We start from the raw sequence: 288,358 nt of genomic DNA, 5'->3' as shown, positions 1-288,358 counted from the left end.
GAGATCCCACCATAAGTGCAGAGATCCCATCACAAGTGCAGTGATCCCATCACAAATGCAGAGATCCTACCATGAGTGCAGAGATCCCATCACAAGTGCAGAGATCCCACTATGAGTATAGAGATCCCATCACAAGTAGAGAGATCCCACTATGAGTGCAGAGATCCCACCACAAGTGCAAAGAACCCACCATGAGTGAAGAGATCCCATCACAAAAGCAGAGATCCTACCATGAGTGCAGAGATCCCATCACAAGTAGAGAGATCCCACTGTGAGTGCAGAGATCCCACCACAAATGCAGAGATCCCACCATGAGTGCAGAGACCCCATCACAAGTAGAGAGATCCCGCTATGAGTGCAGAGATCCCACCACAAGTGCAGACATCCCATCATAAGTAGAGAGATCCCACTATGAGTGCAGAGATCCCATCACAAGTGCAGCGACCCCACCATGAGTGCAGAGCTCCCACCATGAGTGCAAAGATCCCACCACAAGTACAGAGATCCCATCACAAGTGCAGAGATCCCACCATGAGTGCAGAGATCCCACCATGAATGCAGAGATCCTATCACAAGTGCAGAAATCCCACCACAAGTGCAGAGATCCCACCACAAGTACAGAGATCCCACCACAGGTGCAAAGATCCCACCATGAATGCAAAGATCCCAACACAAGTGCAGAGATCCCATCACAAGTGCAGAGATCCCACCATGAGTGCAGAGATCCCATCACAAGTGGAGACATCCCACTATGAGTGCAGATATCCCACCACAAGTGCAGAGAGCCCACCATGAGTGCAAAGATCCCACCACAAGAACAGAGATCCCACTATGAGTGCAGAGATCCCATCACAAGTACAGAGATCCCACCATGAGTGCAGAGATCCCATCACAAGTAGAGAGATCCCTTATGAGTGCAGAGATCCCACCACAAGTGCCGAGATCCCATCACAAGTTGGGAGATCTCACTTTGAATGCAGAGATCCCACCATGAGTACAGAGATCCCATCACTAGTGCAGAGATCTCACCATGAGTGCAAAGATCCCATCACAAGTACAGAGATCCCACCACAAGTGCAGAGATCACATCATGAATGCAGAGATCCCACCACAAGTGCAGAGATCCCTTCACAAGTGCAGAGATCCCATGAGTGCAGAGATTCCACCATGAATGCAGAGATCCTATCACAAGGGCTGGGATACCATCATGAGAGCAGAGATCCCATCACAAGTGCAGAGATCCCACCATAAGTGCAGAGATCCCATCACAAGTGCAGAGATCCCACCATGAGTGCAGAACCCATCACAAGTGCAGAGATCCCAACACAAATGCAGAGATCCCATCACAAGTAGAGAGATCCCACTATGAGGGCAGAGATCCCACCATGAGCGCAGATATACCATCACAAGTACAAAGATCCCACCATGAGTGCAGAGATCCCACCATGAGTGCAGAGATCCTACCACAAGTGCAGAGATCCCATCACGAGTGCAGAAATCCCACCATGAGTGCAGAGATTCCCATCACAAGTGCAGAGATCCCACCATGAGTGCAGGGATCCCATCACAAGTGCAGAAATCCCACCATGAGTGCAGAGATCACATCACAAGTAGAGAGATCCCACCATGAGTGCAGAGATCCCATCACAAGTGCAAAGATCCCATCATGAGTGCAGAGACCCCATCACAAGTAGAGAGATCCCACTATGAGTGCAGAGATCCCACCACAAGTGCAGAAATCCTATCATAAGTAGAGAGATCCCACTATGAGTGCAAAGATCCCACCACAAGTACAGAGATCCCATCACAAGTGCAGAGATCCCACCATGAGTGCAGAGATCCCACCATGAATGCAGAGATCCTATCACAAGTGCAGAGATCCCACCATGAATGCAGAGATCCTATTACAAGTGCAGAGATCCTATCACAAGTACAGAGATCCCACCACAAGTGCAGAGATCCCATCACAAGTGCAGAGATCCCACCATGATTACAGCGATCCCATCACAAGTGCAGAGATCCCACCATGAGTGCAGAGAAGCCATCGCAAGTAGAGACATCCCACTATGAGTGCAGAGATACCACCACAAGTGCAGAGATCCCACCATGAGTGCAAAGATCCCATCACAAGTGCAGAGATCCCACTATGAGTGCAGAGATCCCATCACAAACACAGAGATCCCACCATGAGTGCAGAGATTGCATCACAATAGAGAGATCTCACTATGAGTGCAGAGATCCCACCACAAGTGCAGAGATCCCATCACAAGTTGGGAGATCTCACTATGAATGCAGAGATCCCACTATGAGTGCAGAGATCCCATCACAAGTGCAGAGATCCAACCATGATAGTAAAGATCCCATCACAAATAGAGAGATCCCACCACAAGTACAGAGATCCTACCACAAGTGTGGAGATCACACCATGAATGCAGAGATCCCACCGCAAGTGCAGAGATCCCTTCACAAGTCAAGTCAAGTCAAGATCCCTTCACAGGTGCAGAGATCCCATGAGTGCAGAGATTCCACCATGAATGCAGATATCCTATCACAAGTGCAGAGATCTCACCACAAGTGCAGAGATCCCACCACAAGTACAAAGATCCACCATGTATGCAGAGATCCCACCACAAGTGCAAATAGCCCATCACAAGTGCAGAGATCCCACCATAAGTGTAGAGATCTCATCACAAGTGCATAGATCCCACCATGAAAGCAGAGATCCCATCACAAGTAGATAGATCCCACTATGAGTGCAGAGATCCCATCTCAAGTGCAGAGATCCCACCATGAGTGCAGAGATCCCACCACAAGTGCAGTTATCCTGCCATGACTGCAGAGATCCCATCACAAGTGTAAAGATCCCACTATGAGTGCAGAGATCCCATCACATGCACAGAGATCCCACCATGAGTGTAGAGATCCCATCACAAGTAGAGAGATCCCACCATGAGTACAGTGATCCTACCACAAGGACAAGGATCCCTTCATGAGAGCAGAGATCCCACAAGTGCAGAGATCCCACCATGAATGCAGAGATCCTATCACAAATGCAGAGATCCTACCACAAGTGCAAAGATCCCACCATAAGTGCAGTGATCCCATCACAAATGCAGAGATCCTACCATGAGTGCAGAGATCCCATCACAAGTGCAGAGATCCCACTATGAGTATAGAGATCCCATCACAAGTAGAGAGATCCCACTATGAGTGCAGAGATCCCACCACAAGTGCAGAGAACCCACCATGAGTGAAGAGATCCCATCACAAAAGCAGAGATCCTACCATGAGTGCAGAGATCCCATCACAAGTAGAGAGATCCTACTGTGAGTGCAGAAATCCCACCACAAATGCAGAGATCCCACCATGAGTGCAGAGACCCCATCACAAGTAGAGAGATCCCGCTATGAGTGCAGAGATCCCACCACAAGTGCAGACATCCCATCATAAGTAGAGAGATCCCACTATGAGTGCAGAGATCCCATCACAAGTGCAGAGATCCCACCATGATTACAGCGATCCCATCACAAGTGCAGAGATCCCACCATGAGTGCAGAGTAGCCATCACAAGTAGAGACATCCCAGTATGAGTGCAGAGATACCACCACAAGTGCAGAGATCCCACCATGAGTGCAAAGATCCCATCACAAGTGCAGATATCCCACTATGAGTGCAGAGATCCCATCACAAGCACAGAGATCCCACCATGAGTGCAGAGATTGCATCACAATAGATAGATCTCACTATGAGTGCAGAGATCCCACCACAAGTGCAGAGATCCCATCACAAGTTGGGAGATCTCACTATGAATGCAGAGATCCCACTATGAGTGCAGAGATCCCATCACAAGTGCAGAGATCCAACCATGATAGTAAAGATCCCATCACATGTAGAGAGATCCCACCACAAGTACAGAGATCCTACCACAAGTGTGGAGATCACACCATGAATGCAGAGATCCCACCGCAAGTGCAGAGATCCCTTCACAAGTCAAGTCAAGTCAGGATCCCTTCACAGGAGCAGAGATCCCATGAGTGCAGAGATTCCACCATGAATGCAGAGATCCTATCACAAGTGCAGAGATCTCACCACAAGTGCAGAGATCCCACCACAAGTACAAAGATCCACCATGTATGCAGAGATCCCACCACAAGTGCAAATAGCCCATCACAAGTGCAGAGATCCCACCATGAGTGTAGAGATCTCATCACAAGTGCAGAGATCCCACCATGAATGCAGAGATCCCATCACAAGTAGATAGATCCCACTATGAGTGCAGAGATCCCACCTCAAGTGCAGAGATCCCACCATGAGTGCAGAGATCCCACCACAAGTGCAGTTATCCTGCCATGACTGCAGAGATCCTATCACAAGTGTAAAGATCCCACTATGAGTGCAGAGATCCCATCACATGCGCAGAGATCCCACCATGAGTGTAGAGATCCCATCACAAGTAGAGAGATCCCACCATGAGTACAGTGATCCTACCACAAGGACAAGGATCCCCTCATAAGTGCAGAGATCCCACCATAAGTGCAGAGATCCCATCAAAAGTAGAGAGATCCCACTATGAGTGCAGAGATCCCACCACAAGTGCAGAGATCCCACCATGAGTATAGAGATCCCATCTCAAGTGCAGAGATCCCACAATAAGTGTAGAAAACCCACCATAAGTGCAGAGATCCCACCACAAGTGCAGAGATCCCATCACAAGTAAAGAGATTCCACTATGAGTACACAGATCCCACCATGAGTGCAGAGATCCCATCACAAGTGCAGAGATCCCACCACAAGGGCAGAGATCTCACTATGAGTACAGAAATCCCACCACAAGTGCAGAGATCCCACCGTGAGTGCAAGATTCCATCACAAGTGTAGAGATACCACCATGAGTGCAGAGATCCCATCAGAAGTACAGAGATCCCATCACAAGTGCAGAGATCCCACCATGAGTGCAGGGATCCCATCACAAGTGCAGCAATCCTACCATGAGTGCAGAGATCACATCACAAGTAGAGAGATTCCACCATGAGTGCAGAGATCCCATCACAAGTGCAGAGATACAACCATGAATGCAGAGATCCCATCACAAGTGCAGAGATCCCATCACAAGTGCAGAGATCCCATCACAAGTAGAGCGATCCCACTATGAGTGCAGAGATACCACCACAATTACAGAGATCCCACCATGAATGCACAGATCCCACCATGAGTGCAAAGATCCCATCACAAGTGCAGAGATCCCACCACAAGTGCAGAGATGCCATCACAAGTAGAGAGATCTCACTATGAATGCAGAGATCCCTCCACAAGTGCAGAGATTCCACCATGAGTGCAGAGATCCCACCACAAGTGCAAAGATCCCACCATGAATGCAGAGATCCTATTATAAGTGCAGAGATCCCATCACAAGTACAGAGATCCCACCACAAGTGCAGAGATCCCATCACAAGTGCAGAGATACCACCATGATTACAGCGATCCCATCACAAGTGCAGAGATCCCACCATGAGTGCAGAGAACCCATCACAAGTAGAGACATCCCACTATGTGTGCAGAGATACCACAACAAGTGCAGAGATCCCACCATGAGTGCAAATATCCCATCACAAGTGCAGAGATCCCACTATGAGTGCAGAGATCCCATCACAAGCACAGAGATCCCACCATGAGTGCAGAGTTTGCATCACAGTAGAGAGATCTCACTATGAGTGCTGAGATCCCACCACAAGTGCAGAGATCCCATCACAAGTTGGGAGATCTCACTACGAATGCAGAGATCCCACTATGAGTGCAGAGATCCCATCACAAGTGCAGAGATCCCACCATGATAGTAAAGATCCCATCACAAGTAGAGAGATCCCACCACAAGTAAAGAGATCCCACCATGAATGCACAGATCCCACCATGAGTGCAAAGATCCCATCACAAGTGCAGAGATCCCACCACAAGTGCAGAGATGCCATCACAAGTAGAGAGATTTCACCATGAATGCAGAGATCCCTCCACAAGTGCAGAGATCCCACCATGAGTGCAGAGATCCCTCCACAAGTGCAAAGATCCCACCATGAATGCAGAGATCCTATTACAAGTGCAGAGATCCCATCACAAGTACAGAGATCCCACCACAAGTGCAGAGATCCCATCACAAGTGCAGAGATCCCACCATGATTACAGCGATCCCATCACAAGTGCAGAGATCCCACCATGAGTGCAGAGTAGCCATCACAAGTAGAGACATCCCAGTATGAGTGCAGAGATACCACCACAAGTGCAGAGATCCCACCATGAGTGCAAAGATCCCATCACAAGTGCAGATTTCCCACTATGAGTGCAGAGATCCCATCACAAGCACAGAGATCCCACCATGAGTGCAGAGATTGCATCACAATAGAGAGATCTCACTATGAGTACAGAGATCCCACCACAAGTGCAGAGATCCCATCACAAGTTGGGAGATCTCACTATGAATGCAGAGATCCCACTATGAGTGCAAAGATCCCATCACAAGTGCAGAGATCCAACCATGATAGTAAAGATCCCATCACAAGTAGAGAGATCCCACCACAAGTACAGAGATCCTACCACAAGTGTGGAGATCACACCATGAATGCAGAGATCCCACCGCAAGTGCAGAGATCCCTTCACAAGTCAAGTCAAGTCAGGATCCCTTCACAGGTGCAGAGATCCCATGAGTGCAGAGATTCCACCATGAATGCAGAGATCCTATCACAAGTGCAGAGATCTCACCACAAGTGCAGAGATCCCACCACAAGTACAAAGATCCACCATGTATGCAGAGATCCCACCACAAGTGCAAATAGCCTATCACAAGTGCAGAGATCCCACCATGAGTGTAGAGATCTCATCACAAGTGCAGAGATCCCACCATGAAAGCAGAGATCCCATCACAAGTAGATAGATCCCACTATGAGTGCAGAGATCCCACCTCAAGTGCAGAGATCCCACCATGAGTGCAGAGATCCCACCACAAGTGCAGTTATCCTGCCATGACTGCAGAGATCCTATCACAAGTGTAAAGATCCCACTATGAGTGCAGAGATCCCATCACATGCGCAGAGATCCCACCATGAGTGTAGAGATCCCATCACAAGTAGAGAGATCCCACCATGAGTACAGTGATCCTACCACAAGGACAAGGATCCCTTCATGAGAGCAGAGATCCCACAAGTGCAGAGATCCCACCATGAATGCAGAGATTCTATCACAAATGCAGAGATCCTACCACAAGTGCAAAGATCCCACCATAAGTGCAGTGATCCCATCACAAATGCAGAGATCCTACCATGAGTGCAGAGATCCCATCACAAGTGCAGAGATCCCACTATGAGTATAGAGATCCCATCACAAGTAGAGAGATCCCACTATGAGTGCAGAGATCCCACCACAAGTGCAAAGAACCCACCATGAGTGAAGAGATCCCATCACAAAAGCAGAGATCCTACCATGAGTGCAGAGATCCCATCACAAGTAGAGAGATCCCACTGTGAGTGCAGAGATCCCACCACAAATGCAGAGATCCCACCATGAGTGCAGAGACCCCATCACAAGTAGAGAGATCCCGCTATGAGTGCAGAGATCCCACCACAAGTGCAGACATCCCATCATAAGTAGAGAGATCCCACTATGAGTGCAGAGATCCCATCACAAGTGCAGCGACCCCACCATGAGTGCAGAGCTCCCACCATGAGTGCAAAGATCCCACCACAAGTACAGAGATCCCATCACAAGTGCAGAGATCCCACCATGAGTGCAGAGATCCCACCATGAATGCAGAGATCCTATCACAAGTGCAGAAATCCCACCACAAGTGCAGAGATCCCACCACAAGTACAGAGATCCCACCACAGGTGCAAAGATCCCACCATGAATGCAAAGATCCCAACACAAGTGCAGAGATCCCATCACAAGTGCAGAGATCCCACCATGAGTGCAGAGATCCCATCACAAGTGGAGACATCCCACTATGAGTGCAGATATCCCACCACAAGTGCAGAGAGCCCACCATGAGTGCAAAGATCCCACCACAAGAACAGAGATCCCACTATGAGTGCAGAGATCCCATCACAAGTACAGAGATCCCACCATGAGTGCAGAGATCCCATCACAAGTAGAGAGATCCCTTATGAGTGCAGAGATCCCACCACAAGTGCCGAGATCCCATCACAAGTTGGGAGATCTCACTTTGAATGCAGAGATCCCACCATGAGTACAGAGATCCCATCACTAGTGCAGAGATCTCACCATGAGTGCAAAGATCCCATCACAAGTACAGAGATCCCACCACAAGTGCAGAGATCACATCATGAATGCAGAGATCCCACCACAAGTGCAGAGATCCCTTCACAAGTGCAGAGATCCCATGAGTGCAGAGATTCCACCATGAATGCAGAGATCCTATCACAAGGGCTGGGATACCATCATGGGAGCAGAGATCCCATCACAAGTGCAGAGATCCCACCATAAGTGCAGAGATCCCATCACAAGTGCAGAGATCCCACCATGAGTGCAGAACCCATCACAAGTGCAGAGATCCCAACACAAATGCAGAGATCCCATCACAAGTAGAGAGATCCCACTATGAGGGCAGAGATCCCACCATGAGCGCAGATATACCATCACAAGTACAAAGATCCCACCATGAGTGCAGAGATCCCACCATAAGTGCAGAGATCCTACCACAAGTGCAGAGATCCCATCACGAGTGCAGAAATCCCACCATGAGTGCAGAGATTCCCATCACAAGTGCAGAGATCCCACCATGAGTGCAGGGATCCCATCACAAGTGCAGAAATCCCACCATGAGTGCAGAGATCACATCACAAGTAGAGAGATCCCACCATGAGTGCAGAGATCCCATCACAAGTGCAAAGATCCCATCATGAGTGCAGAGACCCCATCACAAGTAGAGAGATCCCACTATGAGTGCAGAGATCCCACCACAAGTGCAGAAATCCTATCATAAGTAGAGAGATCCCACTATGAGTGCAAAGATCCCACCACAAGTACAGAGATCCCATCACAAGTGCAGAGATCCCACCATGAGTGCAGAGATCCCACCATGAATGCAGAGATCCTATCACAAGTGCAGAGATCCCACCACAAGTGCAATGATCCCTCCACAGGTGCAAACATCCCACCATGAATGCAAAGATCCCATCACAAGTGCAGAGATCCCATCACAAGTGCAGAGATCCCACCATGAGTGCAGAGATCCCATCACAAGTGGAGAAATCCCACTATGAGTGCAGAGATCCCACCACAAGTGCAGAGATCCCATCACAAGTTGGGAGATCTCACTTTGAATGCAGAGATCCCACCATGAGTACAGAGATCCCATCACAAGTGCAGAGATCCCACCATGAGTGCAAAGATCCCATCACAAGTACAGAGATCCCACCACAAGTACAGAGATCACATTATGAATGCAGAGATCCCACCACAAGTGCATAGATCCCTTCACAAGTGCAGAGATCCCATGAGTGCAGAGATTCCACCATGAATGCAGAGATCCTATCACACAGGCAGGGATCCCATCATGAGAGCAGAGATCCCATCACAAGTGCAGAGATCCCACCATAAGTGCAAAGATCCCATCACAAGTGCAGAGTTCCCACCATGAGTGCAGAACCCATCACAAGTGCAGAGATCCCACCACAAATGCAGAGATCCCATCACAAGTAGAGAGATCCCACTATGAGTGCAGGGATCCCATCACAAGTGCAGAAATCCCACCATGAGTGCAGAGATCACATCACAAGTAGAGAGATCCCACCATGAGTGCAGAGATCCCATCACAAGTGCAGAGATCCCATCATGAGTGCAGAGACCCCATCACAAGTAGAGAGATCCCACTATGAGTGCAGAGATCCCATCACAAGTGCAGAAATCCTATCATAAGTAGAGAGATCCCACTATGAGTGCAGAGATCCCATCACAAGTGCAGCGACCCCACCATGAGTGCAGAGCTCCCACCATGAGTGCAAAGATCCCACCACAAGTACTGAGATCCCATCACAAGTGCAGAGATCCCACCATGAGTGCAGAGATCCCACCATGAATGCAGAGATCCTATCACAAGTGCAGAGATCCCACCACAAGTGCAGAGATCCCACCACAGGTGCAAAGATCCCACCATGAATGCAAAGATCCCAACACAAGTGCAGAGATCCCATCACAAGTGCAGAGATCCCACCATGAGTGCAGAGATCCCATCACAAGTGGAGAAATCCCACTATGAGTGCAGAGATCCCACCACAAGTGCAGAGATCCCACCATGAGTGCAAAGATCCCATCACAAGTGCAGAGATCCCACTATGAGTGCAGAGATCCCATCACAAGTACAGACATCCCACTATGAGTGCAGAGATCCCACCACAAGTGCAGAGATCCCATCACAAGTTGGGAGATCTCACTTTGAATGCAGAGATCCCACCATGAGTACAGAGATCCCATCACAAGTGCAGAGATCCCACCATGAGTGCAAAGATCCCATCACAAGTACAGAGATCCCACCACAAGTGTAGAGATCACATCATGAATGCAGAGATCCCACCACAAGTGCAGAGATCCCTTCACAAGTGCAGAGATCCCATCACAAGTGCAGAGATTCCACCATGAATGCAGAGATCCTATCACACGGGCAGGGATCCCATCATGAGAGCAGAGATCCCATCACAAGTGCAGAGATCCCACCATAAGTGCTGAGATCCCATCACAAGTGCAGAGATCCCACCATGAGTGCAGAACCCATCACAAGTGCAGAAATCCCACCACAAATGCAGAGATCCCATCACAAGTAGAGAGATCCCACTATGAGGGCAGAGATCCCACCATGAGCACAGATACACCATCACAAGTACAAAGATCCCACCATGAGTGCAGAGATCCCACCATTAGTGCAAAGATCCTACCACAAGTGCAGAGATCCCATCACGAGTGCAGAGATCCCACCATGAGTGCAGAGATCCCACCACAAGTGTGGAGATCCCACCACAAGTGCAGAGATCCTATCACAAGTGCAGAGATCCCTCCATAAGAGCAGAGATCACAAGTGCAGAGATCCCACCATAAGTAGAGAGATCCCACTTTGAGTATAGAGATCCTACCATAAGTGCAGAGATCCCACCATGAGTGCAGAGATCCCATCACAAGTGCAGAGATCCCACCATGAGTATAGAGATCCCAACACACGTGCAGAGATCACACCACAAGTACAGAGATCCCATCATGAGTGCAGAGACCCCATCACAAGTAGAGAGATCCCACTATGAGTGCAGAGATCCCACCACAAGTGCAGAAATCTGATCATAAGTAGAGAGATCCCACTATGAGTGCAGAGATCCCATCACAAGTGCAGCGACCCCACCATGAGTGCAGAGCTCCCACCATGAGTGCAGAGATCCCACCACAAGTACAGAGATCCCATCACAAGTGCAGAGATCCCACCACAAATGCAGAAATCCCATCACAAGTAGAGAGATCCCACTATGAGGGCAGAGATCCAACCATGAGCGCAGCTACACCATCAGAACTACAAAGATCCCACCATGAGAGCAGAGATCCCACCATACATGCAGAGATCCTACCACAAGTGCAGAGATCCCATCACTAGTGCAGAGATCCCACCATGAGTGCAGAGATCCCACCACAAGTTCAGAGATCCTATCACAAGTGCAGAGATCCCTCCATAAGAGCAAAGATCACAAGTGCAGAGATCCCACCATAAGTAGAGAGATCCCACTATGAGTACAGAGATCCTACCATAAGTGCAGAGATCCCACCATGAGTGCAGAGATCCCATCACAAGTGCAGAGATCCCACCATGAGTATAGAGATCCCACCACAAGTGCAGAGATCCCACCACAAGTACAGAGATCCCACCACAAGTGAAGATATCCCATCATAAGTGCAGAGATCCCACCATAAGTGCAGTGATCCTATCACAAGTGCAGGATCCCACCATAAGTGCAAAGATCCCACCATAAGTGCAGAGATGTCACCACACGTGCAGAGATCCCACCATGAATGCAGAGATCCTATCACAAGTGCAGAGATCCCACCACAAGTGCAAATATCCCACTGTAAGTGCAGAGATCCCATCACAAGTGCAAAGATCCCATCATAAGTGCAGAGAGCCCATCATCACAAGTGCAGAGATCCCTTCACAAGTGCAGAGATCCCATGAGTGCAGAGATTCCACCATGAATGCAGAGATCCTATCACAAGGGCTGGGATACCATCATGAGAGCAGAGATCCCATCACAAGTGCAGAGATCCCACCATAAGTGCAGAGATCCCATCACAAGTGCAGTGATCCCATCACAAATGCAGAGATCCTACCATGAGTGCAGAGATCCCATCACAAGTGCAGAGATCCCACTATGAGTATAGAGATCCCATCACAAGTAGAGAGATCCCACTATGAGTGCAGAGATCCCACCACAAGTGCAAAGAACCCACCATGAGTGAAGAGATCCCATCACAAAAGCAGAGATCCTACCATGAGTGCAGAGATCCCATCACAAGTAGAGAGATCCCACTGTGAGTGCAGAGATCCCACCACAAATGCAGAGATCCCACCATGAGTGCAGAGACCCCATCACAAGTAGAGAGATCCCGCTATGAGTGCAGAGATCCCACCACAAGTGCAGACATCCCATCATAAGTAGAGAGATCCCACTATGAGTGCAGAGATCCCATCACAAGTGCAGCGACCCCACCATGAGTGCAGAGCTCCCACCATGAGTGCAAAGATCCCACCACAAGTACAGAGATCCCATCACAAGTGCAGAGATCCCACCATGAGTGCAGAGATCCCACCATGAATGCAGAGATCCTATCACAAGTGCAGAAATCCCACCACAAGTGCAGAGATCCCACCACAAGTACAGAGATCCCACCACAGGTGCAAAGATCCCACCATGAATGCAAAGATCCCAACACAAGTGCAGAGATCCCATCACAAGTGCAGAGATCCCACCATGAGTGCAGAGATCCCATCACAAGTGGAGACATCCCACTATGAGTGCAGATATCCCACCACAAGTGCAGAGAGCCCACCATGAGTGCAAAGATCCCACCACAAGAACAGAGATCCCACTATGAGTGCAGAGATCCCATCACAAGTACAGAGATCCCACCATGAGTGCAGAGATCCCATCACAAGTAGAGAGATCCCTTATGAGTGCAGAGATCCCACCACAAGTGCCGAGATCCCATCACAAGTTGGGAGATCTCACTTTGAATGCAGAGATCCCACCATGAGTACAGAGATCCCATCACTAGTGCAGAGATCTCACCATGAGTGCAAAGATCCCATCACAAGTACAGAGATCCCACCACAAGTGCAGAGATCACATCATGAATGCAGAGATCCCACCACAAGTGCAGAGATCCCTTCACAAGTGCAGAGATCCCATGAGTGCAGAGATTCCACCATGAATGCAGAGATCCTATCACAAGGGCTGGGATACCATCATGAGAGCAGAGATCCCATCACAAGTGCAGAGATCCCACCATAAGTGCAGAGATCCCATCACAAGTGCAGAGATCCCACCATGAGTGCAGAACCCATCACAAGTGCAGAGATCCCAACACAAATGCAGAGATCCCATCACAAGTAGAGAGATCCCACTATGAGGGCAGAGATCCCACCATGAGCGCAGATATACCATCACAAGTACAAAGATCCCACCATGAGTGCAGAGATCCCACCATGAGTGCAGAGATCCTACCACAAGTGCAGAGATCCCATCACGAGTGCAGAAATCCCACCATGAGTGCAGAGATTCCCATCACAAGTGCAGAGATCCCACCATGAGTGCAGGGATCCCATCACAAGTGCAGAAATCCCACCATGAGTGCAGAGATCACATCACAAGTAGAGAGATCCCACCATGAGTGCAGAGATCCCATCACAAGTGCAAAGATCCCATCATGAGTGCAGAGACCCCATCACAAGTAGAGAGATCCCACTATGAGTGCAGAGATCCCACCACAAGTGCAGAAATCCTATCATAAGTAGAGAGATCCCACTATGAGTGCAAAGATCCCACCACAAGTACAGAGATCCCATCACAAGTGCAGAGATCCCACCATGAGTGCAGAGATCCCACCATGAATGCAGAGATCCTATCACAAGTGCAGAGATCCCACCACAAGTGCAAAGATCCCTCCACAGGTGCAAACATCCCACCATGAATGCAAAGATCCCATCACAAGTACTGAGATCCCATCACAAGTGCAGAGATCCCACCATGAGTGCAGAGATCCCACCATGAATGCAGAGATCCTATCACAAGTGCAGAGATCCCACCACAAGTGCAGAGATCCCACCACAGGTGCAAAGATCCCACCATGAATGCAAAGATCCCAACACAAGTGCAGAGATCCCATCACAAGTGCAGAGATCCCACCATGAGTGCAGAGATCCCATCACAAGTGGAGAAATCCCACTATGAGTGCAGAGATCCCACCACAAGTGCAGAGATCCCACCATGAGTGCAAAGATCCCATCACAAGTGCAGAGATCCCACTATGAGTGCAGAGATCCCATCACAAGTACAGACATCCCACTATGAGTGCAGAGATCCCACCACAAGTGCAGAGATCCCATCACAAGTTGGGAGATCTCACTTTGAATGCAGAGATCCCACCATGAGTACAGAGATCCCATCACAAGTGCAGAGATCCCACCATGAGTGCAAAGATCCCATCACAAGTACAGAGATCCCACCACAAGTGCAGAGATCACATCATGAATGCAGAGATCCCACCACAAGTGCAGAGATCCCTTCACAAGTGCAGAGATCCCATCACAAGTGCAGAGATTCCACCATGAATGCAGAGATCCTATCACACGGGCAGGGATCCCATCATGAGAGCAGAGATCCCATCACAAGTGCAGAGATCCCACCATAAGTGCTGAGATCCCATCACAAGTGCAGAGATCCCACCATGAGTGCAGAACCCATCACAAGTGCAGAAATCCCACCACAAATGCAGAGATCCCATCACAAGTAGAGAGATCCCACTATGAGGGCAGAGATCCCACCATGAGCACAGATACACCATCACAAGTACAAAGATCCCACCATGAGTGCAGAGATCCCACCATTAGTGCAAAGATCCTACCACAAGTGCAGAGATCCCATCACGAGTGCAGAGATCCCACCATGAGTGCAGAGATCCCACCACAAGTGTGGAGATCCCACCACAAGTGCAGAGATCCTATCACAAGTGCAGAGATCCCTCCATAAGAGCAGAGATCACAAGTGCAGAGATCCCACCATAAGTAGAGAGATCCCACTTTGAGTATAGAGATCCTACCATAAGTGCAGAGATCCCACCATGAGTGCAGAGATCCCATCACAAGTGCAGAGATCCCACCATGAGTATAGAGATCCCAACACACGTGCAGAGATCCCACCACAAGTACAGAGATCCCATCATGAGTGCAGAGACCCCATCACAAGTAGAGAGATCCCACTATGAGTGCAGAGATCCCACCACAAGTGCAGAAATCTGATCATAAGTAGAGAGATCCCACTATGAGTGCAGAGATCCCATCACAAGTGCAGCGACCCCACCATGAGTGCAGAGCTCCCACCATGAGTGCAGAGATCCCACCACAAGTACAGAGATCCCATCACAAGTGCAGAGATCCCACCACAAATGCAGAAATCCCATCACAAGTAGAGAGATCCCACTATGAGGGCAGAGATCCAACCATGAGCGCAGCTACACCATCAGAACTACAAAGATCCCACCATGAGAGCAGAGATCCCACCATACATGCAGAGATCCTACCACAAGTGCAGAGATCCCATCACTAGTGCAGAGATCCCACCATGAGTGCAGAGATCCCACCACAAGTTCAGAGATCCTATCACAAGTGCAGAGATCCCTCCATAAGAGCAAAGATCACAAGTGCAGAGATCCCACCATAAGTAGAGAGATCCCACTATGAGTACAGAGATCCTACCATAAGTGCAGAGATCCCACCATGAGTGCAGAGATCCCATCACAAGTGCAGAGATCCCACCATGAGTATAGAGATCCCACCACAAGTGCAGAGATCCCACCACAAGTACAGAGATCCCACCACAAGTGAAGATATCCCATCATAAGTGCAGAGATCCCACCATAAGTGCAGTGATCCTATCACAAGTGCAGGATCCCACCATAAGTGCAAAGATCCCACCATAAGTACAGAGATGTCACCACACGTGCAGAGATCCCACCATGAATGCAGAGATCCTATCACAAGTGCAGAGATCCCACCACAAGTGCAAATATCCCACTGTAAGTGCAGAGATCCCATCACAAGTGGAAAGATCCCATCATAAGTGCAGAGAGCCCATCATCACAAGTGCAGAGATCCCACCATGAGTATAGAGATCCCACCAGATGTGCAGAGATCGCACCACAAGTGCAGAGATCCCACCACAAGTGAAGAGATCCCATCATAAGTGCAGAGATCCCACCACAAGTGCAGAGATCCTATCACAAGTGCAGAGATCCCTCCATAAGAGCAGAGATCACAAGTGCAGAGATCCCACCATAAGTAGAGAGATCCCACTTTGAGTATAGAGATCCTACCATAAGTGCAGAGATCCCACCATAAGTGCAGAGATCCCATCACAAGTGCAGAGATCCCACCATGAGTATAGAGATCCCAACACAAGTGCAGAGATCCCACCACAAGTACAGAGATCCCACCACAAGTGAAGAAATCCCACCACACGTGCAGAGATCCCACCATCAATGCAGAGATCCTATCACAAGTGAAGAGATCCCACCACAAGTGCAGTTATCCTGCCATGACTGCAGAGATCCTATCACAAGTGTAAAGATCCCACTATGAGTGCAGAGATCCCATCACATGCGCAGAGATCCCACCATGAGTGTAGAGATCCCATCACAAGTAGAGAGATCCCACCATGAGTACAGTGATCCTACCACAAGGACAAGGATCCCCTCATAAGTGCAGAGATCCCACCATAAGTGCAGAGATCCCATCAAAAGTAGAGAGATCCCACTATGAGTGCAGAGATCCCACCACAAGTGCAGAGATCCCACCATGAGTATAGAGATCCCATCTCAAGTGCAGAGATCCCACAATAAGTGTAGAAAACCCACCATAAGTGCAGAGATCCCACCACAAGTGCAGAGATCCCATCACAAGTAAAGAGATTCCACTATGAGTACACAGATCCCACCATGAGTGCAGAGATCCCATCACAAGTGCAGAGATCCCACCACAAGGGCAGAGATCTCACTATGAGTACAGAAATCCCACCACAAGTGCAGAGATCACACCGTGAGTGCAAGATTCCATCACAAGTGTAGAGATACCACCATGAGTGCAGAGATCCCATCAGAAGTACAGAGATCCCATCACAAGTGCAGAGATCCCACCATGAGTGCAGGGATCCCATCACAAGTGCAGCAATCCTACCATGAGTGCAGAGATCACATCACAAGTAGAGAGATTCCACCATGAGTGCAGAGATCCCATCACAAGTGCAGAGATACAACCATGAATGCAGAGATCCCATCACAAGTGCAGAGATCCCATCACAAGTGCAGAGATCCCATCACAAGTAGAGCGATCCCACTATGAGTGCAGAGATACCACCACAATTACAGAGATCCCACCATGAATGCACAGATCCCACCATGAGTGCAAAGATCCCATCACAAGTGCAGAGATCCCACCACAAGTGCAGAGATGCCATCACAAGTAGAGAGATCTCACTATGAATGCAGAGATCCCTCTACAAGTGCAGAGATTCCACCATGAGTGCAGAGATCCCACCACAAGTGCAAAGATCCCACCATGAATGCAGAGATCCTATTATAAGTGCAGAGATCCCATCACAAGTACAGAGATCCCACCACAAGTGCAGAGATCCCATCACAAGTGCAGAGATACCACCATGATTACAGCGATCCCATCACAAGTGCAGAGATCCCACCATGAGTGCAGAGAACCCATCACAAGTAGAGACATCCCACTATGTGTGCAGAGATACCACAACAAGTGCAGAGATCCCACCATGAGTGCAAATATCCCATCACAAGTGCAGAGATCCCACTATGAGTGCAGAGATCCCATCACAAGCACAGAGATCCCACCATGAGTGCAGAGTTTGCATCACAGTAGAGAGATCTCACTATGAGTGCTGAGATCCCACCACAAGTGCAGAGATCCCATCACAAGTTGGGAGATCTCACTACGAATGCAGAGATCCCACTATGAGTGCAGAGATCCCATCACAAGTGCAGAGATCCCACCATGATAGTAAAGATCCCATCACAAGTAGAGAGATCCCACCACAAGTAAAGAGATCCCACCATGAATGCACAGATCCCACCATGAGTGCAAAGATCCCATCACAAGTGCAGAGATCCCACCACAAGTGCAGAGATGCCATCACAAGTAGAGAGATTTCACCATGAATGCAGAGATCCCTCCACAAGTGCAGAGATCCCACCATGAGTGCAGAGATCCCACCACAAGTGCAAAGATCCCACCATGAATGCAGAGATCCTATTACAAGTGCAGAGATCCCATCACAAGTACAGAGATCCCACCACAAGTGCAGAGATCCCATCACAAGTGCAGAGATCCCACCATGATTACAGCGATCCCATCACAAGTGCAGAGATCCCACCATGAGTGCAGAGTAGCCATCACAAGTAGAGACATCCCAGTATGAGTGCAGAGATACCACCACAAGTGCAGAGATCCCACCATGAGTGCAAAGATCCCATCACAAGTGCAGATTTCCCACTATGAGTGCAGAGATCCCATCACAAGCACAGAGATCCCACCATGAGTGCAGAGATTGCATCACAATAGAGAGATCTCACTATGAGTGCAGAGATCCCACCACAAGTGCAGAGATCCCATCACAAGTTGGGAGATCTCACTATGAATGCAGAGATCCCACTATGAGTGCAAAGATCCCATCACAAGTGCAGAGATCCAACCATGATAGTAAAGATCCCATCACAAGTAGAGAGATCCCACCACAAGTACAGAGATCCTACCACAAGTGTGGAGATCACACCATGAATGCAGAGATCCCACCGCAAGTGCAGAGATCCCTTCACAAGTCAAGTCAAGTCAGGATCCCTTCACAGGTGCAGAGATCCCATGAGTGCAGAGATTCCACCATGAATGCAGAGATCCTATCACAAGTGCAGAGATCTCACCACAAGTGCAGAGATCCCACCACAAGTACAAAGATCCACCATGTATGCAGAGATCCCACCACAAGTGCAAATAGCCTATCACAAGTGCAGAGATCCCACCATGAGTGTAGAGATCTCATCACAAGTGCAGAGATCCCACCATGAAAGCAGAGATCCCATCACAAGTAGATAGATCCCACTATGAGTGCAGAGATCCCACCTCAAGTGCAGAGATCCCACCATGAGTGCAGAGATCCCACCACAAGTGCAGTTATCCTGCCATGACTGCAGAGATCCTATCACAAGTGTAAAGATCCCACTATGAGTGCAGAGATCCCATCACATGCGCAGAGATCCCACCATGAGTGTAGAGATCCCATCACAAGTAGAGAGATCCCACCATGAGTACAGTGATCCTACCACAAGGACAAGGATCCCTTCATGAGAGCAGAGATCCCACAAGTGCAGAGATCCCACCATGAATGCAGAGATTCTATCACAAATGCAGAGATCCTACCACAAGTGCAAAGATCCCACCATAAGTGCAGTGATCCCATCACAAATGCAGAGATCCTACCATGAGTGCAGAGATCCCATCACAAGTGCAGAGATCCCACTATGAGTATAGAGATCCCATCACAAGTAGAGAGATCCCACTATGAGTGCAGAGATCCCACCACAAGTGCAAAGAACCCACCATGAGTGAAGAGATCCCATCACAAAAGCAGAGATCCTACCATGAGTGCAGAGATCCCATCACAAGTAGAGAGATCCCACTGTGAGTGCAGAGATCCCACCACAAATGCAGAGATCCCACCATGAGTGCAGAGACCCCATCACAAGTAGAGAGATCCCGCTATGAGTGCAGAGATCCCACCACAAGTGCAGACATCCCATCATAAGTAGAGAAATCCCACTATGAGTGCAGAGATCCCATCACAAGTGCAGCGACCCCACCATGAGTGCAGAGCTCCCACCATGAGTGCAAAGATCCCACCACAAGTACAGAGATCCCATCACAAGTGCAGAGATCCCACCATGAGTGCAGAGATCCCACCATGAATGCAGAGATCCTATCACAAGTGCAGAAATCCCACCACAAGTGCAGAGATCCCACCACAAGTACAGAGATCCCACCACAGGTGCAAAGATCCCACCATGAATGCAAAGATCCCAACACAAGTGCAGAGATCCCATCACAAGTGCAGAGATCCCACCATGAGTGCAGAGATCCCATCACAAGTGGAGACATCCCACTATGAGTGCAGATATCCCACCACAAGTGCAGAGAGCCCACCATGAGTGCAAAGATCCCACCACAAGAACAGAGATCCCACTATGAGTGCAGAGATCCCATCACAAGTACAGAGATCCCACCATGAGTGCAGAGATCCCATCACAAGTAGAGAGATCCCTTATGAGTGCAGAGATCCCACCACAAGTGCCGAGATCCCATCACAAGTTGGGAGATCTCACTTTGAATGCAGAGATCCCACCATGAGTACAGAGATCCCATCACTAGTGCAGAGATCTCACCATGAGTGCAAAGATCCCATCACAAGTACAGAGATCCCACCACAAGTGCAGAGATCACATCATGAATGCAGAGATCCCACCACAAGTGCAGAGATCCCTTCACAAGTGCAGAGATCCCATGAGTGCAGAGATTCCACCATGAATGCAGAGATCCTATCACAAGGGCTGGGATACCATCATGAGAGCAGAGATCCCATCACAAGTGCAGAGATCCCACCATAAGTGCAGAGATCCCATCACAAGTGCAGAGATCCCACCATGAGTGCAGAACCCATCACAAGTGCAGAGATCCCAACACAAATGCAGAGATCCCATCACAAGTAGAGAGATCCCACTATGAGGGCAGAGATCCCACCATGAGCGCAGATATACCAACACAAGTACAAAGATCCCACCATGAGTGCAGAGATCCCACCATAAGTGCAGAGATCCTACCACAAGTGCAGAGATCCCATCACGAGTGCAGAAATCCCACCATGAGTGCAGAGATTCCCATCACAAGTGCAGAGATCCCACCATGAGTGCAGGGATCCCATCACAAGTGCAGAAATCCCACCATGAGTGCAGAGATCACATCACAAGTAGAGAGATCCCACCATGAGTGCAGAGATCCCATCACAAGTGCAAAGATCCCATCATGAGTGCAGAGACCCCATCACAAGTAGAGAGATCCCACTATGAGTGCAGAGATCCCACCACAAGTGCAGAAATCCTATCATAAGTAGAGAGATCCCACTATGAGTGCAAAGATCCCACCACAAGTACAGAGATCCCATCACAAGTGCAGAGATCCCACCATGAGTGCAGAGATCCCACCATGAATGCAGAGATCCTATCACAAGTGCAGAGATCCCACCACAAGTGCAAAGATCCCTCCACAGGTGCAAACATCCCACCATGAATGCAAAGATCCCATCACAAGTGCAGAGATCCCATCACAAGTGCAGAGATCCCACCATGAGTGCAGAGATCCCATCACAAGTGGAGAAATCCCACTATGAGTGCAGAGATCCCACCACAAGTGCAGAGATCCCACCATGAGTGCAAAGATCCCATCACAAGTGCAGAGATCCCACTATGAGTGCAGAGATCCCATCACAAGTACAGACATCCCACTATGACTGCAGAGATCCCACCACAAGTGCAGAGATCCCATCACAAGTTGGGAGATCTCACTTTGAATGCAGAGATCCCACCATGAGTACAGAGATCCCATCACAAGTGCAGAGATCCCACCATGAGTGCAAAGATCCCATCACAAGTACAGAGATCCCACCACAAGTGCAGAGATCACATCATGAATGCAGAGATCCCACCACAAGTGCAGAGATCCCTTCACAAGTGCAGAGATCCCATCACAAGTGCAGAGATTCCACCATGAATGCAGAGATCCTATCACACGGGCAGGGATCCCATCATGAGAGCAGAGATCCCATCACAAGTGCAGAGATCCCACCATAAGTGCTGAGATCCCATCACAAGTGCAGAGATCCCACCATGAGTGCAGAACCCATCACAAGTGCAGAAATCCCACCACAAATGCAGAGATCCCATCACAAGTAGAGAGATCCCACTATGAGGGCAGAGATCCCACCATGAGCACAGATACACCATCACAAGTACAAAGATCCCACCATGAGTGCAGAGATCCCACCATTAGTGCAAAGATCCTACCACAAGTGCAGAGATCCCATCACGAGTGCAGAGATCCCACCATGAGTGCAGAGATCCCACCACAAGTGTGGAGATCCCACCACAAGTGCAGAGATCCTATCACAAGTGCAGAGATCCCTCCATAAGAGCAGAGATCACAAGTGCAGAGATCCCACCATAAGTAGAGAGATCCCACTTTGAGTATAGAGATCCTACCATAAGTGCAGAGATCCCACCATGAGTGCAGAGATCCCATCACAAGTGCAGAGATCCCACCATGAGTATAGAGATCCCAACACACGTGCAGAGATCCCACCACAAGTACAGAGATCCCATCATGAGTGCAGAGACCCCATCACAAGTAGAGAGATCCCACTATGAGTGCAGAGATCCCACCACAAGTGCAGAAATCTGATCATAAGTAGAGAGATCCCACTATGAGTGCAGAGATCCCATCACAAGTGCAGCGACCCCACCATGAGTGCAGAGCTCCCACCATGAGTGCAGAGATCCCACCACAAGTACAGAGATCCCATCACAAGTGCAGAGATCCCACCACAAATGCAGAAATCCCATCACAAGTAGAGAGATCCCACTATGAGGGCAGAGATCCAACCATGAGCGCAGCTACACCATCAGAACTACAAAGATCCCACCATGAGAGCAGAGATCCCACCATACATGCAGAGATCCTACCACAAGTGCAGAGATCCCATCACTAGTGCAGAGATCCCACCATGAGTGCAGAGATCCCACCACAAGTTCAGAGATCCTATCACAAGTGCAGAGATCCCTCCATAAGAGCAAAGATCACAAGTGCAGAGATCCCACCATAAGTAGAGAGATCCCACTATGAGTACAGAGATCCTACCATAAGTGCAGAGATCCCACCATGAGTGCAGAGATCCCATCAGAAGTGCAGAGATCCCACCATGAGTATAGAGATCCCACCACAAGTGCAGAGATCCCACCACAAGTACAGAGATCCCACCACAAGTGAAGATATCCCATCATAAGTGCAGAGATCCCACCATAAGTGCAGTGATCCTATCACAAGTGCAGGATCCCACCATAAGTGCAAAGATCCCACCATAAGTGCAGAGATGTCACCACACGTGCAGAGATCCCACCATGAATGCAGAGATCCTATCACAAGTGCAGAGATCCCACCACAAGTGCAAATATCCCACTGTAAGTGCAGAGATCCCATCACAAGTGCAAAGATCCCATCATAAGTGCAGAGAGCCCATCATCACAAGTGCAGAGATCCCACCATGAGTATAGAGATCCCACCAGATGTGCAGAGATCGCACCACAAGTGCAGAGATCCCACCACAAGTGAAGAGATCCCATCATAAGTGCAGAGATCCCACCACAAGTGCAGAGATCCTATCACAAGTGCAGAGATCCCTCCATAAGAGCAGAGATCACAAGTGCAGAGATCACACCATAAGTAGAGAGATCCCACTTTGAGTATAGAGATCCTACCATAAGTGCAGAGATCCCACCATAAGTGCAGAGATCCCATCACAAGTGCAGAGATCCCACCATGAGTATAGAGATCCCAACACAAGTGCAGAGATCCCACCACAAGTACAGAGATCCCACCACAAGTGAAGAAATCCCACCACACGTGCAGAGATCCCACCATCAATGCAGAGATCCTATCACAAGTGAAGAGATCCCACCACAAGTGCAAAGATCCCAGCATCAGTGCAGAGATCTCACCACACATGCAGAGATCCCACCATGAATGCAGAGATCCTATCACAAGTGCAGAGATCCCACCACAAGTGCAAATATCCCACCGTAAGTGCAGAGATCCCACCACAAGCGCAAAGATCCCAGCATAAGTGCAGAGATCCCATCATCACAAGTGCAGAGATCCCACCATGAGTATAGAGATCCCACCACATGTGCAGAGATTGCACCACAAGTGCAGAGATCCCACCACAAGTGAAGAGATCCCATCATAAGTACAGAGATCCCATCATAAGTGCAGAGATCCCATCAAAAGTAGAGAAATTTCACTATGAGTGCAGAGATCCCACTACAAGTGCAGAGATCCCACCATGAGTACAGAGATCCCATCTCAAGTGCAGAGATCCCACCATGAGTGCAGAGATCCCACCACAAGTGCAGTTATCCTGCCATGACTGCAGAGATCCTATCACAAGTGTAAAGATCCCACTATGAGTGCAGAGATCCCATCACATGCGCAGAGATCCCACCATGAGTGTAGAGATCCCATCACAAGTAGAGAGATCCCACCATGAGTACAGTGATCCTACCACAAGGACAAGGATCCCCTCATAAGTGCAGAGATCCCACCATAAGTGCAGAGATCCCATCAAAAGTAGAGAGATCCCACTATGAGTGCAGAGATCCCACCACAAGTGCAGAGATCCCACCATGAGTATAGAGATCCCATCTCAAGTGCAGAGATCCCACAATAAGTGTAGAAAACCCACCATAAGTGCAGAGATCCCACCACAAGTGCAGAGATCCCATCACAAGTAAAGAGATTCCACTATGAGTACACAGATCCCACCATGAGTGCAGAGATCCCATCACAAGTGCAGAGATCCCACCACAAGGGCAGAGATCTCACTATGAGTGCAGAAATCCCACCACAAGTGCAGAGATCCCACCGTGAGTGCAAGATTCCATCACAAGTGTAGAGATACCACCATGAGTGCAGAGATCCCATCAGAAGTACAGAGATCCCATCACAAGTGCAGAGATCCCACCATGAGTGCAGGGATCCCATCACAAGTGCAGCAATCCTACCATGAGTGCAGAGATCACATCACAAGTAGAGAGATTCCACCATGAGTGCAGAGATCCCATCACAAGTGCAGAGATACAACCATGAATGCAGAGATCCCATCACAAGTGCAGAGATCCCATCACAAGTGCAGAGATCCCATCACAAGTAGAGCGATCCCACTATGAGTGCAGAGATACCACCACAATTACAGAGATCCCACCATGAATGCACAGATCCCACCATGAGTGCAAAGATCCCATCACAAGTGCAGAGATCCCACCACAAGTGCAGAGATGCCATCACAAGTAGAGAGATCTCACTATGAATGCAGAGATCCCTCCACAAGTGCAGAGATTCCACCATGAGTGCAGAGATCCCACCACAAGTGCAAAGATCCCACCATGAATGCAGAGATCCTATTATAAGTGCAGAGATCCCATCACAAGTACAGAGATCCCACCACAAGTGCAGAGATCCCATCACAAGTGCAGAGATACCACCATGATTACAGCGATCCCATCACAAGTGCAGAGATCCCACCATGAGTGCAGAAAACCCATCACAAGTAGAGACATCCCACTATGTGTGCAGAGATACCACCACAAGTGCAGAGATCCCACCATGAGTGCAAATATCCCATCACAAGTGCAGAGATCCCACTATGAGTGCAGAGATCCCATCACAAGCACAGAGATCCCACCATGAGTGCAGAGTTTGCATCACAGTAGAGAGATCTCACTATGAGTGCTGAGATCCCACCACAAGTGCAGAGATCCCATCACAAGTTGGGAGATCTCACTACGAATGCAGAGATCCCACTATGAGTGCAGAGATCCCATCACAAGTGCAGAGATCCCACCATGATAGTAAAGATCCCATCACAAGTAGAGAGATCCCACCACAAGTAAAGAGATCCCACCATGAATGCACAGATCCCACCATGAGTGCAAAGATCCCATCACAAGTGCAGAGATCCCACCACAAGTGCAGAGATGCCATCACAAGTAGAGAGATTTCACCATGAATGCAGAGATCCCTCCACAAGTGCAGAGATCCCACCATGAGTGCAGAGATCCCACCACAAGTGCAAAGATCCCACCATGAATGCAGAGATCCTATTACAAGTGCAGAGATCCCATCACAAGTACAGAGATCCCACCACAAGTGCAGAGATCCCATCACAAGTGCAGAGATCCCACCATGATTACAGCGATCCCATCACAAGTGCAGAGATCCCACCATGAGTGCAGAGTAGCCATCACAAGTAGAGACATCCCAGTATGAGTGCAGAGATACCACCACAAGTGCAGAGATCCCACCATGAGTGCAAAGATCCCATCACAAGTGCAGATATCCCACTATGAGTGCAGAGATCCCATCACAAGCACAGAGATCCCACCAGGAGTGCAGAGATTGCATCACAATAGAGAGATCTCACTATGAGTGCAGAGATCCCACCACAAGTGCAGAGATCCCATCACAAGTTGGGAGATCTCACTATGAATGCAGAGATCCCACTATGAGTGCAGAGATCCCATCACAAGTGCAGAGATCCAACCATGATAGTAAAGATCCCATCACAAGTAGAGAGATCCCACCACAAGTACAGAGATCCTACCACAAGTGTGGAGATCACACCATGAATGCAGAGATCCCACCGCAAGTGCAGAGATCCCTTCACAAGTCAAGTCAAGTCAGGATCCCTTCACAGGTGCAGAGATCCCATGAGTGCAGAGATTCCACCATGAATGCAGAGATCCTATCACAAGTGCAGAGATCTCACCACAAGTGCAGAGATCCCACCACAAGTACAAAGATCCACCATGTATGCAGAGATCCCACCACAAGTGCAAATAGCCTATCACAAGTGCAGAGATCCCACCATGAGTGTAGAGATCTCATCACAAGTGCAGAGATCCCACCATGAAAGCAGAGATCCCATCACAAGTAGATAGATCCCACTATGAGTGCAGAGATCCCACCTCAAGTGCAGAGATCCCACCATGAGTGCAGAGATCCCACCACAAGTGCAGTTATCCTGCCATGACTGCAGAGATCCTATCACAAGTGTAAAGATCCCACTATGAGTGCAGAGATCCCATCACATGCGCAGAGATCCCACCATGAGTGTAGAGATCCCATCACAAGTAGAGAGATCCCACCATGAGTAAAGTGATCCTACCACAAGGACAAGGATCCCCTCATAAGTGCAGAGATCCCACCACAAGTGCAGAGATGCCATCACAAGTAGAGAGATCTCACTATGAATGCAGAGATCCCTCCACAAGTGCAGAGATTCCACCATGAGTGCAGAGATCCCACCACAAGTGCAAAGATCCCACCATGAATGCAGAGATCCTATTATAAGTGCAGAGATCCCATCACAAGTACAGAGATCCCACCACAAGTGCAGAGATCCCATCACAAGTGCAGAGATACCACCATGATTACAGCGATCCCATCACAAGTGCAGAGATCCCACCATGAGTGCAGAAAACCCATCACAAGTAGAGACATCCCACTATGTGTGCAGAGATACCACCACAAGTGCAGAGATCCCACCATGAGTGCAAATATCCCATCACAAGTGCAGAGATCCCACTATGAGTGCAGAGATCCCATCACAAGCACAGAGATCCCACCATGAGTGCAGAGTTTGCATCACAGTAGAGAGATCTCACTATGAGTGCTGAGATCCCACCACAAGTGCAGAGATCCCATCACAAGTTGGGAGATCTCACTACGAATGCAGAGATCCCACTATGAGTGCAGAGATCCCATCACAAGTGCAGAGATCCCACCATGATAGTAAAGATCCCATCACAAGTAGAGAGATCCCACCACAAGTAAAGAGATCCCACCATGAATGCACAGATCCCACCATGAGTGCAAAGATCCCATCACAAGTGCAGAGATCCCACCACAAGTGCAGAGATGCCATCACAAGTAGAGAGATTTCACCATGAATGCAGAGATCCCTCCACAAGTGCAGAGATCCCACCATGAGTGCAGAGATCCCACCACAAGTGCAAAGATCCCACCATGAATGCAGAGATCCTATTACAAGTGCAGAGATCCCATCACAAGTACAGAGATCCCACCACAAGTGCAGAGATCCCATCACAAGTGCAGAGATCCCACCATGATTACAGCGATCCCATCACAAGTGCAGAGATCCCACCATGAGTGCAGAGTAGCCATCACAAGTAGAGACATCCCAGTATGAGTGCAGAGATACCACCACAAGTGCAGAGATCCCACCATGAGTGCAAAGATCCCATCACAAGTGCAGATATCCCACTATGAGTGCAGAGATCCCATCACAAGCACAGAGATCCCACCAGGAGTGCAGAGATTGCATCACAATAGAGAGATCTCACTATGAGTGCAGAGATCCCACCACAAGTGCAGAGATCCCATCACAAGTTGGGAGATCTCACTATGAATGCAGAGATCCCACTATGAGTGCAGAGATCCCATCACAAGTGCAGAGATCCAACCATGATAGTAAAGATCCCATCACAAGTAGAGAGATCCCACCACAAGTACAGAGATCCTACCACAAGTGTGGAGATCACACCATGAATGCAGAGATCCCACCGCAAGTGCAGAGATCCCTTCACAAGTCAAGTCAAGTCAGGATCCCTTCACAGGTGCAGAGATCCCATGAGTGCAGAGATTCCACCATGAATGCAGAGATCCTATCACAAGTGCAGAGATCTCACCACAAGTGCAGAGATCCCACCACAAGTACAAAGATCCACCATGTATGCAGAGATCCCACCACAAGTGCAAATAGCCTATCACAAGTGCAGAGATCCCACCATGAGTGTAGAGATCTCATCACAAGTGCAGAGATCCCACCATGAAAGCAGAGATCCCATCACAAGTAGATAGATCCCACTATGAGTGCAGAGATCCCACCTCAAGTGCAGAGATCCCACCATGAGTGCAGAGATCCCACCACAAGTGCAGTTATCCAGCCATGACTGCAGAGATCCTATCACAAGTGTAAAGATCCCACTATGAGTGCAGAGATCCCATCACATGCGCAGAGATCCCACCATGAGTGTAGAGATCCCATCACAAGTAGAGAGATCCCACCATGAGTAAAGTGATCCTACCACAAGGACAAGGATCCCTTCATGAGAGCAGAGATCCCACAAGTGCAGAGATCCCACCATGAATGCAGAGATTCTATCACAAATGCAGAGATCCTACCACAAGTGCAAAGATCCCACCATAAGTGCAGTGATCCCATCACAAATGCAGAGATCCTACCATGAGTGCAGAGATCCCATCACAAGTGCAGAGATCCCACTATGAGTATAGAGATCCCATCACAAGTAGAAAGATCCCACTATGAGTGCAGAGATCCCACCACAAGTGCAAAGAACCCACCATGAGTGAAGAGATCCCATCACAAAAGCAGAGATCCTACCATGAGTGCAGAGATCCCATCACAAGTAGAGAGATCCCACTGTGAGTGCAGAGATCCCACCACAAATGCAGAGATCCCACCATGAGTGCAGAGACCCCATCACAAGTAGAGAGATCCCGCTATGAGTGCAGAGATCCCACCACAAGTGCAGACATCCCATCATAAGTAGAGAGATCCCACTATGAGTGCAGAGATCCCATCACAAGTGCAGCGACCCCACCATGAGTGCAGAGCTCCCACCATGAGTGCAAAGATCCCACCACAAGTACAGAGATCCCATCACAAGTGCAGAGATCCCACCATGAGTGCAGAGATCCCACCATGAATGCAGAGATCCTATCACAAGTGCAGAAATCCCACCACAAGTGCAGAGATCCCACCACAAGTACAGAGATCCCACCACAGGTGCAAAGATCCCACCATGAATGCAAAGATCCCAACACAAGTGCAGAGATCCCATCACAAGTGCAGAGATCCCACCATGAGTGCAGAGATCCCATCACAAGTGGAGACATCCCACTATGAGTGCAGAGATCCCACCACAAGTGCAGAGAGCCCACCATGAGTGCAAAGATCCCATCACAAGAACAGAGATCCCACTATGAGTGCAGAGATCCCATCACAAGTACAGAGATCCCACCATGAGTGCAGAGATCCCATCACAAGTAGAGAGATCCCACTATGAGTGCAGAGATCCCACCACAAGTGCCGAGATCCCATCACAAGTTGGGAGATCTCACTTTGAATGCAGAGATCCCACCATGAGTACAGAGATCCCATCACTAGTGCAGAGATCTCACCATGAGTGCAAAGATCCCATCACAAGTACAGAGATCCCACCACAAGTGCAGAGATCACATCATGAATGCAGAGATCCCACCACAAGTGCAGAGATCCCTTCACAAGTGCAGAGATCCCATGAGTGCAGAGATTCCACCATGAATGCAGAGATCCTATCACAAGGGCTGGGATACCATCATGAGAGCAGAGATCCCATCACAAGTGCAGAGATCCCACCATAAGTGCAGAGATCCCATCACAAGTGCAGAGATCCCACCATGAGTGCAGAACCCATCACAAGTGCAGAGATCCCAACACAAATGCAGAGATCCCATCACAAGTAGAGAGATCCCACTATGAGGGCAGAGATCCCACCATGAGCGCAGATATACCATCACAAGTACAAAGATCCCACCATGAGTGCAGAGATCCCACCATAAGTGCAGAGATCCTACCACAAGTGCAGAGATCCCATCACGAGTGCAGAAATCCCACCATCAGTGCAGAGATTCCCATCACAAGTGCAGAGATCCCACCATGAGTGCAGGGATCCCATCACAAGTGCAGAAATCCCACCATGAGTGCAGAGATCACATCACAAGTAGAGAGATCCCACCATGAGTGCAGAGATCCCATCACAAGTGCAAAGATCCCATCATGAGTGCAGAGACCCCATCACAAGTAGAGAGATCCCACTATGAGTGCAGAGATCCCACCACAAGTGCAGAAATCCTATCATAAGTAGAGATCCCACTATGAGTGCAGAGATCCCATCACAAGTGCAGCGACCCCACCATGAGTGCAGAGCTCCCACCATGAGTGCAAAGATCCCACCACAAGTACAGAGATCCCATCACAAGTGCAGAGATCCCACCATGAGTGCAGAGATCCCACCATGAATGCAGAGATCCTATCACAAGTGCAGAGATCCCACCACAAGTGCAAAGATCCCTCCACAGGTGCAAAGATCCCACCATGAATGCAAAGATCCCAACACAAGTGCAGAGATCCCATCACAAGTGCAGAGATCCCACCATGAGTGCAGAGATCCCATCACAAGTGGAGAAATCCCACTATGAGTGCAGAGATCCCACCACAAGTGCAGAGATCCCATCACAAGTTGGGAGATCTCACTTTGAATGCAGAGATCCCACCATGAGTACAGAGATCCCATCACAAGTGCAGAGATCCCACCATGAGTGCAAAGATCCCATCACAAGTACAGAGATCCCACCACAAGTACAGAGATCACATTATGAATGCAGAGATCCCACCACAAGTGCATAGATCCCTTCACAAGTGCAGAGATCCCATGAGTGCAGAGATTCCACCATGAATGCAGAGATCCTATCACACGGGCAGGGATCCCATCATGAGAGCAGAGATCCCATCACAAGTGCAGAGATCCCACCATAAGTGCAAAGATCCCATCACAAGTGCAGAGTTCCCACCATGAGTGCAGAACCCATCACAAGTGCAGAGATCCCACCACAAATGCAGAGATCCCATCACAAGTAGAGAGATCCCACTATGAGTGCAGGGATCCCATCACAAGTGCAGAAATCCCACCATGAGTGCAGAGATCACATCACAAGTAGAGAGATCCCACCATGAGTGCAGAGATCCCATCACAAGTGCAGAGATCCCATCATGAGTGCAGAGACCCCATCACAAGTAGAGAGATCCCACTATGAGTGCAGAGATCCCACCACAAGTGCAGAAATCCTATCATACGTAGAGAGATCCCACTATGAGTGCAGAGATCCCATCACAAGTGCAGCGACCCCACCATGAGTGCAGAGCTCCCACCATGAGTGCAAAGATCCCACCACAAGTACTGAGATCCCATCACAAGTGCAGAGATCCCACCATGAGTGCAGAGATCCCACCATGAATGCAGAGATCCTATCACAAGTGCAGAGATCCCACCACAAGTGCAGAGATCCCACCACAGGTGCAAAGATCCCACCATGAATGCAAAGATCCCAACACAAGTGCAGAGATCCCATCACAAGTGCAGAGATCCCACCATGAGTGCAGAGATCCCATCACAAGTGGAGAAATCCCACTATGAGTGCAGAGATCCCACCACAAGTGCAGAGATCCCACCATGAGTGCAAAGATCCCATCACAAGTGCAGAGATCCCACTATGAGTGCAGAGATCCCATCACAAGTACAGACATCCCACTATGAGTGCAGAGATCCCACCACAAGTGCAGAGATCCCATCACAAGTTTGGAGATCTCACTTTGAATGCAGAGATCCCACCATGAGTACAGAGATCCCATCACAAGTGCAGAGATCCCACCATGAGTGCAAAGATCCCATCACAAGTACAGAGATCCCACCACAAGTGCAGAGATCACATCATGAATGCAGAGATCCCACCACAAGTGCAGAGATCCCTTCACAAGTGCAGAGATCCCATCACAAGTGCAGAGATTCCACCATGAATGCAGAGATCCTATCACACGGGCAGGGATCCCATCATGAGAGCAGAGATCCCATCACAAGTGCAGAGATCCCACCATAAGTGCAGAGATCCCATCACAAGTGCAGAGATCCCACCATGAGTGCAGAACCCATCACAAGTGCAGAAATCCCACCACAAATGCAGAGATCCCATCACAAGTAGAGAGATCCCACTATGAGGGCAGAGATCCCACCATGAGCACAGATACATCATCACAAGTACAAAGATCCCACCATGAGTGCAGAGATCCCACCATTAGTGCAAAGATCCTACCACAAGTGCAGAGATCCCATCACGAGTGCAGAGATCCCACCATGAGTGCAGAGATCCCACCACAAGTGTGGAGATCCCACCACAAGTGCAGAGATCCTATCACAAGTGCAGAGATCCCTCCATAAGAGCAGAGATCACAAGTGCAGAGATCCCACCATAAGTAGAGAGATCCCACTTTGAGTATAGAGATCCTACCATAAGTGCAGAGATCCCACCATGAGTGCAGAGATCCCATCACAAGTGCAGAGATCCCACCATGAGTATAGAGATCCCAACACACGTGCAGAGATCCCACCACAAGTACAGAGATCCCATCATGAGTGCAGAGACCCCATCACAAGTAGAGAGATCCCACTATGAGTGCAGAGATCCCACCACAAGTGCAGAAATCCGATCATAAGTAGAGAGATCCCACTATGAGTGCAGAGATCCCATCACAAGTGCAGCGACCCCACCATGAGTGCAGAGCTCCCACCATGAGTGCAAAGATCCCACCACAAGTACAGAGATCCCATCACAAGTGCAGAGATCCCACCACAAATGCAGAAATCCCATCACAAGTAGAGAGATCCCACTATGAGGGCAGAGATCCAACCATGAGCGCAGCTACACCATCAGAACTACAAAGATCCCACCATGAGTGCAGAGATCCCACCATACATGCAGAGATCCTACCACAAGTGCAGAGATCCCATCACTAGTGCAGAGATCCCACCATGAGTGCAGAGATCCCACCACAAGTTCAGAGATCCTATCACAAGTGCAGAGATCCCTCCATAAGAGCAAAGATCACAAGTGCAGAGATCCCACCATAAGTAGAGAGATCCCACTATGAGTACAGAGATCCTACCATAAGTGCAGAGATCCCACCATGAGTGCAGAGATCCCATCACAAGTGCAGAGATCCCACCATGAGTATAGAGATCCCACCACAAGTGCAGAGATCCCACCACAAGTACAGAGATCCCACCACAAGTGAAGATATCCCATCATAAGTGCAGAGATCCCACCATAAGTGCAGTGATCCTATCACAAGTGCAGGATCCCACCATAAGTGCAAAGATCCCACCATAAGTGCAGAGATGTCACCACACGTGCAGAGATCCCACCATGAATGCAGAGATCCTATCACAAGTGCAGAGATCCCACCACAAGTGCAAATATCCCACTGTAAGTGCAGAGATCCCATCACAAGTGCAAAGATCCCATCATAAGTGCAGAGAGCCCATCATCACAAGTGCAGAGATCCCACCATGAGTATAGAGATCCCACCAGATGTGCAGAGATCGCACCACAAGTGCAGAGATCCCACCACAAGTGAAGAGATCCCATCATAAGTGCAGAGATCCCACCACAAGTGCAGAGATCCTATCACAAGTGCAGAGATCCCTCCATAAGAGCGGAGATCACAAGTGCAGAGATCCCACCATAAGTAGAGAGATCCCACTTTGAGTATAGAGATCCTACCATAAGTGCAGAGATCCCACCATAAGTGCAGAGATCCCATCACAAGTGCAGAGATCCCACCATGAGTATAGAGATCCCAACACAAGTGCAGAGATCCCATCACAAGTACAGAGATCCCACCACAAGTGAAGAAATCCCACCACACGTGCAGAGATCCCACCATCAATGCAGAGATCCTATCACAAGTGAAGAGATCCCACCACAAGTGCAAAGATCCCAGCATCAGTGCAGAGATCTCACCACACATGCAGAGATCCCACCATGAATGCAGAGATCCTATCACAAGTGCAGAGATCCCACCACAAGTGCAAATATCCCACCGTAAGTGCAGAGATCCCACCACAAGCGCAAAGATCCCAGCATAAGTGCAGAGATCCCATCATCACAAGTGCAGAGATCCCACCATGAGTATAGAGATCCCACCACATGTGCAGAGATTGCACCACAAGTGCAGAGATCCCACCACAAGTGAAGAGATCCCATCATAACTACAGAGATCCCATCATAAGTGCAGAGATCCCATCAAAAGTAGAGAGATTTCACTATGAGTGCAGAGATCCCACTACAAGTGCAGAGATCCCACCATGAGTACAGAGATCCCATCTCAAGTGCAGAGATCCCACCATGAGTGCAGAGATCCCACCACAAGTGCAGTTATCCTGCCATGACTGCAGAGATCCTATCACAAGTGTAAAGATCCCACTATGAGTGCAGAGATCCCATCACATGCGCAGAGATCCCACCATGAGTGTAGAGATCCCATCACAAGTAGAGAGATCCCACCATGAGTACAGTGATCCTACCACAAGGACAAGGATCCCCTCATAAGTGCAGAGATCCCACCATAAGTGCAGAGATCCCATCAAAAGTAGAGAGATCCCACTATGAGTGCAGAGATCCCACCACAAGTGCAGAGATCCCACCATGAGTATAGAGATCCCATCTCAAGTGCAGAGATCCCACAATAAGTGTAGAAACCCACCATAAGTGCAGAGATCCCACCACAAGTGCAGAGATCGTATCACAAGTAAAGAGATTCCACTATGAGTACACAGATCCCACCATGAGTGCAGAGATCCCATCACAAGTGCAGAGATCCCACCACAAGGGCAGAGATCTCACTATGAGTGCAGAAATCCCACCACAAGTGCAGAGATCCCACCGTGAGTGCAAGATTCCATCACAAGTGTAGAGATACCACCATGAGTGCAGAGATCCCATCAGAAGTACAGAGATCCCATCACAAGTGCAGAGATCCCACCATGAGTGCAGGGATCCCATCACAAGTGCAGCAATCCTACCATGAGTGCAGAGATCACATCACAAGTAGAGAGATTCCACCATGAGTGCAGAGATCCCATCACAAGTGCAGAGATACAACCATGAATGCAGAGATCCCATCACAAGTGCAGAGATCCCATCACAAGTGCAGAGATCCCATCACAAGTAGAGCGATCCCACTATGAGTGCAGAGATACCACCACAATTACAGAGATCCCACCATGAATGCACAGATCCCACCATGAGTGCAAAGATCCCATCACAAGTGCAGAGATCCCACCACAAGTGCAGAGATGCCATCACAAGTAGAGAGATCTCACTATGAATGCAGAGATCCCTCCACAAGTGCAGAGATTCCACCATGAGTGCAGAGATCCCACCACAAGTGCAAAGATCCCACCATGAATGCAGAGATCCTATTATAAGTGCAGAGATCCCATCACAAGTACAGAGATCCCACCACAAGTGCAGAGATCCCACCACAAGTGCAAATATCCCACCGTAAGTGCAGAGATCCCACCACAAGCGCAAAGATCCCAGCATAAGTGCAGAGATCCCATCATCACAAGTGCAGAGATCCCACCATGAGTATAGAGATCCCACCACATGTGCAGAGATTGCACCACAAGTGCAGAGATCCCACCACAAGTGAAGAGATCCCATCATAACTACAGAGATCCCATCATAAGTGCAGAGATCCCATCAAAAGTAGAGAGATTTCACTATGAGTGCAGAGATCCCACTACAAGTGCAGAGATCCCACCATGAGTACAGAGATCCCATCTCAAGTGCAGAGATCCCACCATGAGTGCAGAGATCCCACCACAAGTGCAGTTATCCTGCCATGACTGCAGAGATCCTATCACAAGTGTAAAGATCCCACTATGAGTGCAGAGATCCCATCACATGCGCAGAGATCCCACCATGAGTGTAGAGATCCCATCACAAGTAGAGAGATCCCACCATGAGTACAGTGATCCTACCACAAGGACAAGGATCCCCTCATAAGTGCAGAGATCCCACCATAAGTGCAGAGATCCCATCAAAAGTAGAGAGATCCCACTATGAGTGCAGAGATCCCACCACAAGTGCAGAGATCCCACCATGAGTATAGAGATCCCATCTCAAGTGCAGAGATCCCACAATAAGTGTAGAAATCCCACCATAAGTGCAGAGTTCCCACCACAAGTGCAGAGATCCCATCACAAGTAAAGAGATTCCACTATGAGTACACAGATCCCACCATGAGTGCAGAGATCCCATCACAAGTGCAGAGATCCCACCACAAGGGCAGAGATCTCACTATGAGTGCAGAAATCCCACCACAAGTGCAGAGATCCCACCGTGAGTGCAAGATTCCATCACAAGTGTAGAGATACCACCATGAGTGCAGAGATCCCATCAGAAGTACAGAGATCCCATCACAAGTGCAGAGATCCCACCATGAGTGCAGGGATCCCATCACAAGTGCAGCAATCCTACCATGAGTGCAGAGATCACATCACAAGTAGAGAGATTCCACCATGAGTGCAGAGATCCCATCACAAGTGCAGAGATACAACCATGAATGCAGAGATCCCATCACAAGTGCAGAGATCCCATCACAAGTGCAGAGATCCCATCACAAGTAGAGCGATCCCACTATGAGTGCAGAGATACCACCACAATTACAGAGATCCCACCATGAATGCACAGATCCCACCATGAGTGCAAAGATCCCATCACAAGTGCAGAGATCCCACCACAAGTGCAGAGATGCCATCACAAGTAGAGAGATCTCACTATGAATGCAGAGATCCCTCCACAAGTGCAGAGATTCCACCATGAGTGCAGAGATCCCACCACAAGTGCAAAGATCCCACCATGAATGCAGAGATCCTATTATAAGTGCAGAGATCCCATCACAAGTACAGAGATCCCACCACAAGTGCAGAGATCCCATCACAAGTGCAGAGATACCACCATGATTACAGCGATCCCATCACAAGTGCAGAGATCCCACCATGAGTGCAGAAAACCCATCACAAGTAGAGACATCCCACTATGTGTGCAGAGATACCACCACAAGTGCAGAGATCCCACCATGAGTGCAAATATCCCATCACAAGTGCAGAGATCCCACTATGAGTGCAGAGATCCCATCACAAGCACAGAGATCCCACCATGAGTGCAGAGTTTGCATCACAGTAGAGAGATCTCACTATGAGTGCTGAGATCCCACCACAAGTGCAGAGATCCCATCACAAGTTGGGAGATCTCACTACGAATGCAGAGATCCCACTATGAGTGCAGAGATCCCATCACAAGTGCAGAGATCCCACCATGATAGTAAAGATCCCATCACAAGTAGAGAGATCCCACCACAAGTAAAGAGATCCCACCATGAATGCACAGATCCCACCATGAGTGCAAAGATCCCATCACAAGTGCAGAGATCCCACCACAAGTGCAGAGATGCCATCACAAGTAGAGAGATTTCACCATGAATGCAGAGATCCCTCCACAAGTGCAGAGATCCCACCATGAGTGCAGAGATCCCACCACAAGTGCAAAGATCCCACCATGAATGCAGAGATCCGATTACAAGTGCAGAGATCCCATCACAAGTACAGAGATCCCACCACAAGTGCAGAGATCCCATCACAAGTGCAGAGATCCCACCATGATTACAGCGATCCCATCACAAGTGCAGAGATCCCACCATGAGTGCAGAGTAGCCATCACAAGTAGAGACATCCCAGTATGAGTGCAGAGATACCACCACAAGTGCAGAGATCCCACCATGAGTGCAAAGATCCCATCACAAGTGCAGATATCCCACTATGAGTGCAGAGATCCCATCACAAGCACAGAGATCCCACCATGAGTGCAGAGATTGCATCACAATAGAGAGATCTCACTATGAGTGCAGAGATCCCACCACAAGTGCAGAGATCCCATCACAAGTTGGGAGATCTCACTATGAATGCAGAGATCCCACTATGAGTGCAGAGATCCCATCACAAGTGCAGAGATCCAACCATGATAGTAAAGATCCCATCACAAGTAGAGAGATCCCACCACAAGTACAGAGATCCTACCACAAGTGTGGAGATCACACCATGAATGCAGAGATCCCACCGCAAGTGCAGAGATCCCTTCACAAGTCAAGTCAAGTCAGGATCCCTTCACAGGTGCAGAGATCCCATGAGTGCAGAGATTCCACCATGAATGCAGAGATCCTATCACAAGTGCAGAGATCTCACCACAAGTGCAGAGATCCCACCACAAGTACAAAGATCCACCATGTATGCAGAGATCCCACCACAAGTGCAAATAGCCTATCACAAGTGCAGAGATCCCACCATGAGTGTAGAGATCTCATCACAAGTGTAGAGATCCCACCATGAAAGCAGAGATCCCATCACAAGTAGATAGATCCCACTATGAGTGCAGAGATCCCACCTCAAGTGCAGAGATCCCACCATGAGTGCAGAGATCCCATCACATGCGCAGAGATCCCACCATGAGTGTAGAGATCCCATCACAAGTAGAGAGATCCCACCATGAGTACAGTGATCCTACCACAAGGACAAGGATCCCTTCATGAGAGCAGAGATCCCACAAGTGCAGAGATCCCACCATGAATGCAGAGATTCTATCACAAATGCAGAGATCCTACCACAAGTGCAAAGATCCCACCATAAGTGCAGTGATCCCATCACAAATGCAGAGATCCTACCATGAGTGCAGAGATCCCATCACAAGTGCAGAGATCCCACTATGAGTATAGAGATCCCATCACAAGTAGAGAGATCCCACTATGAGTGCAGAGATCCCACTACAAGTGCAAAGAACCCACCATGAGTGAAGAGATCCCATCACAAAAGCAGAGATCCTACCATGAGTGCAGAGATCCCATCACAAGTAGAGAGATCCCACTGTGAGTGCAGAGATCCCACCACAAATGCAGAGATCCCACCATGAGTGCAGAGACCCCATCACAAGTAGAGAGATCCCGCTATGAGTGCAGAGATCCCACCACAAGTGCAGACATCCCATCATAAGTAGAGAGATCCCACTATGAGTGCAGAGATCCCATCACAAGTGCAGCGACCCCACCATGAGTGCAGAGCTCCCACCATGAGTGCAAAGATCCCACCACAAGTACAGAGATCCCATCACAAGTGCAGAGATCCCACCATGAGTGCAGAGATCCCACCATGAATGCAGAGATCCTATCACAAGTGCAGAAATCCCACCACAAGTGCAGAGATCCCACCACAAGTACAGAGATCCCACCACAGGTGCAAAGATCCCACCATGAATGCAAAGATCCCAACACAAGTGCAGAGATCCCATCACAAGTGCAGAGATCCCACCATGAGTGCAGAGATCCCATCACAAGTGGAGACATCCCACTATGAGTGCAGAGATCTCACCACAAGTGCAGAGAGCCCACCATGAGTGCAAAGATCCCATCACAAGAACAGAGATCCCACTATGAGTGCAGAGATCCCATCACAAGTACAGAGATCCCACCATGAGTGCAGAGATCCCATCACAAGTAGAGAGATCCCACTATGAGTGCAGAGATCCCACCACAAGTGCCGAGATCCCATCACAAGTTGGGAGATCTCACTTTGAATGCAGAGATCCCACCATGAGTACAGAGATCCCATCACTAGTGCAGAGATCTCACCATGAGTGCAAAGATCCCATCACAAGTACAGAGATCCCACCACAAGTGCAGAGATCACATCATGAATGCAGAGATCCCACCACAAGTGCAGAGATCCCTTCACAAGTGCAGAGATCCCATGAGTGCAGAGATTCCACCATGAATGCAGAGATCCTATCACAAGGGCTGGGATACCATCATGAGAGCAGAGATCCCATCACAAGTGCAGAGATCCCACCATAAGTGCAGAGATCCCATCACAAGTGCAGAGATCCCACCATGAGTGCAGAACCCATCACAAGTTCAGAGATCCCAACACAAATGCAGAGATCCCATCACAAGTAGAGAGATCCCACTATGAGGGCAGAGATCCCACCATGAGCGCAGATATACCATCACAAGTACAAAGATCCAACCATGAGTGCAGAGATCCCACCATAAGTGCAGAGATCCTACCACAAGTGCAGAGATCCCATCACGAGTGCAGAAATCCCACCATGAGTGCAGAGATTCCCATCACAAGTGCAGAGATCCCACCATGAGTGCAGGGATCCCATCACAAGTGCAGAAATCCCACCATGAGTGCAGAGATCACATCACAAGTAGAGAGATCCCACCATGAGTGCAGAGATCCCATCACAAGTGCAAAGATCCCATCATGAGTGCAGAGACCCCATCACAAGTAGAGAGATCCCACTATGAGTGCAGAGATCCCACCACAAGTGCAGAAATCCTATCATAAGTAGAGAGATCCCACTATGAGTGCAGAGATCCCATCACAAGTGCAGCGACCCCACCATGAGTGCAGAGCTCCCACCATGAGTGCAAAGATCCCACCACAAGTACAGAGATCCCATCACAAGTGCAGAGATCCCACCATGAGTGCAGAGATCCCACCATGAATGCAGAGATCCTATCACAAGTGCAGAGATCCCATCACAAGTGCAAAGATCCCTCCACAGGTGCAAAGATCCCACCATGAATGCAAAGATCCCAACACAAGTGCAGAGATCCCATCACAAGTGCAGAGATCCCACCATGAGTGCAGAGATCCCATCACAAGTGGAGAAATCCCACTATGAGTGCAGAGATCCCACCACAAGTGCAGAGATCCCATCACAAGTTGGGAGATCTCACTTTGAATGCAGAGATCCCACCATGAGTACAGAGATCCCATCACAAGTGCAGAGATCCCACCATGAGTGCAAAGATCCCATCACAAGTACAGAGATCCCACCACAAGTGCAGAGATCACATTATGAATGCAGAGATCCCACCACAAGTGCAGAGATCCCTTCACAAGTGCAGAGATCCCATGAGTGCAGAGATTCCACCATGAATACAGAGATCCTATCACACGGGCAGGGATCCCATCATGAGAGCAGAGATCCCATCACAAGTGCAGAGATCCCACCATAAGTGCAAAGATCCCATCACAAGTGCAGAGTTCCCACCATGAGTGCAGAACCCATCACAAGTGCAGAGATCCCACCACAAATGCAGAGATCCCATCACAAGTAGAGAGATCCCACTATGAGTGCAGGGATCCCATCACAAGTGCAGAAATCCCACCATGAGTGCAGAGATCACATCACAAGTAGAGAGATCCCACCATGAGTGCAGAGATCCCATCACAAGTGCAGAGATCCCATCATGAGTGCAGAGACCCCATCACAAGTAGAGAGATCCCACTATGAGTGCAGAGATCCCACCACAAGTGCAGAAATCCTATCATAAGTAGAGAGATCCCACTATGAGTGCAGAGATCCCATCACAAGTGCAGCGACCCCACCATGAGTGCAGAGCTCCCACCATGAGTGCAAAGATCCCACCACAAGTACTGAGATCCCATCACAAGTGCAGAGATCCCACCATGAGTGCAGAGATCCCACCATGAATGCAGAGATCCTATCACAAGTGCAGAGATCCCACCACAAGTGCAGAGATCCCACCACAGGTGCAAAGATCCCACCATGAATGCAAAGATCCCAACACAAGTGCAGAGATCCCATCACAAGTGCAGAGATCCCACCATGAGCGCAGAGATCCCATCACAAGTGGAGAAATCCCACTATGAGTGCAGAGATCCCACCACAAGTGCAGAGATCCCACCATGAGTGCAAAGATCCCATCACAAGTGCAGAGATCCCACTATGAGTGCAGAGATCCCATCACAAGTACAGACATCCCACTATGAGTGCAGAGATCCCACCACAAGTGCAGAGATCCCATCACAAGTTGGGAGATCTCACTTTGAATGCAGAGATCCCACCATGAGTACAGAGATCCCATCACAAGTGCAGAGATCCCACCATGAGTGCAAACATCCCATCACAAGTACAGAGATCCCACCACAAGTGCAGAGATCACATCATGAATGCAGAGATCCCACCACAAGTGCAGAGATCCCTTCACAAGTGCAGAGATCCCATCACAAGTGCAGAGATTCCACCATGAATGCAGAGATCCTATCACACGGGCAGGGATCCCATCATGAGAGCAGAGATCCCATCACAAGTGCAGAGATCCCACCATAAGTGCAGAGATCCCATCACAAGTGCAGAGATCCCACCATGAGTGCAGAACCCATCACAAGTGCAGAAATCCCACCACAAATGCAGAGATCCCATCACAAGTAGAGAGATCCCACTATGAGGGCAGAGATCCCACCATGAGCACAGATACACCATCACAAGTACAAAGATCCCACCATGAGTGCAGAGATCCCACCATTAGTGCAAAGATCCTACCACAAGTGCAGAGATCCCATCACGAGTGCAGAGATCCCACCATGAGTGCAGAGATCCCACCACAAGTGTGGAGATCCCACCACAAGTGCAGAGATCCTATCACAAGTGCAGAGATCCCTCCATAAGAGCAGAGATCACAAGTGCAGAGATCCCACCATAAGTAGAGAGATCCCACTTTGAGTATAGAGATCCTACCATAAGTGCAGAGATCCCACCATGAGTGCAGAGATCCAATCACAAGTGCAGAGATCCCACCATGAGTATAGAGATCCCAACACACGTGCAGAGATCCCACCACAAGTACAGAGATCCCATCATGAGTGCAGAGACCCCATCACAAGTAGAGAGATCCCACTATGAGTGCAGAGATCCCACCACAAGTGCAGAAATCCGATCATAAGTAGAGAGATCCCACTATGAGTGCAGAGATCCCATCACAAGTGCAGCGACCCCACCATGAGTGCAGAGCTCCCACCATGAGTGCAAAGATCCCACCACAAGTACAGAGATCCCATCACAAGTGCAGAGATCCCACCACAAATGCAGAAATCCCATCACAAGTAGAGAGATCCCACTATGAGGGCAGAGATCCAACCATGAGCGCAGCTACACCATCAGAACTACAAAGATCCCACCATGAGTGCAGAGATCCCACCATACATGCAGAGATCCTACCACAAGTGCAGAGATCCCATCACTAGTGCAGAGATCCCACCATGAGTGCAGAGATCCCACCACAAGTTCAGAGATCCTATCACAAGTGCAGAGATCCCTCCATAAGAGCAAAGATCACAAGTGCAGAGATCCCACCATAAGTAGAGAGATCCCACTATGAGTACAGAGATCCTACCATAAGTGCAGAGATCCCACCATGAGTGCAGAGATCCCATCACAAGTGCAGAGATCCCACCATGAGTATAGAGATCCCACCACAAGTGCAGAGATCCCACCACAAGTACAGAGATCCCACCACAAGTGAAGATATCCCATCATAAGTGCAGAGATCCCACCATAAGTGCAGTGATCCTATCACAAGTGCAGGATCCCACCATAAGTGCAAAGATCCCACCATAAGTGCAGAGATGTCACCACACGTGCAGAGATCCCACCATGAATGCAGAGATCCTATCACAAGTGCAGAGATCCCACCACAAGTGCAAATATCCCACTGTTAGTGCAGAGATCCCATCACAAGTGCAAAGATCCCATCATAAGTGCAGAGAGCCCATCATCACAAGTGCAGAGATCCCACCATGAGTATAGAGATCCCACCAGATGTGCAGAGATCGCACCACAAGTGCAGAGATCCCACCACAAGTGAAGAGATCCCATCATAAGTGCAGAGATCCCACCACAAGTGCAGAGATCCTATCACAAGTGCAGAGATCCCTCCATAAGAGCAGAGATCACAAGTGCAGAGATCCCACCATAAGTAGAGAGATCCCACTTTGAGTATAGAGATCCTACCATAAGTGCAGAGATCCCACCATAAGTGCAGAGATCCCATCACAAGTGCAGAGATCCCACCATGAGTATAGAGATCCCAACACAAGTGCAGAGATCCCACCACAAGTACAGAGATCCCACCACAAGTGAAGAAATCCCACCACACGTGCAGAGATCCCACCATCAATGCAGAGATCCTATCACAAGTGAAGAGATCCCACCACAAGTGCAAAGATCCCAGCATCAGTGCAGAGATCTCACCACACATGCAGAGATCCCACCATGAATGCAGAGATCCTATCACAAGTGCAGAGATCCCACCACAAGTGCAAATATCCCACCGTAAGTGCAGAGATCCCACCACAAGCGCAAAGATCCCAGCATAAGTGCAGAGATCCCATCATCACAAGTGCAGAGATCCCACCATGAGTATAGAGATCCCACCACATGTGCAGAGATTGCACCACAAGTGCAGAGATCCCACCACAAGTGAAGAGATCCCATCATAAGTACAGAGATCCCATCATAAGTGCAGAGATCCCATCAAAAGTAGAGAGATTTCACTATGAGTGCAGAGATCCCACTACAAGTGCAGAGATCCCACCATGAGTACAGAGATCCCATCTCAAGTGCAGAGATCCCACAATAAGTGCAGAAAACCCACCATAAGTGCAGAGATCCCACCACAAGTGCAGAGATCCCATCACAAGTTAATAGATTCCACTATGAGTACACAGATCCCACCATGAGTGCAGAGATCCCATCATGAGTGCAGAGATCCCATCACAAGTGCAGAGATCCCACCACAAGGGCAGAGATCCCACTATGAGTGCAGAGATCCCACCACAAGTGCAGAGATCCCATCATGAGTGCAAGATTCCATCACAAGTGTAGAGATCCCACCATGAGTGCAGAGATCCCACCATGAGTGCAGAGATCACATCACAAGTAGAGAGATCCCACCATGAGTGCAGAGATCCCACCATAAGTGCAGGGATCCCACCACATGAGCAAAGATCCCATCACAAGTACAGAGATCCCACCACACATGCAGAGATCCCACCATGAATGCAGAGATCCTATCACAAGTGCAGAGATCCCACCACAAGTACAAAGATCCCACCATAAGTGCAGAGATCTCACCACATGTGCAGAGATCCCACCATGGATGCAGATATCCCACCCAAAAGTGCAGAGATCCCACCACAAGTGCAGAGATCCCACCATAAGTTCAGATATCCAATCAAAAGTGCAGAGATCCCATCACAAGTGCAGAGATCCCACTATGAGTTCAGAGATCCCACCATGAGTACAGAGATCCCACCATAAGTGCAAAGATCCTACCACAAGTGCAGAGATCCCATCACGAGTGCAGAGATCCCACTATGAGTGCAGAGGTCCCACCACAAGTGCGGAGATCCCACCACAAGTGCAGAGATCCTATCACAAGTGCAGAGATCCCTCCATAAGAGCAAAGATCACAAGTGCAGAGATCCCACCATAAGTAGAGAGATCCCACTATGAGTACAGAGATCCTACCATAAGTGCAGAGATCCCACCATGAGTGCAGAGATCCCATCACAAGTGCAGAGATCCCACCATGAGTATAGAGATCCCACCACAAGTGCAGAGATCCCACCACAAGTACAGAGATCCCACCACAAGTGAAGATATCCCATCATAAGTGCAGAGATCCCACCATAAGTGCAGTGATCCTATCACAAGTGCAGGATCCCACCATAAGTGCAAAGATCCCACCATAAGTGCAGAGATGTCACCACACGTGCAGAGATCCCACCATGAATGCATAGATCCTATCACAAGTGCAGAGATCCCACCACAAGTGCAAATATCCCACTGTTAGTGCAGAGATCCCATCACAAGTGCAAAGATCCCATCATAAGTGCAGAGAGCCCATCATCACAAGTGCAGAGATCCCACCATGAGTATAGAGATCCCACCAGATGTGCAGAGATCGCACCACAAGTGCAGAGATCCCACCACAAGTGAAGAGATCCCATCATAAGTGCAGAGATCCCACCACAAGTGCAGAGATCCTATCACAAGTGCAGAGATCCCTCCATAAGAGCAGAGATCACAAGTGCAGAGATCCCACCATAAGTAGAGAGATCCCACTTTGAGTATAGAGATCCTACCATAAGTGCAGAGATCCCACCATAAGTGCAGAGATCCCATCACAAGTGCAGAGATCCCACCATGAGTATAGAGATCCCAACACAAGTGCAGAGATCCCACCACAAGTACAGAGATCCCACCACAAGTGAAGAAATCCCACCACACGTGCAGAGATCCCACCATCAATGCAGAGATCCTATCACAAGTGAAGAGATCCCACCACAAGTGCAAAGATCCCAGCATCAGTGCAGAGATCTCACCACACATGCAGAGATCCCACCATGAATGCAGAGATCCTATCACAAGTGCAGAGATCCCACCACAAGTGCAAATATCCCACCGTAAGTGCAGAGATCCCACCACAAGCGCAAAGATCCCAGCATAAGTGCAGAGATCCCATCATCACAAGTGCAGAGATCCCACCATGAGTATAGAGATCCCACCACATGTGCAGAGATTGCACCACAAGTGCAGAGATCCCACCACAAGTGAAGAGATCCCATCATAAGTACAGAGATCCCATCATAAGTGCAGAGATCCCATCAAAAGTAGAGAGATTTCACTATGAGTGCAGAGATCCCACTACAAGTGCAGAGATCCCACCATGAGTACAGAGATCCCATCTCAAGTGCAGAGATCCCACAATAAGTGCAGAAAACCCACCATAAGTGCAGAGATCCCACCACAAGTGCAGAGATCCCATCACAAGTTAATAGATTCCACTATGAGTACACAGATCCCACCATGAGTGCAGAGATCCCATCATGAGTGCAGAGATCCCATCACAAGTGCAGAGATCCCACCACAAGGGCAGAGATCCCACTATGAGTGCAGAGATCCCACCACAAGTGCAGAGATCCCATCATGAGTGCAAGATTCCATCACAAGTGTAGAGATCCCACCATGAGTGCAGAGATCCCACCATGAGTGCAGAGATCACATCACAAGTAGAGAGATCCCACCATGAGTGCAGAGATCCCACCATAAGTGCAGGGATCCCACCACATGAGCAAAGATCCCATCACAAGTACAGAGATCCCACCACACATGCAGAGATCCCACCATGAATGCAGAGATCCTATCACAAGTGCAGAGATCCCACCACAAGTACAAAGATCCCACCATAAGTGCAGAGATCTCACCACATGTGCAGAGATCCCACCATGGATGCAGATATCCCACCCAAAAGTGCAGAGATCCCACCACAAGTGCAGAGATCCCACCATAAGTTCAGATATCCAATCAAAAGTGCAGAGATCCCATCACAAGTGCAGAGATCCCACTATGAGTTCAGAGATCCCACCATGAGTACAGAGATCCCACCATAAGTGCAAAGATCCTACCACAAGTGCAGAGATCCCATCACGAGTGCAGAGATCCCACTATGAGTGCAGAGGTCCCACCACAAGTGCGGAGATCCCACCACAAGTGCAGAGATCCTATCACAAGTGCAGAGATCCCTCCATAAGAGCAGAGATCACAAGTGCAGAGATCCCACCATAAGTAGAGAGATCCCACTATGAGTACAGAGATCCTACCATAAGTGCAGAGATCCCACCATGAGTGCAGAGATCCCATCACAAGTGCAGAGATCCCACCATGAGTATAGAGATCCTACCACGAATGCAGAGATCCCATCACAAGTGCAGAGATCCCACCACAAGGGCAGAGATCCCACTATGAGTGCAGAGATCCCACCACAAGTGCAGAGATCCCACCATGAGTGCAGAGATCATATCACAAGTAGAGAGATCCCACCATGAGTGCAGAGATCCCACCATAAGTGCAGGGATCCCACCATGAGTGCAGAGATCACATCACAAGTAGAGAGATCCCACCATGAGTGCAGAGATCCCACCATAAGTGCAGGGATCCCACCACATGAGCAAAGATCCCATCACAAGTACAGAGATCCCACCACACATGCAGAGATCCCACCATGAATGCAGAGATCCTATCACAAGTGCAGAGATCCCACCACAAGTACAAAGATCCCACCATAAGTGCAGAGATCTCACCACATGTGCAGAGATCCCACCATGAATGCAGATATCCCACCCAAAAGTGCAGAGATCCCACCACAAGTGCAGAGATCCCACCATAAGTTCAGATATCCAATCAAAAGTGCAGAGATCCCATCACAAGTGCAGAGATCCCACTATGAGTTCAGAGATCCCACCATGAGTACAGAGATCCCACCATAAGTGCAAACATCCTACCACAAGTGCAGAGATCCCATCACGAGTGCAGAGATCCCACCATGAGTGCAGAGGTCCCACCACAAGTGCGGAGATCCCACCACAAGTGCAGAGATCCTATCACAAGTGCAGAGATCCCTCCATAAGAGCAGAGATCACAAGTGCAGAGATCCCACCATAAGTAGAGAGATCCCACTATGAGAACAGAGATCCTACCATAAGTGCAGAGATCCCACCATGAGTGCAGAGATCCCATCACAAGTGCAGAGATCCCACCATGAGTATAGAGATCCTACCATGAGTTCAGAGATCCCATCACAAGTGCAGAGATCCCACCACAAGGGCAGAGATCCCACTATGAGTGCAGAGATCCCACCACAGGTGCAGAGATCCCACCATGAGTGCAAGATTCCATCACAAGTGTAGAGATCCCACCATGAGTGCAGAGATCCCACCAGAAGTACAGAGATCCCATCACAAGTGCAGAGATCAAACCATGAGTGCAGGGATCCCATCACAAGTGCAGAAATCCCACCATGAGTGCAGAGATCACATCACAAGTAGAGAGATCCCATCATGAGTGCAGAGATCCCACCATGAGTGCAGAGATCCCACCACATGTGCAGAGATCCCATCACTAGTACCGAGATCCCACCACACATGCAGAGATCCCACCATGAATGCAGAGATCCTATCACAAGTGCAGAGATCCCACCACAAGTGCAAAGATTCCACCATAAGTGCAGAGATCTCACCGCACGTGCAGAGATCCCACCATGAATGCAGATATCCCACCCAAAAGTGCAGAAATCCCACCACAAGTGCAGAGATCCCACCATGAGTGCAGATATCCAATCAAAAGTGCAGAGATCCCATCACAAGTACAGAGATCCCACTATGAGTTCAGAGATCCCACCATGAGTACAGAGATCCCACCATAAGTGCAAAGATCCTACCATAAGTGCAGAGATCCCATCACGAGTGCAGAGATCCCACCATGAGTGCAGAGATCCCACCACAAGTGAGGAGATCCCACCACAAGTGCAGAGATCCTATCACAAGTGCAGAGATCCCTCCATAAGAGCAGAGATCACAAGTGCAGAGATCCCACCATAAGTAGAGAGATCCCACTATGAGTACAGAGATCCCACCATAAGTGCAGAGATCCCACCATGAGTGCAGAGATACCATCACAAGTGCAAAGATCCCACCACAAGTACAGAGATCCCACCACAAGTGAAGAGATCCCATCATAAGTGCAGAGATCCCACCATAAGTGCAGTGATCCTATCACAAGTGCAGGATCCCACCATAAGTGCAAAGATCCCACCATAAGTGCAGAGATGTCACCACACATGCAGAGATCCCACCATGAATGCAGAGATCCTATCACAAGTGCAGAGATCCCACCACAAGTGCAAATATCCCACTGTAAGTGCAGAGATCCCACCACAAGTGCAAAGATCCCACCATAAGTGCAGAGATCCCATCATCACAAGTGCAGAGATCCCACCATGAGTATAGAGATCCCACCACATGTGCAGAGATCGCACCACAAGTGCAGAGATCCCACCACAAGTGAAGAGATCCCATCATAAGTGCAGAGATCCCACCATAAGTGCAGAGATCCCATCAAAAGTAGAGAGATCCCACCATGAGTATAGAGATCCCATCTCAAGTGCAGAGATCCCACAATAAGTGCAGAAAACCCACCATAAGTGCAGAGATCCCACCACAAGTGCAGAGATCCCATCACAAGTAAAGAGAATCCACTATGAGTACACAGATCCCACCATGAATGCAGAGATCCCATCACAAGTGCAGAGATCCCACCACAAGGGCAGAGATCCCACTATGAGTGCAGAGATCCCACCACAAGTGCAGAGATCCCACCATGAGTGCAAGATTCCATCACAAGTGTAGAGATCCCACCATAAGTGCAGAGATCCCACCAGAAGTACAGAGATCCCATCACAAGTGCAGAGATCCCACCATGAGTGCAGGGATCCCATCACAAGTGCAGAAATCCCACCATGAGTGCAGAGATCACATCACAAGTAGAGAGATCCCACCATGAGTGCAGAGATCCCACCATGAGTGCAGAGATCCCACCACATGTGCAGAGATCCCATCACAAGTACAGAGATCCCACTACACATGCAGAGATCCCACCATGAATGCAGAGATCCTATCACAAGTGCAGAGATCCCACCACAAGTGCAAAGATCCCACCATAAGTGCAGAGATCTCACCGCACGTGCAGAGATCCCACCATGAATGCAGATATCCCACCCAAAAGTGCAGAGATCCCATCACAAGTGCAAAGATCCCACCATAAGTGCAGAGATCCCATCATCACAAGTGCAGAGATCCCACCATGAGTATAGAGATCCCACCACATGTGCAGAGATCACACCACAAGTGCAGAGATCCCACCACAAGTGAAGAGATCCCATCATAAGTGCAGAGATCCTACCATAAGTGCAGAGATCCCATCAAAAGTAGAGAGATCCCACTATGAGTGCAGAGATCCCACCACAAGTGCAGAGATCCCACCATGAGTATAGAGATCCCATCTCAAGTGCAGAGATCCCACAATAAGTGCAGAAAACCCACCATAAGTGCAGAGATCCCACCACAAGTGCAGAGATCCCATCACAAGTAAAGAGAATCCACTATGAGTACACAGATCCCACCATGAATGCAGAGATCCCATCACAAGTGCAGAGATCACACCACAAGGGCAGAGATCCCACTATGAGTGCAGAGATCCCACCACAAGTGCAGAGATCCCACCATGAGTGCAAGATTCCATCACAAGTGTAGAGATCCCACCATGAGTGCAGAGATCCCACCAGAAGTACAGAGATCCCATCACAAATGCAGAGATCCCACCATGAGTGCAGGGATCCCATCACAAGTGCAGAAATCCCTCCATGAGTGCAGAGATCACATCACAAGTAGAGAGATCCCACCATGAGTGCAGAGATCCCACCATGAGTGCAGAGATCCCACCACATGTGCAGAGATCCCATCACAAGTACAGAGATCCCACTACACATGCAGAGATCCCACCATGAATGCAGAGATCCTATCACAAGTGCAGAGATCCCACCACAAGTGCAAAGATCCCACCATAAGTGCAGAGATCTCACCACACGTGCAGAGATCCCACCATGAATGCAGATATCCCACCCAAAAGTGAAGAGATCCCACCACAAGTGCAGAGATCCCACCATGAGTGCAGATATCCAATCAAAAGTGCAGAGATCCCATCACAAGTGCAGAGATCCCACCATAAGTAGAGAGATCCCACTATGAGAGCAGAAATCCCACCACAAGTGCAGAGATCCTTCCATGAGTGCAGAGATCCCACTATGAGTGCAGAGATCCCACCACAGGTGCGGAGATCCCACCACAAGTGCAGGGATCCTATCACAAGTGCAAAGATCCCTCCATAAGAGCAGAGATCACAAGTGCAGAGATCCTACCATAAGTAGAGAGATCCCACTATGAGTACCGAGAACCTACCATAAGTGCAGAGATCCCACCATGAGTGCAGAGATCCCATCACAAGTGCAGAGATCCCACCATGACTATAGAGATCCCACCACAAGTGAAGAGATCCCATCATAAGTGCAGAGATCCCACCATAAGTGCAGTGTTCCTATCACAAGTGCAGGATCCCACCATAAGTGCAAAGATCCCACCATAAGTGCTGAGATGTCACCACACATGCAGAGATCTCACCATGAATGCAGAGATCCTATCACAAGTGCAGAGATCCCACCACAAGTGCAAATATCCCACCGTAAGTGCAGAGATACCACCAAAAGTGCAAAGATCCCACCATAAGTGCAGAGATCCCATCATCACAAGTGCAGAAATCCATCATGAGTATAGAGATCCCACCACATGTGCAGAGATCACACCACAAGTGCAGAGATCCCACCACAAGTGAAGAGATCCCATCATAAGTGCAGAGATCCCACCATAAGTGCAGAGATCCCATCAAAAGTAGAGAGATCCCACTATGAGTGCAGAGATCCCACCACAAGTGCAGAGATCCCATCATGAGTACAGAGATCCCATCTCAAGTGCAGAGATCCCACAATAAGTGCAGAAAACCCACCATAAGTGCAGAGATCCCACCACAAGTGCAGAGATCCCATCACAAGTAAAAAGATTCCACTATGAGTACACAGATCCCACCATGAGTGCAGAGATCCCATCACAAGTGCAGAGATCCCACCACAAGGGCAGAGATCCCACTATGAGTGCAGACATCCCACCACAAGTGCAGAGATCCCACCATGAGTGCAAGATTCCATCACAATTGTAGAGATCCCACCATGAGTGCAGAGATCCCACCAGAAGTACAGAGATCCCATCACAAGTGCAGAGATCCCACCATGAGTGCAGGGTTTCCATCACAAGTGCAGAAATCCCACCATGAGTGCAGAGATCACATCACAACTAGAGAGATCCCACCATGAGTGCAGAGATCCCACCATGAGTGCAGAGATCACATCACATGTGCAGAGATCCCATCACAAGTACAGAGATCCCACCACACATGCAGAGATCCCACCATGAATGCAGAGATCCTATCACAAGTGCAGAGATCCCACCACAAGTGCAAAGATCCCACCATAAGTGCAGAGATCTCACCGCACGTGCAGAGATCCCACCATGAATGCAGATATCCTGTCCAAAAGTGCAGAGATCTCACTGCACGTGCAGAGATCCCACCATGAATGCAGATATCCCGCCCAAAAGTGCAGAGATCCCACCACAAGTGCAAAGATCCCACCATGAGTGCAGATATCCAATCAAAAGTGCAGAGATCCCATCACAAGTGCAGAGATCCCACTGTGAGTTCAGAAATCCCACCATAAGTACAGAGATCCCACCATAAGTGCAAAGATCCTACCACAAGTGCAGAGATCCCATCACGAGTGCAGACATCCCACCATGAGTGCAGAGATCCCACCACAAGTGCGGGGATCCCACCACAAGTGCAGAGATCCTATCACAAGTGCAGAGATCCCTCCATAAGAGCAGAGATCACAAGTGCAGAGATCCCACCATAAGTAGAGAGATCCCACTATGAGTACAGAGATCCTACCATAAGTGCAGAGATCCCACCATGAGTGCAGAGATCCCATCACAAGTGCAGAGATCCCACCATGAGTATAGAGATCCCACCACAAGTGCAGAGATCCTACCACAAGTACAGAGATCCCACCACAAATGAAGAGATCCCATCATAAGTGCAGAGATCCCACCATAAGTGCAGTGATCCTATCATAAGTGCAGGATCCCACCATAAGTGCAAAGATCCCACCATAAGTGCAGAGATGTCACCACACATGCAGAGATCCCACCATGAATGCAGAGATCCTATCACAAGTGCAGAGATCCCACCACAAGGGCAGAGATCTCACTATGAGTGCAGAAATCCCACCACAAGTGCAGAGATCCCAGCATGAGTGCAAGATTCCATCACAAGTGCAGAGATACCACCATGAGTGCAGAGATCCCACCAGAAGTACAGAGATCCCATCACAAGTGCAGAGATCCCACCATGAGTGCAGGGATCCCATCACAAGTGCAGAAATCCCACCATGAGTGCAGAGATCACATCACAAGTAGAGAGATTCCACCATGAGTGCAGAGATCCCATCACAAGTGCAGAGATACAACCATGAATGCAGACATCCCATCACAAGTGCAGAGATCCCATCACAAGTGCAGAGATCCCATCACAAGTAAAGCGATCCCACTATGAGTGCAGAGATACCACCACAATTACAGAGATCCCACCATGAATGCACAGATCCCACCATGAGTGCAAAGATCCCATCACAAGTGCAGAGATCCCACCACAAGTGCAGAGATGCCATCACAAGTAGAGAGATCTCACTATGAATGCAGAGATCCCTCCACAAGTGTAGAGATCCCACCATGAGTGCAGAGATCCCACCACAAGTGCAAAGATCCCACCATGAATGCAGAGATCCTATTACAAGTGCAGAGATCCCATCACAAGTACAGAGATCCCACCACAAGTGCAGAGATCCCATCACAAGTGCAGAGATCCCACCATGATTACAGCGATCCCATCACAAGTGCAGAGATCCCACCATGAGTGCAGAGATCCCATCACAAGTAGAGACATCCCACTATGTGTGCAGAGATACCACCACAAGTGCAGAGATCCCACCATGAGTGCAAAGATCCCATCACAAGTGCAGAGATCCCATTATGAGTGCAGAGATCCCATCACAAGCACAGAGATCCCACCATGAGTGCAGAGATTGCATCACAGTAGAGAGATCTCACTATGAGTGCAGAGATCCCACCACAAGTGCAGAGATCCCATCACAAGTTGGGAGATCTCACTATGAATGCAGAGATCCCACTATGAGTGCAGAGATCCCATCACAAGTGCAGAGATCCCACCATGATAGTAAAGATCCCATCACAAGTAGAGAGATCCCACCACAAGTACAGAGATCCCACCATGAATGCACAGATCCCACCATGAGTGCAAAGATCCCATCACAAGTGCGGAGATCCCACCACAATTACAGAGATCCCACCATGAATGCACAGATCCAACCATGAGTGCAAAGATCCCATCACAAGTGCAGAGATCTTACCACAAGTGCAGAGATGCCATCACAAGTAGAGAGATCTCACTATGAATGCAGAGATCCCTCCACAAGTGCAGAGATCCCACCATGAATGCAGAGATCCTATTACAAGTGCAGAGATCCCATCACAAGTACAGAGATCCCACCACAAGTGCAGAGATCCCATCACAAGTGCAGAGATCCCACCATGTTTACAGCGATCCCATCACAAGTGCAGAGATCCCACCATGAGTGCAGAGAAGCCATCGCAAGTAGAGACATCCCACTATGAGTGCAGAGATACCACCACAAGTGCAGAGATCCCACCATGAGTGCAAAGATCCCATCACAAGTGCAGAGATCCCACTATGAGTGCAGAGATCCCATCACAAGCACAGAGATCCCACCATGAGTGCAGAGATTGCATCACAATAGAGAGATCTCACTATGAGTGCAGAGATCCCACCACAAGTGCAGAGATCCCATCACAAGTTGGGAGATCTCACTATGAATGCAGAGATCCCACTATGAGTGCAGAGATCCCATCACAAGTGCAGAGATCCAACCATGATAGTAAAGATCCCATCACAAGTAGAGAGATCCCACCACAAGTACAGAGATCCTACCACAAGTGTGGAGATCACACCATGAATGCAGAGATCCCACCGCAAGTGCAGAGATCCCTTCACAAGTCAAGTCAAGTCAAGATCCCTTCACAGGTGCAGAGATCCCATGAGTGCAGAGATTCCACCATGAATGCAGATATCCTATCACAAGTGCAGAGATCTCACCACAAGTGCAGAGATCCCACCACAAGTACAAAGATCCACCATGTATGCAGAGATCCCACCACAAGTGCAAATAGCCCATCACAAGTGCAGAGATCCCACCATAAGTGTAGAGATCTCATCACAAGTGCAGAGATCCCACCATGAAAGCAGAGATCCCATCACAAGTAGATAGATCCCACTATGAGTGCAGAGATCCCATCTCAAGTGCAGAGATCCCACCATGAGTGCAGAGATCCCACCACAAGTGCAGTTATCCTGCCATGACTGCAGAGATCCCATCACAAGTGTAAAGATCCCACTATGAGTGCAGAGATCCCATCACATGCGCAGAGATCCCACCATGAGTGTAGAGATCCCATCACAAGTAGAGAGATCCCACCATGAGTACAGTGATCCTACCACAAGGACAAGGATCCCTTCATGAGAGCAGAGATCCCCCAAGTGCAGAGATCCCACCATGAATGCAGAGATCCTATCACAAATGCAGAGATCCTACCACAAGTGCAAAGATCCCACCATAAGTGCAGTGATCCCATCACAAATGCAGAGATCCTACCATGAGTGCAGAGATCCCATCACAAGTGCAGAGATCCCACTATGAGTATAGAGATCCCATCACAAGTAGAGAGATCCCACTATGAGTGCAGAGATCCCACCACAAGTGCAGAGAACCCACCATGAGTGAAGAGATCCCATCACAAAAGCAGAGATCCTACCATGAGTGCAGAGATCCCATCACAAGTAGAGAAATCCTACTGTGAGTGCAGAAATCCCACCACAAATGCAGAGATCTTTAAGATCGGAGGGGCTTCATCTGGCTGTCTGTCCACGCTTCAGGTTGAGCAGGATGGGTGGCCGTTCTTTCAGGGTTCTAGCGGCTGGCTTATGGAACTCGCTACCAGTTCACATTCGAGCTCTTGAGGATATGTTCGCCTTCAGGCAGGCTATTAAAACTTTCCTCTTTCCAGTTTCTGGCTAATTTCTTTTGTGTGTTATGTTACATCATCTGTCAAAGCGCCAGGACGCCCCTTTGCTGGGGCAGCTGTGCGCTCTAGAAATTTTAATAACATAACATAACATAACATAACATCCCATCATAAGTAGAGAGATCCCACTATGAGTGCAGAGATCCCATGACAAGTGCAGCGACCCCACCATGAGTGCAGAGCTCCCACCATGAGTGCAAAGATCCCACCACAAGTACAGAGATCCCATCACAAGTGCAGAGATCCCACCATGAGTGCAGAGATCCCACCATGAATGCAGAGATCCTATCACAAGTGCAGAGATCCCACCACAAGTGCAGAGATCCCACCACAAGTGCAGAGATCCCACCACAGGTACAAAGATCCCACCATGAATGCAAAGATCCCAACAAAAGTGCAGAGATCCCATCACAAGTGCAGAGATCCCACCATGAGTGCAGAGATCCCATCACAAGTGGAGACATCCCACTATGAGTGCAGAGATCCCACCACAAGTGCAGAGAGCCCACCATGAGTGCAAAGATCCCATCACAAGTTGGGAGATCTCACTTTGAATGCAGAGATCCCACCATGAGTAGAGATCCCATCACAAGTGCAGAGATCCCACCATGAGTGCATAGATCCCATCACAAGTACAGAGATCCCACCACAAGTGCAGAGATCACATCATGAATGCAGAGATCCGACCACAAGTGCAGAGATCCCATCACAAGTTGGGAGATCTCACTTTGAATGCAGAGATCCCACCATGAGTACAGAGATCCCATCACAAGTGCAGAGATCCCACCATGAGTGCATAGATCCCATCACAAGTACAGAGATCCCACCACAAGTGCAGAGATCACATCATGAATGCAGAGATCCGACTACAAGTGCAGAGATCCCTTCACAAGTGCAGAGATCCCATGAGTGCAGAGATTCCACCATGAATGCAGAGATCCTATCACAAGGGCTGGGATACCATCATGAGAGCAGAGATCCCATCACAAGTGCAGAGATCCCACCATAAGTGCAGAGATCCCATCACAAGTGCAGAGATCCCACCATGAGTGCAGAACCCATCACAAGTGCAGAGATCCCACCACAAATGCAGAGATCCCATCACAAGTAGAGAGATCCCACTATGAGGGCAGAGATCCCACCATGAGCGCAGATACACCATCACAAGTACAAAGATCCCACCATGAGTGCAGAGATCCCACCATAAGTGCAGAGATCCTACCACAAGTGCAGAGATCCCATCACGAGTGCAGAGATCCCACCATGAGTGCAGAGATTCCCATCACAAGTGCAGAGATCCCACCATGAGTGCAGGGATCCCATCACAAGTGCAGAAATCCCACCATGAGTGCAGAGATCACATCACAAGTAGAGAGATCCCACCATGAGTGCAGAGATCCCATCACAAGTGCAGAGATCCCATCATGAGTGCAGAGACCCCATCACAAGTAGAGAGATCCCACTATGAGTGCAGAGATCCCACCACAAGTGCAGAAATCCTATAAGTAGAGAGATCCCACTATGAGTGCAGAGATCCCATCACAAGTGCAGCGACCCCACCATGAGTGCAGAGCTCCCACTTTGAGTGCAAAGATCCCACCACAAGTACAGAGATCCCATCACAAGTGCAGAGATCCCACTATGAGTGCAGAGATCCCACCATGAATGCAGAGATCCTATCACAAGTGCAGAGATCCCACCACAAGTGCAGAGATCCCACCACAGGTGCAAAGATCCCACCATGAATGCAAAGATCCCAACACAAGTGCAGAGATCCCATCACAAGTGCAGAGATCCCACCATGAGTGCAGAGATCCAATCACAAGTGGAGAAATCCCACTATGAGTGCAGAGATCCCACCACAAGTGCAGAGATCCCACCATGAGTGCAAAGATCCCATCACAAGTGCAGAGATCCCACTATGAGTGCAGAGATCCCATCACAAGTACAGAGATACCACTATGAGTGCAGAGATCCCACCACAAGTGCAGAGATCCCATCACAAGTTGGGAGATCTCACTTTGAATGCAGAGATCCCACCATGAGTACAGAGATCCCATCACAAGTGCAGAGATCCCACCATGAGTGCAAAGATCCCATCACAAGTACAGAGATCCCACCACAAGTGCAGAGATCACATCATGAATGCAGAGATCCCACCAAAAGTGCAGAGATCCCTTCACAAGTGCAGAGATCCCATGAGTGCAGAGATTCCACCATGAATGCAGAGATCCTATCACACAGGCAGGGATCCCATCATGAGAGCAGAGATCCCATCACAAGTGCAGAGATCCCACCATAAGCGCAGAGATCCCATCACAAGTGCAGAGATCCCACCATGAGTACAGAACCCATCACAAGTGCAGAGATCCCACCACAAATGCAGAGATCCCATCACAAGTAGAGAGATCCCACTATGAGGGCAGAGATCCCACCATGAGCACAGATACACCATCACAAGTACAAAGATCCCACCATGAGTGCAGAGATCCCACCATAAGTGCAAAGATCCTACCACAAGTGCGGAGATCCCTCCATAAGAGCAGAGATCACAAGTGCAGAGATCCCACCATAAGTAGAGAGATCCCACTTTGAGTATAGAGATCCTACCATAAGTGCAGAGATCCCACCATGAGTGCAGAGATCCCATCACAAGTGCAGAGATCCCACCATGAGTATAGAGATCCCAACACACATGCAGAGATCCCACCACAAGTACAGAGATCCCATCATGAGTGCAGAGACCCCATCACAAGTAGAGAGATCCCACTATGAGTGCAGAGATTCCACCACAAGTGCAGAAATCCGATCATAAGTAGAGAGATCCCACTATGCTCTCTTCCTCCTGCTGATAGCTGGAAGTAAGAGGTATCAGGAGGAGTGTTTTCCCTTCCGGGGTAAGGTATGCACATGCCAGATGCTGAGAGTTAATGCATGCTCTTTGGACGCACTGCATTTGGGCTTCAGAATGCTGGTGGGACCGTAAAAGAGGAGGCTGTTTCCGGTAAGTCCACATAGGGGATTTGGCTACTACCAATTTTGTATCATGTATGCATCTGACGCAGACAGGTCATTATCGTTCCTGTTTAGTGATTTTGATAATCATTATGGGGAAGCACTGTAGTGTCTTCTTCCTCTTTAGATTTCTCTTCTTCCTCTCCTGTGAGCAGGGAATCAGGGTGGGGTCAGATGAGCGTTTGAAGCTGAGTCTGCCTGCCTTCTCCTCTTGGTTTGTTCTGTCTTCTAATTAGTGACAAATGGGATGAAGACATGGGGTACCTAGGGGCGGTGTGGAGCAGGTAAGGTTGTCGGCTCACTTTTAATTTGTTTTAATTTGTAGATGGCTTCAAAGCTGCTATTGCTACTGTGTTTTATTGCGAACTGGATTTTTAATAGATACCTTTACCTGATAATAGAGACTCTGAATTAGCATTTTATCATGCCTGAGAGGTCCGGTGTTTTTGATCTCACTATCTGCAGTTTTTGGACCATTGGGGCACTTTTGGATGGGTTGGGGGGAGTATTGTTTGTTGGTAAAAGCATTCTTGGTGGCATTCTTTTTTGCCGACTGCTCAAGCGCCAGGTGCCATTTCTGCCGCTTCGCTCAGCACTGCTTAGAGCCACCATTGTGGGGTTAGAACGCTAGCTGCCTGCTGCATATAAGGAGACTCTGCAGCAGCTCACCAGTGGACATGTAAGACTGCTGACTCACTTTTTAATTTGCTTTAAATTCTACAAGGCTTTTAAGTTGCTTTTGCCTCTGTGTTTCATTGTGTACTGTACTTTTGAGAGATTCCTTTACCTGATACTAGCAATCCTGAAATACCATTTTATGATGCCTGAGAGAACCAGTGCTTTTGCTCTCACTATGGCACTTTTTGCACCATTGGGTTACTTTTGGATGGGTTGGGAGGAAAAAGTATTGTTTGTTGGGAAATGCATTGTTGGTGGCATTCTGTTTCACTGGCGGCTTGAGAGAGGTGCTCCATTTATCCCTCTGATCTTAGCGTGGCTCAAAGCCACCATCATGATGTTAGCACTCTAACGGTCAGCCGCATTTAGGGGCATATTATCAAGGGGCTTTATCTCCGCTTTTTTGGCTTAAAAGCCAAAAAAGCGGAGATAAAATTATCTCCCTATTACCAAGCTGTCGCTAACACCAGTTAGCGACAGCTAATAGGAGATAGTGACCATCTTGGGCCCCGATTTACATGTCAGTGATATTTATCACTAATGACATGCAAAGTCACAGTCACTAACATCGCTATCTCCTATTACCAACTTTTGGAGATATTCGCGCTAAGCGCGAATATCTCCAAAAGCTAACACTTGCCCAGGAGCAGTTCTTAGCCATTTTATCCAATGGGAGGTGGATAACATGGCTAAGAGCATTTGCTCGATAATGCATGAATATCGCTGACTTTTCAGCGATATTCATGCATTGCGGCCGTTTTTTATCGCATTTGCGATAAACCTTGCTAATAGCAAGGTTTATCTGCGATAAAAATCGCCGATTTGCGGCGATAATTTTTGTCTCTAAATAAGTTAGAGACAAAAATTATCTCTATTGGTTGGTAATATGCCCCTTAGTCTCTTGGTTTCCCATATAAGGAAGACTATGAAGCGGACTTGCAACGGACATGTAAGGCTGCTAGCTCACTTTTTAATTTGTTTTAAGTTCTAGACAGCTTTAAAGTTTCTATTGCTGCAGTAGTTTATTGTCAACTGTACTTTTTAGAGATTCCTTTACTTGTTACTAGCAATGCTGATATAGCATTTTACCGTGCCTGAGAGTTCCCATATTTTTGCTCTCATTACTGGTACTTTTTACACTGTTGGGGGACACTTTTGGAAGGGTTGGGGGAAAAGGTTTTGTTTGTTGGGAAATGCATTGTTGGTGGCATTCTCTTTTGCCTACTGCTCGAGATTGAGGCACCATTCTTCCTCCTACTCGCAATGCCTCTTAAAGTTGTCATTGTGGGGTTAGTGCTCTAATGGCCAGCCGCATATATTCTCCTGCTCTCCCATAAAACAGAGACTATGCAGAAGCGCATGTGGCAGGCTTGCTGCGGGCACACGAAAAACAAGCCCCACTGTGCCTGTCCATGCCCAGTGGGGGCAAGGAACCAGGGGATAAGGCTCTGGAATACAAAACAAGGTATCATATACTTCCAGTTAATTGTATGCATTCCAAACTACCCTTACTGGCTCCTGCACATATCCTGTCACCTTTAGTTGATCAACACTGGTCTGCAATAGCTAAGGACTGTGTCCTCGACTCAGACCCAGTCAGCCTAATGCCAGCCCCAAATTGTCAGCTTGATGGATGATTTTTGTTAAGTATCGTTCTCTGGCAGCTCATAAGCTGGATATTTTTTGCTAGCCCCCACTGAAACCTGACTCTATCAGGATTCTTCTCCTGATGTAGTTGAAGCCTTGTCACCTTCATTAGTAGGTTCGACCAGGCAGGCAAAGGCATGGTGGGGTTGCCATTATATACATGGAAATGCTTAAGTGCTCCTAGACACCCCTTAATATCTCAACTTGTGAAAGCCTAAATTTTTCCTTGAGACTAAATCCTACTTTTATCATCTCTGGAATTCTTCAGTAGAGACCTACCGGCCCCTATGCACATTTTATTCAGGCCCTTCGAAATTAGTGGCTGGTTTGGCCTTAAATGTACCTAGCTTCACTTTGATTAGAGATTTTAATATTCACGTTGATGATATGAACAATGCTGTCACCAAGAATCTTTTACTAGACCTTGCTTGTTTGCAAATCACTACATTGGTAAAGAACCCCATGCATGAGAAAAGTCCTACTATTCAGTAACATTATTGGCCTACAGGTACAGGTACAAAGCCCCCTTCCTCTTACCTGGTTAGACCATTTCTCACTCCAGATTATTCTATATACTCCTCCCCCCTTACTTCCCCCTACCACTCAAGTGGATGGTCCGTCGCTGGTCTGAATTGAACCTCAAGGATTGGTACACTGTTATGGAGACGTCTAAACCTGAGTGGATCACTAATTTACTGGGTACAGTTTTACCAGCAAAATCACTTACTAATGCCAATTGAGGTAAGAAATCTCCTTGATTCAATTCCCATTTTTTGAATCTTTAAAAGGATTGCAAATGTCTTGAGAGAATGTGGAAGAAATCTTATGATGAGACCAACACACTTGAATGCAGGATAGCCATCAGAAACTATCATGCCGAAATAAAATGTTCACAAGGCTCTTACTATTCAGAAACAATTGAAAGTTCAGTCAACTCTCCGAAAGAGATCTTTCAGATCCCCAGAGAGACCACAGAGCCATACCTACCCCAGAAGCTTCTGTTGAGCACTGTAATAATCTGGCACTCTTTTTCCAAAAGAATGGACATATGCTCTCCCTTACACAATAGGCTAAATTTGGAAGATCTTTAACCCTGAAAGCCCCACTTACATGAACAGGATGGTAATCTCCTGGCCTTCCTCAATCTTACTGTTGACCTTCTCACAGACCTCCTGCAGATAGTAAATTCTGGTTCTCTTTCAGACCTGGCCCCCTCCATATTCTCTGTCACGGGTCCGAAAGTATAGTTCCTGTTTTAACTGACCTGTTAAATTTATCTTTCAATAGCGGGGAGACCCTTTCCCAATGGAGGCATTCTGTTGTCAAACCACTTTTTAAAAAACACCTGTCTCAATCCACTTTGTCTAGTTTCTAATAAAGACCTCTCTGCCTCCCTTGAAACCAACACAGTCCTCCACTCCACTCAAATGGGGTTCAGAGCACAGCACGGAAAAAGCATTGCTGGCAGTGGTAAACGATCTGAGACACCATCTGGATCAAAGAGCCATGCCAACCATTATTCTTTTAGACATAAGTGCTGCTTTGGATATGGTAGACCATCCCACCCTTATTCCGAGAACATTAAATGTGGGTTTTGATGGCATAGCACTAAAATGGATTACCTCCTTTTTGGAGAACCAAATCTTTCAGGTTATAGATCAATCTTGTTTTTCCGGAAGCCTTCCCCTGAGCAGCGGGGCACCCAAGGGGGCTTTGTTAAACCCCACACTTCTCAATCTTTATATATGTCCCCTGGTGGAGATTGTGCATTCATATGGGTTGTCACTGATTTCCTATGGCAATTACACCCAGTTGGTCATGTCAATCTTACCAAATCCTAGCTCAAGTCACATCCAATTAAATTCCTGTCTTCAGAGGTGGCTAAGTGGATGGCCAGCTGTAAACTAAATTTAACGAAGGTAAGACTGAGGTCATGTTGCTGAATGATAACCTCAATAATATGGTTCCGACACCTTAACCAAACTGCCTCAGAAACCTCTGACCACTAAAAGCTCTATAAAAAGTCACAGAATATGGCTGGAAATCAGTCTCACAATTGACCACCAAGTAAAGAAGCTTGCTGCCATCTTCTTTGGAGTCCTCAGCCTGCAGAGGAAGGTCTTCAACCTTCTTCCTTTTCTAGTCAAAAGATTAATTGTTCAGGCCCTTGTGATTTGATGCCTCAATTATGTCAATGTCTTATATCTTGGATTACCTTGATATTTGGTAAAAAGATTGCAGGTGGTCCAAAATATAGCAACTCGACTACTCATGAACAGTACGAGGCAATTTTCTGCCAATAGAGTTTTAGCAATGCTACACGGGCTTCCGGTGGAACAACGGGAGCATTTTGAGTCCTTATGCATTATGCATAAGGCACTTCAAGCTAAGGCACCCCCCACTGAAAAGATCTTTAACTTCCCCTTACATCTCTCAAAGGCCTCTTAAATCTGCCACAGCAAACCTATTAAATGTTCCTAAAATACGTAGTTCTCGGTGGGGAGATCACTCTATGGCCTATTTGGCCTCCAAATAATGTAACTCTCCTCCATCAGAACCACATCAACTGGACCATGAACTACCACTCTTCAAGGCATTCAAACATTGGTTGTTTAGGATTTATTTTCCCTCTGTTCAGTCCGCCAACTTGCTATGTCTGTTAAGCATTGGGAGGTCTTCTGGTAGCCATCCGCTATATAAGAATGTGTGAATTGATTTGAATTGAAGCGCTTTATCAGCAAGACCTCTTTGGAGTTCTCTCCTGTGAAATGGAGAACACAGGAGTCTCTGACGGGCTCATTTTCCTCAAACTTCCTGGTCCAGACGAACAAAAAGGGTAGTACATCAGCAAGGGTGTATTGCCTAATGTTTTGTCACATGTAAAATATAATGTGGGGTTTCAGGAGGAGGTGGGTCTTGAAACTTCCACTTCGGAGTTGCTGCGGCATTTCCAATGTGCCTTAGAAGTTGATTTTCCAATTCATCTGTTCATTTTGGAAATCTTGAAACAGGAATGGAAGGACCTGGTCAAAATCATGTTGGACTGCATCATATCAAAAGTATACCCCCTTAATGACATGTCTGGCAGTTTGCCAGATGATCTTCCTATTGATTCCTTTGTGGCTAGCATGGTGGGCAGGACCTGCCTGGTGGAGCCTGCTATTGTTAAAGACACAACTGATAAAAAAAGGTTGATTCAGCCCTCAGGAATGTGTATTCAAGCTCTCATTGGGTGCTAAGAGTTTGATAACTATGGGTCTAATGTCCCTCAGTCCTTGCTGAATGATATTAAGACATTGTTCAGTGCTATGGATGATTCTCCTGAGTGCTCTACCTTGCCGGATAATATTATGAAGCAAGTTGAGTTCATGTCTGACAGGGCTTTTAATGTGGTGCAGGCTTCTGCTTTACGGGTGGGGCTTGTATTGCTGCCACGCAAAATCTTGCCCTTAAAGATTGATGCACCGATGCTGCCCAAAACTCCTCTGACATAAGACTTATGTTTTTTGATTCTCAAATGTTTGGGCTAGTGTTGGAGAATCACCTGCATAAGTTGTTCAAGGAGAAAAGGCACTTGCCTTTCCTGATGCAGCATGGTTCGGACAAGGGGTTCCCTTAGAAGCACCTTACTTTCATCAGCCCTTTCACAGTCTGCAACTGCAGCTACAGAAGCAACTTACTTCACAGAGGAGGTTCAATCCTAAAAAGGGTGGCCCAATAGAAACAGCAGTCTACCCCTAAGTGTTACTGACTATATGAGTATGCCTTCAGGGTGTACGGTTGGAGGCATGTTTTTTCTCTTCAGCATGGTATGGCAGGAGTCCACTTCAGACAACTGGGCATTTCACACTATCAGAGAGGGGCATAAGATCGAGTTTGTGTCCCCCATACCCGGGATTCCAGGGTACGGCCAACTCCATAACCCAGGATGAAGAAGTAAAAGCTGGCTTTGGCTTAGGGGGTGGAATCTCTTCCTACAGCAGGCTAAAGTGAGGGTTCCTAAGATGTAGCTGGGGCAGGGTCATTGGTGGTCTTTCTGCTGGAGAAATAAACAGGAGGATTTTCGATGATCTTGAATCTGAAGGCCCTGACCAAAGTGAGGCAGACATTGGCATTCAAGAGGGAGACTTTGCAGCAGGTGATCCCTCTGGTCATCAAGGACCACTTCATGTGTACACTGGATCTCCAGGATGCTACAACCTGTACCTATCCATCCCACATATCAGAAGTGTTAGAAATGGGGGTCTCTAATTGGCAATGGTTTGCACCTTGGTCCAAGTAGGGACCCTTCCTTTTAGTGAGACTAAGGAAGTTACACTCCTAAATTAACCCCTGCTTAACCCCTTGTTAGCTTGGCACAAGCAGTCAAGCTTATCTTAGAGGCAGTGTGTAAAGCATTTGCCCATAACCCACAGTAATATAGCCACTACAAAAAGAACACCACATCAGTTTAGAAAAATATCCAAAACAAGACCCAAACGATAAAAATTCAAACTACAGTTACTTAAAAATATGCACTTTGCAAGAACACTTTAAAAATACAGGACCAGATGTACGACGCCCAAAATAGCACCTTGCAAATTACAAGTTTTTTGCGACTCGCAATTTGTGAGGCGCTATTTTGGATGTACACTAGTGTGTAACTCACTGTTAGCGATTCCCAATGGGGTCGCTAATTGAGAGGCTCATGAATATTATTGAGCCTCTCGACATTTGCGACCCAATTGGGAATGGCAGGCCCTCCAAGCTATGGTGGCCTGCTGGGCTCAGCAGATCACCATGTCTCAGAGTGCTTTTAAATAAAGCAGTTTTTTTTAATACAGCCCGTTTTCCTTAAAGGAAAAGGGGATGCATTTACAAAAGAAAAACATGAAATGTTTTTGTTTCATTTTTTAAAGGCAGGTAGTGGTCCCTGGGACCACTGCCTGCCCTTACAAAAATGTTTTCCCATGCATTTGCAAAGGGGGTTGGGCCCTTCCCTTTTGTGACCCCATTACCACCCTCTTGAAGAGGGTGGTAATTTGCAAGTGTTTTGCGACACCAATTGCGGTTGCAAAACATTTGTACATGGGGTTTCGCTCACTATTAGGAGGGAAATGCCCCTTGCTAATAGCAACTGGCAATTCCATAATAGCGAGTCGCAAATAAATTGCGACTCTCTATTTTGGTTTGGTGCATACCACTATTCGTTTTTGCATGCGCAAATGGATTCGCAAATCCGTTTGAACATGCAAAAACCATCGGACATCTGGCCCATAGGTCATTGAAGTTGGTAGCATCATCTGGTGCAACAGCTGTACTGAAAATAACAGAATCCAACAGTCCCGTCTGACCGTGTCGGTCTCGTAAACAATACCTTTTGTGTTACGGCCAACACGGTGATGTGGGCTGGTCATCGGTCGTGGAAACCGGTGCATTTGCGATGCGAAACGGAGCAGTGTGGCGTGCTGTGCCCTCAAGTTGCGGCGCAGGCAGCGGCTCAGTGACAGTGGTCCAGTGGTGCCTTTGAGACCAAAACTGCCTAGGGAGTGAAGGCGGTGCTGACAAATCATGTGCAGGCGACAGAGCTGGTTGCGGTTGAGTTGGAGTGAGTCAGTCTGGACTGCAGTGTGGGACGGGGCGGTGCATTGTGAGACTTACGAGTGGTGCCCCAATCCACAATCCGGTCACGGAGGTCGCAGTCAGCACGCAGCCAGGCTGGTGAAGTGAAGCAATGTGGTGCGTAGTGCGTTGCATCAGGTCATGGTACAAGCAGTTGCACACTGGCAGCGGCTTCAGTTGTTGTCATTGGTGAGACTAAGGTTCCGGTGTGAGATGTGGACGGTGCCCTGGGTGGTACCTTCAGGACACGGAGCCAGCAACTGACCAAGTGATGAAGTTGGCTGCTTTCCTTCCTCTGTGGCAATGAAACCACAGTTTCAGAGGCTGTACCCAAAAGTTGGTGAAGTCTTTGCAGTACCTGAGACTTCAGAACATGATGCAAGCTCTACTTCAAGCACTTGGAGATACTCAGCACAAGTAAAGAAAGTTCAGTCCAGTCCTTTCACTGCCCAAGGCAGGAGCAGCAACTGCAGGCCAACCCAACAACGCAACAACACAGCAAAGGGGCATTACTCCTCCTGGTAGTTCTTCCAGCTCTCCTTCTTGCAGGTTCCTTGATTCTAGCGAGTTCTCTGCAGTCTTTTATCTCCGTCAGACTTCCAACAGAAGGCAAGCTTTACTTCAAGCCCTTTAAAAAATCTCTAACAGCAAGATGATGTAAGTACAATCCATTCCTTTCCCTGCCCATGACGGAAGCAGTAAGCAGCAGGACAACACAGCAGAGCACGCAGCAAAGGGGTAGTTCCTCCTGACAGCTTTTCCAGTGCTTCTTCCTGGCAGGTTACCTTAGTTCAGCAGTAATCTAAAGTTCTGGGGCCTGGGCCCCAATATTTATACTTATATATTATATATTTAGTTTCTCTGTGTTCTTTTTTTTTCTTCTCCCTCCCCCGAGTGGCTGTCTGAGAGAATGCGCATCTCCAGCCCCTGTCACTCCAAATTCCGGACAGTCAACACACAACTCAGTAAAGGCACATAGGATGGTTAAGCCAGAAAAATCTACTTTCTACATGTGGTAGTTTCAAACACACAATATAACAAGCTGTCCTTCGGCACGCGCTGGTTGCCATTGCACCCGGCTGCAGAGGCTCCTACCAGGGAGCAGGGCGGTGAGCGGCGTCCCAGAATCTCCTGAGCCCTGCGGAGGCCGGTCCAGCGCGGGGGAGGGAGGGAGTCCTATGGCACAGCGGCAGAGAGGAGGGGGCAGAGGGGAGGGGACCAAAGGAGAGTGGGGAGGGAGGAGAAAGGCGATCGTGAAACCGAAAGCGATCGCTTTTGGGAACAAGGCAACAACATAAGCGGCAAACCATTTTAAACTAGCAAAAAAAAAAGAGACGTGTTGCATTGCAAATGTACTGAAGCGCCCAGACGTTAGCTTCAAAGCTCACCCATACTTGTCAGGATTTCACCCGTGTTTTCATCTCGGTTTCTTTTTGCGATACATAAGTCACCAGTTTGAATTTGTCACGAATTGGATTATTTTTGTTTCATTCCTCGGTAAAACGAAGCAGTTCTTAGCGCCCTGCATTGCTGGGTGGGTGACAGTGCGCATGTGCAAGAGAAACTGTCTCCGCTAAGCCGTGCTCGCGATGGGTCCAGTGCGCATGTGCAAATGGTCTTTGTCTCTTCCAGTGCTGTGATTGGCTCTTCATCGCTCGTCCTCTGTGATGAGTGTTTTTCAGCCTGGTCGCGGGGGGAATGGTCTCGGAGTGCCTGGAGGAGCAGTGGTGACGTGGGGCTCCCAAGCCCGAGGGAGAGCCCCGCGGAGGCTGCAGATGTCCGGAGTGGCGGTAAGTGGGCCTTAGTTGTAGGGGGGGCAGCTGGGGGGGCTTGGTGTGATCATGTGTCAGTGTGTGCGCGCGTGTGTGTATGTGTGAGGGGGTGTCTCTGAGTGTGTATGTGTGTGTGCGTGTATGTGCGCTCGTGTGTGTGTCTGTCTGTCTCTGTGTGCGACGGCGGGGGGAATCTCTGTATGTGTGCGTGCGTGTATGTGCGCTTGTGTGTGTGTGTGTCTCTGTGTGAGGGCATGCGTGCAGGGGAGGTGTGCCTGTGTATGTTTGCGCTTCCCAGGAGACAGGAGATGGGGGCAATGCAGGGCGTAAAGAACTGCTTCGTTTTACCGAGGAATGAAACAAAAATAATTCAATTCGTGACAAATTCAAACTGGTGACATATGTATCGCAAAAAGAAACCGAGATGAAAACACGGGTGAAATCCTGACAAGCATGGGTGAGCTTTGAAGCTAACATCTGGGCGCTTCAGTACATTTGCAATGCAACACGTCTTGTTTTTTTTTTTTGCTAGTTTAAAATGGTTTGCCGCTTATGTTGTTGCCTTGTTCCCAAAAGCGATCGCTTTCGGTTTCACGATCGCCTTTCTCCTCCCTCCCCATTCTCGCGCGCGCGGCCCGCTCCGATCGCCGTTTGGAAGATGCGCGTGGCCAGGTCCTGTCTCCTGGAAAGCTGAGCCGCTCACTATAGGTCTCGGGCGAGACCGCGCTTTCACACGTTTAACACCACAAGACCTAAAAATCATCTTTACTAAAAGGTGCATTTTTATATTCTAAGTTCAGGCACACTAAACTCCAACTTTCTATCTTGTCCCAATGGGAAGATATACCTATTGGATGTTATAAGTAAACTGGCAATCTATCTGATGGGATGGATAGCCTTTCCATTGTAAAAAGTGAAATGCACTGTAATTCACTGCCAGGACATCACACACACCAGTACATGTAATACCTTTCACATACACTGCACCCTGCCCATGGGACCACCTTGGGCCTCCCTTAAGTGTGACTTACATGTAAGAAAAGGGAATATTAGGGCCAGGCAAGGGGGTGCACGTGCCAGGTTGACATGGCAGAACCAAACTGCAAACAGACACTGCAGTGGCAGGTCTGAGTTACATTTACAAGCTGCAAATGTGGGTGGCACAATCAGTGCTGCAGGCCTTCTTGTAGCACTTGATTTACAGACCCTGAGCACACACGGTACGCTGTACTAGGGATTACGAGTAAATCAAATATGTCAATCATGGAATCACCAATCCATAACATAATTTACCTGGAGAGCATATGCACTTTAGCACAGAATAGCAGTGGTAAAGTGCCCAGAGTCATAAAACCAACACAAATAGGGTCAAAAACAGGAGGTCAAAAAAGCAAAAAGTCTGGGAGTAAACCCGCTGGAAAAGCCAAGCCTAACAAGAAGTACCTGAGATTTTGTATTCAAAATCAGAATTTTCAAATCAAGGTACTGCCCTTCAGGTCAAGATCGCTCTTTGAGTATAAATCAAGTTGGTGGCTCCCCTCATTGCATCTTCAGGGGACTTGAATATACCCCTATCTAGATGACTGAATTCTCCATGCTCCTTCACGGGCTCAGTTTTGTCAGGAACTCAAAGTGGTTTGCAGTGAAGTTCAAAGGCATGGGTTCCTTCTCAATCTTAAGAAGGGCAGGTCCGTCCCATTGCAGGATCTGTGTTTCGTATGGGGCAGGTTTCGGACTGCTCTCAACAAGGTCTTCCTGGTAAAGGGCAGGGTGTTGGTTTTGCAGTGCCTGGCTCTCCCAGCCTTCCTCAGCCAGTCCCTTCCTGTGAGGATTTGTTTGAAGCTTGTGGGGCATATGGAGGCGACCCTGATCATGGTCCTGTGGGACAGGTTCCATTTCAGGACATTTTGGACTCTTCTGCACTCCTGGTTGGGCTCTGCATCAGTGGATTGCAAGGTTCTGGTTCCGGTGACACTGGACATTCATTAGGAACTTCAGTTGTGGCTAGACTCCTCCTGTCTGAACAGAGGGGTTTGGCCGCATCCAGATACCCCAAAGGTCTTGACAACAAATGCCAGTTCATATGGTTGGAGCGTTAAAAGCAGAAGAAGTCTCTTCATGCCACGTGGTCTCTCCAGGACAGCAGGTGATCCTACAAGTGGAGGGAGTCCATGGCAGTGTATCAAGCTCTCTTGAAGTTTTGTCACTTTGCGGAATGTTGCAATCTAATGGCCGAGGGAGACAGTATGGTGGCTATGTCTTTTTTCAGCAACCAGGGTGCTCTAGGACCAGGTCAGTGAACTGTGTTGCAGCCCAGTTGTTTGGTTGGTCTTCCTTTGTGCAGTTCACATCTGGGGGTAATGATTGTGGTGGCAGATTCCCTCAGCAACATGTTTCCTTCATCTCAGGAGATGTCTTTCTCCAGATTTGTGGCAGGTTCGGGAAGCTGAGTTTGGGTTTGCTTGCCTCCTGTCTCAACACCCAATTTCACCTCTTTTGTACAAGAGGTCCGCAGGAGAGGACTTGGGTGGAGGGTGCGTTACTGTCCTCTTAGCCAACTCCCCCATTCCTCTGATTCCCAAGCTTCTGGAAAAACTGGTGGGGGAATCCAGGGACACGATTGTGGTGGTTTTGTTTTGTCTTTGTCAGATAAAATTGGACACTAAAGGGGTAACATTTACTATTCCCACTCGAAGCTAAACCAATTTGAGGAAGGTGTTGAAAAATAAAGGGTGCAACATTTACAACAATGTCTCAACCGGATTCAATGAGGAAGGCAGATACATGTGTATGTACACAACATTACAAGGAAGAAAGAAAATGGGGAGAGTCCTGGTAGTTCTTCAAAAGTGCTCATGGCATCATATTTTTAAAACTACAGTTCATACAAAACAGTTATATCAGCACTGTGAGCATAAATTGCGAAGGCAACCCAAAGGAACATGGTGCACGTTGTACTTGTGATACAATGAGTGACGGCGCAAGTGACAAGTGATAAACACAGCGAGAGATGCAAGGTGACAAGGTGATGAAAAATATGTACAAGGATCAATGGTTCAGCAAGAATAGTTGTTTACAGTGATTGAACAAGATTTTAAACTTTTTATGAACCAAAGTAGAATGTTCGCCATGAGTTGCGCTGTTAGATCGATCAAAGGCATTTCAATCCTATTTATTCAGGATCATCTTCAGGACCAGGTTGCCAAAATTGGGATGCTGTAATAGGAGAGGAAAGGGAGAGTTCGGGGAGGAAGCAAGTGGAAAGGGGCGCAGGGGCTATAGAAAGCGTGAGGTGGGAGGAAAGTGGCCTACCTATAGGTCGAGGCAAGAAGGCTGACAGGTATGGCAACTGCTTGGTCAAAGTACCAGCGTGTGTAGTGGGACCTTGGGCGTGATCTCCTTGAAGACAGGGGAGGTTTTGAACTGTCCTGGGAATGAAAATGATGGTCAGGTATAGATTGACATGGTGTGGGGTGGTGCAGGCTGAAACACTGGTGGAAAAACGAGAGACTCACCCAGAGGGAAAGAAGTACAGGTGTGAATAGGATGAAATCATGGGTAAGGCGCAGCGTAAAAAGGCGTTTGCTTGGGGTGGACTCAGCAATCAAATTATCCTGGGAAAGGGGGAGAGAAAGAAATTAGCTAAGGAGTGAAGCACATGGTGTCAGTGAACGCACAGGTGGGAGGTAAATTTACATTGTATCCACCAATGTGGAGCTTGAAGATGCGGGTAGTAGGGTCAGAATATACGTTTTAGAGATTGCGGGCACCGGAGGTAATTACGCTGGGGAAGCCGTCGTGGACAATGGCGATAGGCGGGCTTACCGTTGTGGAGAAGAACTTCGTGAAGGGAATTAATCCAATGGTTAGAGGAGCCCTGGGTTCAGGTCCTGGCCACATGTACGTGTATGGTCTTGGACGATATCTCGAGTCAATGTGGAAGACGGTCAGGATTAATATGCCGCATTCCTGGGGGCAGTGCGTCAGCCTGTCATGTGACCACACACGAGTATGGTGATGCCCCGAGTGGGTGGGGGTAGTTAAGGACGCCTGGATGGGGTGTAGTATTTGGAGGAGGGACGTGTAGGGGAGGGAGGGTTGAGGAAAGGTGAAAAAGACTATATGGCAGTTTGGGCTATCCCTGACTGAGGATGTATTAAAATGTGAATACAAGTGAAGGCCAAATTGCATGGCAAAGATTTATTATTACTGGTAGGCAAAATAAATTGTTTACATGGCACGTCAGTGGATTCCTAAACAGGGGTGTAATGTAAATGAAATATAAAGCAATGTAAAAATGTACATGACAATAGTAGATAAGGCTGGAACACCATAATGCACAACTTATAATGTATCATAAGATGAGAGACACTTGGATCAATTGTGTGTGAGAATCTTCTTGACTTGGTTACTGCAAGGGCTGAATTTAGTCACAAAAGGGATTCTGCTAAAAAAATGTGGTCTGGGATGTGAGGAGGTCATCTTTATGGCAGTACCATGCTCCCTTGCGGGCATATCAGACCAAGCAGGGTGGATAGTCTCTGGAGACTAGATTGTCGCTGAGGATGTCTGATTCCAAGAAGTAGTCTTTCTGCATTTTGCAATTTCTGCGAATGCGCACAAATTGTAAGTAGGGTATGCCATATCTAAGGTTGTGTGGGTGGTAGCTGGAGTAAGGCAATAATGTACTGCGTACCGTGGGTTTTCAGTAAAGAGTGGTTCAGATTTATCTATCTTCTGTATGGATGGTGATATCTAGGAAAAGTAGGTCATTGGATCTGTAGTCTGAATTTTAGGTGAGGTTGAGATTGGTTCATCCAATGAACAAGGGAATTCAAAGAGTCAGACTGGCCCTTCAACAACAGGAGAATGTAGCCCGCCAAAGGCAAATCTGTGCATGGAATGGATTGATGGGGTGAGTATGTGTGTCATTTCAAGATTATATACAAAAAGAATAGCTAACTTGAGGGCAAAACAAGCGCCCATAGAGACACCCTTGATTTGTAAATAAAATGTCTACGGGTAAAGAAAGTAATTATTCCCCAGGGTGATGTGCAGTAGATCCATGACAAAGTCAGTGGGATCAGGGTGGGTCTGGGTCTTTTCTCGAGTAGTTATTCAATAGCTAAGAGACCCTCCTCATGGGGGATGTTGGTGTAAAGAGACTCTATATTGAGTCCCACCATGAGTTCAGTGTTGATGTCAAAGGGCCTGTCCTCAACGGTTTTGGTTAGATCCCTGCTGTCACGTATGAATGTTTCTGTAAGTGGAACAAATTCTTTGATGACAGTGTCGCTGTACTTTCCCAATGGTTCAAGGATGGAACCACACCCAGATACAATGGGGCATCCAGGGGGATTGTTGCTGTCTTTATGGAACTTGGGTAGTACATAAATCACTAGCATTCGGGGATGTGGGTCGTTCAAAAATGCAAACTCCTTCTATGAGATGCTACCCTCGGATTTTGCTCGGCTGGTAACTTGCTGGATCTTGGTTTTCAACTTTGGTAATGGGTCTTTTGTAAGTCTGCGATAATGTAGCGGGTTGGATAGTTGTCTCTTTATTTCCAGGCCATACTTGTCGACATCCATGACATCATTACATAACCTTTGGAGTTAAAAACATATATATTTAAAAAAATCTCCCTACCCTTATCTCCTGAAATGATACCCCCTCCCTTGTCTGCAGGTTTGATGATGAGATCAGTTCTATCCTTGACGCTGAGGAGAGCTTGTTTCTCCCCCAAGGGGAGGTTGTAAGGAACAAATTGCTTCCGGAGATCCAGTGCTTCGGGTAGGACCAGTCGTTCGAATAAGAGTATCTCCGGGGGCATTGACAGACTAAACCAATGTGGGAAGGTGTTGAAAACTAAAGGGGTGACATTTACTATTTCCAATCCAATATTACTATATTGGGGAAAGGTGTTTGACACTACAGGGGTGACATTTACCATTCCCACTCAAATCCTACCATGTTGGGGGAAGGTCTTGAACACTTGATATTTACTAAATCCACTTAACAATAAAACATGTTGCATAACCTATCACAAAATGAAAATGTTACATACCATTGTTGGCCAGCACGGCAAGTGGGGGCCGGCGGACACGGACGGCAATGTGGAATTAAAAAAAAAAAATAAAATAACACTTAAATTGCTGCAACACTTACATTGCTGCTACCGGGTCCTGCATCTCTAATCCTGCTCTCCTGCTTCTGACTTCAGGAACAGGAAGCAGACAGCCAGGCTCCCCCCAAAGCCAATCACAACAACACAATGAAGCATTGTGATTGGTCTGAACACCGTGACACGGTACTCAGCCAGGGGCTGGAGGGGTGGGCATGTTCTTCATGCAGGCTGTAATAGAGACTGCTTGGAGAACCGGGAACGGGGAAGTGTGCATGACTGTTTTTGCGGCCCAAGAGGGCCGACCAAACAGTCATTGTGCACTTAGGAGTGGGCAAACAACTCCTCCCCTGCTTTGCAGCCCCGCCCCTTCATGCAAGCTGCCACAGCAGGACGAGAAAATCAAACGATAATAACAATATGTTATTATCATTTTCTTCCTTTCTTTTCCTGGTTGGAGGGATTGGGGCAATGCTCCTCCGCCTTAGCGGAGGAGCCGCTTCGGTTACATACACAATTAAAGTTCCATATTTTCACATATTTATTTATATAAAATTAACTAAAGTGTCATCTAAACACACTTATTTAAACTACAAACCTTTATATAGATTTTTATATTTTGAATGATACATTTAATATTTTAACTACTATAAAAAATTCCCATTCCCTAACTTAAAAAACATAAGCAAATACATGTTATAATATAAAATTAACAACCATACATTGAAATAATATTTATAAACATGTTATACTTTAACTTTTTAAAGAAATTTATCTTAAAATGAAAATTCATTTGTTATAAAAAAAATACCAGTTTTATACAACTCTAAACTAATTATAGTTAAAAAACAATGTTGATTTTTTATTTTAACATACATATAATTAAAATAAATTATTCTTCATGCAAATGTTTTAATGGTGTGAAAATTGTATATATACTTTTATATTAAACATTAATTATTTTTTATCTTAACCCCTTCGACGCTGATGACGAGCTGGGCTCGTCATGAGGTAGCCTCCTGCTACGCTGATGACGAGCCCAGCTCGTCACGTAACATGCGAATGAGTAAATCTCAGCGTACGGGCGGAATTCCGCCCGCATGCATGCGGTTAAATAATATCACGTTAAAATGTATAAAAAAATATATATGACTAAACATATTTAAAAATTATAGTTTAATAATTTGCATTTTGTGTCATTACATAACCATTGGAGTTAAAAACATATATATTTAAAAAAATCTCCCTACCCTTATCCCCTGAAGAACAATATCTTGCAACAAAACAAATTCAATAATTGATTATAGGTAAGTAAGTAATATGTTTATTGTGCAGTTAATTAAAACCATTACAAAAAGATTGAATATCATTTATAAGCAGTAAAACATCAGTTTAAAATATGTTTTTGACCGCAGTTAAAAGGCACACTTTGAGAACACGGAACAGATCCGCTCCTCCAACCCTGACAACCCATAGTATTGTTTCTTCGTTTTTATCATTTGAGGTTCGCAGCAGTTCATGAGACAGAATTGCCCCGCTAGTAAGAGTCTTGGCTAAAAAATAAATAAATAAAGACATGCTAACAATCCATGTATGTAGTGCGTAGTCCCGTCTCAACATTCATTAGTCTATTCAAAAATAGGCTATTGTTATATACATTTTGACAACAAAAAACAAATGTCAACTATTTTGTAAGCAAAAACAAATCTTATTGAAGAAATGAATAAAAAATAATTAAACCGTTCCAATACTACAATACATTACATACTAATTAAAACGTACAAATGCTATTACATACAATAGCATTTTCTAAATTGATATATTGTACAACGGTATTAAAAACAACATTAAAAACTATAGTTTTACCTATTATATTCATGTCTACAAATTTTTTAATGTACGGATATTCTTGATATGATATTTTTGTATCATCAGTTTGTTTCAGATTTTTTTGTCCTAACACCATAAACACACATTCCCTGTCCAATGTCTAATACTATACATGAACACTGCTTGCCCCCATTCATCTGCTATGCCATACCCTTGTTCTGCATTTTCTTAGTCCCACACCTGTTTGCTGTAAAGTGCTCTTACACCTAAGTGTTTAGCTAATTTTATATGAAAATGCTAAATATATAAATATATTAGCATATCAAAGATTCCTTTGCTCTTTTGCTTTGCCCATCTTTGTCAGATTTGAGGGAAACCTGCTGCGGGCTGCTTTACTTGCTAACAATGTTTCAAATTGCATGCATAATCATCACACAGTGAAAAACTTGACAGCAAATAAAAAGATGTTCTCTGTTTTATTAGCAAACTAGCTTACCCGTCGCGCTTTGCTGCGATCTGAGAAGAAAGGAAATTGAAGGAAACCTGTTATGATAACATTTAATTCACATTGTGTCATTTTTATTGAATTATTCATTTTAATATGGCAAACATTTTAAAGTGTTGTTCTAATTCTGTTTCTTCATTCGAGTGCTTGTGGATACACAGTATTTTTTGTTTTTCTGTCTGGTGCGTACACAAATAAATCAGAAGGTTTTCCGACGCGTGAGCTGGCCACATACAGTTGTCCACGTGAGAAGCACGGATTCTCCAAATCTAGTCCACACACTTGCAGCGATTGTCCTTGTGCTTTGTTGATGGTCATTGCAAAAGCGAGTTGCCTCGAAAACTGTAAACGTTCAGTATTGGAAAGATTATGATGGCCCCGGGGAGCCGATATTTCACACATTTTTCTTTTTTTTCTTCCAGGAACCTTCGCGGGAGTGTACTCAACAAGTTTTAAAAAATGTTTTTATTTATTTATGTTTTTTATTTTTTATTTGTTTTGTTGCCAGAAACCTTTGCGGGAGTGTACTCAACAACTTCCCAAAGTTTCATGCCGATCGGATGAATGGTGTAGTAATGCATAAAGGACAAACGGACATACTTTCGATTTTATATATATAGAAAAACAAACACTTTTCAACCAACCTCTAGTGGTGCCCTCCCTCAGGGATATACCGAAAACTGAAAATACCAAGATTAATTTAAGCATCCTAAGTGCCTTCAAATTTAGTGCATCTTCATCAAATGGTGTTAAAGATACAGGACAAACAAAAAATTTATTTTGAAATGTCATGATAGTCATACAATTAACCATCTGATGCTTGTCTAATACTCTTTTCCAATGCAAAAATCGAACAATCCACTGAAAGCATTTACAGTAAATCACACACACAATTTGGGAGTGAATATCCACTTTCAAGCCAAGCTTGGTGTAAACCCATTTGGCAAAGTTTTCTGTAGCGCAGTGCTACATTTCCAATAGAAATAAGAACGAAAACCCCTTCTTTTTGATACATCCATAATTCTTCCTTTAATAAATGAATGTCACTGAAACTTATATTGCCAAAACATAGCTGGACTGCATAGCAAGTGGAAACATTTCACTCATATTTGGCAAATGTAGCTAAAGTGTTTCTTTTAACTGAAAAAAACACTATTTAAAGTCCTAATATGGGACAGAAGACAAAACCTAAAACAATGGCAAAATTACGACTTACGATTCCACTGTAATATTAACCCTCCTCCTTCCATCCACCGGCAGTCAAAGTTGAAATTTTGAAAGGTAATATGAATGTGAGAGTGGATTAGCATGTTTCTTAGTATGCATGATTGCCTAAAACAATTGCTGGAGTGAGATTAAATACCAATAATATTCGGGTTGCGTGGGAGGTGCTTTAGATGGGTCTGTACCTATTTTTGTGTCTACATAGCTGCCTAGTATTTGGTCTGTATGTTGATGTCAGTATATTGCTTCTGACTAATGTGTTTAGCAATTGTTTAGTATACCATGAAGGCCATTTATTCATTTAATCATATTGTGGCTTGTTTTACATGTTTGTGCACATCATATTCTAAATAGTACTAACTCATAGTGTCTTAGGATGCTTTATAATCCAGTTTGAAGCAGCCACAATAAACCAATACATCTAGTAAAACAAAGGTAGAGTCTTTTAGAACTTCAGAAACCAGACCGACGGTACACACAAATTTTCCTAGCATTTTGCTTGCTCCCTTTGAAGGCTGAAAACCTTTGAAATGTTCTTCAGATAGACCAGTCATGAAGGACTCAAGACTAACATGTTGATAGGAGGGGCACAGTCTTCACCCTGTATATTCTCTTGAGTTAAGTGCAACCTTCTCTAGCCATTACATTCAACCTATTGCATACTTCTGGGAGAAATGTGATACCTCATTCACACCTCATTCAATGCTAAAGACTGGCTTAGAGTAACTGTAGAGCAAATATAAAATAACCATCTTAAAATTCGGCAGGTAAAGGGTAGCTTTCTAAAAGTTACTTTTCCTTAATCTTTATTAAAAATTCAACTTTACATTGAAGTTAAAGTTTAATAGCTAATAAAAATAGATGGTTCATTATTATTCTAGTTAGCCTCCTTCAAGAACTTGCAATCTTAGTATTTTAATCTGCTATCTGGTTTTCTACACAGCACAGCTAGGCTTTCTACAAAGAAAATATTTTTTGGGGCTGTGTCATTGTAGGGACATGTGAACATTAATTTTCTACATGACTCACTTTTAAATACAATGCTCCCTTCCCTGTTGGCTGCATAGAGGCGACTTACCAATATTTCAAAGGGGGGGGGTTGCCCATTAAAAAGGGTTATTTTAACTGATTGTAGTTCAGGTTTACACTACAGCAGTCAATGGTAGGCAATGGTAGACCTGAAGACAGGTTTTCCTTTTCACACAAGTGAGTGGCACACTATGAGCTACAGTCTACTGGTGACATTTAACTTTCGATGCCATGGGTGAAATTTCTACAGCATATTCTATGGCCTTGTAAGGAACTAAAATATTACAACTACAGATTAGCCACATTCTACATGCTTTATGGGTCACAACACATACACTGGATAGCAGTGCCCCAGTGTGCTGAATTTAAAAACCAGCAGCGAAATTCAGCAAAAGAACTGGAAATGCCATTGTAAAAAGTTACATTTTCTTTGTAGCTGATCAGTATCAGGCCTTAACAAAGTTTAAGTGCTGTTGTCTGATTGGCTAACATGCACACAACAGGTGAGAGTATGCTTTAAAAACTGTCACTTGTTTAAAAGTTGGGACTTTGCTTTAGAATGTAATTGGGAAAGTTTAAAAATGTTTTGATGGCGGATGGAGTAAAAGCACAAACATTTATTTTCTATCAATCAGAATATGCTGTATAAGGAAATACTAAACATTTCAGGAATTTGTGTTTTGGTAACTCACAGCTTCATTTTCTATAAAACAACTTGCTTTGTATTTTGCAGATAAAGGATCACTCAGAGACAGAAGAAACAATCTGGACTGGTAAGGAGATGCATTTACTCTGATCACGTGAGTTTAGATTATTGTTGATTAGTAAAAATCTAATACGATTGGAAAAAATACAAATATCATAAAAGAGATCAATTGAACCATAACTGGAAAATTACTAGAATTTTTAAAAAGAGCAATTAACATATTTACATTTATAAGGAACCGACAAAGAATGATCACCTTATATGATTCTAAATTATATTAAATAAGAAAACATTCATTGCTAGGGTTAAAGGTAAGGTCACATAATAAATGCCATTTTCATTTCCAGTGCTCGCATAAATTCTACAAATATACAATTCAGTACAGTGATATTGGATCGTCTAACAGTGTAGCTTGACCATTTTAATGTCATCTAAGACCTACAATATGATTTTAGGTGGGGCAAAGGGACGCTTGATCAACGTCTTAACCTTCACTTAGTGATTTCTAAATACACTATTGCCAAGAGGGGAATTTTACACATGGCTTTTATGGACCTAACATCAGCATTTGACTGCGTAAACAGATCTAAATTATGGTTGACCCTACGAGACATGGGTCAACCATACAGAATTGGTTGCCTTTTTACATGCCGCCCATGAAAACACCATAGCAGTGGTAAGATTTAACGAGGATGTAGGTTTGATAGATTACTGGGCAGTTAAGAAAGTGGTCCGACAGGGGAACACTTTGGCCCCCTTGTTGTTCACACTGTATATTAATAAGACTGGGGACTTTTTATAATCCAGCTGCAAAGACATCTCAAGAGCGGGGGTCTTGGTGCGCAGAAATAATACATTAAAAAAATGTTTTAGCTAGAGCGGCTGGTGCCACACTGGACTTTACTAACAGATTGGGGTCAAAAGCAATCCCAGCCCTGCTGAAGATCTATAAAGAAAAATGTATGCCTATAGCCACATATGGGTGTGATGTCTGGTGCTATAAGGATGTGAAGAACATCCAGGGGGCCGAGAATAAATTCATGCATAGGCTTTTGGCAGTCCCGTCCACCACCCCGGCATTTAGTCTACATGAGGAGATTGGTGTGGGGTTTATCTCAGACTTGACAGCGGTAGCCCCACTGTTGCACTGGCTGGAAATCCAGGCCTGTCCTACCCCTACTTTAAATCAACCTATTATGATGGATTGCACCATACTCAAGAGGGCTCCATGCATTCCTTGGCTTAAATATATCATGGAACAGACAAAATGGCTTGGCTGCCCTGATTTATATCTAAATCCCAGGCAACCTGGCCTGGTAGCCATCAGAGATATCAAACAGCAGTTCCTGGCTAAGCAGCAGGGGCTTAGAATAGGGATGGAGTTAGCTAAGCCTTCTGTGAGAGGGTTTGTCACACTGAACTTGTGTCTACAGGTACAACCATACCTACTTCTTGTTAGCAATGCTTATCATCGCTTTGTGTTAACTAAATTCCATCTGAACCCGGTCCCCTGGTTATTGGCGTCCCACAAAATATATATATGAAACCTGGCAGATTAAAGCCCTGTCCATGTGACAATTTTTCAGAGCACAACACCCTACATTTTTATTTTTTGCTGTGACTATTATGACCCCCCCTGCGCAGAACGTTTTTACTTCTGTTACTCAGAAAAGGTCAATTTTCCCAAGTAAGGCCAGCATTATTATATCTTTAAATGTTATATTCCCCTATGGTCTGTTTTAGGGGTGCAAGCTATTGAACAGGGGCCATTAGACACAAGAAAAGGTTGTCTTTGCAGTAGCTAGTCTGTCTCTACTGGCTACGTCCAGGGATCACTATGTGTTACCCCATGTCCTTTACCCCACATCCATCATAGAGATCAATTTAATGCTTCAGCACTTTAGCATTTTATACATTGAATCCCTTGATGTTTACAAACTTAGCCTTGGAAATAACTGTGTTTGTCTTTTTATTGATTTTATAGCTGATTTTAGCGTATTTATCTGTATGATTTGGCTTTCTTTTATTTCATCTGTGACATAGTGTTTTAACTTAATGTACCTTTGATCAAATGTTCTTTTTAAATGTTTGCTTCTATGGCTTTTAATGGCCGAATAGATTATCCTTTGACCTTGATCAAGGATGTATCAGATGGATTAAGACATCCTATCACCGCTTGTCAGCATGAACAAATGTCCTGCTGGTTAAACGGTATCCTTAGCAACCTTCACCTTAGATTCAATAAAGCCAGGCATATACAAATTAAATGAATTATGTTCTCTTTGCCAAGTTTACACAGTCTACAGGAGGTACATGTTGTTTGTCTCAACCATGGCATTTTATGAGCGAGGTCTGGAAGTATTCTAAATTGTGCTCTTATGAAACCTTATTTTTTGTAGCAGGGACCATCCAGACTCTAAATAGAACTGTGGTTTCAGGATTTTACATTTATGTATAACCATCCAGGCATGTGACCTAGATACAAATAATGTTTTGCCCTTTAACATTGATGGTTTTTTCATTAAGCCATTGATGCTTTTTTTTAATTGCTGAAGCCAGAGGATTCTTCCATTGAGAATTGATGGAAAAATATTCTATTGCGTCAGTTAAGTACTTCCACGTTGGTGAATTAGGATTTGTTTGAACTTCATGCCAAAGGGCTTGATCTTACCAGTTTGAAGTTTTTGATTTTATTCTTTTCCAGGTTTTAACGTACGATCCTTGTTGTTCAATGATTTGGTTTAACAGACCAAATTAGAATCTTATCTGATCTGGTGTTGCGTTCCATGGTAGTTGAAACAGAGATCTAAATATTTTAGCAACAATTGTATTTAATATTACTTCATCTTTACCTCGTATCACTTCGCTCCCATACAAGATAGTTGGTAAAAGCTTTGCAGATATTATCTTTAATGGTGGTTGGTGGCTGAAGCATCCTAGTGACCTCTGTAGGGAAAGAAATGCTGAGAGTAAGGAATTTCCTTTCCTTTGTAAATCAATTTTATGTTGCTTGAAAGAGCCCTTTTCATTAAAAATTACTCCAAGATATATATATGTTTTAACTTGTTCTAGTTGCCGAGTTGGTAGAAACCACATATCTTTTTTATGACTCTTATTACTAACTTACATCACCTTTGTTTTCTCTTCATATATTACCATCCCTTTAAGCAGTGCATAGTTTGATTTTATATTAATCATTCTCTGCAATCCGACCTATGTTTGGCTCAACAGAATCACATCATCAGCATATTGGAGATTTGATATATATTTCTCTCCTAACCTTGGAGGATGTGCAATAACTTCATCCAGCTCTTGAGTTAGATCAGTGTAATGAATGTGACTTCTCACCAAAAGCCACACCCAAACCCTGCACTCCCTAAAGAGGGGGCAAAGACCCACCACTCCCTTAAGGCGAGGCACTTTTTACCACTGCACCCTTAAATAATACACGCTTGTACAGCACTCCCTAAGGCGGGGAAAAAACCCAGCAACCCCTAAGGCGAGGCAAGAAGACAAATTCAGGTGCATTTGAAAAATAACACACAGTTATTAATGCAATGTTTAAAAAGGCAGGCTGAATATATCAGTAATTGCAGACTCCCATATATCAAGTGACTAATTAAATAAACAATTGAAAGAGAATGCAATATATACAGGTAGCAAAGAACAGAAAATATATATAGAAATGGTTAGGAACACCTCACCGACTGATTCTGCAACATCCTTGCCAACTCTAGCTGGGGAAGTCCTTTTAACAGCCCGAGAAGGAGTTTCAGTCAGGACTCAAGTTCCATCACCTCCACAGCAATATGTCTGTTTTGTGGTGAACTTCCACCTGGCCCCCGAAAGCACCCAGCTTTAATACCATTACTCAACGTGAAGCAAAGCTTCTAGAAAACCTCGCCCCCTACTCATGGGAAAAAAATGAGCTGGCTGGTTCCAGCCTGCGTCAAGGCCAAGGCTGGACTAGCTCCCGTGCTTTGGCTCTGAGGCAGAGTTGTACATTCCACCGACACTTCTCACACCATGTTCCAGTTCACTCATGTCAGTGAGGAGCGAAAAACAAGTGAGGAGCAGAAAGACCTTGAATGTGAATTGCCGGCACTGCTTTGCCGCAGAAGCAAGGCAAAGTCAGAGAACAAGAAGACATGAGGCCATGTCAAAGCCAATAGTAAGCACCTATAATTCTCATAACCGAAAAAACTTGCAAGCACTGCTGGGCACACATAAAAGCTTGAAGCAAGGTAAAGCCAGAAAGCAAGATGACATGAGGCCACGTCAAAGCCAATAGTAAGACTTTATAATTCTCACCAATACACAACTCCGAGCACATGTGTGCACCACCGCCCAAAACAGTGCACTTTGAGACCAAAAAGCACATTCCACACCTCTCTCTCTCCCTCTCACACCTTCAAATACACATCCCACACGCTCTGCTATTGGCAAGACTGTTCCACTCCTTGACAACTCCCACTGAAATCAGCAAGATTACAGGACAGAAGAGAAGCAAGTATATGCTGGACCATCCTACATTAAGGCTAGGGTAAAATAACACACTAAAGTCAGTTAAAATGGTGGTAGTCAGAGGCCATCATAGGGTATCAAACCACAAGAGTGGCACTTTCACTTCAATCATCCAAAAACAAATTAAATATGCATGGTGCAAGAACGCAGCCTTGTTTCAAACCCTGGAAGGTTTAATTTTCCTTGTGAAAATGGAACTATCCCCCATTTTCACTCTTATCTATGTATCCCAATATAACATTTGGATTGCTCTTATTAGGCAGGGTGGGATGTGCAGTTTAGTCAGATTTTACCGCAGAAGGTCACATTCAACACAGTCAAATGCAGATTTAAAATCCACAAAACAGAGATAGATTGGTTGTTTCCTTACTTTGAATTTATCTATCATTATTGAAAGCACTAAAATGTTGGATGACATGCCTAAACCTTGAACAAACCTTGTTTGATTCGGGGGGATAAGCTGCTTTTCTTTTGCCCAATATAAAAGTTCTTTCAGAAGTGTCCCTCCGAAAAGCTTCGCTTCGGTGTCCTGAGGTGTAATAAGGTGGAGGTTTTCTGATTTTGACCACTCCCCTCCTTTATGTATCAATACTATTATAGAGCCATTCCAAGATTCAGGAATTGTTTTTAATTGCAGAGCGTTATTAAAAACTTTTGATAGGTACCCTGCCCAAAAAGGTACGTCTGATTTTTACAAGGCTTCCAGAATACCATTTGGGCCAGGTGCCCCATCTTGTCTGCTGCTTTAAATTAAATTGCAAACTTGCAAATTTGAAATTTCAATTTCATTTTCCACTGGAACATTTCGTTCCAACATGTTACTATTTTCTTCACAGTTAGCGTATATTTATGGTTCACTTGAATATTAAAGTGCTTTATTAAGACCTCTACCCATGCTGATTCTGTTATGGTTGAAGTTGTAATCTTGACTCGAGCCCGGTTCAAGTTGTTGATCATTCTCCCGAAAGCCCTTAGATTTTATTTCTTTACTCAAGAACAGAGCCTTTGCCCAAAGGGTTTGATTTATTTTTAACTTATCCCTGATTTTCCTCCAGTAATCTTTATTCATTTAATTTGAGGCTCCTGATTCCAAGGGGTACTTCCTTTATTGATTCATATTTCTATTGCATGATTCAGATAATTTTACCCTGTTTAGATCCTGTATCTGAGAATTACATTGACGATTAATCCCATTTGATTCCATATTTCTGTAAATTCTGACCATTGGTCAAGCACAGATCCTGTCTTATCAATGAAACAATTTTCAGCCAAAATTGCAGCCTCTAGTGATCCTTCCGACTAGCATAGTCTCCTATAATTAGTTGTTTCCACCTCTCCTGGAAGCGATTCTGCCTTTTCATGATACTTTGGTTGGACTTCTATCTCAATAATTTGCTGGCTATGGTCACTTTCTTCTGTCGCGTGGATCTGAAATTAGGTTATCAATTGCAGTGAAGATAGAGTTAATAATGTAAAGTCTATCATTGATTGCAAGCTTGCAGCCTGAAATATCCATTTAGGTGGTATGTCACTCTGAAATCTCCTGTCCAGCACCCTTAAGCCAAGGGATTCAAGATGTTTTAGTACTTCCAACCTGCTTTCCCATTTCTATCAAGGGTGCAATATTGATTGGGAACTGACCATCTATAATCCTGTTGTAGTATATTGTCTTCTTTTGTGAAAGGCCACAGCAATATAATATAATATGATATAATTCATATTGGAATCTTCTGATATCATGATATCCAATGACAATTCCTGAAGTATTAGTTCTGACTATATATATATATATATATTAATTCATGGGACATCCATTTCCTTGCCTTTTCTTCAGAGTTTATATAAATGTTGTTCACAACAAGTATACTCTTAGTGTATTTATTCCAGCTTCTTAATCTTACTATTAGGATAATATTATTGTCTGTTACCACCAGCTCACTTTTAGTCTTTAAACCAATAGATAGTATTATCGCCAAGCCCCCCCACCCCCTATTGGGCAGCCGTATTGTCTGATTTAAGTGGTTGGATTCAAATAGCCATTAAACCCATCCATCACAAATGGCTCAATTTCCCAAGTGTCTTGTAATATTATGATATGGAAATGTATGAATAATGTATTCATTTTTGTGTTATATTTCTTATTGTTTATACTATTAATGTTCCATGAGCATAATTTTATGGTTTCCTGTAGATGCTTTACTTGTTTCTCCTGAATATTCAATGCTTATAGTTGTCATAGGGAGGGGCTGCCATGCAATTCCATTGTTAACCAGCCTAAATTAAGTTACGTTGTACTCTGCGTTCCTAACTGTAGGATTATCGCTGGGTTTATTGTTTTTCCAATTGAGTGTTTAAGTACTGAGTGTACATGTATATTACCATTATCACTACTAGGCTCTCTTGAAAGAACGAAAGAACTTAGGTAAAAAAATGCTGGTCCACTGCTGATTTTTATTACCCATTTCAGAAAGGAATCCTTTTCTTGTAGCACTTTTGACACTAGCTGTTCCGAAACGCAAGTCACCAAAGTAGGCTCTTGCAGATTACCATTCCTTTGGGGTAAAAACTTGATTGATTTTATGTCATTTGTTGAAACTTTTTTGACAGATGGAATTGCCCTAACAAGTCTAAGGATATTTCAACGATTGAGGATATCTTGGTTACCTCTAGATTGATATTCAGGGACAAAAATTATTAGATCATCTTCATCCACTGATGCACAAGCGATAGACACATTACCAGATTGATTTATCAACCTTGGCATTTTCTAATTCACAACTTGATTATGTTTATCTTTTATCATAGCTCTTACTTCCTTTTTCCCTGTGTTATTTGGAAGAGTCGTTGGCTTATTTATGGGATAAGGTTGTGCCTATACCGGCTCTGGTGATTGATCGCCTCCAAGTTTTCAGTAACTCATCTGCTTCATATTTGTTTGCCATTTTGCTTTTGGAAGTGACTGCTCCCAGATAGACTATGGGTACTGTGACCATTCCATATTTTGGTGAGTTTCTTTCTTCAAGAAAGGCCGTATTTTGTACATTCATCTAAAAAATAGGATAGGATATCTTCTTTTTCCAATGTATCATTATATGTTTCAGTTCAAATGTTCCCTAACACCCTGGTTCCTTTATTCATTTCCTCCCACAATACTGGGTGGTCCATTACATCCTGATCATTTACCACTCTAATTTTTTTTTTTATTTCTAGCTTTACCTTGTTTTTCCTTCTGCTTTTTTGTCATTATGTGTGGAGTAGAGGGTAAGTGGGAATCAGTCTGTCAATTTTGAGTTATTTCTTCTCATTTTCCCTCTTACTCTATCTTTTCGCGGTGGGCTAACACCTGTTTATTGATTTCAAAGTCTGTGTTTTGGTTTGTACAACCATCTTTTTTTATTTATTTTTTATTTTTATTGAGAATTTAATACTGGTACAAAATAACCATAATCATAATTTCATACATTATTCCATCTGGCAGGGTAAAAAAAACAGGAAGTAAATACACTAAATACAATAAATGGACATATATACATTTACAAATACTTCAATATTTACAGGAGAGTGATAAACCCTCCATATATAGAGATAAAATATACAGGTAAATATATACAAGCCTATGTTTGCAATCCTACGTCTCTCCAGGCTTTCCGGGACGCCCAAATATTTAACCCAAACTCCCGTGTTTTCCTGCCCTTATGTGCATAAAGTGTAGACTCGATGTTATGGATACCCAGAAGCCTGGTCAGCCACATCTGAAATGATGGAGCAGTAACATCCTTCCATGCTGCTGATATAAGAAAACGTAGCACTGCAACTGATAAAAATATAAATGCTTCAGTCTGCCTATTTAAACCCAGCTTAGTTTCACTACCCAAGATCATTAGGGTCGGGGATAGGCTGATTTTTAAGCCTAACAGCCCTTCCCAAAATGTCTCGATCTCCCCTTTTACCACACTTAGGGGGTCATTAGGATGGCGGGCGGACTTTGCCCGCCCGCCATCCTCGTGGTAATCGGGACCGCCCTTTATAAGGGCGGGGGTCCCGTGGGGAGTATTAGGATGTGCCCGCCACAGTGGCGGGCACATCCTGTATTTTTAGCATTGTGGCGGGCGGTGCTCTCTGCACCGCCCGCCACAATGCTAAAAAAGCATTTCAGCATTTGACTAATCAAAGCAGCAGGCACCGCGCGGTGCCTGACGCTTTGATTATGTTAATGCAGGGGGGTACCACAGGTACCCCCCGTGTGCACCTCCGTACTCTCCATCACTCTGGGGGCCCGCACGGGGCCCTCAGAGTGAAGTCCGCCTGCCTTTCCGTGAAAAGCAATTGCAGACGCCCATCCAAATATGGCTGGCGGTGTCTGATCCCTTTTCCGTCCCTGCCGCAAGGCGACCGGGGTGGAAAAGTCGCGGGCGGTGTTTGCCTCCGCTGCGGTCCCCCGCCATTGTAATGTGGTGAGGGGGAAAAGGGTGGCGGGCGGGCATTTATGTCGGGCGGATCGCCATCGCCACCATGGCGGTGGCGATCCGCCCGACTTGGTAATGGACCCCTTAGTTTCTCACAATGATGGAACATATGCAACAGGTCCGCAGGCCCTTTCAAGCATCTGGGTCATCTATTGTCTTCCCTTTTACCCCAGTCAAATAGTTTAGAGGGTGTAAAATATAGATTAAATAGTGTTTTAAAATGTTGTGCTTTTAAATTAGACGAGCGTAAAATCTCTTTATCTAGGTGTAGCGCTTTGTCCAAGTCCACATCTGGATCATCCAACTTTGTGGCCCAGGCAGCTTCATTTTTTTCCAGATCATCTTGGATCTCAGCTATTAGGGCCCTTTAAATAATTTTAATCCTCCGACCCCCTTTTAACAAATAATCAAAGACACTACATCGATTGCCAGGGAAGATCCAAGATGGAAGAGCATATTTGAAGCCTTGGCTGCTAGATATCCCATATTGCTGCTGAATTGCAGCAAAACTCATCACACTATCACCCTGCATTATGTCCCCTACTGTCCGGATACCCTGCTGTTCCCAGCATTTCCATGCGCCATCCACACTTAAATTTGGGAAGAACCCTGACTCCCAGAGTGGCGTATTCTCGTTTTTTCCAGAGATCCCAAGCACTCTCCAGTATCTTATATCGCATTTTCTTGAAATACCTATGATCCGTTTTCCTTAACAGAGCCCCCACCACCTCCCTCCCCATTAATAACTCATATATAGTAGGGACATTTTGAATACTATGTGGCGAGTCTTGAGTATATGGTTTGCTTGAAGATGGACCAAATAGGATTGCCATTTGGGTTAGTAGAGATGCCCAATGATAGTACCTTACATTCGGAATTCCTAAACCACCTAATTCCTGTGAGAGAGACATAAATTTCAATGAACGCCTAATCTTGCCATATTGCCATAAAAAACGTATAAAAATGGCCTCCATTGATTTTATCACCCCCTCATCTATTAAGAAGGGAATGGAACAACACAGGTAGAGGACTTTAGGTAACATAGTAATTTTCAAGACATTAGATTTACCTATTAGTGACAAATGCAGGGTGTCCATTCTTTTAAGGTCCTGCTCGATCATTTTTAATAGTGGGACAAAATGATCCTTTATGATTAATTCTGTTGCTGCGTTAATTGTCACTCCCAGATATATTGCAGAATCTACATATCTATTATCTGATTTAGCGATATTTTTAGTGCCAATCACCTGGGTTTTCCCTTCATTCAAGCGATATCCCGAGTGCCGCCCAAATTCCTTAGTAATTTCTACCAATGCCCGAATAGCCGCAGCAGGATCCACCGATGTTACTGCCAGGTCATCAGCATAAGCTAATATTTTGGTCTCAAATCCATTAATTATGACCGGCTTGATTTCATCATTACGCAGGATCTGCCTAATTAGTGGATCAATATACATTGCGAACAGGATGGTGAATAGGGACACCCCTGACGGGTTCCCCTTGTTATGTTAACTTTCCCCGAGCTTTCACCCATCAACTGCACCTTGGCAACTGGATCGGTATACATGACTTTGATGGCAGTCAGGAATCTTGGGCCAAACCCTCTTCCTACGAGTACTCCCCACAGATAGTCCCAACTAACGCGGTCAACGGCTTTTTCAGCATCGAGGAGGATCTTGGCCATCCCCTCCCCCCGACAGCATGTGCCTCAAACAAAGATATTGCTAGTCTTATATGATTGGTTGTACCACGACCCGGAATGAACCCATGCTGCCAAGGGGAAACCAGACCGCCAATGACCCTCCCCAAACGCTTCGCCAAAATTTTAGCATAGATTTTATTGTCTGCATTTATTAGCGATATCGGCCTATAGGACCCAGGGTTTTCTTTTGGCTTCCCTTTCTTGTGGAATACCACTATATTTGTGTCCTTCCATGTCTCCGGTATTTTACCATTGCCCATTATACCGTTAAATAAATCTAATAAAATTGGTGCCACCTCCCTAGATATACATTTGTAAACCTCCAATGGTATGCTGTCCGGCCCTGCTGCCTTACCAGCTGATAACTCTTGTAGTGCCTCGAGCACTTCATTACCCATCACATCTATCTCCAATACTTCCCTCTCTAACTCATCCAGTTTAGGACCTTCATCCAGATAGCCCCCCTGAGGCTTCTCCCCCTCCATCTCTTCCTGGTATAAGGTTTGGTAGAAGTTTTTAAATACCTTGAGAACCTCCTGTGGTTCTACAAACTCCAGACCGTTCTCCTGGATACTAGTTATTATATTTTTCGTGTTGCCCTGTCTGATCCTGAGTGCCAATGCCTTACCCGCCTGCTCACCTGTTTTGTACATTTGACCTTTATATGTTAGATAACTGAAAAAGCTGCTTCAGAATATGAGTTTGTGTATCTCTGCTTTAACAGAGCTAATTCTCGACTGACTTTCTTTACCTTCTTTCCCATGTATTATATCTTGCCCATGTTGCTCTTCCGCTTCTATCAATTCAGCTAGTATCCTATTCTTATCTGCCAGTAGTTTTTTCCTAATCCGGGCAGCATAGCTAAATGTTTTCCCCCTTAATGCTGCTTTAAACGCATCCCAGACACTGTTTCTGGCTGCACTATAGCGATTGGCGTCAAAGAATTCCCGGGTCCATTTCTTCAGATGCTCAACATATAAATCATCTGCCAACAATTTCCTATTGAATGTCCAGTACCTTTGTTTCCTTGCTGACTTTAGACAATCGTAGTTCAAATACAGCAGGCTATGATCCGATAGGACCTTAGGTAGCTTTCTGATATTAACTTTGCTCATTTCTGTGGATGAGATTAGGAAATAATTCAATTTAGTATACCTTTGGTATGGACATGAGAAATAAGTGAACCCGGAATTACCGGGCTCCTTAATACCCCATACATCTGATAGCCCATGGGATTGTATCATAGAGCACATAGCCCGGAATACCCTTGGCTTCCGGCCTAAATTTGGGTTTTTATTGACCAGGTCGACAAATATATTTAAGTCTCCACATACCACAATAGGAGTGGGCCAGTTAGACAGTTCTCTCTCCAATACTTCAAAAACCTCGGGGTCATCTTGGTTAGGCCCATATATCCCACAGATTGTTATCCCACAGCACATTTCGGCCAATGCCCATCTCCCTAACGCATCAGCTTTGGAGCGTTTAGCCCCCCCAAGCCCAGTTTTCCCTAACATGGCTACTCCTCTAACTGTTGAAGTCTGTGATGAGCATGACAAAATATCGAAGCCTCCCAAATTGAGCAGCTGTTTTTTTGCCCACGGTAGATGCATCTCTTGTAGACATAAAATATCTATATGTTCTGATTTAACGAACTCGGCCAATCTAAGCCATTGTTTTCCAATCATTAAGCCCTCCTATATTAATCGAGCATATATTAAGGTTCACCATTATAAAATTTCCTTCACTTTTTGTACCAACAGCAGAATAAAGGCAACACGCATTCCAAAAAAACAGTACCCCACTCCCAAAAATAACAACACAAGCACATTTGTACCATAAATTCTGTTTTTTTTATTTTCTCCCCGCTTACTCACCCCCAGCTGCCCCCCCCTTGACCCACCTCTGCTCCCCCCTCCCTTCCCTTTCCCCCCACTCACTCCCTTGTGAAGTGCTCAGACATTGGTCTGTGCATGTGATGCTTGCAGTAGTAGCGGTTTTGGGCACTTCCACCAATTAGGATAAGCACATAGTGCCCTTTTACTGCCCCCAGCCAAAAATTAAATATAAGAAGGCTATAGCCACACATAATAATACAAAATCCAAACAAAGAAGATCACATCATGACTCCACATCCCCCCCTACCCAGAACCAGCTAGTGTCCTCACCTCTCCGCTAGCTTCCCTAGCTACCACGGGAGTCCAAATACTCTTGTGCTTTCACTTCGGATGCAAAGTACTGAGTCCGTCCTTCATTTAATATTTTGAGCTGCGCTGGATTGATAAGATATACCTGAATGTGCCTCTCCCATATTGGGCTCCTGGAGACGGGAAGCAAGATAGCGACCGCGTCGTGGTCGCTCTGCAGTACTAGCGGAATGGGCACGGTTTGTTTGACCCCCAGCACTGGTGTCAGCCCGCAATAAATGGCAGTGATCAAAGATAGAAAGTAGCCTAATGCCGTTTATTACTCACTGGGCATTTTGGACAGCATCATCAAAAACAGCTCGTCCGGCGTGGGCCGGGATCAGGCTGCTACGTGTACTGAGCGGTGTCCTGTCTCTGCGGATCCAGCGTCAGCGCTGCAGGTGTGGCAGAGGAGACAGGCGTGGTGAGCAGAGCAAGCGGAGTGAGCTGAGCAAAGACGGAATGGCTCCCAAGGCTGTGGCTGGAGCGGCTGCGAAATCAGCAGTGGCGACAGCTAGGAGGAAAGTTCAGACAGCAGAGCAGCCTGGGCAGGAACCTGGAAAGGATGAGTCACCATGCAAGTTGCGTACGCCCCTGGTGGAGCCGCCAAGGAAATGGAAGCACATCACGGCGAAAACTCGACAGGCGACCGCATCAATCCCAGAGATGTTTTCACGGAGCGGCAAGGGACAGATTCATAAGGACGGTAGCATGGAGGAGGTAGCTGCCTCCGCACTTTGCTCACAGGAGATTGATGCAGTAGTGTCAGGTATGGATGCGGCGCACACGCCTAAGCCAAAGGATACTGCTAACCAAAATAACTCTTAGGGCAAAAATCCGATAATGGAGGTAGAGGAGGTCTCTATTGACGGTGAAATGGGGGACACTAGATCTAATCACCCTTGCGTTTTGGACAAAGCACTTAACAGCACTGAGGTAGCAGAGACTGAGGGGCTGGCCCTGGGCAATGACATTTTTACCCCACAGGGAGAGAACGAGGCGGAGAGCGGTCGGGCGGCGCTGGCTGGTGCCGGTGCAAGCATGCGATGTGGTGCAAGCATGCAATGGTGGTACAGCGGGAGAGCAAGGGGCTGGAGGGCTGTGCCCTTCCATGGCCGGGATTGATGGTAAAGAGAAGGAAAGTAGTGAATGCTTCTTTTCTGTCTCAGAGTGGTCGGAAGATGACCGGAGCTCATCTCAGGGGGAGAGTAACTTTGAGTCTGAAAGCGATCTTGAAGAGGACCCCCCCAGTACAGCTAAAAGACCTAGCGTCCAACTAAACCGGCAAGAGCAGCCTGGGCGTGATTTAATCTGGGATCACTCTTCTGCCATGCCACTTCAGGGTAGCCCTAATGTAGAAACCCCGGTAACCCATCTTCCGCTTTTAGAGGTTATTCATCAGGCAATTCTTTCCCATCGTGAGGAAACACGCCAGGACAGTCGCAAATCACAAGCGGCAATGAGGAAAATGCAAGGCGTGGTTAGAAAGTTGTCCAAGGCATGTGTCACTGTGGGAGATAGGATGTCAAATCTTGAAGAAAGGATCGTCGCAACAGAATCGGAGGCTGCCACAGCCACCACTAAAGTAGAGTCCCAAAGCGCCCATGTCATCGATATCCAGTGGAAACTGGAGGAAATGGAAAATAGGCTTAGACGGAATAATCTGCGGGTGCTTGGGATACCAGAAGGGGTCGAGGGGTCAGATGTCAGGGCCTACATGATAAATCTATTCAAATTGGCCTTTCCAGAACTCTCCGATTGGAACTGGTTGGCGGAAATTCAGATGGCGCACCGTACTCCGTTTAAAATCCGAGCTGGTACAGGGAGAGGTGCTAAGTGAAGGGTAATTAAAATTTTTCCGGGCAATTTCATTCTATTGAGTTGAGTAGTGAGATCAGTGCACAGCTTTGTTAATAATGAGGTTTGACTTGTTTAAGTATTCTTTTGGGTGCTCCACGGGTAACGACTGACGTCCTGAGTCGCTTCAAATATGAGATGAACGTGTTACTAATGAACCATTAGAAACATCCCCCTAGGCACACCTTCCTCCCCTCAATGTGAAATGAGGGTTCCAAATAGCCTTTGTTTGATATTTCATATTTCTGTTATTTTCATATTCTCATTTGAGTTCATTCTTAATCCTTTCTTTTAAAATCCAATGCATTTCGGGCATTTATACATTGCCCTTCAATTATCATTAATTTCTTTACAGTATTTTTCCCTGATGAAGGGCAATGTATAAATGCCCGAAATGCATTGGATTGAATGAGAGAATAATGCCGTTAATCTGAAGTTCATGAAGTATCAAAATGAACGAATAATGCATTTGATTTAAAAAGAAAGGATTAAGAATGAACTCAAATGAGAATATGAAAATAAAAGAAATATGAAATATCAAACAAAGGCTATTTGGAACCCTAATTTCACATTGAGGGGAGGAAGGTGTGCCTAGGGGGATGTTTCTAATGGTTCATTAGTAACACGTTCATCTCAATTTCATTCTATGACAGGCCATAGCTGAAAAAGCCAGACCAGAGGCAAGAAGGTTTAGCGAGGGAGTTGCTTTCTTTGTCAGGCCAGATTACTGTCACATAACAGTAGAGAGGCGCTGGAGGATGAGCCAACGTTTGTACAACCATCTCTTTGAGCTATTTTTCGTAATTATTTTCTGGGATATGGTAGGAGTTTTATTACAGCCAACATTTGTTTTTAAATCCTCAATAAGTGTGGTCAAGACTTCCGGGATTGTTGCTAGCTTATCAATCATTGGGCAGCAGGTACACTCCATATTTAATGTAGCTGCGTGAGATTGTGCCCTCATTATTCATTTATTTAAGTTGGCCAGCTTCTGATTGATCCCTGAAATTGCTTTTGCCATATTATTAAGCAGGTCTACTTGGACATCCATTTCATTTGATCGATAAGTTAGTTCTTCTAGTGTAAGTAGTGATTTTCTAAATAAGATGTCTGATATAGTTCCTGGATCGGTAGCTATTGCAGAGTCATTGGATTATAGATTTAGATGATAATTAGCCTTACCTGGGCTATTACTAGAAGCTGTTTTGCTCCCTATTTTTCGACAGATTTGTATATTATCGTTACTATTATGCATCCAGTAATCCAATTTCTCTTCCACTGAGTTCCAGCAAGCTTTGCCTTAGGGAATTGGTTTATCACCACCTAATAGTTCCTTTTTTATATTGTTTTGAGATTTAGTGGACCACATCAGCGAGGTCAATGTTTGTGTGGTTTTTATAGGCAATAGTTAATTGTGATTTATTTCCACATAATGAGTTTGTTTTAGTTTACAGCTTGAATACTTTGATTTTTCTACTTCTCTAGGTTTGTTATTGATTTTTACATGTGCTTCAATTGGTTGGTGAGCCCTAGTTCTTAGTAGTTGTTCCCGGGTTTTTTGCTGAGATTTTTTAAGAAATGATTCAGGTGATTACTTATTAATCAGTTGTGGAGAGTGGGCTCCTATTGTAAGTATTTCCTGGGCCGTAATAGAGCCCCATGTTTGGTCTTTGTTTTCCATTGATTCTTGTTCTGGCTAGTTCCTAGTTTGATCTATAATACCATTAGTACCATTAAGTCGGTCCATAGTTGTTTTAATTTTCATTGTTGGTGTAATTGGTAAGGATAAAATATCTGAGTCATCTTGATTAAATAACATCACTCCTGCTGGGTTAATCGATTTGTTTGGAATTTTAGCTGATTTTGCGAACATCAGAAACTCAGGTGAGATTCACAGTTTGGCCTCCCCATCAATTTTTACTTTAATGAATTTTGCTGTTAAACCTTGAAGTTTTTTCTCCAATTTAAAGGTGGAGAAAGGTGCTCTCTCTCTATCTGACCTCATGGTTCGCTCTTGTGTGGGGTTATATTTTTTCCTTACTTTTCCTTTATGCTAAATTGTTTTCTATTATTTTCTTGTGTTGCCTTCTATTGCTTATTATTCATGTATTATCTAAATACACCTCCTTTAATAATTCCTTTGAATGTAATAGTGCTTATACAACGCCCTCTAATCCTCCAGATGCTTCAGCAACCCTTCTAAAGTTCAAAAAATTGTTGCCAACTATTAGTTTGTAAGCCGACAAAGCATACACACGTACCACAGCCACGTCAATTTCTGCAGCGTCAAGGGCTGTAACTACGGAGGCCACCAAGTGAAGAATAGATCCACTGTTTTCCTAGAAGAGGTCTCAGACCCCTACATCAACAGCATCAGCAGTGGCAATGGTATGGCAACCACAATCTCCATTTACCAATGCCAACACTACACCCCTTCAGGCCCTCCTGCCTGCCTATTGCTGCTAATCCATGGGGCTGGTGGCAGGGATGGCTGACTGTGCTAAATGTAATTCCAAAGACCCCCCGCAGTGAGTAGTGTCAATGGAGTCAGCCAAGCCCCCAATCCACCTCCTACAACCACCTCCACGTCTCCTCACATTACCAGACACCACGCTGCAGAGGAAGGAGAGGTTGCGTCCCCTGCTCCACACCCAGGAGCTCCCCTGCGACATCGAGCACAGCACCACAGGAATGGAGCGGAGCAGAGGGAGCCAAGCGGCGGCCCCACATCCTCACCATTCATTTATTCCCTCACCCTTCATCACCTCTCCCAAGCTCCACACACTGCAACGGACCAAGTCATCAATCCCCCTGTGCGGGGTGAGGAGGAGCTGGGGGTCTGCGACCAAGGCCAAAATCTGTAATCCGCCACTGCAGTCTGGAGGAGGAAGCTACGCACCTGGCGGCGAGGACGGAGCCGGATTCTGAGGCAGACCACACTCTGCAACCAACGGGAGCGAAAACAAAACACATGCTTGGCCCAGTGAAATGTGACATTTTTATGTTGGTTACCATTTACAGTTGCCTTGTCTGTTAAAGGCATTTTTTTAATGATGTTCCAAATGTACAGACATTGCCTATTCTTACTTGCACTTTCAAGACACAATACAACATTTGTGGCATGATCATTCAGTTCTACCTAATTGCAAGAATTTTGTATCATAGGAATCATGCAACATTTTCAGGCAACAGCTATTAGGAGAGAAATCACACAGTAGATCAAAATATGCAGGTACTGAAATGTCATCAGGAATAAAAGACCCTTGATCCCATGACGAGACAGGTATTAACACATCTGGGGGCATATTACCAAGCAATAGCGATAATTATCGCTATTGCTTGGTTAGAGACAAAATCTTACCGCTGTGCTGCGGCGATTTGTATCGCAGATAAACCTTGGTATTACCAAGGTTTATCGCCAATGCGATAAAAAACGGTCGCAATGCATGAATATCGCTGAAAAGTCAGCGATGTTAGCGACTGTTTCCACTCGCTAACATCTTGGCACGCCCACTTTGCATGTCATTAGTGATAAATATCACTGACATGCAAAGTGGGGCCCAAGATGGTCGCTATCTCCTACTAGCTGTCGCTAACTGGTGTTAGCGACAGCTAGGTAATAGGGAGATAATTTTATCTCTGCTTTCTTGCCTTTTAAAGCCAAAAAAGTGGAGATAAAGACCCTTGATAATATGCCCCCTAGACCTTTTCTCCAGATCCTTAAGCAGCTAGATGGTCCTGCACATCATTTTTGGAAGGTTCTGTGATTTTTAACTAGTGTCAATCAATCAATCAGGAGTTTGTTAAAGCGCGACTACTCACCCGTAAGGGTCTCAAGGCGCTAGGGGTGGGGGGGGAGTTGGTAATAGGAGATAGCGATGTTAGCGACTGTTTCCACTCGCTAACATCTTGGCACGCCCACTTTGCATGTCATTAGTGATAAATATCACTGACATGCAAAGTGGGGCCCAAGATGGTCGCTATCTCCTACTAGCTGTCGCTAACTGGTGTTAGCGACAGCTAGGTAATAGGGAGATAATTTTATCTCCGCTTTCTTGGCTTTTAAAGCCAAAAAAGTGGAGATAAACCCCCTTGATAATATGCCCCCTAGACCTTTTCTCCAGATCCTTAAGCAGCTAGATGGTCCTGCACATCATTTTTGGAAGGTTCTGTGATTTTTAACTAGTGTCAATCAATCAATCAGGAGTTTGTTAAAGCGCGACTACTCACCCGTAAGGGTCTCAAGGCGCTAGGGGTGGGGTGGGGGAGTTGGGGGGGTGCAGGTTCCTTTTCATCAAGGAGGGGGTCTGTCGAAGAGCCAGGTTTTGAGGTTTCTTGCGAAGATGGGGAGCGATGTTGTCTGTCTGAGGTGGAGCGGAAGGGCGTTCCATGCTTTGGCCGCGAGGAAGGAGAAGGAGCGGCCTCCCGATCTGGTCTTTCTGGTGCGGGGGACCACAGCGTAGGAAAGCTGGGCTGATCGTAGGGTCCTTTGGGGTGCGTGGAATTTGAGTCGGCTGTTCAGGTATGCTGGTCCGGTGCCGTGGAGGGCCTTGTGTGCGTGGGTGAGCATCTTGAAGGTGATTCTCGCCTCGACGGGGAGCCAGTGGAGTGTGCGCAGGTGCTGGGAGATGTGGCAGTGTTTTGGCAGGTTGAGGACCATTGTTGCGGCGGCGTTCTGGATGTTCTGTAGCTTGCGGATGAGGTTTTTGTTTATTCCGGCGTAGAGTGCGTTGCAGTAGTCGAGTCTGCTGGTGACCAGAGCGTGAGTGACTGTCTTTCGGTGTTCGAGGGGGATCCATTTGAAGGTCTTACGAAGGAGGCGGAGGGTGTGGAAGCAGGAAGATGAGACAGAGTTGATCTGGCGGTCCATTTTGAGCTCGGAGTCCAGGATGATTCCCAGGTTGCGTGCGTGGTCTGTGGGGGTTGGCGGGTTTCCGAGGGCGGTGGGCCACCAGGTGTCACTCCAGGCGTCGGGGTTTGGGCCCATGATGAGTACTTCTGTTTTGTTGGTGTTTAGTTGTAGGCAGCTGTTTTTCATCCATTTGGCGACGGCTTCCATGCCTTCTCGAAAGTTGCGTCTGGCGGTGTTGGGCTTGTTGGATAGGGAGAGGATGAGCTGGGTGTCGTCTGCATATGACACGATGTTGAGTCTGTAGGTTCTGACGATGGGGGCAAGTGGAGCCATGTAGACGTTGAAGAGCATCGGGCTGAGGGAGGAGCCCTGGGGGACTCCGCAGGTGATAGGTGTGGGGTCCGAGAGGAAAGGGGGGAGTCTGACCCGCTGCGTCCTGCTGGAGAGGAAGGAGCAGATCCAGTTGAGGGCCTTGTCCTGGATTCCAGCAGAATTCAACTACTCAAGAGGTGTAAACAAAAGGTGTCCAGAGCAGTAACAAAAAATTGGCTAAACTTCACCTACTGACACTTAACAGATTATACAAGCCAGCAATCATCAATGATAAGAAAAAATACTATTCAGACAAAATTAAAAATGCTAAATGTGAAAATAAAGAATTCTATAGAATTCTCACTGAATTTTGTAAACCAAATTGCCTATATGGAGATCACCCCATTACTGAAGAATTCACAGACAAACAGACGTATCATTACACTATCAGACTTCTATTTTAGACAAAAAAAACACCAGCCCCGACCCTTTTAAAAGAAAAACACTGCAAGAGTATGCTAGCCCAGTCTCTCCATTTCTTCCAACAAATATCACACAATGAATTATGGACCTGATCAAAGCAAGCAAGCCTGCTGTCAGCCCTTCTGACCCGGGTCCATCAAATGCCTTCAAGAAAACTCTTCTAACTACCTCTGCTGCCACGCTAGTAAGAAGAATCATCAACAATTCCTTATCTACAGCAACATTATCAGAAGATCTAAAAAGTCATACATTTGCCTATGCCCATTACTATAGAAAATAAACCTGGATCCACTTAATCCCGACACCTACAGACCAATTACAAATGGACCTTTCCTAGGCACACAGATAGAAAAAGAAGCATTTGCTCAGATGTCCCAATTCATTGAAGATAATTCCATACTTTCAGACTTCCACACAGGATTCGACCCAGGAAGAGCCACAGAATCAGCCTCCATTGCCATCTGCAATGACCTTAAGAACACAGTTGATCAGAACAGGGTTGCTGTACTATTTCTGTTGGACCTCTCAGCTGCCTTTGACACTCTAATACAAAGACTCTACAAAGCCGGCATAGAAGGGAGTGCTCTCGACTGTATCACATCCTACCTTCAAAAGAGAACTAAAGTAATCCATACCTGCCTTTCTCGTCCAAACCGTATTTCACAAAAGCAAGGGTCCTACAAGTATCCATCAACTCACCCTTGCTTTCCAACATCTACATGAAGTCATTACCAGCACTGATCAATCAATTTCACCTTGCACGCGACAACTAAGCAGATGACACAAAAACACTCTTTAAACTGGAAAGCCTTTAAAGACATTAGAAACTCACACATTTTAAGTTGCCTTAGAGCAGTGGATCAGTGGATGACATGGAACCATCTCAAATTGAATGCTTCCAAAACAGAAATACACATGTGGCGATTGGAAAAATTCTGACCCACTCACCACCTGGCCTGACAAACTAGGATCACAGCATAAAGTGTCAGAGGAAGTGAGAAACCTCAGAATTACAAGCTATCAAAGAATGCCCAAGTGGACAAACTAGCGTGGTCAAGCTTCTTTACTATAAAATCACTGTGGCGCATCTTACCCCACCTAGATTGCCACACAAGGTGGAGGCTATGATCTCTCTTGTTCTTTTTAAACTTGAGTATGCCAATAGCTTCTACCATGGATCATCTTTAACAGCTATGAAAAGACTGCAACAGATTCAGAACTCTGCTGTCGGTCTCCTCTTACACGTAAAACCACAAGCCTTCATCTCCCTTGCATTGAAGGCCCTACATTGGTCACCGGCTGCCAGAAGATCAACTTTCAAGCTGCTTTGTATCACCCACAAAGCAGTACATGGAACAGGACTGCTCTTCATAAGAAATAAAATCACCAAATACATTTAACAAAGGAACCTTTTCTCTAGATTTGGCACCTCACTTCAAAATCCCTCCATTTATGTTAAAAACCATAGGTGGCACATCTGTCTCTGTTTAAGCAGCCAAACTATGGAACTCTTTACCCTTAAACATAAGATCTACAGATAACTGCATTATCTTCAGAAGACTACTCAGATGCTGGCTCTTCCCCACATAACCACAATACTTATACATAAATATACAGCATATCCCTCTCCATATAAGAATTTTATTGGACTACACATGTATACCTCTATATGTGTATTGCTTTGCTAAGCCCATTGATGCTGCCATCGGCCGTTGAGCGTTCGGAGCACTACCTGGCTGGTGCTGTGACCGTTCAATACCCGAAGCGGCCCCGCCCATTTTGTCAAACGCCCCCACTGCGCCGAAATAACTGCCGCAGTAAACGGGTTAAAACGTGTATAATAATAGGTTTATAATATGTAGATATTAGTTTGTTCTGCTTAACAAATGTTCATATTACTTATGATTATATTATTCCATGTTTTACATGCATATAGGTGACTGCATAAATAAGTAAATCTTTTATCATAACTATCTGCAATTGCTTCTCTATAAAATTACAAAGAAATGAAAATAAAACAACAACAAATAAATTAACCTAAAGTACAGCAACACTTAAAAGTCTGAGTTCATTAAATACAATTTAAATCTGCATATATTACCTTCTGTGTCCATATATACCTTCTGTGTACTTATGTATCTTTATACTTATTACTTTACTTCTAGTTCAGCATCTCCAATCCACTACCCTATATCTCACCCTATACCTCTCAATATATCCTTTACCTCCACTCTCTGACTCATCTCAAACCTCATTCTGCTACTCTCTCCAATGCCCTACCCTATTTCTCACCCTATACGTCTCTCAATATATCCTCTACATCCACTCTCTCACTTAGCCCAAAGCCTATTCTACTACTATGATCCCCAAAATAAACTTTTTTTACTCTTCCCTCCTCTACCCCTCCTTGCATCATCTCATACCTTCTTTACTAGTAAGATATCCCAAACTAACTAAACCCTTCCCTCTGACTCTTCTCTCCTCCACCTCCCCTTTACTCACCCCAAACCTCCTCCTACTGCTTGGAGCTCCCAAAAAACACTTTCTAGACCCTTCTCTCTTCTATCCCTCAACTATCATTTTCATTCAAACTGATAGACTAACATGTGCACTGCTCAAATTAATTTCATATTTTTCTATAGTAATTCCCCACTATCCTGTTTGGGTTTCAGAGTAGTGTGCTACCCACTGAAAGGTGCTTCAGCATCTCATCAGCGGTAGCAAACACTATATAAATGCAAACCCTTTCCTCTTCCATCACTCCACTACCCTTTTTCGTTCAAAATAAAAAGCTCACATGTCCATCGCTCATTTTAATTTCATATTTTCCTATGCTAATTCATAACAGATGCCTTTTGGGTTCTGGGGTAGTGCGTTACTCACAGAATAAGTGCTTTGATGCCTCATTGGGGTAGTAACCGCTATATAAATGCAATTACAATTATTCAAAAAACATAAACAAAAAGGCCGGGCCCTGGAGGAATGTGTCCCCACAGGCTGAAATCGGTTCCTGGAGGGGAACTCACATATTACATCACTCATGACATAGCCAGTAACATTACTGATGACATCACTAATGACATCTCAAATGACATTATAGATATCTGCAAAGGTTAACTCCACACTGCTACTTCCTTATCAAGAGATCGCAGCGGCTCCAGCAAAAAAAAAGATGACAAAAAACTGGAATCATGCACATATTAAGGTTTATTTTGAAGCCTCAGAAAGACAATAAAACATGCAAAGTTGCAAGAAAGTGCATAAATCACAGCCAACGCATTTCAGCTTGACATCTTCTACTGAGCCTACTTTAGATTCATAGTGGCAATGTTTTATTCATGTTTTAGGACAATTGTCCATCACCACTTTCCACAGCAAATTTGTATGCTAGAACGCTAACAACATTTGTTTCATCACATTTCCCTGGTATAAATTTCTCAACTGGAACAGTATCATTCTATTACAACAACATGAAGCTTTCGAGTCTCATGAGAGAAAATGATTTACAATTATTCCATTATGCGCTATAATGCTTCTTTTCAAACATTTGAGGCGCGCTTTCTCATCACATATTTCCACACGGTTTCATAAGTGGAGTTTGATACACAACATTTCATTTCTAATGCTCAATGCATATCTTTTGGTTAAGGTAACAAACACATTGCATATGTTATTTTGTCATGTTGGAATTACATTTTGAATCACTATTTAAAGTGCCTTAATGCTAATGTTACTGTTCAGAATGACCAGATTAGGAAGGGGAGGGAAGGATTTCCCTGTTAAAGTGCAAATAAGAGTTACCTCTGAATAAAAAATATCGTATTTTGAGGGAGAGGAGAGAAAATTATATTTATATCTATCATCATCGATGGTTTTACATATGTATGTAACAGTGGATTCTGCAATCCATATATTATTGCATTCTTTCACAGAAAAAGTGTCTGCGCATGAGTAGTTATTGAGAGTGCTTTTTATTACACTAGTTCTTACATGTGATTTTAGAACATTTATTTTCTTGTCCTAATCCTTAATTCCACCCCCTTGATAACCCATACGGGACAACAGTTAAAGTGCCTAATGCTATGTAAAGTGCTTTTAAAGTGCCTTTGTTGACATACTTCACTTCAATTGATTACACTCTCTCTATTACTAAAGTAAAGTGCATACTCAGTAAAATGCTAGGTGTTTCCTCCAATCCATCTAGGGTTCACTGCCACCCTCTTTATAATTCATCTCCTCATTGATTCATTCCCTAATGATGGCAATTATCCCATTACGCAATCATTTTCTAATTGTCTCAAATCCTTAAAGGTGAATAAAGTATCCAACACTTATCCTAGGTGTATTGTATGACATCAGTTGCACAATTCCTAATAAGAAAAGTGTTGTCAGGTATCTTGATCCTCAACAAATTATCTGAATTAATAAATAAAGTGCCAGGTGCAACGTGAAGAGCTTCCACAAACATATTGCACATGATTTAATTGGGCTTGTGCTCACAATAAGCTGTTATCATGATGATGGTCATATTAATTATGCCAATACAAGGATAAGGTGCTAGGTGCATGGTGAAAATGCTAAGTGATCAATGAATGGTTTTCCTAGCAAAGGGAACTCCTTGTCCATGTGAGATACACACTGATATACACATATCATTTTCCTAAGTATGTAGATCACTACCTTTCAGCACAATTATATGTACACATTTTATTTCACATACTTGTTTTGTGTCAGATATGATGTCAGAATGATTTCTTATTGGTACATAAACTTTCATAGTATATTAAAACATATTAATGCACATAAAGCTCCACATTTGTGTTGTGTCGCCATGGTATCTCTACGCCCAATGTTAAAATTAGTCTAGACACCTCTCTTCTCAGTTCTTTTTTCCCTGTCACTTTCCCGGGGATGAGCCTTAACATGTTTGATTCCATAATATTTGAATCCTGATGGGGATCTTTGAGGATATTGGCCATTGGATATTTATTGTCTCCATTTCTGATTGCTCTTATATGTTGTAGAATTCTTATTTTTAGTTTCTTGATTGAACTTCCAATGTAGAGATTCCCACAATCACATTTTAATGCATGAACAACATATTCCATGTTCCCTGTTATTCTATCTTGAACAAGAAGAAATGTGTACTTTCCAATAGCCAATTCTTTCCTCTAGCAGGATCATAAAAGCTGTGCGTTAAAATGCTACTTAATGATCTTGTTTTCCAAAAGGTTATTTATGGACCAGAGGCAATCATTTGCTTTAAATATTTATCTTTTTGCAATATGTGCAAATTTCTTTTTTAAATTCCTTTATTTTCTGGTTGTGCTAGATTATATTCCAAAAATAATCACTGTACTTTACCATTATCACTTTTTGATGACCTTTCATATTGTTTATAAAGTAGGGAATCCCTTCACTTTTCACAAGCACTCTCACATGCATTACTGAGAACACTTGGTGGGTGCCTATGTAGGATGAATCATTTTATCATTTTAGTCACTTCCTTTTCATACTTACCTTCTGCAGAACAGATTCTTCTTGTTTCTTAACCTTTGTCCTTATGGTATACTCCGGTTTATTACTATTGGATGTCTGCTAATGGCATGCAGTATTGTTTAGTTACTGCTGTCTTTCTGTGGATAGTAGTAGAAGTATGTTGTTGTTCACATTCACTTGCATATCCAAAAACTCACAATGTTTTCTACTATATGTTGTGGTAAACTTGCTATTGAGGTCATCAGCATTTAATTGCAGTGTGAATCTTTTCACTTCAAGTTCCCCACCCTCCCAGAGTATAAAAAGCGTGTCAATAAAATTAGTCTAAAGCACAACGTTCTTCATGAAGGATTCATTTTCCTGTCTAGTCTACCTCCTTCTCCCACATATATATATTTAAAAAAACAACCACACATTTATTACTACAGTGCAACGAATGAGAACACAGCAAAATAGAGACTAAAAAATCCTGCCTGACAGATAGCACACACTTACTTTACATAGAAAAACAACAGGAGAACAGGAAAAAAAGGAGCCACAGGAAATCTTCCTTGGGATTTTACCCTGCTACACAGATTTTAGGCTTTGCATTCTTGTTTTGGTTAAATGTTTGTGGGGGGAACAAATACACAAACTTCCATAGCATAAATCATATGTGCAGACGTTTATCAAAACCAGGAGACAGCAGACATTTTCTGCTTACTGTGCATCACATCACTGAGCTATGCAGATATATTCCAAAAATAACGAACCATTAAGATCAGACATGCTTTTAAAAGTATAACCAGCCACCCCTTTGCGATTGGTAACATAGATGATAAATAGAATTGTGAACTAGAAGACGGTCCACTGTTTTAGATAATCAGACAACAAGAATGAGTATAGAAAATGCAAAGGAAAGAACCATAAGACACAACATTGCTTTCTATTATGGAGGTGTTAATGTGATGCCAAAACATAGAAAGCCATTCACTTCTACTGTAAATTTGCCTAGATGTCATGTAATGATATCTGTTACACCCCCTCTCTTTTCTCTTCATACCTTTGTTCAACAGTGATGCATTCTGCCTCCCATCACACTTTTGAAGTCTTCAGTTTTTGTTCACCTACATGTGTTTACTGGCCAGACAGCACCCACTTCAGTACTGTCTCCTTCTACATTCGCTGCATCCCGTGAACAAGAAAAACTTTGAGTGACACTCTCTATTAAAATATGAAGATAAGTGTCCTGGGCATCCACAGATGTCAGCATTTTGAAGACAACCGGGGAATTCACCTGTTTAGTTCCATCAGGTCAAGCACCAAAGAGAACCCACCAGTGACATTCAATTACCTGAAGATGATCAAGAAGATTATTTCAGTGACCTCCAAAGGTAGAACAGGATAAGAGACTTGCTAGGAAACAGATCTGTAACACCGTCCGCTAGACCCCTCCAGCAAGGTAGATTCTGAAGTTAAGGCCTCATCCACAAGCCATACTGAAAAGGAAGGACTGCTCCAAACTCCATCAAGTTTCCCTGAGTCACACACTCGAGAACTACTGGTCAGAGACCAAGACGGCAAAGCCTTCTGGAAAAGATGCAGGTATCTATACAAAAAAGTATCCCAGTACAGACTCCACTTCAAGTTGGAACTGCAGAAGAGTGCAGAAAGTGAGCCACCCACTCTTGTAGCACGAAGCCCACACCTTGATCTGAAGCATCCAGAGTACCTGGAACAAGAAGCTACTTAACATTTCAAGATCTTTGAGTTTAGAGGATGAGCCATTGGATATGTAATGGAAAGAATAGGAAAATGTCTTGTTTTCAAATGTAGACTGTACGAAACTCACCAACTTCAGGTCAAAGAACTTGAGTCCCCTACATGAGATAAATACAATAAATACATTTGTTCTGATTAGCATCTGTTCTTCCACTGATGGACTCAGACATAACTATGGGCTGATAGTGGTGAACCATGAGGGAAATATCACAGGTACTGTTAAAAGAAACTTCAAACAAAATCTCATTATGACCTCCATGTTTAACAACACCTCTGAACAAACAGTTTCTTGTGTCACAAATTATGGCAGTGTAAGGTGTGCTGTTTTACCAATTTTGCAACGTAAGAATAAATCCAAGCCCTCAGTGAAAGGCTTGAGTGAGCATATACCGTTTTAAGTACAGCCTCCACCTTATACTCTCCAGAAGCATTTGGGAACACTAAAGAACGTGCAGCCGAGGAGACCACACCAAGTGCACCCTAAGTTCATTTTTGTTGACCCACTATGTTGCAAAAACTTGCTAGAGAGGGCTTCCAACAGAGAATCCACAAACTGAGAATTCATTACCACTCTGCATTCTCCGCTATAAGTTAATTTGAATGGAAAAAGATTTCCATTGTACAGTGGACAGTAAAAAACATGATTAGACTGGGGGATTTATCCTGTGTTTTAGATCCCTCAACTCAGAGGGGGAGGTGGCTGAAGAGGATTTTATCTGCACAGTTAAGAAACTAGGGAATGCTGTGGCTAAAGTCTTAAGGAAGGCAGACTGTCTCATCTTTGATGAAAAACTAGATGAAGGATGGGCTATATACAACAACTTTGAAAACCCAGTTGTGAGTGACATGAAAGCTATATCTAATGCTACTAGAGGTAGTCTATAAAAATATTGTAAGACTGAAAACTTTAACCTTTTAGGTCTGATAATTACTTTATTGTTAGTTTATATAATGACAATTTTCATATCAATTCACTCTATTTATTAATATTTATCATGCTGTACTTTGCCAATGATATTTATAAAGTAATGCTTGTTTTATGTATTAGTGAAGATGTTTTGGAGGTGTAGCTGCAGTGGCTCAAATCACTGATTGGAAAGGGAGACAAAGGGAGGCTGTCCACTTAAATAAATGTATTTTGTCCTCCACAGTCAGCAAGTTAAAAAGCGCATTCGAACAACAAAATGTGATGGTAGTCAAGCCATTCCCTCGAATGAAGAAACCAATGCAAGCTGCAAAGACAACGCTATTGAATCCTGAAGGTACACCAGTGTTTGTGATTAATTATAAATGTCTTAATTATTTGTCAGGCAAAATAAATGGTTACGTATTCAGCAGAATATTACACCCTGAAGTCCAGAATTCACATTACATGCTTGTTCTTCGTCTTCATCAAAGTGATTAGATTGTGAGGTTTAATCTAAACATGCTAAGTGCCTTATTCACAAAGGTAAACTTACACATGTAGATGTAGTCACGTTCAAATCTACTTTTCAACTAGGAGTAATTTTATATTCTTTTTTGCTAGTCACGATTTATAAGCATAACATTACTATTAACCTTAGATTATTTGTCTTCACCACAGATTTACACGGGTAAAGTTACTACTCAAAGTTTTACAAGTATTCAGATATTCAGAGGTCAGTGCCACCAGAGGTGGAGATTTCCTTTTGGTAAGGTATAGGTACATTTATTAGAGTTTATTCAACATAAACACATTTTTTATTACAAAACATTAATGTACACCAATTGCAAATATAGTTATTTTGAATCTAGTAGCAATGAAAATGTTACACCACTTTTAACTTGAAAATGTATTACATGGAGGGACAAGGCTAGCCAACACCCAAGATGGCCGTACTGGGATAGAGCTCCAGTCGACCACCAACTGAATCTCCCCCTACATCCGCTACATTTATCCGTTTGCCCACAGTTCTGCCCGCCACTAAAGCTCCTGGAGTCTGGGATCCATCCGGTCCGTCACCGGAGTGAATCCGTCCCTGTTAGCCAGCACAATCGGCTTTGACATCGCCAACCAGGGGGAGCGAGGGTCTGGCCATGATGTTGCACGGCTTCTCCTGCCACCAGCCCGGCGCATCGGGAGCAAGCTAGTCGGCTAGTCTCACTGGGGGGCACCCAGTGAGAGAAGGCCCTGCTAACGGCCATTGCCACTCTGAGCCTTCCAAGGTCGGAGGTCCATACAAGCCTCCACCAATTGTGGGTGATTTGGTGAGACCCGCGGCGCTCAAGCCAACGCGCCTGGTGTACCTGCGGCATGTGCCGGCACGGGGTGCTCTTCCAGCGGCTGCCCTTGTGAGACACAATGGAAGGTCTCCGTCAGTGTTTGCGCCCGCTGTGCCTCCATACAGTGCTGGAGCCCGTTGTTGGGGTTGCATTTCTGTGAACGCTTTCCTCCCTCTTTTTGCTTTGCGAGTGGCTGGATGATTTCCGTGGCGACAGACGCAGCCACCTCGCCAACGCCCTGCCAACCTTCCTCGCACTACACTGCTTTGGGCCCAGTGACCCCTCCGGGGCTTGGATGCCCCCGTGACTGTGTTGTAGCTGACTGGGAGCTAGCCATCTCCATATTAGATCACAGGGGGCTGCTAACGATCAAAGGTAAGCACATATTAGAGGATATATCTGCAATATCTGACTCCTGCCCCTGAGGGCCCTGACTCTCCCACTTTGCTTTGGTCTTAGAGCAGAGGTCCTGACGCTGCTGAACCGGCCTATGCTGTCTGCAGTTCCGCATGCCCTAGACTCGCTGTTCCCTTGGTCTGGTGGTTCCCTGCCTGAGGTTGAGAGTGGGACACAAAGGCCACTGCGAAGGGACCCAGGCAATCGCAAAAATGGTCAACATTTGGCCATTCCAAGTCAGGTGGGGCAGAGGGGAGGCAAGATGGCGAGGAGGCAAAGTAGCAACCTGAAGGCGGGGCTCCGACACTGCTGGACATCATGGAGGCTATCCAGGGAGTCCGCACAGCACTGGAACATAAGATTGACACTGTCTCTATAGACGTCAACCTCATACGCACCGAACTGAGAAACATGGGGGAGAGGGTCAAGGCGAATGAAGACTCTGTTGCAACACTTACACATTCCATAACGCAGCTGGAAATGACGATCAAGGAACTGCTGGCCCTGACGTCGGACCTTGGGGCTCAACTAGAAGATTAAGAGGGAGGGGCAAGAAGAAGCAACATGCGCATCTTGGGGGTTCCCGAGCGAGTGGTGGGGTAGGCAACAGACCTGTTAGTTGAAGACTTAATCCAAATTCATCTACAGCCCGATCACTCTCCAACTATTTCTCTGTCGAGCATGCCCACAGGGTGCCTGGAGGACCTCCGAAGCTGGCTGCTCTGCCACGTCCCATCCTGGCACCAATTTTCAACTTTCGCAACTGGGACATTATCCTTCAAGCTGCAAGAGTCAGACCACCTTTCAAATTTGAGAACTCAAGCATCACCTTTTTTCCAGACTTTGCATTTAAGGTGCAACAGAAACGCCGCCCATTCCCAGAAGTAAAACGGGCACTCAGGGGCCACAAATTGAAATATGCCATGCTCTTTCCAGCAGAACTGCATATGCAATCGGACAGTAAGTCGTTGTTCTTCCAGTCCCCGGAAGATGCCTGAGATTGGTTGGAGAGGTGGTGTTCCTCTGAGAAATGAGGTCGCCCATCCCCGGATCACCCTCATAGATCTGACCGCCATCTGGAAAAGGTTGACTGGGAGAACCGGATAAAGGTGTCATCAGATGTTGCCATGAACTGGGGTCCCACCCTGTTTTTAGTGTTTGGTTGAGGCACCAGCAATAGAGCGGCCCTTGACACAGTTCCTGTTTTAATGGAATTATTAAATGGAGTTATTTGCTTCCGAACATTATCTGACAATTGTCTTGTGTCCCCCACTGGGCGCTTTAGGGTCATATTAGGTGTTTACCTGAGGCTCAATTTTGGAAAAAGGGGTGGGGAGACATTCCGCCCGGGGCAGTCGGAGCTACATAATTCCAGCTCGGGGCTACGAGGCTCTTTAGGATTCATCCTTGGCAAATGTAATTGTTCTTTAGGGCGGGACGGTCGAACTCTAGGGTAGTTTGGTTGTGTAGCATTCCCCTCCACACGGTTCTAGTTATGGGTACACAAGCGCTCTGCAAGTTGAGGTAGTGGGCAGTTCAGAGTCCACGGTGCAGGGAGATGGGGTGGGGGTGTTCCAGGGTGTTTTACAGGGTATTTATTTCATTTTTATTGTGTTTTTGAGCAGTTTGTCTTCCAAGGTCACATACAAGCTTGATGGGTTTACTGTCATGCACAAAGTTCTACTCTGCGGACTTCTGTTATGTTTCCGCTCACAATGTTTCCTTTATGGTCCCCTGGATCACCCCGGGTGGCTCTGCCGAATTCATCCTGGGTGCCTCTGTGATCCGCTTGTTCTCCTTTCCTGCTGTGGTGATGTGTCTCGTTATGCACTGTTGCACTTTTGCCCCTGTGGTAAGTGGGGCTCTCGATCTCTGACACGAATGAGTGGCAACCCCTCCGCTTATACATCATTGGGTCAACCCAAAATAATCTCCTGGAATGTGAATGGGTTGGGTGACCGAATTAAGAGGGGGATAGTACTACAATAGCTCAAATGCCACACTCCGATCTTGTGTTGCTCCAAGAAATGCACATTCCTGTCACCACCTACTGTGCACTTAACAGATGGGGTTATAAACTGCTTGCTCACGCAGGTTACATGTGGGGGTCCAGAGGGATGGGGATCCTCTCACTCACCTCCCTTCCTTTTAAAATCCAAAAAATGACATGCAACCCTTTTGGCCACTTTGTCACGGTTTCCGGATGGTGGGAGGGTCGATCCCTCAACATGACCTCACTATACATACTACCCAGGCTACACACTTCCACCCTGACTTGCGTATGCCCCCACATGTTGAATCTACATGAGGGGGACACTTTGCTGGGGGGAGATTGTAACGCTTCCTTAGCTGGTGAACTGGTTCGCTTACTACCTCGACAATGAGAACTACAGGGGAAACTATTGGCAGACTTTCTAGCAGCCATGGGACTGGTAGATGCGTGGCGCACACACCACCCCTCCAACAAACAATACACCTTCCATTCTGGGGTCCATGGTAGTATGTCCTGCATAGACAACCTCTTCTGCCAAGCCACTCACCTCCATATGTTCGGTGAAATCTCCTTTTTGCCCAGGGGCATCTCCAACCACTCTTTCATCCTGGCTCACTACGGTGGTGTGCCTTCTCGCTCTCGCTGCAACATGGCCCTCAACCCATGGTATCTTAAGGTGCCAGAGATACGGGACAAGTTGATAAAGGCCACTAATGAATATTTTGTGGAAAATGAGGGCTCCGTTGCATCGGCTGTAACGATCTGGGAGGCATATAAGACGGTGATCTGAGGTTGCGGGGTCGCGGCAGTGGCGGGTCACAGGAAAGAGAAACATAAGCAGTTGGAAGACAAAGAAATGGAGATGGCCTGTCTCAAACGCGAACTAGTTGCATCCCCCTCTCCGGATGCCTCCCACAAACTTGCTGTGAAGCAAAAAGAATACAGTGATATAGCTAGAGATGCGGCCCGAGCACATTACCGGGTCATTCAGTATTGTGTCTATGAGATTGGGACAAGGCCAGTAAATTGTTGGCATGGCTGGACAAGCGAGAGTTGACCAATAGGTGGGTGGCTAACAATGTGGCTCCTAATGGCTTGAGGCGAAACGACTGAGATGGGATTGCTGAGGGTTTTGCCAGTCATTTTGAGCAGCTCTATGTCCCCACGTCCACTTCCACACAGGAGGAGGCAGCCAAGCTACTTTCCACCCTCCCCTTACCAAGGTTGGACCCCCAGGATATCACTGACCTAGACACTGCCTTCACCTCTGAAGAAGTTTCTAAGGCGATTGGTGCATTGCAGTCCGGGAAGGCCATGGGTACTAGTGGCCTTCCAATTGAGCTCTGTAAAGCTGTCTCTTTGGTGCTGGCCCCGTTTTTCATACGGATGTATGATGAGAGTGTGGATCGTGGAATTCTGCCCAAATCAAAGAGACTAGCTTACATTGTGGTCGTACACAAAAAAGGGAAACCCCCGGACCAATGTGGTTCATATCGACCGATCTCCCTCCTCGACCCGGAGTTCAAGATCCTGGCCAAAATTCTGGCCCTCAGCCTCTTACTCCACCTCCACAAATTAATTCATCTGGATCAATCCGATTTTATGTCAGCTAAAAATACGGCGCTCAATCTCCGTCGCCTCTTTGGGGTGCTGGGCAGAGCCCCCACCATACAAGAGGATGCTGTAATTGTGTCCTTAGACACCAAAATAGTGTTCGACATGATTGAGTGGCCTTTTTTGTTCACCTCTCAGGAAAGGTATGGTTTGGCCTGGGTGTGTCTGCTATATGCTAAACCCCTGGCCCGCATTTCAGTGAACGGTGGCAGATCAGTGATTTTTGAGTTGGGAAAAGGTACGAGGCAGGGCTTTCCCCTATCACCATTGTTGTTCACCCTGGCCCAGGAGCCCTTTGCGCTGTGGATTAGAGGTGATCCCCTTATCCGAGGACTGAATTGGTCTCCGGACTGGTCGGGCAGGATCTCCCTATACGACAACAACATTCTCCTGTATTTGGTCAAACCTCGGTCCTCGATCCATGAGTTATTGCATATTCTCACCCTCTTTCGAAAATACTCCGACTACACCATTAACTGTAACAAGTCGTTGATTTATGTCCTAAGTGGGAAACCCTCGCGTCTTCCCCCGGGCTGCAGTGCCGATATAGTCACAAACGTTTTCCGCTATCTGGGCATCTATATCACGAGGGACGGGGAAGTCTTCCATCAGAGAAATCTCCTGCCTCTCCTATATCGCCTCCGAGATGACATGCAGAATTGGAAGACACTGCCCCTTACTCTATTGGGTAGAGCTGCCCTCTTTAAAATGATTTACAACAAGGGGTGGTGAGGGACAGAGTCTCTGAATTAAGCAGAATACTCTCACCCAGTCAAGAGATCAGGGCTAGATCCAACACCGTTTTTTAGCTCATTGCACCATCCCAGTTTCAGAACCTGGCTGTATGCAAATTAGTCCGTTCCTGTCCCAGTGCATGATGGGAACAGGGCAAACCAAACTACAAAAGCCAATTCTTACACTGGGAAGGAAACAAGCTTCCAGGGACCGGTTTCTGGCATTTCAGCCGTCTTCGGCCCGGCTTGCTTGAATCCTGATGGTGCAATGAGCAAGGGACTCATGTCTGAGTATACCCTTCCACGCTTAGGGTGGACAAAAGTATTTACAACAAGGGGTGGTGAGGGACAGAGTCTCTGAATTAAGCAGAATACTCTCACCCAGTCAAGAGATCAGGGCTAGATCCAACACCGTTTTTTAGCTCATTGCACCATCCCAGTTTCAGAACCTGGCTGTATGCAAATTAGTCCGTTCCTGTCCCAGTGCATGATGGGAACAGGGCAAACCAAACTACAAAAGCCAATTCTTACACTGGGAAGGAAACAAGCTTCCGGGGACCGGTTTCTGGCATTTCAGCCGTCTTCGGCCCGGCTTGCTTGAATCCTGATGGTGCAATGAGCAAGGGACTCATGTCTGAGTATACCCTTCCACGCTTAGGGTGGACAAAAGTATTTACAACAAGGGGTGGTGAGGGACAGAGTCTCTGAATTAAGCAGAATACTCTCACCCAGTCAAGAGATCAGGGCTAGATCCAACACCGTTTTTTAGCTCATTGCACCATCCCAGTTTCAGAACCTGGCTGTATGCAAATTAGTCCGTTCCTGTCCCAGTGCATGATGGGAACAGGGCAAACCAAACTACATAAGCCAATTCTTACACTGGGAAGGAAACAAGCTTCCGGGGACCGGTTTCTGGCATTTCAGCCGTCTTCGGCCCGGCTTGCTTGAATCCTGATGGTGCAATGAGCAAGGGACTCATGTCTGAGTATACCCTTCCACGCTTAGGGTGGACAAAAGTATTTACAACAAGGGGTGGTGAGGGACAGAGTCTCTGAATTAAGCAGAATACTCTCACCCAGTCAAGAGATCAGGGCTAGATCCAACACCGTTTTTTAGCTCATTGCACCATCCCAGTTTCAGAACCTGGCTGTATGCAAATTAGTCCGTTCCTGTCCCAGTGCATGATGGGAACAGGGCAAACCAAACTACAAAAGCCAATTCTTACACTGGGAAGGAAACAAGCTTCCGGGGACCGGTTTCTGGCATTTCAGCCGTCTTCGGCCCGGCTTGCTTGAATCCTGATGGTGCAATGAGCAAGGGACTCATGTCTGAGTATACCCTTCCACGCTTAGGGTGGACAAAAGTATTTACAACAAGGGGTGGTGAGGGACAGAGTCTCTGAATTAAGCAGAATACTCTCACCCAGTCAAGAGATCAGGGCTAGATCCAACACCGTTTTTTAGCTCATTGCACCATCCCAGTTTCTGGGTGAGAGTATTCTGCTTAATTCAGAGACTTTGTCCATCACCACCCCTTGTTGTAAATATTTTTGTCCACCCTAAGCGTGGAAGGGTATACTCAGATGTGAGTCCCTTGCTCATTGTACCATCAGGATTCAAGCAAGTCGGGCCGAAGACGGCTGAAATGCCAGAAACCGGTCCCCGGAAGCTTGTTTCCTTCCCAGTGTAAGAATTGGCTTTTGTAGTCTGGTCTGCCCTGTTCCCATGATGCACTGGGCCAGGGACAGACTAATTTGCATACAGCCAGGTTCTGAAACTGGGATGGTGCAATGAGCTAAAAAACGGTGTTGGATCTAGCCCTGATCTCTTGACTGGGTGAGAGTATTCTGCTTAATTCAGAGACTCTGTCCATCACCACCCCTTGTTGTAAATATTTTTGTCCACCCTAAGCGTGGAAGGGTATACTCAGATGTGAGTCCCTTGCTCATTGCGCCATCAGGATTCAAGCAAGTCGGGCCGAAGACGGCTGAAATGCCAGAAACCGGTCCCCGGAAGCTTGTTTCCTTCCCAGTGTAAGAATTGGCTTTTGTAGTCTGGTCTGCCCTGTTCCCATGATGCACTGGGCCAGGGACAGACTAATTTGCATACAGCCAGGTTCTGAAACTGGGATGGTGCAATGAGCTAAAAAACGGTGTTGGATCTAGCCCTGATCTCTTGACTGGGTGAGAGTATTCTGCTTAATTCAGAGACTCTGTCCATCACCACCCCTTGTTGTAAATATTTTTGTCCACCCTAAGCGTGGAAGGGTATACTCAGATGTGAGTCCCTTGCTCATTGCACCATCAGGATTCAAGCAAGTCGGGCCGAAGACGGCTGAAATGCCAGAAACCGGTCCCCGGAAGCTTGTTTCCTTCCCAGTGTAAGAATTGGCTTTTGTAGTCTGGTCTGCCCTGTTCCCATGATGCACTGGGCCAGGGACAGACTAATTTGCATACAGCCAGGTTCTGAAACTGGGATGGTGCAATGAGCTAAAAAACGGTGTTGGATCTAGCCCTGATCTCTTGACTGGGTGAGAGTATTCTGCTTAATTCAGAGACTCTGTCCATCACCACCCCTTGTTGTAAATATTTTTGTCCACCCTAAGCGTGGAAGGGTATACTCAGATGTGAGTCCCTTGCTCATTGCACCATCAGGATTCAAGCAAGTCGGGCCGAAGACGGCTGAAATGCCAGAAACCGGTCCCCGGAAGCTTGTTTCCTTCCCAGTGTAAGAATTGGCTTTTGTAGTCTGGTCTGCCCTGTTCCCATGATGCACTGGGCCAGGGACAGACTAATTTGCATACAGCCAGGTTCTGAAACTGGGATGGTGCAATGAGCTAAAAAACGGTGTTGGATCTAGCCCTGATCTCTTGACTGGGTGAGAGTATTCTGCTTAATTCAGAGACTCTGTCCATCACCACCCCTTGTTGTAAATATTTTTGTCCACCCTAAGCGTGGAAGGGTATACTCAGATGTGAGTCCCTTGCTCATTGCACCATCAGGATTCAAGCAAGTCGGGCCGAAGACGGCTGAAATGCCAGAAACCGGTCCCCGGAAGCTTGTTTCCTTCCCAGTGTAAGAATTGGCTTTTGTAGTCTGGTCTGCCCTGTTCCCATGATGCACTGGGCCAGGGACAGACTAATTTGCATACAGCCAGGTTCTGAAACTGGGATGGTGCAATGAGCTAAAAAACGGTGTTGGATCTAGCCCTGATCTCTTGACTGGGTGAGAGTATTCTGCTTAATTCAGAGACTCTGTCCATCACCACCCCTTGTTGTAAATACTCTTTAAAATGATGGCACTTCCCTGTTTCCTCTATACCCTGCAGAATATGCCATATCCCGTCCCAACCCCTTACTTCGAGACAATTGATTCCGAGGTCCGCTCACTGCTATTGAATGGCGGCACGCCCCGAATGCCCTGACCAAACTTACACAAAGTTGGTATGACGGGAGTATTGCTTTCCCTGTGATTGAAGCCTATTACTGGGCCTCACAATTAGTGGTCCTCAATCACTTGGCCCACCGTCCTCTTACAGATCCAGCATACAGGATGGACGGGCTCAATATGACTGTGGGCAATTACTTGTGGGCATTGTATGGAGGGACTAGGCATCTACCCAACTATACTCCGACCTCTACCTCAGTTTCGAGCTGGCATGCGGCAACTGCCGCGCTGGGTTGGAAGGGTAAAATTATGCAGGTTATTCCCTTACTGGAATCGTGCCACTTGGGTATGCTCTCGGTTCAACCAGGGTTTGAAAAGTGGGATCTGATTGGTCTCTCCACAGTAGGGGACCTGTGAGCGAATGGTGCGGTGGTTCCATACAGTGAGTTACAAGCAAAATACCAACTACATGAGGGGGGAACGTTTTGATATCTTCAGGCACGTAGTGCATTATGTAAGGCAATTCCCAAGGGTTGCGATCTTCCCATTTCTTCACCCCTGGAGGATAGGCTACTAAAGGATTATCTCCCAGACAAGGCCATCTCTTTGACCTACTGTAAAATACTTAATAATTCACCGGAAACTTTCGACAAACTACCCACAAAATGGTGTGATGACGTGGAGGATTTACCAGACGAAGATTGGAGGGAGGCCTTAGCTTCACCCCGGGAGGTGGCTATCCGTTCCCGCTTCAAGCATATACAGCTTAAAATACTTCACTGGGCCTATTATAGCAGCACAGCACTTGTTAAGATGGGTCTCTTGGATTCCCCACTCTGTCCCAGAGGCTGTGTTTCCCCGGCACATTCTTGCACCAGTGGTGGGACTGTTCTATCCTTCAACAGTATTGGAGCAAGGTTTTGTCCACCATGTCCCTTATATGTCATGGATCTATAGAAACCTCTCCTTGACTCTGTCTCTTAAACATTTGGGACGCCACTGACCTCTCTCGAACTGAACGAACATGGGTCTCGCTGGGCTGTATAATAGCAAAACGCAATATAGCTAGAATATGGAAGGGGGGAGTCGTGCTCCAACACAGGGACTGGGCGGATGACATGGACTAGTGCATGGGGGCCAAAAGGGTGGTATATGAGAGCAGGAGTTGCCCAGTTAAATGGACTAAAATATGGGGCCCCTAGAATGAAATCAGAGGTTTTTGTGCACCCCCCATGGTGATGATTCCCCATTGAATGTTGACACTGAAACACTTTAAGGTTTATGCCAGTATGTGACCGAAATAATATCAGTGACGTTTCTTTTTTTCTATTGATTATATGTATTCTGTGTTTATTTCTCGTGATTTGATCATTTTGACAACTGCTCTTTTCTGCGTTGTTGTTTCTTTTTTGTACTGTTTTTCATTGTTTCTTTCAATAAAAAAGATTTATTTTTTAAAATGCATTAAAAAATGAATTATTTAAAATGCATTCATTTTTTTTAAAAACAATGTGCCTTAAGAATACATTTAAAGAAATCCAAACTACTTTAACATTTTACTTTATATTTAATATATTGTATATATGTATTTAATATTCATTTCAATGTAATAAAAGATATACCTAGAACTAATTTCAAATACCAATAATCATGTAACAAACACGTAAAAAAAGTTATAATTGTAATATTAAAATAATTATTATTACATATTTGCTATTGATTAAATATGTTTGTGTGTATACATATCTATCTATCTATTTCTATTTATTGATCCACTGAAAAAAACAAAGATTAACGTAACGCTATAATGAGATGAAATGTTGAGTAACAATGCAACATTTTAAACTCTAAGAGCCATAGAACTTCACCAGTTGTAGGTATCTCAAGTAACTATACTTGTGCCGTAAGGTACCTATAAGTCGCGCCTCCACCATGCAGTTTTCTCATCAATAATGTCATTGCACATATTTGTAGGCGAGTAGGTTCTGCTTTCCTATGGTCACCCCAATGTTTGCTTTTTGCTTCACTGGTTTTCGACTTAATGTGGCTGTGGACCTGCTAATCAGACCCACAGCCTGCTGTTCTCTCTCTAAATTAATATCCATGTACTATAGGTACATCACCAATTTTGTACTGGACACCTTATCAGCCCCTGTACAGTGCACTATAGGTGCCCAGGGCATAGGTGATCCAAGGCCTACCAGGGGCTGCAGCATATCTTTTGCCACCCCTGGCTGGCCATTTAAATCGACACAACTGGCTGATCACTCAGCTGGGGCAAGGTGGTGGAATCACCCCTTGCTTAGATATAGTATACCTATATCTAAACCTATATCTGGACCCGTATATAACTATAAGTCACTCCTATGGCAGGCCTTAACAATCCTGGAGGCAGAGTGCTTGGTTTTATGTGAGATGGTGCTCTACCATGAGCTGAGCCTGTCTGCAGCGTTTGGAGCCATTTCCTTACTGCTGTTCCAGGGTATTGCCATACCATATACTCTCAAGTGCATTATAATCCTCGCGGTTATTGCTAACTTTGCTTTGGCTTTATCAAAACATGTCGTGTAAGGTGTCATACACTTTGGAATACTACCCCCTCGCCAGTTCTGGCGACGGGGGTAGCATTCCACCCTTCTAGAGGGAAAAGACATACTACTTTACTTAAAACGCGGTTAATCCTAACCAGAGCCTCAGCATCACAAAATGGATGCTGCTGCCACAGACACAAGTCTGGCCTCCTGCTGCTGACCGAAACCTGGCAGGGGAGGCTTGGACAAAGAGTTTCCTGTCACAGAGCGGTGTCACACCACCCCAGACAGGAGATAGTCGATTGTAGCAGGGAGGTTTGAATGAAACTAGACACTGCCTGGGGCACACAAGGTGTCCCATGCAAAATCCAGTCAAACCGGTTCTGGGGCACTCCAGCCCCAGCTCTGGTGTGAAACTGGACAAAGGGAAAGGGGTGTAACCACCCCCTTCCTGGGTCCCACCCATAGGAGGGACCTAGCAGGTAATCCAGCCCCTTGATTTGGAATAAAGGTAGGAGCTGTGCCCATGAGCAGTAGATTTATCCTGACTGAAACTTTGATACAGAAATCTGGACCCTTCGGCATCCCACTCGACGTGGAAGACTGAAGAATCTCCCTTGTGGTCAAGGAGTGACCACCCTGTGCAAACAGGCACCATCCAGCGCCCAATGGTTTGCTTTGTTGCAGTTCCCGCCAGAACTCGAGCAACAGAGATCAACAAGACCAGATTATCTCAACTTCTAACAAGCCGATCCACAGTCCCAGCGAATCTGAGACCCGTGGAGGCGACGTGAAGCGCGGAGCCGGCCATCTTGGAAAAACTACGAAGTGCTGACCGTGCAGCTCCCAAGGCTTCCTCGAAGCTGTGCATTAGGGTTTAAGAAGCCCCAGCCCCAAGCAGCTTTTGCACCGAAGATCTCCCCTCCACACTCACCGAGTGCTGCATGGGGGCCCTTTTGCATTTTTCTGCTCAACGCGTTGGTCCGGTCACTTGCCCATTGGCTAGTGGCCCCAATACCGACGAAACCTTGAATTTACACAGCTGGTCTGGTTGCTCCAGACTGCCCTCGCTCCCCTAAAAAGGAGCAATCTATCTGACTTTACTGGTCCGAACAAGAAGCGATCTTCCAATCTTGCGTGGGTTGCACTTGCCAAGGCTTGTTAACTCTGATACGGAAGCCAACACTGCCGACAGCGAGAGACTTTGTGGGACAGCTCGTGATTCACTCCAGGTCATCCTCGGTGACCCAGAGTCCACGTGGCAGCGGAGACAAGCTTCTCAACAACCACCTGATTGCGCCCGACATCGCCTGGTTCCGTCCTGGTTCCTTCCTGGTCACTGGCTAATGACTCAGACTCTGTCTCCTATGCTTTCAGGTACTCTACATCTTTGATCCACCCTTGGATCCAACCGGACTCTTCTCTCCTGGCCGCCTGCAGCATCTTCATCTCCAGGCTCCATAGAACTCCACGACGAAACCCGACACGCTTTGGCACCTATGCACCCGCTTCCTGTGGGTGAGGTAACTCATGAACGCCGGTGCTCCTGTAGTGGTTTACACCTCTAGTGTCCTAGTTTTAAGTGGCTAAGTTCTAGTCCAAAACAAAAGGGGGGTTCCTTTCTGTGTTATTCAATTAGATGTTGACAATTTGAACATTTAGCAGATAATCTCAAAACTGTTTTTGACAAGACATTGGAAGGAATTATAATCCAAAAAGCTCTATAGATTCCTCTTTATATTCATGTTTATTAGTAGGAAAACATTTAGTTAAACTTTGTACACTACCCGATTGGGCACAATCTCTAATTAATGTTTTGAATATGTACATTCCATTACAAAATGAAACAATTGGAATTCATATACATGTGTTGCTCAAATTTTATAAAAAAAACATCAAAGTTATTACAATAATTAAAACACGTCACAATTTATTTATAAAAGGAATAAAAATCACATGGAGTCCTTATGTCGACGCGTTTCGGTGCTTGAGCTTTAAGTTATGGAAACACCTTCCTCAGGACTGAACTTTATGTTAAAAACAAGATGTCTTCTTTCTAGAAAGACGAATAAATACAATTAGTTATTTTGAAAAAATTCCTACAAAAGGGGAGCATGTCCCTATTTCTACATGTCTTGTCTATCTGCATTAGTATTGGCTAATAACTTAGTCCCAATATTATTCCTTACTTTTATTTGTTTAGTATATTTGCTTTTTATCTATAGATAAAGTTTCTAGTAAGAAGACATCTTGTTTTTAACATAAAGTTCAGTCCTGAGGAAGGTGTTTCCATAACTTAAAGCTCAAGCACCGAAACGCGTCGACATAAGGACTCCATGTGATTTTTATTCCTTTTATAAATAAATTGTGACATGTGTTTTAATTATTGTAATAACTTTGATGTTTTTTATAAAATTTGTGCAACACATGTATATGAATTCCAATTGTTTCATTTTGTAATGGAATGTACATATTCAAAACATTAATTAGAGATTGTGCCCAATCGGGTAGTGTACACATTTTAACTAAATGTTTTCCTACTAATAAACATGAATATAAAGAGGAATCTATAGAGTTTTTTGGATTATAATTCCTTCACATGTCTTGTCAAAAACAGTTTTAAGATTATCTGCTAAATGTTCGAATTGTCAACATCTAATTGAATAACACAGAAAGGAACCCCCATTTTGTTTTGTTTGACCCAGTCCTTTCTGGTTTTCTGGGAAACTCTCTTCTTTTGAAGGTAAGTTCTAGTCCAATGGGAAGACTTCTAAAACAGTAACTTTGTAACTTTTACGCACCATTTTTTTATTTTTTATTTTTTATTCCAAGACCTTTATTGTATGTATGCACATAGTTTACACAGCTTAGTGCCCACAACCCTGTATAGGCCGGCAGCGTGCTGTAGAGTCGAGGAAAAATGAGCAAGTATTATGAGCAACAATTGGTAAAGTACACAGCAAGTCACCTACAACCACTGTGGGCCGGCCGCGTTTACAATGTCAGTTGGTCTCAGTTTTTACAGTTTTATTTAAATAACATATTTATAACAGAACTAGATCAGCCCACTACCGCATTCCAACCCCAGCTCCACAATCAATGTCTCGGTGTATGTGAAACCCCTGTCCAGTAATCCTTGTTTTTTACTATCAGATGTGGCTAGTTGTATCGTGTGCCCCATAACCCTACACTTGTGCGTTTAAGTATGTTGTAAAGTATGACCAGTAGTCTCTGGGTCTAGATCTCGGAGGAAGGGACTCCTCGTATGTCCGAAGAGTGTCTTGACAATATGACATGTCCTTCATCCATTGTTTTATCTGGGGTGTATTTGAGCTGTCCCAGCACATAGAAATTCTGCGTTTGGCTAATAATAATGCTATGACGCAAAATGTACGTTTTGTCGCCTTTACGTTATATAGTATCCTCAAGAGACAGCATGTGACAGTGCATGCAATCGGCACTCCTACCATTTCGGTTAGCTTTTCTACTACTGCCATCCAGTAGGTCTGTATCTGCACACAGTTCCAGGCCAGGTGTATAAAATCTGCTTGGTCATGTCCACATCTTTTACACCTTGCTTCCTCACGTAATCCGTATCTATATAATTGGGCTGGAGTGTAATATACTTGGTGCAGATATTTGAAGTGGATTATTCGTAGGTTGCCATTTGGCGTGAGCATTTTCGTGAGTGTGCATGTAGTTTCCCAGTCTTTATCTGTAAGTGGTGTGTCTAGAATTGTATTCCACTTGTCCTGTGCCCTGGTCGCCCTACGGTCTAATTCTGCCTGCGCTTGAGTATAAAGTCGTGAGACCAAATGTGATGTGTTCGTGGAGGTAATCATCAGCTGTAGGGTGTCCATTGTTGGCGGTTCGCTCGGGAAGTTCGGAAAATGTTTTTCCAATGCCTCTTTAAGTCTGTGGAATGTGAAACGGAAGAGCATTGTCGAGTTCTGAATGTAGGCTAAGTCCTGTTCTGTAATGAAAGCACCGTCTTTATAGATGTCGCCCATTGTACATAGACCCCCTTGTTTTAATAAGTTCATACCCACTTCCTCACCAGTGACAGACAAATTTGGGTGGTGATGTAGAGGTAATGCTGGGGCATAGAGAGGAAGCTTGCGCATCATTTGGCCTAGAGTTCTCCAAGCTGAGTTTGTAGTGTCGATTGTGTTTATGTCGTTATTATGAAGCGGAGGTCTGGTATGTGTTATTATTGCATCTAATGGAATCAGGGCTGCATCGCCTTCCTCCACCACAACGTGAGTTAGATATGGTGTTGTGTGGTACCAGTGTGCGGCAAATTGGGCCTGAGCGCATAGGTAATATAACCAAAAGTCTGGTACACCCCAACCTCCTTTGTGAATAGGTAGCGTTAACGTGTCTAACTTTATGCGCGCCTTTTTGCCTGCCCATATCAGCTTCAGTATCATTGTCGTAATGCGTTTGAACACCTCTTTTGGGGGTTGGATCGGGTTGTTATTAAAAAGATAGAGTATTTTTGGGAGTACTACCATCTTCACGATCGCCATCCTATCGGCCAGCGACAGTGGGAGTTGGATCCATCGTGCAACTCTGTCATCGAGTGTGTCAATCGCTCTGCCATAATTGGTTCAGATAACCACCTCAGGGTCCAGGTGAAACCAAATGCCTAGGTATCTTATAGGGTCTGTCTGCCATTCTAGCGGGTATTCTGTCGTATGTCGTTGTGTGGAGTCAGTCAATGGAAATTTAGAGGATTGTCCCAATTGATTTGTAGGCCCGAAAATCCCCCGAATCGAATGTGTACTCTCAGGAGGGAGTCCAGGTTGGCAGCCGGGTCTTTAACGTACAATAACATGTCATCGGCATATAGAGAGATATGCAATGGTCTATTTGGGAATTGAATTGCTAGGTGATGATGTTTCTGTCTCACTATGCAAGCTAGCGGTTCCAGCGCTAGTGCGAACAGTAGAGGGGACAGGGGGCAGCCCTGTCTCGTCCCTCTTTCTATAGTGATGGCCTTTGATACATAGCCATTTATTTTAACCCTAGCCAATGGTTTTGTGTAAAGCAATTCTATCCATTGAATGAATATCCGAGGAAAGCCCATCCGATGCAATATCGTTATCAGATATGACCACTCTATGGAGTCGAATGCCTTAGCAGCGTCCAGCATAATCGCTGCTGCCTTGGTGGACGGTGTAAGATAATGTGCGGTAGCAAATAGCGTTCTGGTGTTGTGCGTAGTGTTCCTAGAGGGGATGAATCCCGATTGATCCGGGAGAACTAGTGCTGACATAAGTGGTTGCAATCGGGTAGCCAGAACTTTAGCTAATATTTTGGAATCCACATTTATCAGGGACAGGGGGCGATAGGAATTGCAATTTTCGGGGTCTTTACTTGGTTTTAGTAATGCTATTATCATTGCCTCTCGCAGCGTGGCTGGAAGAATCTGCGCTTCAAGTGCCTCCCCGAACATATCCACCAGATAAGGAGACAATACGTCACTGAATGTTTTGTAGAATTCACAAGTGAATCCATCTGGTCCTGGTGCTTTTCCGTTTGGCAATGATGCTATGACTTCAGTTATTTCCTCACTCGTTAATGGTTGGGCTAGATATTGCCTCTGGTTGTCTGACAGCCAAGCAATAGCAATATCATCAAGATATTGCAGTGTTTTGCGCTGTGAGGCCACTGGCCGCAATGTATATAAGTCCTGGTAGGTGTGTACGAAGCTTTGTAGAATGCCCGTCTGATCAGTGTGTGGTATTCCATCAGCCCCAATAGTCTTCATGATTATGTGTGGTTTGTGTCCAGTGCATATTTTAGTAGCTAAAGCTCTACCTGGCCTACCGCCTTCCCCGTACGATCTAGCTACATGTCGTTTACTTAGATATTTGATTTCATCTGCAGCAAAGTTTTGATGTTCTGTGAGTATGTTTCTAATGTCTTTCAGTATGACTGGATTTGGGGTTAATTCATATGGGCGTTCTAAAGCGCGTAGCGAGGTTTCACATCGTGAAATATGTGCTCTGATGTCTTTTAGTATGCCAGCGGTCGTGCTTATACAGACCCCCCTGATTGTTGCCTTGAATGCTTCCCATAAAAGTCCAGTGTCTTCCGTGGTGTCAGCATTAAATCGGAAGTATTCTTTGATAGCCTTTCCAATGGTATCTACATATAGGGGGTCTGTGAGTGCGTTGGTATTGAAACGCCAGCTGTACGGCGGAGGTGTATAATTCGGGATGTTTAGCGATACTTTAACGGGGTTGTGATCTGATAGTGTTTTGGGCATGTGCGTTATGGCGTGAGTCCATAATAAAATGTCGGCCGTTCCCAACCAGTAGTCTATTCTCGACCAGCTGGCATGGGGCACAGAAGTATGTGTCGCTTCTTTGGTCCCGGGATGTCTCACCCTCCATATATCCTTCAGTGATAAGTCGAGCATAATGTCCAGTAATTTGGCCCTAGCACGTGTGTGATGTTCTGTCGTGTTCCCTGATCTGTCGAGTGTATTGTCTAGTGCAATATTGAAATCGCCACCCCACAACAGTATTTGATCTGCATCAGTGCTTAGGTACTGCCAAACGTCCCAGAAGAATTCTGGCGAATCCGTATTCGGGCCGTAAGTGTTCACCAGTGTTATCTGTCTACCTCGTATGCTGCCTTGTACTATCACATATCTCCCATTGGTGTCCAGTGTTGTTGTGTTTACCTTGAAATTCGTGCCTTTTTTTGTACCAAGATAGAAACACCCCTAGCATAGGTCGAGTATTTGGAACAATGCATCGATTCAGCCCATCGTCTACCCACCTGTGCATACGAATGTGGAGATTCATGCGTTTCCTGAAACATAACAAAGTCAATGCGCCACCTGTGTAAACAAGCAAATATGTGACGAATTTTCTTGGGATTAGTGTAACCCCTAACATTCCATGACAGGACATTCAGTGCTTTGGACGGAGATATAGGACTAGCCATAGAAAGAATTGTAAGCAAGTATAACTGTCTCCCCTCCGAACGAGGAGGAGGCATAGTACATTGTAGTAACAGCGCAGGCGGTTTCTATGTGTATATTGATGGAAGTGGTACAGCCGGTTGTAGGCAATGCATCTCAAGCAGTCTGATCTATAAATAACCATAACAATCCCTCCCACCTCCCCCCGCTCCACAACAGCAGCCCAATCCTGCTGATGCCATACCCTCAACAAACATCCCATTTGCATTGAAACTGTGTCGGGGAACACCCAAACGGGGGGTCTGCCCTGACTGCACAACATCATCCGAACTAGCGGATGTGGACGGTTATGCTATGACATGTAGTCACTGGATTCTTGTCATGTGTACAACATCAGTGTATATAGCTCATCCAGCAACGGGGAGTGAATGACGTGTTAGTGACAATCGTCAATACTCTCTCGTAAGTGTGAGCAGGCGCGCAAATACAACTTAAATTCAATATGTATGCTCCCTGCAGACAGCTAGTGTGTCACTGGTAATGTGTGGTATGTGTGTTACCACATCGTGCGAATAACATGCAATTCATGGAGCAGGTACATTTACAAAAACAAGAGGATTGTGTCCTTACAGTAATAGTGAAATGTAATGTCTATTCCCCTGTAACTAAGTTACAGAGCAGGAATGAGGGCACAGTACTGAGTTATGTTCTAGCATTTGGATGCCGTGCTTAGAAATAGATAGTAGCTTTTACAGTTGTGTAACACAAGCAGTCAATAGTTGTTTCATTGCCTACAACAATAATTAGTGAGCTTCAAGTCTAAGCAACGCTTTGTGATGTAGGTGAGCACCTTTGTGATAGTCATTGATTGTTCGCACCTCACAACAGATCAGTCTTCTGTAGTGTGTGCGTACAGTATACCTTTACTTTGGCAAAGACTTGACATTATGACTGTATCTTACCTTTCTCTCTCTCCAAATCATGTTATACGCTTAAAGCAATGCATACACCCCATTGTACAAAGTGAAGAGGTCAGTCACCCATCAATAGTCCATAAGGAGATACGGTTAAGTCTTACCCACCGGCGTTGTGTCTGCGTCTACACATTGACACTGGAACGAGACGTTGACATTACCAATCTAAGTCTTCCATAACTCAGCAGATACGATAGATAAACCTGAACATAACAGTCATTGTCAGTCTTCATCTTGATCCTGTTGCTGACGTTGGCCGGTTTTGCGGTGGTTTGTGATTTTCTTTATGAAGTCGTTCGCTGCCTTAGGAGAAGTGAGAAGTGTTGATTTACCTTCCCAGGTCACTTTTAGTCTTGCTGGGTAGAGCATGGCGTATTCCACTTGTAGTTCTCGTAGTTTTGTCTTTGCGCCGTTGAATTCCCTGCGAGCTTGTTGGACCGCTTGTGTGTAGTCGGGGTAGAATTCAAGCTTGTTTGATTGGTATTGGAGATCCTTCTGCTCCCGCGCCATGCGCAGAATTGCATCTCTGTCGCGGTAGTTTAGTATGCGGGCCACTATCGGTCTTGGTGGTGTTCCCGGAGGTGGTCGTGGCGCCAGTGTTCTATGTGCTCTTTCCACAATGAAAACATGGGATAGTCTGTCTTTGCCAAACATGGAGAGGCACATTTCCTCCACATACGTTTCCATGTTACCAATGTTCGTCGATTCCGGTACGCCCGCTATGCGTATGTTGTTTCGGCGTGATCTCGCTTCCAAATCCTCAGATTTAGACTTGATACTTCCAGAATCTTCTCGAAACCCGTGCATTTGGAGGTGCTTGCACGTGATTCATCTTCCACTGCAGATATCGTGGTCTCCGCCTCATCCAGCCGCTCGCCATGACGATCTACTTTGGCAGCCATGGTGTCCATTCGTGTCGTTAAATGATCCATTTTGCCATGCATGTCCTGCAGACTGTCTTGTATCGCCTTCAGCATAGCCTCCATGCCTTTGGGTGGTGTGCGCTCTGAGTCAGCCTCCGTATCCGAATGCGGGTGCGATCCTCTAGCAGTTCGCCGTTGGTCGAAGTTGAGTTTTGGTTGTTGCTTGTCTGGTTTCCCCATTTTGTGGGGTCTGCACCTCTTGTAGTGCTGTGGCGGTGGTATTCACTATCGCTCCCTCTTTGCAGATCCTGCGTAGTCTTTTATGGCGTTGGATTGGCACGCAGCACAGTGGTTTATGCTGCGAACACTGTATCGTTTTTGGGTGTCTGTGGTGATGAATGGACTATGTAGTCAAGTTCTGGAGGATACTTGGTAAACGCTACCAATAGTTAGTGCCACATGGAGCTGGCATATGTTGCGCTGGTGAGTTGGCGCTTAAGGCACTGACCGACACTGTCGCGCACCGTGCTATAGTGGAACAGGCGTGTTTTCGACAGATGTTGGCAGTTGCTCATGTCGTGTCCTGCATTACGCCACATGCATGGTCCGCACTCCCTGAAATGGCCGTCACCACACGTTTGTCGTGTATAGCGCAAGTCACCCCAGCGCTATTCGGCATAGAGATAGTGTCTGACAACATTAATTAGTCTGGTAGGACTCAGTGCCACAATTCGTTAGCCATAGTATGTGCAGAGTATGCGGCAGATCGCTCCCTTCGTTTGTGGCGTTAAACGGTGGATAACATTGCATCCCACTGCATTTACCAGCTGTGCGTAGTACTGCATGGCAATAAACCGGTGTTGACACCGATGGCGGAAAGGTTGTGAGGCCAATAACACCCTCGGTTCCTCAACACATATCCTTAACCTGCAGTGTCATGATTATTGCGCATCCCGACATTTCAACATACCCCAGTGGTAAGTCCGCAGGTATAAACGGCGAGCGATTGATCCTCAATGCAAATCAGTGTCCACAGGTCTCATAGCACAACACACATAGTTAATATATATGTCTGTGGCGTGTTTACATGTGTCTGCGTGCTTTATACACAGCTAGTTTCCACAAGTGGTGGCCTGGCGTCAGCGAAGTATTGCACCGATCTGGGCGCCGCCATTTTAGCGCTCGGTTTTTGCGCCTTAATGTGTACACTGCCGCATTGAATCAGATTGTCCTGCGCCTGTCCTATCTCCGATACAACAATGCCCTACAATCGCTGTGGCATCACATGTAATTGTGCTGTGCAATTTTATACGAGTGCCGGTACATTCGTGCAGAAATGACGTATGCGCCCGCAAACCGCCAGAAACCCAGTACGAGTCACCGCAAAAGCACGAGCAGAGTTCTCGGCATATCAGAATTTGGTTTGCCTAACGGGGCATCCTTCAGCACCTCTTTTTTTTTTGCCATATGTACTCACAGGGTCGCGTTCTGATATCGGTGTGTCTCTATCATGAGTTTCCCAGAAGAACGAGTCGCCTACTTCTCCGGCAGTTCCCGGGCAGCCGCCATCTTGCCTGCTCCGGTCGCGTTCATCAGCGATCACTCCGAGTCAGAATACTTCTGTTCAGCAGCCTGCATGGCAGTAATAATCACTCCATCTCTTGCTGGACATCTTCCGCCACTGTAATGTTTAGTTTGGCATCAGAATCCGTGACTTTTACCCATTATTTTGGCAAAGAAAGGGAGCCGTCCGGCGGAGCTGCCTAGTTAGCCAGCCATTTCGCAGTGCGCCCTCTAGCGCCCCCAACTTTTACGCACCATTGACTTTGCATTGGTGCATGCGTGTGCTTTTAGCGCTGCACCCGATTCCCGCGGGCTACTCCCGTCCTAACTGCTGTTAGTCCAGTGTTGTCCCAGCGATTCCCAAGGCCCCAGGCCTTACCACTGTTCGTAAAGTGATACTTATACCACTTTTTTGATATATGGTTTGAGTGGCCACCGGCCTCATCAATAACTGTGTAACTTTCATATGTTAAACTGTGGTTTTGTTTAAACGCTTGTGCTTCTATACTCATAAAGAGTACAGATGATTATTCTAGTAATAAATACATATATTTTTATAATATATAACTTGTGTGGTGTCCTTTCATTTGATATTACAGGACTGCATATGGTAAAACAGCTTGCTTCACGTGCCCTCTTGAGTTTAGCCTAAGACTGCTTAGTCCATGCTACCATTAGGATAGCTTGTCTACAAGGTTGACTTACAACCACCACCATAAGGGATTGTTTGGACTGATACAAGGTGCCCCCAGAATTGGAGACATCATACATCAGGCCAACTTCTCACAATATTGCAGTGATATTATCAATGATTAGAAAATGTCATGTGTGACGTAATATGAGGGGTAATTAGCAGTGCATGGCATGGACGTAAGCATGCGATTTACACTAAACACAAAAAACACTATGGGGCCTATTCCGATCTCGGTCATAAAGCCTCTGACCTTAAGTAGGAGGCTTTATGACCGAGATCGTTAGTTTCAATTCTGACTGGCTGATTACAATACAGCTGGTCAGAATTGAAACCAACCAGTCATTCCAGATGGCTTCCGACAGGCTCCAGGAGCCCATCGGCCAGTCGCAAACCATCCTGTAATCTCATAGGACAGGGGTTTCCACCTTTGGAATTATGGTGCTTGGTTTTCCATTTGCTTTCCATGCCAAAGTCTGTTGGGAAGCAAGTTTGGGGGCCCCCAGCAGGGCCAAATTTTCCTTGGGACCTCCGGCTGGGTGTCAAGGGGGCACCTATGGTGCCCCTTTGTTAATCTCTGCCCCTTGGGGCAGGCACCTTGAGGGACCTGCCACAGGATTCAGTGATTAACGCAAACTCCCATTTCTCAATGGGAACTTCTGCTACGGACACTTATTGTCCGTAACACAAGCTCACATAGAGGAATAGGAGAATTCAAGCACACCATGTGCGGACGCATCGTATTTAGGGAGTCGGGACCACTGACCAGAGGTCAGTTTGTCCCATTTCCGCCACAGTGTCTGTTGGAGGACACTCCAACTTACATCGTAATAAGCCTCTGTGTCTGGTCAAGTCAAGTCAAGTATTTCTTTATTCGTTTTTTTTTCATAAACAAAACCATAAAATCATTATCATAATTAAAATATCATTAATGACATTCTGTATTAAAAAAAGAAATACTGCTAATATATAAAACAGTTATTATAAAACATGATGATATTCTAAAAAATTATTTTACAATTCATGCTATATATTTTAAACAGAGTTTGTTAAAAATTCATTGTTATGAGCATAAAACCTAGATGGGGAAACATCATCTTACATTTCACATGCATGGTAATGCTTTTAACTGATGTTAATACAAAATTTATTCTAGATTTGGGCGATGGCGGAAGATACATTTCAGAAATTTAACAATGTGCTTTGATATCCATTCCTCACCTAAATACTGTAAGAAAAGCATAGCCAGACGGCATCTTCTGATGCCCATGAGTTTTAGAATAGGAATCAGCCAGATCTTTCTATGTTCACTGTAATATTTACAGAAAAAGATGGTGTGAATGGTTGCCTGCGTAGAAATATCATCACATGGGCATGGTGGTAAGACTAAGTCCCAGTTGTTTCTCGAAGGAAAGGCAACCAGACGATGAAAGAAATTTAACATAAATCTAATCAAAAGAAACCTCTCAAAGGTGGTGAAATTATAATTTAAATAAGGCTGCATAGAAAAGGTTGTTTGGACGGCCATGCTATGTACTACAGATGATTTAGTTGCCTCTTTAGTCATTCGTAATTCTACTAGATGATTAAGACACAACGCCTGGAATGCCTTCCTTGATAATGTCCTAATTGAGGACGGTGAATGATAGTTTTTTTCCAGCCCGAGATCGTTTAAAAAGCTTTTTATGTAGAATAGCCATCCAATTTTCTGTGAGTTGTCCAAGGCCATACAATCTAAGATAATCCCCTGTGAGAAAACGTTTTTATCTGAAGATCAAATTCGATGCCACAGGAGTAGTGGTTGTATTATGACTAAGTTAGCCAAGTGAGAAAGCCCCAATTCCATGTGGCATGAAAAAATGGCTGTGCTTCTTGGGACAGCTAAAAGAAACCTCAGAAAGGTGTTTTCGACCACTTGTAAGGTGTTTGTATTTACGTACCCCCACACGCCAGCCCCGTACATTGCTACTGATTGACATTTAGCTTTGAATATCTGTAACAGCTCTTCCGGGGGCCTCTTACCCAATTTGTTTGAAAAGTTGACGAGGGCCGTAGTGGCTCTCATAAGATGGAATTTCCTGGACTCAATAGCTGGTTTCCAGGTTAGTTTGTGGTCAATGATAATACCTAAATATGGATATTGTTCTTTAGTTTCTCTCTTTTTAAATAGATATCCTTTGTCCTGGTTTTTCCCGACCCCGCTGTCATGACAAACATTTTTTTGATGTTAATATTTAAGTCCAGCTTGCCCATGAATACGGTGTATCTATTTAGTGCCTTTTGTAATTCTAGGGGGGTGTGGGCCAGTATAACCGCGTCGTCGGCGTAGAGTAAAGCTGGAATCGGATGGTTGTTTATTAAAGGGAGGTCCTGGCTCCCATTCACCATGTCCCCCTCCAAACCGTTGGTATAGAGGGTGAAAAGGAAGGGAGCCAAGACACAGCCTTGTCTGACTCCTCTCTCCACGCCGAATGACGCGGTCAACTCACCTTTTGCCCCATACCTCACCCTGGCTGAGGCGTCCGAGTATAATTCTCGCAAAAATTTAACCAGAGGCAGATCCACCCCCATTTCCAAGAGAACGGACCAAAGTTTGGCGTGGCAGACGCAGTAGAAGGCTGCTGACAGGTCTACGTACACCATATACAGGGTGCCCTTCTTCGCACTTACATATTTTCCTAACAGTAATGTCAGGTTTAGGGCCTGTCTGATGGTTCCTAGGCCCTCCCGGAACCCGAATTGGAGGTCCGAGAGAATCCCGCAGACGTCCACCCACTGCTGAAGGCGTTCAAAGATCACTCTTCCCGCCACTTTACCTAGAGAGTCCAGCAGTGAGATCGGACGATAGTGAGATACCTCCTGGCGATCCACCTTCTTAAAGATAGGGAACATAATTGATTTGGACCATGAGTCCAGCAGCCCCACCTCACACGTGGCCTTAAGAACCCTGGTCAAGATCGGGGCCCACAGATCTAGATTGGATTTGTTTAAGTCTATTGAGACCCCGTCTGGGCCAGGGGCCTTCCCATTTTTACTAGATTTTATGGCATGTACTACCTCATCCAAGGTTATATCTAGGGCTATAGGATAAGAAGGCGAGGGTTGAGCAAAAATTGTATTTTCTTGCCCATCGTCATCAACTAAACCCCTCGCAAAGATCTTTGAAAAGTGCTCCACCCAAACTGTTTCGTCTATAGCCACATCGATAGTAGGTGAATCTCTGTTGTCAAATAAATAGGGGGTTTTGACCACAGACCAGAAGGCAGAACTATTTGTTTGGGTACAGCTTTAATGAAGTTGATCCCAAAGTGCCTGCTTTAATTCAGATTTCCTATCCTTAATCGCTGAGTTGTATTCCCTCCTAAGGATTGCTATTTCTTGAGGAGCCCTATTTGGCTTGTGTAGAGCTATTTTCAGTTTAGAGTGAGCTGCTGTACACCTGTGATTAAACCACCCCTTCTTTTTTGATTGGATGTTTTTCATTTGTATAAATAATGCGTCATTTATTGCGTTTGTGACCACCCTGAAATTTGTTAGTATTTCCTCGTCTGGCGTGGTCAAATCTAAACATTTAAGGATTGGGAGGTTTGCTGTTTTTATAATTCTCCTGGTGATCTCTGGAGGATCGACTTTCTCCCATTTTATAGAAAACCCATTTGATCTATCCAGGATTAGAGTATTTTGCTTCAATGCGCTAGCTATGCTTTGCGTACTATGCTTATGCGATAGTCTTAATGTTATACTAAGCGAACGGTGGTCGCTGAGTGCATTTATATGAGTTGCAAAGTTTGTGGTGCGATTTTCATCTGCATTAGATACAAGGATAAAATCTTTGGTACTCTGCTTGTCCCTGCCATGGAAAGTTGGGTCAAGCAAAAGGGAGGAAGCGTTCTTTTCATTTGCAACCACAAGGTCCAGGTCTAAAAGAGTTTCATTTAAGCAGTTTCCTGTTCTTGAGTGAGAAAAGTGGACGATCGAGTCGTCGTTTTCATCTGTTAGGCCACAAGAATTCTGATTCCTATGTTGACAGGGATGATGATTAAAATCGCCGCCCCAAATAAAAATGGCTCTTTTGCCAGTCCCCTTGTGAGATCTAATAATTGAAGGCGCAACTACCGCAATGCTATCAGCAGTTCACCGTCTGGAAGATTGTTGTAAAAATTCACCAGAAAGATTGGGTCCACTTTATTTAATTGGAGACTGAGTATCTGAAAATTGGCTCCAAGTTTGATTGGAGTTATTTCCGCTCCCCTATCAGTTTAGAAATATATATAATTAGACCTCCTTTTGCTCTACCGGAGGCTGAGGGTAATGCAGAAGAGAAATAGGTTTTATAGCCTACCAGGTGGATTTCAGTGGTAACCCTTGTCTCCTGGAAACATAATATGTGGAAATTCTGGATACAATTCGACCAAATGCTGTTGTCTACCTTGGAACGAAGTCCAGCTATGTTCCAGAAAAGTATCGTAATTAAGGAGTTGTCTTTTCCTAGATTATTGGCAGTGGCCGCTATATCGGTTTCTGCTGACGACTTGACATTCAATGTGAGTTCCACAACCTCTTCATTGGGAATTGAAACTGGCTCAGTTTCTGCTATCCAGGTCTTTTTGGCATCTATAACGAAGGGCATGATTGGTGGTATTTTACCGTGATACAACAATGGTTCAGGATGATAGAGTAAAGAGGTATGAGAGTGTAAGCCCGTAGTCGCGCCCTCTGAGTTCTCCTCTGAGTTCCCCAGGATTGTTTGTGATTCAACTAAAAGTCAATCTTGTTCTGCCAGTGTGGATAGAGCCTCAAATCTATTAGTAGTTGTGATGTTAAATAGGCTATGTCGCGGTAATAAGTTGCTGTCCCTCCATGGGTTGGTTTGCATTCCCGTGGGTGGACAGTAAAAGAAGCCTAGCGGCAGTATGTTTATTTCGCCCTTCGTTATATTTAGGGTCCCTATAAGTTGAAGTATCCTTCTAACCAATTGGGGTGATCCAAAGGTCAAGACAATTGTATCACCTTTGAAACCATCCCCACATGAGCCCAATGTTTTGACCCGTCTTGCCATTTTAAATTCAGTGAACAGCGAGGATTCCATCTTTGGAACATTTGCCAGAACTATGACATATGGTGTAGCCGCAGGGGGAAGTTCGAGATGGTCGTTAAAGGTTGGCGTTGCTAACAGAGAGGATGTTTTTACGCTATTTGTCAAACGGCTAATACGCAGATCTCTGTCAATGTTTGCTGGTGGATCTTTTACGACTATGTTTGAACCGTACCCTGCCCCTCTGTCTATAAGGTTATCCAAAAGATGAGAATCCAAGTTTGACCCAAGAGTTTTTGTTTTTTCACGAGAAGGAAGTTTATACATCGGAGGAACTGATGGCATGCTGTCCTTGTTCATGGGTCTAGGGGAGTGACGGTTTATTGTGCCTTGGGGTCTAGAGCTTATAGACTGAGCTGGGGTGGGTAAACCTGTTTCTGATGTCGTAGAGGCCACATTCGAGTTTGTAAAATTTTTGGCCCTGGTTATATGTTCCTCGATTACTGTTAGTCTCTGATCCAGTTGGTCGAGTCTAACTCGGAGGTAGAGGTCCAGCCTCTCTATGACTGCTTCTAGGTTCTTTAAATCTCCACCTTGTGTGTCTAGAGGTTTTGTGGGCCTATTTGGTATTTTAATTTGCGATATTCTATGACCTCTTCTCTTTTTGCCATTCAGCAGGCTTTTCTCTTTCCTTAACTAAGTTTCATGACTGTTTTTTGGGTTAGACTGGGATATTTTATTTAGAACGGACGGAGAAGTGCTTTGGTTTACTTGGGGCGATTGGGACGATTGGGGCGCTAGATCTGAAACATTTAGTAATATCTCATCCGAGATATGTTGTATGCACCCGTTGACTGATTTTTTTGTCATTTTTGCCTGTACTGGAAAGTCCGGTACCCCATGATGTGCCCCCCCCTCTTCTCTAGATCGTGAAATGGAAACTTCTAAGGATTCTACTACCAAATTTATCTGCTTGTCTAGTACCCCCATAGCCCCGGTTAGATAACTTAATAGTGTTTGTTGGGAATCAGTGTGAGCCCTCTTCCCTGCGATGACTTTAGGGCTGGTTAGTTTCCTTTTCCCCATATTTTTACTTTTGGATATCAGAAGCAGGTTGGGGACAAAACTATAGGCAGCACTGAGCAACAACAAAACTTCAAACAACGATAATAATTACCGATACAGAGTGCACACAGTATAAACTTGTTTGTGTGGTAGAAGCTGGTAGTGACTTTCTTTTACAGTCAGTTATTTTAGCCAGCTGTTGGATCTTGTGGGCAAAGATGTATTCTTACCAATGTTTGCGCAGATGAAAGAGGAACGGCCCAGCCCAGCCACATCCAGGCACAGACGAGCAAGGACGGGCGCGCCCTTGGCCCGGGCTTAGCCCGGCGATGCCCGCACGCGTCCCGCGACGCGGGAGGTCGGGCTGATTTTTAGGCATCACCGGACGCATAGGGGGGTGTGTTCCTCCAGGTTGGTGCAAGGTGTTCTGGGCAATGAGGTCTCCCCGCTCGGCGGCCGCGCCTGTGATGTTTGTAGGCGGCGGCGACGGGGGAGACAGCAAACAGCAAACAGATAGCCGGGTCAGAAGGCAAGATGCAAAGGGAAGTCCAGGGTGTCTACTTGCACGGGATGATTAGGTGAGGCTCCCTGGTCAAGATATATCTTTCTGCCACTTTTGGTGTAAATCCGTTCTGAGGTTTTGGCTGTAGCTGTTTCTAAAGTGCCTATGGAAAAATGAATGAGGAAAACATGTTTTGGGACTCTCACAGCCCATGTTTGATTAATCACCAGAAAATGTTCCCAGTCAAAAAGCAGCACTTTGTTAGAAAATGTTGGTGAGATCCGTCAAAAGGTGCCAAAGTTATTAGCAACACTAAGAAAGGCATTTTATATGACTTGTGAGTTAAAGAATGTATCTGATTGAAAAAACGGATTCAGAAGGGAATCTTGTATAAAATATCTACTTACATGTATATGTAAATTAAAAGGCAGAGGCCCTGGAAGTGCCTGATTTCATGCAGTCTGCTGAACAGTTATTCAAGAAATCTCATGTTGGCATTTGTGTCGGTGAAATAGAAAGAGTTCTGAAGGATGGATAGTAACTTCATGAGCATGCAGTGCCAGCGAATGAATAAACAGTTTGACGTCTGCCTTTGAAAGAACAAAAGGCCCTTTGGAAAGCTCTTAATGAGTATCTATTGCAGAAAGCATTTTGAGTTTCGGAAAGTGCCTACGCGGAAATGGCTTTAATGCTGTGGAATAACTGCAAGGTGGGTTTTTCTCCTCCCAACTCATCAGGGTACCTCCTTAGCATACTGAGGTTGTTTTAGCAACATTGGGGGATGCTGTATCTCCCCCTGCAATATGCAGGGGCATGAAGGTTAGGGCTGAGCACCCTAACTTTTCATCAACTGGACGGGAGCTTAGTGACACCTAGTCAAAAACAACGGGATACCGCCAGTGCCTGGCGCCTCCTAAGTATTCCAGTGGGGTTTCACATGCCACTTTGAATTCTCATACCATTGGACACTTTTGCAAATTGCTGATGTGGACTTCAAAGATGAGCGCTTTAGTATTCATGATGTTAATTAGTTATTTTGACAGCCCTTGCAAAATCTGTCATCTCTGCGTCCGATTTAATGTGAAGGTCTGAAAAAAGCCTTTCCTTTATGTGTTCTTTTTCCTTGTGAGATTTCAAAGCTGGTTTCTTGTAGGAGACTATTTTAATTTCAAATAAACTCAGAAGGCCTTGGACGATTAAACTCATCTGATTCTTTTTTATTCATGTCATGTAATTGTGTGGGCTTCAGATGATCTTGGGCACCACCATTGTCTCTCTTTTTTTCCTTATGAGTTAAAAGTGCTTCTTGGTTTCGGTGCATAAGAAATTAACCCTGATATATTATCTTAATTGAAATCACACCATGTCATTTAAATGGGCTTAATCAGATATGGCAGGCATTGTCTGGTGGATGTGAGTAGTACTCTGCTAGCTTGGGCATGAGCATACAGCCTGGTGTAATAAAGGAAATCAACACAGTGGTGACTTGGCGAAGACCCCAAGCTGCCATGTTCCGGAAGGTGGTGGTTCCCATTGCTAAAAGCAGTCCTGGAAGGGGGCCACATGCCCCCCATCCCTAAATTTCCCCCCGAGCCGAGGCCACCTGGGGGGGGCGAAATTCAAAAAAGTACCAAAGACTGACCTTGTTTTTTTATTAAAAAATCTGCTGCGGATCCTTCGCAAACTTGCGGCAAAAAGTAAAAAATTGGGCGCCCTGATGGGTTCTTGTTGGACCCCACCTCCAGGTCTAGGGAGTCAGGGTATTTCTATCCTGTCCCTTTTTGGTCTTTTTTGTGGGTTTTTGGGGACTCAAGCAGGTAGTCGCCAGTAGGTACTTATATGTAGGAACATGCTTTAGTAGGTTATGTGTTTTTGGTTTGCCAATAACTTTGGTGTGGTTTAACAAATCCTCGTGCAATTTTCAAAACAAATTTGCCACTCACTTCAGCTGCTATCCTGAATGTTTTAGGTTGATTAGTTAAGCGGGGCCAAAAAAAGGGAGGGTACTAAAGCATTTTCCCCATTTTAATTCCCATAGGGATATTGAACTCGACAACAGCCGGAACCGCTGGACGGTATAACAACAAATTTGGCAGAAAGATATCTCTTGATTTTGAAAGCAGCCTTTTTTGTGATTTGGTGTACATCCCTTTATTAGTTTTAGAGATAATAAACGAAAACCACATTTTTATATCTAGGGGCGAAAATCCTCCACGGATCCGACAGTCCCCATTATCATGTCATTTGAGATGGCACTAGTAATGACATCAACGATATTTTGAGTGTTGTAAAGCAAGTCGTGGTTACAATACCTGAAACCATCAATGGGCACACTTGCTATTTTTTGTTTATTTAAAGCACAGTTTTTCCTTGTCTGTGCCTATTGTTTTGTTGTTTTTTCAGTAAAAAGTCAGAAAATTGGAAAATGTTTCTAAAAAATGCAAAACAATTATAAAATCGTATTTTTCCAGTTCAAAAGAGAAAACATATATGTTAAATGTACATTGGTATGACTGTGAGTCTATGTTGGTAAGTTTATTAGTGTGTTAGGGACTATTGTTTAAGTATATGGTTGTGTAAGTTACTTAGCATATAAATGAGTGCATGTGCAAGAGCCTGCATGACTGAGTGAGTACAAATGTAATGATTGTATAACCGAATGACTGAATGACAAGACTGCATTTAATTCTTGTGGTTAGTGCTTCAACACCATATACAAAAATACTCTGGTTTTTAGCACATACCGTCTTAAATGTTGTAATGTCTTTTTCAAAACTATCAGCTGTAGTACCTGTGGCCTGTTCTACAACTCCTCCTATTATCAACTCTTCAATTTCCCTACAGTCCGGCAAGGAGGGGAATGGCTACGGAGCTCCACGTCTCTGAGTAGCCGCAGTGACCCCGTGATACCTCCCCCTTTCAGCTATGGCGGCAGACAACTAGCCTGCGTCTCGGCGTGTGCGGCACTATTTCTCTGTTGCATCGGATCTCTGAGCTGGGAAAACTAACAGAGATTACGGTCCTGGAGCGGCTGCAGTTTCTCGGTGGCAGTGAAGGGCAGAAAGACATAAAGCAATGGGGAATATGATTGAAGTAGGCAGCTAAAACGTGCAAGCTGTTTGATTGAGCTGCTACTGTGGTTTCTTTTCCTGCAGATTCAGTTTCAATTGGATGCAGTCAACCGGTGGAAGGAAGGCTCGTCTGCCCCCTCTGGTGGCTGCATGTGGGATGTCAGTGATGGGGGACTGAAGCACTAGAAAGGGAGAATAAATGACATGGAGAAGACCCGGCTGGTAAAGGGAGGTAAGGAGGTGAGCAGGCGAGGAGGCTTGACTTGACTTTTGGGACACTTCTGTAAGCTCTAAAGCAAAACAAAGAAGGAAGGGGGAGGGAAAAAAACGGAACTTAAGTAAAAAAAAAACCTGGAGGATATTGGGGGAGATGAAGGAGATTAAGGATATGTGGTGAAGGAGCAAAACAAAGACTTTTCTTCAGTGCAGTAAAAGTGAAAAGAAAAAAGAGGGGACAAAATGGGTAAACCACAGAAAGATGGAAATATAGTTGGTAAACCCAGCAAAATTGAGGTGGCCGTCGGTCTCAAAGTGAAAACACGCCAAGCCTTGGCGAAGAAAGCTGCACGTCAGGCGGCCAAAGATAAGTATAAGAACAAGGGGGATAACTCTGACTCCCCGGCTTTTGATACCACCTTGGAGAGCTCAGAGGACGAGCTCCCCCTTACCTCCACCTCTACCTTCTTACAAAGTGAAGGACAAGTGGACGCTGCAGAGCCAGGGATCGAACATGTACATGTACTAGAACCCCCGGCGATGTTAACAAGTCCAGCTCAAGATGGTCTAAAGAAAAGCATAACAGGTGGAAAAGAAATGAAAGATTTTCCTTTATTTTTAAAGAAAACCACTCCAAAATATTTAAATCCACAATCCTCCTTAACTCAGGACATAGCCTCCAAATCATCTAATGTTCCATTATCAGACACAGGACAGAACCCAACAGTATTAATAACCCCCGTAAATTCAGGATTAATGCAACAATCTCCTGGAATGAACTGTCTAGTGGCACAGGAGCAACAGATAGACCAGACTCAAGCACAGTCACAAATACAAGTGTCTGCATCGGTGACATCTTTAGCACCTTCAGTTCCTCTGAACGATGAAACAGAAGATGGAGTACCCAATCCGGATCCACCCTCAGTGCAAGACATAGCTAACAAAGTGAGGGAACCGATGATGAAGAATCCAGAAAATCTGGTGGCATCTCAGTCGGCAGCTACAACAACTTCAGATAGGACCCCAAGAAGAATACCACCTGAAGTTCCATCAACCTCATCAGCTCCATCCGTACAGCCGGACCCCTTGGGGGAGCGCAAGTGTTGATACCAACATCCTGTTGAAAAATGCTGGTCAAAGCTCAGAAACAGAAGGGGAGTATCAATTAGATGTTCGAGATATGTTGAATTTGATCCTTGAAGAGATACGGGAAATGAAGAAAGCTCAACAAGTAGAGATCGCAGCCCTTCACTTGAGACTGGAGAAGTTTGAAGAAACAATGTCTGGATTACAGGAGGCTGAGGCTAGAATTTCCATATTAGAGGATCAAATAAATCTGGGTATGGGTGAAGCCAAAGAGGGGCAAAATGCCATCACAAGTTCAGAGATCCCTCCATGAGTGCAGATATCCCATCACAAGTACAGAGATTCCACCACAAGTGCAGAGATCTCACCACAAGTGCCGAGATCCCACTACAAGTACAGAGATCCCACCATGAATGCAAAGATCCCAACATAAGTGCAGAGATCCCATCACAAGTGCAGAGATCCCACCACAAGTACAGAAATCACATCACAAGTGTAGAGATCCCACTATGAGTGCAGAGATCCCACAACAAGTACAAAGATCCCACCATGAATGCAGAGATCCCACCATAAGTGCAGAGTTCCCACCATGAGTGCAGGGATCCCACCACAAGTGCAGAGATCCCATCACAAGTGCAGAGATCCCACCACAGGTGCAGAGATCCCACCATGAATATAGAGATCCCATCATAAGTGTAGACATCCCACCACAAGTGCAGAGATCCAATCACATTTGCAGAGATCCCACCATGAGTGCAGAGATCCCATCACAAGTAGAGAGATCCTACCATGAGTGCAGCGATCCTACCACAAGGGCAGGGATCCCATCATGAGAGCAGAGATCCCATCACAAGTGCAGAAATCACACCACAAGTGCAGAGATCCCTCCATGAGTGCAGATATCCCATCACAAGTACAGAGATTCCACCACAAGTGCAGAGATCCCACCACAAGTGCCGATATCCCACCACAAGTACAGAGATCCCACCATGAATGCAAAGATCCCAACATAAGTGCAGAGTTCCCACCATGAGTGCAGGGATCCCACCACAAGTGCAGAGATCCCATCACAAGTGCAGAGATCCCACCACAAGTACAGAAATCACATCACAAGTGTAGAGATCCTATCATGAGTGCAGAGATCCCATCACAATGTAGAGAGATCCCACTATGAGTGCAGAGATCCCACAACAAGTACAAAGATCCCACCATGAATGCAGAGATCCCACCATAAGTGCAGAGATCCCATCACAAGTGCAGAGATCCCACCACAGGTGCAGAGATACCACCATGAATATAGAGATCCCATCATAAGTGTAGACATCCCACCACAAGTGCAGAGATCCAATCACATGTGCAGAGATCCCACCATGAGTATAGAGATCCTACCACAAGTGCAGAGATCCCATCACAAGTGCAGAAATCCTACCATGAGTATAGAGATCCTACCACAAGTGCAAAGATCCCACCACAAGTGCAGAGATCCCACCACAAGTGAAGAGATCTTATCATAAGTGCAGAGATCCCACCATAAGTGCAGAGATCCCATCACAAGTAGAGAGATCCCACTATGAGTGTAGAGATCCCACCACAAGTGCAGAGATCCCATCATGAGTACAGAGATCCTATCTCAAGTGCGGAGATCCCACCATGAGTGCAGAGATCCCACTACATGTGCAAAGATCCCATCACAAGTGCAGAGATCCCACCACCCATGCAGAGATCCCACCATGAATGCAGAGATCCCATCACGAGTGCAGAGATCCCATCACAAGTGCAGAGATCCCACCACAAGTACAGAGATCCCATAACAAGTATAGAGATCCCACTACTAGTGCAGAGATACCACCACAAGTGCAGAGATCCCACCATGAATGCACATATCCCACCATGAGTGCAGAGATCCCATCACAAGTGCAGAGATCCCACAAGTGCAGAGATCCCACCATGTATGCAGAGATCCTATTACAAAAGCAGAGATCCCATCACAAGTATAGAGATCCCATCACAAGTATAGAGATCCCACCACAAGTGCAGAGATCCCATCACAAGTGCAGAGATCCCACCATGAGTGCAGAGATTCCATCACAAGGGCAGAGATCCCACCATGAGTACTGAGATCCTATCACAAGTGCAGGGATCCCACCAGGAGTGCAGAGATCCCATCAAAAGTAGAGAGAGCTCACTATGAGTGCAGAGATCCCACCATGAGTGCGGAGATCCCCCCACAAGTGGAGAGATCACACCGCAAGTGCAGAGATCCCATCACAAGTGCAGAGATCCCTCCATAAGAGCAGAGATCCCATCACAAGTGCAGAGATCCCACCACAAGTAAAGAGATCCCACTATGAGTGCAGAAATCCTACCATGAGTGCAGAGATCCCATCAGAAGTAGAGAGATCCCACTATGACTACAGAGATCCCACCACAAATGCAGAGATCCCACCATGAGTGCAAAGATCCCATCACAAGTGCAGAAATCCTACCATGAGTATAGAGATCCTACCACAAGTGCAAAGATCCCACCACAAGTGCAGAGATCCCACCACAAGTGAAGAGATCTTATCATAAGTGCAGAGATCCCACCATAAGTGCAGAGATCCCATCACAAGTAGAGAGATCCCACTATGAGTGTAGAGATCCCACCACAAGTGCAGAGATCCCATCATGAGTACGGAGATCCTATCTCAAGTGCGGAGATCCCACCATGAGTGCAGAGATCCCACTACATGTGCAAAGATCCCATCACAAGTGCAGAGATCCCACCACCCATGCAGAGATCCCACCATGAATGCAGAGATCCCATCACAAGTGCAGAGATCCCATCACAAGTGCAGAGATCCCACCACAAGTACAGAGATCCCATAACAAGTATAGAGATCCCACTACTAGTGCAGAGATACCACCACAAGTGCAGAGATCCCACCATGAATGCACATATCCCACCATGAGTGCAGAGATCCCATCACAAGTGCAGAGATCCCACAAGTGCAGAGATCCCACCATGTATGCAGAGATCCTATTACAAAAGCAGAGATCCCATCACAAGTATAGAGATCCCATCACAAGTATAGAGATCCCACCACAAGTGCAGAGATCCCATCACAAGTGCAGAGATCCTACCATGAGTGCAGAGATTCCATCACAAGGGCAGAGATCCCACCATGAGTACTGAGATCCTATCACAAGTGCAGGGATCCCACCATGAGTGCAGAGATCCCATCAAAAGTAGAGAAAGCTCACTATGAGTGCAGAGATCCCACCATGAGTGCAGAGATCCCACCACAAGTGCAGAGATCCCACCACAAGTGCAGAGATCCCATCACAAGTGCAGAGATCCCTCCATAAGAGCAGAGATCCCATCACAAGTGCTGAGATCCCACCACAAGTAGAGAGTTCCCATTATGAGTGCAGAGATCCTACCATGAGTGCAGAGATCCCATCACAAGTAGAGAGATCCCACTATGACTACATAGATCCCACCATGAATGCAAAGATCCCATTACAAGTGCAGAGATCCCATCACAAGTGCAGAAATCCCACCATGAGTATAGACATCCAACCACAAGTGCAGAGATCCCACCACAAGTGCAGAGATCCCACCACAGGTGCAGAGATCCCACCATGAATAAAGAGATCCCATCACAAGTGCAGACATCCCAACACAAGTGCAGAGATCCAATCACATGTGCGGAGATCCCACCATGCATGCAGGGATCCCATCACAAGTAGAGAGATCCTACCATGAGTGCAGCAATCCTACCACAAGGGCAGGGATCCCATCATGAGAGCAGAGATCCCATCACAAGTGCAGAGATCCCACCATAAGTGCGGAGATCCCATCACAAGTGCAGAGATCCCACCACAAATGCAGAGATCCCATCACTAGTAGAGAGATCCCACTATGAGGGCAGAGATCCCACCATGAGCGCAGATACACCATCACAAGTACAAAGATTCTAACATGAGTGCAGAGATCCCACCATAAGTGCAGAGATCCCACCACAAGTGCAGAGATCCCACCACAAGTGCAGAGATCCTATCACAAGTGCAGAGATCCCTCCATAAGAGCAGAGATCACAAGTGCAGAGATCCCACCATAAGTAGAGAGATCCCACTATGAGTACAGAGTTCCTACCATAAGTATAGAGATCCCACAATGAGTGCAGAGATCCCATCACAAGTGCAGAGATCCCACCATGAGTATAGAGATCCCACCACAAGTGCAGAGATCCCACCATAAGAACAGAGATCCCACCACAAGTGAAGAGATCCCATCATAAGTGCAGAGATCCCACCATAAGTGCAGTGATCCTATCACAAGGGCAGGATCCCACCATAAGTGCAAAGATCCCACCATAAGAGCAAAGATCCCACCATAAGTGCAGAGATCTCATCACACATGCAGAGATCCGACCATGACTGCAGAGATCCTATCACAAGTGCAGAGATCCCACCACAAGTGCAAATATCCCACCGTAAGTGCAGAGATCCCATCACAAGTGCAAAGATCCCACCATAAGTGCAGAGATCCCATCACAAGTGCAGAGATCCCACCATGAGTATAGAGATCCCACCACATGTGCAGAGATTGCACCACAAGTGCAGAGATCCCACCACAAGTGAAGAGATCCCATCATAAGTGCAGAGATCCCACCATAAGTGCAGAGATCCCACCAAAAGTAGAAAGATCCCACTATGAGTGCAGAGATCCCACCACAAGTGCAGAGATCCCACCATGAGTACAGAGATCCAATCTCAAGTGCAGAGATCCCACAATAAGTGTAGAAAACCCACAATAAGTGCAGAGATCCCACCACAAGTACAGCGATCCCATCACAAGTAAAGAGATTCCACTATGAGTACACAGATCGCACCATGAGTGCAGAGATCCCACCATGAGTACAGAGATCCCATCACATGTGCAGAGATCCCACAGGAGTGCAGAGATCCCATCACAAGTAGAGAGACCCCACCATGAGTATAGCGATCCTACCACAAGGGCAGGGATCCCTTCATGAGAGCAGAGATCCCACAAGTGCAGAGATCCCACTATGAATGCAGAGATCCTATCACAAGTGTAGAGATCCCACCACAAGTGCAGAAATCCCACCATAGGTGCAGTGATCCCATCACCAGTGCAGAGATCCCACCATGAAAGCAGAGATCCCATCACAAGTGCAGAGATCCCACCATGAGTACGGAGATCCTATCACAAGTGCAGGGATCCCAGCATGAGTGCAGAGATCCCATCACAAGTGCAGAGATCCCACCATGAGTGCAGAGATCCCATCACAAGTGCAGAGATCCCACCATGAGTACGGAGATCCTATCACAAGTGCAGGGATCCCAACATGAGTGCAGAGATCCCATCAAAAGTAGAGAGATCTCACTATGAGTGCAGAGATCCCACCACAAGTGCAGTGATCCCACCATGAGTGCAGAGATCCCATCACAAATGCAGAGATCCCACCATCAGTACAGAGATCCCATCACAAGTGGAGAGATACCACCATGAGTGCAGAGATCCCATCACAAGTGGAGACATGCCACTATGAGTGCAGAGATCCCACCACAAGTGCAGAGATCCCACCATGAGTGCAAAGATCCCATCACAAGTGCAGAGATCCCACTGAGTGCAGAGATCCCATCACAAGTACAGAGATCCCACCATGAGTGCAGAGATCCCATCACAAGTAGAGAGATCCTGCTATGAGTGCAGAGATCCCACCACAAGTGCAAAGATCCCATCACAAGTTGGAAGATCTAACTTTGAAAGCAGAGATCCCACCATAAGTGCAGAGATCCTATCACAAGTGCAGAGATCCCACCATGAGTGCAAAGATCCCTTCACAAGTGCAGAGATCCCACGAGTGCAGAGATTCCACCATGAATGCAGAGATCCTATCACAAGGGCAGGGATCCCATCATGAGAGCAGAGATCCCATCACAAGTGCAGAGATCCAACCATAAGTGCAGAGATCCCATCACAAGTGCAGAGATCCCTTCACAAGTGCAGAGATCCCACGAGTGCAGAGATTCCACCATGAATGCAGAGATCCTATCACAAGGGCAGGGATCCCATCATGAGAGCAGAGATCCCATCACAAGTGCAGAGATCCAACCATAAGTGCAGAGATCCCATCACAAGTGCAGAGATCCCACCACAAATGCAGAGATCCCATCACTAGTAGAGAGATCCCACTATGAGGGCAGAGATCCCACCATGAGCGCAGATACACCATCACAAGTACAAAGATCCCAACATGAGTGCAGAGATCCCACCATAAGTGCAGAGATCCCACCACAAGTGCAGAGATCCCGCCACAAGTGCAGAGATCCTATCACAAGTGCAGAGATCCCTCCATAAGAGCAGAGATCACAAGTGCAGACTTCCCACCATAAGTCAAGAGATCCCACTATGAGTACAGAGATCCTACCATAAGTATAGAGATCCCACAATGAGTGCAGAGATCCCATCACAAGTGCAGAGATCCCACCATGAGTATAGAGATCCCACCACAAGTGCAGAGATCCCACCAAGAGTACAGAGATCCCACCACAAGTAAAGAGTTACCATCATAAGTGCAGAGATCCCACCATAAGTGCAGTGATCCTATCACAAGGGCAGGATCCCATAATAAGTGCAAAGATTCCACCATAAGTGCAGAGATCTCACCACACATGCAGAGATCCCACCATGAATGCAGAGATCCTATCACAAGTGCAGAGATCCCACCACAAGTGCAAATATCCCACCGTAAGTGCAGAGATCCCATCACAAGTGCAAAGATCCCACCATAAGTGCAGAGATCCCATCACAAGTGCAGAGATCCCACCATGAGTATAGAGATCCCACCACATGTGCAGAGATCGCACCACAAGTGCAGAGATCCCACCACAAGTGAAGAGATCCCATCATAAGTGCAGAGATTCCACCATAAGTGCAGAGATCCCATCAAAAGTAGAGAGATCCCACTGTGAGTGCAGAGATCCCACCACAAGTGCAGAGATCCCACCATGAGTACAGAGATCCCATCTCAAGTGCAGAGATCCCACAATAAGTGGAGAAAACCCACCATAAGTACAGAGATCCCACCACAAGTGCAGCGATCCCATCACAAGTAAAGAGATTCCACTATGAGTACACAGATCCCACCATGAGTACAGAGATCCCGCCATGAGTACAGAGATCCCATCATATGTGCAGAGATCCCACCAGGAGTGCAGAGATCCCATCACAAGTAGAGAGACCCCACCGTGAGTAGAGCAATCCTACCACAAGGGCAGGGATCCCTTCTTGAGAGCAGAGATCCCACAAGTGCAGAGAGCCCACTATGAATGCAGAGATCCTATCACAAGTGTAGAGATCCCACCACAAGGGCATAGATCCCACCATAAGTGCAGTGATCCCATCACCAGTGCAGAGATCCCACCATGAAAGCAGAGATCCCATCACAAGTGCAGAGATCCCACCATGAGTATAGAGATCCCACCATGAGTGCAAACATCCCACCACAAGTGCAGAGATCCCATCACCAGTGCAGAGATACCACCATGAGTGCAGAGATCCCACCATGAATGCAGAGATCCTATCACAAGTGCAGAGGTCCCACCAAAAGGGCATAGATCCCACCACAGGTGCAGAGATCACACCATGAATGCAAATATTCCAACACAAGTGCAGAGATCCCATCACAAGTGCAGAGATCCCACCACAAGTACAGAGATCACATCACAAGTGCAGAGATCCTATCATGAGTGCAGAGATCCCATCACAATGTAGAGAGATCCCACTATGAGTGCAGATATCCCACAACAAGTAAAAAGATCCCACCATGAATGCAGAGATCCCACCATAAGTGCAGTGTTCCCACCATGAGTGCAGAGATCCCACCACAAGTGCAGAGATCCCAACACAAGTGCAGAGATCCCACCACAGGTGCAGAGATCCCACCATAAATACAGAGATCCCATCACAAGTGCAGACATCCCACCACAAGTGCAGAGATCCAATCACATGTGCAGAGATCCCACCATGAGTGCAGAGATCCAATCACAAGTAGAGAGATCCTACCATGAGTGCAGTGATCCTACCACAAGGGGAGGGATCCCATCATGAGAGCAGAGATCCCATCACAAGTGCAGTGATCCCACCACAAGTGCAGAGATCCCATCACAAGTGCAGCGATCCACCATGAGTGCAGAGATCCTATCACAAGTGCAGAGATCCCACCACAAGTGCAGAGATCCCATCACAAGTAGAGAGATCCCACTATGAGTGCAGAGATCCCACCATGAGTGCAGATACATCATCACAAATACAAAGATCCCACCATGAGTGCAGAGATCCCACCATAAGTGCAGAGATCCTACCACAAGTGCAGAGATCCTATCACGAGTGCAGAGATCCCACCATGAGTGCAGAGATCCCACCATGAGTGCAGAGATCCGATCACAAGTGCAGAGATCCCATCACAAGTGCAGAGATCCCACCACAAGTACAGAGATCACATCACAAGTGCAGAGATCCTATCATGAGTGCAGAGTTCCCATCACAATGTAGAGAGATCCCACAATGAGTGCAGATATCCCACAACAAGTACAAAGATCCCACCATGAATGCAGAGATCCCACCATAAGTGCAGAGTTCACACCATGAGTGCAGAGATCCCACCACAAGTGCAGAGATCCCAACACAAGTGCAGAGATCCCACCACAGGTGCAGAGATCCCACCATAAACACAGAGATCCCATCACAAGTGCAGACATCCCACCACAAGTGCAGAGATCCAATCACATGTGCAGAGATACCACCATGAGTGCAGAGATCCAATCACAAGTAGAGAGATCCTACCATGAGTGCAGTGATCCTACCACAAGGGCAGGGATCCCATCATGAGAGCAGAGATCCCATCACAAGTGCAGTGATCCCACCACAAGTGCAGAGATCCCATCACAAGTGCAGCGATCCACCATGAGTGCAGAGATCCCATCACAAGTGCAGAGATCCCACCACAAGTGCAGAGATCCCATCACAAGTAGAGAGATCCCATTATGAGTGCAGAGATCCCACCATGAGTGCAGATACATCATCACAAATACAAAGATCCCACCATGAGTGCAGAGATCCCACCATAAGTGCAGAGATCCTACCACAAGTGCAGAGATCCTATCACGAGTGCAGAGAACCCACCATGAGTGCAGAGATCCCACCATGAGTGCAGAGATCCCATCACGAGTGCAGAGATCCCATCACAAGTGCAGAGATCCCACCACAAGTGCAGATATCCCACCATGAGTGCAGGGATCCCATCACAAGTGCAGAGATCCCACCATGAGTGCAGAGATCCCATCACAAGTAGAAAGAGCCCACCATGAGTGCAGAGATCCCATCACAAGTGCAGAGATCCCACCATGAATGCAGAGATCCCATCACAAGTGCAGAGATCCCATCACAAGTGCAGAGATCCCACCACAAGTACAAAGATCCCATCACAAGTAGATAGATCCCACTATGAGTTCAGAGATACCACCACAAGTGCAAAAATCCCACCATGAATGCACAGATCCCACCATGAGTGCAGAGATCCCATCACAAGTGCAGGGATCCCACCATGAGTGCAGAGATCCCATCAAAAGTAGAGAGATCTTACTATGAGTGCAGAGATCCCACCACAAGTGCAGTGATCCCACCATGAGTGCAGAGATCCCATCATAAAAGCAGAGATCCCATCACAAGTATAGAGATCCCACCACAAGTGCAGAGATCCCATCACAAGTGCAGAGATCCCACCATGAGTGCAGAGATCCCATCACAAGTGCAGAGATCCCACCATGAGTACAGAGATCCTATCACAAGTGCAGGGATCCCACCATGAGTGCAGAGATCCCATCAAAAGTAGAGAGATCTCACTATTAGTGCAGAGATCTCACCACAAGCGCAGTGATCCCACCATGAGTGCAGAGATCCCATCACAAATGCAGAGATCCCACCATGAGTACAGAGATCCCATCACAAGTACAGAGATCCCACCATGAGTGCAGAGATCCCATCACAAGTGGAGACATGCCACTATGAGTGCAGAGATCCCACCACAAGTGCAGAGATCCCACCATGAGTGCAAAGATCCCATCACAAGTGCAGAGATCCCACTGAGTAGAGAGATCCCATCACAAGTACAGAGATCCCACCATGAGAGCAGAGATCCCATCACAAGTAGAGAGATCCCACTATGAGTGCAGAGATCCCACCACAAGTGCAGAGATCCCATCACAAGTTGGGAGATCTAACTTTGAATGCAGAGATCCCACCATGAGTGCAGAGATCCTATCACAAATGCAGAGATCCCACCATGAGTATAGAGATCCCACCATGAGTGCAAACATCCCACCACAAGTGCAGAGATCCCATCACCAGTGCAGAGATACCACCATGAGTGCAGAGATCCCACCATGAATGCAGAGATCCTATCACAAGTGCAGAGGTCCCACCAAAAGTGCATAGATCCCACCACAGGTGCAGAGATCACACCATGAATGCAAATATCCCAACACAAGTGCAGAGATCCCATCACAAGTGCAGAGATCCCACCACAAGTACAGAGATCACATCACAAGTGCAGAGATCCTATCATGAGTGCAGAGATCCCATCACAATGTAGAGAGATCCCACTATGAGTGCAGATATCCCACAACAAGTACAAAGATCCCACCATGAATGCAGAGATCCCACCATAAGTGCAGAGTTCCCACCATGAGTGCAGAGATCCCACCACAAGTGCAGAGATCCCAACACAAGTGCAGAGATCCCACCACAGGTGCAGAGATCCCACCATAAATACAGAGATCCCATCACAAGTGCAGACATTCCACCACAAGTGCAGAGATCCAATCACATGTGCAGAGATCCCACCATGAGTGCAGAGATCCAATCACAAGTAGAGAGATCCTACCATGAGTGCAGTGATCCTACCACAAGGGCAGGGATCCCATCATGAGAGCAGAGATCCCATCACAAGTGCAGTGATCCCACCACAAGTGCAGAGATCCCATCACAAGTGCAGCGATCCACCATGAGTGCAGAGATCCTATCACAAGTGCAGAGATCCCACCACAAGTGCAGAGATCCCAACACAAGTAGAGAGATCCCACTATGAGTGCAGAGATCCCACCATGAGTGCAGATACATCATCACAAATACAAAGATCCCACCATGAGTGCAGAGATCCCACCATAAGTGCAGAGATCCTACCACAAGTGCAGAGATCCTATCATGAGTGCAGAGATCCCACCATGAGTGCAGAGATCCCACCATGAGTGCAGAGATCCGATCACGAGTGCAGAGATCCCATCACAAGTGCAGAGATCCCACCACAAGTACAGAGATCCCATCACAAGTGCAAATATCCCACCATAAGTGCATAGATCCCATCACAAGTGCAGAGATCCCACCATGAGTATAGAGATCCCATCACATGTGCAGAGATCCCACCACAAGTGCAGAGATCCCACCACAAGTGAAGAGATCCCACTATGAGTGCAGAGATCCCACCACAAGTGCAGAGATCCCACCATGAGTGCATAGATCCCACCATATGTGCAGAGATCCCATCACAAGTGCAGAGATCCCACCACAAGTGCAGAGTTCCCACCATGAATGCAACGATCCCAACACAAGTGCAGACATCCCACCACAAGTGCAGAGATCCAATCACATGTGCAGAGATCCCACCATGAGTGCAGAGATCCCACCATGAATGCACAGATCCCACCATGAGTGCAGAGATCCCATCACAAGTGCAGGGATCCCACCATGAGTGCAGAGATCCCATCAAAAGTAGAGAGATCTTACTATGAGTGCAGAGATCCCACCACAAGTGCAGTGATCCCACCATGAGTGCAGAGATCCCATCACAAAAGCAGAGATCCCATCACAAGTATAGAGATCCCACCACAAGTGCAGAGATCCCATCACAAGTGCAGAGATCCCACCATGAGTGCAGAGATCCCATCACAAGTGCAGAGATCCCACCATGAGTACAGAGATCCTATCACAAGTGCAGGGATCCCACCATGAGTGCAGAGATCCCATCAAAAGTAGAGAGATCTCACTATTAGTGCAGAGATCTCACCACAAGCGCAGTGATCCCACCATGAGTGCAGAGATCCCATCACAAATGCAGAGATCCCACCATGAGTACAGAGATCCCATCACAAGTACAGAGATCCCACCATGAGTGCAGAGATCCCATCACAAGTGGAGACATGCCACTATGAGTGCAGAGATCCCACCACAAGTGCAGAGATCCCACCATGAGTGCAAAGATCCCATCACAAGTGTAGAGATCCCACTGAGTAGAGAGATCCCATCACAAGTACAGAGATCCCACCATGAGAGCAGAGATCCCATCACAAGTAGAGAGATCCCACTATGAGTGCAGAGATCTCACCACAAGCGCAGTGATCCCACCATGAGTGCAGAGATCCCATCACAAATGCAGAGATCCCACCATGAGTACAGAGATCCCATCACAAGTACAGAGATCCCACCATGAGTGCAGAGATCCCATCACAAGTGGAGAAATGCCACTATGAGTGCAGAGATCCCACCACAAGTGCAGAGATCCCACCATGAGTGCAAAGATCCCATCACAAGTGCAGAGATCCCACTGAGTAGAGAGATCCCATCACAAGTACAGAGATCCCACCATGAGAGCAGAGATCCCATCACAAGTAGAGAGATCCCACTATGAGTGCAGAGATCCCACCACAAGTGCAGAGATCCCATCACAAGTTGGGAGATCTAACTTTGAATGCAGAGATCCCACCATGAGTGCAGAGATCCTATCACAAATGCAGAGATCCCACCATGAGTATAGAGATCCCACCATGAGTGCAAACATCCCACCACAAGTGCAGAGATCCCATCACCAGTGCAGAGATACCACCATGAGTGCAGAGATCCCACCATGAATGCAGAGATCCTATCACAAGTGCAGAGGTCCCACCAAAAGTGCATAGATCCCACCACAGGTGCAGAGATCACACCATGAATGCAAATATCCCAACACAAGTGCAGAGATCCCATCACAAGTGCAGAGATCCCACCACAAGTACAGAGATCACATCACAAGTGCAGAGATCCTATCATGAGTGCAGAGATCCTATCACAATGTAGAGAGATCCCACTATGAGTGCAGATATCCCACAACAAGTACAAAGATCCCACCATGAATGCAGAGATCCCACCATAAGTGCAGAGTTCCCACCATGAGTGCAGAGATCCCACCACAAGTGCAGAGATCCCAACACAAGTGCAGAGATCCCACCACAGGTGCAGAGATCCCACCATAAATACAGAGATCCCATCACAAGTGCAGACATTCCACCACAAGTGCAGAGATCCAATCACATGTGCAGCGATCCCACCATGAGTGCAGAGATCCAATCACAAGTAGAGAGATCCTACCATGAGTGCAGTGATCCTACCACAAGGGCAGGGATCCCATCATGAGAGCAGAGATCCCATCACAAGTGCAGAGATCCCATCACAAGTGCAGCGATCCACCATGAGTGCAGAGATCCTATCACAAGTGCAGAGATCCCACCACAAGTGCAGAGATCCCATCACAAGTAGAGAGATCCCACTATGAGTGCAGAGATCCCACCATGAGTGCAGATACATCATCACAAATACAAAGATCCCACCATGAGTGCAGAGATCCCACCATAAGTGCAGAGATCCTACCACAAGTGCAGAGATCCTATCATGAGTGCAGAGATCCCACCATGAGTGCAGAGATCCCACCATGAGTGCAGAGATCCGATCATGAGTGCAGAGATCCCATCACAAGTGCAGAGATCCCACCACAAGTACAGAGATCCCATCACAAGTGCAAATATCCCACCATAAGTGCATAGATCCCATCACAAGTGCAGAGATCCCACCATGAGTATAGAGATCCCATCACATGTGCAGAGATCCCACCACAAGTGCAGAGATCCCACCACAAGTGAAGAGATCCCACTATGAGTGCAGAGATCCCACCACAAGTGCAGAGATCCCACCATGAGTGCATAGATCCCACCATATGTGCAGAGATCCCATCACAAGTGCAGAGATCCCACCACAAGTGCAGAGATCTCACCATGAATGCAACGATCCCAACACAAGTGCAGACATCCCACCACAAGTGCAGAGATCCAATCACATGTGCAGAGATCCCACCATGAGTGCAGAGATCCCACCATGAATGCACAGATCCCACCATGAGTGCAGAGATCCCATCACAAGTGCAGGGATCCCACCATGAGTGCAGAGATCCCATCAAAAGTAGAGAGATCTTACTATGAGTGCAGAGATCCCACCACAAGTGCAGTGATCCCACCATGAGTGCAGAGATCCCATCACAAAAGCAGAGATCCCATCACAAGTATAGAGATCCCACCACAAGTGCAGAGATCCCATCACAAGTGCAGAGATCCCACCATGAGTGCAGAGATCCCATCACAAGTGCAGAGATCCCACCATGAGTACAGAGATCCTATCACAAGTGCAGGGATCCCACCATGAGTGCAGAGATCCCATCAAAAGTAGAGAGATCTCACTATTAGTGCAGAGATCTCACCACAAGCGCAGTGATCCCACCATGAGTGCAGAGATCCCATCACAAATGCAGAGATCCCACCATGAGTACAGAGATCCCATCACAAGTACAGAGATCCCACCATGAGTGCAGAGATCCCATCACAAGTGGAGACATGCCACTATGAGTGCAGAGATCCCACCACAAGTGCAGAGATCCCACCATGAGTGCAAAGATCCCATCACAAGTGTAGAGATCCCACTGAGTAGAGAGATCCCATCACAAGTACAGAGATCCCACCATGAGAGCAGAGATCCCATCACAAGTAGAGAGATCCCACTATGAGTGCAGAGATCCCACCACAAGTGCAGAGATCCCATCACAAGTTGGGAGATCTAACTTTGAATGCAGAGATCCCACCATGAGTGCAGAGATCCTATCACAAGTGCAGAGATCCCACCATGAGTATAGAGATCCCACCATGAGTGCAAACATCCCACCACAAGTGCAGAGATCCCATCACCAGTGCAGAGATACCACCATGAGTGCAGAGATCCCACCATGAATGCAGAGATCCTATCACAAGTGCAGAGGTCCCACCAAAAGTGCATAGATCCCACCACAGGTGCAGAGATCACACCATGAATGCAAATATCCCAACACAAGTGCAGAGATCCCATCACAAGTGCAGAGATCCCACCACAAGTACAGAGATCACATCACAAGTGCAGAGATCCTATCATGAGTGCAGAGATCCCATCACAATGTAGAGAGATCCCACTATGAGTGCAGATATCCCACAACAAGTACAAAGATCCCACTATGAGTGCAGATATCCCACAACAAGTACAAAGATCCCACCATGAATGCAGAGATCCCACCATGAGTGCAGAGATCCGATCACGAGTGCAGAGATCCCATCACAAGTGCAGAGATCCCACCACAAGTACAGAGATCCCATCACAAGTGCAAATATCCCACCATAAGTGCATAGATCCCATCACAAGTGCAGAGATCCCACCATGAGTATAGAGATCCCATCACATGTGCAGAGATCCCACCACAAGTGCAGAGATCCCACCACAAGTGAAGAGATCCCACTATGAGTGCAGAGATCCCACCACAAGTGCAGAGATCCCACCATGAGTGCATAGATCCCACCATATGTGCAGAGATCCCATCACAAGTGCAGAGATCCCACCACAAGTGCAGAGTTCCCACCATGAATGCAACGATCCCAACACAAGTGCAGACATCCCACCACAAGTGCAGAGATCCAATCACATGTGCAGAGATCCCACCATGAGTGCAGAGATCCCACCATGAATGCACAGATCCCACCATGAGTGCAGAGATCCCATCACAAGTGCAGGGATCCCACCATGAGTGCAGAGATCCCATCAAAAGTAGAGAGATCTTACTATGAGTGCAGAGATCCCACCACAAGTGCAGTGATCCCACCATGAGTGCAGAGATCCCATCACAAAAGCAGAGATCCCATCACAAGTATAGAGATCCCACCACAAGTGCAGAGATCCCATCACAAGTGCAGAGATCCCACCATGAGTGCAGAGATCCCATCACAAGTGCAGAGATCCCACCATGAGTACAGAGATCCTATCACAAGTGCAGGGATCCCACCATGAGTGCAGAGATCCCATCAAAAGTAGAGAGATCTCACTATTAGTGCAGAGATCTCACCACAAGCGCAGTGATCCCACCATGAGTGCAGAGATCCCATCACAAATGCAGAGATCCCACCATGAGTACAGAGATCCCATCACAAGTACAGAGATCCCACCATGAGTGCAGAGATCCCATCACAAGTGGAGACATGCCACTATGAGTGCAGAGATCCCACCACAAGTGCAGAGATCCCACCATGAGTGCAAAGATCCCATCACAAGTGTAGAGATCCCACTGAGTAGAGAGATCCCATCACAAGTACAGAGATCCCACCATGAGAGCAGAGATCCCATCACAAGTAGAGAGATCCCACTATGAGTGCAGAGATCTCACCACAAGCGCAGTGATCCCACCATGAGTGCAGAGATCCCATCACAAATGCAGAGATCCCACCATGAGTACAGAGATCCCATCACAAGTACAGAGATCCCACCATGAGTGCAGAGATCCCATCACAAGTGGAGACATGCCACTATGAGTGCAGAGATCCCACCACAAGTGCAGAGATCCCACCATGAGTGCAAAGATCCCATCACAAGTGCAGAGATCCCACTGAGTAGAGAGATCCCATCACAAGTACAGAGATCCCACCATGAGAGCAGAGATCCCATCACAAGTAGAGAGATCCCACTATGAGTGCAGAGATCCCACCACAAGTGCAGAGATCCCATCACAAGTTGGGAGATCTAACTTTGAATGCAGAGATCCCACCATGAGTGCAGAGATCCTATCACAAATGCAGAGATCCCACCATGAGTATAGAGATCCCACCATGAGTGCAAACATCCCACCACAAGTGCAGAGATCCCATCACCAGTGCAGAGATACCACCATGAGTGCAGAGATCCCACCATGAATGCAGAGATCCTATCACAAGTGCAGAGGTCCCACCAAAAGTGCATAGATCCCACCACAGGTGCAGAGATCACACCATGAATGCAAATATCCCAACACAAGTGCAGAGATCCCATCACAAGTGCAGAGATCCCACCACAAGTACAGAGATCACATCACAAGTGCAGAGATCCTATCATGAGTGCAGAGATCCTATCACAATGTAGAGAGATCCCACTATGAGTGCAGATATCCCACAACAAGTACAAAGATCCCACCATGAATGCAGAGATCCCACCATAAGTGCAGAGTTCCCACCATGAGTGCAGAGATCCCACCACAAGTGCAGAGATCCCAACACAAGTGCAGAGATCCCACCACAGGTGCAGAGATCCCACCATAAATACAGAGATCCCATCACAAGTGCAGACATTCCACCACAAGTGCAGAGATCCAATCACATGTGCAGCGATCCCACCATGAGTGCAGAGATCCAATCACAAGTAGAGAGATCCTACCATGAGTGCAGTGATCCTACCACAAGGGCAGGGATCCCATCATGAGAGCAGAGATCCCATCACAAGTGCAGAGATCCCATCACAAGTGCAGCGATCCACCATGAGTGCAGAGATCCTATCACAAGTGCAGAGATCCCACCACAAGTGCAGAGATCCCATCACAAGTAGAGAGATCCCACTATGAGTGCAGAGATCCCACCATGAGTGCAGATACATCATCACAAATACAAAGATCCCACCATGAGTGCAGAGATCCCACCATAAGTGCAGAGATCCTACCACAAGTGCAGAGATCCTATCATGAGTGCAGAGATCCCACCATGAGTGCAGAGATCCCACCATGAGTGCAGAGATCCGATCATGAGTGCAGAGATCCCATCACAAGTGCAGAGATCCCACCACAAGTACAGAGATCCCATCACAAGTGCAAATATCCCACCATAAGTGCATAGATCCCATCACAAGTGCAGAGATCCCACCATGAGTATAGAGATCCCATCACATGTGCAGAGATCCCACCACAAGTGCAGAGATCCCACCACAAGTGAAGAGATCCCACTATGAGTGCAGAGATCCCACCACAAGTGCAGAGATCCCACCATGAGTGCATAGATCCCACCATATGTGCAGAGATCCCATCACAAGTGCAGAGATCCCACCACAAGTGCAGAGATCTCACCATGAATGCAACGATCCCAACACAAGTGCAGACATCCCACCACAAGTGCAGAGATCCAATCACATGTGCAGAGATCCCACCATGAGTGCAGAGATCCCACCATGAATGCACAGATCCCACCATGAGTGCAGAGATCCCATCACAAGTGCAGGGATCCCACCATGAGTGCAGAGATCCCATCAAAAGTAGAGAGATCTTACTATGAGTGCAGAGATCCCACCACAAGTGCAGTGATCCCACCATGAGTGCAGAGATCCCATCACAAAAGCAGAGATCCCATCACAAGTATAGAGATCCCACCACAAGTGCAGAGATCCCATCACAAGTGCAGAGATCCCACCATGAGTGCAGAGATCCCATCACAAGTGCAGAGATCCCACCATGAGTACAGAGATCCTATCACAAGTGCAGGGATCCCACCATGAGTGCAGAGATCCCATCAAAAGTAGAGAGATCTCACTATTAGTGCAGAGATCTCACCACAAGCGCAGTGATCCCACCATGAGTGCAGAGATCCCATCACAAATGCAGAGATCCCACCATGAGTACAGAGATCCCATCACAAGTACAGAGATCCCACCATGAGTGCAGAGATCCCATCACAAGTGGAGACATGCCACTATGAGTGCAGAGATCCCACCACAAGTGCAGAGATCCCACCATGAGTGCAAAGATCCCATCACAAGTGTAGAGATCCCACTGAGTAGAGAGATCCCATCACAAGTACAGAGATCCCACCATGAGAGCAGAGATCCCATCACAAGTAGAGAGATCCCACTATGAGTGCAGAGATCCCACCACAAGTGCAGAGATCCCATCACAAGTTGGGAGATCTAACTTTGAATGCAGAGATCCCACCATGAGTGCAGAGATCCTATCACAAGTGCAGAGATCCCACCATGAGTATAGAGATCCCACCATGAGTGCAAACATCCCACCACAAGTGCAGAGATCCCATCACCAGTGCAGAGATACCACCATGAGTGCAGAGATCCCACCATGAATGCAGAGATCCTATCACAAGTGCAGAGGTCCCACCAAAAGTGCATAGATCCCACCACAGGTGCAGAGATCACACCATGAATGCAAATATCCCAACACAAGTGCAGAGATCCCATCACAAGTGCAGAGATCCCACCACAAGTACAGAGATCACATCACAAGTGCAGAGATCCTATCATGAGTGCAGAGATCCCATCACAATGTAGAGAGATCCCACTATGAGTGCAGATATCCCACAACAAGTACAAAGATCCCACTATGAGTGCAGATATCCCACAACAAGTACAAAGATCCCACCATGAATGCAGAGATCCCACCATGAGTGCAGAGATCCGATCACGAGTGCAGAGATCCCATCACAAGTGCAGAGATCCCACCACAAGTACAGAGATCCCATCACAAGTGCAAATATCCCACCATAAGTGCATAGATCCCATCACAAGTGCAGAGATCCCACCATGAGTATAGAGATCCCATCACATGTGCAGAGATCCCACCACAAGTGCAGAGATCCCACCACAAGTGAAGAGATCCCACTATGAGTGCAGAGATCCCACCACAAGTGCAGAGATCCCACCATGAGTGCATAGATCCCACCATATGTGCAGAGATCCCATCACAAGTGCAGAGATCCCACCACAAGTGCAGAGTTCCCACCATGAATGCAACGATCCCAACACAAGTGCAGACATCCCACCACAAGTGCAGAGATCCAATCACATGTGCAGAGATCCCACCATGAGTGCAGAGATCCCACCATGAATGCACAGATCCCACCATGAGTGCAGAGATCCCATCACAAGTGCAGGGATCCCACCATGAGTGCAGAGATCCCATCAAAAGTAGAGAGATCTTACTATGAGTGCAGAGATCCCACCACAAGTGCAGTGATCCCACCATGAGTGCAGAGATCCCATCACAAAAGCAGAGATCCCATCACAAGTATAGAGATCCCACCATAAGTGCAGAGATCCCATCACAAGTGCAGAGATCCCACCATGAGTGCAGAGATCCCATCACAAGTGCAGAGATCCCACCATGAGTACAGAGATCCTATCACAAGTGCAGGGATCCCACCATGAGTGCAGAGATCCCATCAAAAGTAGAGAGATCTCACTATTAGTGCAGAGATCTCACCACAAGCGCAGTGATCCCACCATGAGTGCAGAGATCCCATCACAAATGCAGAGATCCCACCATGAGTACAGAGATCCCATCACAAGTACAGAGATCCCACCATGAGTGCAGAGATCCCATCACAAGTGGAGACATGCCACTATGAGTGCAGAGATCCCACCACAAGTGCAGAGATCCCACCATGAGTGCAAAGATCCCATCACAAGTGTAGAGATCCCACTGAGTAGAGAGATCCCATCACAAGTACAGAGATCCCACCATGAGAGCAGAGATCCCATCACAAGTAGAGAGATCCCACTATGAGTGCAGAGATCTCACCACAAGCGCAGTGATCCCACCATGAGTGCAGAGATCCCATCACAAATGCAGAGATCCCACCATGAGTACAGAGATCCCATCACAAGTACAGAGATCCCACCATGAGTGCAGAGATCCCATCACAAGTGGAGACATGCCACTATGAGTGCAGAGATCCCACCACAAGTGCAGAGATCCCACCATGAGTGCAAAGATCCCATCACAAGTGCAGAGATCCCACTGAGTAGAGAGATCCCATCACAAGTACAGAGATCCCACCATGAGAGCAGAGATCCCATCACAAGTAGAGAGATCCCACTATGAGTGCAGAGATCCCACCACAAGTGCAGAGATCCCATCACAAGTTGGGAGATCTAACTTTGAATGCAGAGATCCCACCATGAGTGCAGAGATCCTATCACAAATGCAGAGATCCCACCATGAGTATAGAGATCCCACCATGAGTGCAAACATCCCACCACAAGTGCAGAGATCCCATCACCAGTGCAGAGATACCACCATGAGTGCAGAGATCCCACCATGAATGCAGAGATCCTATCACAAGTGCAGAGGTCCCACCAAAAGTGCATAGATCCCACCACAGGTGCAGAGATCACACCATGAATGCAAATATCCCAACACAAGTGCAGAGATCCCATCACAAGTGCAGAGATCCCACCACAAGTACAGAGATCACATCACAAGTGCAGAGATCCTATCATGAGTGCAGAGATCCTATCACAATGTAGAGAGATCCCACTATGAGTGCAGATATCCCACAACAAGTACAAAGATCCCACCATGAATGCAGAGATCCCACCATAAGTGCAGAGTTCCCACCATGAGTGCAGAGATCCCACCACAAGTGCAGAGATCCCAACACAAGTGCAGAGATCCCACCACAGGTGCAGAGATCCCACCATAAATACAGAGATCCCATCACAAGTGCAGACATTCCACCACAAGTGCAGAGATCCAATCACATGTGCAGAGATCCCACCATGAGTGCAGAGATCCAATCACAAGTAGAGAGATCCTACCATGAGTGCAGTGATCCTACCACAAGGGCAGGGATCCCATCATGAGAGCAGAGATCCCATCACAAGTGCAGTGATCCCACCACAAGTGCAGAGATCCCATCACAAGTGCAGCGATCCACCATGAGTGCAGAGATCCTATCACAAGTGCAGAGATCCCACCACAAGTGCAGAGATCCCATCACAAGTAGAGAGATCCCACTATGAGTGCAGAGATCCCACCATGAGTGCAGATACATCATCACAAATACAAAGATCCCACCATGAGTGCAGAGATCCCACCATAAGTGCAGAGATCCTACCACAAGTGCAGAGATCCTATCATGAGTGCAGAGATCCCACCATGAGTGCAGAGATCCCACCATGAGTGCAGAGATCCGATCACGAGTGCAGAGATCCCATCACAAGTGCAGAGATCCCACCACAAGTACAGAGATCCCATCACAAGTGCAAATATCCCACCATAAGTGCATAGATCCCATCACAAGTGCAGAGATCCCACCATGAGTATAGAGATCCCATCACATGTGCAGAGATCCCACCACAAGTGCAGAGATCCCACCACAAGTGAAGAGATCCCACTATGAGTGCAGAGATCCCACCACAAGTGCAGAGATCCCACCATGAGTGCATAGATCCCACCATATGTGCAGAGATCCCATCACAAGTGCAGAGATCCCACCACAAGTGCAGAGATCTCACCATGAATGCAACGATCCCAACACAAGTGCAGACATCCCACCACAAGTGCAGAGATCCAATCACATGTGCAGAGATCCCACCATGAGTGCAGAGATCCCACCATGAATGCACAGATCCCACCATGAGTGCAGAGATCCCATCACAAGTGCAGGGATCCCACCATGAGTGCAGAGATCCCATCAAAAGTAGAGAGATCTTACTATGAGTGCAGAGATCCCACCACAAGTGCAGTGATCCCACCATGAGTGCAGAGATCCCATCACAAAAGCAGAGATCCCATCACAAGTATAGAGATCCCACCACAAGTGCAGAGATCCCATCACAAGTGCAGAGATCCCACCATGAGTGCAGAGATCCCATCACAAGTGCAGAGATCCCACCATGAGTACAGAGATCCTATCACAAGTGCAGGGATCCCACCATGAGTGCAGAGATCCCATCAAAAGTAGAGAGATCTCACTATTAGTGCAGAGATCTCACCACAAGCGCAGTGATCCCACCATGAGTGCAGAGATCCCATCACAAATGCAGAGATCCCACCATGAGTACAGAGATCCCATCACAAGTACAGAGATCCCACCATGAGTGCAGAGATCCCATCACAAGTGGAGACATGCCACTATGAGTGCAGAGATCCCACCACAAGTGCAGAGATCCCACCATGAGTGCAAAGATCCCATCACAAGTGTAGAGATCCCACTGAGTAGAGAGATCCCATCACAAGTACAGAGATCCCACCATGAGAGCAGAGATCCCATCACAAGTAGAGAGATCCCACTATGAGTGCAGAGATCCCACCACAAGTGCAGAGATCCCATCACAAGTTGGGAGATCTAACTTTGAATGCAGAGATCCCACCATGAGTGCAGAGATCCTATCACAAGTGCAGAGATCCCACCATGAGTATAGAGATCCCACCATGAGTGCAAACATCCCACCACAAGTGCAGAGATCCCATCACCAGTGCAGAGATACCACCATGAGTGCAGAGATCCCACCATGAATGCAGAGATCCTATCACAAGTGCAGAGGTCCCACCAAAAGTGCATAGATCCCACCACAGGTGCAGAGATCACACCATGAATGCAAATATCCCAACACAAGTGCAGAGATCCCATCACAAGTGCAGAGATCCCACCACAAGTACAGAGATCACATCACAAGTGCAGAGATCCTATCATGAGTGCAGAGATCCCATCACAATGTAGAGAGATCCCACTATGAGTGCAGATATCCCACAACAAGTACAAAGATCCCACTATGAGTGCAGATATCCCACAACAAGTACAAAGATCCCACCATGAATGCAGAGATCCCACCATAAGTGCAGAGTTCCCACCATGAGTGCAGAGATCCCACCACAAGTGCAGAGATCCCAACACAAGTGCAGAGATCCCACCACAGGTGCAGAGATCCCACCATAAATACAGAGATCCCATCACAAGTGCAGACATCCCACCACAAGTGCAGAGATCCAATCACATGTGCAGAGATCCCACCATGAGTGCAGAGATCCAATCACAAGTAGAGAGATCCTACCATGAGTGCAGTGATCCTACCACAAGGGCAGGGATCCCATCATGAGAGCAGAGATCCCATCACAAGTGCAGTGATCCCACCACAAGTGCAGAGATCCCATCACAAGTGCAGCGATCCACCATGAGTGCAGAGATCCTATCACAAGTGCAGAGATCCCACCACAAGTGCAGAGATCCCATCACAAGTAGAGAGATCCCACTATGAGTGCAGAGATCCCACCATGAGTGCAGATACATCATCACAAATACAAAGATCCCACCATGAGTGCAGAGATCCCACCATAAGTGCAGAGATCCTACCACAAGTGCAGAGATCCTATCATGAGTGCAGAGATCCCACCATGAGTGCAGAGATCCCACCATGAGTGCAGAGATCCAATCACGAGTGCAGAGATCCCATCACAAGTGCAGAGATCCCACCACAAGTACAGAGATCCCATCACAAGTGCAAATATCCCACCATAAGTGCATAGATCCCATCACAAGTGCAGAGATCCCACCATGAGTATAGAGATCCCATCACATGTGCAGAGATCCCACCACAAGTGCAGAGATCCCACCACAAGTGAAGAGATCCCACTATGAGTGCAGAGATCCCACCACAAGTGCAGAGATCCCACCATGAGTGCATAGATCCCACCATATGTGCAGAGATCCCATCACAAGTGCAGAGATCCCACCACAAGTGCAGAGATCCCACCATGAATGCAACGATCCCAACACAAGTGCAAAGATCCCATCACAAGTGCAGAGATCCCACCACAAGTACAGAGATCCCATCACAAGTGCAGAGATCCTACCATGAGTGCAGAGATCCCATCACAAGTGCAGAGATCCCACCACAAGTGCAGAGATCCCATCACAAGTAGAGAGATCCCACTATGAGTGCAGAGATCCCACCATGAGTGCAGATATACCATCACAAGCACAAAGATCCCACCATGAGTGCAGAGATCCTACCACAAGTGCAGAGATCCCATCACGAGTGCAGATATCCCACCATGAGTGCAGAGATCCCACCACAAGTGCAGAGATCCCACCACAAGTGTAGAGATCCCATCACAAGTGGGGAGATCCCTCCATAGGAGCAGAGATCCCATCACAAGTGCAGAGATCCCACCATAAGTAGAGAGATCCCACTATGAGAGCAGAAATCCCATCACAAGTGCAGAGATCCTTCCATGAGTGCAGAGATCCCACTATGAGTACAGAGATCCCACCATGAGTACAGAGATCCCACCACAAGTACAGAGATCCCATCATAAGTAGAGAGATCCCACTATGAGTACACAGATCCCAACATGAGTGCAGATATCCCATCACAAGTGCAGAGATCCCACCACAAATGTAGATATCTCATCACAAGTAGAGAGATCCCACTATGTGTATAGAGATCCCACTATAAGTGCAAAGAACCCACCATAAGTGCAGAGATCCCACCACAAGTGCAGAGATCCCATCACAAGTAGAGAGAATCCACTATGAGTACACAGATCCTACCATGAGTGCAGAGATCCCATCACGAGTGCAGAGATCCCATCACAAGTGCAGAGATCCCATCACAAGTGCAGAGATCCCACCATGAGTGCAGGGATCCCATCGCAAGTGCAGAGATCCCACCATGAGTGCATAGATCCCATCACAAGTGCAGAGATCCCACCATGTGTATAGAGATCCCACCACATGTGCAGAGATCCCACCACAAGTGCAGAGATCCCACCACAAGTGAAGAGATCCTACTATGAGTGCAGAGATCCCACCACAAGTGCAGAGATCCCACCATGAGTGCATAGATCCCACCACATGTGCAGAGATCCCATCACAAGTGCAGAGATCCCATCACACGTGCAGAGATCCCACCACAAGTGCAGAGATCCCACAATGAATGCAAAGATCCCAACACCAGTGCAGAGATCCCATCACAAGTGCAGAGATCCCACCATGAGTATAGAGATCCCACCATGAGTGCAGAGATCCTACCACAAGTGCAGAGATCCCATCACAAGTGCAGATATCCCACCATGAGCGCAGAGATCCCACCACAAGTTCAGAGATCCCACCATAAGTGCAGAGATACCATCACAAGTGCAGAGATCCCTCCATAGTAGCAGAGATCCCATCACAAGTGCAGAGATCCCACCATAAGTAGAGAGATCCCACTAAGAGAGCAGAAATCCCACTGCAAGTGCAGAGATCCCACCATGAGTGCAGAGATCCCACTATGAGTACAGAGATCCCACCATGAGTACAGAGATCCCACCACAAGTACAGAGATCCCATCATAAGTAGAGAGATCCCACTATGAGTACACAGATCCCAACATGAGTGCAGATATCCCATCACAAGTGCAGAGATCCCACCACAAATGTAGAGATCTCATCACAAGTAGAGAGATCCCACTATGAGTATAGAGATCTCACCATAAGTGCAGAGAACCCACCATAAGTGCAGAGATCCCACCACAAGTGCAGAGATCCCATCACAAGTAGAGAGATTCCACTATGAATACACAGATCCCACCATGAGTGCAGAGATCCCATCATGAGTGCAGAGATCCCATCACAAGTGCAGAGATCCCACCACAAGTGCAGAGATCCCACCATGAGTGCAGGGATCCCATCACAAGTGCAGAGATCCCACCATGAGTGCAGAGATCCCATCACAAGTAGAAAGAGCCCACCATGAGTACAGAGATCCCATCACAAGTGCAGAGATCCCACCATGAATGCAGAGATCCCATCACAAGTGCAGAGATCCCATCACAAGTGCAGAGATCCCACCACAAGTACAAAGATCCCATCACAAGTAGAGAGATCCCACTATGAGTGCAGAGATACCACCACAAGTGCAGAGATCCCACCATGAATGCACAGATCCCACCATTAGTGCAGAGATCCCATCACAAGTGCAGGGATCCCAGCATGAGTGCAGAGATCCCATCAAAAGTAGAGAGATCTCACTATGAGTGCAGAGATCCCACCACAAGTGCAGTGATCCCACCATGAGTGCAGAGATCCCATCACAAGTGCAGAGATCCCACCATGAGTACGGAGATCCTATCACAAGTACAGGGATCCCACCATGAGTGCAGAGATCCCATCAAAAGTAGAGCGATCTCACTATGAGTGCAGAGATCCCACCACAAATGCAGTGATCCCATCACAAGTGCAGAGATCCCTCCATAGGAGCAGAGATCCAATCACAAGTGCAGAGATCCAACCATAAGTAGAGAGATCCCACTATGAGAGCAGAAATCCCACCGCAAGTGCAGAGATCCCACCATGAGTGCAGAGATCCCACTATGAGTACAGAGATCCCACCATGAGTTCAGAGATCCCACCACAAGTACAGAGATCCCATCATAAGTAGAGAGATCCCACTATGAGTACACAGATCCCAACATGAGTACAGATATCCCATCACAAGTGCAGAGATCCCACCACAAATGCAGAGATCTCATCACAAGTAGAGAGATCCCACTATGAGTATAGAGATCTCACCATAAGTGCAGAGAACCCACCATAAGTGCAGAGATCCCACCACAAGTGCAGAGATCCCATCACAAGTAGAGAGATTTCACTATGAATACACAGATCCCACCATGAGTGCAGAGATCCCTTCACGAGTGCAGAGATCCTATCACAAGTGCAGAGATCCCACCACAAGTGCAGAGATCCCACCATGAGTGCAGGGATCCCATCACAAGTGCAGAGATCCCACCATGAGTGCAGAGATCCCATCACAAGTAGAAAGAGCCCACCATGAGTACAGAGATCCCATCACAAGTGCAGAGATCCCACCATGAATACAGAGATCCCATCACAAGTGCAGAGATCCCATCACAAGTGCAGAGATCCCACCACAAGTACAAAGATCCCATCACAAGTAGAGAGATCCCACTATGAGTGCAGAGATACCACCACATGTGCAGAGATCCCACCATGAGTGCAGAGATCCAATCACAAGTAGAGAGATCCTACCATGAGTGCAGTGATCCTACCACAAGGGCAGGGATCCCATCATGAGAGCAGAGATCCCATCACAAGTGCAGTGATCCCACCACAAGTGCAGAGATCCCATCACAAGTGCAGCGATCCACCATGAGTGCAGAGATCCCATCACAAGTGCAGAGATCCCACCACAAGTGCAGAGATCCCATCACAAGTAGAGAGATCCCATTATGAGTGCAGAGATCCCACCATGAGTGCAGATACATCATCACAAATATAAAGATCCCACCATGAGTGCAGAGATCCCACCATAAGTGCAGAGATCCTACCACAAGTGCAGAGATCCTATCACGAGTGCAGAGAACCCACCATGAGTGCAGAGATCCCACCATGAGTGCAGAGATCCCATCACGAGTGCAGAGATCCCATCACAAGTGCAGAGATCCCACCACAAGTGCAGATATCCCACCATGAGTGCAGGGATCCCATCACAAGTGCAGAGATCCCACCATGAGTGCAGAGATCCCATCACAAGTAGAAAGAGCCCACCATGAGTGCAGAGATCCCATCACAAGTGCAGAGATCCCACCATGAATGCAGAGATCCCATCACAAGTGCAGAGATCCCATCACAAGTGCAGAGATCCCACCACAAGTACAAAGATCCCATCACAAGTAGATAGATCCCACTATGAGTTCAGAGATACCACCACAAGTGCAAAAATCCCACCATGAATGCACAGATCCCACCATGAGTGCAGAGATCCCATCACAAGTGCAGGGATCCCACCATGAGTGCAGAGATCCCATCAAAAGTAGAGAGATCTTACTATGAGTGCAGAGATCCCACCACAAGTGCAGTGGATCCCCACCGAGACCAGGAAGACCGTCACCCAGGCCCTCGTCACCAGCCGACTGGACTACGGCAACGCCCTCTACGCCGGCACCACCGCCAAGCTCCAGAAGAGACTCCAGCGGATCCAGAACGCCTCAGCCAGACTCATCCTCGACATCCCACGAACCAGCCACATCTCCGGACATCTGAGAGACCTTCACTGGCTCCCCGTCAACAAAAGAATCACCTTCCGCCTCCTCACCCACGCACACAAAGCCCTACACGACCAAGGCCCGAGCTACCTCAACAGCCGAGTCAACTTCTATACTCCCAAACGCCACCTCCGATCAGCCAACCACGCCCTCGCCGCCGTCCCCCGCATCCGAAGAGCGACTACAGGAGGAAGGTCCTTCTCCTACCTGGCCGCCAAGACCTGGAACTCCCTCCCGCCCGACCTGCGCCTGACCCAAGACCACCTCTCCTTCAGGAAGAAGCTGAAGACCTGGCTGTTCGAGCAATAGCGGCTCCCCCCCCCAGCGCCTTGAGACCCTACGGGTATGTAGCGCGCTTTATAAGTGTCACTGATTGATTGATTGATTGTGATCCCACCATGAGTGCAGAGATCCCATCACAAAAGCAGAGATCCCATCACAAGTATAGAGATCCCACCACAAGTGCAGAGATCCCATCACAAGTGCAGAGATCCTATCACAAGTGCAGGGATCCCACCATGAGTGCAGAGATCCCATCAAAAGTAGAGAGATCTCACTATTAGTGCAGAGATCTCACCACAAGCGCAGTGATCCCACCATGAGTGCAGAGATCCCATCACAAATGCAGAGATCCCACCATGAGTGCAGAGATCCCATCACAAGTGCAGAGATCCCACCATGAGTACAGAGATCCTATCACAAGTGCAGGGATCCCACCATGAGTGCAGAGATCCCATCAAAAGTAGAGAGATCTCACTATTAGTGCAGAGATCTCACCACAAGCGCAGTGATCCCACCATGAGTGCAGAGATCCCATCACAAATGCAGAGATCCCACCATGAGTACAGAGATCCCATCACAAGTACAGAGATCCCACCATGAGTGCAGAGATCCCATCACAAGTGGAGACATGCCACTATGAGTGCAGAGATCCCACCACAAGTGCAGAGATCCCACCATGAGTGCAAAGATCCCATCACAAGTGCAGAGATCCCACTGAGTAGAGAGATCCCATCACAAGTACAGAGATCCCACCATGAGAGCAGAGATCCCATCACAAGTAGAGAGATCCCACTATGAGTGCAGAGATTCCACCACAAGTGCAGAGATCCCATCACAAGTTGGGAGATCTAACTTTGAATGCAGAGATCCCACCATGAGTGCAGAGATCCTATCACAAGTGCAGAGATCCCACCATGAGTATAGAGATCCCACCATGAGTGCAAACATCCCACCACAAGTGCAGAGATCCCATCACCAGTGCAGAGATACCACCATGAGTGCAGAGATCCCACCATGAATGCAGAGATCCTATCACAAGTGCAGAGGTCCCACCAAAAGTGCATAGATCCCACCACAGGTGCAGAGATCACACCATGAATGCAAATATCCCAACACAAGTGCAGAGATCCCATCACAAGTGCAGAGATCCCACCACAAGTACAGAGATCACATCACAAGTGCAGAGATCCTATCATGAGTGCAGAGATCCCATCACAATGTAGAGAGATCCCACTATGAGTGCAGATATCCCACAACAAGTACAAAGATCCCACCATGAATGCAGAGATCCCACCATAAGTGCAGAGTTCCCACCATGAGTGCAGAGATCCCACCACAAGTGCAGAGATCCCAACATAAGTGCAGAGATCCCACCACAGGTGCAGAGATCCCACCATAAATACAGAGATCCCATCACAAGTGCAGACATCCCACCACAAGTGCAGAGATCCAATCACATGTGCAGAGATCCCACCATGAGTGCAGAGATCCAATCACAAGTAGAGAGATCCTACCATGAGTGCAGTGATCCTACCACAAGGGCAGGTCCCATCATGAGAGCAGAGATCCCATCACAAGTGCAGTGATCCCACCACAAGTGCAGAGATCCCATCACAAGTGCAGCGATCCACCATGAGTGCAGAGATCCTATCACAAGTGCAGAGATCCCACCACAAGTGCAGAGATCCCATCACAAGTAGAGAGATCCCACTATGAGTGCAGAGATCCCACCATGAGTGCAGATACATCATCACAAATACAAAGATCCCACCATGAGTGCAGAGATCCCACCATAAGTGCAGAGATCCTACCACAAGTGCAGAGATCCTATCACGAGTGCAGAGATCCCACCATGAGTGCAGAGATCCCACCATGAGTGCAGAGATCCGATCACGAGTGCAGAGATCCCATCACAAGTGCAGAGATCCCACCACAAGTACAGAGATCCCATCACAAGTGCAAATATCCCACCATAAGTGCATAGATCCCATCACAAGTGCAGAGATCCCACCATGAGTATAGAGATCCCATCACATGTGCAGAGATCCCACCACAAGTGCAGAGATCCCACCACAAGTGAAGAGATCCCACTATGAGTGCAGAGATCCCACCACAAGTGCAGAGATCCCACCATGAGTGCATAGATCCCACCATATGTGCAGAGATCCCATCACAAGTGCAGAGATCCCACCACAAGTGCAGAGATCCCACATGAATGCAACGATCCCAACACAAGTGCAAAGATCCCATCACAAGTGCAGAGATCCCACCACAAGTACAGAGATCCCATCACAAGTGCAGAGATCCTACCATGAGTGCAGAGATCCCATCACAAGTGCAGAGATCCCACCACAAGTGCAGAGATCCCATCACAAGTAGAGAGATCCCAGTATGAGTGCAGATATCCCACCATGAGTGCAGATATACCATCACAAGCACAAAGATCCCACCATGAGTGCAGAGATCCTACCACAAGTGCAGAGATCCCATCACGAGTGCAGATATCCCGCCATGAGTGCAGAGATCCCACCACAAGTGCAGAGATCCCACCACAAGTGCAGAGATCCCATCACAAGTGGGGAGATCCCTCCATAGGAGCAGAGATCCCATCACAAGTGCAGAGATCCCACCATAAATAGAGAGATCCCACTATGAGAGCAGAAATCCCATCACAAGTGATCCTTCCATGAGTGCAGAGATCCCACTATGAGTACAGAGATCCCACCATGAGTACAGAGATCCCACCACAAGTACAGAGATCCCATCATAAGTAGAGAGATCCCACTATGAGTACACAGATCCCAACATGAGTGCAGATATCCCATCACAAGTGCAGAGATCCCACCACAAATGTAGATATCTCATCACAAGTAGAGAGATCCCACTATGTGTATAGAGATCCCACTATAAGTGCAAAGAACCCACCATAAGTGCAGAGATCCCACCACAAGTGCAGAGATCCCATCACAAGTAGAGAGAATCCACTATGAGTACACAGATCCTACCATGAGTGCAGAGATCCCATCACGAGTGCAGAGATCCCATCACAAGTGCAGAGATCCCATCACAAGTGCAGAGATCCCACCATGCGTGCAGGGATCCCATCGCAAGTGCAGAGATCCCACCATGAGTGCATAGATCCCATCACAAGTGCAGAGATCCCACCATGTGTATAGAGTTCCCACCACATGTGCAGAGATCCCACCACAAGTGCAGAGATCCCACCACAAGTGAAGAGATCCCACTATGAGTGCAGAGATCCCACCACAAGTGCAGAGATCCCACCATGAGTGCATAGATCCCACCACATGTGCAGAGATCCCATCACAAGTGCAGAGATCCCATCACAAGTGCAGAGATCCCACCACAAGTGCAGAGATCCCACAATGAATGCAAAGATCCCAACACCAGTGCAGAGATCCCATCACAAGTGCAGAGATCCCACCATGAGTATAGAGATCCCACCATGAGTGCAGAGATCCTACCACAAGTGCAGAGATCCCATCACAAGTGCAGATATCCCACCATGAGCGCAGAGATCCCACCACAAGTTCAGAGATCCCACCACAAGTGCAGAGATCCCATCACAAGTGCAGAGATCCCTCCATAGGAGCAGAGATCCCATCACAAGTGCAGAGATCCCACCATAAGTAGAGAGATCCCACTAAGAGAGCAGAAATCCCACTGCAAGTGCAGAGATCCCACCATGAGTGCAGAGATCCCACTATGAGTACAGAGATCCCACCATGAGTACAGAGATCCCACCACAAGTACAGAGATCCCATCATAAGTAGAGAGATCCCACTATGAGTACACAGATCCCAACATGAGTGCAGATATCCCATCACAAGTGCAGAGATCCCACCACAAATGTAGAGATCTCATCACAAGTAGAGAGATCCCACTATGAGTATAGAGATCTCACCATAAGTGCAGAGAACCCACCATAAGTGCAGAGATCCCACCACAAGTGCAGAGATCCCATCACAAGTAGAGAGATTCCACTATGAATACACAGATCCCACCATGAGTGCAGAGATCCCATCATGAGTGCAGAGATCCCATCACAAGTGCAGAGATCCCACCACAAGTGCAGAGATCCCACCATGAGTGCAGGGATCCCATCACAAGTGCAGAGATCCCACCATGAGTGCAGAGATCCCATCACAAGTAGAAAGAGCCTACCATGAGTATAGAGATCCCATCACAAGTGCAGAGATCCCACCATGAATGCAGAGATCCCATCACAAGTGCAGAGATCCCATCACAAGTGCAGAGATCCCACCACAAGTACAAAGATCCCATCACAAGTAGAGAGATCCCACTATGAGTGCAGAGATACCACCACAAGTGCAGAGATCCCACCATGAATGCACAGATCCCACCATTAGTGCAGAGATCCAATCACAAGTGCAGGGATCCCAGCATGAGTGCAGAGATCCCATCAAAAGTAGAGAGATCTCACTATGAGTGCAGAGATCCCACCACAAGTGCAGTGATCCCACCATGAGTGCAGAGATCCCATCACAAAAGCAGAGATCCCATCACAAGTATAGAGATCACACCACAAGTGCAGAGATCCCATCACAAGTGCAGAGAACCCACCATGAGTACAGAGATCCTATCACAAGTACAGGGATCCCACCATGAGTGCAGAAATCCCATCAAAAGTAGAGCGATCTCACTATGAGTGCAGAGATCCCAACACAAATGCAGTGATCCCATCACAAGTGCAGAGATCCCTCCATAGGAGCAGAGATCCCATCACAAGTGCAGAGATCCCACTATGAGTACAGAGATCCCACCATGAGTACAGAGATCCCACCACAAGTACAGAGATCCCATCATAAGTAGAGAGATCCCACTATGAGTACACAGATCCCAACATGAGTACAGATATCCCATCACAAGTGCAGAGATCCCACCACAAATGCAGAGATCTCATCACAAGTAGAGAGATCCCACTATGAGTATAGAGATCTCACCATAAGTGCAGAGAACCCACCATAAGTGCAGAGATCCCACCACAAGTGCAGAGATCCCATCACAAGTAGAGAGATTTCACTATGAATACACAGATCCCACCATGAGTGCAGAGATCCCTTCACGAGTGCAGAGATCCTATCACAAGTGCAGAGATCCCACCACAAGTGCAGAGATCCCACCATGAGTGCAGGGATCCCATCACAAGTGCAGAGATCCCACCATGAGTGCAGAGATCCCATCACAAGTAGAAAGAGCCCACCATGAGTACAGAGATCCCATCACAAGTGCAGAGATCCCACCATGAATACAGAGATCCCATCACAAGCGCAGAGATCCCATCACAAGTGCAGAGATCCCACCACAAGTACAAAGATCCCATCACAAGTAGAGAGATCCCACTATGAGTGCAGAGATACCACCACAAGTGCAGAGATCCCACCATGAATGCACAGATCCCACCATGAGTGCAGAGATTCCATCACAAGTGCAGGGATCCCAGCATGAGTGCAGAGATCCCATCAAAAGTAGAGAGATCTCACTATGAGTGCAGAGATCCCACCACAAGTGCAGTGATCCCACCATGAGTGCAGAGATCCCATCACAAAAGCAGAGATCCCATCACAAGTATAGAGATCACACCACAAGTGCAGAGATCCCATCTCAAGTGCAGAGAACCCACCATGAGTGCAGAGATCCCATCACAAGTGCAGAGATCCCACCATGAGTACGGAGATCCTATCACAAGTGCAGGGATCCCACCATGAGTGCAGAGATCCCATCAAAAGTAGAGCGATCTCACTATGAGTGCAGAGATCCCACCACAAGTGCAGTGATCCCACAATGAATGCAGAGATCCCATCACAAGTGCAGAGATCCCACCATGAGTGCAGAGATCCCATCACAAGTGGAGACATCCCACTATGAGTGCAGAGATCCCACCACAAGTGCAGAGATCCCACCATGAGTGCAAAGATCCCATCACAAGTGCAGAGATCCCATCATAAGTAGAGAGAACCCACTATGAGTATAGAGATCCCACCATAAGTGCTGAGAACCCACCATAAGTGCAGATATCCCACCACAAGTGCAGAGATCCCATCACAAGTAGAGAGATTCCACTATAAGTACACAGAACCCACCATGAGTGCAGAGAGCCCATCACGAGTGCAGAGATCCCATCACAAGTGCAGAGATCCCACCATGAATGCAGAGATCCCATTACAAGTAGAAAGAGCCCACCATGAGTGCAGATATCCCATCACAAGTGCAGAGATCCCACCATGAATGCAGAGATCCCATCAAAAGTGCAGAGATCCCATCACCAGTGCAGAGATACCACCATGAGTGCAGAGATCCCACCATGAATGCAGAGATCCTATCACAAGTGCAGAGATCCCACCAAAAGTGCATAGATCCCACCACAGGTGCAAAGATCCCACCATGAATGCAAACATCCCAACACAAGTGCAGAGATCCCATCACAAGTGCAGAGATCCCTCCATGAGTGCAGATATCCCATCACAAGTACAGAGATTCTATCACAAGTGCAGAGATCCTACCACAAGTGCAAAGATCCCACCACAAGTACAGAGATCACACCATGAATGCAAAGATCCCAACACAAGTGCAGAGATCCCATCACAAGTGCAGAGATCCCACCACAAGTACAGAGATCACATCACAAGTGCAGAGATCCTATCATGAGTACAGAGATTCCATCACAATGTAGAGAGATCCCACTATGAGTGCAGAGATCCCAAAACAAGTACAAAGATACCACCATGAATGCAGAGAACCCACAATAAGTGTAGAGTTCCCACCATGAGTGCAGAGATCCCACCATAAGTGCAGAGATCCCAAAACAAATGCAGAGATCCCACCACAGGTGCAGAGATCCCACCATAAATACAGAGATCCCATCACAGGTGCAGACATCCCACCACAAGTGCAGAGATACAATCACATGTGCAGAGATCCCACCATGAGTGCAGAGATCCCATCACAAGTAGAGAGATCCTACCATGAGTGCAGCGATCCTACCACAAGGGCAGGGATCCCATCATGAGAGCAGAGATCCCTCCATAAGAGCAGAGATTCCATCACAAGTGCAGAGATCCCACCACAAGTAGAGAGATCCCACTATGAGTGCAGAGATCCTACCATGAGTGCAGAGATCCCATCACAAGTAGAGAGATCCCACTATGACTATAGAGATCCCACCACAAATGCAGAGATCCCACCATGAGTGCAGAGATCCCATCACAAGTGCAAAAATCCCACCATGAGTATAGAGATCGCATCACAAGTGCAGATATCCCACCACAAGTGCAGAGATCCCACCACAAGTGAAGAGATCTTATCATAAGTGCAGAGATCCCACCATAAGTGCAGAGATCCCATCACAAGTAGAGAGATCCCATCATGAGTACAGAGTTCCTATCTCAAGTGCAGAGATCCCATCATGAGTGCAGAGATCCCACCACATGTGCAAAGATCCCATCACAAGTGCAGAGATCCCACCACCTATGCAGAGATCCCACCATGAATGCAGAGATCCTATCACAAGTGCAGAGATCCCACCAAAAGTGCAAAGATCCCACCATAAGTGCAGAGATCTCACCACACATGCAGAGATCCCACCATGAATGCAGAGATCCTATCACAAGTGTAGAGATCCCACCACAAGTGCAAAGATCCCACCATAAGTGCAGAGATCCCATCACAAGTGCAAAGATCCCACCATAGGTGCATAGATCCCATCACAAGTGCAGAGATCTCACCATGAGTATAGAGATCCCACCACATGTGCAGCAATCCCACCACCAGTGCAGAGATCCCATCACAAGTGAAGAGATCCCACTATGAGTGCAGATATCCCACCACAAGTGCAGAGATCCCACCACAAGTGAAGAGATCTTATCATAAGTGCAGAGATCCCACCATAAGTGCAGAGATCCCATCACAAGTAGAGAGATCCCACTATGAGTGCAGAGATCCCATCACAAGTGCAGAGATCCCATTATTGAGTACAGAGTTCCTATCTCAAGTGCAGAGATCCCATCATGAGTGCAGAGATCCCACCACATGTGCAAAGATCCCATCACAAGTGCAGAGATCCCACCACCTATGCAGAGATCCCACCATGAATGCAGAGATCCTATCACAAGTGCAGAGATCCCACCAAAAGTGCAAAGATCACACCATAAGTGCAGCGATCTCACCACACATGCAGAGATCCCACCATGAATGCAGAGATCCTATCACAAGTGTAGAGATCCCACCACAAGTGCAAAGATCCCACCATAAGTGCAGAGATCCCATCACAAGTGCAAAGATCCCACCATAAGTGCATAGATCCCATCACAAGTGCAAAGATCACACCATAAGTGCATAGATCCCATCACAAGTGCAGAGATCTCACCATGAGTATAGAGATCCCACCACATGTGCAGCGATCCCACCACAAGTGCAGAGATCCCACCACAAGTGAAGAGATCCCACTATGAGTGCAGATATCCCACCACAAGTGCAGAGATCCCACCACAAGTGAAGAGATCTTATCATAAGTGCAGAGATCCCACCATAAGTGCAGAGATCCCATCACAAGTAGAGAGATCCCACTATGAGTGCAGAGATCCCACCACAAGTGCAGAGATCCCATTATTGAGTACAGAGTTCCTATCTCAAGTGCAGAGATCCCATCATGAGTGCAGAGATCCTACCACATGTGCAAAGATCCCATCACAAGTGCAGAGATCCCACCACCTATGCAGAGATCCCACCATGAATGCAGAGATCCTATCACAAGTGCAGAGATCCCACCAAAAGTGCAAAGATCACACCATAAGTGCAGAGATCTCACCACACATGCAGAGATCCCACCATGAATGCAGAGATCCTATCACAAGTGTAGAGATCCCACCACAAGTGCAAAGATCCCACCATAAGTGCAGAGATCCCATCACAAGTGCAAAGATCCCACCATAAGTGCATAGATCCCATCACAAGTGCAGAGATCTCACCATGAGTATAGAGATCCCATCACATGTGCAGCGATCCCACCATAAGTGCAGAGATCCCACCACAAGTGAAGAGATCCCACTATGAGTGCAGAGATCCCACCTCTGCATTCATGGTGAGATCCCACTATGAGTGCAGAGATCCCACCTCTGCATTCATGGTGGGATCTCTGCATAGGTGGTGGGATCTCTGCAAGTGCAGAGATCCCACCATGAGTGCATAGATCCCACCACATGTGCAGAGATCCCATCACAAGTGCAGAGATTTTTACCACAAGTGCAGAGATCCCACCATGAATGCAAAGATCCCAACACAAGTGCAGAGATCCCATCACAAGTGCAGAGATCCCACCACAAGTACAGAGATCCCATCACAAGTGCAGAGATCCTACCATGAGTGCAGAGATCCCATCACAAGTGCAGAGATCCCACCACAAGTGCAGAGATCCCATCACAAGTAGAGAGATCCCACTATGAGTTCAGAGATCCCACCATGAGTGCAGATATACCATCACAAGTATAAATATCCCACCATGAGTGCAGAGATCCTACCACAAGTGCAGAGATCCCATCATGAGTGCAGATATCCCACCATGAGTGCAGAGATCCCACCACAAGTGCAGAGATCCCACCACAAGTGCAGAGATCCCATCACAAGTGCAGAGATCCCTCCATAGGAGCAGAGATCCCATCACAAGTGCAGAGATCCCTCCATAAGTAGAGAGATCCCACTATGAGAGCAGAAATCCCACCACAAGTGCAGAGATCCCACCACAAGTGCAGAGATCCCATCACAAGTGCATAGATCCCTCCATAGGAGCAGAGATCCCATCACACGTGCAGAGATCTCACCATAAGTAGAGAGATCCCACTATGAGTGCAGAAATCCCACCACAAGTGCAGAGATCCCACCATGAGTGCAGAGATCCCACTATGAGTACAGAGATCCCACCATGAGTACAGAGATCCAACCACAAGTGCAGAGAACCCACCATAATTGCAGAGATCCCATCACAAGTGCAGAGATCCCATCACAAGTAGAGAGATTCCACTATGAGTACACAGTTCCCACCATGAGTGCAGAGATCCCATCACGAGTGCAGAGATCCCATCACAAGTGCAGAGATCCCACCACAAGTGCAGAGATCCCACCATGAGTGCAGGGATCCCATCACAAGTGCAGAGATCCCACCATGAGTGCAGAGAGCCCATCACAAGTAGAAAGAGCCCACCATGAGTGCAGAGATCCCATCACAAGTGCAGAGATCCCACTATGAATGCAGAGATCCCATCACAAGTGCAGAGATCCCATCACAAGTGCAGAGATCCCACCACAAGTACAAAGATAGCTTCACAAGTAGAGAGATCCCACTATGAGTGCAGAGATACCACCACAAGTGCAGAGATCCCACCATGAATGCACAGATCCCACCATGAGTGCAGAGATCCCATCACAAGTGCAGGGATCCCACCATGAGTGCAGAGATCCCATCAAAAGTAGAGAGATCTCACTATGAGTGCAGAGATCCCACCACAAGTGCAGTGATCCCACCATGAGTGCAGAGATCCCATCACAAAAGCAGAGATCCTATCACAAGTATAGAGATCCCACCACAAGTGCAGAGATCCCATCACAAGTGCAGAGATCCCACCATGAGTGCAGAGATCCCATCACAAGTGCAGAGATCCCACCATGAGTACGGAGATCCTATCACAAGTGCAGGGATCCCACCATGAGTGAAGAGATCCCATCAAAAGTAGAGAGAAATCACTATGAGTGCAGAGATCCCACCACAAGTGCAATGATCCCACCATGAGTGCAGAGATCCCATCACAAATGCAGAGATCCCACCATGAATGCAGAGATCCCATCACAAGTGCAGAGATCCCATCACAAGTGCAGAGATCCCATCACAAGTGCAGAGATCCCACCACAAGTACAAAGATCCCATCACAAGTAGAGAGATCCCACTATGAGTGCAGAGATACCACCACAAGTGCAGAGATCCCACCATGAATGCACAGATTCCACCATGAGTGCAGAGATCCCATCACAAGTGCAAGGATCCCACCATAAGTGCAGAGATCCCATCATAAGAAGAGAGATCCCACTATGAGTGCATAGATCCCACCGGAAGTGCAGAGATCCCATCATGAGTACAGAGATCCTATCTCAAGTGCAGAGATCCCACCATAAGTGCACAGATCCCATCACATGTGCAGAGATCCCATCATAAGTGCAGAGATCCCACCACATGTGCAGAGATCCCACCATCAATGCAGAGATCCTATCACAAGTTAAGAGATCCCACCACAAGTGCAAAGATCCCCGCATCAGTGCAGAGATCTCACCACACATGCAGAGATCCCACCATGAATGCAGAGATCCTATCACAAGTGCAGAGATCCTATCACAAGTGCAAAGATCCCACCATAAGTGCAGAGATCTCATCACAAGTGCAAAGATCCCACCATAAGTGCATAGATCCCATCACAAGTGCAGAGATCCCACCATGAGTATAGAGATCCCACCACATGTGCAGAGATCCCACCACAAGTGCAGAGATCCCATCACAAGTGCGGAGATCCCTCCATAGGAGCAGAGATCCCATCACAAGTGCAGAGATCCCATCATAAGTAGAGAGATCCCACTATGAGAGCAGAGATCCCACCACAAGTGCAGAGATCCCACCATGAGTGCATAGATCCCACCACATGTGCAGAGATCCCATCACAAGTGTAGAGATCCCACCACAAGTGCAGAGATCCCACCATGAATGCAAAGATCCCAACACCAGTGCAGAGATCCCATCACAAGTGCAGAGATCCCACCACAAGTGCAGATATCCCATCACAAGTAGTGAGATCCCACTATGAGTGCAGAGATCCCACCATGAGTGCAGATACACCATCACAAGTACAAAGATCCCACCATGAGTATAGAGATCCTACCACAAGTGCAGAGATCCCATCACGAGTGCAGAAATCCCACCATGAGTGCAGAGATCCCACCACAAGTGCAGAGATCCCACCACAAGTGCAGAGATCCCATCACAAGTGCGGAGATCCCTCCATAGGAGCAGAGATCCCATCACAAGTGCAGAGATCCCACCATAAGTAGAGAGATCCCACTATGAGAGCAGAAATCCCACCACAAGTGCAGAGATCCCACCATGAGTGCAGAGATCCCACTATGAGTACACAGATCCCAACATGAGTGCAGATATCCCATCACAAGTACAGAGATCCCACCACAAATGTAGAGATCTCATCACAAGTAGAGAGTTCCCACTATGAGTATAGAGATCCCACCATAAGTGCAGAGAACCCACCATAAGTGCAGAGATCCCACCACAAGTGCAGAGATCCCATCACAAGTAGAGAGATTCCACTATGAGTACACAGATCCCACCATGAGTGCAGAGATCCCATCATGAGTGCAGAGATCCCATCACAAGTGCAGGGATCCCACCATGAGTGCAGAGATCCCATCAAAAGTAGAGAGATCTCACTATGAGTGCAGAGATCCCACCACAAGTGCAGTGATCCCACCATGAGTGCAGAGATCCCATCACAAGTATAGAGATCCCATCACAAGTATAGAGATCCCACCACAAGTGCAGAGATCCCATCACAAGTGCAGAGATCCCACCATGAGTACGGAGATCCTATCACAAGTGCAGGGATCCCACCATGAGTGCAGAGATCCCATCAAAAGTAGAGAGATCTCACTATGAGTGCAGAGATCCCACCACAAGTGCAGTGATCCTACCATGAGTGCAGAGATCCCATCACAAATGCAGAGATCCCACCATGAATGCAGAGATCCCATCACAAGTGCAGAGATCCCATCACAAGTGCAGAGATCCCACCACAAGTACACAGATCCCATCACAAGTAGAGAGATACCACTATGAGTGCAGAGATACCACCACAAGTGCAGAGATCCCACCATGAATAAACAGATCCCACCATGAGTGCAGAGATCCCACCACAAGTGCAGAGATCCCATCATGAGTACAGAGATCCTATCTCAAGTGCAGAGATCCCACCATGAGTGCAGAGATCCCATCACATGTGCAGAGATCCCATCATAAGTGCAGAGATCCCACCACACATGCAGAGATCCCACCATCAATGCAGAGATCCTATCACAAGTGAAGATATCCCACCACAAGTGCAAAGATCCCAGCATCAGTGCAGAGATCTCACCACACATGCAGAGATCCCGCCATGAATGCAGAGATCCTATCACAAGTGCAGAGATCCCATCACAAGTGCAAAGATCCCACCATAAGTGCAGAGATCCCATCACAAGTGCAAAGATCCCACCATAAGTGCATAGATCCCATCACAAGTGCAGAGATCCCACCATGAGTATAGAGATCCTACCACATGTGCAGAGATCCCACCACAAGTGCAGAGATCCCACCACAAGTGAAGAGATCCCACTATGAGTGCAGAGATCCCACCACAAGTGCAGAGATCCTACCATGAGTGCATAGATCCCACCACATATGCAGAGATCCCATCACAAGTGCAGAGATCCCACCACAAGTACAGAGATCCCACCATGAATGCAAAGATCCCAACACCAGTGCAGAGATCCCATCACAAGTGCAGAGATCCCACCACAAGTACAGAGATCCCATCACAAGTGCAGAGATCCTACCATGAGTGCAGAGATCCCATCACAAGTGCAGAGATCCCATCACGAGTGCAGATATCCCACCATGAGTGCAGAGATCCCACCACAGGTGCAGAGATCCCACCACAAGTGTAGAGATCCCATCACAAGTGCGGAGATCCCTCCATAGGAGCAGAGATCCCATCACAAGTGCAGAGATCCCACCATAAGTAGAGAGATCCCACTATGAGAGCAGAAATCCCACCACAAGTGCTGAGATCCCACCATGAGTGCAGAGATCCCACTATGAGTACAGAGATCCCACCATGAGTACAGAGATCCCACCACAAGTACAGAGATCCCATCATAAGTAGAGAGATCCCACAATGAGTACACAGATCCCAACATGAGTGCAGATATCCCATCACAAGTGCAGAGATCCCACCACAAATGTAGAGATCTCATCACAAGTAGAGAGATCCCACTATGAGTATAGAGATCCCACCATAAGTGCAGAGAACCCACCATAAGTGCAGAGATCCACCACAAGTGCAGAGATCCCATCACAAGTAGAGAGATTCCACTATGAGTACACAGATCCCACCATGAGTGCAGAGATCCCATCACGAGTGCAGAGATCCCATCACAAGTGCAGAGATCCCACCACAAGTGCAGAGATCCCACCATGAGTGCAGGGATCCCATCACAAGTGCAGAGATCCCACCATGAGTGCAGAGATCCCATCACAAGTAGAAAGAGCCCACCATGAGTGCAGAGATCCCATCACAAGTGCAGAGATCCCACTATGAATGCAGAGATCCCATCACAAGTGCAGAGATCCCATCACAAGTGCAGAGATCCCACCACAAGTACAAAGATAGCTTCACAAGTAGAGAGATCCCACTATGAGTTCAGAGATACCATCACAAGTGCAGAGATCCCACCATGAATGCACAGATCCCACCATGAGTGCAGAGATCCCACCACAAGTGCAGGGATCCCACCATAAGTGCAGAGATCCCATCAAAAGTAGAGAGATCTCACTATGAGTGCAGAGATCCCACCACAAGTGCAGTGATCCCACCATGAGTGCAGAGATCCCATCACAAAAGCAGAGATCCCATCACAAGTATAGAGATCCCACCACAAGTGCAGAGATCCCATCACAAGTGCAGAGATCCCACCATGAGTATGGAGATCCTATCACAAGTGCAGGGATCCCACCATGAGTGCAGAGATCCCATCAAAAGTAGAGAGATCTCACTATTAGTGCAGAGATCCTACCACAAGTGCAGTGATCCCACCATGAGTGTAGAGATCCCATCACAAATGCAGAGATCCCACCATGAGTACAGAGATCCCATCACAAGTGCAGAGATCCTACCATGAGTGCAGAGATCCCATCACAAGTGGAGACATGCCACTATGAGTGCAGAGATCCCACCACAAGTGCAGAGATCCCACCATGAGTGCAAAGATCCCATCACAAGTGCAGAGATCCCACTGAGTGGAGAGATCCCATCGCAAGTACAGAGATCCCACCATGAAAGCAGAGATCCCATCACAAGTAGAGAGATCCTACTATGAGTGCAGAGATCCCACCACAAGTGCAGAGATCCCATCACAAGTTGGAAGATCTAACTTTGAATGCAGAGATCCCACCATGAGTGCAGAGATCCTATCACAAGTGTAGAGATCCCACCATGAGTGCAAAGATCCTATCACAAGTAGAGAGATCCCACCACAAGTGCAGAGATCAAATCATGAATACAGAGATCCCACCACAAGTGCAGAGATCCCTTCACAAGTGCAGAGATCCCACGAGTGCAGAGATTCCACCAGGCATGCAGAGATCCTATCACAAGGGCAGGGATCCCATCATGAGAGCAGAGATCCCATCACAAGTGCAGAGATCCCACCATTAGTGCAGAGATCCCATCACAAGTGCAGAGATCCCACCACAAATGCAGAGATCCCATCACTAGTAGAGAGATCCCACTATGAGGGCAGAGATCCCACCATGAGCGCAGATACACCATCAAAAGTACAAAGATCCCAACATGAGTGCAGAGATCCTACCACAAGTGCAGAGATCCCATCACAAGTGCAGATAGCCCACCATGAGTGCAGAGATCCCACCACAAGTGCAGAGATCCCACCACAAGTGCAGAGATCCCATCACAAGTGCAGAGATCCCTCCATAGAAGCAGAGATCCCATCACAAGTGCAGAGATCCCACCATAAGTAGAGAGATCCCACTATGAGAGCAGAAATCCCACCACAAGTGCAGCGATCCCACAAGAGTGCAGAGATCCCACTATGAGTACAGAGATCCCACCATGAGTACAGAGATCCCACCACAAGTACAGAGATCCCATCATAAGTAGAGAGATCCCACTATGAATACACAGATCCCAACATGAGTGCAGATATCCCATCACAAGTGCAGAGATCCCACCACAAATGTAGAGATCCCATCACAAGTAGAGAGATCCCACTATGAGTATAGAGATCCCACCATAAGTGCAGAGAACCCACCATAAGTGCAGAGATCCCACCACAAGTGCAGAGATCCCATCACAAGTAGAAAGATTCCACTATGAGTACACAGATCCCACCATGAGTGCAGAGATCCCATCACGAGTGCAGAGATCCCATCACAAGTGCAGAGATCCCACCACAAGTGCAGAGATCCCACCATGAGTGCAGGGATCCCATCACAAGTGCAGAGATCCCACCATGAGTGCAGAGATCCCATCACAAGTAGAAAGAGCCCACCATGAGTGCAGAGATCCCATCACAAGTGCAGAGATCCCACCATGAATGCAGAGATCCCATCACAAGTGCAGAGATCCCATCACAAGTGCAGAGATCCCACCACAAGTACAAAGATCCCATCACAAGTAGAGAGATCCCACTATGAGTTCAGAGATACCACCACAAGTGCAGAGATCCCACCATGAATGCACAGATCCCACCATAAGTGCAGAGATCCCATCACAAGTGCAGGGATCCCACCATGAGTGCAGAGATCCCATCAAAAATAGAGAGATCTCACTATGAGTGCAGAGATCCCACCACAAGTGCAGTGATCCCACCATGAGTGCAGAGATCCCATCACAAAAGCAGAGATCCCATCACAAGTATAGAGATCCCACCACAAGTGCAGAGATCCCATCACAAGTGCAGAGATCCCACCATGAGTGCAGAGATCCCATCACAAGTGCAGAGTTCCCACCATGAGTACGGAGATCCTATCACAAGTGCAGGGATCCCACCATGAGTGCAGAGATCCCATCACAAAAGCAGAGATCCCATCACAAGTATACAGATCCCACCACAAGTGCAGAGATCCCATCACAAGTACAAAGATCCCAACATGAGTGCAGAGATCCTACCACAAGTGCAAGGATCCCATCACAAGTGCAGATATCCCACCATGAGTGCAGAGATCCCACCACAAGTGCAGAGATCCCACCACAAGTGCAGAGATCCCATCACAAGTGCAGAGATCCCTCCATAGAAGCAGAGATCCCATCACAAGTGCAGAGATCCCACCATAAGTAGAGAGATCCCACTATGAGAGCAGAAATCCCACCACAAGTGCAGCGATCCCACAAGAGTGCAGAGATCCCACTATGAGTACAGAGATCCCACCATGAGTACAGAGATCCCACCACAAGTACAGAGATCCCATCATAAGTAGAGAGATCCCACTATGAATACACAGATCCCAACATGAGTGCAGATATCCCATCACAAGTGCAGAGATCCCACCACAAATGTAGAGATCCCATCACAAGTAGAGAGATCCCACTATGAGTATAGAGATCCCACCATAAGTGCAGAGAACCCACCATAAGTGCAGAGATCCCACCACAAGTGCAGAGATCCCATCACAAGTAGAAAGATTCCACTATGAGTACACAGATCCCACCATGAGTGCAGAGATCCCATCACGAGTGCAGAGATCCCATCACAAGTGCAGAGATCCCACCACAAGTGCAGAGATCCCACCATGAGTGCAGGGATCCCATCACAAGTGCAGAGATCCCACCATGAGTGCAGAGATCCCATCACAAGTAGAAAGAGCCCACCATGAGTGCAGAGATCCCATCACAAGTGCAGAGATCCCACCATGAATGCAGAGATCCCATCACAAGTGCAGAGATCCCATCACAAGTGCAGAGATCCCACCACAAGTACAAAGATCCCATCACAAGTAGAGAGATCCCACTATGAGTTCAGAGATACCACCACAAGTGCAGAGATCCCACCATGAATGCACAGATCCCACCATAAGTGCAGAGATCCCATCACAAGTGCAGGGATCCCACCATGAGTGCAGAGATCCCATCAAAAGTAGAGAGATCTCACTATGAGTGCAGAGATCCCACCACAAGTGCAATGATCCCACCATGAGTGCAGAGATCCCATCACAAAAGCAGAAATCCCATCACAAGTATAGAGATCCCACCACAAGTGCAGAGATCCCATCACAAGTGCAGAGATCCCACCATGAGTGCAGAGATCCCATCACAAGTGCAGAGATCCCACCATGAGTACGGAGATCCTATCACAAGTGCAGGGATCCCACCATGAGTGCAGAGATCCCATCAAAAGTAGAGAGATCTCACTATTAGTGCAGAGATCCCACCACAAGTGCAGTGATCCCACCATGAGTGCAGAGATCCCATCACAAATGCAGAGATCTCACCATGAGTACAGAGATCCCATCACAAGTGCAGAGATCCTACCATGAGTGCAGAGATCCCATCATAAGTGGAGACATGCCACTATGAGGGCAGAGATCCCACCACAAGTGCAGATATCCCACCATCAGTGCAAAGATCCCATCACAAGTGCAGAGATCCCACTGAGTGGAGAGATCCCATCACTAGTATAGAGATCCCACCATGAGAGCAGAGATCCCATCACAAGTAGAGAGATCCCACTATGAGTGCAGAGATCCCACCACAAGTGCAGAGATCCCATCACAAGTTGGGAGATCTAACTTTGAATGCAGAGATCCCACCATGAGTGCAGAGATCCTATCACAAGTGCTGAGATCCCACCATGAGTGCAAATATCCTATCACAAGTAGAGAGATCCCACCACAAGTTCAGAGATCAAATCATGAATACAGAGATCCCACCACAAGTACAGAGATCCCTTCACAAGTGCAGAGATCCCATGAGTGCAGAGATTCCACCATGCATGCAAAGATCCTATCACAAGGGCAGGGATCCCATCATGAGAGCAGAGATCCCATCACAAGTGCAGAGATCCCACCATAAGTGCAGAGATCCCATCACAAGTGCAGAGATCCCACCACAAATGCAGAGATCCCATCACTAGTAGAGAGATCCCACTATGAGGGCAGAGATCCCACCATGAGCGCAGATACACCATCACAAGTACAAAGAGCCCAACATGAGTGCAGAGATCCTACCACAAGTGCAGAGATCCCATCACGAGTGCAGATATCCCACCATGAGTGCAGAGATCCCACCACAAGTGCAGAGATCCCACCACAAGTGCAGAGATCCCATCACAAGTGCAGAGATCCCTCCATAGGAGCAGAGATCCCATCAAAAGTGCAGAGATCCCACCATAAGTAGAGAGATCCCACTATGAGAGCAGAAATCCAACCACAAGTGCAACGATCCCACCATGAGTGCAGAGATCCCACTATGAGTACAGAGATCCCACCATGAGTACAGAGATCCCATCACGAGTACAGAGATCCCATCATAAGTAGAGAGATCCCACTATGAATACACAGATCCCAACATGAGTACAGATATCCCATCACAAGTGCAGAGATCCCACCACAAATGTAGAGATCTCATCACAAGTAGAGAGATCCCACTATGCGTATAGAGAACCCACCGTAAATGCAGAGAACCCACCATAAGTGCAGAGATCCCACCACAAGTGCAGAGATCCCATCACAAGTAGAGAGATTCCACTATGAGTACACAGATCCCACCATGAGTGCAGAGATCCCATCACGAGTGCAGAGATCCCATCACAAGTGCAGAGATCCCACCACAAGTGCAGAGATCCCACCATGAGTGCAGGGATCCTATCACAAGTGCAGAGATCCCACCATGAGTGCAGAGATCCCATCAAAAGTAAAAAGAGCCCACCATGAGTGCAGAGATCCCATCACAAGTGCAGAGATCCCACCATGAATGCAGAGATCCCATCAAAAGTGCAGAGATCCCATCACAAGTGCAGAGATCCCACCACAAGTACAAAGATAGCATCACAAGTAGATAGTAACCACTATGAGTGCAGAGATACCACCACAAGTGCAGAGATCCCACCATGAATGCACAGATCCCACCATGAGTGCAGAGATCCCATCACAAGTGCAGGGATCCCACCATGAGTGCAGAGATCCCATCAAAAGTAGAGAGATCTCACTATGAGTGCAGAGATCCCATCACAAAAGCAGAGATACCATCACAAGTATACAGATCCCACCACAAGTGCAGAGATCCCATCACAAGTACAGAGATTCCACCATGAATGCAGAGATCCCATCACAAGTGCAGAGATCCCACCATGAGTATGGAGATCCTATCACAAGTGCAGGGATCCCACCATGAGTGCAGAGAACCCATCAAAAGTAGAGAGATCTCACTATGAGTGCAGAGATCCCACCACAAGTGCAGTGATCCCACCATGAGTGCAGAGATCCCATCACAAATGCAGAGATCCCACCATGAATGCAGAGATCCCATCACAAGTGCAGAGATCCCATCACAAGTGCAGAGATCCCACCACAAGTACAAAGATCCCATCACAAGTAGAGAGATCCCACTATGAGTGCAGAGATACCACCACAAGTGCAGAGATCCCACCATGAATGCACAGATCCCACCATGAGTGCAGAGATCCCATCACAAGTGCAAGGATCCCACCATAAGTGCAGAGATCCCATCACAAGTAGAGAGATCCCACTATGAGTGCAGAGATCCCACCACAAGTGCAGAGATCCCATCATGAGTACAGAGATCCTATCTCAAGTGCAGAGATCCCACCATGAGTGCAGAGATCCCATCACATGTGCAGAGATCCCATCATAAGTGCAGAGATCCCTTCACACGTACAGAGATCCCATCATGAATGCAGAGATCCTATCACAAGTGCAGAGATCCCACCACAAGTGCAAAGATCCCAGCATCAGTGCAGAGATCTCACCACACATGCAGAGATCCCACCTTGAATGCAGAGATCCTATCACAAGTGCAAAGATCCCATCACAAGTGCAGATATCCCACCACAAGTACAAAGATAGCATCACAAGTAGAGAGTAACCACTATGAGTGCAGAGATACCACCACAAGTGCAGAGATCCCACCATGAATGCACAGATCCCACCATGAGTGCAGATATCCCATCACAAGTGCAGGGATCCCACCATGAGTGCAGAGATCCCATCAAAAGTAGAGAGATCTCACTATGAGTGGAGAGATCCCACCACAAGTGCAGTGATCCCACCATGAGTGCAGAGATCCCATCACAAAAGCAGAGATCCCATCACAAGTATACAGATCCCACCACAAGTGCAGAGATCCCATCACAAGTACAAAGATCCCAACATGAGTGCAGAGATCATACCACAAGTGCAGAGATCCCATCACAAGTGCAGATATCCCACCATGAGTGCAGAGATCCCACCACAAGTGCAGAGATCCCACCACAAGTGCAGAGATCCCATCACAAGTGCAGAGATCCCTCCATAGAAGCAGAGATCCCATCACAAGTGCAGAGATCCCACCATAAGTAGAGAGATCCCACTATGAGAGCAGAAATCCCACCACAAGTGCAGCGATCCCACAAGAGTGCAGAGATCCCACTATGAGTACAGAGATCCCACCATGAGTACAGAGATCCCACCACAAGTACAGAGATCCCATCATAAGTAGAGAGATCCCACTATGAATACACAGATCCCAACATGAGTGCAGATATCCCATCACAAGTGCAGAGATCCCACCACAAATGTAGAGATCCCATCACAAGTAGAGAGATCCCACTATGAGTATAGAGATCCCACCATAAGTGCAGAGAACCCACCATAAGTGCAGAGATCCCACCACAAGTGCAGAGATCCCATCACAAGTAGAAAGATTCCACTATGAGTACACAGATCCCACCATGAGTGCAGAGATCCCATCACGAGTGCAGAGATCCCATCACAAGTGCAGAGATCCCACCACAAGTGCAGAGATCCCACCATGAGTGCAGGGATCCCATCACAAGTGCAGAGATCCCACCATGAGTGCAGAGATCCCATCACAAGTAGAAAGAGCCCACCATGAGTGCAGAGATCCCATCACAAGTGCAGAGATCCCACCATGAATGCAGAGATCCCATCACAAGTGCAGAGATCCCATCACAAGTGCAGAGATCCCACCACAAGTACAAAGATCCCATCACAAGTAGAGAGATCCCACTATGAGTTCAGAGATACCACCGCAAGTGCAGAGATCCCACCATGAATGCACAGATCCCACCATAAGTGCAGAGATCCCATCACAAGTGCAGGGATCCCACCATGAGTGCAGAGATCCCATCAAAAGTAGAGAGATCTCACTATGAGTGCAGAGATCCCACCACAAGTGCAATGATCCCACCATGAGTGCAGAGATCCCATCACAAAAGCAGAAATCCCATCACAAGTATAGAGATCCCACCACAAGTGCAGAGATCCCATCACAAGTGCAGAGATCCCACCATGAGTGCAGAGATCCCATCACAAGTGCAGAGATCCCACCATGAGTACGGAGATCCTATCACAAGTGCAGGGATCCCACCATGAGTGCAGAGATCCCATCAAAAGTAGAGAGATCTCACTATTAGTGCAGAGATCCCACCACAAGTGCAGTGATCCCACCATGAGTGCAGAGATCCCATCACAAATGCAGAGATCTCACCATGAGTACAGAGATCCCATCACAAGTGCAGAGATCCTACCATGAGTGCAAAGATCCCATCACAAGTGCAGAGATCCCACTGAGTGGAGAGATCCCATCACTAGTATAGAGATCCCACCATGAGAGCAGAGATCCCATCACAAGTAGAGAGATCCCACTATGAGTGCAGAGATCCCACCACAAGTGCAGAGATCCCACCATCAGTGCAAAGATCCCATCACAAGTGCAGAGATCCCACTGAGTGGAGAGATCCCATCACTAGTATAGAGATCCCACCATGAGAGCAGAGATCCCATCACAAGTAGAGAGATCCCACTATGAGTGCAGAGATCCCACCACAAGTGCAGAGATCCCATCACAAGTTGGGAGATCTAACTTTGAATGCAGAGATCCCACCATGAGTGCAGAGATCCTATCACAAGTGCTGAGATCCCACCATGAGTGCAAAGATCCTATCACAAGTAGAGAGATCCCACCACAAGTTCAGAGATCAAATCATGAATACAGAGATCCCACCACAAGTACAGAGATCCCTTCACAAGTGCAGAGATCCCATGAGTGCAGAGATTCCACCATGCATGCAAAGATCCTATCACAAGGGCAGGGATCCCATCATGAGAGCAGAGATCCCATCACAAGTGCAGAGATCCCACCATAAGTGCAGAGATCCCATCACAAGTGCAGAGATCCCACCACAAATGCAGAGATCCCATCACTAGTAGAGAGATCCCACTATGAGGGCAGAGATCCCACCATGAGCGCAGATACACCATCACAAGTACAAAGAGCCCAACATGAGTGCAGAGATCCTACCACAAGTGCAGAGATCCCATCACGAGTGCAGATATCCCACCATGAGTGCAGAGATCCCACCACAAGTGCAGAGATCCCACCACAAGTGCAGAGATCCCATCACAAGTGCAGAGATCCCTCCATAGGAGCAGAGATCCCATCAAAAGTGCAGAGATCCCACCATAAGTAGAGAGATCCCACTATGAGAGCAGAAATCCAACCACAAGTGCAACGATCCCACCATGAGTGCAGAGATCCCACTATGAGTACAGAGATCCCACCATGAGTACAGAGATCCCATCACGAGTACAGAGATCCCATCATAAGTAGAGAGATCCCACTATGAATACACAGATCCCAACATGAGTACAGATATCCCATCACAAGTGCAGAGATCCCACCACAAATGTAGAGATCTCATCACAAGTAGAGAGATCCCACTATGCGTATAGAGAACCCACCGTAAATGCAGAGAACCCACCATAAGTGCAGAGATCCCACCACAAGTGCAGAGATCCCATCACAAGTAGAGAGATTCCACTATGAGTACACAGATCCCACCATGAGTGCAGAGATCCCATCACGAGTGCAGAGATCCCATCACAAGTGCAGAGATCCCACCACAAGTGCAGAGATCCCACCATGAGTGCAGGGATCCTATCACAAGTGCAGAGATCCCACCATGAGTGCAGAGATCCCATCAAAAGTAGAAAGAGCCCACCATGAGTGCAGAGATCCCATCACAAGTGCAGAGATCCCACCATGAATGCAGAGATCCCATCAAAAGTGCAGAGATCCCATCACAAGTGCAGAGATCCCACCACAAGTACAAAGATAGCATCACAAGTAGATAGTAACCACTATGAGTGCAGAGATACCACCACAAGTGCAGAGATCCCACCATGAATGCACAGATCCCACCATGAGTGCAGAGATCCCATCACAAGTGCAGGGATCCCACCATGAGTGCAGAGATCCCATCAAAAGTAGAGAGATCTCACTATGAGTGCAGAGATCCCATCACAAAAGCAGAGATACCATCACAAGTATACAGATCCCACCACAAGTGCAGAGATCCCATCACAAGTGCAGAGATTCCACCATGAATGCAGAGATCCCATCACAAGTGCAGAGATCCCACCATGAGTATGGAGATCCTATCACAAGTGCAGGGATCCCACCATGAGTGCAGAGAACCCATCAAAAGTAGAGAGATCTCACTATGAGTGCAGAGATCCCACCACAAGTGCAGTGATCCCACCATGAGTGCAGAGATCCCATCACAAATGCAGAGATCCCACCATGAATGCAGAGATCCCATCACAAGTGCAGAGATCCCATCACAAGTGCAGAGATCCCACCACAAGTACAAAGATCCCATCACAAGTAGAGAGATCCCACTATGAGTGCAGAGATACCACCACAAGTGCAGAGATCCCACCATGAATGCACAGATCCCACCATGAGTGCAGAGATCCCATCACAAGTGCAAGGATCCCACCATAAGTGCAGAGATCCCATCACAAGTAGAGAGATCCCACTATGAGTGCAGAGATCCCACCACAAGTGCAGAGATCCCATCATGAGTACAGAGATCCTATCTCAAGTGCAGAGATCCCACCATGAGTGCAGAGATCCCATCACATGTGCAGAGATCCCATCATAAGTGCAGAGATCCCTTCACACGTACAGAGATCCCATCATGAATGCAGAGATCCTATCACAAGTGCAGAGATCCCACCACAAGTGCAAAGATCCCAGCATCAGTGCAGAGATCTCACCACACATGCAGAGATCCCACCTTGAATGCAGAGATCCTATCACAAGTGCAAAGATCCCATCACAAGTGCAGATATCCCACCACAAGTACAAAGATAGCATCACAAGTAGAGAGTAACCACTATGAGTGCAGAGATACCACCACAAGTGCAGAGATCCCACCATGAATGCACAGATCCCACCATGAGTGCAGATATCCCATCACAAGTGCAGGGATCCCACCATGAGTGCAGAGATCCCATCAAAAGTAGAGAGATCTCACTATGAGTGGAGAGATCCCACCACAAGTGCAGTGATCCCACCATGAGTGCAGAGATCCCATCACAAAAGCAGAGATCCCATCACAAGTATAGAGATCCCACCACAAGTGCAGAGATCCCATCACAAGTGCAGAGATCCCACCATGAGTGCAGAGATCCCATCACAAGTGCAGAGATCCCACCATGAGTACGGAGATCCTATCACAAGTGCAGGGATCCCACCATGAGTGCAGAGAACCCATCAAAAGTAGAGAGATCTCACTATGAGTACAGAGATCCCACCACAAGTTCAGTGATCCCACCATGAGTGCAGAGATCCCATCACAAATGCAGAGATCCCACCATGAATGCAGAGATCCCATCACAAGTGCAGAGATCCCATCACAAGTGCAGAGATCCCACCACAAGTACAAAGATCCCATCACAAGTAGAGAGATCCCACTATGAGTGCAGAGATACCACCACAAGTGCAGAGATCCCACCATGAATGCACAGATTCCACCATGAGTGCAGAGATCCCATCACAAGTGCAAGGATCCCTCCATAAGTGCAGAGATCCCATCACAAGAAGAGAGATCCCACTATGAGTGCATAGATCCCACCGGAAGTGCAGAGATCCCATCATGAGTACAGAGATCCTATCTCAAGTGCAGAGATCCCACCATGAGTGCAGAGATCCTATCACATGTGCAGAGATCCCATCATAAGTGCAGAGATCCCACCACACGTGCAGAGATCCCACCATCAATGCAGAGATCCTATCACAAGTTAAGAGATCCCACCACAAGGGCAAAGATCCCCGCATCAGTGCAGAGATCTCACCACACATGCAGAGATCCCACCATGAATGCAGAGATCCTATCACAAGTGCAGAGATCCCATCACAAGTGCAAAGATCCCATCATAAGTGCGGAGATCTCATCACAAGTGCAAAGATCCCACCATAAGTGCATAGATCCCATCACAAGTGCAGAGATACCACCATGAGTATAGAGATCCCACCACATGTGCAGAGATCCCACCACAAGTGCAGAGATCCCACCACAAATGAAGAGATCCCACTATGAGTGCAGAGATCCCACCACAAGTGCAGAGATCCCACCATGAGTGCATAGATCCCACCACATGTGCAGAGATCCCATCACAAGTGTAGAGATCCCACCACAAGTGCAGAGATCCCACCATGAATGCAAAGATCCCAACACCAGTGCAGAGATCCCATCACAAGTGCAGAGATCCCACCACAAGTAAAGAGATCCCATCACAAGTACAGAGATCCTACCATGAGTGCAGAGATCCCATCACAAGTGCAGAGATCCCACCACAAGTGCAGATATCCCATCACAAGTAGTGAGATCCCACTATGAGTGCAGAGATCCCACCATGAGTGCAGATACACCATCACAAGTACAAAGATCCCACCATGAGTATAGAGATCCTACCACAAGTGCAGAGATCCCATCACGAGTGCAGATATCCCACCATGAGTGCAGAGATCCCACCACAAGTGCAGAGAGCCCACCACAAGTGCAGAGATCCCATCACAAGTGCGGAGATCCCTCCATAGGAGCAGAGATCCCATCACAAGTGCAGAGATCCCACCATAAGTAGAGAGATCCCACTATGAGAGCAGAAATCCCACCACAAGTGCAGAGATCCCACCATGAGTGCAGAGATCCCACTATGAGTACACAGATCCCAACATGAGTGCAGATATCCCATCACAAGTACAGAGATCCCACCACAAATGTAGAGATCTCATCACAAGTAGAGAGATCCCACTATGAGTATAGAGATCCCACCATAAGTGCAGAGAACCCACCATAAGTGCAGAGATCCCACCACAAGTGCAGAGATCCCATCACAAGTAGAGAGATTCCACTATGAGTACACAGATCCCACCATGAGTGCAGAGATCCCATCATGAGTGCAGAGATCCCATCACAAGTGCAGGGATCCCACCATGAGTGCAGAGATCCCATCAAAAGTAGAGAGATCTCACTATGAGTGCAGAGATCCCACCACAAGTGCAGTGATCCCACCATGAGTGCAGAGATCCCATCATAAAAGCAGAGATCCCATCACAAGTATAGAGATCCCACCACAAGTGCAGAGATCCCATCACAAGTGCAGAGATCCCACCATGAGTACGGAGATCCTATCACAAGTGCAGGGATCCCACCATGAGTGCAGAGATCCCATCAAAAGTAGAGAGATCTCACTATGAGTGCAGAGATCCCACCACAAGTGCAGTGATCCTACCATGAGTGCAGAGATCCCATCGCAAATGCAGAGATCCCACCATGAATGCAGAGATCCCATCACAAGTGCAGAGATCCCATCACAAGTGCAGAGATCCCACCACAAGTACACAGATCACATCACAAGTAGAGAGATACCACTAGGAGTGCAGAGATACCACCACAAGTGCAGAGATCCCACCATGAATGCACAGATCCCACCATGAGTGCAGAGATCCCATCACAAGTGCAAGGATCCCACCATAAGTGCAGAGATCCCATCACAAGTAGAGAGATTCCACTATGAGTGCAGAGATCCCACCACAAGTGCAGAGATCCCATCATGAGTGCAGAGATCCTATCTCTAGTGCAGAGATCCAACCATGAGTGCAGAGATCCCATCACATGTGCAGAGATCCCATCATAAGTGCAGAGATCCCACCACACGTGCAGAGATCCCACCATCAATGCAGAGATCCTATCACAAGTGAAGATATCCCACCATAAGTGCAAAGATCCCAGCATCAGTGCAGAGATCTCACCACACATGCAGAGATCCCACCATGAATGCAGAGATCCTATCACAAGTGCAGAGATCCCATCACAAGTGCAAAGATCCCACCATAAGTGCAGAGATCCCATCACAAGTGCAAAGATCCCACCATAAGTGCATAGATCCCATCACAAGTGCAGAGATCCCGCCATGAGTTTAGAGATCCTACCACATGTGCAGAGATCCCACCACAAGTGCAGAGATCCCACCACAAGTGAAGAGATCCCACTATGAGTGCAGAGATCCCACCACAAGTGCAGAGATCCTACCATGAGTGCATAGATCCCACCACATGTGCAGAGATCCCATCACAAGTGCAGAGATCCCACCACAAGTGCAGAGATCCCACCATGAATGCAAAGATCCCAACACCAGTGCAGAGATCCCATCACAAGTGCAGAGATCCCACCACAAGTACAGAGATCCCATCACAAGTGCAGAGATCCTACCATGAGTGCAGAGATCCCATCACAAGTGCAGAGATCCCTTCACGAGTGCAGATATCCCACCATGAGTGCAGAGATCCCACCACAAGTGCAGAGATCCCACCACAAGTGTAGAGATCCCATCACAAGTGCGTAGATCCCTCCGTAGGAGCAGAGATCCCATCACAAGTGCAGAGATCCCACCATAAGTAGAGAGATCCCACTATGAGAGCAGAAATCCCACCACAAGTGCAGAGATCCCACCATGAGTGCAGAGATCCCACTATGAGTACAGAGATCCCACCATGAGTACAGAGATCCCACCACAAGTACAGAGATCCCATCATAAGTAGAGAGATTATACTATGAGTACACAGATCCCAACATGAGTGCAGATATCCCATCACAAGTGCAGAGATCCCACCACAAATGTAGAGATCTCATCACATGTAGAGAGATCCCACTATGAGTATAGAGATCCCAACATGAGTGCAGAGAACCCACCATAAGTGCAGAGATCCCACCACAAGTGCAGAGATGCCATCACAAGTAGAGAGATTCCACTATGAGTACACAGATCCCACCATGAGTGCAGAGATCCCATCACGAGTGCAGAGATCCCATCACAAGTGCAGAGAACCCACCATGAGTGCAGGGATCCCATCACAAGTGCAGAGATCCCACCATGAGTGCAGAGATCCCATCACAAGTAGAAAGAGCCCACCATGAGTGCAAAGATCCCATCACAAGTGCAGAGATCCCACCATGAATGCAGAGATCCCATCACATGTGCAGAGATCCCATCACAAGTGCAGAGATCCCACCACAAGTACAAAGATCCCATCATAAGTAGAGAGATCACACTATGAGTTCAGAGATACCACCACAAGTGCAGAGATCCCACCGTGAATGCACAGATCCCACCATGAGTGCAGAGATCCCATCACAAGTGCAGGGATCCCACCACAAGTGCAGAGATCCCACCATGAGTGCAGAGATCCCACTATGAGTACAGAGATCCCAACATGAGTACAGAGATCCCACCACAAGTGCAGAGAACCCACCATAAGTGCAAAGATCCCATCACAAGTGCAGAGATCCCATCACAAGTAGAGAGATTCCACTATGAGTACACAGATCCCACCATGAGTGCAGAGATCCCATCACAAGTGCAGAGATCCCATCACAAGTGCAGAGATCCCACCACAAGTGCAGAGATCCCACCATGAGTGCAGGGATCCCATCACAAGTGCAGAGATCCCACCATGAGTGCAGAGATCCCATCACAAGTAGAAAGAGCCCACCATGAGTGCAGAGATCCCATCACAAGTGCAGAAATCCCACCATGAATGCAGAGATCCCATCACAAGTGCAGAAATCCCATCACAAGTACAGAGATCCCACCACAAGTACAAAGATAGCTTCATAAGTAGAGAGATCCCACTATGAGTGCAGAGATACCACCACAAGTGCAGAGATCCCACCATGAATGCACAGATCCCACCATGAGTGCAGAGATCCCATCACAAGTGCAGGGATCCCACCATGAGTGCAGAGATCCCATCAAAAGTAGAGAGATCTTACTATGAGTGCAGAGATCCCACAACAAGTGCAGTGATCCCACCATGAGTGCAGAGATCCCATCACAAAAGCAGAGATCCCATCACAAGTATAGAGATCCCACCACAAGTGCAGAGATCCCATCACAAGTGCAGAGATCCCACCATGAGTGCAGAGATCCCATCACAAGTGCAGAGATCCCACCATGAGTACGGAGATCCTATCACAAGTGCAGGGATCCCACCATGAGTGCAGAGATCCCATCAAAAGTAGAGAGATCTCACTATGAGTGCAGAGATCCCACCACAAGTGCAGTGATCCCACCATGAGTGCAGAGATCCCATCACAAATGCAGAGATCCCACCATGAATGCAGAGATCCCATCACAAGTGCAGAGATCCCATCACAAGTGCAGAGATCCCACCACAAGTACAAAGATCCCATCACAAGTAGAGAGATCCCACTATGAGTGCAGAGATACCACCACAAGTGCAGAGATCCCACCACGAATGCACAGATTCCACCATGAGTGCAGAGATCCCATCACAAGTGCAAGGATCCCTCCATAAGTGCAGAGATCCCATCACAAGAAGAGAGATCCTACTATGAGTGCATAGATCCCACCGGAAGTGCAGAGATCCCATCATGAGTACAGAGATCCTATCTCAAGTGCAGAGATCCCACCATGAGTGCAGAGATCCTATCACATGTGCAGAGATCCCATCATAAGTGCAGAGATCCCACCACACATGCAGAGATCCCACCATCAATGCAGAGATCCTATCACAAGTTAAGAGATCCCACCACAAGTGCAAAGATCCCCGCATCAGTGCAGAGATCTCACCACACATGCAGAGATCCCACCATGAATGCAGAGATCCTATCACAAGTGCAGAGATCCCATCACAAGTGCAAAGATCCCATCATAAGTGCGGAGATCTCATCACAAGTGCAAAGATCCCACCATAAGTGCATAGATCCCATCACAAGTGCAGAGATCCCACCATGAGTATAGAGATCCCACCACATGTGCAGAGATCCCACCACAAGTGCAGAGATCCCACCACAAATGAAGAGATCCCACTATGAGTGCAGAGATCCCACCACAAGTGCAGAGATCCCACCATGAGTGCATAGATCCCACCACATGTGCAGAGATCCCATCACAAGTGTAGAGATCCCACCACAAGTGCAGAGATCCCACCATGAATGCAAAGATCCCAACACCAGTGCAGAGATCCCATCACAAGTGCAGAGATCCCACCACAAGTAAAGAGATCCCATCACAAGTACAGAGATCCTACCATGAGTGCAGAGATCCCATCACAAGTGCAGAGATCCCACCACAAGTGCAGATATCCCATCACAAGTAGTGAGATCCCACTATGAGTGCAGAGATCCCACCATGAGTGCAGATACACCATCACAAGTACAAAGATCCCACCATGAGTATAGAGATCCTACCACAAGTGCAGAGATCCCATCACGAGTGCAGATATCCCACCATGAGTGCAAAGATCCCACCACAAGTGCAGAGAGCCCACCACAAGTGCAGAGATCCCATCACAAGTGTGGAGATCCCTCCATAGGAGCAGAGATCCCATCACAAGTGCAGAGATCCCACCATAAGTAGAGAGATCCCACTATGAGAGCAGAAATCCCACCACAAGTGCAGAGATCCCACCATGAGTACAGAGATCCCACTATGAGTACACAGATCCCAACATGAGTGCAGATATCCCATCACAAGTACAGAGATCCCACCACAAATGTAGAGATCTCATCACAAGTAGAGAGATCCCACTATGAGTATAGAGATCCCACCATAAGTGCAGAGAACCCACCATAAGTGCAGAGATCCCACCACAAGTGCAGAGATCCCATCACAAGTAGAGAGATTCCACTATGAGTACACAGATCCCACCATGAGTGCAGAGATCCCATCATGAGTGCAGAGATCCCATCACAAATGCAGGGATCCCACCATGAGTGCAGAGATCCCATCAAAAGTAGAGAGATCTCACTATGAGTGCAGAGATCCCACCACAAGTGCAGTGATCCCACCATGAGTGCAGAGATCCCATCATAAAAGCAGAGATCCCATCACAAGTATAGAGATCCCACCACAAGTGCAGAGATCCCATCACAAGTGCAGAGATCCCACCATGAGTACGGAGATCCTATCACAAGTGCAGGGATCCCACCATGAGTGCAGAGATCCCATCAAAAGTAGAGAGATCTCACTATGAGTGCAGAGATCCCACCACAAGTGCAGTGATCCTACCATGAGTGCAGAGATCCCATCGCAAATGCAGAGATCCCACCATGAATGCAGAGATCCCATCACAAGTGCAGAGATCCCATCACAAGCGCAGAGATCCCACCACAAGTACACAGATCCCATCACAAGTAGAGAGATACCACTATGAGTGCAGAGATACCACCACAAGTGCAGAGATCCCACCATGAATGCACAGATCCCACCATGAGTGCAGAGATCCCATCACAAGTGCAAGGATCCCACCATAAGTGCAGAGATCCCATCACAAGTAGAGAGATTCCACTATGAGTGCAGAGATCCCACCACAAGTGCAGAGATCCCATCATGAGTGCAGAGATCCTATCTCAAGTGCAGAGATCCAACCATGAGTGCAGAGATCCCATCACATGTGCAGAGATCCCATCATAAGTGCAGAGATCCCACCACACATGCAGAGATCCCACCATCAATGCAGAGATCCTATCACAAGTGAAGATATCCCACCATAAGTGCAAAGATCCCAGCATCAGTGCAGAGATCTCACCACACATGCAGAGATCCCACCATGAATGCAGAGATCCTATCACAAGTGTAGAGATTCCATCACAAGTGCAAAGATCCCACCATAAGCACAGAGATCCCATCACAAGTGCAAAGATCCCACCATAAGTGCATAGATCCCATCACAAGTGCAGAGATCCCACCATGAGTTTAGAGATCCTACCACATGTGCAGAGATCCCACCACAACTGAAGAGATCCCACTATGAGTGCAGAGATCCCACCACAAGTGCAGAGATCCTACCATGAGTGCATAGATCCCACCACATGTGCAGAGATCCCATCACAAGTGCAGAGATCCCACCACAAGTGCAGAGATCCCACCATGAATGCAAAGATCCCAACACCAGTGCAGAGATCCCATCACAAGTGTGGAGATCCCACCACAAGTACAGAGATTCCATCACAAGTGCAGAGATCCTACCATGAGTGCAGAGATCCCATCACAAGTGCAGAGATCCCATCACGAGTGCAGATATCCCACCATGAGTGCAGAGATCCCACCACAAGTGCAGAGATCCCACCACAAGTGTAGAGTTCCCATCACAAGTGCGGAGATCCCTCCGTAGGAGCAAAGATCCCATCACAAGTGCAGAGATCCCACCATAAGTAGAGAGATCCCACTATGAGAGCAGAAATCCCACCACAAGTGCAGAGATCCCACCATGAGTGCAGAGATCCCACTATGAGTACAGAGATCCCACCATGAGTACAGAGATCCCACCACAAGTACAGAGATCCCATCATAAGTAGAGAGATCCCACTATGAGTACACAGATCCCAACATGAGTGCAGATATCCCATCACAAGTGCAGAGATCCCACCACAAATGTAGAGATCTCATCACAAGTAGAGAGATCCCACTATGAGTATAGAGATCCCACCATAAGTGCGGAGAACCCACCATAAGTGCAGAGATCCCACCACAAGTGCAAAGATCCCATCACAAGTAGAGAGATTCCACTATGAGTACACAGATCCCACCATGAGTGCAGAGATCCCATCACGAGTGCAGAGATCCCATTACAAGTGCAGAGATCCCACCACAAGTGCAGAGATCCCACGATGAGTGCAGGGATCCCATCACAAGTGCAGAGATCCCACCATGAGTGCAGAGATCCCATCACAAGTAGAAAGAGCCCACCATGAGTGCAGAGATCCCATCACAAGTGCAGAGATCCCACCATGAATGCAGAGATCCCATCACATGTGCAGAGATCCCATCACAAGTGCAGAGATCCCACCACAAGTACAAAGATCCCATCATAAGTAGAGAGATCCCACTATGAGTTCAGAGATACCATCACAAGTGCAGAGATCCCACCATGAATGCACAGATCCCACCATGAGTGCAGAGATCCCATCACAAGTGTAGGGATCCCACCATGAGTGCAGAGATCCCATCACAAGTAGAGAGATCTCACTATGAGTGCAGAGATCCCACCACAAGTGCAGTGATCCCACCATGAGTGCAGAGATCCCATCACAAAAGCAGAGATCCCATCACAAGTATAGAGATCCCACCACAAGTGCAGAGATCCCATCACAAGTGCAGAGATCCCACCATGAGTATAGAGATCCTATCACAAGTGCAGGGATCCCACCATGAGTGCAGAGATCCCATCAAAAGTAGAGAGATCTCACTATTAGTGCAGAGATCCCATCACAAGTGCAGAGATCCCACCACAAGTGCAGAGATCCCACCATGAGTGCAGGGATCCCATCACAAGGGCAGAGATCCCACCATGAGTGCAGAGATCCCATCACAAGTAGAAAGAGCCCACCATGAGTGCAGAGATCCCATCACAAGTGCAGAGATCCCACCATGAATGCAGAGATCCCATCACAAGTGCAGAGATCCCATCACAAGTGCAGAAATCCCACCACAAGTACAAAGATCACATCACAAGTAGAGAGATCCCACTATGAGTTCAGAGATATCACCACAAGTGCAGAGATCCCACCATGAATGCACAGATCCCACCATAAGTGCAGAGATCCCATCACAAGTGCAGGGATCCCACCATGAGTGCAGAGATCCCATCAAAAGTAGAGAGATCTCACTATGAGTGCAGAGATCCCACCACAAGTTTAGTGATCCCACCATGAGTGCAGAGATCCCATCACAAAAGCAGAGATCCCATCACAAGTATAGAGATCCCACCACAAGTGCAGAGTACCCATCACAAGTGCAGAGATCCCACCATGAGTGCAGAGATCCCATCACAAGTGCAGAGATCCCACCATGAGTAGGGAGATCCTATCACAAGTGCAGGGATCCCACCATGAGTGCAGAGATCCCATCAAAAGTAGAGAGATCTCACTATTAGTGCAGAGATCCCACCACAAGTGCAGTGATCCCACCATGAGTACAGAGATCCCATCACAAATGCAGAGATCTCACCATGAGTACAGAGATCCCATCACAACTGCAGAGATCCTACCATGAGTGCAGAGATCCCATCACAAGTGGAGACATGCCACTATGAGGGCAGAGATCCCACCACAAGTGCAGAGATCCCACCATGAGTGCAAAGATCCCATCACAAGTGCAGAGATCCCACTGAGTGGAGAGATCCCATCACTAGTATAGAGATCCCACCATGAGAGCAGAGATCCCATCACAAGTAGAGAGATCCCACTATGAGTGCAGAGATCCCACCACAAGTGCAGAGATCCCATCACAAGTTGGGAGATCTAACTTTGAATGCAGAGATCCCACCATGAGTGCAGAGATCCTATCACAAGTGCAGAGATCCCACCATGAGTGCAAAGATCCTATCACATGTAGAGAGATCCCACCACAAGTGCAGAGATCAAATCATGAATACAGAGATCCCACCACAAGTACAGAGATCCCTTCACAAGTGCAGAGATCCCATGAGTGCAGAGATTCCACCATGCATGCAAAGATCCTATCACAAGGGCAGGGATCCCATCATGAGAGCAGAGATCCCATCACAAGTGCAGAGATCCCACCATAAGTGCAGAGATCCCATCACAAGTGCAGAGATCCCACCACAAATGCAGAGATCCCATCACTAGTAGAGAGATCCCACTATGAGGGCAGAGATCCCACCATGAGCGCAGATACACCATCACAAGTTCAAATATCCCAACATGAGTGCAGAGATCCTACCACAAGTGCAGAGATCCCATCACGAGTGCAGATATCCCACCATGAGTGCAGAGATCCCACCACAAGTGCAGAGATCCCACCACAAGTGCAGAGATCCCATCACAAGTGCAGAGATCCCTCCATAGGAGCAGAGATCCCATCAAAAGTGCAGAGATCCCACCATAAGTAGAGATATCTCACTATGAGTGCAGAGATCCCACCACAAGTGCAGTGATCCCACCATGAGTGCAGAGATCCCATCAAAAGTAGAGAGATCTCACAATGAGTGCAGAGATTCCACCACAAGTGCAGTGATCCCACCATGAGTGCAGAGATCCCATCACAAAAGCAGAGATCCCATCACAAGTATAGAGATCCCACCACAAGTGCAGAGATCTTATCACAAGTGCAGAGATCCCACCATGAGTGCAGAGATCCCATCACAAGTGCAGAGATCCCACCATGAGTACGGAGATCCTACCACAAGTGCAGGGATCCCACCATGAGTGCAGAGATCCCATCAAAAGTAGAGAGATCTCACTATTAGTGCAGAGATCCCACCACAAGTGCAGTGATCCCACCATGAGTGCAGAGATCCCATCACAAATGCAGAGATCTCACCATGAGTACAGAGATCCCATCACAAGTGCAGAGATCCTACCATGAGTGCAGAGATCCCATCACAAGTGGAGACATGCCACTATGAGGGCAGAGATCCCACCACAAGTGCAGAGATCCCACCATGAGAGCAGAGATCCCATCACAAGTAGAGAGATCCCACTATGAGTGCAGAGATCCCACCACAAGTGCAGAGATCCCATCACAAGTAGAGAGATCCCACTATGAGTGCAGAGATCCCACCATGAGTGCAGAGATCCTATCACAAGTGCAGAGATCCCACCATGAGTGCAAAGATCCTATCACAAGTAGAGAGATCCCACCACAAGTGCAGAGATCCCATGAGTGCAGAGATTCCACCATGCATGCAAAGATCCTATCACAAGGGCAGGGATCCCATCATGAGAGCAGAGATCCCATCACAAGTGCAGAGATCCCACCATAAGTGCAGAGATCCCATCACAAGTGCAGAGATCCCACCACAAATGCAGAGATCCCATCACTAGTAGAGAGATCCCACCATGAGCGCAGATACACCATCACAAGTACAAAGATCGCAACATGAGTGCAGAGATCCTACCACAAGTGCAGAGATCCCATCACGAGTGCAGATATCCCACCATGAGTGCAGAGATCCCACCACAAGTACAGAGATCCCACCACAAGTGCAGAGATCCCATCACAAGTACAGAGATCCCTCCATAGGAGCAGATATCCCATCAAAAGTGCAGAGATCCCACCATAAGTAGAGAGATCCCACTATGAGAGCAGAAATCCAACCACAAGTGCAGCAATCCCACCATGAGTGCAGAGATCCCACTATGAGTACATAGATCCCACCATGAGTACAGAGATCCCACCACAAGTACAGAGATCCCATCATAAGTAGAGAGATCCCACTATGAATACACAGATCCCAACATGAGTACAGATATCCCATCACAAGTGCAGAGATCCCACCACAAATGTAGAGATCTCATCACAAGTAGAGAGATCCCACTATGAGTATAGAGAACCCACCATAAGTGCAGAGAACCCACCATAAGTGCAGAGATCCCACCACAAGTGCAGAGATCCCATCACAAGTAGAGAGATTCCACTATGAGTACACAGATCCCACCATGAGTGCAGAGATCCCATCACGAGTGCAGAGATCCCATCACAAGTGCAGAGATCCCACCACAAGTGCAGAGATCCCACCATGAGTGCAGGGATCCTATCACAAGTGCAGAGATCCCACCGTGAATGCAAAGATCCCAACACCAGTGCAGAGATCCCATCACAAGTACAGAGATCCCACCACAAGTACAGAGATCCCATCACAAGTGCAGAGATCCTACCATGAGTGCAGAGATCCCATCACAAGTGCAGAGATCCCACCACAAGTGCAGATATCCCATCACAAGTAGAGAGATCCCACTATGAGTGCAGAGATCCCACCATGAGTGCAGATACACCATCACAAGTACAAAAATCCCACCATGAGTGCAGAGATCCTACCACAAGTGCAGAGATCCCATCACGAGTGCAGATATCCCACCACAAGTGCAGAGATCCCATCACAAGTGTGGAGATCCCTCCATAGGAGCAGAGATCCCATCACAAGTGCAGATATCCCACTAAAGTAGAGAGATCCCTCTATGAGTACACAGATCCCAACATGAGTGCAGAGATCCCATCACAAGTGCAGAGATCCCACCACAAATGTAGAGATCTCATCACAAGTAGAGAGATCCCACTATGAGTACAGAGATCCCACCATAAGTGCAGAGAACCCACCATAAGTGCAGAGATCCCACCACAAGTGCAGAGATCCCATCACAAGTAAAGAGATTCCACTATGAGTACACAGATCCCACCATGAGTGCAGAGATCCCATCACAAGTGCAGAGATCCCATCACAGGTGCAGAGATCCCACCACAAGTGCAGAGATCCCACCATGAGTGCAGGGATCCCATCACAAGTGCAGAGATCTCACCATGAGTGCAGAGATCCCATCACAAGTAGAAAGAGCCCACCATGAGTGCAGAGATCCCATCACAAGTGCAGAGATCCCACCATGAATGCAGAGATCCCATCACAAGTGCAGAGATCCCATCACAAGTGCAGAGATCCCACCACAAGTACAAAGATCCCATCACAAGTAGAGAGATCCCACTATGAGTGCAGAGATACCACCACAAGTGCAGAGATCCCACCATGAATGCACAGATCCCACCATGAGTGCAGAGATCCCATCACAAGTGCAGGGATCCCACCATGAGTGGAGAGATCCCATCAAAAGTAGAGAGATCTCACTATGAGTGCAGAGATCCCACCACAAGTGCAGTGATCCCACCATGAGTGCAGAGATCCCATCACATTAGCAGAGATCCCACCACAAGTGCAGAGATCCCACCATGAGTGCAGAGATCCCACCATGAGTGCAGAGATCCCATCACAAGTGCCGAGATCCCACCATGAGTACAGAGATCCTATCACAAGTGCAGGGATCCCACCATGAGTACAGAGATCCCATAAAAAGTAGAGAGATCTCACTATGAGTGCAGAGATCCCACCACAAGTGCAGTGATCCCACCATGAGTGCAGAGATCCCATCACAAATGCAGAGATCCCACCATGAGTACAGAGATCCCATCACAAGTGCAGAGATCCCACTATGAGTGCAGAGATCCCACCACAAGTGCAGAGATCCCACCATGAGTGCAAATATCCCATCACAAGTGCAGAGATCCCACTGAGTGCAGAGATCCCATCACAAGTACAGAGATCCCACCATGAGTGCAGAGATCCCATCACAATTAGAGAGATCCCACTATGAGTGCAGAGATCCCACCATGAGTGCAGAGATCCCATCACAAGTGCAGAGATCCCACCACAAGTGCAGAGATCCCACCACAAATGTAGAGATCTCATCACAAGTAGAGAGATCCCACTATGAGTACAGAGATCCCACCATAAGTGCAGAGAACCCACCATAAGTGCAGAGATCCCACCACAAGTGCAGAGATCCCATCACAAGTAAAGAGATTCCACTATGAGTACACAGATCCCACCATGAGTGCAGAGATCCCATCACAAGTGCAGAGATCCCATCACAGGTGCAGAGATCCCACCACAAGTGCAGAGATCCCACCATGAGTGCAGGGATCCCATCACAAGTGCAGAGATCTCACCATGAGTGCAGAGATCCCATCACAAGTAGAAAGAGCCCACCATGAGTGCAGAGATCCCATCACAAGTGCAGAGATCCCACCATGAATGCAGAGATCCCATCACAAGTGCAGAGATCCCATCACAAGTGCAGAGATCCCACCACAAGTACAAAGATCCCATCACAAGTAGAGAGATCCCACTATGAGTGCAGAGATACCACCACAAGTGCAGAGATCCCACCATGAATGCACAGATCCCACCATGAGTGCAGAGATCCCATCACAAGTGCAGGGATCCCACCATGAGTGGAGAGATCCCATCAAAAGTAGAGAGATCTCACTATGAGTGCAGAGATCCCACCACAAGTGCAGTGATCCCACCATGAGTGCAGAGATCCCATCACATTAGCAGAGATCCCACCACAAGTGCAGAGATCCCACCATGAGTGCAGAGATCCCACCATGAGTGCAGAGATCCCATCACAAGTGCCGAGATCCCACCATGAGTACAGAGATCCTATCACAAGTGCAGGGATCCCACCATGAGTACAGAGATCCCATAAAAAGTAGAGAGATCTCACTATGAGTGCAGAGATCCCACCACAAGTGCAGTGATCCCACCATGAGTGCAGAGATCCCATCACAAATGCAGAGATCCCACCATGAGTACAGAGATCCCATCACAAGTGCAGAGATCCCACTATGAGTGCAGAGATCCCACCACAAGTGCAGAGATCCCACCATGAGTGCAAATATCCCATCACAAGTGCAGAGATCCCACTGAGTGCAGAGATCCCATCACAAGTACAGAGATCCCACCATGAGTGCAGAGATCCCATCACAATTAGAGAGATCCCACTATGAGTGCAGAGATCCCACCATGAGTGCAGAGATCCCATCACAAGTGCAGAGATCCCACCACAAGTGCAGAGATCCCATCACAAGTAGAGAGATCCCACTATGAGTGCAGAGATCCCACCATGAGTGCAGAGATCCCATCACAAGTGCAGAGATCCCATCACAAGTGCAAAGATACTATCACAAGTAGAGAGATCCCACCACAAGTACAGAGATCAAATCATGAATACAGAGATCCCACCACAAGTGCAGAGATCCCTTCACAAGTGCAGAGATCCCACGAGTGCAGAGATTCCACCATGAATGCAGAGATCCTATCACAAGGGCATGGATCCCATCATGAGAGCAGAGATCCCATCACAAGTGCAGAGATCCCACCATAAGTGCAGAGATCCCATCACAAGTGCAGAGATCCCACCACAAATGCAGAGATCCCATCACAAGTAGAGAGATCCCACTATGAGTGCAGAGATCCCACCATGAGTGCAGAGATCCTATCACAAGTGCAGAGATCCCACCATGAGTGCAAAGATCCTATCACAAGTAGAGAGATCCCACCACAAGTGCAGAGATCCCATGAGTGCAGAGATTCCACCATGCATGCAAAGATCCTATCACAAGGGCAGGGATCCCATCATGAGAGCAGAGATCCCATCACAAGTGCAGAGATCCCACCATAAGTGCAGAGATCCCATCACAAGTGCAGAGATCCCACCACAAATGCAGAGATCCCATCACTAGTAGAGAGATCCCACCATGAGCGCAGATACACCATCACAAGTACAAAGATCGCAACATGAGTGCAGAGATCCTACCACAAGTGCAGAGATCCCATCACGAGTGCAGATATCCCACCATGAGTGCAGAGATCCCACCACAAGTACAGAGATCCCACCTCAAGTGCAGAGATCCCATCACAAGTACAGAGATCCCTCCATAGGAGCAGATATCCCATCAAAAGTGCAGAGATCCCACCATAAGTAGAGAGATCCCACTATGAGAGCAGAAATCCAACCACAAGTGCAGCAATCCCACCATGAGTGCAGAGATCCCACTATGAGTACATAGATCCCACCATGAGTACAGAGATCCCACCACAAGTACAGAGATCCCATCATAAGTAGAGAGATCCCACTATGAATACACAGATCCCAACATGAGTACAGATATCCCATCACAAGTGCAGAGATCCTACCACAAATGTAGAGATCTCATCACAAGTAGAGAGATCCCACTATGAGTATAGAGAACCCACCATAAGTGCAGAGAACCCACCATAAGTGCAGAGATCCCACCACAAGTGCAGAGATCCCACCACAAGTAGAGAGATTCCACTATGAGTACACAGATCCCACCATGAGTGCAGAGATCCCATCACGAGTGCAGAGATCCCATCACAAGTGCAGCGATCCCACCACAAGTGCAGAGATCCCACCATGAGTGCAGGGATCCTATCACAAGTGCAGAGATCCCACCATGAATGCAAAGATCCCAACACCAGTGCAGAGATCCCATCACAAGTACAGAGATCCCACCACAAGTACAGAGATCCCATCACAAGTGCAGAGATCCTACCATGAGTGCAGAGATCCCATCACAAGTGCAGAGATCCCACCACAAGTGCAGATATCCCATCACAAGTAGAGAGATCCCACTATGAGTGCAGAGATCCCACCATGAGTGCAGATACACCATCACAAGTACAAAGATCCCACCATGAGTGCAGAGATCCTACCACAAGTGCAGAGATCCCATCACGAGTGCAGATATCCCACCACAAGTGCAGAGATCCCATCACAAGTGTGGAGATCCCTCCATAGGAGCAGAGATCCCATCACAAGTGCAGATATCCCACTAAAGTAGAGAGATCCCTCTATGAGTACACAGATCCCAACATGAGTGCAGAGATCCCATCACAAGTGCAGAGATCCCACCACAAATGTAGAGATCTCATCACAAGTAGAGAGATCCCACTATGAGTACAGAGATCCCACCATAAGTGCAGAGAACCCACCATAAGTGCAGAGATCCCACCACAAGTGCAGAGATCCCATCACAAGTAGAGAGATTCCACTATGAGTACACAGATCCCACCATGAGTGCAGAGATCCCATCACAAGTGCAGAGATCCCATCACAGGTGCAGAGATCCCACCACAAGTGCAGAGATCCCACCATGAGTGCAAGGATCCCATCACAAGTGCAGAGATCTCACCATGAGTGCAGAGATCCCATCACAAGTAGAAAGAGCCCACCATGAGTGCAGAGATCCCATCACAAGTGCAGAGATCCCACCATGAATGCAGAGATCCCATCACAAGTGCAGAGATCCCATCACAAGTGCAGAGATCCCACCACAAGTACAAAGATCCCATCACAAGTAGAGAGATCCCACTATGAGTGCAGAGATACCACCACAAGTGCAGAGATCCCACCATGAATGCACAGATCCCACCATGAGTGCAGAGATCCCATCACAAGTGCAGGGATCCCACCATGAGTGGAGAGATCCCATCAAAAGTAGAGAGATCTCACTATGAGTGCAGAGATCCCACCACAAGTGCAGTGATCCCACCATGAGTGCAGAGATCCCATCACATTAGCAGAGATCCCACCACAAGTGCAGAGATCCCATCACAAGTGCAGAGATCCCATCACAAGTGCAGAGATCCCACCATGAGTGCAGAGATCCCACCATGAGTGCAGAGATCCCATCACAAGTGCCGAGATCCCACCATGAGTACAGAGATCCTATCACAAGTGCAGGGATCCCACCATGAGTACAGAGATCCCATAAAAAGTAGAGAGATCTCACTATGAGTGCAGAGATCCCACCACAAGTGCAGTGATCCCACCATGAGTGCAGAGATCCCATCACAAATGCAGAGATCCCACCATGAGTACAGAGATCCCATCACAAGTGCAGAGATCCCACTATGAGTGCAGAGATCCCACCACAAGTGCAGAGATCCCACCATGAGTGCAAATATCCCATCACAAGTGCAGAGATCCCACTGAGTGCAGAGATCCCATCACAAGTACAGAGATCCCACCATGAGTGCAGAGATCCCATCACAATTAGAGAGATCCCACTATGAGTGCAGAGATCCCACCATGAGTGCAGAGATCCCATCACAAGTGCAGAGATCCCACCACAAGTGCAGAGATCCCATCACAAGTAGAGAGATCCCACTATGAGTGCAGAGATCCCACCATGAGTGCAGAGATCCCATCACAAGTGCAGAGATCCCATCACAAGTGCAAAGATACTATCACAAGTAGAGAGATCCCACCACAAGTACAGAGATCAAATCATGAATACAGAGATCCCACCACAAGTGCAGAGATCCCTTCACAAGTGCAGAGATCCCACGAGTGCAGAGATTCCACCATGAATGCAGAGATCCTATCACAAGGGCATGGATCCCATCATGAGAGCAGAGATCCCATCACAAGTGCAGAGATCCCACCATAAGTGCAGAGATCCCATCACAAGTGCAGAGATCCCACCACAAATGCAGAGATCCCAACACAAATGTAGAGATCTCATCACAAGTAGAGAGATCCCACTATGAGTACAGAGATCCCACCATAAGTGCAGAGAACCCACCATAAGTGCAGAGATCCCACCACAAGTGCAGAGATCCCATCACAAGTAGAGAGATCCCTCTATGAGTACACAGATCCCAACATGAGTGCAGAGATCCCATCACAAGTGCAGAGATCCCACCACAAATGTAGAGATCTCATCACAAGTAGAGAGATCCCACTATGAGTACAGAGATCCCACCATAAGTGCAGAGAACCCACCATAAGTGCAGAGATCCCACCACAAGTGCAGAGATCCCATCACACATAGAGAGATTCCACTATGAGTACACAGATCCCACCATGAGTGCAGAGATCCCATCACGAGTGCAGAGATCCCATCACAAGTGCAGAGATCCCACCACAAGTGCAGAGATCCCACCATGAGTGCAGGGATCCCATCACAAGTACAGAGATCCCACCATGAGTGCAGAGATCCCATCACAAGTAGAAAGAGCCCACCATGAGTGCAGAGATCCCATCACAAGTGCAGAGATCCCACCATGAATGCAGAGATCCCATCACAAGTGCAGAGATCCCATCACAAGTGCAGAGATCCCACCACAAGTACAAAGATCCCATCACAAGTAGAGAGATCCCACTATGAGTGCAGAGATACCACCACAAGTGCAGAGATCCCACCATGAATGCACAGATCCCACCACGAGTGCAGAGATCCCATCACAAGTGCAGGGATCCCACCATGAGTGGAGAGATCCCATCAAAAGTAGAGAGATCTCACTATGAGTGCAGAGATCCCACCACAAGTACAGTGATCCCACCATGAGTGCAGAGATCCCATCACAATAGCAGAGATCCCATCACAAGTATAGAGATCCCACCACAAGTGCAGAGATCCCATCACAAGTGCAGAGATCCCACCATGAGTGCAGAGATCCCATCACAAGTGCAGAGATCCCACCATGAGTACGGAGATCCTATCACAAGTGCTGGGATCCCATCATGAGTACAGAGATCCCATCAAAAGTAGAGAGATCTCACTATGAGTGCAGAGATCCCACCACTAGTGCAGTGATCCCACCATGAGTGCAGAGATCCCATCACAAATGCAGAGATCCCACCATGAGTACAGAGATCCCATCACAAGTGCAGAGATCCCACTATGAGTGCAGAGATCCCACCACATGTGCAGAGATCCCACCATGAGTGCAAAGATCCCATCACAAGTGCAGAGATCCCACTGAGTGCAGAGATCCCATCACAAGTACAGAGATCCCACCATGAGTGCAGAGATCCCATCACAATTTGAGAGATCCCACTATGAGTGCAGAGATCCCACCACAAGTGCAGAGATCCCATCACAATTTGGGAGATCTAACTTTGAATGCAGAGATCCCACCATGAGTGCAGAGATCCCATCACAAGTGCAGAGATCCCACCATGAGTGCAAAGATCCTATCACAAGTAGAGAGATCCCACCACAAGTGCAGAGATCAAATCATGAATACAGAGATCCCACCATGAATGCAAAGATCCCACCATGAGTGCAGAGATCCCATCACAAGTGCAGGGATCCCACCATGAGTGGAGAGATCCCATCAAAAGTAGAGAGATCTCACTATGAGTGCAGAGATCCCACCACAGGTGCAGTGATCCCACCATGAGTGCAGAGATCCCATCACATTAGCAGAGATCCCACCACAAGTGCAGAGATCCCATCACAAGTGCAGAGATCCCATCACAAGTGCAGAGATCCCACCATGAGTGCAGAGATCCCACCATGAGTGCAGAGATCCCATCACAAGTGCCGAGATCCCACCATGAGTACAGAGATCCTATCACAAGTGCAGGGATCCCACCATGAGTACAGAGATCCCATAAAAAGTAGAGAGATCTCACTATGAGTGCAGAGATCCCACCACAAGTGCAGTGATCCCACCATGAGTGCAAAGATCCCATCACAAATGCAGAGATCCCACCATGAGTACAGAGATCCCATCACAAGTGCAGAGATCCCACTATGAGTGCAGAGATCCCACCACAAGTGCAGAGATCCCACCATGAGTGCAAATATCCCATCACAAGTGCAGAGATCCCACTGAGTGCAGAGATCCCATCACAAGTACAGAGATCCCACCAAGAGTGCAGAGATCCCATCACAATTAGAGAGATCCCACTATGAGTGCATAGATCCCACCATGAGTGCAGAGATCCCATCACAAGTGCAGAGATCCCACCACAAGTGCAGAGATCCCATTACAAGTAGAGAGATCCCACTATGAGTGCAGAGATCCCACCATGAGTGCAGAGATCCCATCACAAGTGCAGAGATCCCATCACAAGTGCAAAGATACTATCACAAGTAGAGAGATCCCACCACAAGTGCAGAGATCAAATCATGAATACAGAGATCCCACCACAAGTGCAGAGATCCCTTCACAAGTGCAGAGATCCCACGAGTGCAGAGATTCCACCATGAATGCAGAGATCCTATCACAAGGGCATGGATCCCATCATGAGAGCAGAGATCCCATCACAAGTGCAGAGATCCCACCATAAGTGCAGAGATCCCATCACAAGTGCAGAGATCCCACCACAAATGCAGAGATCCCAACACAAATGTAGAGATCTCATCACAAGTAGAGAGATCCCACTATGAGTACAGAGATCCCACCATAAGTGCAGAGAACCCACCATAAGTGCAGAGATCCCACCACAAGTGCAGAGATCTCATCACAAGTAGAGAGATCCCTCTATGAGTACACAGATCCCAACATGAGTGCAGAGATCCCATCACAAGTGCAGAGATCCCACCACAAATGTAGAGATCTCATCACAAGTAGAGAGATCCCACTATGAGTACAGAGATCCCACCATAAGTGCAGAGAACCCACCATAAGTGCAGAGATCCCACCACAAGTGCAGAGATCCCATCACAAGTAGAGAGATTCCACTATGAGTACACAGATCCCACCATGAGTGCAGAGATCCCATCACGAGTGCAGAGATCCCATCACAAGTGCAGAGATCCCACCACAAGTGCAGAGATCCCACCATGAGTGCAGGGATCCCATCACAAGTGCAGAGATCCCACCATGAGTGCAGAGATCCCATCACAAGTAGAAAGAGCCCACCATGAGTGCAGAGATCCCATCACAAGTGCAGAGATCCCACCATGAATGCAGAGATCCCATCACAAGTGCAGAGATCCCATCACAAGTGCAGAGATCCCACCACAAGTACAAAGATCCCATCACAAGTAGAGAGATCCCACTATGAGTGCAGAGATACCACCACAAGTGCAGAGATCCCACCATGAATGCACAGATCCCACCATGAGTGCAGAGATCCCATCACAAGTGCAGGGATCCCACCATGAGTGGAGAGATCCCATCAAAAGTAGAGAGATCTCACTATGACTGCAGAGATCCCACCACAAGTACAGTGATCCCACCATGAGTGCAGAGATCCCATCACAATAGCAGAGATCCCATCACAAGTATAGAGATCCCACCACAAGTGCAGAGATCCCATCACAAGTGCAGAGATCCCACCATGAGTGCAGAGATCCCATCACAAGTGCAGAGATCCCACCATGAGTACGGAGATCCTATCACAAGTGCAGGGATCCCATCATGAGTACAGAGATCCCATCAAAAGTAGAGAGATCTCACTATGAGTGCAGAGATCCCACCACTAGTGCAGTGATCCCACCATGAGTGCAGAGATCCCATCACAAATGCAGAGATCCCACCAAGAATACAGAGATCCCATCACAAGTGCAGACATCCCAACACAAGTGCAGAGATCCAATCACATGTGCAGAGATCCCACCATGAGTGCAGGGATCCCATCACAAGTAGAGAGATCCTACCATGAGTGCAGCAATCCTACCACAAGGGCAGGGATCCCATCACAAAAGCAGAGATCCCATCACAAGTATAGAGATCCCACCACAAGTGCAGAGATCCCATCACAAGTGCAGAGATCCCACCATGAGTGCAGAGATCCCATCACAAGTGCAGAGTTCCCACCATGAGTACGGAGATCCTATCACAAGTGCAGGGATCCCACCATGAGTGCAGAGATCCCATCACAAAAGCAGAGATCCCATCACAAGTATACAGATCCCACCACAAGTGCAGAGATCCCATCACAAGTACAAAGATCCCAACATGAGTGCAGAGATCCTACCACAAGTGCAAGGATCCCATCACAAGTGCAGATATCCCACCATGAGTGCAGAGATCCCACCACAAGTGCAGAGATCCCACCACAAGTGCAGAGATCCCATCACAAGTGCAGAGATCCCTCCATAGAAGCAGAGATCCCATCACAAGTGCAGAGATCCCACCATAAGTAGAGAGATCCCACTATGAGAGCAGAAATCCCACCACAAGTGCAGCGATCCCACAAGAGTGCAGAGATCCCACTATGAGTACAGAGATCCCACCATGAGTACAGAGATCCCACCACAAGTACAGAGATCCCATCATAAGTAGAGAGATCCCACTATGAATACACAGATCCCAACATGAGTGCAGATATCCCATCACAAGTGCAGAGATCCCACCACAAATGTAGAGATCCCATCACAAGTAGAGAGATCCCACTATGAGTATAGAGATCCCACCATAAGTGCAGAGAACCCACCATAAGTGCAGAGATCCCACCACAAGTGCAGAGATCCCATCACAAGTAGAAAGATTCCACTATGAGTACACAGATCCCACCATGAGTGCAGAGATCCCATCACGAGTGCAGAGATCCCATCACAAGTGCAGAGATCCCACCACAAGTGCAGAGATCCCACCATGAGTGCAGGGATCCCATCACAAGTGCAGAGATCCCACCATGAGTGCAGAGATCCCATCACAAGTAGAAAGAGCCCACCATGAGTGCAGAGATCCCATCACAAGTGCAGAGATCCCACCATGAATGCAGAGATCCCATCACAAGTGCAGAGATCCCATCACAAGTGCAGAGATCCCACCACAAGTACAAAGATCCCATCACAAGTAGAGAGATCCCACTATGAGTTCAGAGATACCACCACAAGTGCAGAGATCCCACCATGAATGCACAGATCCCACCATAAGTGCAGAGATCCCATCACAAGTGCAGGGATCCCACCATGAGTGCAGAGATCCCATCAAAAGTAGAGAGATCTCACTATGAGTGCAGAGATCCCACCACAAGTGCAATGATCCCACCATGAGTGCAGAGATCCCATCACAAAAGCAGAAATCCCATCACAAGTATAGAGATCCCACCACAAGTGCAGAGATCCCATCACAAGTGCAGAGATCCCACCATGAGTGCAGAGATCCCATCACAAGTGCAGAGATCCCACCATGAGTACGGAGATCCTATCACAAGTGCAGGGATCCCACCATGAGTGCAGAGATCCCATCAAAAGTAGAGAGATCTCACTATTAGTGCAGAGATCCCACCACAAGTGCAGTGATCCCACCATGAGTGCAGAGATCCCATCACAAATGCAGAGATCTCACCATGAGTACAGAGATCCCATCACAAGTGCAGAGATCCTACCATGAGTGCAGAGATCCCATCATAAGTGGAGACATGCCACTATGAGGGCAGAGATCCCACCACAAGTGCAGATATCCCACCATCAGTGCAAAGATCCCATCACAAGTGCAGAGATCCCACTGAGTGGAGAGATCCCATCACTAGTATAGAGATCCCACCATGAGAGCAGAGATCCCATCACAAGTAGAGAGATCCCACTATGAGTGCAGAGATCCCACCACAAGTGCAGAGATCCCATCACAAGTTGGGAGATCTAACTTTGAATGCAGAGATCCCACCATGAGTGCAGAGATCCTATCACAAGTGCTGAGATCCCACCATGAGTGCAAATATCCTATCACAAGTAGAGAGATCCCACCACAAGTTCAGAGATCAAATCATGAATACAGAGATCCCACCACAAGTACAGAGATCCCTTCACAAGTGCAGAGATCCCATGAGTGCAGAGATTCCACCATGCATGCAAAGATCCTATCACAAGGGCAGGGATCCCATCATGAGAGCAGAGATCCCATCACAAGTGCAGAGATCCCACCATAAGTGCAGAGATCCCATCACAAGTGCAGAGATCCCACCACAAATGCAGAGATCCCATCACTAGTAGAGAGATCCCACTATGAGGGCAGAGATCCCACCATGAGCGCAGATACACCATCACAAGTACAAAGAGCCCAACATGAGTGCAGAGATCCTACCACAAGTGCAGAGATCCCATCACGAGTGCAGATATCCCACCATGAGTGCAGAGATCCCACCACAAGTGCAGAGATCCCACCACAAGTGCAGAGATCCCATCACAAGTGCAGAGATCCCTCCATAGGAGCAGAGATCCCATCAAAAGTGCAGAGATCCCACCATAAGTAGAGAGATCCCACTATGAGAGCAGAAATCCAACCACAAGTGCAACGATCCCACCATGAGTGCAGAGATCCCACTATGAGTACAGAGATCCCACCATGAGTACAGAGATCCCATCACGAGTACAGAGATCCCATCATAAGTAGAGAGATCCCACTATGAATACACAGATCCCAACATGAGTACAGATATCCCATCACAAGTGCAGAGATCCCACCACAAATGTAGAGATCTCATCACAAGTAGAGAGATCCCACTATGCGTATAGAGAACCCACCGTAAATGCAGAGAACCCACCATAAGTGCAGAGATCCCACCACAAGTGCAGAGATCCCATCACAAGTAGAGAGATTCCACTATGAGTACACAGATCCCACCATGAGTGCAGAGATCCCATCACGAGTGCAGAGATCCCATCACAAGTGCAGAGATCCCACCACAAGTGCAGAGATCCCACCATGAGTGCAGGGATCCTATCACAAGTGCAGAGATCCCACCATGAGTGCAGAGATCCCATCAAAAGTAAAAAGAGCCCACCATGAGTGCAGAGATCCCATCACAAGTGCAGAGATCCCACCATGAATGCAGAGATCCCATCAAAAGTGCAGAGATCCCATCACAAGTGCAGAGATCCCACCACAAGTACAAAGATAGCATCACAAGTAGATAGTAACCACTATGAGTGCAGAGATACCACCACAAGTGCAGAGATCCCACCATGAATGCACAGATCCCACCATGAGTGCAGAGATCCCATCACAAGTGCAGGGATCCCACCATGAGTGCAGAGATCCCATCAAAAGTAGAGAGATCTCACTATGAGTGCAGAGATCCCATCACAAAAGCAGAGATACCATCACAAGTATACAGATCCCACCACAAGTGCAGAGATCCCATCACAAGTACAGAGATTCCACCATGAATGCAGAGATCCCATCACAAGTGCAGAGATCCCACCATGAGTATGGAGATCCTATCACAAGTGCAGGGATCCCACCATGAGTGCAGAGAACCCATCAAAAGTAGAGAGATCTCACTATGAGTGCAGAGATCCCACCACAAGTGCAGTGATCCCACCATGAGTGCAGAGATCCCATCACAAATGCAGAGATCCCACCATGAATGCAGAGATCCCATCACAAGTGCAGAGATCCCATCACAAGTGCAGAGATCCCACCACAAGTACAAAGATCCCATCACAAGTAGAGAGATCCCACTATGAGTGCAGAGATACCACCACAAGTGCAGAGATCCCACCATGAATGCACAGATCCCACCATGAGTGCAGAGATCCCATCACAAGTGCAAGGATCCCACCATAAGTGCAGAGATCCCATCACAAGTAGAGAGATCCCACTATGAGTGCAGAGATCCCACCACAAGTGCAGAGATCCCATCATGAGTACAGAGATCCTATCTCAAGTGCAGAGATCCCACCATGAGTGCAGAGATCCCATCACATGTGCAGAGATCCCATCATAAGTGCAGAGATCCCTTCACACGTACAGAGATCCCATCATGAATGCAGAGATCCTATCACAAGTGCAGAGATCCCACCACAAGTGCAAAGATCCCAGCATCAGTGCAGAGATCTCACCACACATGCAGAGATCCCACCTTGAATGCAGAGATCCTATCACAAGTGCAAAGATCCCATCACAAGTGCAGATATCCCACCACAAGTACAAAGATAGCATCACAAGTAGAGAGTAACCACTATGAGTGCAGAGATACCACCACAAGTGCAGAGATCCCACCATGAATGCACAGATCCCACCATGAGTGCAGATATCCCATCACAAGTGCAGGGATCCCACCATGAGTGCAGAGATCCCATCAAAAGTAGAGAGATCTCACTATGAGTGGAGAGATCCCACCACAAGTGCAGTGATCCCACCATGAGTGCAGAGATCCCATCACAAAAGCAGAGATCCCATCACAAGTATACAGATCCCACCACAAGTGCAGAGATCCCATCACAAGTACAAAGATCCCAACATGAGTGCAGAGATCATACCACAAGTGCAGAGATCCCATCACAAGTGCAGATATCCCACCATGAGTGCAGAGATCCCACCACAAGTGCAGAGATCCCACCACAAGTGCAGAGATCCCATCACAAGTGCAGAGATCCCTCCATAGAAGCAGAGATCCCATCACAAGTGCAGAGATCCCACCATAAGTAGAGAGATCCCACTATGAGAGCAGAAATCCCACCACAAGTGCAGCGATCCCACAAGAGTGCAGAGATCCCACTATGAGTACAGAGATCCCACCATGAGTACAGAGATCCCACCACAAGTACAGAGATCCCATCATAAGTAGAGAGATCCCACTATGAATACACAGATCCCAACATGAGTGCAGATATCCCATCACAAGTGCAGAGATCCCACCACAAATGTAGAGATCCCATCACAAGTAGAGAGATCCCACTATGAGTATAGAGATCCCACCATAAGTGCAGAGAACCCACCATAAGTGCAGAGATCCCACCACAAGTGCAGAGATCCCATCACAAGTAGAAAGATTCCACTATGAGTACACAGATCCCACCATGAGTGCAGAGATCCCATCACGAGTGCAGAGATCCCATCACAAGTGCAGAGATCCCACCACAAGTGCAGAGATCCCACCATGAGTGCAGGGATCCCATCACAAGTGCAGAGATCCCACCATGAGTGCAGAGATCCCATCACAAGTAGAAAGAGCCCACCATGAGTGCAGAGATCCCATCACAAGTGCAGAGATCCCACCATGAATGCAGAGATCCCATCACAAGTGCAGAGATCCCATCACAAGTGCAGAGATCCCACCACAAGTACAAAGATCCCATCACAAGTAGAGAGATCCCACTATGAGTTCAGAGATACCACCGCAAGTGCAGAGATCCCACCATGAATGCACAGATCCCACCATAAGTGCAGAGATCCCATCACAAGTGCAGGGATCCCACCATGAGTGCAGAGATCCCATCAAAAGTAGAGAGATCTCACTATGAGTGCAGAGATCCCACCACAAGTGCAATGATCCCACCATGAGTGCAGAGATCCCATCACAAAAGCAGAAATCCCATCACAAGTATAGAGATCCCACCACAAGTGCAGAGATCCCATCACAAGTGCAGAGATCCCACCATGAGTGCAGAGATCCCATCACAAGTGCAGAGATCCCACCATGAGTACGGAGATCCTATCACAAGTGCAGGGATCCCACCATGAGTGCAGAGATCCCATCAAAAGTAGAGAGATCTCACTATTAGTGCAGAGATCCCACCACAAGTGCAGTGATCCCACCATGAGTGCAGAGATCCCATCACAAATGCAGAGATCTCACCATGAGTACAGAGATCCCATCACAAGTGCAGAGATCCTACCATGAGTGCAAAGATCCCATCACAAGTGCAGAGATCCCACTGAGTGGAGAGATCCCATCACTAGTATAGAGATCCCACCATGAGAGCAGAGATCCCATCACAAGTAGAGAGATCCCACTATGAGTGCAGAGATCCCACCACAAGTGCAGAGATCCCACCATCAGTGCAAAGATCCCATCACAAGTGCAGAGATCCCACTGAGTGGAGAGATCCCATCACTAGTATAGAGATCCCACCATGAGAGCAGAGATCCCATCACAAGTAGAGAGATCCCACTATGAGTGCAGAGATCCCACCACAAGTGCAGAGATCCCATCACAAGTTGGGAGATCTAACTTTGAATGCAGAGATCCCACCATGAGTGCAGAGATCCTATCACAAGTGCTGAGATCCCACCATGAGTGCAAAGATCCTATCACAAGTAGAGAGATCCCACCACAAGTTCAGAGATCAAATCATGAATACAGAGATCCCACCACAAGTACAGAGATCCCTTCACAAGTGCAGAGATCCCATGAGTGCAGAGATTCCACCATGCATGCAAAGATCCTATCACAAGGGCAGGGATCCCATCATGAGAGCAGAGATCCCATCACAAGTGCAGAGATCCCACCATAAGTGCAGAGATCCCATCACAAGTGCAGAGATCCCACCACAAATGCAGAGATCCCATCACTAGTAGAGAGATCCCACTATGAGGGCAGAGATCCCACCATGAGCGCAGATACACCATCACAAGTACAAAGAGCCCAACATGAGTGCAGAGATCCTACCACAAGTGCAGAGATCCCATCACGAGTGCAGATATCCCACCATGAGTGCAGAGATCCCACCACAAGTGCAGAGATCCCACCACAAGTGCAGAGATCCCATCACAAGTGCAGAGATCCCTCCATAGGAGCAGAGATCCCATCAAAAGTGCAGAGATCCCACCATAAGTAGAGAGATCCCACTATGAGAGCAGAAATCCAACCACAAGTGCAACGATCCCACCATGAGTGCAGAGATCCCACTATGAGTACAGAGATCCCACCATGAGTACAGAGATCCCATCACGAGTACAGAGATCCCATCATAAGTAGAGAGATCCCACTATGAATACACAGATCCCAACATGAGTACAGATATCCCATCACAAGTGCAGAGATCCCACCACAAATGTAGAGATCTCATCACAAGTAGAGAGATCCCACTATGCGTATAGAGAACCCACCGTAAATGCAGAGAACCCACCATAAGTGCAGAGATCCCACCACAAGTGCAGAGATCCCATCACAAGTAGAGAGATTCCACTATGAGTACACAGATCCCACCATGAGTGCAGAGATCCCATCACGAGTGCAGAGATCCCATCACAAGTGCAGAGATCCCACCACAAGTGCAGAGATCCCACCATGAGTGCAGGGATCCTATCACAAGTGCAGAGATCCCACCATGAGTGCAGAGATCCCATCAAAAGTAGAAAGAGCCCACCATGAGTGCAGAGATCCCATCACAAGTGCAGAGATCCCACCATGAATGCAGAGATCCCATCAAAAGTGCAGAGATCCCATCACAAGTGCAGAGATCCCACCACAAGTACAAAGATAGCATCACAAGTAGATAGTAACCACTATGAGTGCAGAGATACCACCACAAGTGCAGAGATCCCACCATGAATGCACAGATCCCACCATGAGTGCAGAGATCCCATCACAAGTGCAGGGATCCCACCATGAGTGCAGAGATCCCATCAAAAGTAGAGAGATCTCACTATGAGTGCAGAGATCCCATCACAAAAGCAGAGATACCATCACAAGTATACAGATCCCACCACAAGTGCAGAGATCCCATCACAAGTGCAGAGATTCCACCATGAATGCAGAGATCCCATCACAAGTGCAGAGATCCCACCATGAGTATGGAGATCCTATCACAAGTGCAGGGATCCCACCATGAGTGCAGAGAACCCATCAAAAGTAGAGAGATCTCACTATGAGTGCAGAGATCCCACCACAAGTGCAGTGATCCCACCATGAGTGCAGAGATCCCATCACAAATGCAGAGATCCCACCATGAATGCAGAGATCCCATCACAAGTGCAGAGATCCCATCACAAGTGCAGAGATCCCACCACAAGTACAAAGATCCCATCACAAGTAGAGAGATCCCACTATGAGTGCAGAGATACCACCACAAGTGCAGAGATCCCACCATGAATGCACAGATCCCACCATGAGTGCAGAGATCCCATCACAAGTGCAAGGATCCCACCATAAGTGCAGAGATCCCATCACAAGTAGAGAGATCCCACTATGAGTGCAGAGATCCCACCACAAGTGCAGAGATCCCATCATGAGTACAGAGATCCTATCTCAAGTGCAGAGATCCCACCATGAGTGCAGAGATCCCATCACATGTGCAGAGATCCCATCATAAGTGCAGAGATCCCTTCACACGTACAGAGATCCCATCATGAATGCAGAGATCCTATCACAAGTGCAGAGATCCCACCACAAGTGCAAAGATCCCAGCATCAGTGCAGAGATCTCACCACACATGCAGAGATCCCACCTTGAATGCAGAGATCCTATCACAAGTGCAAAGATCCCATCACAAGTGCAGATATCCCACCACAAGTACAAAGATAGCATCACAAGTAGAGAGTAACCACTATGAGTGCAGAGATACCACCACAAGTGCAGAGATCCCACCATGAATGCACAGATCCCACCATGAGTGCAGATATCCCATCACAAGTGCAGGGATCCCACCATGAGTGCAGAGATCCCATCAAAAGTAGAGAGATCTCACTATGAGTGGAGAGATCCCACCACAAGTGCAGTGATCCCACCATGAGTGCAGAGATCCCATCACAAAAGCAGAGATCCCATCACAAGTATAGAGATCCCACCACAAGTGCAGAGATCCCATCACAAGTGCAGAGATCCCACCATGAGTGCAGAGATCCCATCACAAGTGCAGAGATCCCACCATGAGTACGGAGATCCTATCACAAGTGCAGGGATCCCACCATGAGTGCAGAGAACCCATCAAAAGTAGAGAGATCTCACTATGAGTACAGAGATCCCACCACAAGTTCAGTGATCCCACCATGAGTGCAGAGATCCCATCACAAATGCAGAGATCCCACCATGAATGCAGAGATCCCATCACAAGTGCAGAGATCCCATCACAAGTGCAGAGATCCCACCACAAGTACAAAGATCCCATCACAAGTAGAGAGATCCCACTATGAGTGCAGAGATACCACCACAAGTGCAGAGATCCCACCATGAATGCACAGATTCCACCATGAGTGCAGAGATCCCATCACAAGTGCAAGGATCCCTCCATAAGTGCAGAGATCCCATCACAAGAAGAGAGATCCCACTATGAGTGCATAGATCCCACCGGAAGTGCAGAGATCCCATCATGAGTACAGAGATCCTATCTCAAGTGCAGAGATCCCACCATGAGTGCAGAGATCCTATCACATGTGCAGAGATCCCATCATAAGTGCAGAGATCCCACCACACGTGCAGAGATCCCACCATCAATGCAGAGATCCTATCACAAGTTAAGAGATCCCACCACAAGGGCAAAGATCCCCGCATCAGTGCAGAGATCTCACCACACATGCAGAGATCCCACCATGAATGCAGAGATCCTATCACAAGTGCAGAGATCCCATCACAAGTGCAAAGATCCCATCATAAGTGCGGAGATCTCATCACAAGTGCAAAGATCCCACCATAAGTGCATAGATCCCATCACAAGTGCAGAGATACCACCATGAGTATAGAGATCCCACCACATGTGCAGAGATCCCACCACAAGTGCAGAGATCCCACCACAAATGAAGAGATCCCACTATGAGTGCAGAGATCCCACCACAAGTGCAGAGATCCCACCATGAGTGCATAGATCCCACCACATGTGCAGAGATCCCATCACAAGTGTAGAGATCCCACCACAAGTGCAGAGATCCCACCATGAATGCAAAGATCCCAACACCAGTGCAGAGATCCCATCACAAGTGCAGAGATCCCACCACAAGTAAAGAGATCCCATCACAAGTACAGAGATCCTACCATGAGTGCAGAGATCCCATCACAAGTGCAGAGATCCCACCACAAGTGCAGATATCCCATCACAAGTAGTGAGATCCCACTATGAGTGCAGAGATCCCACCATGAGTGCAGATACACCATCACAAGTACAAAGATCCCACCATGAGTATAGAGATCCTACCACAAGTGCAGAGATCCCATCACGAGTGCAGATATCCCACCATGAGTGCAGAGATCCCACCACAAGTGCAGAGAGCCCACCACAAGTGCAGAGATCCCATCACAAGTGCGGAGATCCCTCCATAGGAGCAGAGATCCCATCACAAGTGCAGAGATCCCACCATAAGTAGAGAGATCCCACTATGAGAGCAGAAATCCCACCACAAGTGCAGAGATCCCACCATGAGTGCAGAGATCCCACTATGAGTACACAGATCCCAACATGAGTGCAGATATCCCATCACAAGTACAGAGATCCCACCACAAATGTAGAGATCTCATCACAAGTAGAGAGATCCCACTATGAGTATAGAGATCCCACCATAAGTGCAGAGAACCCACCATAAGTGCAGAGATCCCACCACAAGTGCAGAGATCCCATCACAAGTAGAGAGATTCCACTATGAGTACACAGATCCCACCATGAGTGCAGAGATCCCATCATGAGTGCAGAGATCCCATCACAAGTGCAGGGATCCCACCATGAGTGCAGAGATCCCATCAAAAGTAGAGAGATCTCACTATGAGTGCAGAGATCCCACCACAAGTGCAGTGATCCCACCATGAGTGCAGAGATCCCATCATAAAAGCAGAGATCCCATCACAAGTATAGAGATCCCACCACAAGTGCAGAGATCCCATCACAAGTGCAGAGATCCCACCATGAGTACGGAGATCCTATCACAAGTGCAGGGATCCCACCATGAGTGCAGAGATCCCATCAAAAGTAGAGAGATCTCACTATGAGTGCAGAGATCCCACCACAAGTGCAGTGATCCTACCATGAGTGCAGAGATCCCATCGCAAATGCAGAGATCCCACCATGAATGCAGAGATCCCATCACAAGTGCAGAGATCCCATCACAAGTGCAGAGATCCCACCACAAGTACACAGATCCCATCACAAGTAGAGAGATACCACTAGGAGTGCAGAGATACCACCACAAGTGCAGAGATCCCACCATGAATGCACAGATCCCACCATGAGTGCAGAGATCCCATCACAAGTGCAAGGATCCCACCATAAGTGCAGAGATCCCATCACAAGTAGAGAGATTCCACTATGAGTGCAGAGATCCCACCACAAGTGCAGAGATCCCATCATGAGTGCAGAGATCCTATCTCAAGTGCAGAGATCCAACCATGAGTGCAGAGATCCCATCACATGTGCAGAGATCCCATCATAAGTGCAGAGATCCCACCACACGTGCAGAGATCCCACCATCAATGCAGAGATCCTATCACAAGTGAAGATATCCCACCATAAGTGCAAAGATCCCAGCATCAGTGCAGAGATCTCACCACACATGCAGAGATCCCACCATGAATGCAGAGATCCTATCACAAGTGCAGAGATCCCATCACAAGTGCAAAGATCCCACCATAAGTGCAGAGATCCCATCACAAGTGCAAAGATCCCACCATAAGTGCATAGATCCCATCACAAGTGCAGAGATCCCGCCATGAGTTTAGAGATCCTACCACATGTGCAGAGATCCCACCACAAGTGCAGAGATCCCACCACAAGTGAAGAGATCCCACTATGAGTGCAGAGATCCCACCACAAGTGCAGAGATCCTACCATGAGTGCATAGATCCCACCACATGTGCAGAGATCCCATCACAAGTGCAGAGATCCCACCACAAGTGCAGAGATCCCACCATGAATGCAAAGATCCCAACACCAGTGCAGAGATCCCATCACAAGTGCAGAGATCCCACCACAAGTACAGAGATCCCATCACAAGTGCAGAGATCCTACCATGAGTGCAGAGATCCCATCACAAGTGCAGAGATCCCTTCACGAGTGCAGATATCCCACCATGAGTGCAGAGATCCCACCACAAGTGCAGAGATCCCACCACAAGTGTAGAGATCCCATCACAAGTGCGTAGATCCCTCCGTAGGAGCAGAGATCCCATCACAAGTGCAGAGATCCCACCATAAGTAGAGAGATCCCACTATGAGAGCAGAAATCCCACCACAAGTGCAGAGATCCCACCATGAGTGCAGAGATCCCACTATGAGTACAGAGATCCCACCATGAGTACAGAGATCCCACCACAAGTACAGAGATCCCATCATAAGTAGAGAGATTATACTATGAGTACACAGATCCCAACATGAGTGCAGATATCCCATCACAAGTGCAGAGATCCCACCACAAATGTAGAGATCTCATCACATGTAGAGAGATCCCACTATGAGTATAGAGATCCCAACATGAGTGCAGAGAACCCACCATAAGTGCAGAGATCCCACCACAAGTGCAGAGATGCCATCACAAGTAGAGAGATTCCACTATGAGTACACAGATCCCACCATGAGTGCAGAGATCCCATCACGAGTGCAGAGATCCCATCACAAGTGCAGAGAACCCACCATGAGTGCAGGGATCCCATCACAAGTGCAGAGATCCCACCATGAGTGCAGAGATCCCATCACAAGTAGAAAGAGCCCACCATGAGTGCAAAGATCCCATCACAAGTGCAGAGATCCCACCATGAATGCAGAGATCCCATCACATGTGCAGAGATCCCATCACAAGTGCAGAGATCCCACCACAAGTACAAAGATCCCATCATAAGTAGAGAGATCACACTATGAGTTCAGAGATACCACCACAAGTGCAGAGATCCCACCGTGAATGCACAGATCCCACCATGAGTGCAGAGATCCCATCACAAGTGCAGGGATCCCACCACAAGTGCAGAGATCCCACCATGAGTGCAGAGATCCCACTATGAGTACAGAGATCCCAACATGAGTACAGAGATCCCACCACAAGTGCAGAGAACCCACCATAAGTGCAAAGATCCCATCACAAGTGCAGAGATCCCATCACAAGTAGAGAGATTCCACTATGAGTACACAGATCCCACCATGAGTGCAGAGATCCCATCACGAGTGCAGAGATCCCATCACAAGTGCAGAGATCCCACCACAAGTGCAGAGATCCCACCATGAGTGCAGGGATCCCATCACAAGTGCAGAGATCCCACCATGAGTGCAGAGATCCCATCACAAGTAGAAAGAGCCCACCATGAGTGCAGAGATCCCATCACAAGTGCAGAAATCCCACCATGAATGCAGAGATCCCATCACAAGTGCAGAAATCCCATCACAAGTACAGAGATCCCACCACAAGTACAAAGATAGCTTCATAAGTAGAGAGATCCCACTATGAGTGCAGAGATACCACCACAAGTGCAGAGATCCCACCATGAATGCACAGATCCCACCATGAGTGCAGAGATCCCATCACAAGTGCAGGGATCCCACCATGAGTGCAGAGATCCCATCAAAAGTAGAGAGATCTTACTATGAGTGCAGAGATCCCACAACAAGTGCAGTGATCCCACCATGAGTGCAGAGATCCCATCACAAAAGCAGAGATCCCATCACAAGTATAGAGATCCCACCACAAGTGCAGAGATCCCATCACAAGTGCAGAGATCCCACCATGAGTGCAGAGATCCCATCACAAGTGCAGAGATCCCACCATGAGTACGGAGATCCTATCACAAGTGCAGGGATCCCACCATGAGTGCAGAGATCCCATCAAAAGTAGAGAGATCTCACTATGAGTGCAGAGATCCCACCACAAGTGCAGTGATCCCACCATGAGTGCAGAGATCCCATCACAAATGCAGAGATCCCACCATGAATGCAGAGATCCCATCACAAGTGCAGAGATCCCATCACAAGTGCAGAGATCCCACCACAAGTACAAAGATCCCATCACAAGTAGAGAGATCCCACTATGAGTGCAGAGATACCACCACAAGTGCAGAGATCCCACCACGAATGCACAGATTCCACCATGAGTGCAGAGATCCCATCACAAGTGCAAGGATCCCTCCATAAGTGCAGAGATCCCATCACAAGAAGAGAGATCCTACTATGAGTGCATAGATCCCACCGGAAGTGCAGAGATCCCATCATGAGTACAGAGATCCTATCTCAAGTGCAGAGATCCCACCATGAGTGCAGAGATCCTATCACATGTGCAGAGATCCCATCATAAGTGCAGAGATCCCACCACACATGCAGAGATCCCACCATCAATGCAGAGATCCTATCACAAGTTAAGAGATCCCACCACAAGTGCAAAGATCCCCGCATCAGTGCAGAGATCTCACCACACATGCAGAGATCCCACCATGAATGCAGAGATCCTATCACAAGTGCAGAGATCCCATCACAAGTGCAAAGATCCCATCATAAGTGCGGAGATCTCATCACAAGTGCAAAGATCCCACCATAAGTGCATAGATCCCATCACAAGTGCAGAGATCCCACCATGAGTATAGAGATCCCACCACATGTGCAGAGATCCCACCACAAGTGCAGAGATCCCACCACAAATGAAGAGATCCCACTATGAGTGCAGAGATCCCACCACAAGTGCAGAGATCCCACCATGAGTGCATAGATCCCACCACATGTGCAGAGATCCCATCACAAGTGTAGAGATCCCACCACAAGTGCAGAGATCCCACCATGAATGCAAAGATCCCAACACCAGTGCAGAGATCCCATCACAAGTGCAGAGATCCCACCACAAGTAAAGAGATCCCATCACAAGTACAGAGATCCTACCATGAGTGCAGAGATCCCATCACAAGTGCAGAGATCCCACCACAAGTGCAGATATCCCATCACAAGTAGTGAGATCCCACTATGAGTGCAGAGATCCCACCATGAGTGCAGATACACCATCACAAGTACAAAGATCCCACCATGAGTATAGAGATCCTACCACAAGTGCAGAGATCCCATCACGAGTGCAGATATCCCACCATGAGTGCAAAGATCCCACCACAAGTGCAGAGAGCCCACCACAAGTGCAGAGATCCCATCACAAGTGTGGAGATCCCTCCATAGGAGCAGAGATCCCATCACAAGTGCAGAGATCCCACCATAAGTAGAGAGATCCCACTATGAGAGCAGAAATCCCACCACAAGTGCAGAGATCCCACCATGAGTACAGAGATCCCACTATGAGTACACAGATCCCAACATGAGTGCAGATATCCCATCACAAGTACAGAGATCCCACCACAAATGTAGAGATCTCATCACAAGTAGAGAGATCCCACTATGAGTATAGAGATCCCACCATAAGTGCAGAGAACCCACCATAAGTGCAGAGATCCCACCACAAGTGCAGAGATCCCATCACAAGTAGAGAGATTCCACTATGAGTACACAGATCCCACCATGAGTGCAGAGATCCCATCATGAGTGCAGAGATCCCATCACAAATGCAGGGATCCCACCATGAGTGCAGAGATCCCATCAAAAGTAGAGAGATCTCACTATGAGTGCAGAGATCCCACCACAAGTGCAGTGATCCCACCATGAGTGCAGAGATCCCATCATAAAAGCAGAGATCCCATCACAAGTATAGAGATCCCACCACAAGTGCAGAGATCCCATCACAAGTGCAGAGATCCCACCATGAGTACGGAGATCCTATCACAAGTGCAGGGATCCCACCATGAGTGCAGAGATCCCATCAAAAGTAGAGAGATCTCACTATGAGTGCAGAGATCCCACCACAAGTGCAGTGATCCTACCATGAGTGCAGAGATCCCATCGCAAATGCAGAGATCCCACCATGAATGCAGAGATCCCATCACAAGTGCAGAGATCCCATCACAAGCGCAGAGATCCCACCACAAGTACACAGATCCCATCACAAGTAGAGAGATACCACTATGAGTGCAGAGATACCACCACAAGTGCAGAGATCCCACCATGAATGCACAGATCCCACCATGAGTGCAGAGATCCCATCACAAGTGCAAGGATCCCACCATAAGTGCAGAGATCCCATCACAAGTAGAGAGATTCCACTATGAGTGCAGAGATCCCACCACAAGTGCAGAGATCCCATCATGAGTGCAGAGATCCTATCTCAAGTGCAGAGATCCAACCATGAGTGCAGAGATCCCATCACATGTGCAGAGATCCCATCATAAGTGCAGAGATCCCACCACACATGCAGAGATCCCACCATCAATGCAGAGATCCTATCACAAGTGAAGATATCCCACCATAAGTGCAAAGATCCCAGCATCAGTGCAGAGATCTCACCACACATGCAGAGATCCCACCATGAATGCAGAGATCCTATCACAAGTGTAGAGATTCCATCACAAGTGCAAAGATCCCACCATAAGCACAGAGATCCCATCACAAGTGCAAAGATCCCACCATAAGTGCATAGATCCCATCACAAGTGCAGAGATCCCACCATGAGTTTAGAGATCCTACCACATGTGCAGAGATCCCACCACAACTGAAGAGATCCCACTATGAGTGCAGAGATCCCACCACAAGTGCAGAGATCCTACCATGAGTGCATAGATCCCACCACATGTGCAGAGATCCCATCACAAGTGCAGAGATCCCACCACAAGTGCAGAGATCCCACCATGAATGCAAAGATCCCAACACCAGTGCAGAGATCCCATCACAAGTGTGGAGATCCCACCACAAGTACAGAGATTCCATCACAAGTGCAGAGATCCTACCATGAGTGCAGAGATCCCATCACAAGTGCAGAGATCCCATCACGAGTGCAGATATCCCACCATGAGTGCAGAGATCCCACCACAAGTGCAGAGATCCCACCACAAGTGTAGAGTTCCCATCACAAGTGCGGAGATCCCTCCGTAGGAGCAAAGATCCCATCACAAGTGCAGAGATCCCACCATAAGTAGAGAGATCCCACTATGAGAGCAGAAATCCCACCACAAGTGCAGAGATCCCACCATGAGTGCAGAGATCCCACTATGAGTACAGAGATCCCACCATGAGTACAGAGATCCCACCACAAGTACAGAGATCCCATCATAAGTAGAGAGATCCCACTATGAGTACACAGATCCCAACATGAGTGCAGATATCCCATCACAAGTGCAGAGATCCCACCACAAATGTAGAGATCTCATCACAAGTAGAGAGATCCCACTATGAGTATAGAGATCCCACCATAAGTGCGGAGAACCCACCATAAGTGCAGAGATCCCACCACAAGTGCAAAGATCCCATCACAAGTAGAGAGATTCCACTATGAGTACACAGATCCCACCATGAGTGCAGAGATCCCATCACGAGTGCAGAGATCCCATTACAAGTGCAGAGATCCCACCACAAGTGCAGAGATCCCACGATGAGTGCAGGGATCCCATCACAAGTGCAGAGATCCCACCATGAGTGCAGAGATCCCATCACAAGTAGAAAGAGCCCACCATGAGTGCAGAGATCCCATCACAAGTGCAGAGATCCCACCATGAATGCAGAGATCCCATCACATGTGCAGAGATCCCATCACAAGTGCAGAGATCCCACCACAAGTACAAAGATCCCATCATAAGTAGAGAGATCCCACTATGAGTTCAGAGATACCATCACAAGTGCAGAGATCCCACCATGAATGCACAGATCCCACCATGAGTGCAGAGATCCCATCACAAGTGTAGGGATCCCACCATGAGTGCAGAGATCCCATCACAAGTAGAGAGATCTCACTATGAGTGCAGAGATCCCACCACAAGTGCAGTGATCCCACCATGAGTGCAGAGATCCCATCACAAAAGCAGAGATCCCATCACAAGTATAGAGATCCCACCACAAGTGCAGAGATCCCATCACAAGTGCAGAGATCCCACCATGAGTATAGAGATCCTATCACAAGTGCAGGGATCCCACCATGAGTGCAGAGATCCCATCAAAAGTAGAGAGATCTCACTATTAGTGCAGAGATCCCATCACAAGTGCAGAGATCCCACCACAAGTGCAGAGATCCCACCATGAGTGCAGGGATCCCATCACAAGGGCAGAGATCCCACCATGAGTGCAGAGATCCCATCACAAGTAGAAAGAGCCCACCATGAGTGCAGAGATCCCATCACAAGTGCAGAGATCCCACCATGAATGCAGAGATCCCATCACAAGTGCAGAGATCCCATCACAAGTGCAGAAATCCCACCACAAGTACAAAGATCACATCACAAGTAGAGAGATCCCACTATGAGTTCAGAGATATCACCACAAGTGCAGAGATCCCACCATGAATGCACAGATCCCACCATAAGTGCAGAGATCCCATCACAAGTGCAGGGATCCCACCATGAGTGCAGAGATCCCATCAAAAGTAGAGAGATCTCACTATGAGTGCAGAGATCCCACCACAAGTTTAGTGATCCCACCATGAGTGCAGAGATCCCATCACAAAAGCAGAGATCCCATCACAAGTATAGAGATCCCACCACAAGTGCAGAGTACCCATCACAAGTGCAGAGATCCCACCATGAGTGCAGAGATCCCATCACAAGTGCAGAGATCCCACCATGAGTAGGGAGATCCTATCACAAGTGCAGGGATCCCACCATGAGTGCAGAGATCCCATCAAAAGTAGAGAGATCTCACTATTAGTGCAGAGATCCCACCACAAGTGCAGTGATCCCACCATGAGTACAGAGATCCCATCACAAATGCAGAGATCTCACCATGAGTACAGAGATCCCATCACAACTGCAGAGATCCTACCATGAGTGCAGAGATCCCATCACAAGTGGAGACATGCCACTATGAGGGCAGAGATCCCACCACAAGTGCAGAGATCCCACCATGAGTGCAAAGATCCCATCACAAGTGCAGAGATCCCACTGAGTGGAGAGATCCCATCACTAGTATAGAGATCCCACCATGAGAGCAGAGATCCCATCACAAGTAGAGAGATCCCACTATGAGTGCAGAGATCCCACCACAAGTGCAGAGATCCCATCACAAGTTGGGAGATCTAACTTTGAATGCAGAGATCCCACCATGAGTGCAGAGATCCTATCACAAGTGCAGAGATCCCACCATGAGTGCAAAGATCCTATCACATGTAGAGAGATCCCACCACAAGTGCAGAGATCAAATCATGAATACAGAGATCCCACCACAAGTACAGAGATCCCTTCACAAGTGCAGAGATCCCATGAGTGCAGAGATTCCACCATGCATGCAAAGATCCTATCACAAGGGCAGGGATCCCATCATGAGAGCAGAGATCCCATCACAAGTGCAGAGATCCCACCATAAGTGCAGAGATCCCATCACAAGTGCAGAGATCCCACCACAAATGCAGAGATCCCATCACTAGTAGAGAGATCCCACTATGAGGGCAGAGATCCCACCATGAGCGCAGATACACCATCACAAGTTCAAATATCCCAACATGAGTGCAGAGATCCTACCACAAGTGCAGAGATCCCATCACGAGTGCAGATATCCCACCATGAGTGCAGAGATCCCACCACAAGTGCAGAGATCCCACCACAAGTGCAGAGATCCCATCACAAGTGCAGAGATCCCTCCATAGGAGCAGAGATCCCATCAAAAGTGCAGAGATCCCACCATAAGTAGAGATATCTCACTATGAGTGCAGAGATCCCACCACAAGTGCAGTGATCCCACCATGAGTGCAGAGATCCCATCAAAAGTAGAGAGATCTCACAATGAGTGCAGAGATTCCACCACAAGTGCAGTGATCCCACCATGAGTGCAGAGATCCCATCACAAAAGCAGAGATCCCATCACAAGTATAGAGATCCCACCACAAGTGCAGAGATCTTATCACAAGTGCAGAGATCCCACCATGAGTGCAGAGATCCCATCACAAGTGCAGAGATCCCACCATGAGTACGGAGATCCTACCACAAGTGCAGGGATCCCACCATGAGTGCAGAGATCCCATCAAAAGTAGAGAGATCTCACTATTAGTGCAGAGATCCCACCACAAGTGCAGTGATCCCACCATGAGTGCAGAGATCCCATCACAAATGCAGAGATCTCACCATGAGTACAGAGATCCCATCACAAGTGCAGAGATCCTACCATGAGTGCAGAGATCCCATCACAAGTGGAGACATGCCACTATGAGGGCAGAGATCCCACCACAAGTGCAGAGATCCCACCATGAGAGCAGAGATCCCATCACAAGTAGAGAGATCCCACTATGAGTGCAGAGATCCCACCACAAGTGCAGAGATCCCATCACAAGTAGAGAGATCCCACTATGAGTGCAGAGATCCCACCATGAGTGCAGAGATCCTATCACAAGTGCAGAGATCCCACCATGAGTGCAAAGATCCTATCACAAGTAGAGAGATCCCACCACAAGTGCAGAGATCCCATGAGTGCAGAGATTCCACCATGCATGCAAAGATCCTATCACAAGGGCAGGGATCCCATCATGAGAGCAGAGATCCCATCACAAGTGCAGAGATCCCACCATAAGTGCAGAGATCCCATCACAAGTGCAGAGATCCCACCACAAATGCAGAGATCCCATCACTAGTAGAGAGATCCCACCATGAGCGCAGATACACCATCACAAGTACAAAGATCGCAACATGAGTGCAGAGATCCTACCACAAGTGCAGAGATCCCATCACGAGTGCAGATATCCCACCATGAGTGCAGAGATCCCACCACAAGTACAGAGATCCCACCACAAGTGCAGAGATCCCATCACAAGTACAGAGATCCCTCCATAGGAGCAGATATCCCATCAAAAGTGCAGAGATCCCACCATAAGTAGAGAGATCCCACTATGAGAGCAGAAATCCAACCACAAGTGCAGCAATCCCACCATGAGTGCAGAGATCCCACTATGAGTACATAGATCCCACCATGAGTACAGAGATCCCACCACAAGTACAGAGATCCCATCATAAGTAGAGAGATCCCACTATGAATACACAGATCCCAACATGAGTACAGATATCCCATCACAAGTGCAGAGATCCCACCACAAATGTAGAGATCTCATCACAAGTAGAGAGATCCCACTATGAGTATAGAGAACCCACCATAAGTGCAGAGAACCCACCATAAGTGCAGAGATCCCACCACAAGTGCAGAGATCCCATCACAAGTAGAGAGATTCCACTATGAGTACACAGATCCCACCATGAGTGCAGAGATCCCATCACGAGTGCAGAGATCCCATCACAAGTGCAGAGATCCCACCACAAGTGCAGAGATCCCACCATGAGTGCAGGGATCCTATCACAAGTGCAGAGATCCCACCGTGAATGCAAAGATCCCAACACCAGTGCAGAGATCCCATCACAAGTACAGAGATCCCACCACAAGTACAGAGATCCCATCACAAGTGCAGAGATCCTACCATGAGTGCAGAGATCCCATCACAAGTGCAGAGATCCCACCACAAGTGCAGATATCCCATCACAAGTAGAGAGATCCCACTATGAGTGCAGAGATCCCACCATGAGTGCAGATACACCATCACAAGTACAAAAATCCCACCATGAGTGCAGAGATCCTACCACAAGTGCAGAGATCCCATCACGAGTGCAGATATCCCACCACAAGTGCAGAGATCCCATCACAAGTGTGGAGATCCCTCCATAGGAGCAGAGATCCCATCACAAGTGCAGATATCCCACTAAAGTAGAGAGATCCCTCTATGAGTACACAGATCCCAACATGAGTGCAGAGATCCCATCACAAGTGCAGAGATCCCACCACAAATGTAGAGATCTCATCACAAGTAGAGAGATCCCACTATGAGTACAGAGATCCCACCATAAGTGCAGAGAACCCACCATAAGTGCAGAGATCCCACCACAAGTGCAGAGATCCCATCACAAGTAAAGAGATTCCACTATGAGTACACAGATCCCACCATGAGTGCAGAGATCCCATCACAAGTGCAGAGATCCCATCACAGGTGCAGAGATCCCACCACAAGTGCAGAGATCCCACCATGAGTGCAGGGATCCCATCACAAGTGCAGAGATCTCACCATGAGTGCAGAGATCCCATCACAAGTAGAAAGAGCCCACCATGAGTGCAGAGATCCCATCACAAGTGCAGAGATCCCACCATGAATGCAGAGATCCCATCACAAGTGCAGAGATCCCATCACAAGTGCAGAGATCCCACCACAAGTACAAAGATCCCATCACAAGTAGAGAGATCCCACTATGAGTGCAGAGATACCACCACAAGTGCAGAGATCCCACCATGAATGCACAGATCCCACCATGAGTGCAGAGATCCCATCACAAGTGCAGGGATCCCACCATGAGTGGAGAGATCCCATCAAAAGTAGAGAGATCTCACTATGAGTGCAGAGATCCCACCACAAGTGCAGTGATCCCACCATGAGTGCAGAGATCCCATCACATTAGCAGAGATCCCATCACAAGTGCAGAGATCCCACCATGAGTGCAGAGATCCCACCATGAGTGCAGAGATCCCATCACAAGTGCCGAGATCCCACCATGAGTACAGAGATCCTATCACAAGTGCAGGGATCCCACCATGAGTACAGAGATCCCATAAAAAGTAGAGAGATCTCACTATGAGTGCAGAGATCCCACCACAAGTGCAGTGATCCCACCATGAGTGCAGAGATCCCATCACAAATGCAGAGATCCCACCATGAGTACAGAGATCCCATCACAAGTGCAGAGATCCCACTATGAGTGCAGAGATCCCACCACAAGTGCAGAGATCCCACCATGAGTGCAAATATCCCATCACAAGTGCAGAGATCCCACTGAGTGCAGAGATCCCATCACAAGTACAGAGATCCCACCATGAGTGCAGAGATCCCATCACAATTAGAGAGATCCCACTATGAGTGCAGAGATCCCACCATGAGTGCAGAGATCCCATCACAAGTGCAGAGATCCCACCACAAGTGCAGAGATCCCACCACAAATGTAGAGATCTCATCACAAGTAGAGAGATCCCACTATGAGTACAGAGATCCCACCATAAGTGCAGAGAACCCACCATAAGTGCAGAGATCCCACCACAAGTGCAGAGATCCCATCACAAGTAAAGAGATTCCACTATGAGTACACAGATCCCACCATGAGTGCAGAGATCCCATCACAAGTGCAGAGATCCCATCACAGGTGCAGAGATCCCACCACAAGTGCAGAGATCCCACCATGAGTGCAGGGATCCCATCACAAGTGCAGAGATCTCACCATGAGTGCAGAGATCCCATCACAAGTAGAAAGAGCCCACCATGAGTGCAGAGATCCCATCACAAGTGCAGAGATCCCACCATGAATGCAGAGATCCCATCACAAGTGCAGAGATCCCATCACAAGTGCAGAGATCCCACCACAAGTACAAAGATCCCATCACAAGTAGAGAGATCCCACTATGAGTGCAGAGATACCACCACAAGTGCAGAGATCCCACCATGAATGCACAGATCCCACCATGAGTGCAGAGATCCCATCACAAGTGCAGGGATCCCACCATGAGTGGAGAGATCCCATCAAAAGTAGAGAGATCTCACTATGAGTGCAGAGATCCCACCACAAGTGCAGTGATCCCACCATGAGTGCAGAGATCCCATCACATTAGCAGAGATCCCACCACAAGTGCAGAGATCCCACCATGAGTGCAGAGATCCCACCATGAGTGCAGAGATCCCATCACAAGTGCCGAGATCCCACCATGAGTACAGAGATCCTATCACAAGTGCAGGGATCCCACCATGAGTACAGAGATCCCATAAAAAGTAGAGAGATCTCACTATGAGTGCAGAGATCCCACCACAAGTGCAGTGATCCCACCATGAGTGCAGAGATCCCATCACAAATGCAGAGATCCCACCATGAGTACAGAGATCCCATCACAAGTGCAGAGATCCCACTATGAGTGCAGAGATCCCACCACAAGTGCAGAGATCCCACCATGAGTGCAAATATCCCATCACAAGTGCAGAGATCCCACTGAGTGCAGAGATCCCATCACAAGTACAGAGATCCCACCATGAGTGCAGAGATCCCATCACAATTAGAGAGATCCCACTATGAGTGCAGAGATCCCACCATGAGTGCAGAGATCCCATCACAAGTGCAGAGATCCCACCACAAGTGCAGAGATCCCATCACAAGTAGAGAGATCCCACTATGAGTGCAGAGATCCCACCATGAGTGCAGAGATCCCATCACAAGTGCAGAGATCCCATCACAAGTGCAAAGATACTATCACAAGTAGAGAGATCCCACCACAAGTACAGAGATCAAATCATGAATACAGAGATCCCACCACAAGTGCAGAGATCCCTTCACAAGTGCAGAGATCCCACGAGTGCAGAGATTCCACCATGAATGCAGAGATCCTATCACAAGGGCATGGATCCCATCATGAGAGCAGAGATCCCATCACAAGTGCAGAGATCCCACCATAAGTGCAGAGATCCCATCACAAGTGCAGAGATCCCACCACAAATGCAGAGATCCCATCACAAGTAGAGAGATCCCACTATGAGTGCAGAGATCCCACCATGAGTGCAGAGATCCTATCACAAGTGCAGAGATCCCACCATGAGTGCAAAGATCCTATCACAAGTAGAGAGATCCCACCACAAGTGCAGAGATCCCATGAGTGCAGAGATTCCACCATGCATGCAAAGATCCTATCACAAGGGCAGGGATCCCATCATGAGAGCAGAGATCCCATCACAAGTGCAGAGATCCCACCATAAGTGCAGAGATCCCATCACAAGTGCAGAGATCCCACCACAAATGCAGAGATCCCATCACTAGTAGAGAGATCCCACCATGAGCGCAGATACACCATCACAAGTACAAAGATCGCAACATGAGTGCAGAGATCCTACCACAAGTGCAGAGATCCCATCACGAGTGCAGATATCCCACCATGAGTGCAGAGATCCCACCACAAGTACAGAGATCCCACCTCAAGTGCAGAGATCCCATCACAAGTACAGAGATCCCTCCATAGGAGCAGATATCCCATCAAAAGTGCAGAGATCCCACCATAAGTAGAGAGATCCCACTATGAGAGCAGAAATCCAACCACAAGTGCAGCAATCCCACCATGAGTGCAGAGATCCCACTATGAGTACATAGATCCCACCATGAGTACAGAGATCCCACCACAAGTACAGAGATCCCATCATAAGTAGAGAGATCCCACTATGAATACACAGATCCCAACATGAGTACAGATATCCCATCACAAGTGCAGAGATCCTACCACAAATGTAGAGATCTCATCACAAGTAGAGAGATCCCACTATGAGTATAGAGAACCCACCATAAGTGCAGAGAACCCACCATAAGTGCAGAGATCCCACCACAAGTGCAGAGATCCCACCACAAGTAGAGAGATTCCACTATGAGTACACAGATCCCACCATGAGTGCAGAGATCCCATCACGAGTGCAGAGATCCCATCACAAGTGCAGCGATCCCACCACAAGTGCAGAGATCCCACCATGAGTGCAGGGATCCTATCACAAGTGCAGAGATCCCACCATGAATGCAAAGATCCCAACACCAGTGCAGAGATCCCATCACAAGTACAGAGATCCCACCACAAGTACAGAGATCCCATCACAAGTGCAGAGATCCTACCATGAGTGCAGAGATCCCATCACAAGTGCAGAGATCCCACCACAAGTGCAGATATCCCATCACAAGTAGAGAGATCCCACTATGAGTGCAGAGATCCCACCATGAGTGCAGATACACCATCACAAGTACAAAGATCCCACCATGAGTGCAGAGATCCTACCACAAGTGCAGAGATCCCATCACGAGTGCAGATATCCCACCACAAGTGCAGAGATCCCATCACAAGTGTGGAGATCCCTCCATAGGAGCAGAGATCCCATCACAAGTGCAGATATCCCACTAAAGTAGAGAGATCCCTCTATGAGTACACAGATCCCAACATGAGTGCAGAGATCCCATCACAAGTGCAGAGATCCCACCACAAATGTAGAGATCTCATCACAAGTAGAGAGATCCCACTATGAGTACAGAGATCCCACCATAAGTGCAGAGAACCCACCATAAGTGCAGAGATCCCACCACAAGTGCAGAGATCCCATCACAAGTAGAGAGATTCCACTATGAGTACACAGATCCCACCATGAGTGCAGAGATCCCATCACAAGTGCAGAGATCCCATCACAGGTGCAGAGATCCCACCACAAGTGCAGAGATCCCACCATGAGTGCAAGGATCCCATCACAAGTGCAGAGATCTCACCATGAGTGCAGAGATCCCATCACAAGTAGAAAGAGCCCACCATGAGTGCAGAGATCCCATCACAAGTGCAGAGATCCCACCATGAATGCAGAGATCCCATCACAAGTGCAGAGATCCCATCACAAGTGCAGAGATCCCACCACAAGTACAAAGATCCCATCACAAGTAGAGAGATCCCACTATGAGTGCAGAGATACCACCACAAGTGCAGAGATCCCACCATGAATGCACAGATCCCACCATGAGTGCAGAGATCCCATCACAAGTGCAGGGATCCCACCATGAGTGGAGAGATCCCATCAAAAGTAGAGAGATCTCACTATGAGTGCAGAGATCCCACCACAAGTGCAGTGATCCCACCATGAGTGCAGAGATCCCATCACATTAGCAGAGATCCCACCACAAGTGCAGAGATCCCATCACAAGTGCAGAGATCCCATCACAAGTGCAGAGATCCCACCATGAGTGCAGAGATCCCACCATGAGTGCAGAGATCCCATCACAAGTGCCGAGATCCCACCATGAGTACAGAGATCCTATCACAAGTGCAGGGATCCCACCATGAGTACAGAGATCCCATAAAAAGTAGAGAGATCTCACTATGAGTGCAGAGATCCCACCACAAGTGCAGTGATCCCACCATGAGTGCAGAGATCCCATCACAAATGCAGAGATCCCACCATGAGTACAGAGATCCCATCACAAGTGCAGAGATCCCACTATGAGTGCAGAGATCCCACCACAAGTGCAGAGATCCCACCATGAGTGCAAATATCCCATCACAAGTGCAGAGATCCCACTGAGTGCAGAGATCCCATCACAAGTACAGAGATCCCACCATGAGTGCAGAGATCCCATCACAATTAGAGAGATCCCACTATGAGTGCAGAGATCCCACCATGAGTGCAGAGATCCCATCACAAGTGCAGAGATCCCACCACAAGTGCAGAGATCCCATCACAAGTAGAGAGATCCCACTATGAGTGCAGAGATCCCACCATGAGTGCAGAGATCCCATCACAAGTGCAGAGATCCCATCACAAGTGCAAAGATACTATCACAAGTAGAGAGATCCCACCACAAGTACAGAGATCAAATCATGAATACAGAGATCCCACCACAAGTGCAGAGATCCCTTCACAAGTGCAGAGATCCCACGAGTGCAGAGATTCCACCATGAATGCAGAGATCCTATCACAAGGGCATGGATCCCATCATGAGAGCAGAGATCCCATCACAAGTGCAGAGATCCCACCATAAGTGCAGAGATCCCATCACAAGTGCAGAGATCCCACCACAAATGCAGAGATCCCAACACAAATGTAGAGATCTCATCACAAGTAGAGAGATCCCACTATGAGTACAGAGATCCCACCATAAGTGCAGAGAACCCACCATAAGTGCAGAGATCCCACCACAAGTGCAGAGATCCCATCACAAGTAGAGAGATCCCTCTATGAGTACACAGATCCCAACATGAGTGCAGAGATCCCATCACAAGTGCAGAGATCCCACCACAAATGTAGAGATCTCATCACAAGTAGAGAGATCCCACTATGAGTACAGAGATCCCACCATAAGTGCAGAGAACCCACCATAAGTGCAGAGATCCCACCACAAGTGCAGAGATCCCATCACACATAGAGAGATTCCACTATGAGTACACAGATCCCACCATGAGTGCAGAGATCCCATCACGAGTGCAGAGATCCCATCACAAGTGCAGAGATCCCACCACAAGTGCAGAGATCCCACCATGAGTGCAGGGATCCCATCACAAGTACAGAGATCCCACCATGAGTGCAGAGATCCCATCACAAGTAGAAAGAGCCCACCATGAGTGCAGAGATCCCATCACAAGTGCAGAGATCCCACCATGAATGCAGAGATCCCATCACAAGTGCAGAGATCCCATCACAAGTGCAGAGATCCCACCACAAGTACAAAGATCCCATCACAAGTAGAGAGATCCCACTATGAGTGCAGAGATACCACCACAAGTGCAGAGATCCCACCATGAATGCACAGATCCCACCACGAGTGCAGAGATCCCATCACAAGTGCAGGGATCCCACCATGAGTGGAGAGATCCCATCAAAAGTAGAGAGATCTCACTATGAGTGCAGAGATCCCACCACAAGTACAGTGATCCCACCATGAGTGCAGAGATCCCATCACAATAGCAGAGATCCCATCACAAGTATAGAGATCCCACCACAAGTGCAGAGATCCCATCACAAGTGCAGAGATCCCACCATGAGTGCAGAGATCCCATCACAAGTGCAGAGATCCCACCATGAGTACGGAGATCCTATCACAAGTGCTGGGATCCCATCATGAGTACAGAGATCCCATCAAAAGTAGAGAGATCTCACTATGAGTGCAGAGATCCCACCACTAGTGCAGTGATCCCACCATGAGTGCAGAGATCCCATCACAAATGCAGAGATCCCACCATGAGTACAGAGATCCCATCACAAGTGCAGAGATCCCACTATGAGTGCAGAGATCCCACCACATGTGCAGAGATCCCACCATGAGTGCAAAGATCCCATCACAAGTGCAGAGATCCCACTGAGTGCAGAGATCCCATCACAAGTACAGAGATCCCACCATGAGTGCAGAGATCCCATCACAATTTGAGAGATCCCACTATGAGTGCAGAGATCCCACCACAAGTGCAGAGATCCCATCACAATTTGGGAGATCTAACTTTGAATGCAGAGATCCCACCATGAGTGCAGAGATCCCATCACAAGTGCAGAGATCCCACCATGAGTGCAAAGATCCTATCACAAGTAGAGAGATCCCACCACAAGTGCAGAGATCAAATCATGAATACAGAGATCCCACCATGAATGCAAAGATCCCACCATGAGTGCAGAGATCCCATCACAAGTGCAGGGATCCCACCATGAGTGGAGAGATCCCATCAAAAGTAGAGAGATCTCACTATGAGTGCAGAGATCCCACCACAGGTGCAGTGATCCCACCATGAGTGCAGAGATCCCATCACATTAGCAGAGATCCCACCACAAGTGCAGAGATCCCATCACAAGTGCAGAGATCCCATCACAAGTGCAGAGATCCCACCATGAGTGCAGAGATCCCACCATGAGTGCAGAGATCCCATCACAAGTGCCGAGATCCCACCATGAGTACAGAGATCCTATCACAAGTGCAGGGATCCCACCATGAGTACAGAGATCCCATAAAAAGTAGAGAGATCTCACTATGAGTGCAGAGATCCCACCACAAGTGCAGTGATCCCACCATGAGTGCAAAGATCCCATCACAAATGCAGAGATCCCACCATGAGTACAGAGATCCCATCACAAGTGCAGAGATCCCACTATGAGTGCAGAGATCCCACCACAAGTGCAGAGATCCCACCATGAGTGCAAATATCCCATCACAAGTGCAGAGATCCCACTGAGTGCAGAGATCCCATCACAAGTACAGAGATCCCACCAAGAGTGCAGAGATCCCATCACAATTAGAGAGATCCCACTATGAGTGCATAGATCCCACCATGAGTGCAGAGATCCCATCACAAGTGCAGAGATCCCACCACAAGTGCAGAGATCCCATTACAAGTAGAGAGATCCCACTATGAGTGCAGAGATCCCACCATGAGTGCAGAGATCCCATCACAAGTGCAGAGATCCCATCACAAGTGCAAAGATACTATCACAAGTAGAGAGATCCCACCACAAGTGCAGAGATCAAATCATGAATACAGAGATCCCACCACAAGTGCAGAGATCCCTTCACAAGTGCAGAGATCCCACGAGTGCAGAGATTCCACCATGAATGCAGAGATCCTATCACAAGGGCATGGATCCCATCATGAGAGCAGAGATCCCATCACAAGTGCAGAGATCCCACCATAAGTGCAGAGATCCCATCACAAGTGCAGAGATCCCACCACAAATGCAGAGATCCCAACACAAATGTAGAGATCTCATCACAAGTAGAGAGATCCCACTATGAGTACAGAGATCCCACCATAAGTGCAGAGAACCCACCATAAGTGCAGAGATCCCACCACAAGTGCAGAGATCTCATCACAAGTAGAGAGATCCCTCTATGAGTACACAGATCCCAACATGAGTGCAGAGATCCCATCACAAGTGCAGAGATCCCACCACAAATGTAGAGATCTCATCACAAGTAGAGAGATCCCACTATGAGTACAGAGATCCCACCATAAGTGCAGAGAACCCACCATAAGTGCAGAGATCCCACCACAAGTGCAGAGATCCCATCACAAGTAGAGAGATTCCACTATGAGTACACAGATCCCACCATGAGTGCAGAGATCCCATCACGAGTGCAGAGATCCCATCACAAGTGCAGAGATCCCACCACAAGTGCAGAGATCCCACCATGAGTGCAGGGATCCCATCACAAGTGCAGAGATCCCACCATGAGTGCAGAGATCCCATCACAAGTAGAAAGAGCCCACCATGAGTGCAGAGATCCCATCACAAGTGCAGAGATCCCACCATGAATGCAGAGATCCCATCACAAGTGCAGAGATCCCATCACAAGTGCAGAGATCCCACCACAAGTACAAAGATCCCATCACAAGTAGAGAGATCCCACTATGAGTGCAGAGATACCACCACAAGTGCAGAGATCCCACCATGAATGCACAGATCCCACCATGAGTGCAGAGATCCCATCACAAGTGCAGGGATCCCACCATGAGTGGAGAGATCCCATCAAAAGTAGAGAGATCTCACTATGACTGCAGAGATCCCACCACAAGTACAGTGATCCCACCATGAGTGCAGAGATCCCATCACAATAGCAGAGATCCCATCACAAGTATAGAGATCCCACCACAAGTGCAGAGATCCCATCACAAGTGCAGAGATCCCACCATGAGTGCAGAGATCCCATCACAAGTGCAGAGATCCCACCATGAGTACGGAGATCCTATCACAAGTGCAGGGATCCCATCATGAGTACAGAGATCCCATCAAAAGTAGAGAGATCTCACTATGAGTGCAGAGATCCCACCACTAGTGCAGTGATCCCACCATGAGTGCAGAGATCCCATCACAAATGCAGAGATCCCACCAAGAATACAGAGATCCCATCACAAGTGCAGACATCCCAACACAAGTGCAGAGATCCAATCACATGTGCAGAGATCCCACCATGAGTGCAGGGATCCCATCACAAGTAGAGAGATCCTACCATGAGTGCAGCAATCCTACCACAAGGGCAGGGATCCCATCATGAGAGCAGAGATCCCATCACAAGTGCAGAGATCCCACCATAAGTGCAGAGATCCCATCACAAGTGCAGAGATCCCACCACAAATGCAGAGATCCCATCACTAGTAGAGAGATCCCACTATGAGGGCAGAGATCCCACCATGAGCGCAGATACACCATCACAAGTACAAAGATCCCAACATGAGTGCAGAGATCCCACCATAAGTGCAGAGATCCCACCACAAGTGCAGAGATCCCGCCACAAGTGCAGAGGTCCTATCACAAGTGCAGAGATCCCTCCATAAGAGCAGAGATCACAAGTGCAGAGATCCCACCATAAGTAGAGAGATCCCACTATGAATACAGAGATCCTACCATAAGTATAGAGATCCGACAATGAGTGCAGAGATCCCATCACAAGTGAAGAGATCCCATCATAAGTGCAGAGATCCCACCATCAATGCAGAGATCCTATCACAAGTGAAGATATCCCACCACAAGTGCAAAGATCCCAGCATCAGTGCAGAGATCTAACCACACATGCAGAGATCCCACCATGAATGCAGAGATCCTATCACAAGTGCAGAGATCCCACCTCAAGTGCAAATATCCAACCGTAAGTTGCAGAGATCCCATCACAAGTGCAAAGACCCCACCATAAGTGCAGAGATCCCATCACATGTGCAGAGATCCCACCATGAGTATAGATATCCCACTACATGTACAGAGATCGCACCACAAGTACAGAGATCCCACCACAAGTGAAGAGATCCCACCATGAGTACAGAGATCCCACTATGAGTACACAGATCCCAACATGAGTGCAGATATCCCATCACAAGTACAGAGATCCCACCACAAATGTAGAGATCTCATCACAAGTAGAGAGATCCCACTATGAGTATAGAGATCCCACCATAAGTGCAGAGAACCCACCATAAGTGCAGAGATCCCACCACAAGTGCAGAGATCCCATCACAAGTAGAGAGACTCCACTATGAGTACACAGATCCCACCATGAGTGCAGAGATCCCATCATGAGTGCAGAGATCCCATCACAAATGCAGGGATCCCACCATGAGTGCAGAGATCCCATCAAAAGTAGAGAGATCTCACTATGAGTGCAGAGATCCCACCACAAGTGCAGTGATCCCACCATGAGTGCAGAGATCCCATCATAAAAGCAGAGATCCCATCACAAGTATAGAGATCCCACCACAAGTGCAGAGATCCCATCACAAGTGCAGAGATCCCACCATGAGTACGGAGATCCTATCACAAGTGCAGGGATCCCACCATGAGTGCAGAGATCCCATCAAAAGTAGAGAGATCTCACTATGAGTGCAGAGATCCCACCACAAGTGCAGTGATCCTACCATGAGTGCAGAGATCCCACCATGAATGCAGAGATCCCATCACAAGTGCAGGGATCCCATCACAAGTGCAGAGATCCCACCACAAGTACACAGATCCCATCACAAGTAGAGAGATACCACTATGAGTGCAGAGATACCACCACAAGTGCAGAGATCCCACCATGAATGCACAGATCCCACCATGAGTGCAGAGATCCCATCACAAGTGCAAGGATCCCACCATAAGTGCAGAGATCCCATCACAAGTAGAGAGATTCCACTATGAGTGCAGAGATCCCACCACAAGTGCAGAGATCCCATCATGAGTGCAGAGATCCTATCTCAAGTGCAGAGATCCAACCATGAGTGCAGAGATCCCATCACATGTGCAGAGATCCCATCATAAGTGCAGAGATCCCACCACACGTGCAGAGATCCCACCATCAATGCAGAGATCCTATCACAAGTGAAGATATCCCACCATAAGTGCAAAGATCCCAGCATCAGTGCAGAGATCTCACCACACATGCAGAGATCCCACCATGAATGCAGAGATCCTATCACAAGTGTAGAGATCCCATCACAAGTGCAAAGATCCCACCATAAGCACAGAGATCCCATCACAAGTGCAAAGATCCCACCATAAGTGCATAGATCCCATCACAAGTGCAGAGATCCCACCATGAGTTTAGAGATCCTACCACATGTGCAGAGATCCCACCACAAGTGCAGAGATCCCACCACAACTGAAGAGATCCCACTATGAGTGCAGAGATCCCACCACAAGTGCAGAGATCCTACCATGAGTGCATAGATCCCACCACATGTGCAGAGATCCCATCACAAGTGCAGAAATCCCACCACAAGTGCAGAGATCCCACCATGAATGCAAAGATCCCAACACCAGTGCAGAGATCCCATCACAAGTGCAGAGATCCCACCACAAGTACAGAGATTCCATCACAAGTGCAGAGATCCTACCATGAGTGCAGAGATCCCATCACAAGTGCAGAGATCCCATCACGAGTGCAGATATCCCACCATGAGTGCAGAGATCCCACCACAAGTGCAGAGATCCCACCACAAGTGTAGAGTTCCCATCACAAGTGCAGAGATCCCTCCGTAGGAGCAAAGATCCCATCACAAGTGCAGAGATCCCACCATAAGTAGAGAGATCCCACTATGAGAGCAAAAATCCCACCACAAGTGCAGAGATCCCACCATGAGTGCAGAGATCCCACTATGAGTACAGAGATCCCACCATGAGTACAGAGATCCCACCACAAGTACAGAGATCCCATCATAAGTAGAGAGATCCCACTATGAGTACACAGATCCCAACATGAGTGCAGATATCCCATCACAAGTGCAGAGATCCCACCACAAATGTAGAGATCTCATCACAAGTAGAGAGATCCCACTATGAGTATAGAGATCCCACCATAAGTGCAGAGAACCCACCATAAGTGCAGAGATCCCACCACAAGTGCAAAGATCCCATCACAAGTAGAGAGATTCCACTATGAGTACACAGATCCCACCATGAGTGCAGAGATCCCATCACGAGTGCAGAGATACCATTACAAGTGCAGAGATCCCACCACAAGTGCAGAGATCCCACCATGAGTGCAGGGATCCCATCACAAGTGCAGAGATCCCACCATGAGTGCAGAGATCCCATCACAAGTAGAAAGAGCCCACCATGAGTGCAGAGATCCCATCACAAGTGCAGAGATCCCACCATGAATGCAGAGATCCCATCACATGTGCAGAGATCCCATCACAAGTGCAGAGATCCCACCACAAGTACAAAGATCCCATCATAAGTAGAGAGATCCCACTATGAGTTCAGAGATACCATCACAAGTGCAGAGATCCCACCATGAATGCACAGATCCCACCATGAGTGCAGAGATCCCATCACAAGTGCAGTGATCCCACCATGAGTGCAGAGATCCCATCACAAATGCAGAGATCTCACCATGAGTACAGAGATCCCATCACAAGTGCAGAGATCCTACCATGAGTGCAGAGATCCCATCACAAGTGGAGACATGCCACTATGAGGGCAGAGATCCCACCACAAGTGCAGAGATCCCACCATGAGAGCAGAGATCCCATCACAAGTAGAGAGATCCCACTATGAGTGCAGAGATCCCACCACAAGTGCAGAGATCCCATCACAAGTAGAGAGATCCCACTATGAGTGCAGAGATCCCACCATGAGTGCAGAGATCCTATCACAAGTGCAGAGATCCCACCATGAGTGCAAAGATCCTATCACAAGTAGAGAGATCCCACCACAAGTGCAGAGATCCCATGAGTGCAGAGATTCCACCATGCATGCAAAGATCCTATCACAAGGGCAGGGATCCCATCATGAGAGCAGAGATCCCATCACAAGTGCAGAGATCCCACCATAAGTGCAGAGATCCCATCACAAGTGCAGAGATCCCACCACAAATGCAGAGATCCCATCACTAGTAGAGAGATCCCACCATGAGCGCAGATACACCATCACAAGTACAAAGATTGCAACATGAGTGCAGAGATCCTACCACAAGTGCAGAGATCCCATCACGAGTGCAGATATCCCACCATGAGTGCAGAGATCCCACCACAAGTACAGAGATCCCACCACAAGTGCAGAGATCCCATCACAAGTACAGAGATCCCTCCATAGGAGCAGATATCCCATCAAAAGTGCAGAGATCCCACCATAAGTAGAGAGATCCCACTATGAGAGCAGAAATCCAACCACAAGTGCAGCAATCCCACCATGAGTGCAGAGATCCCACTATGAGTACATAGATCCCACCATGAGTACAGAGATCCCACCACAAGTACAGAGATCCCATCATAAGTAGAGAGATCCCACTATGAATACACAGATCCCAACATGAGTACAGATATCCCATCACAAGTGCAGAGATCCCACCACAAATGTAGAGATCTCATCACAAGTAGAGAGATCCCACTATGAGTATAGAGAACCCACCATAAGTGCAGAGAACCCACCATAAGTGCAGAGATCCCACCACAAGTGCAGAGATCCCATCACAAGTAGAGAGATTCCACTATGAGTACACAGATCCCACCATGAGTGCAGAGATCCCATCACGAGTGCAGAGATCCCATCACAAGTGCAGAGATCCCACCACAAGTGCAGAGATCCCACCATGAGTGCAGGGATCCTATCACAAGTGCAGAGATCCCACCATGAATGCAAAGATCCCAACACCAGTGCAGAGATCCCATCACAAGTACAGAGATCCCACCACAAGTACAGAGATCCCATCACAAGTGCAGAGATCCTACCATGAGTGCAGAGATCCCATCACAAGTGCAGAGATCCCACCACAAGTGCAGATATCCCATCACAAGTAGAGAGATCCCACTATGAGTGCAGAGATCCCACCATGAGTGCAGATACACCATCACAAGTACAAAGATCCCACCATGAGTGCAGAGATCCTACCACAAGTGCAGAGATCCCATCACGAGTGCAGATATCCCACCACAAGTGCAGAGATCCCATCACAAGTGTGGAGATCCCTCCATAGGAGCAGAGATCCCATCACAAGTGCAGAGATCCCACTAAAGTAGAGAGATCCCTCTATGAGTACACAGATCCCAACATGAGTGCAGAGATCCCATCACAAGTGCAGAGATCCCACCACAAATGTAGAGATCTCATCACAAGTAGAGAGATCCCACTATGAGTACAGAGATCCCACCATAAGTGCAGAGAACCCACCATAAGTGCAGAGATCCCACCACAAGTGCAGAGATCCCATCACAGGTGCAGAGATCCCACCACAAGTGCAGAGATCCCACCATGAGTGCAGGGATCCCATCACAAGTGCATAGATCTCACCATGAGTGCAGAGATCCCATCAAAAGTAGAAAGAGCCCACCATGAGTGCAGAGATCCCATCACAAGTGCAGAGATCCCATCACAGGTGCAGAGATCCCACCACAAGTGCAGAGATCCCACCATGAGTGCAGGGATCCCATCACAAGTGCAGAGATCTCACCATGAGTGCAGAGATCCCATCACAAGTAGAAAGAGCCCACCATGAGTGCAGAGATCCCATCACAAGTGCAGAGATCCCACCATGAATGCAGAGATCCCATCACAAGTGCAGAGATCCCATCACAAGTGCAGAGATCCCACCACAAGTACAAAGATCCCATCACAAGTAGAGAGATCCCACTATGAGTGCAGAGATACCACCACAAGTGCAGAGATCCCACCATGAATGCACAGATCCCACCATGAGTGCAGAGATCCCATCACAAGTGCAGGGATCCCACCATGAGTGGAGAGATCCCATCAAAAGTAGAGAGATCTCACTATGAGAGCAGAGATCCCACCACAAGTGCAGTGATCCCACCATGAGTGCAGAGATCCCATCACATTAGCAGAGATCCCACCACAAGTGCAGAGATCCCATCACAAGTGCAGAGATCCCATCACAAGTGCAGAGATCCCACCATGAGTGCAGAGATCCCACCATGAGTGCAGAGATCCCATCACAAGTGCCGAGATCCCACCATGAGTACAGAGATCCTATCACAAGTGCAGGGATCCCACCATGAGTACAGAGATCCCATAAAAAGTAGAGAGATCTCACTATGAGTGCAGAGATCCCACCACAAGTGCAGTGATCCCACCATGAGTGCAGAGATCCCATCACAAATGCAGAGATCCCACCATGAGTACAGAGATCCCATCACAAGTGCAGAGATCCCACTATGAGTGCAGAGATCCCACCACAAGTGCAGAGATCCCACCATGAGTGCAAATATCCCATCACAAGTGCAGAGATCCCACTGAGTGCAGAGATCCCATCACAAGTACAGAGATCCCACCATGAGTGCAGAGATCCCATCACAATTAGAGAGATCCCACTATGAGTGCAGAGATCCCACCATGAGTGCAGAGATCCCATCACAAGTGCAGAGATCCCACCACAAGTGCAGAGATCCCATCACAAGTAGAGAGATCCCACTATGAGTGCAGAGATCCCACCATGAGTGCAGAGATCCCATCACAAGTGCAGAGATCCCATCACAAGTGCAAAGATACTATCACAAGTAGAGAGATCCCACCACAAGTACAGAGATCAAATCATGAATACAGAGATCCCACCACAAGTGCAGAGATCCCTTCACAAGTGCAGAGATCCCACGAGTGCAGAGATTCCACCATGAATGCAGAGATCCTATCACAAGGGCATGGATCCCATCATGAGAGCAGAGATCCCATCACAAGTGCAGAGATCCCACCATAAGTGCAGAGATCCCATCACAAGTGCAGAGATCCCACCACAAATGCAGAGATCCCAACACAAATGTAGAGATCTCATCACAAGTAGAGAGATCCCACTATGAGTACAGAGATCCCACCATAAGTGCAGAGAACCCACCATAAGTGCAGAGATCCCACCACAAGTGCAGAGATCCCATCACAAGTAGAGAGATCCCTCTATGAGTACACAGATCCCAACATGAGTGCAGAGATCCCATCACAAGTGCAGAGATCCCACCACAAATGTAGAGATCTCATCACAAGTAGAGAGATCCCACTATGAGTACAGAGATCCCACCATAAGTGCAGAGAACCCACCATAAGTGCAGAGATCCCACCACAAGTGCAGAGATCCCATCACAAGTAGAGAGATTCCACTATGAGTACACAGATCCCACCATGAGTGCAGAGATCCCATCACGAGTGCAGAGATCCCATCACAAGTGCAGAGATCCCACCACAAGTGCAGAGATCCCACCATGAGTGCAGGGATCCCATCACAAGTACAGAGATCCCACCATGAGTGCAGAGATCCCATCACAAGTAGAAAGAGCCCACCATGAGTGCAGAGATCCCATCACAAGTGCAGAGATCCCACCATGAATGCAGAGATCCCATCACAAGTGCAGAGATCCTATCACAAGTGCAGAGATCCCACCACAAGTACAAAGATCCCATCACAAGTAGAGAGATCCCACTATGAGTGCAGAGATACCACCACAAGTGCAGAGATCCCACCATGAATGCACAGATCCCACCATGAGTGCAGAGATCCCATCACAAGTGCAGGGATCCCACCATGAGTGGAGAGATCCCATCAAAAGTAGAGAGATCTCACTATGAGTGCAGAGATCCCACCACAAGTACAGTGATCCCACCATGAGTGCAGAGATCCCATCACAATAGCAGAGATCCCATCACAAGTATAGAGATCCCACCACAAGTGCAGAGATCCCATCACAAGTGCAGAGATCCCACCATGAGTGCAGAGATCCCATCACAAGTGCAGAGATCCCACCATGAGTATGGAGATCCTATCACAAGTGCAGGGATCCCATCATGAGTACAGAGATCCCATCAAAAGTAGAGAGATCTCACTATGAGTGCAGAGATCCCACCACTAGTGCAGTGATCCCACCATGAGTGCAGAGATCCCATCACAAATGCAGAGATCCCACCATGAGTACAGAGATCCCATCACAAGTGCAGAGATCCCACTATGAGTGCAGAGATCCCACCACATGTGCAGAGATCCCACCATGAGTGCAAAGATCCCATCACAAGTGCAGAGATCCCACTGAGTGCAGAGATCCCATCACAAGTACAGAGATCCCACCATGAGTGCAGAGATCCCATCACAATTTGAGAGATCCCACTATGAGTGCAGAGATCCCACCACAAGTGCAGAGATCCCATCACAATTTGGGAGATCTAACTGTGAATGCAGAGATCCCACCATGAGTACAGAGATCCCATCACAAGTGCAGAGATCCCACCATGAGTGCAAAGATCCTATCACAAGTAGAGAGATCCCACCACAAGTGCAGAGATCAAATCATGAATACAGAGATCCCACCATGAATGCAAAGATCCCACCATGAGTGCAGAGATCCATTCACAAGTGCAGGGATCCCACCATGAGTGGAGAGATCCCATCAAAAGTAGAGAGATCTCACTATGAGTGCAGAGATCCCACCACAAGTGCAGTGATCCCACCATGAGTGCAGAGATCCCATCACATTAGCAGAGATCCCACCACAAGTGCAGAGATCCCATCACAAGTGCAGAGATCCCATCACAAGTGCAGAGATCCCACCATGAGTGCAGAGATCCCACCATGAGTGCAGAGATCCCATCACAAGTGCCGAGATCCCACCATGAGTACAGAGATCCTATCACAAGTGCAGGGATCCCACCATGAGTACAGAGATCCCATAAAAAGTAGAGAGATCTCACTATGAGTGCAGAGATCCCACCACAAGTGCAGTGATCCCACCATGAGTGCAAAGATCCCATCACAAATGCAGAGATCCCACCATGAGTACAGAGATCCCATCACAAGTGCAGAGATCCCACTATGAGTGCAGAGATCCCACCACAAGTGCAGAGATCCCACCATGAGTGCAAATATCCCATCACAAGTGCAGAGATCCCACTGAGTGCAGAGATCCAATCACAAGTACAGAGATCCCACCAAGAGTGCAGAGATCCCATCACAATTAGAGAGATCCCACTATGAGTGCATAGATCCCACCATGAGTGCAGAGATCCCATCACAAGTGCAGAGATCCCACCACAAGTGCAGAGATCCCATCACAAGTAGAGAGATCCCACTATGAGTGCAGAGATCCCACCATGAGTGCAGAGATCCCATCACAAGTGCAGAGATCCCATCACAAGTGCAAAGATACTATCACAAGTAGAGAGATCCCACCACAAGTGCAGAGATCAAATCATGAATACAGAGATCCCACCACAAGTGCAGAGATCCCTTCACAAGTGCAGAGATCCCACGAGTGCAGAGATTCCACCATGAATGCAGAGATCCTATCACAAGGGCATGGAACCATCATGAGAGCAGAGATCCCATCACAAGTGCAGAGATCCCACCATAAGTGCAGAGATCCCATCACAAGTGCAGAGATCCCACCACAAATGCAGAGATCCCAACACAAATGTAGAGATCTCATCACAAGTAGAGAGATCCCACTATGAGTACAGAGATCCCACCATAAGTGCAGAGAACCCACCATAAGTGCAGAGATCCCACCACAAGTGCAGAGATCCCACCACAAGTGCAGAGATCCCACCATGAGTGCAGGGATCCCATCACAAGTGCAGAGATCCCACCATGAGTGCAGAGATCCCATCACAAGTAGAAAGAGCCCACCATGAGTGCAGAGATCCCATCACAAGTGCAGAGATCCCACCATGAATGCAGAGATCCCATCACAAGTGCAGAGATACCATCACAAGTGCAGAGATCCCACCACAAGTACAAAGATCCCATCACAAGTAGAGAGATCCCACTATGAGTGCAGAGATACCACCACAAGTGCAGAGATCCCACCATGAATGCACAGATCCCACCATGAGTGCAGAGATCCCATCACAAGTGCAGGGATCCCACCATGAGTGGAGAGATCCCATCAAAAGTAGAGAGATCTCACTATGAGTGCAGAGATCCCACCACAAGTACAGTGATCCCACCATGAGTGCAGAGATCCCATCACAATAGCAGAGATCCCATCACAAGTATAGAGATCCCACCACAAGTGCAGAGATCCCATCACAAGTGCAGAGATCCCACCATGAGTGCAGAGATCCCATCACAAGTGCAGAGATCCCACCATGAGTACGGAGATCCTATCACAAGTGCAGGGATCCCATCATGAGTACAGAGATCCCATCAAAAGTAGAGAGATCTCACTATGAGTGCAGAGATCCCACCACTAGTGCAGTGATCCCACCATGAGTGCAGAGATCCCATCACAAATGCAGAGATCCCACCAAGAATACAGAGATCCCATCACAAGTGCAGACATCCCAACACAAGTGCAGAGATCCAATCACATGTGCAGAGATCCCACCATGAGTGCAGGGATCCCATCACAAGTAGAGAGATCCTACCATGAGTGCAGCAATCCTACCACAAGGGCAGGGATCCCATCATGAGAGCAGAGATCCCATCACAAGTGCAGAGATCCCACCATAATTGCAGAGATCCCATCACAAGTGCAGAGATCCCACCACAAATGCAGAGATCCCATCACTAGTAGAGAGATCCCACTATGAGGGCAGAGATCCCACCATGAGCGCAGATACACCATCACAAGTACAAAGATCCCAACATGAGTGCAGAGATCCCACCATAAGTGCAGAGATCCCACCACAAGTGCAGAGATCCCGCCACAAGTGCAGAGGTCCTATCACAAGTGCAGAGATCCCTCCATAAGAGCAGAGATCACAAGTGCAGAGATCCCACCATAAGTAGAGAGATCCCACTATGAATACAGAGATCCTACCATAAGTATAGAGATCCGACAATGAGTGCAGAGATCCCATCACAAGTGAAGAGATCCCATCATGAGTGCAGAGATCCCACCATCAATGCAGAGATCCTATCACAAGTGAAGATATCCCACCACAAGTGCAAAGATCCCAGCATCAGTGCAGAGATCTAACCACACATGCAGAGATCCCACCATGAATGCAGAGATCCTATCACAAGTGCAGAGATCCCACCTCAAGTGCATATATCCAACCGTAAGTTGCAGAGATCCCATCACAAGTGCAAAGATCCCACCATAAGTGCAGAGATCCCATCACATGTGCAGAGATCCCACCATGAGTATAGATATCCCACTACATGTACAGAGATCGCACCACAAGTACAGAGATCCCACCACAAGTGAAGAGATCCCATCATAAATGCAGAGATCCCACCATAAGTGCAGAGATCCCATCAAAAGTAGAGAGATCCCACTATGAGTGCAGAGATCCCACCACAAGTGCAGAGATCCCACCATGAGTGCAGAGATACCATCACAAGTCCAGAGATCCCACCTTGAGTATAGAGATCCCACCACAAGTGCAGAGATCCCACCACAAGTACAGAGATCCCACCACAATTGAAGAGATCCCATCATAAGTGCAGAGATCCCACCATAAGTGCAGTGATCCTATCACAAGTGCAGGATCCCACCATAAGTGCAAAGAGTCCAACATAAGTGCAGAGATCTCACCACATGTGCAGAGATCCCACCATGAATGCAGAGATCCTATCACAAGTGCAGAGATCCCACCATGAGTGCAGGGATCCCATCACAAGTGCAGAGATCCCACCATGAGTGCATAGATCCCATTACAAGTAGAAAGAGACCACCATGAGTGCAGAGATGCCATCACAAGTGTAGAGATCCCTCCATGAGTGCAGATATCCCATCACAAGTACAGAGATTCCACCACAAGTGCAGAGATCCCACCACAAGTGCCGAGATCCCACTACAAGTACAGAGATCCCACCATGAATGCAAAGATCCCAACATAAGTGCAGAGATCCCATCACAAGTGCAGAGATCCCATCACAAGTACAGAAATCACATCACAAGTGTAGAGATCCTATCATGAGTGCAGAGATCCCATCACAATGTAGAGAGATCCCACCATGAGTGCAGGGATCCCACCACAAGTGCAGAGATCCCATCACAAGTGCAGAGATCCCACCACAGGTGCAGAGATCCCACCATGAATATAGAGATCCCATCATAAGTGTAGACATCCCACCACAAGTGCAGAGATCCAATCACATTTGCAGAGATCCCACCATGAGTGCAGAGATCCCATCACAAGTAGAGAGATCCTACCATGAGTGCAGCGTTCCTACCACAAGGGCAGGGATCCCATCATGAGAGCAGAGATCCCATCACAAGTGCAGAGATCACACCACAAGTGCAGAGATCCCTCCATGAGTGCAGATATCCCATCACAAGTACAGAGATTCCACCACAAGTGCAGAGATCCCACCACAAGTGCTGATATCCCACCACAAGTACAGAGATCCCACCATGAATGCAAAGATCCCAACATAAGTGCAGAGATCCCATCACAAGTACAGAAATCACATCACAAGTGTAGAGATCCTATCATGAGTGCAGAGATCCCATCACAATGTAGAGAGATCCCACTATGAGTGCAGAGATCCCACAACAAGTACAAAGATCCCACCATGAATGCAGAGATCCCACCATAAGTGCAGAGTTCCCACCATGAGTGCGGGGATCCCACCACAAGTGCAGAGATCCCATCACAAGTGCAGAGATCCCACCACAGGTGCAGAGATCCCACCATGAATATAGAGATCCCATCATAAGTGTAGACATCCCACCACAAGTGCAGAAATCCAATCACATGTGCAGAGATCCTACCATGAGTGCAGAGATCCCATCACAGGTAGAGAGATCCTACCATGAGTGCAACGATCCTACCACAAGGGCAGGATTCCCATCATGAGAGCAGAGATCCCATCACAAGTGCAGAGATCACACCACAAGTACAGAGATCCCATCACAAGTGCAGAGATCCACCATGAGTGCCGAGATCCCATCACAAGTGCAGAGATCCCACCACAAGTGCAGAGATCCCATCACAAGTAGAAAGATCCCACCATGAGTGCAGAGATCCCACCATAAGTGCAGAGATCCTACTACAAGTGCAGAGATCCCATCACGAGTGCAGAGATCCCACCATGAGTGCAGAGATCCCACCACAAGTGCAGAGGTCACACCGCAAGTGCAGAGATCCCATCACAAGTGCAGAGATCCCTCCATAAGAACAGAGATCCCATCACAAGTGCAGAGATCCCACCACAAGTAAAGAGATCCCACTATGAGTGCAGAGATCCTACCATGAGTGCAGAGATCCCTTCAGAAGTAGAGAGATCCCACTATGACTACAGTGATCCCACCACAAATGCAGAGATCCCACCATGAGTGCAGAGATCCCATCACAAGTGCAGAAATCCTACCATGAGTATAGAGATCCCACCACAAGTGCAAAGATCCCACCACAAGTGCAGAGATCCCACCACAAGTGAAGAGATCTTATCATAAGTGCAGAGATCCCACCATAAGTGCAGAGATCCCATCACAAGTAGAGAGATCCCACTATGAGTGTAGAGATCCCACCACAAGTGCAGAGATCCCATCATAAGTACAGAGATCCTATCTCAAGTGCGGAGATCCCACCATGAGTGCAGAGATCCCACTACATGTGCAAAGATCCCATCACAAGTGCAGAGATCCCACCACCCATGCAGAGATCCCACCATGAATGCAGAGATCCTATCACAAGTGCAGAGATCCCATCACAAGTGCAGAGATCCCACCACAAGTACAGAGATCCATAACAAGTATCGAGATCCCACTACTAGTCCAGAGATACCACCACAAGTGCAGAGATCCCACCATGAATGCACTGATCCCACCATGAGTGCAGAGATACCATCACAAGTGCAGAGATCCCACAAGTGCAGAGATCCCACCATGTATGCAGAGATCCTATTACAAAAGCAGAGATCCCATCACAAGTATAGAGATCCCACCACACGTGCAGAGATCCCATCACAAGTGCAGAGATCCCACCATAAGTGCAGAGATTCCATCACAAGGGCAGAGATCCCACCATAAGTACTGAGATCCTATCACAAGTGCAGGGATCCCACCATGAGTGTAGAGATCCCATCAAAAGTATAGAGAGCTCACTATGAGTGCAGAGATCCCACCATGAGTGCAGAGATCCCACCACAAGTGCAGAGATCCCACCACAAGTGCAGAGATCCCTTCACAAGTGCAGAGATCCCTCCATAAGAGCAGAGATCCCATCACAAGTGCTGAGATCCCACCACAAGTAGAGAGTTCCCACTATGAGTGCAGAGATCCTACCATGAGTGCAGAGATCCCATCACAAGTAGAGAGATCCCACTATGACTACATAGATCCCACCATGAATGCAAAGATCCCATTACAAGTGCAGAGATCCCATCACAAGTGCAGAAATCCCACCATGAGTATAGATATCCAACCACAAGTGCAGAGATCCCACCACAAGTGCAGAGATCCCACCACAGGTGCAGAGATCCCACCAAGAATACAGAGATCCCATCACAAGTGCAGACATCCCAACACAAGTACAGGGATCCAATCACATGTGCAGAGATCCCACCATGAGTGCAGGGATCCCATCACAAGTAGAGAGATCCTACCATGAGTGCAGCAATCCTACCACAAGGGCAGGGATCCCATCATGAGAGCAGAGATCCCATCACAAGTGCAGAGATCCCACCATAAGTGCAGAGATCCCATCACAAGTGCAGAGATCCCACCACAAATGCAGAGATCCCATCACTAGTAGAGAGATCCCACTATGAGGGCAGAGATCCCACCATGAGCGCAGATACACCATCACAAGTACAAAGATCCCAACATGAGTGCAGAGATCCCACCATAAGTGCAGAGATCCCACCACAAGTGCAGAGATCCTGCCACAAGTGCAGAGATCCTATCACAAATGCAGAGATCCCTCCATAAGAGCAGAGATCACAAGTGCAGAGATCCCACCATAAGTAGAGAGATCCCACTATGAGTACAGAGATCCTACCATAAGTATAGAGATCCCACAATGAGTGCAGAGATCCCATCACAAGTGCAGAGATCCCACCATGAGTATAGAGATCCCACCACAAGTGCAGAGATCCCACCATAAGAACAAAGATCCCACCACAAGTGAAGAGATCCCATCATAAGTGCAGAGATCCCACCATAAGTGCAGTGATCCTATCACAAGGGCAGGATCCCACCATAAGTGCAAAGATCCCACCATAAGTGCAGAGATCTCATCACACATGCAGAGATCCCACCATGACTGCAGAGATCCTATCACAAGTGCAGAGATCCCACCACAAGTGCAAATATCCCACAGTAAGTGCAGAGATCCCATCACAAGTGCAAATATCCCACCATAAGTGCAGGGATCCCATTACAAGTGCAGATATCCCACCATGAGTATAGAGATCCCACCACATGTGCAGAGATTGCACCAAAAGTGCAGAGATCCCACCACAAGTGAAGAGATCCCATCATAAGTGCAGAGATCCCACCATAAGTGCAGAGATCCCACCAAAAGTAGAGAGATCCCACTATGAGTGCAGAGATCCCACCACAAGTGCAGAGATCCCACCATGAGTACAGAGATCCAATCTCAAGTGCAGAGATCCCACAATAAGTGTAGAAAACCCACCATAAGTGCAGAGATCCCACCACAAGTGCAGCAATCCCATCACAAGTAAAGAGATTCCACTATGAGTACACAGATCGCACCATGAGTGCAGAGATCCCACCATGAGTACAGAGATCCCATCACATGTGCAGAGATCCCACAGGAGTGCAGAGATCCCATCACAAGTAGAGAGACCCCACCATGAGTATAGCGATCCTACCACAAGGGCAGGGATCCCTTCATGAGAGCAGAGATCCCACAAGTGCAGAGATCCCACTATGAATGCAGAGATCCTATCACAAGTGTAGAGATCCCACCACAAGTGCAGAGATCCCACCATAGGTGCAGTGATCCCATCACCAGTGCAGAGATCCCACCATGAAAGCAGAGATCCCATCACATGTGCAGAGATTCCACCATGAGTACGGAGATCCTATCACAAGTGCAGGGATCCCAGCATGAGTGCAGAGATCCCATCACAAGTGCAGAGATCCCACCATGAGTGCAGAGATCCCATCACAAGTGCAGAGATCCCACCATGAGTACAGAGATCCTATCACAAGTGCAGGGATCCCAACATGAGTGCAGAGATCCCATCAAAAGTAGGGAGATCTCACTATGAGTGCAGAGATCCCACCACAAGTGCAGTGATCCCACCATGAGTGCAGAGATCCCATCACAAATGCAGAGATCCCACCATGAGTACAGAGATCCCATCACAAGTGCAGAGATACCACCATGAGTGCAGAGATCCCATCACAAGTGGAGACATGCCACTATGAGTGCAGAGATCCCACCACAAGTGTAGAGATCCCACCATGAGTGCAAAGATCCCATCACAAGTGCAGAGATCCCACTGAGTGCAGAGATCCCATCACAAGTACAGAGATCCCACCATGAGTGCAGAGATCCCATCACAAGTAGAGAGATCCTGCTATGAGTGCAGAGATCCCACCACAAGTGCAAAGATCCCATCACAAGTTGGAAGATCTAACTTTGAAAGCAGAGATCCCACCATAAGTGCAGAGATCCTATCACAAGTGCAGAGATCCCACCATGAGTGCAAAGATCCTATTACAAGTAGAGAGATACCACCACAAGTGCAGAGTTCAAATCATGAATACAGAGATCCCACCACAAGTGCAAAGATCCCTTCACAAGTGCAGAGATCCCACGAGTGCAGAGATTCCACCATGAATGCAGAGATCCTATCACAAGGGCTGGGATCCCATCATGAGAGCAGAGATCCCATCACAAGTGCAGAGATCCAACCATAAGTGCAGAGATCCCATCACAAGTGCAGAGATCCCACCACAAATGCAGAGATCCCATCACTAGTAGAGAGATCCCACTATGAGGGCAGAGATCCCACCATGAGCGCAGATACACCATCACAAGTACAAAGATCCCAACATGAGTGCAGAGATCCCACCATAAGTGCAGAGATCCCACCACAAGTGCAGAGATCCCGCCACAAGTGCAGAGATCCTATCACAAGTGCAGAGATCCCTCCATAAGAGCAGAGATCACAAGTGCAGACTTCCCACCATAAGTCGAGAGATCCCACTATGAGTACAGAGATCCTACCATAAGTATAGAGATCCCACAATAAGTGCAGAGATCCTATCACAAGTGCAGAGATCCCACCATGAGTATAGAGATCCCACCACAAGTGCAGAGATCCCACCACAAGTACAGAGATCCCACCACAAGTGAAGAGTTCCCATCATAAGTGCAGAGATCTCACCATAAGTGCAGTGATCCTATCACAAGGGCAGGATCCCACCATAAGTGCAAATATTCCACCATAAGTGCAGAGATCTCACCACACATGCAGAGATCCCACCATGAATGCAGAGATCCTATCACAAGTGCAGAGATCCTACCACAAGTGCAAATATCCCACCGTAAGTGCAGAGATCCCATCACAAGTGCAAAGATCCCACCATAAGTGCAGAGATCCCATCACAAGTGCAGAGACCCCACCATGAGTATAGAGATCCCACCACATGTGCAGAGATCGCACCACAAGTGCAGAGATCCCACCACAAGTGAAGAGATCCCATTATAAGTGCAGAGATCCCACCATAAGTGCAGAGATCCCATCACAAGTGCAAAGATCCCACCATAAGTGCAGAGATCCCATCACAAGTGCAGAGACCCCACCATGAGTATAGAGATCCCACCACATGTGCAGAGATCGCACCACAAGTGCAGAGATCCCACCACAAGTGCAGAGATCCCATCAAAAGTAGAGAGATCCCACTATGAGTGCAGAGATCCCACCACAAGTGCAGAGATCCCACCACAAGTGCAGAGATCCCACCACAAGTGCAGAGATCCCATCACAAGTGCGGAGATCCCTCCATAGGAGCAGAGATCCCATCACAAGTGCAGAGATCCCACCATAAGTAGAGAGATCCCACTATGAGGGCAGAAATCCCACCACAAGTGCAGAGATCCCACCATGAGTGCAGAGATCCAACTATGAGTACAGAGATCCCACCATGAGTACAGAGATCCCACCACAAGTACAGAGATCCCATCATAAGTAGAGAGATCCCACTATGAGTACACAGATCCCAACATGAGTGCAGATATCCCATCACAAGTGCAGAGATCCCACCACAAATGTAGAGATCTCATCACAAGTAGAGAGATCCCACTATGAGTATAGAGATCCCACCATAAGTGCAGAGAACCCATCATAAGTACAGAGATCCCACCACAAGTGCAGCGATCCCATCACAAGTAAAGAGATTCCACTATGAGTACACAGATCCCACCATGAGTGCAGAGATCCCACCATGAGTACAGATATCCCATCACATGTGCAGAGATCCCACCAGGAGTGCAGAGATCCCATCACAAGTAGAGAGACCCCACCGTGAGTAGAGCGATCCTACCACAAGGGCATGGATCCCTTCATGAGAGCAGAGATCCCACAAGTGCAGAGATCCCACTATGAATGCAGAGATCCTATCACAAGTGTAGAGATCCCACCACAAGTGCAGAGATCCCACCATAAGTGCAGTGATCCCATCACCAGTGCAGAGATCCCACCATGAAAGCAGAGATCCCATCACAAGTGCAGAGATCCCACCATGAGTATAGAGATCCCACCATGAGTGCAAACATCCCACCACAAGTGCAGAGATCCCATCACCAGTGCAGAGATACCACCATGAGTGCAGAGATCCCACCATGAATGCAGAGATCCTATCACAAGTGCAGAGATCCCAACAAAAGTGCATATATCCCACCACAGGTGCAGAGATCACACCATGAATGCAAATATCCCAACACAAGTGCAGAGCTCCCATCAGAAGTGCAGAGATCCCACCACAAGTACAGAGATCACATCACAAGTGCAGAGATCCTATCATGAGTGCAGAGATCCCATCACAATGTAGAGAGATCCCACTATGAGTGCAGATATCCCACAACAAGTACAAAGATCCCACCATGAATGCAGAGATCCCACCATAAGTGCAGAGTTCCCACCATGAGTGCAGAGATCCCACCACAAGTGCAGAGATCCCAACACAAGTGCAGAGATCCCACCACAGGTGCAGAGATCCCACCATAAATACAGAGATCCCATCACAAGTGCAGACATCCCACCACAAGTGCAGAGATCCAATCACATGTGCAGAGATCCCACCATGAGTGCAGAGATCCAATCATTAGTAGAGAGATCCTACCATGAGTGCAGTGATCCGACCACAAGGGCAGGGATCCCATCATGAGAGCAGAGATCCCATCACTAGTGCAGAGATCCCACCACAAGTGCAGAGATCCCATCACAAGTGCAGCGATCCACCATGAGTGCAGAGATCCCATCACAAGTTCAGAGATCCCACCACAAGTGCAGAGATCCCATCACAAGTAGAGAGATCCCACTATGAGTGCAGAGATCCCACCATGAGTACAGAGATCCCATCACAAGTGCAGAGATACCACCATGAGTGCAGAGATCCCATCACAAGTGGAGACATGCCACTATGAGTGCAGAGATCCCACCACAAGTGTAGAGATCCCACCATGAGTGCAAAGATCCCATCACAAGTGCAGAGATCCCACTGAGTGCAGAGATCCCATCACAAGTACAGAGATCCCACCATGAGTGCAGAGATCCCATCACAAGTAGAGAGATCCTGCTATGAGTGCAGAGATCCCACCACAAGTGCAGAGATCCCACCACAAATGCAGAGATCCCATCACTAGTAGAGAGATCCCACTATGAGGGCAGAGATCCCACCATGAGCGCAGATACACCATCACAAGTACAAAGATCCCAACATGAGTGCAGAGATCCCACCATAAGTGCAGAGATCCCACCACAAGTGCAGAGATCCCGCCACAAGTGCAGAGATCCTATCACAAGTGCAGAGATCCCTCCATAAGAGCAGAGATCACAAGTGCAGACTTCCCACCATAAGTCGAGAGATCCCACTATGAGTACAGAGATCCTACCATAAGTATAGAGATCCCACAATGAGTGCAGAGATCCTATCACAAGTGCAGAGATCCCACCATGAGTATAGAGATCCCACCACAAGTGCAGAGATCCCACCACAAGTACAGAGATCCCACCACAAGTGAAGAGTTCCCATCATAAGTGCAGAGATCTCACCATAAGTGCAGTGATCCTATCACAAGGGCAGGATCCCACCATAAGTGCAAATATTCCACCATAAGTGCAGAGATCTCACCACACATGCAGAGATCCCACCATGAATGCAGAGATCCTATCACAAGTGCAGAGATCCTACCACAAGTGCAAATATCCCACCGTAAGTGCAGAGATCCCATCACAAGTGCAAAGATCCCACCATAAGTGCAGAGATCCCATCACAAGTGCAGAGACCCCACCATGAGTATAGAGATCCCACCACATGTGCAGAGATCGCACCACAAGTGCAGAGATCCCACCACAAGTGAAGAGATCCCATTATAAGTGCAGAGATCCCACCATAAGTGCAGAGATCCCATCACAAGTGCAAAGATCCCACCATAAGTGCAGAGATCCCATCACAAGTGCAGAGACCCCACCATGAGTATAGAGATCCCACCACATGTGCAGAGATCACACCACAAGTGCAGAGATCCCACCACAAGTGCAGAGATCCCATCAAAAGTAGAGAGATCCCACTATGAGTGCAGAGATCCCACCACAAGTGCAGAGATCCCACCACAAGTGCAGAGATCCCACCACAAGTGCAGAGATCCCATCACAAGTGCGGAGATCCCTCCATAGGAGCAGAGATCCCATCACAAGTGCAGAGATCCCACCATAAGTAGAGAGATCCCACTATGAGGGCAGAAATCCCACCACAAGTGCAGAGATCCCACCATGAGTGCAGAGATCCAACTATGAGTACAGAGATCCCACCATGAGTACAGAGATCCCACCACAAGTACAGAGATCCCATCATAAGTAGAGAGATCCCACTATGAGTACACAGATCCCAACATGAGTGCAGATATCCCATCACAAGTGCAGAGATCCCACCACAAATGTAGAGATCTCATCACAAGTAGAGAGATCCCACTATGAGTATAGAGATCCCACCATAAGTGCAGAGAACCCATCATAAGTACAGAGATCCCACCACAAGTGCAGCGATCCCATCACAAGTAAAGAGATTCCACTATGAGTACACAGATCCCACCATGAGTGCAGAGATCCCACCATGAGTACAGATATCCCATCACATGTGCAGAGATCCCACCAGGAGTGCAGAGATCCCATCACAAGTAGAGAGACCCCACCATGAGTAGAGCGATCCTACCACAAGGGCATGGATCCCTTCATGAGAGCAGAGATCCCACAAGTGCAGAGATCCCACTATGAATGCAGAGATCCTATCACAAGTGTAGAGATCCCACCACAAGTGCAGAGATCCCACCATAAGTGCAGTGATCCCATCACCAGTGCAGAGATCCCACCATGAAAGCAGAGATCCCATCACAAGTGCAGAGATCCCACCATGAGTATAGAGATCCCACCATGAGTGCAAACATCCCACCACAAGTGCAGAGATCCCATCACCAGTGCAGAGATACCACCATGAGTGCAGAGATCCCACCATGAATGCAGAGATCCTATCACAAGTGCAGAGATCCCAACAAAAGTGCATATATCCCACCACAGGTGCAGAGATCACACCATGAATGCAAATATCCCAACACAAGTGCAGAGCTCCCATCAGAAGTGCAGAGATCCCACCACAAGTACAGAGATCACATCACAAGTGCAGAGATCCTATCATGAGTGCAGAGATCCCATCACAATGTAGAGAGATCCCACTATGAGTGCAGATATCCCACAACAAGTACAAAGATCCCACCATGAATGCAGAGATCCCACCATAAGTGCAGAGTTCCCACCATGAGTGCAGAGATCCCACCACAAGTGCAGAGATCCCAACACAAGTGCAGAGATCCCACCACAGGTGCAGAGATCCCACCATAAATACAGAGATCCCATCACAAGTGCAGACATCCCACCACAAGTGCAGAGATCCAATCACATGTGCAGAGATCCCACCATGAGTGCAGAGATCCAATCATTAGTAGAGAGATCCTACCATGAGTGCAGTGATCCGACCACAAGGGCAGGGATCCCATCATGAGAGCAGAGATCCCATCACTAGTGCAGAGATCCCACCACAAGTGCAGAGATCCCATCACAAGTGCAGCGATCCACCATGAGTGCAGAGATCCCATCACAAGTTCAGAGATCCCACCACAAGTGCAGAGATCCCATCACAAGTAGAGAGATCCCACTATGAGTGCAGAGATCCCACCATGAGTACAGAGATCCCATCACAAGTGCAGAGATACCACCATGAGTGCAGAGATCCCATCACAAGTGGAGACATGCCACTATGAGTGCAGAGATCCCACCACAAGTGTAGAGATCCCACCATGAGTGCAAAGATCCCATCACAAGTGCAGAGATCCCACTGAGTGCAGAGATCCCATCACAAGTACAGAGATCCCACCATGAGTGCAGAGATCCCATCACAAGTAGAGAGATCCTGCTATGAGTGCAGAGATCCCACCACAAGTGCAAAGATCCCATCACAAGTTGGAAGATCTAACTTTGAAAGCAGAGATCCCACCATAAGTGCAGAGATCCTATCACAAGTGCAGAGATCCCACCATGAGTGCAAAGATCCTATCACAAGTAGAGAGATCCCACCACAAGTGCAGAGATCAAATCATGAATACAGAGATCCCACCACAAGTGCAGAGATCCCTTCACAAGTGCAGAGATCCCGCGAGTGCAGAGATTCCACCATGAATGCAGAGATCCTATCACAAGGGCTGGGATCCCATCATGAGAGCAGAGATCCCATCACAAGTGCAGAGATCCAACCATAAGTGCAGAGATCCCATCACAAGTGCAGAGATCCCACCACAAATGCAGAGATCCCATCACTAGTAGAGAGATCCCACTATGAGGGCAGAGATCCCACCATGAGTGCAGATACACTATCACAAGTACAAAGATCCCAACATGAGTGCAGAGATCCCACCATAAGTGCAGAGATCCCACCACAAGTGCAGAGATCCCGCCACAAGTGCAGAGATCCTATCACAAGTGCAGAGATCCCTCCATAAGAGCAGAGATCACAAGTGCAGACTTCCCACCATAAGTTGAGAGATCCCACTATGAGTACAGAGATCCTACCATAAGTATAGAGATCCCACAATGAGTGCAGAGATCCCATCACAAGTGCAGAGATCCCACCATGAGTATAGAGATCCCACCACAAGTGCAGAAATCCCACCACAAGTACAGAGATCCCACCACAAGTGAAGAGTTCCCATCATAAGTGCAGAGATCCCACCATAAGTGCAGTGATCCTATCACAAGGGCAGGATCCCACCATAAGTGCAAATATTCCACCATAAGTGCAGAGATCTCACCACACATGCAGAGATCCCACCATGAATGCAGAGATCCTATCACAAGTACAGAGATCCCACCACAAGTGCAAATATCCCACCGTAAGTGCAGAGATCCCATCACAAGTGCAAAGATCCCACCATAAGTGCAGAGATCCCATCACAAGTGCAGAGACCCCACCATGAGTATAGAGATCCCACCACATGTGCAGAGATCGCACCACAAGTGCAGAGATCCCACCACAAGTGAAGAGATCCCATCATAAGTGCAGAGATCCCACCATAAGTGCAGAGATCCCATCACAAGTGCAAAGATCCTACCATAAGTGCAGAGATCCCATCACAAGTGCAGAGACCCCACCATGAGTATAGAGATCCCACCACATGTGCAGAGATCGCACCACAAGTGCAGAGATCCCACCACAAGTGCAGAGATCCCATCAAAAGTAGAGAGATCCCACTATGAGTGCAGAGATCCCACCACAAGTGCAGAGATCCCACCACAAGTGCAGAGATCCCACCACAAGTGCAGAGATCCCATCACAAGTGCAGAGATCCCTCCATAGGAGCAGAGATCCCATCACAAGTGCAGAGATCCCACCGTAAGTAGAGAGATCCCACTATGAGGGCAGAAATCCCACCACAAGTGCAGAGATCCCACCATGAGTGCAGAGATCCAACTATGAGTACAGAGATCCCACCATGAGTACAGAGATCCCACCACAAGTACAGAGATCCCATCATAAGTAGAGAGATCCAACTATGAGTACACAGATCCCAACATGAGTGCAGATATCCCATCACAAGTGCAGAGATCCCACCACAAATGTAGAGATCTCATCACAAGTAGAGAGATCCCACTATGAGTATAGAGATCCCACCATAAGTGCAGAGAACCCATCATAAGTACAGAGATCCCACCACAAGTGCAGCGATCCCATCACAAGTAAAGAGATTCCACTATGAGTACACAGATCCCACCATGAGTGCAGAGATCCCACCATGAGTACAGATATCCCATCACATGTGCAGAGATCCCACCAGGAGTGCAGAGATCCCATCACAAGTAGAGAGACCCCACTATGAGTGCAGAGATCCCACCATGAGTACAGAGATCCCACCACAAGTGCAGAGATCCCATCACAAGTAGAGAGATCCCACTATGAGTGCAGAGATCCCACCATGAGTACAGAGATCCCATCACAAGTGCAGAGATACCACCATGAGTGCAGAGATCCCATCACAAGTGGAGACATGCCACTTTGAGTGCAGAGATCCCACCACAAGTGTAGAGATCCCACCATGAGTGCAAAGATCCCATCACAAGTGCAGAGATCCCACTGAGTGCAGAGATCCCATCACAAGTACAGAGATCCCACCATGAGTGCAGAGATCCCATCACAAGTAGAGAGATCCTGCTATGAGTGCAGAGATCCCACCACAAGTGCAAAGATCCCATCACAAGTTGGAAGATCTAACTTTGAAAGCAGAGATCCCACCATAAGTGCAGAGATCCTATCACAAGTGCAGAGATCCCACCATGAGTGCAAAGATCCTATCACAAGTAGAGAGATCCCACCACAAGTGCAGAGATCAAATCATGAATACAGAGATCCCACCACAAGTGCAGAGATCCCTTCACAAGTGCAGAGATCCCGCGAGTGCAGAGATTCCACCATGAATGCAGAGATCCTATCACAAGGGCTGGGATCCCATCATGAGAGCAGAGATCCCATCACAAGTGCAGAGATCCAACCATAAGTGCAGAGATCCCATCACAAGTGCAGAGATCCCACCACAAATGCAGAGACCCCATCACTAGTAGAGAGATCCCACTATGAGGGCAGAGATCCCACCATGAGTGCAGATACACCATCACAAGTACAAAGATCCCAACATGAGTGCAGAGATCCCACCATAAGTGCAGAGATCCCACCACAAGTGCAGAGATCCCGCCACAAGTGCAGAGATCCTATCACAAGTGCAGAGATCCCTCCATAAGAGCAGAGATCACAAGTGCAGACTTCCCACCATAAGTCGAGAGATCCCACTATGAGTACAGAGATCCTACCATAAGTATAGAGATCCCACAATGAGTGCAGAGATCCCATCACAAGTGCAGAGATCCCACCATGAGTATAGAGATCCCACCACAAGTGCAGAGATCCCACCACAAGTACAGAGATCCCACCACAAGTGAAGAGTTCCCATCATAAGTGCAGAGATCCCACCATAAGTGCAGTGATCCTATCACAAGGGCAGGATCCCACCATAAGTGCAAATATTCCACCATAGGAGCAGAGATCTCACCACACATGCAGAGATCCCACCATGAATGCAGAGATCCTATCACAAGTGCAGAGATCCCACCACTAGTGCAAATATCCCACCGTAAGTGCAGAGATCCCATCACAAGTGCAAAGATCCCACCATAAGTGCAGAGATCCCATCACAAGTGCAGAGACCCCACCATGAGTATAGAGATCCCACCACATGTGCAGAGATCGCACCACAAGTGCAGAGATCCCACCACAAGTGAAGAGATCCCATCATAAGTGCAGAGATCCCACCATAAGTGCAGAGAGCCCATCACAAGTGCAAAGATCCAACCATAAGTGCAGAGATCCCATCACAAGTGCAGAGACCCCACCATGAGTATAGAGATCCCACCACATGTGCAGAGATCACACCACAAGTGCAGAGATCCCACCACAAGTGCAGAGATCCCATCAAAAGTAGAGAGATCCCACTATGAGTGCAGAGATCCCACCACAAGTGCAGAGATCCCACCACAAGTGCAGAGATCCCACCACAAGTGCAGAGATCCCATCACAAGTGCAGAGATCCCTCCATAGGAGCAGAGATCCCATCACAAGTGCAGAGATCCCACCATAAGTAGAGAGATCCCACTATGAGGGCAGAAATCCCACCACAAGTGCAGAGATCCCACCATGAGTGCAGAGATCCAACTATGAGTACATAGATCCCACCATGAGTACAGAGATCCCACCACAAGTACAGAGATCCCATCATAAGTAGAGAGATCCCACTATGAGTACACAGATCCCAACATGAGTGCAGATATCCCATCACAAGTGCAGAGATCCCACCACAAATGTAGAGATCTCATCACAAGTAGAGAGATCCCACTATGAGTATAGAGATCCCACCATAAGTGCAGAGAACCCATCATAAGTACAGAGATCCCACCACAAGTGCAGCGATCCCATCACAAGTAAAGAGATTCCACTATGAGTACACAGATCCCACCATGAGTGCAGAGATCCCACCATGAGTACAGAGATCCCATCACATGTGCAGAGATCCCACCAGGAGTGCAGAGATCCCATCACAAGTAGAGAGACCCCACCGTGAGTAGAGCGATCCTACCACAAGGGCATGGATCCCTTCATGAGAGCAGAGATCCCACAAGTGCAGAGATCCCACTATGAATACAGATATCCTATCACAAGTGTAGAGATCCCACCACAAGTGCAGAGATCCCACCATAAGTGCAGTGATCCCATCACCAGTGCAGAGATCCCACCATGAAAGCAGAGATCCCATCACAAGTGCAGAGATCCCACCATGAGTATAGAGATCCCACCATGAGTACAAACATCCCACCACAAGTGCAGAGATCCCATCACCAGTGCAGAGATACCACCATGAGTGCAGAGATCCTACCATGAATGCAGAGATCCTATCACAAGTGCAGAGATCCCACCAAAAGTGCATAGATCCCACCACAGGTGCAGAGATCACACCATGAATGCAAATATCCCAACACAAGTGCAGAGCTCCCATCAGAAGTGCAGAGATCCCACCACAAGTACAGAGATCACATCACAAGTGCAGAGATCCTATCATGAGTGCAGAGATCCCATCACAATGTAGAGAGATCCCACTATGAGTGCAGATATCCCACAACAAGTACAAAGATCCCACCATGAATGCAGAGATCCCACCATAAGTGTAGAGTTCCCACCATGAGTGCAGAGATCCCACCACAAGTGCAGAGATCCCAACACAAGTGCAGAGATCCCACCACAGGTGCAGAGATCCCACCATAAATACAGAGATCCCATCACAAGTGCAGACATCCCACCACAAGTGCAGAGATCCAATCACATGTGCAGAGATCCCACCATGAGTGCAGAGATCCAATCACAAGTAGAGAGATCCTACCATGAGTGCAGTGATCCTACCACAAGGGCAGGGATCCCATCATGAGAGCAGAGATCCCATCACTAGTGCAGAGATCCCACCACAAGTGCAGAGATCCCATCACAAGTGCAGCGATCCACCATGAGTGCAGAGATCCCATCACAAGTTCAGAGATCCCACCACAAGTGCAGAGATCCCATCACAAGTAGAGAGATCCCACTATGAGTGCAGAGATCCCACCATGAGTGCAGATACATCATCACAAATACAAAGATCCCACCATGAGTGCAGAGATCCCACCATAAGTGCAGAGATCCTACCACAAGTGCAGAGATCCCATCATGAGTGCAGAGATCCCACCATGAGTGCAGAGATCCCACCATGAGTCTAGAGATCCCATCACGAGTGCAGAGATCCCATCACAAGTGCAGAGATCCCACCACAAGTGCAGAGATCCCACCATGAGTGCAGGGATCCCATCACAAGTGCAGAGATCCCACCATGAGTGCAGAGATCCCATCACAAGTAGAAATAGCCCACCATGAGTGCAGAGATCCCATCACAAGTGCAGAGATCCCACCATGAATGCAGAGATCCCATCACAAGTGCAGAGATCCCATCACAAGTGCAGAGATCCCACCACAAGTACAAAGATCCCATCACAAGTAGAGAGATCCCACTATGAGTTCAGAGATACCACCACAAGTGCAAAAATCCCACCATGAATGCACAAATCCCACCATGAGTGCAGAGATCCCATCACAAGTGCAGGGATCCCACCATGAGTGCAGATATCCCATCAAAAGTAAAGAGATCTCACTATGAGTGCAGAGATCCCACCACAAGTGCAGTGATCCCACCATGAGTGCAGAGATCCCATCACAAAAGCAGAGATCCCATCACAAGTATAGAGATCCCACCACAAGTGCAGAGATCCCATCACAAGTGCAGAGATCCCACCATGAGTGCAGAGATCCGATCACAAGTGCTCTAACTACAAAGATCCCACCATGAGTGCAGAGATTCCATCATACATGCAGAGATCCTACCACAAGTGCAGAGATCCCATCACGAGTGCAGAGATCCCACCATGAGTGCAGAGATCCCATCGCAAGTGCAGAGATCCCACCACAAGTTCAGAGATCCCATCACAAGTGCAGAGATCCCTCCATAAGAGCAAAGATCACAAGTGCAGAGATCCCACCATAAGTAGAGAGATCCCACTATGAGTACAGAGATCCTACCATAAGTGCAGAGATCCCACCATGAGTGCAGAGATCCCATCACAATTGCAGAGATCCCACCACAAGTACCGAGATCCCACCACAAGTGAAGAGATCCCATCATAAGTGCAGAGATCCCACCATAAGTGCAGTGATCCTATCACAAGTGCAGGATCCCACCATAAGTGCAAAGATCCCACCATAAGTGCAGAGATGTCACCACACATGCAGAGATCCCACCATGAATGCAGAGATCCTATCACAAGTGCAGAGATCCCACCACAAGTGCAAATATCCCACCATAAGTGCAGAGATCCCACCACAAGTTCAAAGATCCCACCATAAGTACAGAGATCCCATCATCACAAGTGCAGAGATCCCACCATGAGTATAGAGATCCCACCACATGTGCAGAGATCGCACCACAAGTGCAGAGATCCCACCACAAGTGAAGAGATCCCATCATAAGTGCAGAGATCCCACCATAAGTGCAGAGATCATATCAAAAGTAGAGAGATCCCACTATGAGTGCAGAGATCCCACCACAAGTGCAGAGATCCCACCATGAGTATAGAGATCCCATCTCAAGTGCAGAGATCCCACAATAAGTGCAGAAAACCCACCATAAGTGCAGAGATCCCACCACAAGTGCAGAGATCCCATCACAAAAAAAGAGAATCCACTATGAGTACACAGATCCCACCATGAATGCAGAGATCCCATCACAAGTGCAGATATCCCACCACAAGGGCAGAGATCCCACTATGAGTGCAGAGATCCCACCACAAGTGCAGAGATCCCACCATGAGTGCAAGATTCCATCACAAGTGTAGAGATCCCACCATGAGTGCAGAGATCCCACCAGAAGTACAGAGATCCCATCACAAGTGTAGAGATCCCACCATGAGTGCAGGGATCCCATCACAAGTGCAGAAATCCCACCATGAGTGCAGAGATCACATCACAAGTAGAGAGATCCTACCATGAGTGCAGATATCCCACCATGAGTGCAGAGATCCCACCACATGTGCAGAGATCCCATCACAAGTACAGAGATCCCACTACACATGCAGAGATCCCACCATGAATGCAGAGATCCTATCACAAGTGCAGAGATCCCACCACAAGTGCAAAGATCCCACCATAAGTGCAGAGATCTCACCGCACGTGCAGAGATCCCACCATGAATGCAGATATCCCACCCAAAAGTGCAGAGATCCTACCACAAGTGCAGAGATCCCACCATGAGTGCAGATATCCAATCAAAAGCGCAGAGATCCCATCACAAGTGCAGAGATCCCACTATGAGTTCAGAGATCCCACCATGAGTACAGAGATCCCACCATAAGTGCAAAGATCCTACCACAATTGCAGAGATCCCATCACGAGTGCAGAGATCCCACCATGAGTGCAGAGATCCCACCACAAGTGCGGAGATCCCACCACAAGTGCAGAGATCCTATCACAAGTGCAGAGATCCCTCCATAAGAGCAGAGATCACAAGTGCAGAGATCCCACCATAAGTAGAGAGATCCCACTATGAGTACAGAGATCCTACCATAAGTGCAGAGATCCCACCATGAGTGCAGAGATCCCATCACAAGTACAAAGATCCCACCATGAGTATAGAGATCCTACCACAAGTGCAGAGATCCCATCACGAGTGCAGATATCCCACCATGAGTGCTGAGATCCCACCACAAGTGCAGAGATCCCACCACAAGTGCAGAGATCCCATCACAAGTGTGGAGATCCCTCCATAGGAGCAGAGATCCCATCACAAGTGCAGAGATCCCACCATAAGTAGTTAGATCCCACTATGAGAGCCGAAATCCCACCACAAGTAGAAAGATCCCACCATGAGTGCAGAGATCCCACCATAAGTGCAGAGATCCTACCACAAGTGCAGAGATCCCACCATGAGTGCAGGGATCCCATCACAAGTGCAGAGATCCCACCATGAGTGCATAGATCCCATTACAAGTAGAAAGAGACCACCATGAGTGCAGAGATCTCACCACATGTGCAGAGATCCCACCATGAATGCAGAGATCCTATCACAAGTGCAGAGATCCCACCATGAGTGCAGGGATCCCATCACAAGTGCAGAGATCCCACCATGAGTGCATAGATCCCATTACAAGTAGTAAGAGACCACCATGAGTGCAGAGATGCCATCACAAGTGCAGAGATCCCTCCATGAGTGCAGATATCCCATCACAAGTACAGAGATTCCACCACAAGTGCAGAGATCCCACCACAAGTGCCGAGATCCCACTACAAGTACAGAGATCCCACCATGAATGCAAAGATCCCAACATAAGTGCAGAGATCCCATCACAAGTGCAGAGATCCCATCACAAGTACAGAAATCACATCACAAGTGTAGAGATCCTATCATGAGTGCAGAGATCCCATCACAATGTAGAGAGATCCCACCATGAGTGCAGGGATCCCACCACAAGTGCAGAGATCCCATCACAAGTGCAGAGATCCCACCACAGGTGCAGAGATCCCACCATGAATATAGAGATCCCATCATAAGTGTAGACATCTCACCACAAGTGCAGAGATCCAATCACATTTGCAGAGATCCCACCATGAGTGCAGAGATCCCATCACAAGTAGAGAGATCCTACCATGAGTGCAGCGTTCCTACCACAAGGGCAGGGATCCCATCATGAGAGCAGAGATCCCATCACAAGTGCAGAGATCACACCACAAGTGCAGAGATCCCTCCATGAGTGCAGATATCCCATCACAAGTACAGAGATTCCACCACAAGTGCAGAGATCCCACCACAAGTGCTGATATCCCACCACAAGTACAGAGATCCCACCATGAATGCAAAGATCCCAACATAAGTGCAGAGATCCCATCACAAGTACAGAAATCACATCACAAGTGTAGAGATCCTATCATGAGTGCAGAGATCCCATCACAATGTAGAGAGATCCCACTATGAGTGCAGAGATCCCACAACAAGTACAAAGATCCCACCATGAATGCAGAGATCCCACCATAAGTGCAGAGTTCCCACCATGAGTGCGGGGATCCCACCACAAGTGCAGAGATCCCATCACAAGTGCAGAGATCCCACCACAGGTGCAGAGATCCCACCATGAATATAGAGATCCCATCATAAGTGTAGACATCCCACCACAAGTGCAGAGATCCAATCACATGTGCAGAGATCCTACCATGAGTGCAGAGATCCCATCACAGGTAGAGAGATCCTACCATGAGTGCAACGATCCTACCACAAGGGCAGGATTCCCATCATGAGAGCAGAGATCCCATCACAAGTGCAGAGATCACACCACAAGTGCAGAGATCCCATCACAAGTGCAGAGATCCACCATGAGTGCCGAGATCCCATCACAAGTGCAGAGATCCCACCACAAGTGCAGAGATCCCATCACAAGTAGAAAGATCCCACCATGAGTGCAGAGATCCCACCATAAGTGCAGAGATCCTACCACAAGTGCAGAGATCCCATCACGAGTGCAGAGATCCCACCATGAGTGCAGAGATCCCACCACAAGTGCAGAGGTCACACCGCAAGTGCAGAGATCCCATCACAAGTGCAGAGATCCCTCCATAAGAGCAGAGATCCCATCACAAGTGCAGAGATCCCACCACAAGTAAAGAGATCCCACTATGAGTGCAGAGATCCTACCATGAGTGCAGAGATCCCTTCAGAAGTAGAGAGATCCCACTATGACTACAGTGATCCCACCACAAATGCAGAGATCCCACCATGAGTGCAGAGATCCCATCACAAGTGCAGAAATCCTACCATGAGTATAGAGATCCCACCACAAGTGCAAAGATCCCACCACAAGTGCAGAGATCCCACCACAAGTGAAGAGATCTTATCATAAGTGCAGAGATCCCACCATAAGTGCAGAGATCCCATCACAAGTAGAGAGATCCCACTATGAGTGTAGAGATCCCACCACAAGTGCAGAGATCCCATCATAAGTACAGAGATCCTATCTCAAGTGCGGAGATCCCACCATGAGTGCAGAGATCCCACTACATGTGCAAAGATCCCATCACAAGTGCAGAGATCCCACCACCCATGCAGAGATCCCACCATGAATGCAGAGATCCTATCACAAGTGCAGAGATCCCATCACAAGTGCAGAGATCCCACCACAAGTACAGAGATCCATAACAAGTATAGAGATCCCACTACTAGTCCAGAGATACCACCACAAGTGCAGAGATCCCACCATGAATGCACAGATCCCACCATGAGTGCAGAGATACCATCACAAGTGCAGAGATCCCACAAGTGCAGAGATCCCACCATGTATGCAGAGATCCTATTACAAAAGCAGAGATCCCATCACAAGTATAGAGATCCCACCACACATGCAGAGATCCCATCACAAGTGCAGAGATCCCACCATAAGTGCAGAGATTCCATCACAAGGGCAGAGATCCCACCATAAGTACTGAGATCCTATCACAAGTGCAGGGATCCCACCATGAGTGCAGAGATCCCATCAAAAGTATAGAGAGCTCACTATGAATGCAGAGATCCCACCATGAGTGCAGAGATCCCACCACAAGTGCAGAGATCCCACCACAAGTGCAGAGATCCCTTCACAAGTGCAGAGATCCCTCCATAAGAGCAGAGATCCCATCACAAGTGCTGAGATCCCACCACAAGTAGAGAGTTCCCACTATGAGTGCAGAGATCCTACCATGAGTGCAGAGATTCCATCACAAGTAGAGAGATCCCACTATGACTACATAGATCCCACCATGAATGCAAAGATCCCATTACAAGTGCAGAGATCCCATCACAAGTGCAGAAATCCCACCATGAGTATAGATATCCAACCACAAGTGCAGAGATCCCACCACAAGTGCAGAGATCCCACCACAGGTGCAGAGATCCCACCAAGAATACAGAGATCCCATCACAAGTGCAGACATCCCAACACAAGTGCAGAGATCCAATCACATGTGCAGAGATCCCACCATGAGTGCAGGGATCCCATCACAAGTAGAGAGATCCTACCATGAGTGCAGCAGATCCCATCACAAGTGCAGACATCCCAACACAAGTGCAGAGATCCAAGCACATGTGCAAATATCCCACCGTAAGTGCAGAGATCCCATCACAAGTGCAAATATCCCACCATAAGTGCAGGGATCCCATTACAAGTGCAGATATCCCACCATGAGTATAGAGATCCCATCATAAGTGTAGACATCTCACCACAAGTGCAGAGATCCAATCACATTTGCAGAGATCCCACCATGAGTGCAGAGATCCCATCACAAGTAGAGAGATCCTACCATGAGTGCAGCGTTCCTACCACAAGGGCAGGGATCCCATCATGAGAGCAGAGATCCCATCACAAGTGCAGAGATCACACCACAAGTGCAGAGATCCCTCCATGAGTGCAGATATCCCATCACAAGTACAGAGATTCCACCACAAGTGCAGAGATCCCACCACAAGTGCTGATATCCCACCACAAGTACAGAGATCCGACCATGAATGCAAAGATCCCAACATAAGTGCAGAGATCCCATCACAAGTACAGAAATCACATCACAAGTGTAGAGATCCTATCATGAGTGCAGAGATCCCATCACAATGTAGAGAGATCCCACTATGAGTGCAGAGATCCCACAACAAGTACAAAGATCCCACCATGAATGCAGAGATCCCACCATAAGTGCAGAGTTCCCACCATGAGTGCGGGGATCCCACCACAAGTGCAGAGATCCCATCACAAGTGCAGAGATCCCACCAAAGGTGCAGAGATCCCACCATGAATATAGAGATCCCATCATAAGTGTAGACATCCCACCACAAGTGCAGAGATCCAATCACATGTGCAGAGATCCTACCATGAGTGCAGAGATCCCATCACAGGTAGAGAGATCCTACCATGAGTGCAACGATCCTACCACAAGGGCAGGATTCCCATCATGAGAGCAGAGATCCCATCACAAGTGCAGAGATCACACCACAAGTGCAGAGATCCCATCACAAGTGCAGAGATCCACCATGAGTGCCGAGATCCCATCACAAGTGCAGAGATCCCACCACAAGTGCAGAGATCCCATCACAAGTAGAAAGATCCCACCATGAGTGCAGAGATCCCACCATAAGTGCAGAGATCCTACCACAAGTGCAGAGATCCCATCACGAGTGCAGAGATCCCACCATGAGTGCAGAGATCCCATCACAAGTGCAGAGGTCACACCGCAAGTGCAGAGATCCCATCACAAGTGCAGAGATCCCTCCATAAGAGCAGAGATCCCATCACAAGTGCAGAGATCCCACCACAAGTAAAGAGATCCCACTATGAGTGCAGAGATCCTACCATGAGTGCAGAGATCCCTTCAGAAGTAGAGAGATCCCACTATGACTACAGTGATCCCACCACAAATGCAGAGATCCCACCATGAGTGCAGAGATCC

Source organism: Lissotriton helveticus, chromosome 10, assembly GCF_964261635.1.
Source record: "Lissotriton helveticus chromosome 10, aLisHel1.1, whole genome shotgun sequence".
NCBI lineage: Eukaryota > Metazoa > Chordata > Amphibia > Caudata > Salamandridae > Lissotriton > Lissotriton helveticus.
Note: the sequence above shows the minus strand (reverse complement) of the source record.